Source organism: Lonchura striata, chromosome 2, assembly GCF_050655825.1.
Source record: "Lonchura striata isolate lonStrDom1 chromosome 2, ASM5065582v1, whole genome shotgun sequence".
NCBI lineage: Eukaryota > Metazoa > Chordata > Aves > Passeriformes > Estrildidae > Lonchura > Lonchura striata.
Genome location: NC_140704.1, coordinates 16,418,567 through 16,662,359, shown reverse-complemented (window position 1 = coordinate 16,662,359; position 243,793 = coordinate 16,418,567). Strand labels below are relative to the sequence as shown.

At 41.5% G+C, this 243,793-nt stretch overlaps 9 protein-coding genes across 38 annotated transcripts; 5 read left to right on the top strand and 4 right to left on the bottom strand.

The window, feature by feature from the left end:
• The first annotated feature begins 454 nt into the window (after window positions 1-454).
• On the top strand, window positions 455-30,425 carry ACBD5 (acyl-CoA binding domain containing 5). 2 transcript variants are annotated; one of them, XM_021543044.4, is made up of 13 exons: window positions 559-810; window positions 1,877-1,997; window positions 3,422-3,494; window positions 7,091-7,202; window positions 7,331-7,363; window positions 17,734-17,871; window positions 18,599-18,799; window positions 19,504-19,610; window positions 21,544-21,820; window positions 23,020-23,219; window positions 24,741-24,791; window positions 25,070-25,179; window positions 28,454-30,425. In XM_021543044.4, the coding sequence occupies exons 1-13, from the start codon at window positions 735-737 to the stop codon at window positions 28,464-28,466; spliced, it is 1,512 nt and encodes a 503-aa protein (XP_021398719.3). In that variant the 5' UTR covers window positions 559-734; the 3' UTR covers window positions 28,467-30,425. The 2 variants fall into 2 exon arrangements, with proteins under 2 accessions (XP_021398721.3, XP_021398719.3); XM_021543046.4 differs by lacking the exon at window positions 7,331-7,363 and having other exon boundaries at window positions 455-810.
• On the bottom strand, window positions 28,412-51,961 carry MASTL (microtubule associated serine/threonine kinase like). 9 transcript variants are annotated; one of them, XM_085565031.1, is made up of 15 exons: window positions 49,090-49,320; window positions 48,073-48,210; window positions 46,379-46,518; window positions 45,550-45,638; window positions 44,186-44,292; window positions 43,737-43,872; window positions 42,969-43,141; window positions 40,583-41,818; window positions 39,662-39,788; window positions 38,183-38,197; window positions 36,267-36,380; window positions 36,075-36,176; window positions 30,612-34,616; window positions 29,648-29,753; window positions 28,412-28,777 (listed from the first exon to the last, which is right to left on the bottom strand). In XM_085565031.1, exons 1-13 carry the CDS (start codon window positions 49,282-49,284, stop codon window positions 34,459-34,461), a joined length of 2,730 nt encoding a protein of 909 aa, XP_085421157.1. In that variant the 5' UTR covers window positions 49,285-49,320; the 3' UTR covers window positions 28,412-28,777; window positions 29,648-29,753; window positions 30,612-34,458. The 9 variants fall into 9 exon arrangements, with proteins under 9 accessions (XP_085421157.1, XP_085421202.1, XP_085421213.1 ...); XM_085565076.1 differs by lacking the exon at window positions 49,090-49,320 and adding an exon at window positions 51,797-51,961 and having other exon boundaries at window positions 28,412-29,753; XM_085565087.1 differs by lacking the exon at window positions 49,090-49,320 and adding an exon at window positions 49,743-51,790 and having other exon boundaries at window positions 28,412-29,753.
• A 130-nt stretch (window positions 51,962-52,091) lies between these two features.
• Window positions 52,092-70,346, top strand: YME1L1 (YME1 like 1 ATPase). 2 transcript variants are annotated; one of them, XM_021543041.3, is made up of 19 exons: window positions 52,092-52,258; window positions 53,851-53,982; window positions 54,806-54,971; window positions 55,871-55,969; window positions 57,414-57,523; window positions 58,546-58,696; window positions 58,788-58,895; window positions 59,682-59,764; window positions 60,611-60,701; window positions 61,488-61,640; window positions 62,945-63,077; window positions 63,536-63,598; window positions 64,068-64,180; window positions 64,505-64,660; window positions 65,419-65,570; window positions 66,439-66,565; window positions 66,663-66,736; window positions 67,369-67,455; window positions 68,587-70,346. In XM_021543041.3, the coding sequence occupies exons 1-19, from the start codon at window positions 52,229-52,231 to the stop codon at window positions 68,728-68,730; spliced, it is 2,172 nt and encodes a 723-aa protein (XP_021398716.3). In that variant the 5' UTR covers window positions 52,092-52,228; the 3' UTR covers window positions 68,731-70,346. The 2 variants fall into 2 exon arrangements, with proteins under 2 accessions (XP_021398716.3, XP_085421275.1); XM_085565149.1 differs by having other exon boundaries at window positions 68,554-70,346.
• Window positions 70,347-72,740: 2,394 nt separating this feature from the next.
• Window positions 72,741-79,812, bottom strand: LOC110477329 (patched domain-containing protein 3). Its single transcript, XM_077788650.2, has 4 exons — window positions 78,860-79,812; window positions 78,413-78,534; window positions 77,320-77,465; window positions 72,741-75,365 (listed from the first exon to the last, which is right to left on the bottom strand). Exons 1-4 carry the CDS (start codon window positions 79,589-79,591, stop codon window positions 73,810-73,812), a joined length of 2,556 nt encoding a protein of 851 aa, XP_077644776.2. The 5' UTR covers window positions 79,592-79,812; the 3' UTR covers window positions 72,741-73,809.
• On the top strand, window positions 79,302-126,713 carry LOC144246206 (uncharacterized). 7 transcript variants are annotated; one of them, XM_085564990.1, is made up of 8 exons: window positions 79,831-82,300; window positions 85,727-87,949; window positions 101,787-101,855; window positions 102,582-102,735; window positions 103,634-103,794; window positions 106,424-106,627; window positions 106,732-106,913; window positions 107,197-126,713. In XM_085564990.1, the coding sequence occupies exons 2-8, from the start codon at window positions 87,901-87,903 to the stop codon at window positions 112,753-112,755; spliced, it is 6,378 nt and encodes a 2,125-aa protein (XP_085421116.1). In that variant the 5' UTR covers window positions 79,831-82,300; window positions 85,727-87,900; the 3' UTR covers window positions 112,756-126,713. The 7 variants fall into 7 exon arrangements, 5 of the variants coding, with proteins under 5 accessions (XP_085421124.1, XP_085421116.1, XP_085421107.1 ...); XR_014950885.1 differs by having other exon boundaries at window positions 79,937-87,949; window positions 107,197-123,376; window positions 125,535-126,713; XR_014950884.1 differs by having other exon boundaries at window positions 79,937-87,949; window positions 107,197-125,649; window positions 126,573-126,713.
• Window positions 126,714-129,384: 2,671 nt separating this feature from the next.
• LOC110477308 (patched domain-containing protein 3) lies at window positions 129,385-136,917 on the bottom strand. The gene is made up of 4 exons (XM_077782751.2): window positions 136,021-136,917; window positions 135,568-135,689; window positions 135,019-135,164; window positions 129,385-133,076 (listed from the first exon to the last, which is right to left on the bottom strand). Exons 1-4 carry the CDS (start codon window positions 136,750-136,752, stop codon window positions 131,476-131,478), a joined length of 2,601 nt encoding a protein of 866 aa, XP_077638877.2. The 5' UTR covers window positions 136,753-136,917; the 3' UTR covers window positions 129,385-131,475.
• Window positions 136,918-143,199: 6,282 nt separating this feature from the next.
• On the top strand, window positions 143,200-196,962 carry LOC144246213 (uncharacterized). Of its 14 annotated transcripts, none has more exons than XM_085564929.1 (9): window positions 156,060-158,739; window positions 158,822-158,885; window positions 169,192-169,283; window positions 170,409-170,477; window positions 171,203-171,356; window positions 172,286-172,446; window positions 175,162-175,365; window positions 175,470-175,651; window positions 179,496-196,962. In XM_085564929.1, the coding sequence occupies exons 4-9, from the start codon at window positions 170,417-170,419 to the stop codon at window positions 185,052-185,054; spliced, it is 6,321 nt and encodes a 2,106-aa protein (XP_085421055.1). In that variant the 5' UTR covers window positions 156,060-158,739; window positions 158,822-158,885; window positions 169,192-169,283; window positions 170,409-170,416; the 3' UTR covers window positions 185,055-196,962. The 14 variants fall into 14 exon arrangements, with proteins under 14 accessions (XP_085421091.1, XP_085421020.1, XP_085421084.1 ...); XM_085564869.1 differs by lacking the exon at window positions 169,192-169,283 and adding an exon at window positions 162,374-162,426; XM_085564965.1 differs by lacking the exons at window positions 156,060-158,739; window positions 158,822-158,885; window positions 169,192-169,283 and adding exons at window positions 143,200-144,756; window positions 145,680-145,727.
• On the bottom strand, window positions 150,577-155,862 carry LOC144246217 (patched domain-containing protein 3-like). Its single transcript, XM_077782830.2, has 4 exons — window positions 155,131-155,862; window positions 154,671-154,792; window positions 154,122-154,267; window positions 150,577-152,177 (listed from the first exon to the last, which is right to left on the bottom strand). The coding sequence occupies exons 1-4, from the start codon at window positions 155,860-155,862 to the stop codon at window positions 150,577-150,579; spliced, it is 2,601 nt and encodes an 866-aa protein (XP_077638956.2).
• A 31,344-nt stretch (window positions 196,963-228,306) lies between the features above and the next one.
• Window positions 228,307-243,222, top strand: RAB18 (RAB18, member RAS oncogene family). The gene is made up of 7 exons (XM_021543038.3): window positions 228,307-228,430; window positions 231,038-231,093; window positions 236,252-236,313; window positions 238,110-238,182; window positions 239,736-239,854; window positions 239,935-240,001; window positions 241,482-243,222. Exons 1-7 carry the CDS (start codon window positions 228,363-228,365, stop codon window positions 241,658-241,660), a joined length of 624 nt encoding a protein of 207 aa, XP_021398713.1. The 5' UTR covers window positions 228,307-228,362; the 3' UTR covers window positions 241,661-243,222.
• Window positions 243,223-243,793: the final 571 nt, after the last annotated feature.

Here is a 243,793-nt window from a genome sequence, read left to right as displayed (position 1 = left end):
CGCAGCGCTTTTGAATAAGGCCATTCATTTATTTAGACACCGAGCTAACTGCTAGTACTGTGCTGGTATTCACCCACATCTCTGGATACCATGGAAATAGTTGCTCCCTGGGTTCTAGGCATGCCTAAAATTTTAATGTAAATAGGAGTCATTAAAACTATTTTAAAAAAATGTGTCTACAGTGGTAATTTATGTGAATTGTGTGTGACTAGGTGCGGGTATGAGGGTGGCTGTGAGGAGGGGAGGCAGCAGCACAGCAGGCTGCCCGGTGGTAGATGTCCTGAAGATAGCTGAGGTCCGTAAAACGGGTAGAATATGGCACGTTTTGGAATTTTCACTTTCCTGTATCGCAGCAATACAGGCAGAGGGGAGCGAGGGGAGGACGAGGAAGGCGAGACAAAGAAACTACGTTTCCCGGCGTGCTCCCGCGGCCTCGGGGCGGTGCGGAGGAGGGAAGGGCAGGGAGCGCGGTGGAGACGTACATGGGCGCCTGAGGCCGGGCGGAGGTCGGGCCGGGCTGAGCGGGCGAGGCCGGTCCGAGGGGCTGGGCGGGCTGTCCCGGCCCCGCCGGAGCGCAGGGCGGGGGCCGGGAACGGGGCTGGGGCTGGGTTCGGCCCGGCTCCTCCCGGCACCGCTCCGTGCAGCTGGCTACGGCGGGGGCGCTGAGCCGAGCCGAGCTTGCCCCGCCGGACGCGGCCCGGCAGCCGAGCAGGAGGCGGTGAGCGGCCGGGGCCATGGCCGAGACCGGCTCTCTGCACGCCACCAGGTTCGAGGCGGCCGTGAAGGTGATCCAGAGCCTGCCCAAAAATGGTGAGTGCGGCGGGGGCTCCGGGGCAGCGGCGCCATCCGGGCCGGGCGGGCACCGGCGGCGGGCAGGGCCCGGCGGGGCGCGGCCGCGGCTGGAGAAGCGCTGGGAAGCTCGGCCTCAGGGCTGCTCCCCGCCGCGGGGCCCTCCGAGCCCTGCCAGCAGCCCCTCAGTCCGGCCCTGGACCAGGGCATCTGTCAGCTCCCCGCGGTTTCAGCCTCCCTGAAATCCTGAAGTTGCTTTAACAAAGCGGTTACTGTGAGTTCTCCTCTGCTGAAGGAGTTAAGGAAACGGAAAAGAAAAAAAAAAAACCGGGTTTTTGATAAGACTTCTGATGATTTTTAAAACATTTTTTTATTACGTACAGCATTCATTCTGGTAAAATCGGATGTTTTTGAGGTTCTGAGGTAAATGTCACTGTAAACTTCTAATGATTATAAGCCAACCTCAAGCTGCTTAATGGATTAGTTATGAGTCTTCCCTGGTAGCTGTTAGAGTTTCATATTTACATTTTTTACCTCTACAAAAGTGTGTTCCACAAAGAAAGAAGAGAAAACCAAATCGGGAGGTACGGTGAAACTGTTACTGAAAGTGTTGTCAAATACCTAAGGTAAACAAAAACACTGCAGAAGTCCGTGTTCTGGGATTAATTGTGTTGGTTTAGATTGGTTATTTTGAGTTCTGGAGACTCGGAGTAAGTTATCCTTTGTTAACAGTTAAGTGACTTGCAAGATACTTTGTTTACTGAGACTAAACCTGTCCCTTTAAATTGAGTGACAGGACATCGGCTTGATGTTACTTATTACCTGTTTTTGTTCTAATTGTGGAGTTTGACCTTAGCAGTAGGAAAGGTTATAGTCCTTTATACTCCATTTGAAACTTGCTGTTTGTACAGTAAATATTTTCATTGGTGCTGGTTCTCAGTAGATAAGATGAAGATGTTCTCTGTTGGCTTATATTGTACTGCTGTAACAGGCTGCAGGCTGTTTTCTCGCAGAACCATTAGGCTTGTAAAATATTCAGTAATATTCTTGATGACAATTTAACTGTATTTTTAAATGTTTTCACTAGGTTCATTCCAGCCAACAAATGAAATGATGCTCAAGTTCTATAGCTTTTATAAGCAAGCAACCCAAGGACCCTGTAACATTCCACGACCTGGATTTTGGGATCCAATTGGTAGATACAAATGGTAACTTTTCATGAGTTGTTGTTTTGCGGATTTTTTTTTAATGCTTGGAGTGGAAATGTTTAGAAGAGTAGCATGTGGAGAAAGAAACTGTCTAAAATCTTTCTTTTTTAAATAAGAAGAACATTCATGACCTTTGATGCTTGAATTAGTTTTCTGTTACATTCTGACTTTCTAACTCAGATAACTGATCAATTCTCAGAGTTGCAGATGGAAATGTTCCCTTGGATTATGCAGGTGGGCAAGTTTTTCTTGGGCAGCCACCATCATGGTTCCTCTGCAGTGTTTATCCCATGTCGTAAAATGAATTCTTAGGTGCTCTGAAGAATGAATGATGTGGAGGAGTGTCTGGAGCTCTTCCTTCTTGAGTTTTTGTGCCTGAAGTAAATAAGAGCTCACTGGCAACCACTAATACAGCTTTGAGCTCTTGGTGGGGTGGTTGGGTGGATGTCTTTCTGGTTTGTCTGCTCAGTGGCAGGTCTTCCCACTATCTGTGTTTGCCCTGGCCTGGGAAGACTTCTGATTCACCAAATTCCGAAGTTGTCTTTGAAAAGCCAGTGTGAATGTCTTGCTTATAATTTAATGATGATTTGTCCTGAAGAACAAATATTATTGCTGTCTTTGTGGTCATGGTGGTCTTGGGAATCTGTGAAAGGATTCCTAGGATTTCTTCCTTCCATCCTTCTCAGCCTCTCCAAGCCAGAGTGCAGGGGATAGACTAGGGCTGGGAGCTTTCATCCACCAAGTTGATTGTAGCTGGAATGTGAGCCACCAACCTTGGTGGTTTTCTGTGAGTGGGACAAATACTCTGGAATGTCAGATAATGTGCAGGACTGAAGAACTGTTTTATTGCAGTCTGTGTTCTGACAGATACCTTGTGCAATACTGATAAATTTGGTTAGAGTTTTCTGTCTTGCAGAGTTGGAGAGGGGAAGATTTTGTTTAGGTCATAAGTAGCTGCTGTGGTAACTATTTGCCTGCTAGACTTGATGTGTCTTTCCCCCATTGCTAAATTCAAAAAGGACAGATTTTTCTTCTAGCTTATTCTACCTCAGTGACAACTGTTTGTAAGTGCTGGCTGAAGTGTCTGGGCCTGTTTGTTTTGTACAGCAGAGGATCTTAAACTCAACTTAGTCAAAAGGGTAATGTGTGTGTCTTTTATCTGGACTTATTTACAACTTACTGGGTACTTAATCGTAGGTAGTCAGTGAGGAACTCTTCAGTCCCCAGTCTGTTCAGTTTGTTGCTTCTTCTTCCACTGTGTGATTATCCTAGCAAATTATATATTTGTACATAAAAAATAACGTGAATCATTTCTGCATTTTACTTGTATCAGAGAAACTTTGGGCATTACATAACTGACCTACTTAAGGCCAAGCTGAAAAAAATCTGAAGATATTGAAGTTTTATGCAACTTTCTTTCCTAGGGATGCTTGGAGTGCCTTGGGAAACATGTCCAAAGAAGAAGCCATGATAGCCTATGTTGATGAAATGAAAAAGGTATGCTTACTAATGAAGGGATTTTCTAGAAAAAATGTTCCAGAAATAGAGGAAGGGGGGTCTTGCTGACTACTCTTGCCAAAGCTCCAAATTAGTTATCCCCTATGTGAACTGTTACATTTCAGTACTATGCTGTTTGGCCTGTAGGAAGAAGAAAATTACAAAGTTCCTTCAAAACACAGAATTTGTATTGTTTTCAGAGAAACGTGAGAGTTCTAGCTGATAGGAAGCTTAAATGACAGAGCTAAAGAAAGTGAAATACTGGAATAATGGTAAAGGGGGCATTACGGAAAAAAAACTGTAACACACACTGCCTCAGTTCTTAGAGCTAAGAGAGGTAAGTGATCCTTATTCTGGAAAAGAGACTAAAACAACTTTCCAGAAAGGCTTTAGGAGAAAAGGTCTTACTCTCATGATTGGAGACATGAATATAATCCAGTATGTAAACTTAACAATTTTCTATTTTTCAGGAAGAACTCAGTAATCTGAATTTTCTGTACTTGTTACAAAAACACTCCATGAATATTATAGTTGCTGTGAAACTATTAGCATTGAGTAATGTGCTCTGTTTTCAAACAGATGTGTAACTTGTAAGCAGTCACAGTGACCATATTAAGCAGGGAATTGAAGCATTAACTAAAGTAAACAGAGTTAATTTTCATGTCCTTTCTTAACTAACTGTTTTCACTGCAGTCTTCTCACTGAAAGTTTTTGAGACTACTTCTCCAGTTTAAAGATTATTTCCTGTCAATCTGAATAAAAGTATAATTGTAATCTATTATTTTAATGAGGTTTGAGTCAAAGAAAAAAGTTCTACTCCAAATACACTTGCTTTTTTTCCAAGGCCACTATCTTGATATCAAACTCTGAATTTGTTTAATAGGTGATACAACAAAAATTTTTTCTAGACAAGGAGCTGCAGTCTGGTTTACTGTTCATTTTCCTGTCTGTAGTTCTGGTAATTCAGGTTCCTGCTGCTATTACTGTATCTGCTCTAAACTGGAAAATAAGCAGCCCCAGAAAACACAAATTTGTTTGATTAAAAATCCCACTAAATTTTAACAATTCCTTTGAATGTGTGCCACAAAGTTTAGTGCTTCATTTCAAATCTTGAATTCAATATGTGTTGATATTTCAGTAGATTACCTTATGGGTTTTTTTCAGTGCAGTAAGTGGTTTGGTCAGGACACTAAAACCAAGTGAAACTGTAATGTTTGTTCTAAAAAAACTCTAGTAAGCCTCCTGTGAGGAAGTCTGCTTCCTTGACCCTAATGAGACACAAATATTCTGCTTCTGTGCAGATTATGTCTAGGGATTGGAGAGCAGATGACTTCCTGGCTTGCTCAGCTTTGAAACTGGGGAATCTGTTTACCCTGCTTTGGTGCTTTTTCAGCTCTCACACTTGGAATACTGGCTTCAGCTTTTCCATCCCAATTGATTCTACTTGCAATGTCAATGGCAGTGCATTTCAGATGGATCCACTGGGCTGTTCTATCAGCATATACTGCATTAATCCTCATGGACTTGCTGTGGGCAGTCTAATGTTGCTGTGTGGGTGTCCATGTCTGAGGGGGCAAAAACCCACTTGAATGCTGATATCCCAATGTTTAAGGGTGTATAAGACTGCCATATTCCCCCAGCCCTGGGGCATTCCCTGGCATTGGCACATTGTCTTTGGGCTACACATGCATCAGATGACCCTGTCACAAAATTCCAAATTTGTTTTAGGTTTTTTTCACTCCTTAGTGTGGCAACCTTGAAAATTGCAGTTGAAGAATGTGTCTGGGTGAGGTTTTGATATGCTGGTGAGAGATGATAAAATGTATTATTTTTAGTTAAAATAAGCAAAATGCACCTGTGCTCAGATTCAAGGTTAGTTTCATGTAGTGTTTCTGAAACTATTTCGTGATGTTGTTTAAACTAATTTGTTTAAATTTCAGATATATTGTTTTGTTACATATTACAAATAAGTGATAGCATGAAGTGTTAACACTATGTGGTGTTTCTAATTTAAAACATGACTATATATGAATTGTGTGACATCCAAGGAAAACAGTAAATCAGCATACATAATAACTTATTTTTCATTTTGAAATTTTGAGATAGCTTATTAAGCCTCATGGCTATAATAAGCAAGCAGTTACTTTTACTGGTGAATGTACTTTCTCTTTCTGTGCTCATCTAAAAGTTAGCAGTTGAAAAAAATTCTAAGAATAGCTTTAAGTAGCACAGACTATATTAAGGTCCATTTAGAATACATGAAGAGCAGTAATGTGAAGACATCACAGAAATTCATGTATGAAACAGTTTATAAAGCTGGCTATAGTAATTAATACATAACAAATGCAAGCCTTATTCTAGAAGAGGCTTCTTGTTTCTCTCAACGTTATTGAAATGAAAAAATCAGCAGTCACAAAACCGTTCAATCTCTGTTTCATATCCAGCTTTGTGTATCTGAGTATTTCTCCCTAACAGACAGAATGAATTATGTACGCTGAACAGATCAGAGAAGTGGCAGTGAAACTGCAGGTCGATAGAATTGTTGTCTTTTGGTATCCTTGACTGGTTTGCACGTGCTGGCTTGCTAGGTGTTAGCCAGACTGGAGCTCCTGCTCTGTGCAGTAATGCTGCATGCTCCTGCTGCATGCTGGCATGCTTGGTGCCTTTGAGCAGCATCTTCTGTGGCAGCATGCACCTTCATCTGTTGCTTCCTTGGTGCCCCTCGGGAGGAGGAGGTGCTCTGTAGCTGTTTGTTTGCTTCAGCCTGTGTTTTTACCTACAGCTATTGCCACTTTCAAAATATGGTAACTAAAACAGTAGAGGATGAAAGAGGAACAAAGCTACTGGCAAAAAGCTTGTTTGAAAGGACTTAAACTGGAATGGGACAATATCATGTGCTTTAAAAATAGTATCCATTGAAACTCTTCTGCTTATTTTAGACTTAAGATTTTGCATTCCTATCATATGATCAAACATTGTTTTTGTAACTTAAAATTAAGAAATGCTCCAAATTACTTCAAGAGCAGAACTTCGTTCTAGTTCGCTCTTCTTCTAAGTGGGTCTTTGTGCTGTCTCTCTTTTGCTGTATTGTGTTTTTTATTTGGGCTTAGAAGAACCTTGTAGAGCACTTCCGATCTGCTCCTTACATTCTATTGAAGGTGGCAGGGTTTGACAGTACGGAGTCCTCTAAGACGAAAAAAATATTTCCATTTTATTGTCTCTGTGGAAATAATGATATTGACTAACAGCAGTCTGTTGAACTTTGAGATGGTTTTGTTCAAAATTGCAGAAATAATGGATTCCAAGGTCTACTAATAAATACTGTGTCAAGGCTGTGTCTTAGCATTGGCAAACACATTAGCTCTCTTATCTTGTCTTCACCTGAAAAAAATTAATATAAGATTTTTATTCAATAACTTAGTTTTATGTTGTTTCCCTGTAATTTAAAAAAGTAAAAAACCATCAGAATAACAAGTTTAGTGACTTAGTGAAATGTTACTGAGTTTGCAATAGCCAGCAGTTTCTAAAATCAGTTGAAATGAATGAATGATTGAAATGCTGTTTCATAAGATGCTTCATGTCTTGAACTTGTGCAGATTCTCGAGAGTATGCCAATGACGGACAAAGTTGAAGAGTTGCTACAAGTAATAGGCCCATTCTATGAAATAGTAGAAGATAAAAAGAACAGAGGATCTGACCTAACATCAGGTTCGGACAAATAACTTTCTTTGTACTACTAATAATCATTACTCAGTGGTTTTGGGGGCTTGTTTTCTGTAAATGATTTAAAAGCTAAATGTTTCATCTCTTTGTTCATTCTCTTTACTATATGGCAGTTCGAATGGAGAAAGTCTCTAAGTATTTGGAAGGTAGGAATAATAAATTATGTGTAAATCCATCATTTCCATTGTTTTGGTGCTGTAGGAACTTCCTGCTAACACTTGTGACTTCTGGGCTTGCCACTTCATTAGGCTGGGTTTTTTATTTATTTCACTTTTAATGTGATTAGGTCCAGGAAGCTGCATGTTTAGTCCTTGTTGATGGGCTTTTTGAGCTGCTGAAGGAAGCCTGAAGAAAGGAGAGTATTTAAAAGAAAACTACTCTCCCAACCATATCTACTTTGTGCCTTTCCATTAAGAAAATGAACAACTAATGTATATTGATATGTTTTGATGTAGATGTGGATTGTCAAAATGAATACAATTCTGGTAATCCAGCTCTGTCATCCAATCTAAAATTAAAAAAAAAAAGTCAAACCTCATGCTTTTTAAATCATGGCTTCTCAAATTTTCTGAGGCTCAAGTTCATGAAGGGAATATTTAAACATTTTAAATTACTGACAGGTGGCAAACCTAGTGGTATCACAGCTGCATAAAAATAAGTGTGTTGATTTTTATTTAGCAATCCCATTGTGAGAATGTTTTGATCATACCAATTATGTTACAGGTAATCTGTTCATAAGGCTGTTTCATAAGTCTTACAGTTGTTTAAATCTGGCTTAAAGTGACATTTAAAAGCTAAAATGCAGCAGAGAAAAACTTGAAACTGTTTTTAAAAATGAAATCCATTGCACAAATAAATTGGTTAATGTCTTTAAGTAGCATGAGTCAAGGTTAAATTATCTTTTGTATGTGGCTTTTTTTTAACACTACCTTAAAGGAATGTGGTTTTATTATCAAGCCTCAGAGAAACAGAAATAATTTTTCATTGTTTTGGGGAAAAGTAGTGGTAGAAGTTTTTACATGGCCATTTGAAAGTGGGTGTGACTTTTTTCTCAACTGAAGTTGTGTGTGGGATGCAATAGGTTTGCCTGACAGCTGGATTGATGGGGTGGGTAAGAGTATCAGTAGATTCAGGTCAGTGATCTGTGTAATAAGGATTTACTTGGACTTGGTGTCTGTGGCACAGTGCCAGAAGCCACTTCTTTAAAAAAATGACTTGTGTAGATACATAGAGAATCGTGGAAGTTAAACTGTACCTGTTTTCATAACAAATCTAGCATAGTTATTTTTTTAAGAGGCAGTTTAAGTATAAGGCAGTGTAAGTTAAACAGAACAGCAGATTTCAGCTTCACCTTGTTCTGTCATGGTTGCAACAATTCTGGTGATATGTCATCATTCATACCACTTACAGGCGTAACATCTGATTATGCTGTAATAAATTAGGACAGGTTTTCACAAAGTCCCTTGTATGTTACAACTTTACCATTGCCCTTAAGGTTTTGAAGCCCTTTCTTTGGTGCTCTTACCAGTTCCCTGATTAAAAGCGAAGCTGGAAATAATTATTGTTGTTTACAGTACAGATATCAAAACATTTTGCAGAAGTCTAGAAGCATGATTACCTTCAGATCTTCAGTCTTTCAGATGCCCACTAAAGAATATAACTGATGGGCCTAAAGTCTGTCTGAGATGATGTAGACACTGGTGACCATACTGTTAAAAATTGACACACGGTTATATTTTGGTTGTGTGAGTTTATCCAGTATTGTTTCTTTCCTCACCCCCAAACCCCTACAGTCTGTAAGTTCTGTTGTAGAAGGTATGTTTTCCAGGGGCAGGCAATTTGTATGTTCTGAAAACCTGGATGCTTCTCTTGACTACCTTGCTTCATATTGTACCCCCATTTTCTGGTCCATTCTGTTTTGAGTTTGCCTTCCATTCTTCCATCAAACTTTAATCTGTATGCAGATCATTATCTAATTGCTTAGGAATTGTATGCCACTGCCCCAAAATCAACAGTTTCTTGAATCAGTGGAAGAGAATTGTCTGTAAACTCAGTGTACATCAGTTATGGCTTGTGTATTGTCTCTAGCAGATTTGCCTCAACAAAAAAAAGTGTAATTGCATGTCTAGTCTTTGTGGTTTATTTGAAAATGTTGAATACAAACCATTGAAATATTGCCTTTCTGAATCAATAGAGTCTGTGGGTCCTTAATAAAGAATACAGAAGTCTGATATGCCATACAAGTCATTGAAATAAATGACTTGTAGCATCTACTAGGAAACAAGATGCATGGGTTACAAGTATCCAGACTTGAATGTGATGGTAAAGAAAGAAAAATAAAGACTAGACTGAGCAAATCTAAGAGTTATTTTGAAAGCACATAAACTGGGTGGCGTTTCAAAAGGTCACCCTGCAGCTGTGTAAGAAGCTTGACTTCTCTGGAAAGCTGTGTCAGTAGTGTCTGACAGGTATGAAGTGCTTCTTTACAGACAAAGTCATTGACAAATTATTTTTGGGTACGTGATATACTGGACATCAAAAAAGAAAGTGGGCTCTTAGCTGACATAGCACTGCAGAAGGGAAGAGGTAACTCTTGCAGCATAATAGAAAGACTCTTGTTTGTAGCTGCTGGAAGAGTAGAGGGACACATCAGGTGGATAGGTTCTTTAGAAGAGTAGCATTTTAACTTTTTTGAACTTGCTAATAAATGCACAAGAAATCTGATGTCTAAATCAGTGTTAAAAAGGCAAAGAAGCTTCACAACAGCATTGCTCAGTAAATGTGATTTTTTTAGAATGGGGCTTCAAGTTTTCTTGTTTTAAAACGGCTGAAGAAGCCAAAGATGGGCTAGGATTGGCACCTAGTGATCTGATATGGGGTGGAAGATACTGAGAGTTTCAGAACCAGTTCATTCTTCAGAATGCTTTCCTGACAATGTTTGTGGATTTTTTTTTTTCAGAATGAGAGTAAATCTAAAAGGGGGGCAAGGAAATCCCTATCTGACAGACTCCCACACTAAGTTAAGGAATCTGAGCAACTAAGCAAAATATCTGGAATTGTTTACAGGTTGTTCAGTAGAATTTTTCTGTATGATCTTTTTGCTTTGTGAAAGGGCATTTAATTTGTTCTAAAATCCTACCAAATAAGGATGATCCTTTGCCTGCATGCTGAGTAGTAGTGGTGTTAGTAAACCATTGTGAAAACCAAATGTTGCCTCCAGTAACAAAAAGTTACGTACTGCAGAGACTGTAGGTAGTTTCATCATTATACTCTTGTGCCATGGCTTCCTAAGGACCGTTTCTCTCTGAAAAGCTTTTCTCCCAGCTGTGTTGCAGTTGCACCAGATGAGGGTCTGCTGAAGCAAGGTGCTGTGTATGCTGCATATGCTGGTTTGGGGCAGTGCTGATGGCAGCACAGGCTGTTAAGGAGGAACCCATGCAGGGCACTTCTTGTGTGAATGGCAGAACTGGCCCAGCTCACAGGCAGACACAGCTGTTTAACAATTTGCCTGGGATCTTCTTGCACTCGATATGGGAGCTAAGTTTAGAATGCAATACTCACTGAGGTCTGTGTGCTTTTAGAGCAAATACGTGTAACCATTTGTATTTCAAAGGCAGTAGTTAGCACAGGATCAGCTTTGAAAAAAGTGAGCCTGTTCCTAATTACTATTTTTCAGTAAAATACAGTATCTTTTCCAACTCTTCTTTAGGTGTTTCTTCAGATGGAGTATAAGTAGTTTATCTGTTCAAATAGTTCTGTTTTCTCAAAGACCTTCTGAGGTTATTTTCAGTATCTTTGCTTTCTAGTGGGGCATTTGGTGGCTCTTTCTGCTCGTGTGTGAGCCTTTGCTCTGAAACACCCTCTGTTTCATAAGCTCACTTTTTCATGGCTCTTTGACTGCAAGGATACTTGCTTAACAGATTTCCTTCCCTTCCTTCCACCTTTCTTCACTAGGATTTTCACAGAACTCAGTGTTGATGAATCTTCTTAGTCATTCTTAAGAAGGGGAAAAGAGCTAAAATCTGTGTTGCTTTGAACAGCAGTGCTTTAGTAGGTTCTATTAGTGGCTGCACCACAATGAGGAGTTGCACTGAGGCAGGAGGAGCTGCTGGGTTTGTGGGTGAGTGAGGTTTTTAAAATCCCATACTTCAAACTTTTCTCCCCTTATATTTTCCAGTTATAAATTAACAGGTATAATCAAGGTTACAAATGATATTCAGAAAGGCTAGCATGAAACTTACTATGCAAACACCTTTTGTCAAAATCTCAGTAGTTCAGCCTTCAGAAGTGTCTAGGACATTCTCTCCAGTATTTGCTGCAGGATGGGATTATTACAGAAGATTAAGGGCTGGGCCAGCAAGTGCCAGTCAGTGGAGAGTCTCAGTGAGATGTGGAATCAGTGACTCAACAAGACATGGCTTGTCCTGTTGCAATCTATATCTGCTTCACACTTTACACACCAAATCTCAGCCTCCTCTATGAACTCAACTTCAAGCTGATGGCTTTATGTCAGTGCTGTCTAACAGTGCTGGAAACAGGGCAGAGCATCAGTGCAGCTCTAAGCCTGAGTATTAAACTGCTCCCCTCTCCATACAGAGTGATCAGAAAATGAGCAGCAAAGTATCCAAATGGGAAAATGTAAGATTAAAAATTATTTCTTTGTAAGTGGAGGGAGCTATGAGACATTTTCTTCCATGGAAAGAAAAGCCTGTCTGTATTGTGATTTATGCTGTGTTGAGTCAACAGTAACAGTTTTGGTGCATAATTGGTTGTTGAACTTGGATTTTTTTCTTCCAGCCAGACAAGATTTCCCTACAAAAGGGAAAGTAATTGCAAAAGCTCTTCAGGTTTCATAATTTAGGAGATGTACCCGCTTGCCAGAAAATTCTGGCGTCTTATATTTTAGCTGTCTTATTGTAGTTAAGATCTTGTGATGAAAGAACTGGAATCTGTCTGTATTTCTCAGAGCTCTGTTCTGCAAAGAAAAGCTACAAAGAAGCAGTGGATGGAGGTGTGGGAGGCTGGGGAAGGACAAATACAAGTAGTCATATCTTGACTGCTGTCAGAAAAGTACCCAGTGGACACAGACTGGTGTGTTTCATGTTTAACTTTGTGTAGCAAAAAAAAAAAAAAAAAATAATAATTATAGCCTTTAAGATGCATGGAAAAGCCATTTGTTTTACCTCAGAGGCTGTGTTTGCTATGGGCTTTGTAAAAGGCAGTTCAGATGGTAGGCTTGGAGCAGACAACAGAATATGAAATTAATGTTATTTCCTTTTTGTTTGTTTTCTGGTACAGGGCAAAACAATTTTTGATTGCTACAATGTGCAACCTGGCTATGTGGCCTTGTGTTGTTTTCAAGCATAATTCTGTTTTCTTTATAGGGTTCTGAGTTCACTGTGCTCACATTTTGTATTTTCTGGGACAAAACTCAAGGGTGTAATAATGCTCCTTCCTAGTTGTCATGCAAAGTGAAAGTTCCAGATGACGACTTTATCTCTTCTGCACAGAAAAGAGCTTAGCAAGTTTTGCTGCTCCCAGAGGGAAGTAGTACCAGGCTTGGGGACATCCTGGATCCTGGAATGATGTTACTGTGCTTTCAAGTGACAACGTCTAAGAAGCAGCTGTTCTTCATGTTCATTCTTGCACGTTGGCCGAGGCGCTGGCAGCAAGCGGGCAAAGCCTGGACCCTGCTCTTGCTGCACACGTGCTGTGTGTCCAAGCTGTGTGTGCCTGGTGGCCCTGGACACCTGCGGGCCTTTGTGGAGCTACCTGCCAGTGCTGGGAATGCTGTGGAGCAGCTGCTGTTCTGCCTGGGCTTCTCTCTGCCAGGAAATCCCAGGCACGTTGTCTCTGCTGCAGAAGGCTGAGGAGCATCAGGGAGGAGGGAAATGTATCCAAGTCAATCCCAAAACTTGGTATCCTTGTTTATATGGCACATACTCTGAAAATCCTTGGGAAAAGGTACTGACAATATGGACGGAGATGAGAAACTCCTTAGATATGGAAAAGTGTAAAGGTTTGGGATGACTAGTCAGTAATCCTAAATACTGTACTTGCAAGTTAATATGAATGTCTGAGAAGTTGCTGTTTTCTGTGTTTGTTCTTATCCACAGACTATTGTTTGAATGTTTATTAATGGTAAATAAAGATGTGAGTATTGTTGATTTAATTTTTTAAAATTAAATACAGAGGCATCTCTTGGAGTGTAACAGCTTGAAAAGCACATTAGCAGAGAGAGGAGTGCGGACAAAACAAGGCTGTAGTCTTTTGGAGTATATTAAAAGAAAAATAAAAATGAGGAGAGTTTTTTTCTGTTATAGTAAAGTTTAGGAGGACTAAACTAGACTAATAAAAAGGAAAACTATATAGAGGAAGATGTGGCTGCCCAAGTATGTGTGCTTAGGGTGTACATTTGTCAGAGAACTTGCACTTAATGCACTTAAATTTAAAAGAAATAAAACCATGGTAGTTAAAGACACTTAGATTTTTCAGTCTGTATTTCTGACAGACTCTTCTAAAATATTTTTGTGATAGCTGCTTGTTTGACTAGTGTAGAACAGATGTTACAGAGCAGCCTGGGCCCTTAGAAATTTTCTTTGCAAAGAAGAAAATATCTTTTTAATATAGTGATGTAGATACCTTTTTAATACAGTGTCCTATATTAAAAATAATGCAAGGAAAACTCTTGTTCTAGCTGAAGAGCTTATTGCTCCCAGATGCTTGCATGTACCCCTTGTGTTTCATGCAGGCACCACTCCTTGCAGTATTTGGTACATGAGTTTCAAAATGAGGTGGGGATTTGTGTAACCAAGTGTATTGGAAATGGCAGAACATGGTTGCACAAACTTGGAATTGAAGTAGGGAGCCTACTTGGATCAGTAACAAGCATGAAACATCAAGGGGTGATGGCTAGAAAATAATTACAGTTACCTGATGATGAAAACAACTTTGTACAGCATATAGACTCGAGACTTAACATAAACAGAGGTGTGCAGGAGATCTCTACACAAGGTGATACAAGTGTAGGTCATGGAAATAATCTTCTAGTGGTTAAGAATTTATTGCTATTAAGCAGATAATAAAGTTATGGTATTTCACGAAAACATATACTTTTTATTAAAAACTGAGGGTGTGCACAGCTAGCTAAATGTTTTATCACATTTCATGTGCTGTTGCAGACTGGCTCCTTCAAGGCATGTGAGAGGCTGTGGAACTTGTACTGTGGTGCACTGGGCTAACCATCAGTACTGATCCAGCAGTGCATGTTAATTTTGTATAAGAATTACACAGCTGTTGATAAAATAAAAATACAAGGCATTTGAGAAAAACCTGCTAGGCAAGGTTCTCTTTGTCAAATGACCTTCAAGCTGGGACAGATCTACAGAGGCATTTAAGCTCTGAACTCCCATCTGGGTAACAAAAACAGCCTCAAAATATGTGAAGAGTTAAAATCTGCATACTTACTTTTGAGAAACTTAGCCCCATTATGAAGGTCATTGAGGATAATTGTAGTGATGCCTTTAAAGAAATATATTTAGAATGGTTTGTAGAAAATCCCTTAATAGAGCTGATACTAGAAAATAAACATCTGGTGAAAAGTTTGTAGAGAAGCTGCATCTTTGTTCTTCACATCCTTTCTGTCTTGCCTTTTTTTTTTTTTTTTTTTTGGTCAAGTCTTTCTATTTCAAGTTGTTACTGTTATACGGCTCCTACTATTTAGCATTAAAAACCCCAAACTCACACCCCAGGCTTTTACAGAATACAATCCCTTCTATGGCTAAAAAGCAGTACAGCTTTAATTAAAAAATTGTCACAAATCTCTCAGTTTGATGTTGTACATAGTGAGATGAAAATAATAAACTAAGAGGAATTCTACAGTATCTAAAGTAGGGCAACAGAAAAAGCTTCTAACATTTTGCATGCAGTTGAAGTGAGCAGATGAAATAAAAGGTTGAAGGGTGGCTGGGTGGGATTAGCACAAGCCAAGTAAGGTTTCCAAAGCTTGCTTAACTTGTGTCATTCACACTGAGAATATACATTCCCCAGGGAACAGCCATTAACCTACTGGCAGGGGATGTAGAAGTCACTGCTAGCTGGCTCTGCTTAGTCTGTAAACCTGTCATCCCCAGGATTAAGTTGATGATTGATTGACCATCGTATCAAGGAACCAGCAGATACTGGTTCCTTAGCAGATACTCAGAGCAACGAGAATGGAAGCCAACCGTGGGTTTACTGTGTAGTAAAAGCAACTGGGGATGGACCTGATGAGGATAGTAGTGTAAGGGTTCTGAGGAAAAGCACACAATTAGGCCTGGCATTTCAGGTGTCCAAAATCTGTACAGGGTTGTGTTCTTAGAGTGTGCATCAAAGCAATGCCTCTTTATGGTCTTTGGGAGCACTGTTGCTAAGAATGACTTAGTGGAAGAAATACGATCCTGATGGATTTCAGTTATTCAGGTGTCCTGTGATATGATACCATAAATCTGTAACTGCTGATACATTCTTTCAGTTCCTCCTCTTAATTTAAATGTATGTGTAAGTTCACTTAGAAGTTTCCCCAAATGAATAATCTCCTTACTGCAAGTAAGTGAAGAAAGAACAATATTGAATGTTTTGAAACATTCCTTTCAAAAAGAAAGTAAGTAAATCTTAGGAAAAACCTTATGGTGTAGCCGGGGCTTTTTGCAGTATCTTTGGTAGGATGAGGAGCTTTACAGTTTTAATTCCACTTCACAGCTCAGTGTTCCTCCTGGTCTTGTCTTTCCTGTTTACTCCCACGGCGGGGTAGGACACATGGATGATTGTGTCCCCACCCCCGTGTTGTTAAAGGGAAGGCTGACGTTAAAGGGAACCTTGACTTACGGTGCCAAGGGGGCTGTGTTTGTGCCTAATGCTCATGCTGTGAACCTTATCCTTCTTATGCTGCTGCTTCTCAGAAAAACATCCTGAGAACTGGGATTCACAATTCATGAAACACACTTGTGAGAAAAAAAATATGGGATTGTTGGGTTATGTTGGGATTTCTCTTTTGTGAAGCAAATTTCCGTGCAAATAAGTAGTGACCTTCTATGAGGAGAAAATGAGCAGGTGCTTATATTCTTGTGGTGTACAAGATAGACAATTGCTTTTCCAAATCACATTTTACAATAATGTAGGGATATTTTAATCTTCAAATAAAGAGATGGATTAAATCAATCCAAAGCAGTGATGCATGGTGCCCACAGAAACATTACCTTGCAATAAAACTAAGGTGAACTTAATATTTCACATATTCATTGTTACTATACAATAAGTTATTTTACCTTTTATTTCTTTTTTTAAAGTGCTGTGGATAAGCTTGGAAACTAGAGAAATGTGGGAGGGCTCTTCATTGGAAGGTTAAAGTAGATAAAAACCTTAGCTTTAAATTACCATGCAGCAGAGAAAGTAGTGAAGCTGGTTTGGCAACTCCAGTGTAATTGGATATTATTTCGCAGCTTAATCCTAAATGTGAGAATAAATCTTTCAAGGTTCTGACAAGGGAACATAGAAATTATGCAAATGAAATGCTGTGGTGACAGTTAAAACAGTCAGATTTCAGCCTTGGAGCCAACATGTAATCTGTGCAAGTGTCTCACAGAAACTGTCCCCTCTGTACTTTTGTACTCTGTCCTAACATAGGAGGCTTAAATTAGCATCAGGATGTATTTGATCATAACTTTTTTTACAGGAGATGGTAGAATTGTCCTTTATATACTTCATATTTTTAAAGAATCTTTCAGTTTTTTGTAGAGTTACAGTAAATTGTGATCCTTGGAGTGATCAAAGATGTGGAAAACAAGGATTTGGTAGTTACTTTGTCTATTTCAATATTTGTTTATTTAAATATTTAGGGAAAAATACTCAGTGTATATATTAATTTCATCAGCTTTTTCACTGAAACCAGGGAATTTATTTCCCTGTGTCATTTGTTAGGTAAAGATCTGTATAAATGTGAGTCATCTTACCATATTTTGCATCTGCCTAAATTACAGCAGAAGATGTGTGGAATATTGTATTTACCTTTTTCAGAATTCTTTTGCTCACATAATTGAATATAATGTTTCAAGATTTGCCTCTGAACTGTGAGCAGGTTTGAAGCATTTCAGCCCAAAAGGGAAATTCTGTTAAAACAGTAATTTCTGGGTTTAAAAGAACATGGCTGCATCAGTCCCAGCTGCAGCTGTAACCTAAATACAGTAATTGGCTTGGTCTGAGACTCCTTCTGAAAGTGGCTGCAGTCTCTTCCCTGGGGGCTGTCTCAGAGTCATTGAGAATATCTGCACCAGCATTCAGGCACCCAGTGATGGGCCACAAAAGAGAAACATTAAACCAATTAATTAAGAGTTTACAGAAATAAGCTGCCATTATTTGGTACATCTTCTAATATAGACCTACTTTTGTAGAACTGTGACTGATAGTTTTGGGGGTGGTAGTGGTGGTGTATGTTTGTTTCCTTTAAAATAAATCTTTTATTCTTTCCTTTTTTTCTTAGGCCTTAGTAATGTTATGAATTCCACTCCAAATATAAAAGCTGTAAATGGAAAAGCTGAAAGCAGTGATAGTGGAGCCGAATCAGAAGAAGAAGGGCTTCGTGAAGAGGAAGAAAAAGAAGTGCAGATGAATGGAAAGGGTAAGTTTTCTGGACCAGTGTGTGTCCCTGAGTTGTTCCTAGCCACCTAAGTGGTAGAAAACACCAACGTAGCATGAATACTTTTTCAGGGGAATTAGATGGAAATACATGTGAGTGCATATTGTGAAAGATGCCTGTGTTTCAACCTAGGCTGAAAGAATTAAAAAGAATACAAATTTGCGAGCTATGCCATATGATCTTTGACTTGCCTAGCAAGTTCAGTGAAAAGGTTTTCTAAATATCTATACCCTGCATTGTTTTGGGTTTTGTTGCCAGTGCTTTTTTGTAAGAGCTATGATTGACTACATGGCCTGTAAGAGTAGAATTGAAAATCACTGTTTTTTCTTCAGAGAAAATAAAACAGACCTTCAAGTAAGATTTATTTAGAGGATCCATAAAGAACTGGGTGCTGAAATAACAGCATCTAGTGAAACCCAAATGAAATAACATATTTAGAATTCTATACACATGTCCTCCAAGGACATTAGGATTATTTTAATTTAGAAGAGACACCTACTTTGGATTTACTTACTTATGTTTTAAGTATCTGCTCTTTGTCCTTTTTACAAGAACAGAACAATCCATACAAATTGGAATATAGGAGCATTTTTTGTTCCGCAGATACATTACACATACAGTCCATTAGTAAGCTAGCTGCTTGAAAAAATATGGTTGGAGCTATTACGTATAGAGCTTTCTCTTTGCAAAGTTTTCTTTTCTTTTACAGATTATAAGAATGTGAAACCTGAATCAGCAGCTGCTAAGGATTTGGAAGGTATTGTTAGTAATGGCTGTTACAAAGACAGATTTATCCCAGATATGCAGAATGGCATCCAGTCCAAATCTGCCTTGAATGGCTTGAACCCAGAGGAAGAAACAAATAAAATGGAGCCAAGCCTAGAAATAGCTCAGAACGCTGCTCACCAAGGTATTGTCCTTCCAAGACCATGTTTTCATTTGCACATGTTTTTCATGGAAAATGTTCTTTTATTGAAAGCTTAATCCCAGGTTTCAGAGACTAGCAATAGTATCTTTCAGTTGCAGAAATCTGAAGACAGAATACTAAAACAAATTAATTAATTCCAGTTAAAAATAAGACTTTTTTTTAGTATCTCTTACAGAAAGAGAGAGGAATTCAGAGACAACAGAAGCCTAAACCCCAGAAATAGAAGTGTTTTCTTGTAACATCATTATGCTACCTGTGCAGATGCTATTTGCCTTTGAAAGTGAATTTGTAGTTAAACAAAAATCACTGATACCTGATTTATCATTCTGAAAAGCTGAACATTTTATAAATGCCAGTTCATTGAAACTGGGATCTGAATATATATTTTTAATACTAACATAACTTTAGGCAAAACTGCTTCATACTGAACTTAGGAAGGAGAGCATAATGCAAAAAAGCAAAATTAAAATTATGAAGTATACTTTTCCCACTAGTAAAGATTTTCTAAATTCCTAAATTAATAGAACACCTTTATTCAGAATCCAAGTTTAGCATGACAGTTGTAGTTGGAAGGGTCATGAATTGATGTTCACCTACATGTTTTAACTCATTGCTCTAGTCTTTGTCAGGGTTGGCTCAACTGGCTCACATTTAAAACCATGTGTGTTATCCCTCTTTCCCTGCAGCTACAAGTGAAGAGAATACTGAAGAGATCTCAGCAGCTCAGCACTTAACCAGTGATTCAGACAGTGAAGTTTATTGTGACTCTATGGAGCAGCTTGGACTAGAAGAGGTAGGGGTTCAGTATTGCTGGGTGTATTTTGAAGCTGGTATGCTGCTTACTTTTTAATAGGTTCCTCTCAATCAAGTGAACATGGATATGCAGATGTGAATGATGTGGCTCATGCATGCTTCTTCTGTTTGAACTAGAGGGGTTTGTTCCTTTCATTGCCAGCATTTTTTACGACTTGGTTACTGCTAATCTAAAAGCCTTGAAGCCCTCAGAGAATTTATGTATGGAAAAAGCTTCAAAAACAACAGTACAAAGAAACAATTGTCAAAAAAAGGAGAAACAGTACAAAGAAACTAAGGTCTGTGTCCACAAATTAATGTAGGGTCTCGTAACATGTAGGGATCAAAATTCAGATATTTTTAACAAATGGAAAGTCTCTTCGTAACAATTCATTTTTTGCTTGCCTTTTTTCTGGCCTCATGACTTCTGCATTTGTTTCTTAGAATAAATAAAGAATAAGTGTCAGCAGGTGACCTGTAGGCCAGTGCCTGCAAGTGGCCTAGGTCTTTAAAAGTGTGGGATTACAAAGATTTCTGTGTTCTCTTGTGTTCTCTGCAGTCATAATGTACACCTCTCACTTCCCTATAAAAGGTGAGCACCAATTGTGCTGCCATTGTTTTGACTGGATTTGTGCTCCTGCTGATTACTACTCATAACTGTAATCTTTGCTGGCTTTTTGGCCTAGACCTCCTTCAGAGGCCCAGGTTAAGTGTGGGCTTTGTAGGTTGTACTCAGAGAGCTCATTTACTGATTCTGGAGAGAAATGTGTGAATGGTGTCTGGGATCAGAAAGGCCAGAAGCACTCAAACATTGCATCATTCTCTTGTCTGGCTTTTTTAACATATCAAAATTCTGCCCAGTAATGAAGCATGTTGGTAAATGTAATTTGATAGAAGTGCTGCAAGCTGTCTTATCTAGCTGATTGCCCAACCTTATGTATTGTTCAAGCTTGTTTGAGATTCTTTAATTGCAGTGGGTGGATAGTTTGTCAGTTTCCCAACCTGCATGAAGAAAGTTGTAGTTTTGCACAAAGTAACAAATGTTTAGGTATATGTAAAGAAAGATACAGGTCAATCAGTTCAAACTAGAAGAGGTTCACTTAAAAAAATAAATACTGCTGTTTCTTGGAAAAGATGTAGCCAGCAGTCTGCTCTTCAGTTCTGATGATCCAGTACAAATTTGGGCAACAGTTTCCATTTCAGTGCCCCTCCTTTTGGTTATTTTGACTTCTCCATGAAAAAAGCTGACTGAGGTCCCCAGTCTGCTTTAAGGTATCCTTGTGCAAGGGCCTGCCCTGTGCCAAGGACTGATTGAACCACCCACCAAAACAGCCCCAGTGCACAACCTGAAGAGCACCTGTGCCACCCTTTTTTACTGTCTTCCTGCAGTACCACCAGTTTGGAGTGAGAAGTCGATAGAATACTCTGCTTTCCCTTTGTTTGGTGTGAGGTGCAGGTGCAGCCAAGCTGTTTGGAGCAGGCTGATGATAAGCTGCTTTGCTCTGAGTGCAGACATTGCCTGCCCAGGGCTGCTGACACCATGGGCCTTCTGACCATGGCTCCCAAGTTCAAGGAAAGAGACTGTTTCACTATCTAGGAATCAAAGCCAGTTTTACAGGGGAAAATGGAATGGTTTTAGACATTAATGTTCTATTTTAGTAATTATTGAGTATTAGTGTATGTTGGAAATGTCTAAAGAAATTCCTGTGGTATCACTGTTTTGAGATTTGCCTGAAATGCTTTCTCAATCTGGAAATAACATTTAGACAATATTAAGTATATTCTACAGGAAAACAACTGCTCCCCTTAAAAGAAGTCTTAATTCCGGGCAAAGTATTTTCTTAATGTGAAAGTAAAGATGATCTTCTTTTCCTTTTTAATGTTTAGCTGTCATATTTTACAGAATTTACTTACTTGCTAATGTTAATTTGTAGCCCTTGGAGGTCATCACATCAGCTAAAGGATCTTTAAAGCATTCATCCCATTTCTTGGATGTAGATCACAGTCTTCTGTTAGAAAATACGGATTTTCCAAGGCGCACTTGCATAACTTATGGGAATCTCCAACCTGGAAATTCTGGAGAGGGAGTAGCTGAAGAACAAGGTGAAGTCAAATGCGGAGGAGAAGATGGCAAAGCCAGTAATGGGGGTCCTCACAAGGAGAAAAAAGGTGGAGAAAAAGCAGATTTCTACAGTGTCAGAAGAGGGAGAGGTACTGTGACCCTGCATTTGTGTTTCCCACTCTTTTCACTACCATAAATTACTGGTGTCCGAGAATCACCTGTCAGCACTGTCCAGTGGGACAGTCATGTGTATAATGCTGCTGCTCTTCACAATAAAAATAGGTAACAAAATGCCTATTACAGTGAGTAACTTATACTCCAGCTGCTGCTTATGGCACTTGGGTTTTTGGAAATGCAATCCTCAAGACCAGTCTGTGTCTGAGAGGAGCTTCTTTAGAAGTTACATACTTATTGTTAAATACATATGCATTTATATCTCTGTGGTTTATCTGAAATCATGGAATGCCATGGAAAGATACCAATGACATATTGTTTTGTATATAATTGGAATGTTATCCACACCTTTGAGTTATTCTGATACTATCCATTATGATTTTTAAAACTTAATGGTTCTTAATCACGTAATAGCCCAGATGTTCATTTTATGTTGGACCTCTGTGCTTTGAAATACCATAACACTTCTAATAGCGTCACCTATGAGCAACACCATATTCCAATGGTATGATCTGTAAAGTCAAGGATAAAATCAGTTTTTCTTGTAAAACCAAAAAAAGGGAGAAACTGTTTTATCTATATATAGCATCTTTTTTATATAGCACCTATAAGTAATCAGATGGAAAAATTAAAAAGAAAATGTTTATGTTGGAAACTATTATAAAGAACATAATATAGTTAACTATCCCTTCTACTCTTTCTGTTTTATTGAAGTTTGCTACTTACAGCCAGAAACATGACAGGCTAGCTAGTGGTAGTTGTATCTAGTTTAAGGGAGTATTGTGGATTTCAAACAATTACCTTTTCTCATCACTGTATTCCAGTGATCTTTGTTTTCTAGCTGGAGACTTTGCCAAACTTAAAACACATACTAAGACAGATCTTACTTTTTGCTAGGGCAGAATTTACTGCTGAACTTGACTGGTTGTGTGTTAATAGCTTTTTATAAATGTTCTTTCAGTTCTAGGAATTTGAATGATACTGTCACACTAAGGCTGTAGGGAAACATCTCAGATGACTTTTCAGTGACCTCACAGTGCTGCAGTCTGAATATAGCCTGTGACGAGGAGTACCACAGTCCTGGGTGAAAACTGAGGAAGAAAACGGAGCTGTTAAACATTTTCAGTAGAGCTGTAGCCCATTCTGTGTTTCTGTTTTTCCTCCCTCACAACAGGGCATAGACTTCAGCCTTTAGGAGATGGTTCCCAGGGTGGCCAGATGGGCAGTGGAGGGGATGGCGAGCGCTGGGGCTCTGACAGAGGCCCCCAGGGAAGCCTCAATGAGCAGATTGCAGTGGTGCTGATGCGGCTGCAGGAAGACATGCAGAATGTCCTGCAGAGGCTGCATATGCTGGAGGCTGTTGCAGCATCACAGGTACTATTCTTTGGAGTTACTTGATCACCTGTTATTAAATGTCCTTGGATATTTTTGTGCTTTTTCAGATTAAAATTTTTGACAATAATTTCTTAAACTGTAAAGACATTTCAGTCACATTCTGTAGTTGAGTCCAACTTAAAATTTCTTATTGGTACCTACTCTTAGGAGCACAATTTGTAACTTTGATACATGTAAGCAAAAATATGCATTTTTTAGCGTAGAAACTAACCATATGTTAATTGATTTCTGATCAGACTGATCTTAGCCATAGTTATTGATACACATTACATGGGCTCTTATGGAGATTCCACAGTTAATGTTAGTAGTGCATGATCCCAGAGAATTCAGAGCATTTTCAGAGAAAATGAGAAATTATCTTTCAGATGGTAAATGTTCACAGGCAGAACTCCAGACTCCATTTTTCAGATAGCAAAAGAGTTGATTGTTCATAGCTTTATTTCCTTGGGAAGTAATCCAGTTTTATTGGAATTGTACATCACGTCCTCATCCAGCCAATAGAACTCTTAAGCAAGTGTAGATGTTGTTGATACACTGTTTCTTTTTTCTTTCTGTTTCAGTAGAACATGTTGTGAATATAGGTTAACCAGCAACCTGAAAATGTTTGGTTTTGTTTGACTTGCTTATATATTTTGATCTGCATGAGAATGAGCAAGATGTACAAGTAATATCCTATGGGATGCACATACTGCAAATCTAATGCAGCCATAGAAAAGAATTTATTAAAACCATACTTTTGCTGCATCACAGATATTCAAGAATCTAATGTTTGGTTAAATACAGATTGATTTTCTATCTCTGCCTGAGCAATACAAGTAGTAAAAGATTCTTTCCCACAGCAGCTCATGCTGTGCTTGCTGTCCTTACCTAAGGAGAAACAGAAGCTTCTGTTTCATTTTTACCTAAATTAAGAAAGACCTAGAAAACCAGATGCTTTGCTTCTGTGGAAGCATCACAATAGTGTATGGGAACAGTGTATCTTGAAAAGATTCTGATATTTCCATTTTCACTATTGCCTGGAAGACATGGAATGGAGTGTTCTCTTTCCTTTATGTTGTTAGACGTGCCTGGGGCAAACTAAAACAGTGTTTTTGACCTCAGTATAGACTGGTGTTGAGACATGCAAACAGTCAAATTAAGCTGTTGCGATTTCTGCTCTGGGTTGGAACTGGGAATAGACCAGAGCTGAGAAAGTTGCAATGACAAATTGAGCAGGGGAGCCTTCAAAAACTGTAAAGAGGTCCAGTAAGTGACACTAATTCATTTTGTATGACACAGAGAAGTGATAAAATTACTATAAAGAGTAGTGGAAACATGAGAGGTAATTTAGCAGCTATGTGGGGTCACATGGGGGTGGTTCTGTGCATTAAACTGTGATATATGCAGATTGCAAAGACATCACAAGATAAAAAACCTCATATTCATGTCTTGTGAAGAAGAAAAATTTTAATTGCATTTTCCTTATTTTATACTTAAAAGCCTTTTTTTTTGTATTTAAAGGCAAAATCTGCAACACTACAGTCAAATTACCAGCACACCTCCTCTGTCAAGGTAAAATACTGGGTTTATGATGTAAAAAGTGTGTACTGTGAAAAAAGATTAATTTGAATATTTCATCTCTAGCTCTTGGTATGTGCTTTTTATATTGTCTCTTCCTTAACTAGGAGATAAAAAATAATCTGTTTGAGGAAATTACTTCATAGATTAATATTTTCTTACGTCTTACTATTATTTTCTTTGGTACTGTAGCATTTGAAGTTGATGAAGTACACAGTGGTATTCACTATGTGCACACATTGCTCACTGGAATTTTTTTCTGTTTTCCATAGAAACCATCATGGTGGCCCTTTGAAATTTCTCCTGGTATTCTAGCTTTTGCTGTTGTATGGCCATTTATTGCCCAGTGGTTGGTACATGTGTATCACCAAAGAAAGCGAAGGTAAAGATGTGCATTCAATAGAACAAATACATTGTGTGTCACCTGTTTAAACCAATAGGTAGTATCATGTTATTTAGACAGGACAGAAAATTCTTCACCTTGAAAGTTTGTCAGTATGAGAAAGTACTGGTTAATTTGACTTTATATGTAGTATGCTTTATATGTGGCAATTTATGTTAAATCTTTGAAATGTGATGCAGGTTAAATAATTTCAAGCATGCACAAGTGGTGAGGCTGGATAGCTTGGAAGTGTCTTCTCCATAACATTCTTTGATCCTCTGACTCCTCGTATTTTCTTGAACCATTTTCACTGCTTCTAGGCTTCCTAGTCTCCTTGTGCCATGAGATTTTTTTTTTTTCATCATATTCTTTGTAGAGTGCTGTCACCTATATTTTATATCTACTAGTACCTTACTATAATATTTTTATAACATCTACCTTGACTTCCTTCAGCTGAAGGGCAGTTGTACTCTGATCTTGTCTTTTCTCAGCTCTCTAACCATCAGAGAGTGATGTGAGGTCAAGTGAGTGTTCTCTAGTTACTGTCTGCTTACTTCAGCCTCACACCTGGTTCTGTTAGCTTAGTGTGCTCCTGGCTTTTACATCTTTTTCCTCTGTCAGACTGCAGAGAGTTTGCATGTGTGTGGATCTTTGGAGAATTAGCTGAATTTGCTCTAGTTTTTTAATGTTTGCTAGTTTTCATGGTATAGTTTTCTCTCCTGTGGTGAATCACAGAAATAGAGTGGCTGAGGTTGAAGGAAGGCTCTGCAGGTCATCTGGTCCAACATCCTTGCTCAGCCAGGGACACTCAGAAGCTGGTTGCCCAGGACTGTGTACAGGCAGATTTTGATTATCTCCAAGGAGGGAAACTCCACCACTTCCCTAGGCAACCTGTTCCAGTGTTTCCTCAGAAATGCTCCAGACCTTTAATTGTCTTTGTGGCCCTTTGCTGGACTCTCTCCAGTTTGTCCTTTCTCTCTTGTAGTCAGAAGACAGAGCACTCCTGGTGTGGCCTCTCCAGTGCTGAATGGAGAGGAAGGGATAATGTTCACCTTCACCCTGTTGGATGCCAAGATCCTTTTCTGCCAAGCTGTCTCCCAGCTGGCACATACTGATGCTTGGGGTAGTTTCTCCAAACAGTGCTGGACTAAGCTCTTCTCCCTGTTGTATTTCATAATGTTCCCGTCAGCCCATTTTCCCAGCCAGCTTTAGTCCCTCTGGATGGCAGCACCACCCTCTGGCATATCAGCCACTCCCCGTTTTGTGTAATTTGCAGCTTTGCTGAGGGTGCACTCTGCACTCTGCCTGTCATCCAGGCCTTTGCTAAAGGTGTTAAACAGGATTGGCCCCAGTATGGACCCCTGGCATTCACCACTAATTACTGGCCTCCAAGTACACTCCTGTCACTGATCATTGCTCTTTGGGCCCAGCCCATGGCTTTGTAAACAATACAGCACCCACAAAAGCTGCAAATCTGCCAGGGAGCTCCCCTGGCTCAGAGCTGTCAGCGCAGCATCAGTGTTGTGCACTGTCTGATGAAACCAGAGACTGCAGTACTAAAGCTTTCAGGCAGTCATGCATATTTTGCTCATTCTTTGCACTAGCCAATGGAAATTTCCTTGTCAGTAAGGACAAAGTTGGGGTGTTTTAAATCAAAACTATTTCTTTTAAGTATTTTACTTGAAGCTTCTATTACTTCAGTGTTCTGCTAATTGCTCTTGCATGGCTGTGTTCTCTCCCTCTCTCTGAACAGTGTGCTGTTCTTGAAAATCTTTTTTGATCATCTGTTCCAACCTCTGTAGCACCCTCAATTCAGCCACGGATTCAGACAGAAATCAGTTTTTAGGAAAGCACCCTTTCCAGCAATTTTTCTAGTATATTGTCCTAGTAATTCAGTGCTTTGATGAATAAACACTGGTACATTGCTTTTAGTTTGGATTTGACCAGCTTCAGTTTGCATCTGTTGGATTTTCCTATATCTTTATGCAGTTAACAAAGAGCCTGTAATGTATTTTTATGGTTACTTTTTTGCTATCACCAGGTCATCTCATAATCTCTTGCTTAAATGAAACAAATGGAGCAAATGAAATCTCATTTTAAAATTGTTTTCCAGTCTTAGAATGATTCTTGTGGTTCATTGCCAAATGCTTCTGTTTTTCAACATTCTTTTTGAATTTTGGACACCAGGATTTGTACCAGTGGTAATACCAGTGTTGGTGTGAAACACAGAGATAGCATAGCGCCATGTTTTGTTTACTCCTTCATGTATTGTTTTGAGATGAACTTCAGTAACAGAAACAACGAAAGAATTTTCAGTGTTTTTGAGCTTTTCTCTCTATTTCTGAAGTCTACTCATAGGCAGAATTTAAGGACTGTGCTTCTGCAGCATGTTTCTATCTGGAGTTCTGTCTCCTCTAACAAAGCGTAGGAAGCTGATCAAGTACACTCAGTGAGAAAATGGGATTGCAAAATGTGTCCTTTTCTCCTGTCCTGTGGCCAGTTTCAGCTTGTGCTCTTAGGCAAGGTGCCTGAGTTCTTAGGCAATAGCTGTTCACAGTGCCTGCATTGACCCTGTCTGTGTACTTTTAGTGTTAAATTATGTGAACTGTCCCTGCAGCAGAAACCACGAGCCTCTGCTACCATGCAAAGTTCTCTTATGCTGCAGCTGTGGAGCCCTGACTTCTAAGCTCTTCTGCACAGTGTAGCAAATCCCATGTAACTGGTAGAGGAACAGCCTCCTGTAACCAAGAGCTTTGTGTTTAGCTCTTGTCCCTGGGCAGAGGTAGTTCAGCTCCATCCCAGCACCTCTTAACCTGTCCCCTATTCCTTTATGGGGAACTTAATGCTGAAAATCTGGGTACTCATATTGGAGCCTTCACCAAGGCTTGAAAAACTGAATCCTAAGGGTCCTAAACACAGATGGAAATATATTTTCATAATAGTAAAAGTTGTCGAGGTTCAGCTCATGGTTTTGGAACCCTCTAATTTTAAATTTTATGGAGTTATGGGGAAAGCAGCTCTTAAGTGTTGCTCTGCCTGAGCCAGCACACCACTGACCCAGGGTCAAGAATTTTTCTGTGGAATTCCGTCTGCAACTCCAAATTCTTAGTGAATTTTCTCCTCCTTGGTGTAAGAGGGCAAATTTTTGGGTGTCTTGAAGCCCTGTTGTGTTTTATTGGAATGGAAACCTTTCACATGTGACCTAATTAGACAAATGAAAAATCACCTCATATGTGAAGGTACATTAAACTAATTTATTTGTTTCCTCTTCTAGAAAACTGAACTGAGAATTCATGACTATGTTTAAGGACTTCTAGGAGAAGATGGCCCTGGAAACCAAAGGAAGGCTGAATTCTCATAGAATCTCAGAATTTGGGATGATTTCCTTATGTTACAGTAATATTTTGTACTACCTTTGAGCTAAATGTTTAAGGACTAATATTATTGAAACTTGAATGATTCACATCTCCTAGGTAACAAATCGAATAATTCCATCCTCAACACCATATGAACAATGATTATTTTGGAATGTGCTTGTGGATGGGCCTTCAGTAATTACTGGCTTTGCTGATGTCAGTTGATGAAGAGAATAACATCTCTGTAAAAGAATAAATGAAAAATACATAAAACTGTCACTTTAACATTGAAATAATTTTACAATCTCAAGATCCCTGCCTGTTTTTCCACAGCATTACATATTACCAGGTGAAAGCTCTAAAAAAGTATAAATTCAGTACATTGTAAGCTGCTGGAAAAATACAATATAGCTCTGAGGAATTAAATTTGCTACTTTTGCTGCTAAACTAGTGTGGGGCAATTTCCATATAAATTGGTAAGAAATGAAGTTGAATCCTTCACTTATCCTGTAAAATTGTAAAGATTTGGGAATTTGTATATATCCTGAAAGTTAGAGCCATTAATAACACGGGGACTGTCAAATATAAGTTTGGAAACAGCATGTGGTACAAGGGATCCTCGTAAAGAGGCTGCACCTTATCTTTTTAACTTTCATAACTGTATTCTTGTTGATAACAGGTTATTTTAACTGAAATGCATAGTTTAGGCACAAGGTGCTTTAAAATTAGGTGAAAATAGCTCAGTAAGTCTAGCTTTAAGCTTTTAAAAAGCTCAGTGCACTGTAAGTTTTCTGTTGACAGTTAAATTAAAGTAAGATTTAATGTATTGTGGATTTTCCCCAAGTCACATCATGATACATATCAATTCTGGTATGTCTTTCTTATCCTTCTACTTCCTATCAGAAAAAACCTTTTCAGCTAATTTTGGAGCTTGTATTTTTCTTTTCCCCACAGAATATTTATTAACCCATGTACAGATAGAGGTACAACCTTGTGAAGTTTGCTTGACAAAAGCATGCTTTACACTTAATTTTAAAATAAATTAATATATAAGTTGTCTAAATCTCTGGAAAATGCAAATGCACTAGAATTAGATTTGACAGAAAACTTACAGTTTGCTATGAAGAATTATATCATAACATAATCCATAATTAAGCTCTGAATCTTCAAAAATTTCACCATTATTGATGTGCTTCCATTTTCCACCAGGACTACATCCTACTAATAATTTTTAAGGAAAGTTTTTTTGGTCCTTCCTGAAAATATTTTATAGTTTGGAAAACATTTTTCATATAAACTATACTGTATAAAAATGTAATCACAGAATTTAATGTTGGTTTTACCAGATAAATTTTAATCTTGTTTTTTAGTTATGTGAAAATTTTTTTTTAGTTACATTTCCCCTCTTCTGATTTTCTTATTGTAAAGCTGAATTTAAAAATAAAATAGCTGTAACCTCTTTGAAGATTGCTGTAACAAACAGATGGTTTCATGTGCCAGACATAAGTTTTGGCATGAGATGTACTGAAAACTCAGGTTTGAACAAAGCTTATCCTGGAAGTTCTGCTGGGACCTGAAGCCTTTGTGCCTGAGCTTAAAATTCCTAAAGTGACTGATTTCTTATCTTAAGGGATAGAAGTCATACAGGGAGGACACTCAAGCTTGAAGGTCACATGAAACCCCAGCCTCCTGAAGCAGCATGTCTTCTACCAGGACAAACCACCCTGGGGTGCCTCCCACAGCTCAGAACCATGTCACTTGTAGGGGTCGAGCTCTTAGAGATGGGACAGACATTCCCAAAGGTTTAATTGTTAACCTCTCCCTGAAATAAATGTAGGCTTGTACTATCCTTGTTATTTATTCATATTTCAATAAATCAATCCCTTAATATTTTGTATTTTATCTTGAATTTAATATTTCCTAAATGCTGTACACCAGATGCTGCGTATACAGGAGCCTGCTGGCTGTATCATGAAGAATCAGTCACAACTTGAAAGTTGTAATACAAAACAACATCACTTGATTAACAAACTACTTGTTACTTGTACCTCAGAACTGGGCCTGTCTCAAACTTACCATAATTTGAACAGGTTCCTAGTTGGCAGGTAGTCCAGCTTAAAGGTAAGGAAAGCTGTTTGTTTTCATTTTTTTATCATTTGCCCAGGTGCAAAGAGACACAGCTTTGATGTGGAGGCAGTAGCATAAGCAGATGGCTGGAGCTCAGACCTGGGATACACAGCTTCAGCCTGTGCTCTCTGCAGGAAGGCTGGGAGCCTAATCAGTTCTGCATAGCACTGGAAAGGGCCAGGCCCAGCCCCAGACTGCACTTGTGCAGCAGACAGTCTTCACCTGGTTTCAGTCTTCAGTCTGGTTTCCTGCAGCAAATCGGGCTTCACCTGAAAGGCAGAAGCTTGCTCTGTATCTAATCAGATTAAACACTCCATCCCCTCAGAGCTGCTGAGCTGAGAGCACAGAAGCAGAGCCAGGCCTAAGTGTGTGCCTGGTGCAGCTGTTCCACCCGCAGGGCTCTGCTGCTTCTGTTCTGGTGCTGTGGCAGCACAGCAGGTGCTGAGGAGATGGAGCCACCATCCTTCCTTGGCTCATGGGAGTTATGCAGAGGAGGAAACTCACTCCCTGAAGGAGTTACCGCGCAGGACTCCGCTCTCCTGCCGTTTCAGTATACAAATGTAGCTGCTACTGAAGCTCCCAGGCAGGGGCTAGCAAGTTATGAACTAACTGAAGGGCATACAGACCTGTACTGAAAGTAATAGGTATTTCCTTAAAATCACTGCCTTTGCTGAGGTAGTGGGAAGCACTCCGGGTTTCTTTGTGTAAAAATCCGTCTGCCACATTCCCAGCAGATACACAAGTAACACAATAAAAGAAAAACAAGATGCAGAAGCAGCAGTACAGCTGCACTATTTTATTTTATATATTTACACAAAAGTAAAGTGAATTTTTGAAGCATGAATTGTGCAAATGAATAAGTGCAAAGTGAACTTTTGGAGAATGAAGTAGAGAGGAAAATAATGCATTTTATTGCCAGAGTAAGCATGTGGTGAACCCAATCATGCTGAAACTTATCTCTGAGCTCAACAACAAATGGCAGCACTTCAGCACCTTAGCCCCCAGACATTGCCCCATATGTAGGTGAGCCCAACAGCACATAAGGGCTGGGAATAACTGCCCAAAGCTGCTGCTTCTGTGTAACCAGGTACAACACTGATCTCTCCCGTAGTTTTCAGATGGACTGTACTCATGGCTGATAAACTGTCTCCCAAGATAACCTGGAAGCTATAGAGTTTATGTGTAGGTTATGTACATAAAAGTTCAGGCCTTCAGGAAGCACCATGTAAGAGCTGGAGGACTTGCCAAGTGGTTTTCCACAGCTTCTAAGGATCAGAAACTTTTGCCAGCCTATACTATTATTTGTAGATCTTGACTAATAAGAAACACTAGATCTCTTCCATTATACCTTTTAAACTTTTACCTGTAGTATTTCAAGTCAAGCAACAAGTGGGACAAAACCAGTGGGATTGAGTTGACAAGGAATTCCATGTTGAACAATAAAGCTAGGATTGTCCTTTTTACAAAAGATAAAAGCCCCACCAACCAAAACACCCCACAATAAAAAAAACCGCATCACAAATCCTCAACTGTCAACATCTGACATCCAACTCCATGTTTATTATTACAAGGATAATGAAGATAATGAAAGAACAAGATATTGCAATATTTTCAGGGCTGATTGTGTGAAATTTTAATTTTGGACAGCCGTGTAGTGATAATTTTATATTAAACATTCAGATTTGTCAATTGGCTGATTTACTGTTCTACAGATTCTTGTTTTTGTATTAATTAACTGGTTTTGTATTCTATGTTTTTGCATTAATCAACTGGTAAACACTCCACAATTTTCTTTTAGGATAAGGTTTTTATAGAAGCTTGCTTGACCCTTGTAGATAATTAAGAACTATTTCAAGGGGCTAAAGAAGATAAGTGTAACAAGTTTCTTCCACCTTGGATGGGAATGTGTTATACTGCCAAACGGGAACAGGTGTAACCCTTTGTAAAGCACTGAAGACAAAGAGGTGTTCAGTTTCTTTTTTCTTTGACATGTAGTCATAGTTAATTCTTTTAAGATTTGCTTCCTTAAACTAGATTACTAGAAATGGAAGAATAAATAGCATAAAATACCAGTAATTAAGGTACCCTCCTACCCCAGTTTATATAGTCTAACTGTACATAGGAGAACCACTAAAGAACTTCTCATCACTTTCAGAGAATGTTGTCTATGAATACTGCTTCAGTAGTGCATTTGTTTGCACCTTTTCCATCATGTAACAATTGCAGTGTGACTGAACAATTTAGAAGTTCTCTGAAACTACAGTCCTTAGCAAAGCAAGATTCACTGTATGTTTTGCAACTTGCCAAGACTCTGTTTCACAAAATTGAGTTATCACAACAAGAGCTGGGATTGGTCATTCTGAGTTATTAAAAATCGGCTCCCTTTAGGTCTTTCTAGGAAACTCCCTTTTTCTTCACCATTCCCATTCCTTTCCCAGCAATCTGAGGGGATAGTGGGAAGCCTGGGAGACTATTTGCTCAGAATTCCATCAATAAACCTTGTCTTCCAGATAGCAGGGTAATGAAAGGACAACTCACTACTGCTACAAAAAGCGTCTGTTCATGAAACCAAAAGGCACTTGGCAAAAATCACTGGCAAAATGCTTGGCTTCTGGCACATGGCCCTTGGCTGGTAACGGCATCTAGCACAAATGAACTTTATCTAACATATATTAACCTGAAAAATTAAAATCTTCTTTAAGTTAGAAATACATATGCAAGAAAAATACTGAAGATTATTTAAACAGAATTATCTACAAATAAACCTCTAAAACCTAGCAGACACAAGATTTGTATTGCATTTAAAGATAAATTTAAATACACTTCCCCCTAATTTAGGTTTATACAGAATATACACTTCTATCTTATATTCTATTCAAAATCTAAGTTCTGACTGTAAGTTTACAGAACAGTCTTTTAGCCTACAATATATTATAGTGTTTAATATTTGGCAGCTTCAGTATGAATACTACTTGTTAGAAAACAAAAAAATCACCTGTCAATTGTCATCTGACACAAGGGAGCCCACACACACTGGATATTTTCTAGATAAAACCAGTGACTAAAATGTATGTTCAGTCCAGCTTCCTACAGTCCAAGTGGTTACAACACAACAACTAAAGCAGAGCATTTGTTTAACAGACTTGCCCCAGGTATCCTCTAGGACAGGGTAATAACCAGAGGAACTCCTGCCAGTCTCCTGTGCCACTTGTAGCCAAATTAACTTGGAACACCGTTGTATCTTCCCATCCCTCTTGGGGACAAACAAGACAAGACATTTCAAAGTTGCATTATGATTCAATTTTCCACTTTAGTGGAATAGAAATGACCAGTTTTGCACAGTGGATATATATTCACACTGCTCAGACAGGACTGCTCCCAAACCAGCTTGCCACCACACTGAACCACCAATAGGTAAGTTATTCATTAGATACAATGACAATTCATTTATATCCTTTCCCTATTATGTTTAGCTGGGAAATAATGCCACACTTCCTAACTGTAATAAATCATTACTATTAAAAGCCCCATTATTGCCAAGAGTTATTAGGTCCAAGAAACACAATGCTCTGGCCCTCTTAGTAAGGTGCAGTAAGATAAAAAGTAGCACAAAGGCACTTGATACCAGTTTCATACAGTAGTTTACAGTATTTTAGAATAAAGAAGGCTATAATAAAAATAGACTGGTAACTTGAAACACACTATATTTAGCAAGGAAACTTAGTCAAGATCAAACTAGGTTACAAGACAACCTGTAAGTGTGCAAAACCATGAAGAATGTTCACTTATCTTGATGCTATAAGCTAAATCCAGACACAGTCAGGTGCTGAGCATTGTTTCTAGCATCAAAGTAAGAGGTGTCGGTCTCATCATCCGGCTGAGGTATAAATGGCATTGTTTGGTTCTGGAGATTATCCCAGTCCACCCCGTGAAAGAGGGGGTGATGCTTCAGTTCTGAAACAGAAGTTCACATAAACATTATAAACTGCTTTATGTCCAAGCACCATAGTCACTTTGTTCATTTGTAACTGTCAGTAGACTTGCTCTTTATTTCTTTTTTAGAAGTTCATAAATGTGCAAATTGCAATTGGGCTTTGATTGCCCCCAACTTTAGGATCAAACTGTTGGCAGGACAAGTAGCTGTCACCCCCATCCAGGGAAACTGTTCCACACAGTTCCACTGAGCCAAAAGCAGCCTTAAAGCTGCACTTACCCAGAAAGACTGAATTTAGAGAAGCACAGCAGTACAACAACATAACTGGGGTTTCCCAGTACTGAAGTCTTCATGCTGTAGTGATAAAAGGGACAGCACAAATTTGAGAGAAGGGAGAGAAGATGACAATGATGGAAACTTAGGTACAACAAGAAAACTTAATGGTTGTTCTGAAAACTACTCATCCAACTTCAGTGAATTATAAATTGGACAAGATGGCCAAATACAGCTGTAAATCTTAACAAGGAATGAATTTTGAAAAAGCTCAGATAAGAAGAAACCATTATGTCATCTATTTTAAAATTCTGCCCTTGAACGGGCAATTTGGATTTCACTCTAAAATCCAGAAATAAAGACAATAACTTGTATTTAACTAAAACACCTTCAGATTGATTTTTGGGAACTATCAAAGCCACAGGATTTTCTGTTGACATAATAATCTTCACTCATAATTTTGTGCCTTCTCTATTTTAATTTGGCTTGATTCCAGCTTCTAGCATGTAGTTTATGTGTAAGAGTGTGTAAGCCTTTCCATAGTAATTTCCTCCTCTAGTGATTTCCTGAACAGTTCTCATAAGATTTCTTTCTCTATTTCCGGAATATCTCACTCTAAATTTCTTTCCATTATCAACTTTTTTTAAAAAAGTATAGTCACTGTTAACAATAGCAAATGTTTAAGCCCTTCTATGAGGAAAAAAAGTAGACTTTGTACAGTATATATTGTCCAACTTTGTATTCTCCTATGCAGTCAGATAAGACAGGCTGATTCCTAAGAAAAAAACTCCTCTCTCTGAATTAACTGTTTGTTGTAGGAGGCTTCTCTCCCAAATTACCATATTTTAATAATCTTTTAACCTAAACATCATTTAGGTTATAAATTCCAAATATCCATTAGATAAGAGAGAACTTCAGTACATTAGATGTCCAATACTAAAAATGCATAGCAGAACAGCAGTAAAGTAACACAGAAGTTCAATTTAAAAAATTAAAAACAAACAAAACAATTCAGCCCCAGAATTACCTTGTTCAGAAAGGAAAAACCCCACAAGAAATACAGAAAATGCCACAACTTGTTAAGTGCTGTGGTACTATACATGGAACCTAGTGAGGCATTGAAGTTTATTAGCCTAAGTTTCAGGAGGAGGAGATCACCACTTAAAAATTTGCAATTAGCTGCAAAGAACAATTTTAATACTAACCCTTCAGTCCAGCTCTCTTAGTAGTATCAATTGTTAGAAGAAGATCTATTGCATTCTGGGCATTATCAGACAACTTTTCTTCACCCTCAGGCCAGGGAATATCTACAGACAAAGAAAGAGTTGAGATAGTAACTCAAACTATAAAACAAATATTGGAAATACATACTTACCCTGATTACTGAAACAGATTACCTCTTTTCAAAATATTTTGGAAGACCTGTGTTGGTGTTTCATCATTAAAAGGTGGAATTCCAGTTAGAAACTCAAACAGACAAACTCCAAGGGCCCACCAGTCTACAGCAGAACCTGGTAAAATAAATCCACATAATTACACTTACAAAAATGATACTTGCAAAGACTTAAAGATTAGCAAAAGCTGAAGAGTGTTTAAATTCTGCAAGTTTCTTGAAAATTATGAAGAGACAAGTTGTATTTAATATTCATGCAGATTAAAAATATATTAAAAGATTTTTTAAAGCCACTCTGCTCCTTAATTCATTACAGGTAACACTGGGGTTTACTGATAAAACCAAGGAGACTCTTAGTAAAAATCTAATTATCAACTCCTATCACAGAGAATCCAGGAGCTAACTTCTCCAAGAGACTGTTTTGTGATAAGAAATCTATGCCTCATGACTAGAGCCTGGATGATTGCTCCATGTTTACATTGCTCCTCTGTGCCCCTCTCTCAGTTCTTTAAAGTTTCCAAAACCTCAGACTATTGAACTTAATTTCTGTTTGTCTAAATTATGATGAACATCATGAAGACAACTTGCAGAAACAAGCCAGCACACATGAAGCTGGCATTACCTTCCATTACACTGAAATGACTGGGGCAATGTGTAGTTACTGGCTATCTCTACTTTGTTATAAGATAGTTCTGGTTTTCCACATTCCAGAGTTTTGTCTTTTTGCCAATCTCTCCTGTTAACCTACATTCAAACCAGCAGCAAAGCAATCCCAGACACCACTGCATGCATTCTAAGCTTTCTGCATCTTCATGCCATGCCCACTCCACCATATAAAGAATAGATGCCACAACTGCCATTAAAAAAACAGAAAACTTTGAAAGATAATAAATGTAATTGTTCTTGGCTTTTTTTGGCATATAAAAAACCTAAGACAAAGCAAAATGAATGTTCTGAGCTATTTCACAAAGACTACTGTGAAGTTTAGAAATGCTGAAAACCAAAGTGTTTAACCAGTAATCTAATACACTTTTAGCAGCTCCCAACAGCAGTAAGAGTGCCCACCAAGCTAAGCACATCAAAGCAGTCAGTTCACATCCACTGTTGTTAAGAGCACTTGGATGTTCAGTAAAATATTCTCAGCTCCAGTCAAAGTCTAATAAGATCACAACCTGAACAGTGTAATAACCAGGTTCCAGCAGCAATATTTCCCACAAAAAGTCTAACTAAAATTAGATTAATTCCTACCATAATCCTGCTAAGCAGGACCCAAGGACAGCATGAAGCTGTGCTGGGGAGGTCAAGGTGGGATATTAAGAAAAGTTTTTTCACCCAGAGGGTGGCTGGGCACTGGAACAGGCTCCCCAGGGAAGTGGTCACAGCACCAAGCCTGGCAAGGGTTCAAGAAGGGTTTGCACAAAGCTCTCAGGGAGAGCTGTGACTCTTGGGGCTGTCCTGTGCAGGGACAGGAGCTGGACTCAGTGATCCTTTGGGTCCCTTCCAACTTGGGATATTCTATGATTCTGTGATTTGAAGCAAGAAGCAGTAACACCAGGTCTTGAGCACCTGAACTTTCTTCACCCATAGGCAAAGTAAATCAGACTGACTGCAATGAAGTGAAAGGCAGCAATGAGAAAAAGTATCTCTGACTTTACCTCATGTTAAACAATTTAAGAATGCTGACTTTCCTTCTGAAGTACATGTTTACATGTGTGATTTCTGATAGGTCAGTCACACTGATATGATGTTGCCATACTCTGCAAGCATCACACATTTTTATGTGGAGGCATATTGGACATGTCTTTCTATATAGAAACACTGTTCACCCAAACAATGTTCTCAGAAACAGTGATCTAGTTATACTTTGACTCTTCAGTTATGCTGAACACTTCAGCTCTGCACAGAATACAGAAAACTCACCAGAGAGCAGAGTCCCTGCGTTTGAAAAGACAATGAAGTAAAAATATTACAATTATTGAAAAAAAAAAAAACCAAAACAAAACCCATAACAAACACAAACATTGAATATCAAGTATGATTCTCCAAAGGCATAGGAATGAAGATTTTTTTCCCTAAGGTAGTATTCCACAATAAGGAAAGATGGCAATGTTAAGTCTAAGTTAGAAACAAAAATAAAATAGTTTTGTAACATGATTAATTTAGGATTAAAACTACATTTACAAGCAGCTGAACACATAAAACATTTAGTGAGGAAAAATTTGGAGTTCCAAAAACCCTGGCTTCAGTAAAGGTAATGGGAGATTTGTAATTTCCTGATACAAACCTGAGACTCTGCAAGTTTTTACTGAAGTCCTGAAAACCCAGTAACCACAGAGAAATCACCCTAATTACATTGTCTAAGTAGCACTGATTGCATTTCCAAAATACTATCCAGTTTTAACATCTGCCAGATATCTAAGAATCCTAAATGGCAGTACAAAACAACAACTACGTATGTTTAGCATTTTCAGTCTTTACTGTTAAATTGTTAAATAGCTTCATAGAGCTTTAGTTAATTTATATTAGCAGAATTTTATTGCTCCACAGGATAGTAATGGACTGCTTCTCAATTCAGGTCTCTCTCTTGTGTAGTTTTCCCAAGACTTGCAGCTCTACAAAATAGTAGTATACTTTTGGGATGGAAATAAAATGCAATTATACATCAACAACTGTATTAGAGATAGATACATTGCATTTAATTTTTCACAAAGCTTCTTGCAAGTTAGCAGAAAACTATTTCAGACTTTTTGTTCATCTCAGAATCTGACACAAAGAAATTTATGCCCTTCAAAGTTGTGCTGTTTTAGTACAGTATTTTGAAAGCAAACAAACAAACCCAAAAAACCAACCTCTAAAAATTTGGTGGCTATTACTGCACCCTTATACAGAAGATCCCATCAGATGTCTGGTGTGTTTCATCAGGTCACTCAACAATAATTGATTTTGAGGCAACTTCATAAAATTGTCTAGCTTCACATAACAATTACCAATAAACACAGAAGACATTCTAAAAATAACTGGAGGCTTAAGCCTCTCACTCTAGAATTTCACTAAATTCCACCTTTCCCATCCCAAATAATCTTTAAGGACACTCAGGATGACCAAGTTGTTACTCCTAAGCCAGATACAACTCTCAAGCTGCCAAAGCAGTTTCCAATGCTGACTGGCAGCAAGCAAGACTGTGACAGACAACCAAATCCTCTGGTTATGAGAAAGCAGTAAATGAATGGAAGGAGCACCTGAAGCAAACACAGCCACCCATGATGGCAAGAGCTTAGCACGAGCTCTTTTTGAAGAATTCTAAATCTTATTGCTTGAAGTGTTTACAGTTCTACAGACAGTTTGCAATGTAAAGGTGCCACCTCTTTCAAGTACTGACAGATGGCTGGTTTGCCTTACCATGAGGCTGTGTCAAAAGCAGCTCAGGTGCCAGGTAGTCTGGGGTCCCCAGAATGCGTTCACCTTCTACGGGGGCAGCTCCTCTTCGAACACTCTTTGGAGTCCTGTATGGTGTGCCAGCATCCCCCTGAAAATATGGGACAAGGACTTCAGATGGCAAACAAAACCAGCTCAGAAACTCCCATCTCCAGCTTTAGTCACAGATGTAATAATTGATACTTAAGTTCAAGCCAAGAACAAGTCACAAAACATTCCCTGAGAAGCATGTGTGAAATGCGCTTCTATTGCTTTATCTCAACAGTCTTGAAGTATAAAGATGCCTACTCTTTGAGGAACTTTTCCCTAAGTTCTTCCTCCAGTGTCACATCCAGCAGCTATCACTCTTTACATCAATCTTTTTAATAGGCTTGTAACTGGCATTTGACAGAATACATTATACCTTAACGTTTACCAGGATAAAAAAAAAGAAAGTAGCATGTACAATGGCAGTTACCAGCAGCTGAACAGCACTCACACTTGGGAAGAGTGCAGGATAACAAAAAAGAAAAAAAATCAAAGACTTCTCATTACATTAGGAAACCTGTAACTGGTCACAGAAAATACAGCACTGCACTAGGAGCAGACAGAGACAAAATAGCACAGGCTTTTTTTAATCAGTTCTCTGTAACAGCAAAGATTTCTCAGAGATGGACAGTCAATGCATATTGAGCCAAAGGCAAACCAGTGAACATAAAGCTACTGCTAAATTCTTACAGATATTATAATTTTGGCCACACAAGTCAGCAAGTAAAACCCTTTCAACAGAGGTAATTTTGACAGATTATCTCAAACTACGTAAGTTTTCCCTAAATTTACCACTGAAATAATCAGGTCCCTAATGTCCAATGCATGTACCAAGTTTCTATCTGCCTCCTTACCTACCTGATAGACCTGATATGGTCTTCCTTTCTGTAGTGGAGTGATAGCTGTTGGGTAAGAGCCACTGCAAGCAGGTGAAAGATCCATTATATCTAAGGAAGCCATGCTGCATGGCTCAGATATATTGGATACATTGATTGGACTATTGTAACTCCGAAAAACAACAGCATTTTTTTTTAAGAGACTCAGTGCTTCCATCATCTTTTCTGAAGGAGAAGGTACTGTGTCAAGGTAAGTTTCTTCCATGTGTTTCTGGTCATTATCCTTTTTCTGTTGTAATGGCTTGCAGTCCTGGACTGTATGTGCCTCCTCTCCATACCGTGAGGCATCTTGGGACTCTGGTGACGTTACTAGCACACCTTCAGGTTTTGGCTCCTCAAAGGAGAGGTCTTTAATACTTCTGTCCAAATCTAAAAGCTGTTTTTCTAGATGGCTTTCTGTAACAGACACTTCAGGAAGTAAGTCAGAATCTGCACTGAAGACATCTAAAGGTTTTTCATCATCAGTGCCTAAAAAACTTGAGTTCATGTACTCCTTTTCATCATCCTTTCCACAGTCTGCATCCAGATCACACATAAGATTTTTAGCTACAGTTGGAGTGAGCGATCTTCCTACTGTTTCCTGGTTACTAATAAAACTCTTAACTTCTTCCTTGCTTTCACAGGTGTCACATAGGCATCCAGCATTACAAAGTATTAAGGATTGAATTTCTGTTGTCAAACCTGAACCTTTGTTTGCCAGAAATTCTGAGATCTCACAGCCACGTTTATATTCTGCATTGCTTTTTTTAACATAGTTAAGTTCCTGACAAGGACTACTGTCAACTGATTCAAAGCTTCTTTTTACACCTGCCTTTTCAAACATTACTTCCTCTTTGACAGGCTCATTCTGCCTTGAAAGAGACTGTTGTAGTCTGGAAGTCTCTGCTGTTTCATACGTCATGTTTCTTTTATTTACAAAGACATTTTCTTTCCAAATCTTATTTTCAGAAATACACTTTCTTACTACGCCTTTCACATCCAGAGTGCTCACGGGAGTATCTGTTATATCCAAATGTTCACTTTTCAACTTCTGCCTACTGCCAGACTCATTGCTGGCAATGGGAGAAATGGCAGACTCAAGTTCTTTTTTCTGTAATACTTCAGTACCTTTGCTATTTGGCAACATAGCATTTGAAAGGAGAGCTGACCCACTGTTACTGGTTTTGCATGTTGTAGAACGAAGTTCATCTCCACTTTGCTGCAAAAAAGCACATTAAGTTTTGAGTATCAAGAAAAATATGATTACAGTATTACAGAAAAGCTTAATTTGAAATACTTTATTACAACCTCCATAAGGAAATGAAGATTTGCAAGCCTTACTCATTCTAACTACCACTAGTGAAAAAACAGACAAAAAAAATCAAAACCAAATTAAGGATAACTTGATAATTTGACTTCTTTTAAGAACATAAAATGAGCTTGCTAGAATAGAAAATGTCATATTTTTAAATGCCAAAGGATAAAAAAAATAGAGCAATTGAAGCTGTATTTGTGATTTTATTTTAAGAAGTTAAGCTACAGAAGTCTTTAGTTTCCAAAAAAGTCCAGAGGAAAGAACACCATTATAGTTCCCTGCAGTATATTACACTTCAGAGATGACAAAAGGAAAATCTGATATTACTCATGTTTTCATAACACAATACCAAAACCAAGGCCTAAGAAACAGGTAGATAGAGGATAATAAATTGTTTTAAATGTAAGTTGTTCTTTATGCTCTAAATAGGAATCATGGCAAGGATCTACATAGCACAGCAGCATTTTCTTTTAGGTTTGTGTAGAATTTCATTAATACATTTAAGCAGGATAAAATATTTTAGGACAAAATATTATCAGCTATAATTATTGGTGTTAGGTTAGTTGATACAAAACCCTTCAGTAATAAAAGCCTTAAACTTTTCAGTTTAATAGCTAGTAGAACTTTGAAGTGGATTTTATCTTTTTCCCAAGTTTGGTCTTTTAAAGAAATTACTTCACTCACAATGCTGAGCAAATAAAGCTACAGGGACAACTTCCAAAAGGCCACTGCTCCCAGCAGTGCCCACCTTGTGCAGGATAGGGCTAAACCAGTGATGGTCAGTGGAGCCTTCTCTTTCACTCCTCTGCTGCAGGCTCAATAGCATTTGCTTCTCCTGTTACATTGCAAGGGACTAATATTTGTTTGAAGGAAAAGGCTTTATTGGTTTGATCCAAAATCCTACTCAACATAAATTACAACCCCTGCTCCTTCTACTGTAGGAAAGTTTCTCAACACTTGAAATAACTGAGGCAAGTAGAGTAAATAGAAGACATTTGCATACACAAGTACAAACTAATTTTAATTTAGAGTGGAAAGATGAAACAGTCCTGACCTCTACATCTTTCCTGCACCTGGGGCTGCTCCAGTTTTCTGATTCCACACTGGACAGGTGTGTGTTAGACTGACTACTGACAGTGGAGGTACCAAACCTGTTTCTTGACTGAAGCAGAGTAGGAGTTAAACTCCTCGCTGGCATCACAGGTGTTAATTGAGAATTATCCAGATCTTAAGAGAAAAAAAATTCAAATGTTGATACAAACAGGCAACATGTACTGACTGACTTCACACTATTTTAAGCTTTCACATCAAAGGAAGCTAAGGAAAGCTATGTATGACAACGTCTCTTGTCATCTTTCCTGCATAGTCAGTTTATGCATTTGTTGAATCAGGAATTTGCCAAGAATGTACAAGCAGTACAAACATTAGCAGCATAGTTGCCTTCTTTCTTGTTTCAGGTTAGAAATGAAAAAGTAGTAAGATCAGACAATTTAAATGAAAACATACATGCCTATATTTAACATACATGCCTATATTTAACAATTTCCACCAAAAGTATGTCAAGAACTGACACTATTTCCATAAAAAGTTAAAGGTGATTTTGAATTCGGAGGTCATGATTTGAAAAAACCCAATCAAACAAAACCACTTAAGAAGGTGACATAAGTACTGTAGGTGAAAATATGTCATATGTAAAGTACTGGAGAAATGGTGGAGAGCAAGACACCAAGAGAATCACACCTTTTATGAAGACTCACATAAAAATAAAAGACCCAGACCTTACAGCCAGAGGACTCCTCAGCACAAGGTCTGGTATACTCACGTGTTTTGAATAATTTAGTTGAAAGAGGGGTATTTTCCTTTTGGGCCATAGGTACAGGAGAAACCGCTCCATGCAGACTGTCAGATGTTGGACTCAATTTGTGCCCCGGCACTTTCATTCCTACAGGAGGTGTATACTAACAAGCAGAAAGAAGTACAGTTAAAAGTAATGGAGTCTGAACAATCTCAATCCAGGATTGACAGTATAACTTCACACATTGTTTATGATGTTTGCATTGGAGCTTGGCCATGCCCATTAAAAAGTCAACAATTCAAAATACAGTCCAAGATAATCACATCAGAATTTCAAAATACTCTAAACATATCATAAGTAATTCTACCAGCTGGCAGAAGAGATGCAAGAATAGCCTTAGCATGCCAACTATTGAACTGAAGATAGTAAATAAGCTAAAAGGATTAAGTACTTCAAAGACAGTGAAAATTACTTACAAAGCCCAAAGAACTGATAAGAGACAACAATTGTCCTGGAGTACGTGAGTAGTCCTGTTTTGGCTTTGGCATTGATGGGGTAGTAAGGATATCTATCATATTTATCTCTACAGAAGAAAAATCCAAAATCAGATATATCAGGTTTTCATTTTGATATTAAACAAAGGCAAAGTTGCAGACATTTACTTAAGTTTCATGAAGATGAAAAAAACATTTAGTCACATACTCAACAAATATACAAATGAAGCTACCAAGACCAGTTGAAGACTTACCTGTACATTCTTACTTAACACAAGGTGTTATCTCTTATGCATCCATACATTTATACATACAAAAGTTGTAGAAGCCAAATTTCTTTTCCAACATACTACGCAAAAAGCACTACATGTTCTAATTTAATATCAGCTTTGGTTTTTAGGCAAAAGTTCCAGCTTATGGCTTGTGGAATAGGATACTAAATTTGATTCCAAATCTGCCATCACTCCAAAAGGCATCTCAAAATAGCTACACAGGATTTTTTCATAGGTGAAATTCAACCTTTTTTTTTTCTGCTCACTAGCAGTAAGTAGCTTTAAAGTTGTCATATAATGTTCAACTAGATACAACAATCTGTTGCATTAGAACACCAGATAAAGCAGTATACCATAAAAAATAGAGAATACCTGGTATTTTCCTTTATATTCTTAAAACCATGAATCAAACTCCATAGACAACTCTGAATTTCTACATTCCTTTAACTATATAAAAAGAATGTACTCTCCAGCAGCTATCTCAAGCAACTTATGTGCAGCATAAGTTTGGATGATCTGGCTAAGGAAGTACAAACCAGTTCAGAAATTGGCTATTCACCTTAAGATCTGCAGCCTGTACAGACAGTAATGACTATTCAGCTGTATTTTCTGCTTGAAAAGAGAACGTTCAAATGCCAAAGCACTGTGCTAATCTTCCCCATATCCCTCAAACTAATGTCTGGAATGTCCCAGTTAATTTATTGGAAATTAATTTATACAGGACTGAGAGCCATGAACTGAAGGCCAGAAGTAGTCAGAGAAACAGGAACAAGCCAGAATTATTCATTCACCCATTGAAATCCATATCCCTCCAAAGAAAGGGCTCTAGATCTTATTTCATACAGCCTTGTCCCAAATAATAAATATTTTACCTTCTGAAGTGCAATGCTAAGAGCAGACCCCTTACTAGCACGTAGCTAATCAGTACTAACCTATTAGAAATTAGGTATTACTGCAACATTTGCACTTGTTTAATTGAAAGGTGCCCTTTACAGGGATGTTGTGTTCAACAATATGGAAATGTGATGCAGAAATAAATTTTAATACAACCAAAAGGATAGAAAGAACTCTTACCTCTGTTCAGAGTAACTCTGGAAAGCCCAAAGTCTGTCAACTTTATATGTCCCTGATTAGAAATTAGCATATTGTCTGGCTTCAAATCCCTGAAAAAATGAATAAGGCTGAAGTCAGCAAAAAGAGCACAGAGCAACACAAAAAGAGTTCACTGAAGAGAAACACTCAATACAAAACATTGGTTAGATTTGTTTAATAGTAACACCTCCTAGCCAGGAGAAGATTCCAGTTTGAGAAACACATGAACTGAATCAACTATATTTAGCATTAAATATGGCACAAACATCTCAGGTTTTGTAAAAATCATGCATGCATGTCAAGAGTTGCATATTTTGTCCTTCAGCAGGCTCAACAAGTGTCCTTCACAAGTAGCACCATCATAACATTCACTCATGTGCCACTCCTACAGGTGACAAGCAAACCTCCAGCAGGAGTTTTCATGTGTGCTCTCTGCAGCATTGCTGAATGCAAGAAGAGCTCTCACTATGGGGGAGCATCAGGGTAGCCAGCCCTCTCCTACAGGCAGGCCAAGTGTGCAGTACCCAGGGGGTTCCTGAACCATCACAGCTGCTAATACAGCACTGGACTGGGAAAGAACTGGCAGGGAAAAGCAGCATGGGTTTGTGTGCTCAGCACACCCAGACAGATTTTATTTTAGCCATTGTTTCACAGCATTGCTGCATTGCACACGTGCAAAAAGTTTCCAGGAGCTCTAGCAAATGAAGTGCCTGTGGAAGCTGCCACAATGAAACTGTGACGGTTATGCATTAGAGTGAAAAAACAAAAAATCCAAACTACCAAATACTCATTTGTAAGAAAAAAAAGTCACCTGTGGATTATTCCATGCCTGTGAAGATAGTCAAGAGCCAATGCTGCTTCAGAAATATACTTAACAGCCATTTCTTCATCAAAATATCCATAAATATGGAGAAGAGATTTGACATCTCCACCAATAAGGTACTCCATCACCTGCCATTCAAGCATTATAAATTTAAAACACATTTCAAAATTGAAAGTAAAATACAAAGTAACTTTCACCCCTATAAAAATATGATTTCAAGGAGCAGAAGCAGAGAGAAGCAGCTTTGTTCAAACCTCATTTCCCACACAATACTTTTCACTTGGATAAAATAATTAAAGTGTCATGTAACAGACATTACACATTTTCTTTCTGTAGACCATTTGCTTATTTTATTTGCCTACATTACTTTTAGAAGCTAACTAAAAAGCTGACTACAGCCTTTGAGAGTTAACTACAGAAAATTTCCTATATTATAAATGTTATATATTTCTATATTGAATATTATGTATTTTAACCTATATTTATATTCATATATTACTCTATATTTAACTTAATATTGTATATTTCCATAGTATAGAAAATGAAGTGCAAAGCATTCCTGTGAAACTCCACGCCTGAAGCCAAAGACCACCTGTTCTATACAAATCAAAGTATCTCAACATTTTATCTTGCAATCATTTATACACAATATTAAATTCAGACCTAAGCTTTGTGAAATAAGTGCAAACTATCAAAAATGCAAACAGTGAGAGTTACTGTGCATATAAGACACTTAAAAAAGAGTGCAAAAAAAAATTCACACACCCAATAGACCATTATGCAGACACATTCTGATGGCCCACGTCATATTCAGAATAAAATACAAGTCAGCAGAACTTCTGAAACTCACTCTTTGATGTCAAGAATGCATTTATGGGGTTTTGGTCAGGAAATCTCACCAGTACTTATATTCCAATACACAATATTCTTCCATGCACATATATATAAACACACACACATATACACACACACACACACACACAGAGACATGATTCTGGCATCTCCTTTACAAATCCTTCACCCTGAAGTCCTCTACTCCACCCAGCAATTCAGAGACTCCAGAAAAAGAAGGCTTTGTTTACACTCAAAATGCATTGTAGGAGTGCATAGCAACCTTGTCTCAGAATTGCATCAAGCTTTCCCTGTGTGTGCTTGCAACAATCCACACAAATTGTGCCAGACCCTTTGTAGACAGTCTGAATCTTTATGTGGAAGCAGTACATAAACCCATGCACAAGTCCTGCTGTGCTCCACAGTGCTCCATGTGGACCAGCATCTAATCTTGCCACCCACTTTCCATCTTGTCATGTAGGCCAACAGCTGTAACAAATCTTGAGCACTGGCAATAAGTAAAATAGATTTCCTTTCAGTGAGCCATGGAGTATCATCCAGTCACCTGGCTTCTACTTGAATAGAATGATTTCTTGTTTTCTCTAAGATCTCTATGTATTTCTAAGACAGAACAGTTGTAAGAATTTCTAAGTCTCCTGTAATAGAGGGGGACATGAGCAGAAAGAGCCCAAAGCACCAGAGGAAGATAAATATTTTACTTGTTCAACCATCCTGAGAAAGATGTAAAATTGACTAAGGAATACCATTACAAAAATGCTTTGAGATATCACTGCCACTCATGCTCAATTTTCAAGACTATCATAATATGCCACAGCTATTTTTTTACTTACTAAATATACATTGTTTGCTGACTGAAGTGAGTAGTATAAGTGCACAATGAAAGGACTTTTACTGAGAGCCAATGCATCCCGCTCTGCCTGCACCTGGTGAACCATATTTTTGTTGATCATGTCTGCCTTTTTCATCACCTGAAAAACAAAACAGAGCACACAAATTATTTAACCTCAAAATGCTCATAATAAAACTGCACAGAGATATATAGCTCTGCAGAGCAACGCCTATTTTGCATGACTGTTTTTATGTTTCCTATTCTTTGTGTACTATGTAGCTTGCTATAATCCTTTTAATCACAAAGTCAAGTTTGCACAAATAATTGGTAAGGATCTTACTAACAGCAAGCCTGGATTTTAGTCCTTTATGCAACAACACAGAAAACGCGAAAGGTTTTGGTTGGGTTTTTAAAAATACTTACTCAGCAAGAACGTTTTTTTAAAATTTATTCTCGTCTTGTTTCTCAAAGGCGGTGCTTCAACCCCCCAGGCAGGCGAGGCATCTGAGGGGGCTCAGTTACAAGCGAGAAGCCAACAGCGCTCTGGCGCTTGGCAAGGTTTTTGCCGCTATTTCCCCTTATTTAAAGTACTTTTAAAACCTGCTGTCGTTACCAGAGCTCCCCTGAGTAAACCCTGCAGCACTTCGGGGAGGTGAGAGCAGGGCACGGCCTTGCACACTGCCAGCGCCGGGCACCACCCGGGCAGCGGCCGCTCCCGAGGGCCGGGGCTCCCCGAGGCCCGGGGCTCCCCGAGGGCCGGGGCTCCCCGAGGCCCGGGGCTCCCCGAGGGCCGGGGCTCCCCGAGGGGCCGGGGCTCCCCGAGGCCCGGGGCTCCCCGAGGCCCGGGGCTCCCCGAGGGCCGGGGCTCCCCGAGGCCCGGGGCTCCCCGAGGGCCGGGGCTCCCCGAGGGCCGGGGCTCCCCGAGGCCCGGGGCTCCCCGAGGGCCGGGGCTCCCCTGTGCCGCACGGGGCTGCTCCGCAGCGAGGCCGGCAGCGCCGCCACCCCGGCCCCGCCTCACCTTCACGGCGTAGAGCCGGCCCGCCTTGCGGCCGAGATACACCTTCCCGAAGGCGCCGCGGCTGATGGGCTTCACGATGGTGAACTCCTCGATGGAGGGGGGCCGGGGGACCTCGACGCGCATCGAGCCGGCGGCTGTGGCGGCGCTGGGGCTGGCAGCATCGCCCCGCTCCTCCCCGGGCCGCTCGGGCGCCATGGCGCCCCGGCCCCGCGCCCGCCGCGGTTCAAACCGGCCCCGCCCCGCGCGCGCCGTCACCAACGGCAACGGAGCTGTCGCGAGACCCGCGGCGGCCGCGGGAGGCGCGGGCGCGGCGCGGGGGGCGGGGAGCGCCGCCCTCAGAACGTGCCGTGACAAAACACCGAAACACCGCCCCTCCGGGCTGGCAGGTCGCTGCTCGGGGGCAGTGCCGCCCTCAGAACGTGCCCGTGACAAAACACCGAAACACCGCCCCTCCGGGCTGGCAGGTCGCTCCTCGGGGGGCAGTGCCGCACTCAGAACGTGCCGTGACAAAACACCAAAGCACCGCCCCTCCGGGCTGGCAGGTCGCTGCTCGGGGGGCAGTGCCGCCCTCAGAACGTGCCCGTGACAAAACACCGAAACACCGCCCTCCGGGCTGGCAGGTCGCTGCTCGGGGGGCATCTAGGTTTTCCTACCTGGCTCTAGGTTGTAACTAGCTGTCAGCAGGTACTGTCCCCCCATTCCCACGGGAGGCTTGAAGGTGTCCTTTGCAGGGACAGGAGTTGGACTGATGGGTCCCTTCCAACTCAAGGAAATTCTGTTTTTCTATAATTTTCTCACACTTGTATACTTGATAGCTCCAAGACCTGTGTCCAAAATGGCACAGGCAGGAGGGCTTGTCTGCCAGAGAACACGCTTTTTCTAGTTCTTACTACTGCCGTTCATCCCTCGCTATCTCTTTGTATTTTCTGGGCTAGCGATGGCAAACCGCTCCCTGGGCGGGTCTGTACTGATCAGGAGTCAGATTAACGTGGTCGGTTGCTTCCCACCAATTCTTGATTACTTCATCTGCTATTTATCTTAGGCAGGGTTGTTCCACAATTTGTTTCCTTATTTTGGGCATCTCCATGGCTACATCCTGCCTCCCTCTTGTGACAGCAGGGTCAGGGATGGCATTTACAGTGTACTCTGACCCAGCTGCCATCCTCCGGTTCCCAGAGCACAGCCCTTCTGCTCTGTTTACACAGCCCTCAGTGTTTACCAGTTTTACTGCTCTCAGCTGTGTTCTAGGTCACTTTTTTAACCCTTGCCTTGCTGATTTTATGTTGGTTTCGCATGTACATGGCTGTTCATTTTTATTTCACACTGATCATAATTGTTCTGTTGCAGTCTGTGCATCAGCAAAGAGGTATCACTGCAGAGGTCAATGAACAACAGCGGGTGTCCTTTCACACAGCAGAGTAATTATGGGGCCCTTGTTTTGCTCCAAGATACATCACTTACAATCTGACCATGCTCAGAGACCTTGCTTGTAACTTGTGAAGGCGAGCTGCTACCCCACATACAATAAGCAATGCAATTTAATAAGAAAATGCAGAAAGCATGTTTTAAATTAGCTTTTCATAATGGTATTAAATACAATTTATCCTTGTTTGTGTTTGTTATTTAACTCTGCAATGTTAGTTAGGGTGTGTCTCATGGGCTGCAATGCCAGTGGAAAAATCCAGCTGAGAGGAGGGGTGATTGCTTCTTGTGCTGGCACCCTGGGCAGACATCAGGGTATGCCAGCAATGATAGTGCATCAGGAGCGTGTATTCCACTACCCGAGCCTGAGTTCGCTGGAGAGAGGGTAACACCTTCCCTCTCTTCCTTCGAGGCAGCATGAGCCATTGTATAGCTAAGTGGAAAGCTGCTTCATGGAGTAGATCTAGGTAAATGTTCATCACCTTTTAGATTTTTTTGCTGTTGTCAGCTGAGGTTTCTGCCAAATCAGCAAGCTGAGCTACATGACTTTGGTCACGAGAGTGCTAGTGGAAAACAGGAGAGATGTACACAAAGCCAGGGAGAGGCAGCAGTGGGGCTGTGCTCATCCAGAGCAGTGTAAGTTGGTGTGGGATAGCACTTTCAGTGAATAGTGGTCAGGTGAAAGAAAGAAACCGCTAATAAACCCCCACAAAAATCAGCTTTATGTAAGTCCAGATAAATGGCATCTGTAGACCTTCCCTTATCCACTGATACAGTTGCTCCATACTAGAAGGCCACTAGGTTGGTCAGACAGGATTTTCCCTCGGTTAAACTGTCCTGGCTGTCTCGAATTACCTCCCTCTCCTCCATTGCTTTAGAAACATCATATACTTGGCTAATCTTTTGTTCTAAGGAAAAGGAAGGACAATCCCAAAACAAATGGGCTGTCTAGACAAGAGCCACCAGGATTGAAGTCAGGACTGAGCAGTAACCGGGAAAAGGTAATTCTGGCAGTGGGAGACCCTGACCACCTACTTGAAACGGACGCCAGACTTCAGTGGAAGGAAGAACTGCACCTACACATTGATTAGCATAAGAAGCGAGATCTATAGCTAGCAAATACGGGGTTGAAGTCTAATTAACAGAACACTTATGCCAGTTGTAACCAACGAATGTGATGTCGTTGTTAAAATGTAGTGTCAAGTTTTATGATTTGTAAGCCAGCCTTTCGTGAGTCACCACTATGCTCCCACTTTGTTCAAACTAGAATAAAAGTTAGAAATACCTCGCCTGGGTGTGTGAATTGGCGCTGCGCGCCGGTTAACGATCCGCGTTCCGGACAACACCCGGGGCGATGACCCCGAGCAGGGGCAGGCCCCTGTGGCAGCTACACCACCGCCGGCTGCGAACCGGCGTCCCGCAGGGCCCTGCCCGGTCCCCCGCCCGGGCTCCCCCGGGCCCGGCCGCGCCCGCTCCGCCCTTCCGCCTCCGCCCCGAGGCGGCGGCTGCGCGGGGCGGCGGCGGCGGCCCGGAAGCTCTTTGGGCCGCCGCCGCTTCCGGGGCGGCTCGGCCCGGTCGGCGCGGCCGCGGGGCGGACATTTCCCGGAGCGGAGCCGCGGCGCCTCCTCAGCCGCCGGCGGCCACAGCGGGCGGGCTCCTGCGGCTGGGCTGGGAGGCGGAAGAGGCGCCCGCGGCCGCCGCCGGCCCCGCCGGCAGGATGTTTTCCTTCTCCACCGTGCAGCCCCAGGTGAGGGCCGGCGGCGCTCCGGCCCGGTGCCGTGCGCGGGTCTCTGCGCGCCGGGGCCGCTCTCCGGTGGGCTCGCTCCGAGTCCGGGTGGAGGCGCTCGGAAGGCCCGGGGGTTGCGGTGGCAGCGGGAGGAGCCGAGTTCCTGCCGGCCGCGTTCCGGGGCTTTGGGCGTCAGCGCGGAGAGCAGCGGGCGGGGACCACGGCGGTGCGGGGTCCGCAGGAAGGAAAAAGAATCGTAAATGGAGGAGCGGGGAAAGTACAGCAAAAGCTTGTAAAGAGTAAAAGCATCCCGAAACGACGAAATAACCTTAGATAGGGCTTTTTAGTGTCTGTTTTTGTGGCAGAAGCAAGGGATGGTGACGTGTGTTAGTACAGCTAAAGTGTGCTGTTAATTTTAACGGGGTGTTGTGAAAGCCAAGAGGAAATGACTTAGAAGAGTTAGTGGAGGGAAACCCGTCGGTAATTTGTTAGCACAGAACAGTCCGAACGCAATCGGGAAGGCATCTTTAATTAGGCCATGAGTCTGATGGGGCTGGTGAGTTTTATGGACTTTGATCTTAACCAGTGGTTTCGCTTTTATTTTTAAGTGTTGTATTAGTATGTGATAGTCTGTTAACACGATAGTATTTGATTGTTCTTTCCACACGTGGAGAATGTGTTCAAAGCTTTCATTAGAGTACTGAAACGGAAGAATTTGTATGTTTGTAGGAAGGTGTCATTTCACCAGAGTTTGGTTAGTGGTTGGGATGTTGGCTTTGACCTCTAGAGGCTTTATGGTTTTACCACAAAACTCTTGAGTCTAATTACAATTTTGGACAATTAATTATGAGGCAATTTTCATGTCTCACAGCATTGTCTCTTTTGATCTTCTGTCTAGTCAACACAAAGATGGTAGTCCTTGCAGGAGGACATTCATAGGCATACCCAGTTGTGCTTCAAACAGGAATTGCAATCTAGGATTATTCCAGTAGCCAGGGTTGTGTCCCAGCTTCTTCCTAGTGACATGTACTGAGTTTGAGGAGGTTCGGAACTGCTGGGGTTGTTTGTCCCATATGTTCACAAGAGAGTTTTGAGGAGGTTTGGAACTGCTGGGGTCGTTTGGCCCATATGTTCACAAGAGATGTGGTGTCAAGAGGAGGAGCTCTGATAGGTGGTGCACCTGGGCTTCTGTACCGATTCATGAGGTGGATGGAGTTGGCTGAATGCTGATCTGCACATTTGACTGTGTGCTTTACATAGTTTCATTTTGATCCTTAAGCTGAAAGTGTGATCCCAAGGAGGAAAATATGAAGGCAACATTTGGAAATGGCTTATAATAATGCAAGAAAAAGTACAAATAATTCAAGTTATAGAAGTGTTGCTTTAGAGATGAAAATAAGAGTTTCTCATGTGTCGTATATGCTTAAACTTCCATTTTTTCTCATTAAAAAGAGTTATCAGCTAATACTGTGATGTTGAAGATCATGTGGTTTATAATTAAGTCCTCAGTTAAAAGGCAGTGTACAAGATATGCTATTATAAGTTAGAGTTTGGAACAGAAGTATATTTAAATAGTTTAAACAAGCTCAAGTCCTTACCTAACTTTTTTCCAGGCTACTGTTCCTCTGAGTCACCTTGTCAATGCCTTTCATTCACCAAAAAACTCCACACCTTCTGCCAGCAAAGCGTCCATACAGCCTGTTCAGAGGGACACCTCCCCAGAACATGATCCTCAGAAGAGTGAGGTACAAAAAACTTTTTGAAAAAGTGATGGTTTAACTGATATTAAAATCTGAATAATATCAGTTTAAGTGAATGTAATATTTGACTAGTCTGTAAAATAATGTAATATGACTAAACAAAACAGGGTGTTAACATGTAGAATGTATCCTTTTGGCAGAACTGCTGTCAGTCAGTGTTTTGCCAGTAAGGATTCTAAAAAAATACATTTCATTAAAAAATGAGTTGGTACTTGTCTCAGTAGTACTTTGCAAATGAGGAACTGATTTGTTTTATTTCCAGTTTAATAGTTCCTTCTGTCAAGTAACAATAAATTTTCTGTTAATAAACCCTATATTACCTTTTAATTCTGAATTCTAGCAAGGTTTTTGTCATTATTGCTTGTGAGAAAATGGGGACTGTAACTTAAGATGTGTTGAAGGTTTTTGAGAGATTAAGTGGCATGGTTTCATGTTCGGTTTTATTTTTCTGTTAAAATATCTTTCATTATCATTGGGTATTTCTTGCTTTTGACGTTGAAAATTAAAATAGTGCCAAGTAGTATTAGATATTGTCACTTCTCTTTCAACTAGTTCCTTACAAGTTTTGTAACTGAGCACTTTTTTGAGAGAAAAACCATGGAATTGCTCAGTAACTGCAGAACCATGGAAATCAGCATGGCTTGTACTGCTCACCACTGTGTTGTGATTCCATTGTTAGGTTTTTGTTGGGTTTTTTTGTTTGGTTGATTTGTTTTTTTCAGTCTGTATTTGCTTTTTGGGCTACTGGGAATTTTTTTTCCCTAGGGTAATCTTACGTAAATTTTTAACATTCATTTCTGTTTTGCAGTCTGTATTTAAAAATTTAAGAGATCTGGGATTGTCCGATTTGAAAGCTAACCAGTTCAGAGAGTTGGTGAACAGGCTGCTTCCTGGCTACTGTACAGAAAGCAAAGTCTCCTCACAGTGGCACACGTCATACGTCTCTGCTCAGTCCTTCTTTGAAAATAAGCATGGTATGTTTGAGTGAAGTGTTTGTGAGAGTTAAATTACAAAGGTGAATACAGTTGTTCGTTAGTTTAATCTCTTGTGCTGTAGGTAATTTTTAGTTAAGAGTATTTAATAAAGAGTATTAATGTATTTTTTGTTGTATATAGCTTGTCTCTGTAAACTTGAGAAATTTAGAAAATTCAACTAATTATTTATTTGGATTTCAAGTTGGTTGCTGTTAAACTTTTCTGAACCCAGCTCTAATACAAATGCATTTCTCTTAATGATGAGCCTGAGCTGTGAATATTTCTTTCAGTTTGTTTCATCAAGATGTTAGATTTTGCTAATCTACTTATGTCACAGACGTCTCCAGTTTACATTTTTATCAATTTTTTACTTGAAGGAATGTGACAGAGATACTAATTAGAAAGGAATTCAAGGTAGCAAACTGTTAACGGTCCATGTAGAAATAAAGAAGAAATAAAACAAGAGTAGTTCCTTGCAGTGAAGATGTTTTGTTGGAATTAGTCTGAAATGAAGGAAGACCATTGCAGTTGCCTAAGAATCTATTAGAAAAAGAAGTATATAGCTGGTATTTGAGATACTGTCTATATAGTACTGCATTAGAAGGAAGGAGTGTAAGCAATAATATTGCAGGGCTGCTATTAGAAAAAAAATATTAAATTGCATTGTGTTGTGAGATACAAAAAGATAGCTCAGAGACATTGCCTGAAAGCAAACAAATACTTGGAAATGCTTCAAAGCTTTGATAGATGGTAATTTGTTTAATTATGGGTGCCTGGAGTATTACAGTAAAATAGAATTGGTTTTTTAAGAACTAAAAAAAACCAAACTGTTCATGAAGTAATGTTGAGTTGCCACTTAAGGTAGGGTATATTTACACTTTGTTGTATCTTTTTTGCAGGTTTTGTGGATGTTTTCAGTGCTTTACGCTCATCTTGTTTGTACGGACAACATCCTAACCCCCTCCAAAATTTCTGTTCAGACGTTCGGTGTTGGCCAGGTATAAACATTAAACTACCCTGGTTTTAATATCTACAGAATTTGTCTATTCTGGAAAAGTATTTTTGGATTTGTCATAGAGGCATGAAATACCAGGAAGCTTCCAGGAGAAACTTAGGTTTATCATGAAGTTATTTTTTACACTTGAGTAAAAGTTATTTTTTACATTTGTGTAGTGTATTTCCAGAATTTAGTAATCACCACATTGTTCCAAGATGTCAGTATTTGTGGATCATAATCTCAAAAGACCACAGAAGAACTGACTACTTTTGAATCAGTAAATACGTTGAGTTCAGTACTCAACCAGATGAATTTTCTGAAGGGTTTGGTGGCTGGTGGCATTAGTGAAAACATAATGAATAGTTCAGGTATTGTCATAAATTCAGTTCTTCTGATGCTACCTCTAGGTATATCTGTGTTTGTATCCTGTGGCAAGGAGAAATGCTGACAACATGGAGATAGTCCAGTAATGGTTCACAAGGATTTTATATAGGGGGAAGCTGAAGGTTCTGAGGTTTTAGTTAAATAGAATAGAATAAAAGGCAAGGCGTGAGCCAACTGGATGCTATTGGAGCCATATCAGTTACCCTTCTCACATACACCTCAAAGAAGAGACAACAATCCCAAATAAAAGCAAATAAAACCTGTTTGAAAGTTTTCACAATGCAAATGGATAAGTTCTGAAACAGATTGTCTGGAGAAGTTTGGTTATCTTAATCCTTGGAGATTTTCAGAACTGAGCTGGACAAGGTCCAGTTCTACCTGATCAACTGCTAGACCTTTTTTGAGCAGGGCTCAAGGGTCAACTGCAGAGATCTTTTTATCTGGTGGCGTTTTAGAATAAGGAAAAGTTCAGTGAAACCAATCTAATTGACTGGTGTTGATGTTTATTTTAAAGTATATTAATACAAGAAGAAAAATGTTTTTTGCCTGTGGTAAAATGTCCATCACAAGGTTTCTGGTGTGGTGGGAGAGAATTAGAGTGCTGTAAGGTCACTGTGATTAAATGGTCTCATTTCTTTTGTCACTTACAAAGTTAACAGTACACTGAAGCCATTCCAGATCTCCTCAGGGCATCTTACCAGCAGAACTCACAAAGCATTATTCCCATCCTTATGGATTTGCTTCTGAATGTTTCATCTTTGTCAGCCTGCCTGGATTTAATTGTCTGAATATCTCCTCTTCCCTGAGTTGACCAATTAGCTATAATTTATGAAATGAACCTAGATTATTTTAACTTGAAAAATTATGTGAAACAGAAGTTTGCTTGCAAGGTCAGATGACACAGTTCATGATCCACTTGCAGTACAGTGGATATGTTGGGAAGATTATATTCCATATTCTTTCATGTAGTAGTTTTGGAAATTTCTTAAGACTTTTTTTTGTTTGTTTGTTTTGGTAGTAATGATTAGGTTTTAACTTCTATTTATTCTTACTACATAAAGTTTATGTACAGACACGGAACTTTAAGACTCTGAGATCAAGAGCGAGACGTCTGCAGTCAACATCTGATCAATTCACAGAAACAAAAAGTTCACTTTCTTCAGTTTTGAAGGTAAATACAAGTAACATTAAGTTATTTTGGGCTTACTCAAACCATCTCTTTTTCTTGAATAAACCTTCAAAGTTTTCCAAGGGTGTTTTCTTTCACTAGCATAAAAACATTTCTTAATTCTAAAACTTGAGCTAATGGCAGTGTGTGGTTCTTTCTTGTTAATGCATGTTGTTTCATATATCACCAATAATAAGGTTATTTGAATTTTTAGGAGAGGAATTTCAGCATATAACTATGGTTTTAACTCTAGAAATTAAATTCTTTATTTTATGTTTCTAAAACAGACTATAAACTAAAAATAGCTTCAAGTCAAAGGATTCGTTTCTTTAGGCAGAAATACGGCTAGTTTAACATACAAGAATATGTGTTTTCAAGTCAGCAGATAATTATCCAAAGCAGTAACGAAACCAAGTTAACCTGGGTACTGTTTGCTTCTAATTGCTGATTGTACAGAAGTCAGGCTAATTAACTAAGGCTTTTAATTTTACTATGTGTTTAAATTAACTTTGAACTCTTTCCTTCTTCTAGGCATGTATGGTTTATTTAATCTGTGGACTAGGTGTACTGTGGATGAAGATAAAACCAGAGCTAGCCCCATGCAGTGCTGCTCTGAAATTTGACAGGGCATATGAGGTGCATTTGCTTAAGCTTCATCAAAACAATACTTGCAAAGATATTTTGCAATTGGAAATAAAGCAAGAAGCTTAAGCTAGTAAGTCCCACTGAATACAGTGAACAAAGCTGGCTTTGTGCACATCTGTCTTACGCTGTGTTTTCTATTTGGAACTGGATCCAGGAGGACTCCAAAACTGATTTGCTCAGCAAAAATGAGAGTGCCTGTGCTCAAACCATGGGGATTCCACACTTGAGCTACTGGCCTGTACCCTCTAACTAATCCAGCAGCGCATGAATTATATGCTGTTGTAATTCTTTCTTTTCCTATCACCCATGTTAGCCAGGTGGTAAGTTAACTGTTTATGAAAACTTGGTGTATGCTAACACTGTTTTGGAAAACATTGCAGGGTTTTATCCTGAGAAAGCGACGAATTGATGTTGAAAACTTAGACACACTAATGAAAACAAAAAACATCCCAGAGGCGCACCAGGATGCTTTTAAAACTGGTTTTGCAGAAGGCTTTTTGAAAGCACAGGTATTCCTGCAAAAAACACTTGGTAAGTTGTTTTAAGTCACATATCTTGTCCTTGCAATAAGAAAGTAGTTTATTTTAGCCCATGTTAAATATGTTTTTATTTTCTTTTACAGATTCCTTAAGAAGATCACGTTTGCTTTCTTTCTTTCTCTTCGTTCTTTGTTTTTATCTTGCTATATATTCATCATTTTTACCTGGGAAAGGTTCCTTTTCTGATGCTGGTTAGTTAACTTTTTTCCTACACTGTTTCACTTGCGTTGTTTCTTCCAGCAGGTTTAGCATAAATGAAATATGTTTTGACATTATGGTTGGTTTTTATTAGTACACTGAAAAGTTATCCTAAGAGTTATTTACTGCTTCTGGCTACAGCCTTGCAGATGACAGTATGGCAAAGCATTTATGAAGACAAAAATGTTCTGTGTCAGTATAATTATTTCTTTTGGTGAAGCAGTTACTTGGAACAAGAGAAGTCAGACTGGTAACCAGTTATGTATTTGATTTTCATTCTAGATGATGTGTTATCTAAATCAGTTGTAGGCAAGGTGGTTTGAATTTTCAATCTGTAGTCACAGCCTAGTTTATAGCAACTAGGAACTTGCGTTGCTGAATTGACATCTTGAGAAACTTACTGTAAACAGTGGAACAATCAAAAGGCTGATCTAACGTAACTGGAGACATTCAACTTGATGTTAAGTTACCACCTGAGTCTTAAGAAATTTAGGATATGTATAGAAACATTGAGGGATAAGTTCTGGCTTTGTGTACATGTTTCTGGATGAAGAGTTTTCTGTACTACATGTGACTAAAAAGCATATCACTGAATTAATTGCAGATATTTTAAATATTTTTTTTTTTAAAACGTAAATGTTATTCCTGCTGGAATAAGGGCAGAAGGGCAGGTGTAAGGTCAGTGTCTTACTGGCATGTGTTCAGGTGCAGCACCCAGTCTTGCAATGAAATGACTTTGTGTGTAAATCTGTTGTTCGTCATCTGCTGTTTGCTCTTAGTACGCTTTCGAACATCAAGTATCTTTGATGCAGCAGTTGATCCAATCCAGTTGAAAAACGTCACCTTTGAACATGTTAAAGGGGTAAGATCAAAAGTAAAATGTGTGCAAGTTTCTTGTTTTAAGTAATCGTTGAGTCTGTTTAACTAATCATTGTGAATGTCTTGGTGTGTTCAAGAAATTTCTTTCTATGAGGTGAAGCTTTATATGCATTGACCACTCCAAGGTGAAGGAAGGTCTTAACCACTCTTTTACTACTTTGTTTTTGTGGCATTTAATACCTTATAAAAGGTGCACTATACTTGTTGAGTAACATTTTTAAAGACTATAATAGCAAATGGCAGGCCACAAATACCAATATTAATCTACCTTTTGCAGAAGTTAATTGGCATATGAAGATAATGATGCCATTTGATTGTTTCTGAGTGCCATCTCTTTCAGGAAGTGTTATTGGGACAGGAGACATGGAGATTCCCAGAAAGAAGTGGGCATGTCACTGCTGATGGGATACCTCTATTTTTTCTGTTCAATTGTTCTTTGACTATTAGTGGCAAAATGAAGACCTCCATCTTTCCTTCCCCTTGGACAAATAGATAGAATTAATCTCCTTTTAATTAATAAGACTAATATCTTGATGTAGAATTTTTGATTTTGCGTTTATTTCTTTGGTCACACCTGGTCTTACACTGTTTGGTTGTTCCTTCAGTGTTACTAAGTTTAATGTTTACTTAGTCCTGCAAATAGGTTTAGGATAGGTAGAATTAAATATTGGTATCCACACAAATTCTGTGGAACACTTTATCTTTTTCTGTTTGTATTTTTGATCAATACACAATTAGGGACTTAATCTCTAATACAAAACTTACCTGCAAAAACATGCAGGATTTTAGAAATACTTAGTTATTTTCGTGGCATGTTTTTCATGTATAGGTCGAAGAAGCTAAGCAGGAATTGCAAGAAGTTGTGGAATTTCTGAAAAACCCACACAAATTTACTGTATTAGGAGGTAAACTTCCAAAAGGTAAGAATAATTGCTCAGTAGAAGTGAAAAACCTAGGTAGCCATAGCTGTGAGGCATGTTCTGTACTGAGTGACTGCTTTACACCCTAGTTTTTTACTATTTCTTCATGTATTATGCAAATTAAAATTTTTGGGTTTAGACAAAATTTACTGTGCCTTCTTCAGTTGTTGAACTAATAAGCAGCAGTAGTATTTTGTCCTGTAAAGCAGGGGAGTTTATTAACTGAACTCTTAAAAGGCCTTTATTTCTTCCTTATGGCTTTTAGCAGCTTTAGTGCTTGCTAATTGCTTTAGATAGTTCAGAAACAAATGTTTTCATGTAAAAGGATGATAAGGATTATAGTGGAAATCCACATAAATCTGAAATGCGTAGACCTGAGAAATCTGTTTCATGTTAGTGCTCTACACTGTTTAAAGACAGTTACTTGGAAGGATTGAATTTAAAAAAAAAGATTCCACAAAAACAGCCAGGAAAATGTCAATTTAAAGCAAACACTGTTAGGGATTCAGCTGCTAAACTCAGTAGTAAATCAACAGAATACTTCAGGCTTCTGTTTTGATGGTCTTACAAGTCTTTGTTGTTGTTTTAATATGGATTAAATTGTATTTAGATTTGTTCCAGGAAGCTCCTTCAGACTGACAGTAATGAGCAGTACCTGAAATGGGCTCTTAACAGCTTTTGGGAGCCAAGTGTACATTATTTCTTCTAATGCATGGAAGAAACTACTAATTTAAGAAGACTGTGTGGATGTGGTGGTTTTGTTGGGGTTTTTTGTTTGTCTTCTAGGCATTTTGTTAGTCGGACCACCTGGTACTGGCAAGACGCTTCTTGCACGGGCTGTGGCTGGTGAAGCTGATGTTCCGTTTTATTACGCGTCCGGCTCAGAGTTCGACGAGATGTTTGTTGGTGTGGGAGCCAGTCGCATCCGAAGCCTGTTCAGTAAGTTCAGTATTCCTGGGTTTGAAATCATTTCACGTGTAAGATTAAGTATTCAGTGTTGTTTATGTGGATTGATTGTGTACAGTTCTGGTTACTGAAAGGTAGTAATTAATAAATAAAGCTTTAATTGTGTAGGTAAATGTCACAATTCTGTGAGCATCAGTTAACTGTATAATCTTCCTAACCATCCCATGAAATTATAGCTAAAAACTTATAAATGGTTTTACAATGGTCCCAGAGAGAAGTAGTAACTTAATTAGAAAGGTAATGTTCTATAAACTAAATTGAATATTTGAAATTGTAACTTAACTATTTATACATAAATTGTAGTAAATTTTAACTGCAAATGTAAGATAAAAAAAAATTGTTAACCTCAGTTACTGCCCTCATATTTAGATTTTTTTTTTTTTTTTACTCTGAATTAAAGCTTTATGACATCATGGTATGGCAATAAGCTGAGATTTCCTTTCTCAGAATAAAAGGCATGATAATAAAACTTGCAGAACTAATGTTTAGATTTATAACTTTCACAGAAGAGACTTCCTATTTTAAGTGAAAATATTATTGGGGAGGAGAAAATTCAGTTTCCCTCTTAAATGGAAGATGAAGATAGGGTCAAATATATACAATGTACAAAGTAGTTCGCTTTTGTAGAAAAAAATGTGACTTTATGTGGATGGGGTGCAATGTATAATACACGTAGTACCTTAAAAATGCATTTCCTTCTGTTGACCACAGAAGTGTAGATGCCTGACAGGTATGTTAATATTAATGTTACAGGTATGGCTGGGGGGTTGAGATGATTGCATCCTGGTATGCATGTACCAATTGATGGTCTTCATGTTTATCATGGCATTTTTATTTCGTGTTTTAATACCTGTAAACTTGAGTGTGAAACCTTCACTGTAAAATAACAAGCAAGTTCTATTAAAGTAAGTTAGTGTTGAGACCCATCACATTTCATAGTGTTTTTATTTAATAGGGAAATACTCTCTACCCAAGCCTATAAATTAAACTCTTGTAAGAAGTTCATACAAAATATGACAATTTAATAGTTTATTTTACCAATGATTTCTTGTAGCATGATAAGTATAAGCTGGTGAGGAAATATATTTTTGAAATGGCAAAATAAAGAGAACCAAGACACTATTTCATTTTTTTAGGCTAAAAGCAAGACAGTTTTTGTGATGTCTAATAGAACACTTTATAATCCAAGAATAACAGACAGTAGAATCCTGAGCTACCTGATAGACTCTGTTTCTTTGTGTGGTTCAAGGTTCCTTCTGCTATTTTCCTTTTGTCAGGGGAAGCAAAAGCAAATGCACCTTGTGTTATTTTCATTGATGAATTGGACTCTGTTGGTGGGAAGAGAATTGAATCTCCAATGCACCCCTATTCAAGACAGACCATTAACCAACTCCTTGCTGAAATGGATGGGTAAATATATGAATTCTGAGGGCACGGAAGGTGCTTGACTGACTGGTATTTTGGATATGTGGGTGAACTTTTTCTTCTTGATGGCTTTGAAGTTTTTTGTAATTTTTTGTAATGCTTTTAAGGATATGTATTTAATATGCTTTTATGGCTCTTTTCTAATATTGCAAACAGTAGCATTAATGGACTTACTGTAAAGAATATAGACGCTTTTGCACAATAGCTGCTGTTTATTTTAATTAATTTCTCAGTTTTTTAGCTTGGTTATAGGGAGAAGCTCAACACTGAGATTAGACCATGTTTTTAAACAGTTGCTGGGTTAAACATGTTCATTCTTGGATCACGTGTTGTAGTGTGAAAGCATGTTTTTTACTGGCAGTGAGGTCAGTATCAGTGGTTATTAACAAAACTGTAAATTCTGTGTCCATAAAAAAATAATTCACACCTTGTTTTTCATACAGCTTTAAACCAAATGAAGGTGTGGTTATTATCGGTGCTACAAACTTCCCTGAAGCATTAGACAAGTGAGTATAATGCATTGCTTGTTTTATAAACCATGTAGTAAAAAAACCCTGCAACAAAACCAAAGTTGCTTGTGATAATCTTCAAGTATTACAGTGTCATAGCTGGAGTTTTCCCTCTTAAAAATGATGTGTATTGACTGCTTTTTGGCATTTAATAGGTTGCAGAGTTAATAATGGAGAAATAATTAATATGTTTCTAAACATTTGACATTTCTGGAAGTTTTTCAGCTAAATTGATAAGCTGCATTCCTTGTTCACAATGCAAAATTTTCAAATGCAAAAAACCCTTTGAAATTGGTTGTCAATAAATAGCTTTCATCTGTCCTCTTACAAGCAGATAAGAAAAACATATTCTTTGCATGTGTGTAGTTATCTTTAGAAACAGCAATGGATTTTTGTTCCTTGATATACATTAGTAAGTTTACTGCAGCATTTTTGAGTCAGTGTACCAAATTGTCATTTCCCTTAGTGCTCTAATACGTCCTGGACGCTTTGATATGCAAGTTACAGTTCCCAAGCCTGATGTAAGAGGTCGCACAGAAATTCTGAAGTGGTACCTTAACAAAATCAAGTATGACCCATGTAAGTAAATATTTTACTGTAGTATGTTTTTATGTAAAAGTTTTTATGCTGGATCAACCCCCTTATGTTAGTCCTTTATTCTTTCAGCAATTGTGGCTTTACTTCATCAATAAAGAACACAAAAATTGTCTTATATGTCATGACTCTCTGTAGTCCCTAAGAGTTCATCGTGTCTTGAGAATTTGGCTTAATTTCTTTTAGAACTGGTTTGGGTTTTTTTAGTACATAATTTTTAATAGAATATGATTCTTAAAATTTCAGGAGCAATGTGGACTCTAATAAACAAAAGTATTTTGTTCTGTTTTGTTTTTTCTTTCTCTACAGCTGTGGATCCAGAAATAATTGCACGAGGCACAGTAGGATTTTCTGGAGCAGAGCTTGAAAATCTTGTAAATCAAGCTGCCTTAAAGGCAGCTGTTGATGGAAAAGATATGGTAACCATGAAAGAACTAGAATTCTCCAAGGACAAAATTCTAATGGGTAGGATTTTATACAAAATACATTATTGTATATTACAATTCACAGATACAATAGCTTTTCTTGTGTGATAAGGACTTTTACAGGGGAGTAGAGAAGTTTTTATGGTGTTGTTTTTTGGATTGTTGCACTGTGGCTTTTTTTGGTTGGTTTCTTTTTTTTGTTTTTGTTTGGTTTGGGTTTTTTTTATAGTGGGGTTGGGGGAGGGATTTCTTTCTTTGTTTGTATTTTTTTAACAAATAAGGTTTCCTATTAGTTATTTTTGAATAGAACCTTTTGAGACCAGACAGTAGTATGTAAAATCTAGTGTGGAATACATTATTTAAAATTTCTTACAATTTTTAAAGTTAAAAATGCTGCATGTCATGCTTCAGCCTGGAGGGAGACATAGGCTTAGTCTTATCCTTCCCCTACCTATGACCAGAAACCTGGAGCTTCTGTTTTACTTCTCGTGTGGTAGCATAAATCTTACATCTTTTAGACATAACCACTATAAATTTTGAGAGAAGAAATGGAGTTTTCTCAGATACTTAGACTGCATTTTAAATCTACTACTTTAAAAGCAGTTTGTCTGTAGAATATGTTTGGGTCCATTTTTTAGACATTAAAATCTGACCAATAAACATTTTGCACTTAAGTGTTAGTTCCCTTTGGTCACATGCTGTTCCTTGGCTGCTTTGTGCTCTGTTTGTGTTTATATAATGTGTGGCTCATGGTGGCCAGCTGTACAAAAAGGTTAATTTAATGTTCCTCTGTTTAAGGACCTGAGCGTAGAAGTGTAGAAATTGATGAGAAGAACAAAACCATCACAGCTTACCACGAGTCTGGACATGCTATCATTGCCTATTACACCAAGGATGCAATGCCGATCAACAAGGCCACAATCATGACACGAGGAACAACACTGGGACATGTGAGTGTTTCTTCATCCATTTTTTTAGTATTATTATTCAGTTTATTAATATTTCTTTATTTAGTGGGGTTTTTTTTGTTGTTGTTGTTTTGGTGATGTAGAGGAATTTGTAATTATGCTATTTGCTGTGATTATGTTAATAAATATTGTAGTCTGTTGAAATAGTTGTGAGCAATCTCTTGGAAAACCCAAGGTCATCTTTTCTATGTGATAAAAAGCTTTATTTCTTAATTTTTTAATAAATTACTGTGCACTGGTATAACAGTTCCCATGTACAAGGAAAGAGAAATATAAGTAAGCTTGGTTCAGCTGCAGTTGAAATAGCACCCAACAGCAAAATTTTGAAGAACATCTAAAGGACTTGTAGATAGAAACTCAGCTGTACTTTTAACACAGACATCCTTTATCAGGTTGTTCTTTGTCCAGTTTGGCTTTTTTAAGTTTCATTGGTTGCCCATCTTGTTTTTTGTATAGATATCAAACGTTTTCCTATTTTGCCTTTATCTAAAAAGCATTTGAACAGAAAAATATTTTAATTATGTCTCTTCCTGTTGAACTTTTTCAAGTTAATGTGTTCAGTTAATGAAAATCATTGGTCTGAGTCTTCTGGGCAAGTTGATTTGTTCTTTTTCTTCTGGCAGTAGGTGTAAGTTAGGTCTGCTGACATTGATGGGGTGCTCAGAGGCTGCTGAGGCTGTTTCAGTGGTTCAACTGAGCACCTCCAAGCAAGCCTGATGAATGCATATCCTAGAGGCAGGCCACAGCATGCAAAGTGTTTCAAAATCCTTATCTGCTTCAGATACAAACAAAAATATTTTTGAGTACTTTTTCAGTTTTTGTTACCTGACCACAGATCTGTATTTTACAGGTATCTTTACTCCCAGAAAATGACAGATGGAGTGAAACTAGATCCCAGTTGCTCGCACAGATGGATGTCTGTATGGGAGGAAGAGTAGCAGAAGAGCTCATATTTGGAAGTGATCACATCACAACAGGTCAGCTAATTGGTAGTTAAGAGTTTTTGATGAAGGGTGTGGACTGGCGTGTTTAGCGTGGTTTCAGTAAAGTAACTTAGATCTGTTTGCTCTTTAGGTGCTTCCAGTGATTTTGACAATGCTACTAAAATTGCAAAACTGATGGTGACTCGATTTGGAATGAGTGAGAAGGTAGTATTATCAATCCTTTAATATTTATATGGAGCAAAACCAAGTTCTGTTCTCTAGCCTATTTGTCTGTCAGTGATCTCTGAGATTAGGGTAAATAGTTACCACAAAAAGAGTAAGCCTTATGACCTGGTCTGCTATTGAGAGCTCAACATAAAACCTGTGTATTCGACAGTTTAAAAAACTACCATGCAGGATTTTCACTTCAAAATTGCCTTGAAAGTTACTTATATCTTCAGGAAATAGTTATAATAAAGCCAGACATTTTGGGATTAAGGATAAATCTGAGTCTGGGAGGGCAAAGGGGGTAACAAGAGTGAGTTTCCTAGACTTTCTTTAGAAGCTTCTTTAGTCATGTTGATTGTCCATCAAGTATTAGTAGTCTAGGCATTTTGTTTTGGCTTTTAAGTTAAGAAAGCACCTAATTAGGATCTGTACTGTGACCTACTGAAAAAGAATTCTGCAGTAACTACATAGTTGATGAATAGGCTTCTTGTTTTGCCTCTACTTAGAGCTCTTCAGTAGGCATTTGACTCATGATTTTGTTTGCATGCAGAAGCAGTGGGTGCTGAATTGGGTAGAGAGTTTTATGTGTATGACTGCAACAGTAGCAAGATATTTTTGTTGTTGTTTAGCTTGGTGTTATGACCTACACTGATACGGGGAAAGTCAGCCCTGAAACCCAGTCTGCAATTGAACAAGAAGTGAGGACGCTTCTACGGGTAAGAGCCTCTACCCCTCCACTCTCATACTTCTGAGATGAACTGAACACCTGCTTGATTGATTAATTAATTTAAGTAATGTATACCAGTTGAAAATAGACAGGTGGATGAAAGTATTCCCAAGTATTTAATGTAGCTGCAACTTTGAATCTCTGCATATCAAAACTTGTTGGCGATTGTCATGCACAAATAGTGTAAATCAAGTTGGTGGTGTTGGGCTCTTTAATGTACTCTTTAACACTCCTCTAATATTTGGTCAGGATTTGTGATTTTCCTATTTAATTCACAGGGAAAGTATGGATACAGATTGTTTTAGAACAAATGTGGACGTTTTATGTTACTTTCACATTTCATAACTCCCAAGATAGGTAATTTTGTATAAAATCACAGGAATGGCTGTATCAGATCAGAGTGTTGCCTCCACTATCCTGTTCCTCACAGTGAGCAGTGTCAGGTGCTTAGGGAAATTTCTAACGTTTGCTAATCACTGAACTTCCTGATTACTCTTCTGGTAATCTGACTTAGTTTTGTACAGGCAGGAGAATTACTTGTATAATAACATTTCAATGAGTTACACTTCTACTGTAGTTGTTTTTGAACTGACTTGGCCTTGTGAGAACTACCAGGGTAGAACTAAAAGTTGAAGCTGGTAATGCTGGCAGTGGACATCTACTGATGACTTTCAGTAGCTGGTAGCTTTCAGCTTTCTAAAACTACATTGTGTTTTGGGTTTTATAAATACTTTAAAATGCTAGTTTATGAGGAAAAATCTGTGAATGCTGTAGCTTTGCTCATAGTTAAAAAATTGTTATAACAATCAGGAAATTTTCAGATCTAGTAAGTCTCTTCTAAGTCATGCGTAACAATACTAAGGTTTGTCTCAGGACTTTGCTTTTAGCCCTACTTCTGCAAAATGCACAGATGGCATGAAGTATTTGGTGCTTTTCATTAATGATGGCAGCTGTATTTTAAAGCTGTGTGAATCAGGAGCTGTGCTAGTTTTGAAATGTAGGGCACAATTTTAAATGTTTGTCTCATGTTGTATTTACCTGGAAACAATTTTTAAAGTGGAATCTTACTGTTGTTTCTGTTGTAAAGTCTTAAAATCTCCTTCTACATGTTCCAAATTAGGACTCCTATGAGCGAGCGAAGAACATCCTGAAGACTCATGCAAGAGAACATAAGAATTTAGCAGAAGCTTTATTGAAATATGAGACTTTGGATGCCAAAGAAATCCAAATTGTTTTAGAGGGGAAAAAGCTAGAAGTAAGATGATAACTTCTGGGATATGTAACTGATATTTGAAGAATGTACATCTAGCAATGCAGTAGTCTTATGCAGCATAGCCTTTTTTTCTCCTCCTGATGTGTGTATGGCATTAGTGTCACTTTAATATTAGTCTGTCTCTTGTGAGCTTCTGTTACTCATCTATTTGTTGTGTCTCATCAGAATAAGACACAAAATAAAGCAAGTTCCTCATTCTCTGCTCGTTATACTCTTCGCACAAAATGTTATTCAGAAAGATAAATCTCAGGGTTGAATTCAGCATTTTGATTCAATCAAATATGTTGAAGCTGAGCAGAAAAACATGCAGATCCACTGGTGTGTGGTGGCACAGCTTCCTGCGCCATGCTGCTACATGTGTGTTTGAAGCGATACCTCACAATATGTGCTCTGGGATGTTACAGAGAGTGACAGACTGAGATGTAAAGCAATAGTATGTCATGTAGCTATTGCTCATACTCTGAGGTTAGAGACCACTATTAAAGACTTCTTATTTAGAAATGTAAGAAAACATTTCAAAGGATGAACAAGCCACATTGTGGGAGCACCATGCTACACAAAAATGTTAGTGGTCATGTGTCCAGTACTCTTGGGGTTAAAATACACACATGTATGGCTGGGAGAGAAATTGCAAAAACAAGAGGCTAAGTATATCTAAGCCTCTTTGGACCATGTTTTGGGTAGAACCATAGCAGGGATAAGAGAAATACCTGTGACCTCTGATGTGCTGCTGACAAGTTTCTTAAAATTTTTATTACTGCAGTAGACAGATGACAGTGCTTTTACACTGCTAGAGATTCTACAGAACTTGTTTCTAGTAATACTATGTACGGCGTTTGATAATCCAACAGATAATGTCTTCGAAGAGGACAGCATTGCTCACTGAATAGTAATTCAGAAAATGTTTGAAGCATGTGTTGTTTCAAATAACATTCCCAGTTCTATTGTGGTAGAAGTAGGGAAATAAAACCTTTTTTTTCAACCCTTACAGAAACCTTGGGAAATTCTAAGAAAATACAAAAAAGGTTTTGAAAACAAGACTAGTTTCCAATCAAGTGGAAGTGATGGCTAGCAATTATATGCCAGTATTCCTCTGATCTCATGGAACTAGATTTTAGGAATAACACATCTTGATCATAATCCTTCTGTACAATCAGTTGTAGTGTTGTGGGATTACAAACTTCTGTTGCAAGGAGGGCATATTAATGTTGAGAGTTACCATACTTGGACATGAAAATAGTTGGGCTGGTGCCAAGAAATGTGAATGGAAACTGGTAGCTACACCTAAAGCTAGAAGTAACATAGTATTTTAGAATTTTCTGAGTGTAATGCTTGATTATAACATAGGTTTTTTAGTAAGAGCACATGCTTTCTTTTTCCCCCCTTTTAAAACAAGATCAACTTTCTTTTTGCCTGTTTTGTCAGCTTATTATAGTGGTATCCTGCTCAGCGTGGGAGAACTTCCAAATATTATAAAACAGTATAGGAAATGTCTAGGCTGACTAGTTACAGTTGTACATGTATTTTGGAAATATGCCAACAGAAACAAATATACTGCATATTTGACATCTGTTTTTGGAGTAATAAAAGTTAATTTTAATTATGAACATTGGTTTTCTTCTTATTAACTGTAAATTGCTATAAAATGTAATACCAAGTTCCGTAGTATGTAAATTGAGGTGTATAAGACATTTAAAATTGTAAATAAATTTAAGAATTACGGCAAAATTGCACTCTAAGTGAGATTTCTAGGGAATTTTCTCCCTAGAAATTCACACTTTTTTTCAATTGCTGCTTCAGCTGTGGGACTTGGAAGGGATTTTTTCCAGCTGAATAATGTGAATTTACATTTAAGAGAAACAAAAAAACTTGTTTGAAGTTACTAAAACCTGTATTGAATGATCTTGTTTAGAGGGGTAAGTTCTTGAAGTCCAACTTTTCTTACTCAAAAACTTCTTGCTGTATGCATAGCATAGCATAAAAAAGGGAAATAGTGATGTATCATTGGGTCATGAAAGATTATTACAAGATCAGCCATAAAGTGTAAAGGGTTGTTTTGCTTTCTGGCCAGTTTAACAGTTAAGCACAAGTATTACTGAAGAGTTGACTGTCATTCCTAGTTGGTTTTGTACATGTAATGTGTAATATATTCCAAGAACCTTGTCTGTTGAGGCATTGGATTTGATTGCTGGTGCTCTTGGGAACACCTGTGAGCTGGAATTTCTCCTTTCATATTATTGGGCAGAGATAGGAGAGCACTGGATTGGGTTTGTGTGGCAGGTTTTTTGTAGTGAGGAGGCTACATGGGTGGCATCTGGGAGAAGATGCCAGAAGCTTCCCTGTGTCCAGCAGAGCACTGCCAGACAGCTCTAGGAGGACCTGCTCCTGTCCAAGGCTGAGCCCAGCAGCTGCAGTGGTAAAGCCTCTGGGACAACACTCTTAAAGAAGGGGAAGAAGCTCTGCCTGAGAGCAATTGCAGCCGGAGAGAGAGGAGTGAGTATGTAAGAGAAACAGCTCTGCAGATAGCAAAGTCAGTGAAGGAGAGGCAGAGGGTGAGAGTCCTCCTCACCCTGAGGAGGGAGGAGCAGCAGATGCAACCTGTGACGGACTGACCGCAAGCCCGTTTCCTGTCCCACCCCCACCCTGCTCTTACTGCTTGAGGGGGAGGAGGTAGAGAAAAGTGGAAGTGAAGATGAAAACTGGAAAGGTGAGGGGTAGGGAAAGATGTGGCATTAAATTTTGTTTGTTTTCTGATTTGATTGGCAACTAAACTCATTTTACCAACTCAAAACTGTTTTGTCCGTGATGGTAAGTGGTGAGTGATCTCTCCCTGCCTTCATTTCAACCCAAAGGCCTTTTGCTGTGTTTTCTCTTCCCTGCCCAGCTAAGGAGTTATAGAGTGGCTTTGGTGGGCTCACTGTCCAGCCAGGGTCAACACATCACAACTACAAAAGAAGCTTCCAGAAATCAGTCAGAGAGGCTTTCCTTTAAGTAGGACCAGCTTCCTGCTGTTGAAAACAGTGCAGAGCTAAGTGCTTAGATACACTGTTTGCTTTTTAAATATCTCTAAAGTGGTCACTAGCAGGGTGGCACATAAAAATAAGAAATTCGAACTTGGACATAATTCTGAATTTTCCATATTCCTCAGGCTGGCATGCCAGAATTCTACCAGCAAGCTTAACACAAAGTTGTGGCCTGCTCCTTCTGGCTGCTTCTTACTCTGTGATGAACTGAGTCTGCTGAAGTGTCAGAAGAGTTTTCTAAATCTTAATCCTTTAAACTGTCTGTGAAGATAGAGCAATCAAGCCATTCCTAACTTTCTGCTCTACTGATCTGCTTGGAAACCTTAGCTAGAAGGAGAACTATTTTTGCTTCTGAAGTATGGCCAAGCAACATGATGAGAAGTAAGAGTACATGGTTTAAATGGGCTGCTCTCTCTACTTCACTCAGAAGTAATTACCCTTTTTCCAAACTCCTGACTCACACGTGTTTATTAAGAGGCCTTCTTTTGGCATTGGTCAACGTGAGAGCATCATCTGCTCCTTCCACAGCATCATCAATGCATAAATGGCTGCAACACTTGCCACTAGAGCACTGGTATGGACCACGAAACATTTAATGGGAGAAGTGGGGACTCCAGTGCATGGGGTTGTGCACTCTAGTGCATTTGTTTTTTCCTGAATCTAGGTTTGTGTTTAGTGCCCTGTCCTGGAAGCTTAATGCTGCTAGCTATAATTCTGAGATTCAGCATGGGGGTTTAACTTTGAGTTCAAGAGTGATTTCTTCTAAGATTAATATGAGTTTCAGTCTTTCACTACTCTTTCAAAAACTGTTCTGGAGGAAACAGAAGGATCCTGTCCTGTCTACTGAGTCTCATGAAATGGGCCAGAAGTCACAGGAAACAGAGGCAGATCCTGTCCCACTTGCTCAGTCAGAAGAAGCCCTCCACAGCAGCAGATTTGGACTGAATGGTAATAAGTTCTACACCAATTTTTCCAGAGTTACATCAGTTACCATTATTCACTTTATTTCCAATGGGTCGTTCATGATATTGGCAACAAATTATGAATTGACTTTTACCTACTGTCTTATCCGTACAAGTTAGAAGGTCACTTCTCAGATATTCTTAGCTCTTATTCAGTGAAAGCTCTATCAACAGATCACAGGATGAACAGAATGGAATTTATGGGTTTACAGTTTTAGGATTGATCTTTTTAAACCTCAGTTGCCTTTTCACTTTATCTTGAATCAGGGTGTGATTCTCTCTAGAGAATCCTTGCCCTGTCATACCATAGCACAGCATCTCTCAGGGTGGTTACTCAGGAGGTCCATGCAAGTTCAATAACCTACAGCACATCCCTTTGCAAACTGCAGCCAACAGAAGCTACACACAAACCTCTTAAGGGTACCAGATGTTCAACCTTAGCTAGAAAACAGGATACCAAGAAAAGGCTTTGAACAGAAAACAGCAGTCACCTTGGGGTGAGTCTTCCCCAAGGTTTTCTTGTGCTGCATTAGAATTAGAAACCTAAGCACATTTTGTCTCCTGAAGGCTTACGAGTTATTGCCATCTGAGACAGTTCAGACCTTTTGTAATTTTTCTGTAAAACATCCAGATTTGAGCTCTTAGGCAAAAAACTGTCTTCCAGCTCAGTGTTGTGATGAGTTAGAGCATCAATACAAACAAGGTGGAAAATGCAGTCCAGTGGAAATGCAGTTTCCCACTGTGAAGATGTTTTAACAAACATTTAATGTTGTCCATTAAGCTGATGCAGTGGTCAGTGTTAATAATAACTTTAATACATTCAGTAAACACAAAAAAATATTTAACAACATTAACATGTTGACACAAAAATGAGAAATGCAAATGTAATCTCTTTAATTATTTTTCTTGCCTGGCTTTCCTGACGCCTTTGCTTCCCTGTTGTATTTATTTCTTTTATCTTTCATTTCCTTCATGTCTTATATTCCCTGATAGTCATTACAACTGAATCTACATATAGTAAATATAAATTATAACACATTAAACTTAGTCACAACCAACCTTTATAATTTCTCAAGCTCAAGTTTTTAAGATTTGGTATTGGGTGATCTGCCAAAGTTTCCAAAAAAGGTTAAAAACACTGGAATAAAAACAAGACCATGAAGAGCCCCAAACAAAATAACAAGGAACATGATCTTGAAGAATGTCCTAAAGATATAGGTGTTTGATGCAGCCAGGACAACTACGCCTAATATTGTAGAAACTGCACCCTGTAGAACTGGGTAACCTAGCAGGGACAGAGCTTCAATTGACCTTTTATTGGCTGATGACTCTCCACTCGTAACAAAGGCATAGGAAATATGAGCAGAAAAATCTACTGAAAACCCAATGCAAATGACCAGGTTGATCATGGATATGGAATCGAGGTTGACGTTCCAGAATGTCATGAAACCAGCAACGCCAACTATAACAGAGGCTATAGCAAAAGTCACCCACAAGCAGCACAATGGGTTGGGAATGAGCAGAAGGGAGACAACGAGCATGGCCCCGGCAGCAATGACAACATTCTGAACAGTGTTCTGCACTATTACCAGGTACTGGTCATAGTAGATGAAGGCTGGGTGATACACCTTCAGTGGAATGCTGCACTGCTTGGCTGCCTCCCTTAACTGACTGAGGAGATTCTTCTCGTCCACGGCTGATGTCACATTCACTGTCTGGATGAAGAAGCGCGAAGCCTCTATTTCATCCTGAGTCTTGTTTATGTCCCACTCAAAACTGGGAAGAATTCTGAACAGTACAATTAAGTTATTTAAGAAGTCAGTCTTACTGTCTATATTTACCAAACCCCTTTTGGCAAGTCCTGTGTATACTCTCAGCCATGACTCCGAGTAGTTCTTATCTACATAGGAAATGTTCTCTAAATTCTGTGTGCAGCTCTCAATGCCAAGACGCACCGACTCATTCCAGTAATCTACACTCTCAGCAATGACAACCATGACCCGGGGTCCATATGTGGAGAAGTATTTGTCTTCATCATCATAGTATGGAATAACATAGGAGGCATCATTTGCCAGATTTCGGAGATCGATGCCTTCCCTGATCTGAGTACACCCATAAATGCTGCCACCCAAATATGCTCCATACAGCAACACCATGAGCACCTTGATCCATTTATTTGTAATAAAAGGGCCATAATACTTTTTAAGGAATGTGCTCATTGGATGCTCACCTTCTGGCTGAGATGGCTGCCCAGAACAGCTGCCAATACAGCAAGCATTGTACAAGCAGGAGTTCTCAGCCTGATCTTTACCTACATCCACACGCATACAAGTCAGCCAGTGTCGGTTCCCTTGTTCCCTTTTGTGATTTAATACCAGAACTGCCCCAAAGAAGGTCAGGGTATATACATAGCAGAAGACAAAAGCTGTGCCCGTATAGAGACAAAAAGACCTCACGGACGGAAAAGCAGTCCAGGTGCCAATGAAGAAGGCCAAAACATCTGTCAGAGTGGTGATGGTCACAGAAAGCGCTGCCTCTGTGTAAGTCTCAGCCAGCAGAGATTTAACATTGGACTTCTCTTTTTTCCTTAAACTTTGTTCCCAGGAAGCAATCATGATGAACATGTCATCAACGCCAACCCCTGCAAGAGGAGAGACTGTTAATGCTGCACTGCCAATGGCAGCTTCCACCAACACCCAACAAAACTACAACATTAGTCACATTTCATTCTGCCTAAAATCTGAAAAAGGAGACTGGGCTACAAACACTGCTCCAGTGCTGATGCAAGTTGCAAGAGAATCTGGAGAACAGATGCTTTGTATGTGGCTGAATGTATTACCTTTTAGCACTTCCTGGTGACCTAATGGGCTGTTGATCCCTCAGGGACCCCGATGAAGGATTGAGCACACCTACTGCAGCTCTGACAAGTGTCTTGTAGCTGATGTCCATTTGTCCCCTGATGCAGATGACACAGATTTCAAAGCATCACATATTCTGATGCTCAACTGTTCTTACTGGAAGCATCCCCCATTATCTCTGCAATCTCTTCCACCCCAACTGCAGCAACTTAGACCAATAATTTCTTGTTCTGCCTTCAGAAGGCAGGAAGAGCAGTTGCACATGGGAGAAGAGTGATTCCAGTTTTCCGGTGGCTTGCTTTTTTTATGCTCTTTCCCTCCACTTCTCTCCAGTTTATCTTCCAGCACTTAGTCACAATTTATTATTCATTTTTGTTCACATTTATACCAATGTGCTCATAAATATTACCTGACAGGTCCCTGGGAAAGCCTGCCAGGGAGACTGGATCCTGGGTTTGGGATTTTGCTAAAATGCCAGAGTGAGTGAGCTGAAGTTCAGAAATGAAGAGCAATGGGCTTCTCTCACCTCTGCTAACTTTCAAGATTATTATCTCACACTTTTTAGTATTTTGCCATGCTGTCAAGGGCTTTTCTGTTCACTGAAAATTAATCACACAAAAGGGAAAACAAGGCTGCCCGAATAGCGGAGTGAGATTTAGCCAAGCACAGAAGAAGAGATGAAATCATTACCTGCTACCTGAAAGGCAATTGCCAGCAAACACGCAAAGAATCATTAAGCAGCACATCAAAAGGTATTACGGGATGGCAGCGAGCCAGGCTGCTTTGGAAAGCAAGCAGCCTTCAAAGCAAAGCCTCTGATGTACTGAGAATTTGTTTGCTTTAACGCAAGGAAGACAAAAGTCTGTGTGTTATTTCTGAAGATCTGAAGAGACTGGCTTAAGTCCTTTCCCAGGTATACAAAAGGGCCTCTTTGATAGTAAGAGCCACTGCAATTGATGAGCAAACAAAAATAAATAAAAAATGCATTAGAATTATGCAGAAAACAGAAACAATGCCTGCCCAAAGGAGCATTTGCATCGGATAGCTTAGGATGATGCACAGCCTCTGTCAACCTGGGAGCTCCATGTGTTTTCCTCAGCATGAGACCAAGCCAAAGAAAACATCAGAAGAATGTATGATACGGGAGACCAGTAAGGATTTTAAAAGCAGTAATTTGTTTGCAGCAACATTATGTAATTGGAAACATGATCTAATTGCAGCAACACTATCAGTATTTGGAAAGTTCAGCACTGGCTGTTAAGCACTCTGTGAAGCAAGGATGCAATACCAACTTCCTTGGGATTTTGGGGGGAGCTGCTTGCACAAATGGTGCATCACTTCAGTTGTGCAGCCGACTGAGACTGGTTCATACACAGATGTTATACTGCAGAGGATTAATCATCCTGGCTACATTTCCAGGGACACTAGAACAATGCCAGAAGTGCTAACCTTACCATTCTCCCATTTACAATCTTCCTGCTGTAGCAGTGGATCTAGATGAGGCCTTGTCTTCTGGGGAAAGCTGCCCTTGCACCAGAACCCAACTCCAGTCCCACTGAGCTGAGCTGAGGGGCTTGCCTACCTGTAGGTGCTCTGAGGGGGCTGCACCTCTGGGTATCTCCTACACTCGCTTCAGGAGAAAATGTTGTATTATCTGACATTCACATCATAAAAGACTGACACCATTACATTGTTTTAACTTCACTCTGGTCTTCACTACTCACTTTTTCTACTCACCCAGAATCAGGAATGGTGCATTTGCTACAGTGACCACAAATGGCACTCCACAGAAGAGCATCAATCCAAAGCTGCTTAATACTGCTAAGCCAGAAGAAAGCACTCCACAGCTTGCAAGCCAGATATTATTTCTTATACAGCTCAGTCTGAAAATATTTCAAGGAATATCTTAGTTATGTGTCAAATATTTCACCATGGTGTTTGGCATGAAAAGTACAGAGATACCATTGATTCTCTCTCTCAGAATAACTCCTGATGAAAGCAGCTAGGAGAGTTCCCAGGTGTTAGCATTACACAAAATTAACTTCTCGAGGAGGTGTTATTAATACCACTGCCCAGCTATATTCAGAAGAGTAAGGATGTGTACTGATCTTTGCATCAATAACAACAGATGGCTAAATAAGGATACATAAGCTCTACTAGTGAGGCGAGACTTTGGGTGATCCAAAAGAATTGTGAATTTCTAGAAGGTCTTTGATTTTACATGAGTTCTTCCTGTAGTGTATCAATGGAAGCACTTTTCAGGCAGTATGTGCCATGTATAGAAACTTTCTCAGTAGGCAGGTTGGTTACCAGCCTTTTGCCAAGATGCCCCAGATTGCTGGCTTAAGCATTCCACAATAAATGCTCTAATAGGTATGATGCTTTATGAAAGCACTAAACTAGCCCACTCACCCTGCAAGCCCAATTTTTTTGGAAGAACAGACACTGCTGTACAGCTATTGATTGTGCAAGGGTTCACCTTCCATCAGCACAAAGGAAGGGCAGGTTAAGTTCTCTGTGGACAGCAGGTAAAGGCTCTGACTCTACAAGCAAGCAAAACAACTAAGGCTGTACCCAGACTTGCAGGAATCTATGAAGTTACTGCTCATCCACCTGAACACTTGTTCAAGTTTTCATCTGCCATCTAAGCAGCTGGGAGATAAGCATATGTAAACAATAAAAGGCAAAGAAAAACATTTTGCCTATAAAATGTCATCGAAATTCTGCAGCTTCAAGAATGCCTTCACTTGACAAGAGCAGAAATCAACTGAGGGAGGTAAAGAACAGCAGAGATCACTGCTCATTGAGCCATAGCCTAGAGACATTTTACCTTAGGCAAGAGATGACTGCAAAACTTATTGTTAAGAAATATGTCACGGAGAAGAGTGGAATCACACTCTTGGCATTTCCTTCAAACTCCTCTTGTCTGGACAGTGAGGTAAAGTAAGTCACCTGCCGTTAAAACAAGAAACGTTGAAGTACTTTTCCTCTTCTTTGCCTTTCTGCACAAGCACAAGCAAGGCCCAACACCTAAGCTGGCAGAGGAGCATTGGCCTAGCCCTCGCAGCCTGCCTGCCTTTCCCCGCCACTTTGCCTTTCCTTTTCCTTTTCCCTTTCCTTTTCCCTTTCCCTTTCCCTTTTCCCTTTTCCCTTTCCCTTTCCCTTTCCCTTTCCCTTTCCCTTTCCCTTTCCCTTTCCCTTTCCCTTTCCGTGGCGGGGCCGCCCGGACATTTCGGGCTCGGCGGCTCCGCACGGCCGCACCCGGCCCCCGCGTTACCTGAATGGAGCCGAGGCGCAATTCCTTCACTTTGGCCGGGATGTCCTGCAGGAAGCTCTCCAGCCACTGCCGGCTGTCCTGCGCCTCGGGGCCGTCCTCCCGCAGGTAATACACCAGCTTCAGGGCCCGCGCCCCGAGCAGCCGCCCGCCGTCCGTCTCCACGCCGCCCAGCGCGGCCCCCAGGAACTCGCTGCCGTTGACGGGGAAGCGGAGGCTGCCCGGGGCGGGCGGTCCCGCATCGCCCCGCCGCGACAGCAGCGGGTTGGGGCTGGCACAGCCGCCGGCGGTGCGGGCGCAGAGCCGCTCGTAGTCGGCGTCGCGCACGGCCGCGTTCAGCCGCAGCACCTCTGCCCACGCCGCCGGCTCCAGGACCGAGGTCCCGTTCGTCGCCACGGCGATGAGGGCGGCGTAGGCGCCCTCGGTGGGCAGCCGCGGGGCGGAGAAGCGCTCCGAGTCGTCGGTGGGGAAGTGCCGCCGCACGAAGTCGCGCTCGGCCTTGGCGGGCCCCCACGTCGGCGTGAACTGCTCCTCGATGTCGTTCGCCTGCCGCTGCGGTAAGAAGACGAAGCCGGCGCCCAGCACGCCGGACAGCAGCAGCGGCACCAGCACGAAGGGCCAGGGGCAGGCGGCCACGGCGCTCGCCAGCCCTTCGAAGAGCCGACGCAGCGGCCGCTCCACGCAGTTGGTGTTGCGGCAGGAGCAGCGCTCCGCGGGGTCCCGCGGCCCCGCCATGGGCCAGGCGGGCACGGGCTGCCGGCCGCAGCGCCTCGCCGCGGGGGGGCCCGACGGTGCGGCCTGTGCCGCCGCCGGAGGAGAGGAGAGGAGAGGAGAGAGAGGAGAGAAAGAGGGACAGGAGTTCAGAGCAGCCCTCCGCCCGGCGGAACCTCCAACTGCATTTTTCAGCGGGCGGAACCGCCCCCGCCGTGACTCAGCGGGGCTTCCGCCGCCTCCCTGGGGCTGACGGTAAGGGCCGGGCGGGCAGACCGGGCTCCCCTCGCCGCGCCCCGTCCCGGGTTCGTGTCCCCCTGCCCTCCGTTTCCCCCTTGGCTCTGGGTCCCCGGGGTCTGGCCCGTTTGCATCGCCCGGAGCCCGGCTTTGGCACCGTGATGACCCTGCCGCTTCCCGACACAGCCCCCGCGCCGTCTTTCTTTTTCTTTCTTTCTTTCTTTCTTTCTTTCTTTCTTTCTTTCTTTCTTTCTTTCTTTCTTTCTTTCTTTCTTTCTTTCTTTCTTTCTTTCTTTCTTTCTTTCTTTCTTTCTTTCTTTCTTTCTTTCTTTCTTTCTTTCTTTCTTTCTTTCTTTCTTTCTTTCTTTCTTTCTTTCTTTCTTTCTTTCTTTCTTTCTTTCTTTCTTTCTTTCTTTCTTTCTTTCTTTTTCTTTCCTTCCTTCCTTCCTTCCTTCCTTCCTTCCTTCCTTCCTTCCTTCCTTCCTTCCTTCCTTCCTTCCTTCCTTCCTTCCTTCCTTCCTTCCTTCCTTCCTTCCTTCCATCCATCCATCCATCGCCATTGTATCTCAAGGACTAACACTCGAGTTTCCATGCCAAGTTATAATAAAACTTCATGATTTTTTGTGGACCCTCTGTAATTTTTGTTGTTTCTTTCAACAATGAGCATTTACAAATCTTGGAATCTTGGCTGCTCCCTTCACCTTAAGGGTGTGACATCCCTTTTTTAGCATCACTGACAGGATGCCATACCCATGAATTCCAGGCAGGTAGTGATAGGAAGAATATAAGGTGTACCCAGCTCCCCCAGGCACAGTATGTGCGAATTCGAATAGTCCTGAAGAAGGATTTAAATGGATAAATGTGATAAGTGAACAAAAGATATGGAAGGGGGAAAGTAAAGGAGTTTTATCTGCTATTTTTTGCCCAAAAGGAGAGGTATGCCGACAAACAGGCTGGGGGAGAAATTATTTGATCTCAACAGAGTTTGGTGAAAGGACTGCAGTATCCGTTAAGTGAGAGAGGAAATCGGCTTTGGTAGCAAGTGTTGCTTGCTGCCGGGTGCGATAGTGGAAGGGAGAGCAGGCTGCAGGCTGCTCGCTGCTGCGCGCCGTCAGGACAAGGAAGAGAGGCTGCCGGCGGACGCGCTGCTCGGAGCGCTGCAAGAGGCTGCAGGTACAGGGGCTGCTCGCAGCTCAGCGGGGTCGGGAAAGGGTCAGTGAGCTGCAGGCGGGACAACGCTTGTGGAGCGTGATCGGGAAAAACGAAAGAGGAGGAGACATGGAGAAGTGGATGTCAGCTTCTCACTGTGCAATTAAAATTCGTATTGAAAACATTCTGGGTTTTGATATTCCATGCCTTTAACTGCTGCTTACTACATTTTGCAAAACTGGTAAGGCAAATTCAGAGATCATCTCACTTACGGGGCACAACTCTAATCGCAGGAGTCATCCACCAAAAAGGTGGCGGAAGCAGCAAAAGTAGTATGGCAAGCACTTAATGAATCAAAAGTTAAGATTCTACCTGAGGAATGTCAAGATCAATCTGTCCCTGACAGACCAAAGAGATCTTTATTCAACATAGCTGCATTTAAAGAGACAGAACAGAGATATCCTGTGTGGAAAATAGGACTTTTGTCACTAGCTCGAGCTGTTCAACAACTTGAGTCTCCTAATGATACTGGAAATGTTGCCACGCGTCTACAGTGAACATCAAAGGACTGCTTATCCTTCTTGCAATCATTGCCAGCATGAGCTAAATTTGGCTCACATATAACAAGCTCGACCCACAGAGTGGAAGCCCTCTGTGAGAGCCAATTCAGTTTTGTTATGCCTCACCAATGGTTCTCAGGGGCACATAGGAGAGGGATGCATGTGTGCCATGTCCAGGAGGCAGCTAGGAGAAGATGGAGGAAAGCCTTGTCTTTGGGGAGACTGCCTGGCAACCATGTCATGTCTCACATGGGACAGGCAGGCAGCAGGGGAACATGGAAGATAGTGTGCCCGAGAGACACTGTCCAGTCAGATGGAAAAACGTCTCTACCAACGGATTGCAGTGGGACATTGGACTGGGCCAGTGGTCTCCTGTCACCAGGTGGTCTTTGGGAGGAGCTAGGGCCATAAAAATAACTGCATCAGAAGCTTTGGGAGCTCTTTGGGGGTTGTTGTGTCCTTTGGCTTTTGGTTGTCTTTGGGGGCTTTTTGAACTTGCATTGGGAGTCCTGCCTTTTGGCTCTCTTGCCCTCGCTGGCTCTTGCTCGCTGTCTCGCCTGCTCCGTCTCTGTGTCCCTGCCTAAGCGCCCTGCATCCAGCTCTGCCCGCCTCCGAGCCTGCCCACCCCCGGGATCCTCGTCGCGACCCTGCCCAGCCCTCTGGACATCCTGGCTGAGCGCCCCGCGCCTCGTGTCCGGTCGCCCATCGCCGCGGGAGCTGTCCCCAGGCAGGCAGCGTGCACAGCCCCCGCCTCGTGGATGTCGACGGCGCTCCCCGACCTCCGGAGGTAATGCCCTCTTTTTCCCTGTATCTCCTCTCTCTCTCTCTCCCTCTCCCATTTTTCTTTCTCTTGCTCTGTCTTCTCTAGCCCTCTTTAAGTAGGGTAACTCCTTTTTATTTTTTCTCTTTCATTACCACCAAACAGTTCTCAGATACAGTGTTTGCCTCGTTTGGCTTAATTTAATTCCTGACCATCTATTTTTAAAAGAATTCCTCACAGTTTCCCACATTGGAACACAGCACGGTCACTTCTGTGTGCTAATCAGTATGGCAACTCTAGTATATTCTGCATTACACATGCTTCTCAGTTGTGGGTGCAATTTACTGTGAGAGAAATTATAAAGGAGATGAAAGCAATTTGCTCACTGAAATTCAAAAGGTAACTTGACATAATACAAGTAGATTTAAAAGGGAATTCCACCCTTGGTGTTACCTAATTAATTTCATTTATAACCCAACCAGCAGTAAAGGCACAGTCTTTGTTTTAACAATGCATAATGCTGTGTGCTATATACTATATACCCAATCATTGTGTCAGAATTAAATCACAACACAGCTGCAGCCTACCTCCTGGATAACAAAGTATGGGAGGGAATACTCTGATGGAATGGATGCGCCTGTATGAGAAACTGTTGTGACTTTGTACTTGTAGACAACTTTATGATAGATTCAAGTAATCACCATTATATTTGTGTGTGTAACTTTGTTGAAATTCTAAGATGTTATTTTAGTATACAGCTCCTGTTGTATCTTATCATTGTTATGATTTAATTATGCACTTATCATTATGATTCAATCATATATAAGATCTAAAGCCTACCCCTATTGGAATCAATCTCACCTTGATGAGAAAGCTCCTATTGAAGCAAGCACAAGAGAAAAGACAAAGGACTTTGATTACTGTTTGTCATCATATGGAAGAAATCCACTGAGTGATGGCGCAAGTGAAGAAAGATGGGGACCTCCATTGTTGGGACATTTTATTTGGATGGTCAAACAAGCTGATAGATACTTGACATGCCTAAGAAGAGAGCTGACAGGGATAGCTGCTGCTCCACATTTAAGCAGGTTGTATTTGCCTCTTTTCAAGATCTGTGGGGACCCAGCCCTATAATCAATTAATTTCTAATATCCTAGTGGCCTTATCTCTAGGTGGTGTCAGAATATGCCTGACACTGCCCACTTGAAGTCTAGATAAACCAGTCAAGAGCAGCTATAAGAAAACCCTGAAAAGCCAAAGAACAAACAGATTGTTCACTGTTCAGGTGGCTGAGTTGCATCCCTGTTGCACAGCAGTGAAGGTCAGATCATTTCTCAGGAGAGCAGTGTGGGAACCCAGGACATCCCTCTGGCTGCCCTGGCTGTCTCGAGACCCTGGCAGGGGGCTCGGAGACTTTGGCATGACGTCAAAAACATCTGTGGCTTCAGTTTTAGCCCATGGAAAAAGCTGCCAACTTTGTATGAAGAATTACAAGGTACAAGGGTTTGAGTAGTGTGGTAGTTGAATTAACACAGGGTGAAAAAGTAGAATTTTAGGAGTTTAAAATAAGGGGTTCAAGGGGACAAGATGGAGGGATTTGGGTATGTCCTGAGCTTCTTCTCCTTCTTCCTGCCTTCCATGTCTTGCTGTGATGGTGACACTTTTCTATTGGTTTAAGGTAGAGACACACTGTCCAACATAAATGATAGATATTGGCACATTATTGTAAATATAGTACACGTAGTTTTTAGTATAAAATGGCAACGCCACCCCAAGGGGGTTGGAGTCTGTCGCAGACTGACCTGCTAGACAGACCACAGCTCCTTGAGAAAGCATGTTATAGATAAGAGAAAATAAACAACCTTGAGAAGCTAACCCTATGCATTCTGACTTCTTTGGCTGTGCAGGCTGGGAGAAAAAGACTTTTTATGATCTCGGGGTCATCTTGACCTCCAGACCCCTGAGAAGCAGGAGACTCAGGCTCAACCCCACTCTGAAACTGCAGTGTCAGAACATTCTCTCTTCTACAGCAGGGTCCACTGTCTATCTCTGGGGCATTTTTACCCTGCCAGAAGCAAGAAGCAAGAATAATAATTCAGCCCAGGTGTCTTTCAGAAACAGCCCAGGCAGGCTCGCAAATGCACACATGACTTTGGTTGTGGCCTAATTCTCACAATGGCTCCAGGGCTGAGCCAGCTCCTAGCCAAAGAGACACCAGGTTAAGGAGAGCAAATGCAGTGTCTTGCATGCGTGACCTTATGCACAGCATTTGAAATTAAAGATCAATATGTGCCTGGTTGTTGAAACTCCCTGCTTCACAGCCTTTTTCTTGTTTGAAAACCATTCCTCAGTTTGCCCCTTCAGTCTCCATTTCCCTCTACTTGGAGCAGGGCTCATCTCCTGCTCTGCCCATGGCTGCCTGTTGTCTCTGCTCACAAACTCTGTCACAATACTTATTTATTTTGAAAGGTAAAGCTGTCCCCAGTAATGCTAACAAACATTTTCTGCTTGGTCTCTGTATTTTTGTGTCTTTCAAACATTTACTGAGCCTGGAAGTGATTCCTACAGTTTTGTAGAATCATGGAATACCTTGTGTTGGAAGGATCCTTTGGCACTCATGTCACATGTGCCCTGCTCAGAGCAGGGCTGCTGTGGGTGCTAGGCCAGGTCACTCGGGGCTTTTCCCACATGAGTTTAGAGTTCCCTCCAAGGGTACATATTCCAGAGCCTCTGGGCAACCTGCCTCAGTATTTGGCTACTTCATCGTGACTTTTCCCCTCATAAATGTCAAGGTTTCGGTAGAGGGCCTACAGGATGGCCTCTGTGAGGAGAGACCAGGACTGCCCTCAGCTGGTCACAGTCACTGCAAACAGACCCAGCTACGGCATGGCCAGGCCCATCCTCAGGGAGCCTGTGGCACCTCTGGAAAAGTGTCTTCAAGTGACAGTGGCAAACACCAAGCAGAAGGAGAAACAAGGCCAGGGTGGGAGGAAAAGACGGAAAGAAATCTGCAATGGAGCAGGAGAGGGAAGAGAGAAGAGCATACCTAGGCAGGGGCTGTATCCAAGGTTTTGCCGGAGCAGGAGCTGAGATGTGCAGCCTGGAGGAGCTGCTGTGGGTGAAGGAACCAACCTCGTGTGCTGGTCCCAGTCTCCTGTGCTGGCCACTGCCTCAGCAAAGGAGCTGAGCATGGCCTGTGGTGAGGGCACTGAGGAACAAAAGGTCTGAGGGGGGAGGAAAAAGTACAAAGGAAAGCAGGATTTTTCCACAGGGCTGTTTGGTTTTTTTAAGTTTTCCTTGATACCAGAATCTGTAATTAATAGATTGTTAATTGGCAAATAAATTAGATTCATGGAAATTCCCTGAAGGAGGAAACAGTTTTTGCCCGTGACAATATCTAACTGAAATTTCTCTGATACAGTTTGTGACAGCTGGTCCTTGTTCTTTCCCAAGGTACTTCTGAGAGCAGCCTGGCTGTGTCTTCCCTGTACCTTTCCATCACATGTCTGAAGATAGCAAGAGGATGCTCCCTGCCCATGGTCATCTCCAGCCAAGATCTAGGTCCTGTGCCCTGGTACATTTGGGTGCTCCAGGACCCAACCATCATGGTGCCCCTTCACTGGTCTCACTCCAGTGAGCTGATTTCTCTCTTGTGCTGGGGAGCCCTACCCTGAGCACTGCAATGATGATGAAATCTTGTGCTAAATGGAGGAAGATAGTTATTTTCTTTAACATGCTGGCTATGCTCTCGCTAACGCAGCCCCCAATATGGTTGGCTGTCGCCACCACAAGGTCATGTTGTTGACTCATGTTCATGCATTGTTTACTCATGCTTAGTTGTCTGAGTGGTGAACAAAGTCTTAAAATAAACCTGTGACGTGTATATTCTTATGAAATAAGGAGGAAGGGATGTCAACAAACAGCACTTTTTACTTTCTCAGCTCCATGGGTATTTATTTCCAAGTATACATTAATGAAAATCCCTATCTACTCTGTTTTTCATAGGTAGAAAATATCTTTGTGATTTCTGTCCTTTCAATAGATCCCTTTAGCCTAAAGTAATTTCCTCATACTGCAATGATCTTTTGCAATCATGTTATTTGAAATAAAATGCCATGAAATAGCATTTAATGTAAGTTTTCCCAATTTCTTGAAAATCTCATCAGAAATTCTAGCTTGTATGTTCTATTGTTTGGAATGTTTAGTATACACAGGAGAAATGACAACTTTCCCATGCTTTATTTCAAGTTATGTAAATACTGTTCTTCATCTAATTCTAATGTCTTAGCTGCCTGCTTTCATGAAAAAATAGTAAATCAAAATATCATAATTAATTGTAAAGCAAAATAAATTTCCCCAATCATTCCAGTTGGAAAGCTGTCTAGAGATCTAGTCTACCCTGACCTTCTGAAGGGTCAACTAGAGCAGGTTGCTCAAGACATTGTCCAGTCCAGTTTTGAACATCTTCAATGGTGGATTCTCCACAACTTCTCTGGGTAACCTATTCCAGTACCTGAGAATCCTCACTGTAAAAAGTTCTTGGTTTGATTCTTACTATAGGGGTAGTCTAGAAAAGTTATTAAATCAGCTGTGAACATGAATGCCACTCTCCAGAAGCTAAGGACTGAATTTGTATTGCTTGTCTATTTTCACAAAGTCTTTGAGCTCAGTTGAAGACTGTGGTGAAGTGTGACACAACCAAGCACAGTGTATTTTAATTTCAAAATGCAGAGCCGTGTTCTTACATCAGGAATGGACGTTTGTAGTTCCAAGTTCTCAGTCAGAGCATAGATGGCTTATTTCTGACCCTCTCTTTGGAATGCCAGGACAGTGGGGCATTTCCAAATGCATCCAGTCTGCCCTTGGAAAGTGCTTTGCAAATGGTGTGAGACACATGGATACTGGGGTAAAACTAAGTGACATCAAGAAGTCTTCTATCCCATTTCTTCCACCTTATTTCTTCTTCTTATGATGCAGCATAATTATGCCAGTGCCATTTCTAAAGGAAAGTTGATCGACTTGCTCTTTACAGTGCCCTCCACAACACCTGAGAGAGAAATTACATCCTATGCTATGCTGTCCTGTTCTTTCCATGCATGTGGGAAATGCAGTGTCTCAAAGCCCTGTGTCCAAAGGGAGCAGTTTAATTGTCAAACTGGGGGCTGCCAGAGGGAGATGTGTGCCCTGTGTGCCTTCACCAACCAGTGTGCAAGAAAGGATCACATTTTCTTTGGCCTTCAGGAAAATGCCCACAAGGAATGACCGGGGTGGCTGGGTGATGGTGACAGCAGAATGGGAGGTGAATTCTTGGTTTCCTCTAGGGTGGCTTGTCTCTCTAGAATATAAGATTCCAAAGAAACTCCAGAAGTTATTCTGGCACCAGGACCCGGAACTAACAGGTGTTTATTCGTGTTGAGAAGCCACTTTTCCTTTGTTTTGGAAGCACACAGTGACACTGTGAAATTGCCACATGCTGGGTGGTGGCAGGATGAGTGGCTCCTCTGCTGCAGGATGAAATTGCATTCATTTGATTTTTCATTTTTGTTTTTGGGCAGAGTGAAGGTGCCTAAGTGTTTTATCTGTCTGGGTGATACTGTGGATAGAAACTGTTTCAATTGAACATTGTCATGATGAACAGAATTTCAGTTTATCAGTGTAGGATACCCGAAAGGCAAGGTATGTTGCCAGATTTTATTACTTTAATTCTGGGGAATATTTCTTTTCAAGCTGACTTAAAGAAAAATTCCTGTCTCCACAGTGATTTCTTAATCACGAGGCTTCGCAAGAAGACTGCATAAAACCCTGGAAGGCAATGATATGATGTAACGTGAACATCATTCTACCAAAAACCTAATCAACATTTGTGCTTGTATATCCTTATAAAGGGTCCATAACATTTCATTTTCCTTAATATACATGAATGATTTCCCAACTTATATCCATGAGAACTGCAAATTTTTTGCCTCTTTGATCAGTTGTTATTACTCACTTGTGATATCTTTGTAGTCTGCTTTTTTTTTTTTTTGCATATATGTTTATGGATTTCATCATAAAATGGTCAGTCATTCCAGAACTGTAAGTGCACATTATTTATGGAGAAAAACAGAGTAAAACCACAGTGCCTGTCTTTACTTCTGCTTTGATCAGGCAATGTGTGCTTGAAAGTTTTTGGTGGGAGCTTTTATTTTAAACACTACCTTATAATTTTATCTATTTATATATCAGAGAATACTGATACTGAACATGAACTGAACTCTGATTTATGAGAGTGCAGAAACACAACAAAGATATTGCAGGGGCTAATGTGAGCATTTATTCTGTTATCCTCTGTGGAGAGGATGACCTTTCAAATCCCTTCCAATTTCATTTACATTTGGAAGAAAATGTTATGCTTCCTTGACAACAAAATTTTTTGGCAAAATACACAACTAGTGTAACCACTGCCCTTCTAGTCCACAGTGTTTCTGTGCCAACAGGATGTTAGAGGAGGTGTCTCCTTGTCAGGTTAATCCAGTCTCTCCTGTCATCTATTTATTATGGGTCTGCATGTCAGGGTAGTATCTTCTGTTGCTGGTGCAAACATGGAAGTCTACTTGTCTGGCTCTATCTGTGATTGTATTTTTTTAACAACATGTAGTTTTAAATTGCATTTTGTGAGCCAGAATATTTGCAGAAATGTCAGTACCTTCTTTACATACAATATAGAAGAACTCTGTAGAAGAGAATTCCAGCTTCTTGAATTCCTGTCAGCTTGGGAGTGTGTTTCTTAGAATGCTGACATGTCATATGGAGACTACATATCCTTAGAAAAAAACCTTTTTTATCCCTGAGTATTGATAGCCACATTAAATATTACTTTTCATAAATGAGCCAGATTGCATCCTGAACCCACCTTGGTGTTCCCCTGGTACCTTCATCTTTCTTCATCCCTTTCTTTTTCCTCACTAGTCAGCTACTGGAATATGGTCCAGAGAAATCACTCCTGTTCAGTTAACAATGCTCTCAGATTACTAATTGTAAAGCAAGTGTAATTCTGGCTGCCTTCCTTTCCCTTTACTTTTCTTGGTTAGGAATTATCCTCTAACTGAAATATTTGTCCTTCCTTTCCCAGCCATTCCTCATGTTCATTGAATCCACTTGGAGTGGGAGTGCAGTGACCACTTGCACTGGTCCAACAGCCAGTTCTCTTCAGTGCTCCATTTCCTTAATTGACCAGATGTCATGGTTTAACCCCAGCCAGCAACCAAGCACCATGCAGCTGCTTGCTCCCTCTGAACTTCAGTTCAGGTTCAGACCAATGTTCCAGCTTGTCCAGTGCAGCAGCACAAAACCAGCAGGAGCACCCTGGCCACCTGCCAGCCCAAGCTGGCAAACATCACCATGGCTGTTATCAAGATGTTCCCAGGCACAATTCAATAAGGTGAGAAGTAGCAGAGCACTGCAGTAGGCAACAAAAGCAAAAAACAGTCACTAACTAGCGCTAGGCTCTAATATGTAGTCAGGAAAGCAAGCCCCATGGCAAGCATAGGTGCCCACTCATAACCAGCTAAACAGCACTGACAGATATCAATTCAGTCTAGCACATCCCAATCAGATTTGTCATTAACTCAAGCCCTTCAAGCACCATGTTGGGCACCAAGCAAGGACACTCAGCAGCCAAGCCCAGGCAGATGCTCATTCACTCCCTCCCTCACCTGCAGGATTAGGAAAGAGAATTAGAAGGATAAAAGATAGAAAACTCATGGGCTGAGATAAAGACAGTTTAATAGAGAAGGCTAAAGCTGTGCAAACAAGCAGAGCAAATGGGGGAATTAATTCCCATTGGGAGGTAGGTGTGTTCAGCCATCTCCAGGAGGGCAGTGCTCCATTATGTGCAATGGGCAATTACTTGGGAAGACAAAGGCCATCACTCCAAATGTGTTGTGTCTCTCCCACCCCTTCCTCAATTTTCTCCCCAGCTTCATATACTGAGCATGATGTCATATGGTACAGAAAATCCCTTTGGTCAGTTTGGGTCATCTGTCCCAGCTGTGTCTACTCCCAACCTCCCAAGCACCCCCAATTTCCTTGCCAGAGTGGTGGTACAAAAAGCAGAAAAGGCCTTGGCTCTGTGTAAGCCTTGTTCATCAATACCAAAAACATCTCTGTATTATCAACTCTTCTCAGCATAGATCTAAAACACAATCCCATGTCAGCCAATGTGAAGACGGTTAACCATCCCAGCTCAAATCAGTACTGTTAAAGGCTCTTACTTAGCACTCATCTCCCATGTAAGTAGATCCTTACACAGCCACCATCTAGAGTGTTCTAGTTCTAGGTAAAGAGACTTCAATTTATGTGTGCCAGATTAATATGCAGATCTGCAGTTCACATGCCTGTCTGCTAATTCTATGAGGTCTATTTAGAAGAATAACGTCTTCTTAAGAACTTTTCTGTCAGTAAAGCAAAAGATCAGCTCTTCAGTTTCTTCTGGCTCATTCTAAAGCTACAGGGTTACCAAAACAAATTTTTAGGAAGAGCCAGATTTCCACAACCAGAGACTAGTGCTAAATGGTTCAACCTCCAATTAGAGATTAGTGATCAGTGGTGTCATGAGGCTTCCAAATTGGGATCAGTAGTATGTAATACCTTTATCAATGGCATGGACAGTTGGGTTGAGTGCACCCTCAGCAAATTTGTAGATTACACCAAGCTCAGTGGTGCAGTTGAGAGCCCTGAAGGACAGGATCCAGAGGGAGCTGGACAAGATCAAGAAGTAGTCCCGTGGAAATCTCATGAGGGTCAACAAGGCTAAGTACAAGGTTCCCTCCCTGCCTGAATTGAGACAATCTCTGCTACCAATACAGGCTGGGGGATGAAGGGAATGAGAGCAGCCCTGCTGAGACAACTTGGGGATACACTGGTGGATGAGCAGCTGGACTTAGCCAGCAATGCAGTCGCAGCCCAGAAAGACAACTGCATCCTGGGCTGCATCAAAAGATATATTGCCAGTAAATTGAGGAAGGTGATTCTGCCCCTCTGCTTTGCTCTTGTGGGACACCATTGTGACACTGTGGTCCCCACCCTGCCTTTTTCTGCTTAATAGCCACCAGTGCTAGTTGTGATGGCTGTATCTGACTTACAGATATCAACCCAATAGCTAAGGGCCCTAAATCTTGCTCGACAGCTAAGGGCAGTTAGTTTTGCCAACAGCTCAGGGCTAGTTGAGCATGCAACCACTCAAAATACATCTGGTATGTAAGTATGACAGTAAGTCAATCTTCTTATTCCACGAATAGTGGATAGCCTGGGCCCATTGAGCTGTCCTGCATGGGAGTGAATTGCATGCCAGAATCTCCCCCTGAGCAGGAACGTCTCTCAAGCCTACTCCTCATGGCTGAGACGCCTCTTACTGCAACAGATTCTTGGTAAGTGATTAATAGCATGCTAAACTTTGAAATCATAGCTGAGTGATATGAAGGATTGATTGTGCACAGATTATCCTTGAGGCACAAACCACTGATCTAGTCTGGGACTAAGTCTGCATCCATCTAAATTCCCCTCAGAAAGCATTAAGAAAGCAGTGGGTTTTTTTCTGAACCTTGTGAGTCAACAGGAGGGTGTCCCTGACAGTTTTGTCTGACTCTGACCTTTATGCAGTAAAAATCAAGTGTACCTTGAATTAAATCTCGTTAAACCACTGTCATATTTACTAACATACTTTGTTAAATTGCTTGTTTATATAAATAAACATATTGCTACTTCGCTCTTACTGGTGAAGTGGATCACTTAATCTGTGATACTGTCCTGGCGTACTGCATTAACTTTTGGAGTCCTCAGCACAGGAGAGACCTGGACCTGTTGGAGGGGTACAGAGGAAGGCCACAAAAAAGAACAAAGCAATGAGACAGCTCTGAGAGAGCTGGGGTTGTTTGGCCTGGAGAAGAAAAGGCTCCAGGAAGTCCTTTCAATACTTAAAAGAGGCTTATAAGCAAGACTGGAATAGATTTTTTTTTTTTTTAATAGGGTCAGTAGTAATAGGACAAGGTCTCATTGTTTTAAAATAAAAGAGGATAGATTCAGAGTAGATATAAGGAAGAAATATTTTACAATGAAAGTGGTGAAACACAGGAACAGGTTTCCCAGAAGGGTGTTAGGTGCTCCATCCCTGGAAACATTCAAGATTAGGTTGGACAGGGCTCTCAGCAGCCTGGTCTAGTTGAAGAGATCTCATTGCAGGTTTTGACTTGATGATCTTTAAAGGTTCCTTCTAACCCAAACGATTATATTTCAAATTACTTTGAGCTGTCTTGCTTAATGGGAATGGCTTCAGTTTAAAAAAAATCAATAAACAAAAGACCAAGAAACCAACCCATTCTTCCTTATTGGGAGGACTGTTAGTTGATGTGGAACAGAACCTCTTGCAGAGAGGCAGACTGAAGGAGCACTTATTTTTGGCACCTGGAGTTAAAGATAAGTGAATAGCAACCAGGTAAAGAGGTGCCAACTTCTTCAATAGCCTCTAATTGCCTGCAGCCACCGTGCAGGAAGGGTTGAGGTGGGTTGAGCCTTTAGCTGAGTGGCTGCATGAGGATGTTAAAGAGGGCAAGAGGGCAAGCACAATGGAGCTTGGCTCTGCAACCTAGCAGATAGGGTGTTCATCTGGGAGGTGAAAATTACTGATGATGCTTCTGAATCAAGATGAAGGTTTTTATCTGAAACACCTACTGCCTCCACTAGCAAAATAATTCAGTGTAGATGATTCAGAGTCTTCCTGGTGATTCTCTAGTGATTAGATATGTAGATGATAGAGAACATCATTATGGTGAGCAATTTATTACCTCTGGATAAAGGCTGAAAATGTGTCACCATTTTCAGTGCCCACAAAGCTAAATGAAATGAATGCCATCAGTGCTGTGTTTTGAAATAATCTACATGTGTTGGTTGTGCTCTGGGCCTGTTAGACCAGATTGAATTCACAGGAGTGCCTAGTGTGTCTGAAATCTTATAGGCCTACTTGAACAGGATGCTTACTTTTTCAGTGCACAGAACTATCTGATGAGAACAGGATGGCAACAACAGGAGTTCAGGGTTCTTCTAAGTTGAATATAGAGGTATCTTGTCAGTTCACATTCTGGTCTTCTGTGTGAACAAGTTTTGGGGTCTTTTTTGTTGGTTTGGTTTTATTTTTTAGTTAAATTTGTTTGTTAAGTCTCAAACACTCAATGAAGTCCTGAGGTAGTTCTTGAAATCTTTATTTGGATATAGTCTATATTGCCTTCCTGTTGACAGTGGTAGATGAACATGCTTTGTAAGATGTTTTTAATCAGAGAACAAAAATAATCTTTATTGGAGTGCAGCTTGGAGTACAGAAAATAAAAGGTACTATTGCATGCTGGCATCTACACCATAATTTCACTTATTTAGTATTTTTTTTCTGTTTCCATTAATAATATAGTTTGGAGCCTTATTTCAACTTTCCAGTTTTCACAGAACTCTGTTGACAAATTTTAAGTTCCTGCTTGAACAGGGAAGTTGAATCAGATGATCTCTGTAGGTCCTTTCCAGCACAAACCATTCCATGATTCTATGAAAACTTGCATTTCTCACAACTTTTGTTGGCATGCCAATTAGTCATGCCTGCAGGGAAGCAAGCACACAGGCAGATGGAAGAGTCACCAATAGTCTTTCTCGTGGGCTGTTGTTCACCTTTTCCCTGTGTTGGTGATTGTGCTGTAAAGAATTATTAATAAATACTGGAACTCTACTCTGAACTGCAAATGTCTGAGATGGATCTAAGCTTACTTTGCTAGGAGCCTACAACACATATTACATCTTAGGAATACTTTTGTTAGTGAGAAGCTGTTTCTTAGTCTGTCTATTTCTTAGTCCCAGAGGTGTCTCTACAGTGCAGTGCTTATCTGCATGACCAGGTGTATGTTGACTACTTTTTTTCACTGTGAGTATGAATGTGTTTAATTTGTATATTTGAGATCCTGCAATGATTTTTAAATTCCTTTGTTTTTAGCAAGGATTATTTAATTCCTTTGACTTTACTTACTTCTCTGTTGGCTAACATTAGCCATTTGCACTTCATTACCTGGTATGTGTTTGGGAGGTGTGCATATCTTGTGTGTCAATGTATGTGAAATTTGTTAAAATAGTTAAATGTATTATTGCTACCTACAAGAGTGACAAAGCAACATGTACATTTGGCCAGCTAGAGGCTCCCTTCAGTAATACCTATGTATATTTAAACAGAGATCTGTGGTTGTTTCACCACTTGCATAAGACCCTTGTGAATTGCCAGAAGATGCAATTTCTGTGAAAACTTGTTTGCTGTCTGTAATCCTGCAACAGTCTGCCAATCTGTAAAGGCTTGCATATGCTCTCAAGTTGAGAGCTGCTAACAGGTTTATAGAGCCCAGGAAGAAAACCAGCTTTTCTTAAAGGAACAGTTTTAAGTTGATTGAGCTGTTATTTGAGGGCTAAGGCTACAATTTATCAGCTGTCAAACAGAGAGCTTCTGCCTTGCCTAAAATTGCTTTGGTTGCAGGCTAGATTAAAATGTACACCATTTATTTTTGCATTAAAATTCTTAATTGTTCAATAATTAATACTGGAGAAAACTATAAATTATCTGCTCTTTAATATTAAGGGAAGTCAGTGAGGCATGCAGGGGTGGCAATGGTAAGGTGCATGGCTAAGCGTAGATCAAAGGGTACAGGATGTTCCTGCTGCCAGGGACACCCAAGGCAGGGCAGGGAGCTCCTGCCTGCAGCCAGCAGCTCTCGTGAGAGAGGCTTCTGCAGTTCAGGCCTTGCCAGGAGCAACTGTGGGAGACTGAAATGGCCCTGGGGAGCAATGGGACCAGGATGGGCAGATGGGGATGGAGATGGGGATTGAGAGGGTGCAGCTGTTAGCACAGAAGGGCATGTGAGAAGGGCCACACACCCTGCCTGTGGGCCCACAGCCCAGGGAAGTGCTCTAAGTCTCTGCCATAATGGTGGGTACATGCCACAGATATAAAACCACTGATTCTACAGAGAAAGCCTCTGAGATGTTTGAAGCTTCTTGCAGATGGGCTGGTAAGAAAGGAGACTTCGGTAGAAGCAGTAGGTTGCAATGAGTGACCACACTCTTCTGGAGAAAAGGTAAATGTCTGCGAAAGATGTGCACAGGGTGTTGCATCAGCTGGCTGAGTTGCTGGAAACAGTTAAAAGGCTGTGCAGTACTAGAGAGGTTGAGATGGAGATAGATAAGTGGTTTCAGACCCATACACTTGTAGCAGGTGACACAGAGAATGTGACATCTTTGACCCTCATAACCTACAAAAGCCTGACTCTTCTTCATTCCCCACCCTCCAGCATTGCAATCCAAACCAGATATGAAGCTTTAACTGCTGTAGACACCTTTGAACAAGGTCTGTGAGGAGAAACTATACCAGCAGCAGGCAGTGGGTGCCACAGAAGGAAATGACAAATGCTTGTAGTGGGTGATGCACTGTTAAGAGGTATTGAAGCACCCATCTGTGGGCCTGAGAACAGGATATTCTTTGATGACAGTGGCCTGTTTGAGAAGGATGGAATCCACCTCTCTGGAAGCAGAAGGGTAATCTTCAGTAGCAGGCTGGACAACTTAGTAAGCTTGGCTTTAAACAGGAGGACTCTGGGGGTGGGGTACAAAGTGGTTACACACCGTTGCAACTAACTGTGGAATAAGTCAGGCCAACAGAGTCGTGACAAATTTTCCTTATTTGCCTGGCCAGATAGAGCCAGAAGGCAGCCACCTGATATATCCAGTGTGTGTTGATCAATGCACACTATCTGAGGAACAAACAGGAGAAACTGGAACTTCATGCATCAGTCGGAAAGTTATGATATCACAGGAATAACTGAACCATGGTGGGACAGTTCACATGACTGAAGAATTACAATGGATGGCAATGGACTGTTTCATAAAGACGGGCAGGGATAAAGAGGAAAATGAGTCATGCTGTATGATAAGGAAACTCAGAATATGTAGAGATAAACAATTGAGATTCTAGTTGGACAGAAGATGAACATTTTTCACAACAGGAACAAGAAATCATTGGAATAATCTCACCAGGGAAGTAGAATTCCCCAATTTTGACACTTTTAAGATTCACCTGGAGAGGGTGTCGGCCATCTGGTGCTTTTTCTAAAAAAGATTGCAACAGGTGATCCTTGAGGTCCTTTCCAACCTGGTATTCTATGATACTATGAAAATGCTTGTTTGTATTTACTATAAAGGCTACACATAGCTCAAGTCTAGTTCTACCCTTTTTGGGTTTTTTTGGTTCTCCCCTTTTTTTTCCCTGACCAGTTATGTTCCATCTTTAAAAAAAAATAACATCTTAAACATCTAAATATAAGTCCTGGTACCAGATGCAGTTACTCAATAGTGAAATTTTCAGGGGAACTTTTTGAGATAGCTGAATGCAATGTCATGTATCAGGAATAGAGAAAGTGGGGATTTGACAGGATGTGGTATTTCCTTCTGAGAAGTTGCAATTCTGAAAAGGAAACTAGAAATCCTGTTAGTTAATAATCTTATTTCACATCTCAGATTAAATGTATAGGAAAATAAATTAATGTCATTCCTGCATACACGAAAAGGAATATTGAATAGGTATAGGGAAATTATTGTTCCACTGCATTTGCCAGTGAAAGTGTGTTGGGGAAGATGAAATAGGAAAGCCTTATATATATGTTTGCCTGGTAAAAGATTTAGAAAATACAGAGATTGAGATGGTAACAAGTTTTAAGATACCAAACCTTAGTTACTGAACAACTAGAAAACAATAGTACAGCCAAGATGAAGGCAATCTCCCCTTCTGCTTGGGCAATGCCCTTAGCTACAGCTAGGTCCAAAGGTGAAATGGACTGTTCCGTCTCAGCCCCAAATGTATGGTTCATCCCACATCTGTAACCCTTCCCTGAAGCATCTGGTATCTGCAACCCCATTGGCCCAATCTTGTCCCAGCCTACTTTGAAGCCCCCTGATAAGGAGTGCCTGAGGGCTCAGACCCTCTCTTGGAACTTCCTCTCTTAGGACTCTCTCTTGGAACATCCTCTCCCTCTTGGGATCCTCTCTTATCTCCCTCTACCCGTTGCCTCTTCCATCCCCCTCTCTCTAAGGCCTGCCACGTGTCATGTCTGGCGACTCCAAGCAGGGCCTTTCACCCTCTCTAATAAACCATATATTCTAAGAGCAGCCTTCAGAGATCCCTCATCTCCATCCATCCAAACCATCTTGGAGTCCAGCACTCCTCACAAAAGTGGTTTTATATAACTTTAACTCTCTAAATTGATCTGATTCTCCCACTGCAGGTTTTTCTCTGTTGGAGAAGAAAGCTTAGATGGTTACCATAGACTATGTGCATAACATTTGAATAGTTCAGGGTAAATGGGGGGAACCCTATCCATGTCTCAGCAATGTTCAGAGTTTACACAAGGCATGCGGATTCCAGATTCCACATCTAGGAAGTTAAGAGAAATCCTCTTGTGCTCCATTCTTTCCTTATCATTCAAATTTTAGGAAAATTTTGCAAACATCTTCATAGTATGATGTCATGTCTTCTCTTCTATTTGTTGATCATCAGAAAAGTAGTTGCTTCTGTCCATGCTCAAACTATTAGCAATGGCACCACACTATCCGCAGCTGGTCTGAATGAGGCAGGGCCTGGATATTATTTCAGGCTTTCAACAAATGCATGCAGACAGTTTTGCATCATTTACTAACATATAAAAATCTTGGTTTTGCAATCATACATGAGATTACTAATAAAGTGGAGGAAAAAATAAAAGAAAAATAATTTAGAGGCCAAAAGCTGCTCTTCCTTTTACTTCTGTTCCTCCTGAGTAGCCCCATAGTGCAGAGCTAGTAAAAAGAACTAGGGGTTGTCACACAAATTACTCTTTGTGGTGGGGTCCTTTTTCACCCTATGGATTAGTTTAGCTTCTGGCACAGCAGAACCCTGCTGTGCTTGGTGGTTATTAAAACTTCTATAACAATAACAACAGCAGTGATAATAAGTGTACTGGAAAACTTCATACCTGTAGAATTAAAAAGGTAAAAACTGCTCCCTTATTCAATTACATATTAATTAATAATAATTATATATAAAGGTAATATTTGAGATTTGACTGTTTGGAAATTGTTTTGCCAAAGTGCCAGTGCCTTTTCTTACTAGGTTTTCATGATGATGCAGAATGACATATTTGTGTCACAACCTCTTATGTTATCAGAGCACTGCTTCAGTGAAGAAATAATATCTAGTGATTTGTGTAGTAGTCCTTCTTGTGTCCTGATGGAAATAGGGAACCCACATGTATTTTAGTCTTAATATCTACTTGGAATTAAAAAGCATTCAGAACTTTTTTGTCCATGTTGTCTTTGAAAGACAAGCAGTCCTATGGATACTTCACTCATGCATGTTTTCTCACCAGAACACAGTACAAATTTGATTGAAATAATAAAGACTAGGAAAATAGATAGCTGGTTTCCTGTATTTGAGTCTCAGCTGGATTAAATTGTTTGGGGAAATACACATATATTTTATTTTTCTTTTTACGATTATCAGACATAGGTCTGGATAGAAGAAACCAAAGGTTTCGTTCAGAGGTGAACACTGTAATGGTATTGGAGACAAAACAAGTGCAGTGCCTCCCATTTGACAGGTCTTTGTTTACCTTTTCAACTTTTTACTTTTGAATTTAGATAAAACACATGACAAATCAACATGGAGCTTGATGACAAACCAACATGCAATTCAGTTATAAATAGACTGCCTACGTTAGTAATGGACTCAATCCATTATTGCTACATTTGCTTCCATACTTAGTTCCTGTTTCTGTTTCTGTCATTGCTCAAAGGATTGGGCAAGCACTTGGGTTTATTAATATATTCCATCTATGATGAGACTTGTGCAAGTCATCAGCACTCAGGCAACACACTACACACCTATAAACAAAAATGTTCAGAACCAATCATGTGAACAGCTCTTAGTCCTGCACTAGTGTTCACATTGTTCATATTGTGTTTGGATTACTGGAGTTCAGATTGGTTTAACTTGCATTGAAATTAATGACTACAGATGTGCAGGATTCATTTCAATTTTCTACCAATACCTAACCAATACCTCAAAATATGGCTTAGCAACCATTGCTTTCAGGTGCTGATTGTGAAACTGTAACAGAGGTTCCACAGTGCATTCCTAGTTTACCTGGTGAATCCACGTTCTGTTCTGCCAGGGAATGTTAGTGGTACTAGCAATAACAAGAGTGCTCTTTAGATATGTGTGAGCTATGGAGATTCTCAAGTCGCTTTCAGACTAGCCATCTTGTTAATAAGCCACGTAACGATATCGAGGAAGTATGTTAATTAAGTTAAAATAATTTAATAACTCCCAACAATCTCAGAATTGAGAAAGGTGAGTGACTGAGATATTCAGCTATGAAATGGAGAGAATGGAGAAATGTAGAATTTAAAACCTTTCAGAGCAGGTTATGAAGCTTCTTGGTGGCAAAATATAACAGAATAAATTTACAGCACAACTTTACAGCACAATACTTTTTTGCTTTCTTTGTGTAAAGAGTCGAGTCCCATCATCAAGGAAAACTTAAATCATAAGTGAATGTAACCCTGTGTTTCCATTACAATGTCAGAAGAGGAGAAAGATGAGTTTAGGTGGTTGGGATGAACTCAAATGAGCAAGAGTGAAAAAGGGACCTTGCAGTGACTACTGGACTTGATCCCTTCAGAGCTTATTTCTGGATATTCCAGTGTTGTTTGGCTTTTAAGCAGATGGCAGTTTTTAGAAAGAAAACTGCCTTTAATGTTGTGGTAGGCTCAGAAATATTTGGGGACTTTTTTGTATTTTGACAAGGTTTTTTGTTCTTCTACATTTAAATGGTTGTGCTCAGTAAAAGAAAGCAGCTGTGGAAAGAAACATGAAACTCAGGTTTTAAATTTGTAGAGAGTTTATTTTTCATTTTCAGAAATTATGCCTCAAACAAATAGATAGGGCTTTTAAACTAGTTCATATTCATTCATATTAAGAGTAAACCAAACTGAATTGTTACTATAAAGACAGAGTATTTTAAATCATAGTCTTAGGATCATAAAGATTTTATGAGCTATTTCATTACAAGCTATCTCAAATTAACTCTTTTGCTAACAGTAAAAAGATAAGACAGAGGTTTTACTACTGTTTTGATGTGAAAACTTATGACATCAAGAATTTACTACTCCGGGGAATTACTTTTGAACTTTAGTCGAGTTTACTGACTAATCACATGACTCATCCTCATTTTTCCTTTGAAAGGCGTTAACATTTTAGCATGCCCATTGAAAAAACAAACCACACAAAATCCTATATAAACGACTTCCACAGACAGCCTATTGCTCCTCCCCACTGGGACAATATAAGGTAAGAGTTACATAGCTCCAGAGATGCCAAAGATACGTTTTATGTTTTGATTGGAAGGTCCTGAATTTTCTATTACTTGCTATTTAAGTAATAACTTAGGAAAAATACTTAAAAGTACTTTCATGATAAAACATTTTGTTGGGCTTTGCAGCTTTAGTTTAGTAGTTACATTAAAATAAGAAATCATAGAAAGAATTGTTGTGTCAATTTTGAATTTACATTATTAGTAAAATAGACTTTACTCCTAGAGAGCCAGATTGTCATCTCCATATTTTTGCTAGGCGGCTTTTTTAACTTTTTCTGACTTTTCTGTTCTTAATGGAACCTAGAAGTAAATTTTCAAAGTGTCAAGCTGAGAAGTTATTCCTAATTTCATCTTTCAAAGCAAACCTCCAAGAAGTGATAACTCTGAGTGAGGTGTGGGGCTGTGAAACAGCCTCATCTCTGCTTCACTGCTGCCAGTCAGTGACTGAGAAAGGCTTTTGGGATCTGCTGTGCTGTCCCTGGGATGGGAAACTCTCCCCACTGCCAAGAGTCCCCCACAAAACCTTTCTAGAGGAATCTTCTCCTCTTTGTGGGTTGAAGGAAGTCCAGGAGGAGTGCAGGGCTTAGAGCTGGGCATCCTAATGAGTTCTGATTCATTCAATTGAACTGATTCTCATCCGACAAGTTTCTTTCTCAGAATCAAGAAAAAAAAAATCATCAGTCAACTCTATCCTGGGATATTTGATTTGACCCCAAAGAGAATTCTTGTCTTTGCCATCTAATTTGTTGAAAAGATTAATATTTTGTTAGCAGAGGCTAAAGAGTAAAAAGGAAGTGTCTGTGCTTGAGAAAGTCTGGGGAATTAAGTGGGGAATTCCCTCTAAAAGTAGAGACAAGAAGAAAAATACAGTACAGAGCTCTGGTCACTTGTGGGGAGTGTCCTTTGTCAACACAAGCAACAATACATCATTCCAGATTAACTAAGTTTTGTACAAGTTTGTGTGTTTGTGAAATGTTCACATTTTAACCTAATATTTATTCAATGGTAAATGTATAATTGTTGGACTGGACTGACAGTGCTTCTGTCTTGTGCAGCCCAGGAGATGGAGATCGAGACTGCAGATGAAGTTGCTATTGTTGGAATAGGATGCAACTTTCCTGGAGGTAACTTTGGGGTAAAAGCAAAGCAGGCTGTGAGTGAACATTGAAAAGCAGAGTCTTTTATTAATGTTGAAATGGAGAAAACCAACAGCTGTTGGTTTGTCCCTTAGTTGAATTCGTTGCTTTGCTGCTTGTGGGATCTTTTTAAAAGGTGGTGCTGTGGTGGAAAGGAATTAGTTTAAATTGTTTGCAGACAGACAAACAGAGAAAAGAAGCTGCAGTGCTGGCTGTGGGCAGGGCATTGGGCTGCACCTGAAACTCATACAAATGAGCTGGATGGGTCTGGGATGATTTGAACTTTCTGTGTGTTCACTGGCTGGGTGATTGTGCATTGTTACAGGACTCTACATGCATAGGAACAGGACAGATGAAGGGCTGGACATTCTTATCAGCAATGCCTGTAAAATCAACTGGTTGGGTTTTCCTAAAAGAAAGCTTTTTGCTTTCTTACAGTAGGTGGAGTAGATACAGTGAGAGGGTAGGGAAATGGGGAGAGAAGGTGGTTAAGGGTTTTGTGGGGTTCCTTTGCTTTTAGACAAGCAGGGAGGGGATCAGTCATGATTTTTCATTTTCCTCTCACTAAAGAATGATCACTTCTTTCTGTGGCAAGTCTGCTTGAGCAGCTTAGATTTACATGTGGGAGGTCCTTGTTGCTGATTGTGCATTTCTGAGTCTGCATGGGGCAGGAGAGCACATAATTTAATCTGTTTTTAAAACTTTGTACAACAGGAAGTGGAATTGACAATTTCTGGAAAGTCTTGGAAGAAGGCAAAAACTGCACTGTAGAAATCCCCCCCGAGAGATTTAATGTCAAGGAGTGGTATGATGCAGATGGCAACAAGCCAGGAAAAATCTGTACAACACGAGCTGCTCTTCTTGATGAGTGAGTCTCTTACCCTGCTGCACCACTGACTTTTGTAGTACTTAGACCATGGGTACAGAATACCAAATTACAGTAAGGTCAAAAGAAGTGTCTTTTATTTGAATTCCTCATTCACCTAAAATCCTCAGGCTGTAGAGCTTCATTCAAAGGAGAAGTTGGCATGCACAGAAGAAATCTTATTGTCTCCTGAAATTTATACTTGGCAGGGTTGAATCATAGGACCCAGAATTACTTTAGTGCTTACTCCCATGATAGATATTGAATCCTGCTCTGAAATCAAGAAATGATAGAAGGTCATATAAATCTGATCTTGGTATACATGATTAAAGTTGGTCTTTTGTAAGCATGGGCCTATTTTGAAGATGCTTTTAAATACAAATACAAATACAAATACAAATACAAATACAAATACAAATACAAATACACACAAAGTATTGTTAGGGAAGCATTGGTATCTGTTGAAAACACCTGAGCTGATCCTCTACTTTTTGGTTTTAAATTGTAAAGTATTGGCTAAAAACAAGGTAGAAAACTTTTTGTGTATAACTTACTGGCAATGGCCAGATTATAGCAGAGGAAGTCTCATTCTGCACAGTCTGCACTGCATAGTCTGAGAATCAAGTTGGTAGTAGTGCAATAACCATAAGAAAAATGGGTTGGAGTGAGTTCTTAACTCTGAAATGCAGAATCATTGATAAAATGACATATCTTGTGGTGGGGCATAAAACATCTTTGGCTTATAAACATTTTCTTCTGAATTTCATAAATAGAAACTGTGGCCTAAATACCAGTTACTGCTTGGGTTTTCATGAAATTGCAAATAATGTGTACTGTGAGTCTAGAAGTAAATGCATCTTCTATACTTATGTCATATTTTATTCTGGTCTTTGTATTTCAGATTTAATTCATTTGACAACCACCTGTTTGGGATTAATAATATGGAAGCAGAACGCATGGATCCACAACAGAAATTACTGATAGAGTGCACATACAAAGCCCTGGAGGATGCAGGAGTTCCTGTGGAATCTGTCAGTGGCACCAAAACAGGTGTTTTCATTGGTAAGATGAAAATTTCATGGCAAAGAAAGTGTGTTTGAACCTCGCAAAGATTGGAGCAATCCTTTATAACCTTTCAATATCTTATCTAGCACTGAATCTAGGCTGGAACTAGACTGGAGTTCTAAAGCTACTCTGCTATGACACTAGTGGTTGCTTTTGGTAGGAATTACCAGGCTACTCTAGAAGTTCATGGTACAATTCATGTATCTCTTTTTGGTGGTCTTCTTCCTGTGGTCAGGCACAGAAGGGAATAGGGAACTGCAACTGCAATCCAGCCCTTCTTAGCAAAGATGTTCCCAGCCAGGCTGTGATGTTCCACCCTTAAGGGGAACACCAAGATATGTAATTTTTCAGGTCTACAGGAAACGTTTTCTTAGTAAATTACACACTCGGCAAAGAAATTGGAATATTGACCTGATGTATCAGCACATGGCAGTGGGTTGTGGATAAGGTGTAAGGTGGAAGAAAAGAGGGAAGAGATAAATTAAAGAAGGGGAGAGAGAAAAAGAGGGAAAAAGTGATCACCAGTCCTTGTTCCAGTGTTGGTCAGGCCAATGGTCTATGGTCCTGAAGGACCCCCAGGTTTGTTTCAGGTAGCTTTTTATAGATAGGCTTCCCTGCCCTGAGGACAGATTGCTCTCTTTCTATGCAAATTATTGTGTCCAGTCCCTTCTTTCAGACTTTATTGGAATTTCATCAGAGGCTTTGGGGTTCTTGGGTGGTCTTCATCCCCTCCCTCCCCATATTGAACTTGGTCAATGTTTCATTCTTGTTTCTGTGCTGGTGCTGCCTTTTGTTGTTTGATGGGGTCAGAGTGGTGTGAAAGTGGCCCAGCGGAAAAGGACCTGATGGTGCTGGTGGACAGCAGCTGAACATGAGCCGTGTGTGCCCAGGTGGCCAAGAAAGCCAATGGCATCCTGGCCTATATCAGCAATAGTGTCACCACAGGAGCAGGGCAGTGATTCTTCCAACTGCATATGGCACTGGTGAGGCCACAAGTCATGTCCTGTGTCCACTTCTGGGGCCCTCAATTGAGGAAGGACATTGAGGTGCTGGAGTAGGTCCAGAGAAAAGCAGCAGATCTGGGGAAAGGTCTGGAGCACAAGTCCTGTGAGGAACAGCTGAGGGAGCTGGGGGTGTACAGCCTGAGAAGAGGAGGCTCAGGGGTGATTTTATTGCTCTCTACAACTGCCTGAAAGGAGGGTGTGGTGATGTGGGGATCAACATCTTTCACAGGTAACTGAACACAGGATGAAGGGACATGGCCTCAGGCTGTGCCAGGGGAGGCTTAGACTGGACATTAGGGAGAAATTCTCCACATAAGGGGTGACTGGATATGGGAATTGGCTGCCCAGGGAGGTGGTGGAGTCACTGTCCCTGAAAGTGTTTGAGGAAAGACTGGATGTCTCTGTGAAGCAGAACAAGGGTGCTTATCCAAGAAAAGTGCTGCCCTACCTTCTCATGGTCCTGTCTGGTTTTGGCTTTTTTAACAATTCTTGCTTATTACTGACAGTCCTTGGCTGGCTCCCTGGCTATCTGGCAATCGGTGTTTGACACGTGCACATTAGCCCTTTATCTTCTGGGCTTCTACACAGGCCTACACTTTTCCCCAGTATGCTGTTTTCCAGTATTACTTTGGGTAAGGTATTCTGGGGATTAATATCCTTTTAAAGAAGCAGAAATCCTCCTGTGGCCATTAGAATGGTACCAAGGTGCACTTGTCCAACTGCCTTTGTCAGTACCCAAACAGTTACAGAGGAGATGAGACCAGATGCTGTTGAAAGATATTTAAAATATTGTAGTAGAGTAACAGCACATTATTGCTGGTGCAATCTGTGTCTCTTTAAAAAAGGAGTTTTCTAGGGGTGTTTGACTGATGCACCTGTAGGGGAAATGCTTTAAATTACCTTTTAGTCTGAGAGATGCTCTTCCTCCACTGAGGGCACTATTCCTTGCTCTCTGAATAGAGCTACTGCACTTTCCACACATGCTCATGGACTTGGGGATCTACCATATTTCCAGCACAGTGTTCTCAAAAAGAGGACACAGCTACTCTCACAGGTCCTGCTCTTCTTTACTATTTCTTACTGGTTTCAAGTGTGAAAAAAAAAAAAAAATAGAGAATATTGGATGTAGTTTGTGCTGTGACCTTTAACTTGGAACATCTGAGGAACTGAAGCTAATGTCTTGTACATTTATGTCTGAACTACCCTCCTTGTAACTGGTTGATAAATGTTCTCATAGCTAAACTAAAACAACCTGAGTCTCAAAACTGAATCTCAGTCTCAAAGTGAGATACAGGGGTCTAAGCAGACTACAGAGATCTTAGCTGCATCATACAGTGAGCTAAGCCATTAGGAAAGGCCATTTCCTGGGCAGGTAGGAATTTCCTGTCATTTCTTGGGCAGGTAGGAATTTCCAGTGTTATGTGTGTGTGTGTAAGTTGGGTCCAGGGGAAATTGCTGAGACTTCTGCCTTTGACTTGTGTTGGAGCAAAGCTTCATGACAGGAGCCCTGATGCCATATGGTTTCATCTTAACACTGAAAACCAAACCACACAATCAGGTTTTGAGCTGTACATGCCTATTGTTGGCTTGGGTTAACTTGACATGTATCTGATGTTTTCCAGGTCTCATGAATCGAGACTATGGAATCATAACCAGCAGAGCTGTGAATGAAATAAATCATTATGATGGTACTGGAACAGCAATGAGCATTGCTGCCAACAGGATCTCTTTCACATTTAATCTGACTGGACCCTCTCTGACTGTCGACACTGCATGTTCGTCTTTTCTTTTTGCTCTGCACTACGCCTTGCGAGCCATTAAATCAGGTAATGAGACTGAAGAGGTGCTGGACAATGAAATCAGGATTGTTACGGTTTCTTCTATCACCAGGGCCATCTCAACATGAATATTTGTTTCCGTTTAACTCCAGGAGACTGCGAGGCAGCAATCTGTGGTGGGGCGAACTGCATCATCGATCCCCGCACATTTGTATCTCTCAGTAAAGCCAAAATGATCTCTCCAGATGGCATAAGCAAACCCTTCTCCAAAAAAGCAGATGGCTATGGAAGGGGAGAAGGCTGCGGTGTTGTTTTCCTCAAACCACTGAAAAAGGTAAGGTTGCTTGTAGAGCAACCTGAAATAAGACTGGTTGTGTGCTTGAATTTTGTGTCTTCAGCTTTAATAATGACTATTCCAGAGAGGTTTTTCCAATCAAATTGTAAGATTAATGAAGCATTTCTTTAGAATATATTCATTTCGGTATCATAGGGAAAGGATCTTGCATTTAAAAGTTAGCATCATGTTCTGGTTATTCCTGGCTTTGTTGTGGCTTTTTGTTGTCTTCCTTACAAAGAAACTGCGTTTATTAAAGACAATTTAACTTTTCATGGAACAGGCAAAGGAAGACCACAGCAAAATCTGGGGCGTGATAAACATCAGTGCAGTCAATCAGAACGGCAGGTCCACGACTCCAATCACGAGACCATCTCAAATAGAGCAAGAGAACTTACTGCGCAACATTTATGAAAGTCATGTTGATCCCGCAGTTGTGCAGTACATTGAAGCCCATGGCACAGGAACTGCTGCTGGAGATCCTGTAGAAGCAGAGAGCCTGGGCAGTGTCATTAGCAAAAGCAGGTCTTCCCAAGTTCCCATTCTGAAAATCGGCTCAGTGAAAGGAAATATTGGACACACGGAATCAGCTTCTGGAGCAGCCGCATTAATCAAAGTGCTCCTGATGATGCATCATGGAAAGATTGTTCCATCCTTGCATTACTCAAAGGAGATGAGCAGCATCGATACAGAGAAATTAAACCTTGCTGTTGCCACAGCTGTAGAACCCTGGGAAGGATCTAGTGAGTATGGAAGAGTAGCTGGCATCAACTGTTTTGGATTTGGAGGAACCAATGCTCATGTTGTAGTCAGGCAGGTGAAGCAGCCAGAGCCTCTTCCTGCCTTTAAGAAGCCCCTGGAATTAGTTCTGCTGTCAGCAGCATCCCCTAAGTCCCTTCAGATGACAATGGCCGACACAGCTGAGCAGCTGAGCACAAGGAACTCCGTAACTCTCCCAAGCCTGGCCTATACATCTGCCTGCAGAAGAAGCCATGCCAGCTACAGGTACCGAAAAGCGTTTGTCACAAACTCCCTCCAACACCTGCAGCAAGAGCTTAAGTTGGCAGCGAGCACGGAACCTGCCATGTCCAAAGTGGAACCACAGCTGGTGTTTGTGTTCTGTGGCAACGGCGTAACGCTGAAGGAGTTCAGTGAGGCACTGCTGAGCTCAGAGCCCATGTTCAGAGACAAGTGTAAGGAAATAGAAGACCTTTTTCAGCAGCACGCTGCCATCAGCCTCCTGCCAGCAAGCAATCATAGCCCAAAGGACTTGTTGAATCCAGAGCTTTCTCAGCCCTTGCTGTTTGCCCTGCAGGTTGCTGTAGCTTCCCTCCTGAAGCACTGGGGTATTAAGCCTGTTGCTGTTGTTGGGCACTCGGTGGGGGAAGTTGCTGCTGCACATATAGCTGGGTACCTTTCCCTGGCAGATGCAGTCAAAGTGATTTATCACCGGAGCAGGCTGCAGGCAAAGACTGCCAGCGGCAGAATGCTGGTGGTTGGGAACATCCCTGTTGAAGAGATTGCTGCACGCCTGCATCCCTACTCAGGAAAGGTGTGCATTGCTGCTTTCAACAGCCCCATTTCCTGCACCTTGTCTGGGAGTGTAGAGGCTGTGGAAGCTGTCCAGAGAGAGTTAGCTGAAGTTTTCAGACAGAGAAACATCTTTCTTCATGTTTTAAATGTTCCAGCTGCGTACCACAGCCCCAGCATGGATATGATAGTCGAGGAGCTGGAGGAGCAGATAGAGCCTTTAGAAAGGCAGGAGGGGGAAATGGAAGTGATTTCAACACTGACTGGGGCGGCTGCATCTGAAAATGACTTTGCTCAGGGCAAATTCTGGGCACAGCATACTCGCAAGCCTGTTGCTTTCACACAAGCCATCCAAACTGCAGCCAGAGGCAGGGAAAACGTGGTGTTTGTGGAAATAAGTCCTCACCGAGCACTGCAGCGAAGCATAAAAGAAACGCTAGGGAAGGGCACAAAGGTGTTGTCCTCTTTGCAAACAGACGCAGAATATCAGACGCTCTTCACCCTGGTAGGAAATCTGTTTGAACTGGGTTTTAATCCCAACTGGCAGCACTTTTATGATGGGTATCAAAGTGTTCCTGTGGCCATTCCACGATATCAATTTGATCACCAAAAACTCATGACCTGCCTGGATATCCATCAACAAACAAACCAAGGAGGTGTCAGTTCCAGTCATCCATTGATTTACAGCATAAATAGTGACAACGTGGAGCTTGGCTGCCTGGTGTCCCAGGACACGACACCATACTTATATGAGCACAAGAACAATGGGGTGGCCTTAGTCCCTGGTGCTTTCTATGTGGAACTTGGTCTGGCCTCTGTGATGAGCAGGTCAGAACCTAAAGTGCCTCTGAGCACTTGCCAGCTGAGTATCAGTTTTTCTGCACCGTGTGTTCTTACACAGAATTCCCAAGTGCTGAGTATCAAGCTGAGTCCGCAAAAAGCCACAACAACCTTTGAAGTTCTCTCTTCCTCCAACGCAGTTTATGCTGCTGGCCAAGTGGCAAAGGGGCTTGAAGGAGTGGTGGAAGAAAGTAGCATCTCCTTCCAAGCCATCTATCGAAGATGCAGGTCAGTGATTAGCAGAGAGGAGCTTTATGAAGCACTGTCTCAGGTTGGCTTTCAGTATGGCTCCATATTCAGGCAGCTCAGTGATGTGCATTACTGCCAGGAGCTAAAGGAAGCTATAACAAGCATCAAGGTGAATGAGGAGATTGCCAGAGACATGTACAGCTACTGTATCCACCCAGTGCTGCTCGACTCTTTTCTGCAGATGACCGCTGTCCTGACCTCAAGGACACTGCCGTCCAGAGCAGGCTTTCCTTCCGGGATAGGCAGCCTGGTGGTGCTGCGCCCGCTGGAGGAGGAAATGATGATATACATGAGAATGAGCAAATCCACTGGGAACTGCCTTGAGGTCTGTGGATGCTTTGTGGACAAACACGGCTCAGTTTTGGCTGAGCTCAAGCGCGTTGCCATCACTTTCATGAAGGAATCCTCTTCCAGAGACAATGAGTTTCTGTTTGAAAACAAATGGAAAGAAGTCTCTCTTTCACAGACAATTGGACATCTGGGGTTTAAGCCCAGAGTCCTTGTGTTTGCAGACAAATTTGGGATAGCTGAGCAGCTCAAAAAATACTTGCATCCTACTTCGAGATATGTTATGTATGAAGGCTGGGAATGCCTTGTGGAAGGGGACACACAGAATAAAATGAGAGCAGAGGTTAAGGATTATGATGAAATTCTCTTCCTGTGGGGAATCCAAAAGTTAAATGAAGATTCCCCAAGGAAAGCAGTAGATCAGTTGGCAAAGTGCTGCGAAGCCTATCGCCAGGTAGTGGTGGCACTAAAAGAGAAGACGTCCCGCTGTTCCATCAGAGTGATCACCTACAGAACAACAGAGAGATATGTGGACCACATTAACTGTGGGTTTGCATTGTATGGCATGACCAGAACTTGTACTGTTGAAGTTCCAGAAATCACATTTCAGTTGATTGACCTCAGCTCCTCCACTTCCCTGGACATCTCAGTGTTAGCAGATGTTCTTGTCAAGTACCAAGGTGGGGAATATCCAGAGGTGTGCATCAGCCAGGGAAGAATTTATGTGTCCGAAATCAGACGCACACCTTTTGTAGATGCAGATTTCATCCAACCTGTAAGATCTCTCCAGAAATCACAATCATTCACTTTGTACACTTCTGATCCATACACAGCAAAAGACTTGTCCGGGGAATTGTCCACCAGCACTGCTACTCAGCTTGACAAACAGAGTGTTGAAATTCAAGTGGAGAAAATTTGTCTGCACTCAGAAGATTATTTTCCCATTAGTGTTTCTAGCTGCAGCTTTGGTAAGACGCTGTATTGGAACTCACAGGCAGGAGACAAACACAGGCTTCTAGCTCTTGATTTCAGTGGCACGGTCACTGCAACAGGCAGTGATGTGAAAAAAGTGAAAGTGGGAGATCATGTGGTTTCATGTTACCCCACTGCTGCATCATCCAGAGTTCAGATTCCAGGAACAGTTTGTCTCAATGCAAGGAAATCGCCATTCCTCCAGAATGTCCCTTGTTTGTCATACTTCATCATTGCATGGGAAATCTTCACTCAGAGATTACCCAAAGGGAAGCATGGCAGAACATTGGGTATTATTACTACAGAGCCATCCTCAGTTTTGTGCCATGTTCTTTCTGCAGCAGCAGAAGAGATGGGTTGGAGAGCAGTCCTTGCTAAGCCCACTCCTAACGTGTTCCAGTATATCAACCTATGCAGTGCCCTTGTTATTCTTCCTCCAGTCAACAGACTGTCTCAGGAGGATCTGGCCCACATGTACTCTCTTAAAGATGTGGTCATCGTGTGTGGCAGTCAACAGTCTGAATGTATCCAGAATGTCAGTGAAATTGATCATGAAAACATCAGCTTTCATATCCTTGCCGTTGCCAGCCTTTTCCGGAAAGCACCGCTAAAGGACGTGCAGAAGACCGTACATGCCTGGATCAGTTCCATGGATATGAAAGGGTTTAGACATCTCTCAGGTTCTGTTTTTCAGCAGGCTGAGAACTTTGAAGGGCTAAATTCTGTGATGTCCTATTTTACCTGCACTTCTGTCCCCCTTGCTGTTCTGGGAAGGCAGAAGGACATCAGTGTGCTTTCAGATATCCCGCTGTACCAGCCCCAGAAGCAGCTGTTCAAGCAGAACGCTGTTTATGTAGTAGCTGGGGGGCTCACCGGACTTGGCTTTGAAACAGTGAAATTCATAGCTGAGAACGGAGGAGGGTGCATTGCAATCCTCTCCAGGAGAATTCCCAGCAGTGAGAAGCAAGAAGAGTTAAGGGCTTTGCAGCAGCAGTACAAAGGGAGCAAAGTAGTGTCCGTGCAGTGTGATGTGGCTTTGACCAGTGATGTTGAGAAAGCTTTCCAGTCCATTGCCAACACCTTTGGGGGGAGTCCGATCAAAGGGGTGTTCCAAAGTGCTGTTGCTTTACACGATGGCCACCTTGAAGTGCTGAAGCTGGCTGACTTTCATAAAGTGCTGAGCCCAAAAGTAGCAGGGACCCTAAATCTTCACTGGGCTACCAGAGACCAGGAGCTTGACTACTTTGTGTGCTACTCCTCTGTTACTTCCTTTCTGGGCAATGCCACTCAGACAAACTATGCAGCTGCAAACTCTTTCCTGGATGTCTTCTGCCTGTACAGGAGGAACTGTGGGCTTTCAGGCCAGGCCATTAACTGGGGTGCGTTGAACCTCGGCATTCTGCTCAACCAAAACTACATTCAGAGCATTCTGGGATCCAAGGGCATAGACATTCTGCAAGTACATGAAATTCATGACTATCTCAGGAAGACCTTACTTATAAACAACGCACACCAAGCTGTGGTCAAATTGAACTTTCAAGCTTTGTATCATCATGTTTTTACTCAGATTACTTCTCTCAAAAGTCGCTTCATATCACTTATTTCTGAAGATTTCAAGAACAAGATTGAAACATTTGAGGAAGCTGAAGTCCCAGATGCTGCCTTTCTCAAATCTGAGGACTACATCACCTCATTGGTGAGTGACCTCACAGGAGTGAACGCAGAGGAACTAACCATGAATACACCACTTTCATCTCTGGGCATAGACTCTATGTTAGCCATGACAATTCAGAACCGTGTCTTTCAGGAGCGAAAGGTGGACATACCCCTTGTGAAACTGCTTGATCCTCAAACAACTCTGTCAAGCTTAGTGGTAGTGTTAGAAGAAAGAAGTGATGCAAATGGAACAGTTGAAAACAAGAATGCTGTGATTGAAAATGCAGAAAATGGGAGCTGGCTATAGGAATCTTCCCAATCAGGAATTGTGTAACTTTGACAATACTCAGTCCCTTTGTAGCATGTCAGAATGTGTGATCGCAGAACATCTGGTGATGCTGAATGTACTCATCTACACTGACTCAGAAAAACCCACACCAGGTTCTTCTGCCATTATTCTGCTAGCTATGTTAATTTTGGTCAATTGTTTGACTTTTTACTTTCATTGTCTTTTACCTTAATTTTCAATATTTTTAACTGAAAATAAGTTGGTAATTTCCTACACATTTTATTGCACATTGCATTTTTAAAATTGTATTCAAGTTTTGATGAAAATTGTATCTTTGCACCTCTAAACGGTAAATATACACATAAAGGTGCATAAGCTTATCAGCATTTTTGTTATATTCTATTGTTAATATATCATTATTTTTTGAATATTACCAAATGTTTATAAATACAGACATCTTTTTGAAAGTCTGATGTTGCCAATTTCAAAAAACACTAGTGTTTTGCTCATGTTTTCAAAAATATTAACAATTTACCATTTGTTACCAATTGTGAAGCATACAGAAAAGCAAATGCTTTTTATTATGAATTAACAAATTTTTATGAAAGCCCAAATAAACAGGAGTAGTAAAATGTTTTAAAAAACCTTGAAATGTATTTTTATCCTATTTGATTATTTTGGTCCCTTATCTGCTCTCCTGCTTCAAAATTTTGTAACCGCAATACCTACCCTTCTTTTGTTCCAGTGAGAAAAAACAGACTCTTCCTCAAAGACACTGAAGAAAACTTTGTTTATAGTCTTTTAATATGGGAATAGTATATTGTATTATTTCTCCCTTTTCTCCCTAATTCTAATGAGTTGTCCCTTGCAGATCTGGTTCTATCCTCCAGTGTGTGGAGTATCCATGGTCTGTGAGGTCCCCCTGAAATAATGTGATCTCCAGGCTGAAAAGTTCCTTTAGTCTCTCTTAGCTCTGATGTGCCAGCCCCAAAGATGTTGGTGGTTTTATGCCAAACGTGCTCAGGCCCATCTGTATCTTTCTCATAGTGGAGGGCCCAGAGCTGGACCAGGGTTCAGGATGGGATGTAATGAGTCAAGTGTGGTGTACTGGTGGTGCACATTACACCAGTGTGATGCAGAGTTCCCTGCCCAGCTGGCTGCTGGCTTTCATTGCTGTCAGTGTGTACAGTGAACTCCTGTTCAGTCCACTGCCCATCAGGACCCCCAGTCCTTTTCATCCCGGCTGCTCTGCAGCCAGTCAGTCCCTGCTCTGTAATGCTCTGGTGCTTCTCCTGTCTCCTGAGTGGAACAGATGCAGGGGGGCTAAGCCATCCCAGGAGCAAGGCCTTGCATTCACTATGGTTGGAAATAATGAAGATTCTGTAAAGCTGTTTGTCCTTGTGAATAGTGGCCTTCCCTTTCAATGTGCCAGATGCTCTCACCTGACTTGATGCTGGCCAGGCTGTTAATAAAGAGCCTTCAGGGTGCTGCTATTGACTCACTGCCAGATGGACCTGGCACAGCTGATCTCACCCTTTAGGCCTGGCAGTCCAGTGAATACTCCACCCAGTTTATAGTTGTCTTCAATCTATCTAGCATCAGTTTGGCTACAAGGATGCATTGAGACACTGCTGAAAGTCTTCATGGAATCAAGATGCATAAAAGCTCCCTCTCTTCAGTGTTTTCATTCTTCAAGGTGATCAGGCTAGTCAGCCACCATATCTCTGTGGAAAATCCATGATTGTTGTTCCTAACCACTTTGTTAATGTTCCTTACTACTTGAGTCATTCTGAGCTTATGGTTCTGTATGGGCAGAGATCCCTGTGACCTTGCCCAAACATTTTGAAGGGAAATATAGTAATGTAATGAGGAGCAGTTACCTCTATACATACATATACATATACACATACATATGCAGAAAAGCACAGAGAGGATTTCAAATCCAGAGGGGTTCTAGTGTGGCATAACCTGACCTACAGTCAGGCAAATTACAAAGCAGAGAAACACATTTTTTGTACTCATTTTTTGTGCTGTTCCCTGTGCAAAAACCCAAGAATCTTGTAGCACTGTTGTCAAGGTCAAAGCAGTAATCCAACAGGGCTGCTTTGCACAGCAGGAGTAGATAAAGGTATGTTAGACAGATATTAGGTGTATGACAATCTCTCATAGATGTCCACATTGCACAGTTGTGACTGAATCTATTGATTTCAGCCTTTATATCAGACAGGTCTGATTCTGAAAGCACCAGCTTTGGCTGGCTGCAGCTCTTTGGTTTTCTCTCACCAAAGAAATCATTGCTCTGAAAGCACTGTGAAATCCCTCTCTTATCTCTTCTATGTGTTTTGCTTTTGACTGCTTCTGTGAAACTGCCATAAATGTCCCAAAAGTCAGAATATATGAACAAAAGCAAGACCATTGCCAGCCTCCAGAAATATAGTGAGAAACCTAAGCTCAAAAAATGCTCTGGCAAAGGAATTTTCAGCTGCAGCCAGGGCAATTAGAATTAGCAGTTTGTAAGACAGGGTAAAGCAGCAATGGCAGAGCACTGACGATTATTTAATTTGTGCCTGATAAATACATAGAAAATATGACCAGAAAAATAGCCCAGAAAATCCACACAGATGACAAAACAGCTCAGAGATTTGATTGATGTCCTGAAGGCAGCAACTAGCTGGAGGAGAAGGCAAAGATATCTACAAGCAACAGAATGGACTGCAAAATCAGAAACAACCCGCAGTACTGTAAGAGCAGTGAAAAAGTCCTAAGTCCTTTTCTGTCCTACCAAACATTATAAATGAAACAGATAAACAGCCCTTTGCAGTTGGAAATTCTTTTCCTAATACAGCCCAGGGTACCATCGGCCTTCTTGGACCCCAGGATGAACTGCTGGCTCATGGACAACTTGTTGTCCTCCAGGACCCCCAAGTCCTTCTCCTCAGAGCTGCTTTCCAGCAGGCTGACCCCCAACCTGTCCTGGTGCAGGGCGTTATTCCTCCCCTGGTGCAGAACTCTGCACTTGTCCTTGCTGAATTTCAGACAGTTCCTCTCTGTCCATCTCTCCAACCTGTCGAGGTCCCTCTGAAGGGCTGCACAGCCCTCTGGGGTATCGGCCACTGCTGCCAGCTTTGTGAACTTGCTGGAACAGAAGAGGCCTCTGCCCCTTCCTTCAAGCCATTGATTAATAAGACAAACAATACTAGGGCCTGGTATTGAACCCTGGGGAACCCTACTAGTGACAGACCTCCAGCTACACCCTGTGCCACCGATTATCACCTCTGGGACCTGCCATTCAGCCAGTTTAGTTTAAATAGATTTAAAAGGTTTTTTTTCCCTTCATCAGCTCTCAAACATGATTACATGATTGCAGAGACCTGTACTGCCGCTTCCTCCTGAAAAAATTATGTTCTTCTCAAAACCTGAATTTTACTTAGATAAATTACTAGTGGAAAAAAAAATATGTATCTGTGTTTAACAAAAGGCTTTTAGTGACAATGTTCTTTGGTGTTTGCAATTAATCTCAGATAGTTAATCACATAGGGGCATTTTTAATGATTCTGAGCCCTCAGTCTCCAAACTCTCAATACTGTTATTAGAGGAAGGATCCCATTAACAGGATGCGTATTTAGTAATCAGATAAATGTGGCTCTGGGACAATACTTGAAAAACTATTAATTTTTCCAGGCAGAGCCTGAAGTGATATAACATTTGGACAAACTGCTAAAACACCTGGCTCCCCTTCTCTGAGTACAACCATAAATGCAATTAGTAAGATATGTTCTAAACAGAAGCAACATAAATACAGAATTAATGGCACAGAGCCCTAATGTTTCTTTGGAAAATGTGCTTGTGGATGGACTTTTTGCTTAGGCACTTCATCAAAACATCCTCCTATTGCGTAACAGGACCTTGCAAGCTGAACTAATAAATGCATTATCCTGTGAGTAAACCAATGTCTGTTTCTGGTTTCGCCTGGATCATAAAACACCTGATAACATCCCTGTTGGCCCCGAGGTGTGTTCTGCACCTGGATCAAGGGCCACAACCGGCCTGTGGCAGGACTACGACACGGCGCTGGCCGAAGCTCTGCCAGGGCCCAAGCCCAGGGCTGGCTGTATCCACAGCCTCCCCACCACCTCTGGGAGCCTTTCCCCATGGGCCCAGCTGATCTGCCTTGGCCCCAGGCCACCAAACCCCAGGATTTCATGAAGCCAACATGTTCTTTCTCCTTCAGATAACACTCCAGAGAAGCAGGCATTCGGTTGATAGTGGGAATGATACTGATAATGGCTCTTCCAGTCATACCTTACAAGTGCCTCAAACATTGATTTTCACTGTAAAGCAAAAATGCTGTATCCTAAATGGACCCATGTAAATGTTTTACTTAATGTAGTCAACAGATTAAGACATGTTTTACTCAACAGGCTGTTCCTATGGTGCTGGTGGAATGTAATCCTGACTCTGCTATGCAGTGTTTGCACCTGTGATCTCAGAGCCAGTTATAAGAAATGGTGACATTAGTAACAAAACAAGACATACATTTTGCAAGATCCTTGGAAAGCTACAGCAAAATTACTCAGATACGTGAGGCTGTTTGGATGATGAAGGGACTGGAGCACTTCACACATAAGGCAAGCTGAGGCAGCTGGGAATGTTCAGGAGAGAAGACTCAGGGAGATCTTATTAGTATATATAAATTCATGAGGGGAGGGTGCAAAGGGGGCAGAGCCAGGCTCCATTCGTGCCAAGTGACAAAACCAGAGTTAACAGGCACAAACTGAAACATGAGAGGTTCCCTCTGAACACCAGAAAACACTTTTTTGTTGCAAGGATGACCAAGCACTGGCACAGATTGCCTGGAGAGCTTATGGAGTCTCCATACTTGAAGATATTCAAAAGCCTTTTAGACATGAGTCCTGGCAACAGGTTCTGTGTGTTCTAGCTTGAGCAGGGAGTTAATCCAAATGGCTTCTGGAGATCTCTCCCAAGCTGCTGTGATTCTGTGAAATTCATTGGCAGATGGATTTGATCATCTCCATCAGTTCAAATCTTGAGTAATATGTGACACAACCACATTAAATAGAACTTTGTGGAAAAAAAATCCAATCAATTCAGAAGCCTGTGACTGATCTCCCTCATTCCCCTTTACATCCTTTTTGACCACCTTTCATGCTCTCAGGGAAGACCAATCCCTCACTGTTGAAAGAAGTGCCCAGAGAGACAAATTTAATTATATTTATGTATTAGTAAGACAATACCATAAATTCCAGAGTATTTTAAAAGGTATTTTTGTTAAAAATCAGACCATCATATTCAGTTTGACATCTAACTAGAGGACATAATTTTTATACTTTTAAGAAAGCATTTTCTATTGCAAACTAAAAGCAAATCCTATGCATCAGTAAAAACACAGAATACACTTTCCATGCATGCTGTCATTACCTGTGACTTTATATGCTACCTGGAATTCATTAGGAGATGACAGTTGTGGCATTCACATGCCCTCTGAACAGAGAGAGACTTAGCTTTCTCAGGATTTCTCCTGAGAGAAGCTGTGAGAGAAGCAGAGAAAAGAGAATCAAAACAACTCTTATCTCATTCACTGCTCCTGTTTGTGCCCATGTGGAATGTGGTATGGAGATCGTTTACCCAAGGTGATTGCTTGATTGGATTCTGCTGATGGTGTTTGGATTCATTGACCAATTGGATCCACGTGTGTGTCGGGATTCCTGGGGCAGAGAGAGTCACGGGTATTCTAATCAGTTAGTTAGTGATAGCTCTTGTTAGTGTAATATAGTTATAGTATAATATAGTATAATAAAGTAATTAATTAGCCTTCTGAAAGCATTGGAGTTCAGACATTATTCTTCCTGCCAGTTGGACACTGCATTTTACAATAGACAGTCTTATCTACCACTTCATGGAAAGACCCTCTTCAGTTAGACTCCTCAGGTCAGACCAAATAATTCTTGAAGGGTGAGAACAGTACTTTGAGGATAGCTGACACACCTCACAGAGCAGACAGGCTGCTTGTTTCAGCTGCAGTATTGATTTTGACTCCTTGGACAACAGTATGGGACCCTGCAAGAAAGAAGCTGACCCATTCCTTCTATTATTTTCATGGATGGATTTAGCAGAGTGACATCTTTGATGCAAAGTTAGTCACAGACACTCCATGCACACATACACAAAGAAAAAAGAAATCTTTTCCAAGATAAAACCATTCAATAGATTTGAATGAGGCCTAATGACTCCCCTCTCTAAAATATCTGCTTTACACTCATAGCAGGAGGCATCTAGGGCAGCTGGCTCACACAGTTCTCTCTTGGAGACAGCCAAACTGATTTTGTTCAATATTCATAGAAATTCAACCGGCATAAGCATGGATGGAAAAATCTGTAGCCTTCTGGGCTATGTTTGGCATAAGTCTGTGCAACTGGACAGGGGGCTGAGTATGGCAAATGTCAGACAAAATTCATTATGGTGTTACTCCAGTCTAGATGTATCAGTCCCCAGTAGAGGAGGGGCCTTGTCCATGCTTGTTACATGGATGAGAGCTGATGGAACTGCTTGAGCCATAGTACTGGCTCAGAAAGACACACTCACATCTTTCATGTAAGAATAAAGGAAGATTTTGTTTAATTGATGGGTTTCTTTTCAATACTCAGAACAGGAAGAACAGGCTTCTGTATAGAAATGCAATTTCTTGTTATGACACCACTTATTGCAAAACTATCAAGAAATTCTGAGAATGCAATGTTTCATATTGACATAATGTACCTTTACTTCCATAGGTGCACTAAAGAGAAAAAAGCTGGTTATTCTGCTTTTTAAGTAATAAAGCCACTAGGTGAAGGAACTGATCATTTCTGGGAAGAAACTAAACTAATATGATGGAAATACTATTAGAAAGATTTAATATCAAAACATTGTGTACACAGCAGAAAATGTGCATGGTGTGAGCTGTCTTCTTGTTGAGTAGATATGTTACTGCAATCTGAAACTTCAGGTTTTTAGCATGGAGACTCTAATACTGTTCTCCATGAAGTAAATAACTTTGTTTTTCATGAGCTGTGGAAGTCTGCCCCACTGACCATACAGACAGTCATTGCTTAGGCTTCCAGCAATCTAACCCTTGTTTTTTCTTGTAAATCTTCTTGGCTTTACATCCTGAAAGTGCCATAGGAAACAGTGGTGATGACTGGATTTTGCTCCCTCCCAGCTTCTTGTGCACCTGCTCACTGGCAGAGCATGGAGAATTGAAAGTCCTTGATTAAGAGTAAGAACTAGAAACAGCAAAGAAGCTATTAGTTTGTTATCAACTTTGTCCTCATAGTACCTCTAAAACACAGCACTATACTAGCTAGTAAGAAGAAAATTAACCATCTCAGCTGAAACCAGAACAAGCATGCAAAAGAAGAAATGTTTGTCCTTACCTTTTAGATGTCCCAGTTGTGCTACACAGCTTGAATACCCTACTAGAAACCAAGGAAAAATAGTATTGTATTTAAACCAACAGAAGTGGATTCTGGGGGTTTGCTGCTTGGAATTGCTGCTTCTTCAGAGGAGGCCACTAAGCAGTGCACAAAAAACTTGTTTTTAGGCAAGCAGTAGAACAGAAATAGGATAAAACCTCAAGTGTCTGTAGAAACATGTCCTCAGAGAGGTTGATATGTAGACACTTAGCACACTAACATTGGCTATCACAAACATGTTTGACCTGGGATGTACAACAGACTGGCAGCCCCTCTGTGCATCATTTGTGCATCTCTTTACCTGAATCATTTCTCTGACTGTCCCAGTGCCCATTCCACAGTACCACTATGATCACAAGAAATCCATGGCCTGTCTGTATATTTCTGCTGCTGAGAAGTTTTGAACCTGGAACTGTCAAAGGCTCTTTCACTGCCAGGTCTGGACTACCCAGAGGACACAGGGGCAAAAATACAAAAGCTGAGTAAACCTGGCATTTTCTGAACTCAAATTCCATTTCTACATTTGTCAAATAAAGAGAAAGATCAGGTGCAGAACATCTGTCATGGTTTAATCCCAGATGGTAACTAAGCCACACAGAGCCATTCACTATCTACAGGATGAGGGAGTGAATTGAAAGGGTAAAAGTCAGAAAACTTTTGGGTTGAGATGAAGACAGTTTAGCAGGTAAAGGCAAAAGCTGCATGCACAAGAAAAGCAAAATAAGGAATGAATTCACTACTTCCCATTGCAGGCAGGTGTTCAGCTATCTCCAGGACAGCAGGGCTCTATCACATGTGTAACAGTGACTTGGGAAGACAAATACCATCACCTTTACTTTCCTTCCTTCTTCTTCCCCCAGCTTTGTATACTGATCATGACACCACACGATCTGGGATATCCTATGGGCTGGCTACACTTGGCTATCCTGGTTGTGTCCCCTCCCAACTCCTTGTGCACCCCCAGCCTCCTTCCTGGTGGGGCGAGGAGCAGAAAAGGCCTTGACACTGTGTAAGCATTGCTCAGCCATAGCTAAAACATCCCTCACTTATCAAGTTTCCAGCACAAATCCAAAACACAGCCCCATACCAGCTACTGTGAAGAAATTAACTCTATCCCAGAGAAAACACCAAAAGCTCCAAGCATTAAAATTAAACTAATAAAATTGCTTTTATGGGGCAGAGAAGAAGCATTAAAATTTTGACTATGGCCATTAATTGTAGCATCACCTACATTTGTCTCTTGAAAATTTTATTTCCCCTTGCAGCTTTTACAGTGTTCATATAACATGCAGCAAAGCTGAAAGCAGTGGGAGTATCACTTCTCTTTGCCAGTGCAATGAGCTGTGAGCTGTATGTTTGTATTTGGGGTTTTTTCCATTTCTGTGGAAGGGTGGGGACAAGGAAGTGGGTTTTGCTTGCATCAAGCTCCTCCATTCTTTTCAGTGGGAAGCTCCCAGTCCCAGAGCCATTTCTCAGCAATGGTGCTTCCTGCCTGTGAGCACTTCCCAAGGCTGACCCCCTGTGCTGTGCAGCTGGGCAGGGTCAAGTGCAGCAGGAAGCCCTCTGCCCATCATGCCCCATGTCCAGGGCTGGGTGCAGTGCCTTGTTTCCACTGATGAAGCGATATGCAGAATAAATAAATAGACTCCACAACTTGGGGTACTTATGAAGTGAGCATGTATTTGCAGCACCCAGCACAAGTGAGATAACTCTCCAAGACTTGACACAAACTTTTATTCACAAAGGTGTTCCATATGCAATACATTACACAACTTTTCTATGCGTATTCAACCCCTGGCCCTGCCTGTCCTCACCTCTCATGCTAAATAGGTCCACACCTTTCTAGTGGTTTGCCGTGGTGGTCCTGTGGGGGTCTCTGGTGGTCTCTTGGGGCTGAAGATCGTGGTCATCCTCATGGTTGAACTTTTGAACTTTTCTCCTTTGCGCATGCGCTTTTTGGTCTTTTGGTGCTTATCTGAATACAGTCTGTCAGTCTCGGTAGGCTTAGGGACAGAGGAGCCTCTTTATCTGGGTTCTTTGTATCTTCAGTCCTTTCTGGTATTGTTCCTTATGCAAGAAGCTTCAGAAATTTGCATTCTCTTATGCCCTTTTGTACCTTGGCAGAGGTTTCCTAAGTAAAAGGTTAAAATTCAACACATAACTCTACAAGCTAGACTATAAATTCATTTGGTTAACTTAAGTGAAATCCAAAAATCTCTGCTTTGCTGACCACAGGGGATCTCTGCAGTACTGCAGTGGCATTGGTCCAACAGTGCTTGGTATGAATAAGTGTTTAAGATTGCTTAAGAAATCACTGGCAAGAGTATCAGTGAAAACCAGATTTAACATTAAGCAACAGCACAACAAAGTTTGTTGCCAAGGTTCACTACTACTTACAGAAGAGTTAAGACAAAGTGAGGGAAAAAACCGAAACAAAATACAGTCAATCAAAACGTAAATGACCTGAGAACTATTTATGTAAGTTTGAATGTGTGTGTTTAGTTGCTAGGGCATTTCTCAGATGGCAGTGCAGCCTGAAAAAGAGAGGGGAATGCACCACCACAATGCTCCATTGTCTTTGTTGACCAGGCCTCCATTAACTGTTAAAGACACTTAGACACTCATCTCTTGTGGCTGGGCTGTTCTAGGTAAAGAGGCTTCAATTTATGTGTGAAGATTTATTTGAATCTACAGCAGACTCCCCCCTTACAGTTCATGTGCCTGTCTGCCACTTCCATAAAGTCTGTTTAGAAGAAAAATATCTTTTAAAGATATTCTGCCAGTAAAACAAGAATTTATCTGTCCAGATTCTTCTGGGTCATTCTAAGGTTACAGGATGATAAAAACAAGATTTTCGGGAGAGGCAAATTGCCAGGAAGTATTTCAAATTCCTTTTCTGTCTCATGCATTATTGTGAATGGACTGAGTTTAAAATAAACCCAGTAAATTGAAAAGCAACAAACTCATTCTACCTGAATAGGGAGAACTGTTGGCATGGTCTCAACAGGCAGGCAGGCCAACTCTGTAGAGAATGTGTTTACAGCACTATATTGCCCAAAGTCTCCCTGAACATGTATAATTACCTGCCTTCCTCACTTTTGTGATTGCACTCAGAGTTGTTGTCACACAAGAGAACATAATTCTGGTGGGGAGTTCCCTGCTGAGGGGTAAGTGAGTTTATTCTCCCTTAGGGACACAGTGGGTCAAGTCTGTCTTGTGTTCTTCATGCTTTCATCTGAAGCAACATGATACCTGTCTGTGAATGGGGTCTTCTCTGTGATTTTGGAGGCTCTAAGGGGTGTTTTTGATTTTCCTTTGCTTTCTTGCTGCTGTTCATTAGATCATGCAGAAAAGTAGACAGGTGACAAAGATTAGATGATGATCCTGTGTAGGTTAACTTTTTATGAAATAGATTGTAAAGAAGTACCATTTCACTTGACTCTGAACTGTTTCTACAGCTTTCATCATCAATGATGAATGGTTTGAATATTGCTCAATATTTCAATATAATAAAGTGTAAGAGCCTGAGACGAGAGATGTGAGACTCCAGGCAGCTCTTCCAAATGCTGTTTATTGTATAGACGATGTTACAGCAGTCTTGGGTTGTGGGCAACAAAGCCACACCTACAGCTGTCAGCTCCAGGTACAGACAAGGCTGAAGATGTCTTAGTTTTGGTTACATTGCATTCTATATTTTTCTTTGCTGAGCATCTTAATACATTACAACCAATCAGCATCATATACCATGCTTTTACTATTACCTATAGCTTATCATAACTACTATCATTACCATATTATGGTCATAATGTCCAATCATATGAGTTAGTATGTTACAGTTAAAGCTTAAAGTTGTTTTTCAGTTTTCTTGTGGGAAATTTCAGTTTTGTGGGAATTTTCAGTTTTCTTGTGGGAAACTTCAGTGGGAAATTCTCAGACCTTTTTTTCTACTTGCAACATTGGCATGTTTGGTTGCTTATGGTACCTTTCTGCTTTTCCTAAGACCTATTTCTGCTTGGCAAAAATACATTTTTTGCTTGTGGTCAACATAATCTTTGGTCTAGTCATAAAACCTCCTTCCAATTCCACTTAACCTTTGTTTTCTTAGTTGTCCAGTAACGACTGGCTCGGCAATTGCCAATTCAGACATATTTTGTTCTTCTATGTCAAAACTTGCTTTCATCTCTATTCTGTTCTCAGGTTCTACATTCAGAAAGCTTTCTGCCAAGCATACATATCTGTGAAACTTTCTTTTCAAACTTTCATCTCTTCCAACAATAAAGAAATATAGGTCAATATGTTTTCAGGAGCTGTTTAATTTATGTGCCTTCCTTATAAAGCCTGTGTAATTAAGTTTATAGGCAATTATAAGTTTAGTATATTTTCCACTTTAACTTCTATAAACACTAAATGTTACGATTGTTTATAGTTTACCTTCCAAGAGAAACTGTTTTTACATGGGGCACACCCAGATCATCAAGGCAGCAAGCATAATGTGGTTTCTTAGTGGTTTTGGAGCACAGCAAAGGCACCTAAAATCCTCAGGCTGTAGAGCTTCATTCAAAGGAGAAGTTGGCATGCACAGAAGAAATCTTATTGTCTCCTGAAATTATACTTGGCAGGGTTGAATCATAGGACCCAGAATTACTTTAGTGCTTAGTCCCATGTTAGATATTGAATCCTGCTCTGAAATCAAGAAATGATAGAAGGTCATATAAATCTGATCTTGGGATACAAGATTAAAGTTGGACTCGGTCTTTTGTAAGCATGGACCTATTTTGAAGACGCTTTTAGAGACAAAAATGCACATGCACACACACAGAGCATTTTGAAAGTATTGTTAGGGAAGCATTGGTATCTGTTGAAAACACCTGAGCTGATCCTCTACTTTTTGGTTTTAAATTGTAAAGCACTGGTCTGTATTGGCTTAAAATACTGTAGAAACCAAGGTTTTGTGGGGGATTCTTTGCAATGAAGAGAGATTGTAATTTTGTTTATAGCTTATTGAAGCAGTCTCTTTCTGCACATTTCATAGTCTGAGGAATCCAGCTGGTAGTAGTGCAATAACCATGAGAAAAAAAATGGGTTGGAGTGTGCTCTTAAGTCTGAAATGCAGAATCATTAGTAAAATGACATATCTTGTGGTGGGGCATAAAACATCTTTGGCTTATAAACATTTTCTTCTGAATTTCAAAAATGAGAACTCTGGCCTAAATACCAGTTACTACTTGGCTTTTCATGAAATTTCAAAAAATGTTTACTGTGAGTCTAGAAGTAAATGCATCTTCTATACATATGTCATATTTTATTCTGGTCTTTGTATTTCAGATTTAATTCATTTGACAACCACCTGTTTGGGATTAATAATATGGAAGCAGAACACATGGATCCTCAACAGAAATTACTGATAGAGTGCACATACAAAGCCCTGGAGAATGCAAGAGTGAGTTGAGTAGAGTAGCTTGTACTCTAAGGTATTGTAAATGCAGGCAAACCCAATGGGAAGAAATTATGATGTCTGACTCAATTCAGAAGACCGAATGATTTCTTTATTACAACTATGCTAAAATACATGAATATACTATATAAAAAGGAAGATACTAAAACTGCATACTACTTTCTCTAAGTCTAACCCAACTTGTGACCCCCTCCCGAGAGTCACAGATGGATTGGTTTGGCCATCAGGCTCAAACAATCCTCACCAGAATCCAATCAAGCACTGACTCCAGGCAAACAATTCTCCAAACCCATTCCACATAGGAAAAACAAGGAGCAGAAATGCGGCTTCCGGGGGTCACTTGCTGCTGTCCCCCGTCCTTCCCCGGCCCCCTGGGACCCTCCGGCTAGCTGTTCCCTCTGGGGACTGCGGTTTGCCGCGGTCCCGCTGCCCTGGGCTCACCAGGCAGCGGCTGGGTCAGCACAGTCCGAGCTCCAGCATTGCCTCGGTCGCCGCAAGGGATCGGGATAAATAGACAAAGAGAGGCCAGTGGTATGCGGTCCAGAGAGATTGTATTGCCTGAACCATTGCAGGGACCAAAGGCCCCGGGCTATTGCCCAGATACAGTTTTATACAGCAAAATTAAGAGATAAGGTCTAAACAATGGGGAGATACTGTCCAGCTTAGGCACATTAGAATCACCCCAGGGGTCAGGTCCAATGGGAACTGCTCAGGGGTGGGGAGAAGGGGGTTTACAGAGGAATGCTGAAGCGAAACTTTCCCGAAACAAAGGGGCATACAGAAATGTATCTTTTCCTCAGTTTCTCATTCCCAAGGCCTTTCTAAAAACCCTTCCTCCACACTACCATGCCAGCATGATAGCAACACAGAAATATAAATTTTTTTCTCTTTCATTTCTCTCTGTTCAGCTCTATGAAAAATCCTAAGAGTGAGAGAAATGTGCTTGCCACACTAAGGTATGTTACACAACAGCTGAAGCCATCTCCAATGTCCAGCTCACTTGCCCGGGAAGATTTGTGAGCAGGTGCTTCAGCTGCATGGCCAGGAGTCGCGGTCTGCCTCCGCTGTCCGTGCTCTCCGTCGCTGGTGCATTGTTCGCATGGCCCTTTCGCTGCCCCCAGGACCCCTCCGGGCGCTTTCCCGGGCAGCGCCGGGGGCGCTGCGGCGGCAGTGCCCGCGCGCGGCCAGCTTTCCCGGGCAGCGCCCGCTGTGCTCCCCGCTGGGGCTTCGCGCTGGAGCCTCGCGCCAGACCCGGACGGAGGGCCATGGTGGTGGGCTTGGCCTTTGGCAAGCTGTGCGCCGGGGTCTGAGGATGGAGGGCTAGTCAGCACCCTCTGCCAGTGGCTCTGATTTGTGCTGACTGCACTTGAAGTCTTACAGAGATGAGTCAAGGGCTCCTGAGGTAGTAGATGCTGCCACAAAAGTATCTCAATGTAATTAGGGGTGCTCCTCTTAAGAAAGCAACATGGCCAATATCGCAGCTGAAGTGTCTCTAGACCACTGCATGCAGCATGGGCAACAGACAGGAGGAGCTGGAAGCCACCTGCTGTTATAAAGTGAAAGAAAGAGTATCTTCCTTTTTTAACAAAGGCCAGCAAATGGTCACAAAAGACAAGGAGAAGGCTGAGGTACTCAGGTACCTTTTTTGCCTGTCTTGAATGGCAACCTCTTGTCTTACACCTCTTGAGTGGGTGGACTGCAAGATGGGGCTTTGGGAGAAAAGTCCCTTCCAGTGTAAGAGAAGAGATTCATGACCACTTGAGGAACCTGAGCATACATGTATCTATGGGACTTGACGAGATGCATCCCAGAGCTTTGTAGAAATTAGTTAATGTAAGTTGCCAAGCCACTTTCTATGCTGTTCAAAAAGTTATGGCAGTCAAGTGAAGTTCGAGGTGACTGGAAAAAGGGAAACACTGAACCCATCTTCAGAAAGGGTAGAAAGGAGAATCCTGGGAACTACTGATTTCTGTGCTTGTGAAGATCATGGAACAGATCCTCCTAACCTATGCTAAGGTGTGTCGAGGACAGAAAGGTCATTTGAGACAACCAGTATGGTTTCACCAGAACAAGTTCTGCCTGACCAACCTTCTGTGATGGAGTGACAGTGTCAGTGCATATGGGAAAGGCTATTGTTTTCTCTGTCCTTCTCCAAGGCCTTTGACATGGTACCCCAAAACATCTTTTTCCCTAAATTAGAGAGATATGGATTTGATGGGTAGACTGCTAGGTGGATGAGGAACTGGTTAATTGGTTGCATCTGAGAGGTAGTGGTCAGTGTCTCAGTGTCCCAATGGGTATTGGTAACAGGTGGTATCCCTCAGGGGTCCATTCTAGAACCAGTGCTATTTAATATCTTCCTCAATGATACAGACAAAGGGATTGAACAAGTCTGCAGATGGCACTGAGCTGAGTGGTGGAAGTGACATGCCTGAGGGTCAGGATTGCCATTCAGAGGGACCTGGACAACCACAAGAAATGGAATCTCATGAAATTCAACAAGGCCAAGTGCAAAGTCCTGCACATGGGTTGGGGCAACCCCTGGTATCAAAACAGGCTGGGAGATGAAGAGAATGAGAGCAGCCCTGCTGAGAACAACTTCAGGGTACACTGCTGGATGGGAGGCTGGACATGACCCAGAAATCTGTGCTTGAAGCCCAGAAAGCCAATTCTACCAGGTCTGTATCAAAATAATCATAGCAACCAGGTCAATGGAGGTGTTCTGCCCCTCTACTCCACCTGTAACACTGCATCCAGCTCTGGGGTCCTGAGTATTAGAAGAACATGGACTTGCTGGCATGAGTCTGGAAGAGGCTACAAAGATGATCAGAGGGCTGGAGTACCTCTCCTGTGAAGATAGATGGGGTTGTTCAGCCCGGAGAAGAGATGGCTCTGGGCAAAAGGGGACCCGGAATAGTGACAGGGACAAACATTTTAGTGGGGCCTTTGATACAAGACCAGCAGTAATGAGTGAACTAAAAGACAGTTGACTTAATTTAAGGATTTTTTTTACAATGAGGGTTGTAAGACATTGAAGCAGGTTGCCCAGAGAACTGGAAACTTTCATGGTCAGATTGGAGTGGACTCTGAGCAACCTGATCATGTTGAAGATGCCCCTGCTTATTGCAGAAGGGTTGGACTAGATGACCTTTAAAATGTTGTGGTTTGACACTGGCCAAATGCCAGGTGCCCACAAAAGCTGTTTGCTCAACTTGTGCTCTCAGCTAGGCACAGGAGAGGAAAACAAAAATAACAAAGGGCTCACAAGTTGAGATGAGGACTGGGAGAAAGCATTCTAAGGGCAAAGCAGGTTAAAATTTAAAGGTATAAAGTGAATTTATTATTAACAGAGTCAGAAGAGGACAATTAGATGTAAAATAAGTCTTTAAAACACTTCTTTCCCCCAGCCCCTCCATCTTTCCCACTGACAGCACAGAGAGATAGGATGTGGGGGTTTTGTTCAGTTCATCACCCAAGATATTTTTCTGTTCAGTCAGGAAGAGGAGTCTTTCTTCTGCTATGCCAGAGGGTCCCTCCCACAGGGGACAGTTTTCTGTGAACTTCCTCCAGTGTCGCTCCAATTTCCAAGGAGCAGCAGTCCTGCCTAAACTACTGCAATGTCTTTCCAAAACAGCTGTGGCATGAGTCACTTCTCCACAGTGTGTCCTCTAAGGACAGGCTGCTCTAGTTTGGAAGCAAGGGTCTTCTTTCTTGATCTCAGGAAGCAGGGGCACTCTCTCTCCATTTGGGTCTCCCACTTGATCACACCTTTCTCCAGTATCCACCCACTCCAGTGTTAGTACTTCTGCCATGGGCTGCGAGTGGATCCCTGCATCTTCCTTAGACCTCATGGTCTGCAAGGTGCCTGTTTCACCATGGTCCTCACCACAGCCTGCAGAAGAATTTCGGCTCCACCACTTGGAGCAATTCCTCCCCTTTTCCACTGACCTGGGTGCCGCCATGTTGTTTCCCCTCACCTGTCCTCAACTCCTCTTCTCTGACTAGAAAAAAAGCTGTTGCCTGTAGGTACCACTGCCAACAAGTTCCACCAATTAAAAAAATTCCTGCAGGATCCCGCAGTGCCGAGAGGGCCATCTTGTTTAGGTTCCTTGCCAGGAGTTGCTCGCCATACTTTTGCACCAGCCACACAGCCCTGCTGCCACTGATGGGCAATGGTGTCTGCTGCAGTGCTGGTGCTGTTTAATGCCTCTCTTTACATGCAGCACCGGGAAGGGGAATCTGTGGCAGCTGCCCCTGCCCTTCTGTCTTTGGCACAGCTCACTAGGGGTGGCCAGGCAGGCAAGGCTTGCTGTGGGCCATGCTGCAGTGCATTGCCTCATGCTGCCAGGATGGCCTTGGTGGCGGCGCCTTGCCACCCCAGAAAAAAGCTGCACATGCGCTGTTTTGATTTTCTTCTTAAGTATGTCATCACAGAGGCATTACGAACCTCTCTAATTGGGCTAGCAGCACGTCCATCTTCAGAGCCATTAGAGATTGGCTCTGTCAGACATGGTGGAAGCTTCTAGCAGCTTCTTACAGAAGCTGCTTCTGTGGCCCTCCCCTGCTACCAAAAAACCAGACCATGCCAAATCAACATAAATGTCCCTTCCAACTCAAGCTGTTCTATGACTCTATGAATGAGAAGGATCTTGCCCTGTTTACTCATGAAACTGGCTAGATATCCACAGGGAACAGAGGCAGTCCCTGGCTTTGTCACACTTGCTCAGACTCTCAGAAGAAACCCACCACAGCAGCAGATTTGGACTGAATGATTTAATAAGTTCTACACCAATTTTTTCCAGAATTACAAATACTGGTTACCATTGCTTATTTTATTTCCAATGGGTCTATCATGATACTGGCAACAAATTATGAACTGATTTTCACCTAATGCCTTATTCCCATGGGTTTGAAGATCATCTCATATATTACTAGCTACTACTCAGTGAAAGCTCCTCTGCTCTACCAGTGCATCCCAGGATGCACTGATGAACACAATGGAATTTATGAGTTTACAGTTTTAGGACTGATCTGCATAAACTTGGGGTTATTTTTCACTTTGTCCCGAATCAGGCTGCAATTGTCTCTAATGAATCCCTGCCCTCTCATACCATGCAACAACATCTCCCAAGGTGGTAACTCAAGAGGTCCATGCAAATTGCAGTCTACAGAAGCACACACAAACTTCTTAAGGGTTGCAGATGTTCAACCTTAGCTAGAAAATGGGATGCCAAGAAAAAGCTTTGAACAGAAAACAGGAGTCACTTTGGGGTGAGTCTTCCCCAAGGTTTTCTTGTGCTGCATTCGGAACCTAAGCACATTTTGTCTCCTGAAGGCTTACAAATTATTACAGTCTGAGACAGTTCTGACCTTTTGTAATTTTGCTGTATTTGAGCCTCTTGGGTAAAAACTGTGTTCCAGCTCAGTGCTGGGATGAGTTAGAGCATCAAGGCAAACAATGAGGAAATACAGTCCAATGGGAGGTACTCTAGGACTGTGTCCTACACACATGTAACATAGTCCATTCACCTGATGCAATGGCCAGTGTTTGTAATAATTTTAGAACATTCAGTAAAAATATCACACAAAAAAAAGATAAATAGCAACATTAAGGTGGTAGATGAACATACACAAAGGTAAAAAATGCAAATCCATTCTGTGCAGTTTGTTATTTTTCTTACCAGGCTTTTCTGAAGTCCTGAAGTTGATCTGATGTATTTATTCTTCTGCTTTTCATGTCGTGTATTTCCTGACAGTCACTGCATTTGAGTGCCCACATAGTAAATATATAAAATCTTATATTTAAATAATTCATGGACAGTCTTTATCATTTCTAAACCTATGCTCTAACTTTTTAGACACGGTATTGTGAGGTGAACTGCCAAAGTTTCCAAAAAAGGTTAAAAACACTGGAATAAAAACAAGACCATGAAGAGCCCCAAACAAAATAACAAGGAACATGATCTTGAAGAATGTCCTAAAGATATAGGCGTTTGATGCAGCCAGGACAACTACGCCTAATATCGTAGAAACTGCACCCTGTAGAACTGGGTAACCTAGCAGGGACAGAGCTTCAATTGACCTTTTATTGGCTGATGACTCTCCACTCGTAACAAAGGCATAGGAAATATGAGCAGAAAAATCTACTGAAAACCCAATGCAAATGACCAGGTTGATCATGGATATGGAATCGAGGTTGACGTTCCAGAATGTCATGAAACCAGCAACGCCAACTATAACAGAGGCTATAGCAAAAGTCACCCACAAGCAGCACAATGGGTTGGGAATGAGCAGAAGGGAGACAACGAGCATGGCCCCGGCAGCAATGACAACGTTCTGAACAGTGTTCTGCACTATTACCAGGTACTGGTCATAGTAGATGAAGGCTGGGTGATATACCTTCAGTGGAATGCTGCACTGCTTGGCTGCCTCCCTTAACTGACTGAGGAGATTCTTCTCATCCACGGCTGATGTCACATTCACTGTCTGGATGAAGAAGCGCGAAGCCTCTATTTCATCCTGAGTCTTGTTTATGTCCCACTCAAAACTGGGAAGAATTCTGAACAGTACAGTTAAGTTATTTAAGAAGTCAGTCTTACTGTCTATATTTACCAAACCCCTTTTGGCAAGTCCTGTGTATACTCTCAGCCATGACTCCGAGTAGTTCTTATCTACATAGGAAATGTTCTCTAAATTCTGTGTGCAGCTCTCAATGCCAAGACGCACCGACTCATTCCAGTAATCTACACTCTCAGCAATGACAACCATGACCCGGGGTCCATATGTGGAGAAGTATTTGTCTTCATCATCATAGTATGGAATAACGTAGGAGGCATCATTTGCCAGATTTCGGAGATCAATGCCTTCCCTGATCTGAGTACACCCATAAATGCTGCCACCCAAATATGCTCCATACAGCAACACCATGAGCACCTTGATCCATTTATTTGTAATAAAAGGGCCATAATATTTTTTAAAGAATGTGCTCATTGGATGCTCACCTTCTGGCTGAGATGGCTGCCCAGAACAACTGCCAATACAGCAAGCATTGTACAAGCAGCAGTTCTCAGCCTGATCTTTACCTACATCCACACGCATACAAGTCAGCCAATGTCGGTTCCCTTGCTCCCTTTTGTGATTTAATACCAGAACTGCCCCAAAGAAGGTCAGGGTATATACATAGCAGAAGACAAAAGCTGTGCCCGTATAGAGGCAAAAAGACCTCACAGATGGAAAAACAGTCCAGGTGCCAATGAAGAAGGCCAAAACATCTGTCAGAGTGGTGATGGTCACAGAAAGCGCTGCCTCTGTGTAAGTCTCAGCCAGCAGAGATTTAACATTGGACTTCTCTTTTTTCCTTAAACTTTGTTCCCAGGAAGCAATCATGATGAACATGTCATCAACGCCAACCCCTGCAAGAGGAGAGACTGTTAATGCTGCACTGCCAATGGCAGCTTCCACCAACACCCAACAAAACTACAACATTAGTCAAATTTCATTCTGCCTAAAATCTGAAAAAGGAGATTGGGCTACTAACACTGCTCCAGTGCTGATGCAAGTTGCAAGAGAATCTGGAGAACAGATGCTTTGTATGTGGCTGAATGTATTACCTTTTAGCACTTCCTGGTGACCTAATGGGCTGTTGATCCCTCAGGGACCCCGATGAAGGATTGAGCACACCTACTGCAGCTCTGACAAGTGTCTTGTAGCTGATGTCCATTTGTCCCCTGATGCAGATGACACAGATTTCAAAGCATCACATATTCTGATGCTCAACTGTTCTTACTGGAAGCATCCCCCATTATCTCTGCAATCTCTTCCCCCCCCACTGCAGCAACTTAGACCAATAATTTCTTGTTCTGCCTTCAGAAGGCAGGAAGAGCAGTTGCACATGGGAGAAGAGTGATTCCAGTTTTCTGATGGCTTGCTTTTTTTATGCTCTTTCCGTCTACTTCTCTCCAGTTTATCTTCCAGCACTTAGTCACAATTTATTATTCATTTTTGTTCACATTTATACCAATGTGCTCATAAATATTACCTGACAGGTCCCTGGGAAAGCCTGCCAGGAAGATTTGGGATTTTGCTAAGATGCCAGAGTGAGTGAGCTGAAGTTCAAAAATGAAGAGCAATGGGCTTCTCTTACCTCTGCTAACTCTCAAGATTATTATCTCACACTTTTCAGTATTTTGCCATGCTGTCAAGGGCTCTTCTATTCACTGAAAATTAATCACACAAAAGGGAAAACAAGGCTGCCCGAATAGCGGAGTGAGATTTGGCCAAGCACAGAAGAAGAGATGAAATCATTACCTGCTACCTGAAAGGCAATTGCCAGCAAACATGCAAAGAATCATTAAGCAGCACATCAAAAGGTATTACTGGATGGCAGCGAGCCAGGCTGCTTTGGAAAGCAAGCAGCCTTCAAAGCAAAGCCTCTGATGTACTGAGAATTTGTTTGCTTTAACACAAGGAAGACAAAAGTCTGTGTGTTATTTCTGAAGATCTGAAGAGACTGGCTTAAGTCCTTTCCCAGGTATACAGAAGGGCCTCTTTGATAGTAAGAGCCACTGCAATTGATGAGCAAACAAAAGTAAATAAAAAATGCATTAGAATTATGCAGAAAACAGAAACAATGCCTGCCCAAAGGAGCATTTGCATCGGATAGCTTAGGATGATGCACAGCCTCTGTCAACCTGAGAGCTCCATGTGTTTTCCTCAGCATGAGACCAAGCCAAAGAAAACATCAGAAGAATGTATGATACTGGAGACCAGTAAGGATTTTAAAAGCAGTAATTTGTTTGCAGCAACATTATGTAATTGGAAACATGATCTAATTGCAGCAACACTATCAGTATTTGGAAAGTTCAGCACTGGCTGTTAAGCACTCTGTGAAGCAAGGATGCAATACCAACTTCCTTGGGATTTTGGGGGGAGCTGCTTGCACAAATGGTGCATCACTTCAGTTGTGCAGCCGACTGAGACTGGTTCGTACACAGATGTTATACTGCAGAGGATTAATCATCCTGGCTACATTTCCAGGGACACTAGAACAATGCCAGAAGTGCTAACCTTACCATTCTCCCATTTACAATCTTCCTGCTGTAGCAGTGGATCTAGATGAGGCCTTGTCTTCTGGGGAAAGCTGCCCTTGCACCAGAACCCAACTCCAGTCCCACTGAGCTGAGCTGAGGGGCTTGCCTACCTGTAGGTGCTTTGAGGGGGCTGCACCTCTGGGTATCTCCTACACTCGCTTCAGGAGAAAATGTTGTATTATCTGACATTCACATCATAAAAGACTGACACCATTACATTGTTTTAACTTCGCTCTGGTCTTCACTACTCACTTTTTCTACTCACCCAGAATCAGGAATGGTGCATTTGCTACAGTGACCACAAATGGCACTCCACAGAAGAGCAGCAATCCAAAGCTGCTTAATACTGCTAAGCCAGAAGAAAGCACTCCACAGCTTGCAAGCCAGGTGTTATTTCTTATGCAGTTCAGTCTGAAAATATTTCAAGGAGTATCTTAGTAATGTGTCATATATTTCCCAGACAATACCCTGTCTGAAGAGAACACCTGATGAATGATGTTCTAAGAGATCCTAGGTGTCAGCAGTGGACAAGATTAATTTCTCTAGGAAGTGAGCATTCAAGTTGGTCATGTCCACACTGAAGACTTGTTAATGTATTTATCTGGTACTTACCATGAACCCCATCTAAGCAGTTAGGAAATATGCACAGATAGACAAGAAAAAGCAAAGGAATACCCTTTGCATATCATTAAATGTCACTGGAAGCCTGCAGTTTCAAGAATGCCTACACTCTGGCAAGTGCAGAAATCAACTGAAGGAAGGTAAGAAGAGCAAAGATCACTGCTCATTGAGCCATAGCCTACAGATATTTTACCTTAGGCAAGAGATGATTGAAAAGGTTATTGTCAGGAAATATGTTATGGAGAAGAGCGGGATCACACTCCTGGTATTGCCTTCAAACTCCTCTTGTCTGGACAGCGAGGTAAAGTAAGTCACCTGCCGTTAAAACAACAAGAAACGATAAAGCACTTTTCCTCTTCTTGTTCTTTTTACAAACGCACAGGCAAGGCCAAATATCACGTTTGCAGAAGAGCATTGGCCTAGCCCTCGCAGCCTGCCTGCCTTTCCCCGCCACTTTTCCTTTCCTTTTCCCTTTCCTTTTCCCTTTCCTTTTCCCTTTCCCTTTCCCTTTCCCTTTCCCTTTCCCTTTCCCTTTCCCTTTCCCTTTCCCTTTCCCTTTCCCTTTCCCTTTCCCTTTCCGCGGCGGGGCCGCCCGGACATTTCGGGCTCGGCGGCTCCGCACGGCCGCACCCGGCCCCCGCGTTACCTGAATGGAGCCGAGGCGCAATTCCTTCACTTTGGCCGGGATGTCCTGCAGGAAGCTCTCCAGCCACTGCCGGCTGTCGTGCGCCTCGGGGCCGTCCTCCCGCAGGTAATACACCAGCTTCAGGGCCCGCGCCCCGAGCAGCCGCCCGCCGTCCGTCTCCACGCCGCCCAGCGCGGCCCCCAGGAACTCGCTGCCGTTGACGGGGAAGCGGAGGCTGCCCGGGGCGGGCGGTCCCGCATCGCCCCGCCGCGACAGCAGCGGGTTGGGGCTGGCACAGCCGCCGGCGGTGCGGGCGCAGAGCCGCTCGTAGTCGGCGTCGCGCACGGCCGCGTTCAGCCGCAGCACCTCTGCCCACGCCGCCGGCTCCAGGACCGAGGTCCCGTTCGTCGCCACGGCGATGAGGGCGGCGTAGGCGCCCTCGGTGGGCAGCCGCGGGGCGGAGAAGCGCTCCGAGTCGTCGGTGGGGAAGTGCCGCCGCACGAAGTCGCGCTCGGCCTTGGCGGGCCCCCACGTCGGCGTGAACTGCTCCTCGATGTCGTTCGCCTGCCGCTGCGGTAAGAAGACGAAGCCGGCGCCCAGCACGCCGGACAGCAGCAGCGGCACCAGCACGAAGGGCCAGGGGCAGGCGGCCACGGCGCTCGCCAGCCCTTCGAAGAGCCGGCGCAGCGGCCGCTCCACGCAGTTGGTGTTGCGGCAGGAGCAGCGCTCCGCGGGGTCCCGCGGCCCCGCCATGGGCCAGGCGGGCACGGGCTGCCGGCCGCAGCGCCTCGCCGCGGGGGGGCCCGACGGTGCGGCCTGTGCCGCCGCCGGAGGAGAGGAGAGGAGAGGAGAGAGAGGAGAGAAAGAGGGACAGGAGTTCAGAGCAGCCCTCCGCCCGTTGGGGCCGTGGAAGTAACGCGGAGCTTTCAGAGGTGGGCGCGGCCGGGGCCCTCCCTCGCCGTGACTCACGGGCTCTCCGGGACGGGCGGGAGGGCAGACCGGGCTCCCCTTGTGCGCTCCGCCGCAGCCTGCCCCGGCTCCGTGTGCTCCCGTTTCCTGGCCCCTCGTTTACCCTACCCCACAAAAAGTGACATTTTCTGTGTATAGTGAGCTGAACAAATTCACTGGGGAATGAGATGTGTGCTGGGCCTGTTATGAGGCGAAGAGTCAGGTACAGCAGGAAGAAAGAGCATCTGGAATCAAGACTGTGTCATGCACAGTTGTCTCATGTAAGCTCACATGTAGTGGACAACAGGGATTTCAAGTAAATTTGGGGCTAGTGCCTTGAACTTGGGGCTCTTGGGATCTAGTGCCTTGAACTCCCTTGTAGTAAACAAGATTTAATGTGATCTTTGGGTATATGAACAGACAACAAGCCTAGGGAAAGGACTTCCACAATATCTAATAAAATCAGTAAAGCAGTTGTTACAATATTAAATACAGAACTAGCTTCCATGTTGTAAGTAGGAGAGAGGAGAGTTAAAAGGCGAGTGGTGAGGTGTAGTGATCCTGAGCAGGAGACCATTGCCAGTTGAGGAGATGAAGATCATGTGGCAGTGAGCCTGTGCTGTGCTATATGCCCAGCGTGGCCCTTGCACCAGTGCCTGCAGGATAGCCTCAGCCAGCCCATGGTACCAGAGAAGCCTGCAATGCATCTCCCACTTGGTACCAGTGATCAGAAAAGTGAGACTTGAAACTTGTTTTCTTCAAATCTGCTGCAGCTGTTACTTCACCACTTAAGATTATTCTTCTGTCTGGGAGCAAAACACAGACAGTGGTGATGTGCATCTTGCAGTGTTTCCTCTTTCAGTGTACGTGTTTACAAAACAGGGCAGTGACAGCAGAAGAAATAAAAGACTTTGAAACAAGGGTTAGCGATTCCAGTTGGCAAGTCACAAGAATATCAGTGGAGTGATATGCCAGAGCTTTATGCAGTAGCAGTGATAGAAAGGGTCTTTCCAAGCCCAAAACCTATCCTGCAGCCTGGTGTTCTTGAACTGGTAAGTGACAGTGCTTTGAGTGGCTTCTGGCTGAGAACATTAAGCTCAGATGTGACAGTGCTAGTCAGGTGTCCAGATAATTAGCTAATACCTAACAGGCATGCACTTCTTCTCCTTGCCTTTGCAAGAAGCAACTATCTCGTCTTCTGCCAGTACTTGCAGAAAAGTTGTAGGTATTTCTTCTCCCCCATCTAGGGAAGACAGGCTTGACACCTGTGGGTATAAAAGAGCCAGCCAGGCTCCGAGCAAGATTATATATCTCCTGCTGCAATCAGCACCTAGAGCAGGTTGGATCCTGGTGATTTCCCTTTTCAGTGCACAGGTGTTCTGGGACAGGTATGTCAGCTCTGAATTTCTCTCTGGGAGACAGACACTTTTAAGCTATTTCCTGTAGCTCCTAACTTGTCAAAATCTAAGTAAGGAGAATTATCAAATTCTCAAGTGGCTTATTTCTGCCTTGCTTTTGTAATGCCAGAACAGAGGGACATTTCCTAATGCACCCAGGCCGCAATTGGAAAGTGCTTTGCCAGTTGTGTGAGACACACTGGACACTGGAATAATAAAAAAAAAATACTGCCATCAAGAAGACTTTTATCCCATTTCTCCCATCATAATGCAGCATCAAGCATGACTGTGCCATTTATGAAGGAAATTTCACTAGCCTGATTTTTACAGTGCACACCGTAGCACCTGACAGAGAAGTTGTCTCCTATCCTATCCTATCCTATCCTATCCTATCCTATCCTATCCTATCCTATCCTATCCTATCCTATCCTATCCTATCCTATCCTATCCTATCCTATCCTATCCTATCCTATCCTATCCTATCCTATCCTATCCTTTCCATGCATTTTGATGAGGCAGGAGTGCACTGAGGGCTGCTTAGCTACTGCCGTGTTTGCATGCATGGCTGAAACAATAGGACATTGTTACCTGTGCTAGGCAGTGACAGCCTGTGGCCCTGAGGTTGCCTGACCACAGATGATGTGGGAAATGCAGTGCCTCAAAGCCCTGTGTCCAAAGGGAGCAGTTTAATTGTCAAACTGGGGGCTGCCAGAGGGAGATGTGTGCCCTGTGTGCCTTCACCAACCAGCGTGCAAGAAAGGATCACATTTTCTTTGGCCTTCAGGAAAATGCCCACAAGGAATGACCAGGGTGGCTGGGTGATGGTGACAGCAGAATGGGAGGTGAATTCTTGGTTTCCTCTAGGGTGGCTTGTCTCTCTAGAATATAAGATTCCAAAGAAACTCCAGAAATTATTCTGTCACCAGGACCCAGAAGTAACAGATGTTTATTCATGTTGAGAAGCCACTTTTCCTTTGTTTTGGGAGCACACAGTGACACTGTGGAATTACCACATGCTGGGTGGTGGCAGGATGAGTGGCTCCTCTGCTGCAGGATGAAATTGCATTCATTTGATTTTTCATTTTTGTTTTTGGGCAGAGTGAAGGTGCCTGAGTGTTTTAACTGTCTGGGTGATACTGTGGATAGAAACTGTTTCAATTGAACATTGTCATGATGAACAGAATTTCAGTTTATCAGTGTAGGATACCCGAAAGGCAAGGTATGTTGCCAGATTTTATTACTTTAATTCTGGGGAATACTTCTTTCCAAGCTGACTTAAAGAAAAATTCCTGTCTCCACAGTGATTTCTTAATCACGACTCTTTGGAAGAAGACTGCATAAAACCCTGGAAGGCAATGATATGATGTAATGTGAACATCATTCTACCAAAAACCTAATCAACATTTGTGCTTGTATATCCTTATAAAGGGTCCATAACATTTCACTTTCCTTAATATACATGAATGATTTCCCAACTTATATCCATGAGAACTGCAAATTTTTTGCCTCTTTGACCAGTTGTTTTTACTAGGGAGTATGCTATCTTTGTAGTCTGATTTTTTTTTTTGCATATATGTTTATGGATTTCATCATAAAATGGTCAGGTCTCAGAGATCTTCAGGAACTGTAAGCACATTATTTATGGAGAAAAACCACAGCATAAAACTACAGAGCCTCTCTTTCACTCCTGCTTTGATCAGGAAATGTCTGCTTGAAATTTTTTGATAGTAGCTTTTATTTTAAACACTACTGTATAATTTTGACTGTGTATATCAGAGAATACTGATACTGGACATTAACTATACTTTGATTTATTAGAGCTTAGAGACACTGTTACAAGTTCAGGAGGATGCCCATGCACAAAAAACTCGAGACACTCAGAGTTACAAAGGAAATTAATTTTATTAGTCATGTTAACAATTAATATATACCAACCCCTGGATTCTGGAAAAGCCACTGAGCCACACAAGGAGATGGAGCATGGCTTCTGAGAGGGAGAGCTAGGAAGGTAGCACACTTTCAGGGCATCCCCTAGATGAAAATGATGTGCATCATGTCATCCTCTCCCCTCCACTCCAGGACCACACCTTGTATCTCCTCCTCAGGAGCAGCCATTTTCAATATCATCACATGTGGGGCCAGCACATGAGATGAGGTCGTAACAGCCCATAACACTTCCATGCCAACAATGGTTTTATTGTGTATTATTCCCCTTTCACAGGATGAATCGCACCAGGTGTCCAATGCATAGTATAATTTCTGAAGGTTAGAGTCCTACCAACTAACAGTGTCTTCTTCTACATTATCTTGTCGACATGCACAACAGTGCACCAAATATGGCAGGCCTTAGACACATTTTGGTCCCTGACACAGGCACAGTAAAGATATCCCAGGGGCTAATGTGAGTACTTGTTCTGTTATCTGATGAGGGAATGGCCTTGCACATCCCTGCCCATTTAATTTACTGGAAGAAAATTTTATACTTCCTTGTCAGGGAAATTTTCTGGCAAACACACAACTAACATATCATTGACCTGCACCAATAGGATATTACAGAAGTTATCTCCGTAAGTTAATCTAGTCTCTCCTGGCATATGTTGATTTATTATGGGTGTGCATGTCAGGATAATATCTTCTTTGGTTGCTGGTGCAAACTTGCACATCTGCTTGTCTGGCTCTATGTGTGCCTGTGTATTTTTATCAATGTGTCATTTTAATTTTGTGAGCCAGAATGTTTGCAGAGGTGTCACTAACTGGGTGACTTGTTTTACATCCAATATAGAAGAACGCTCTAGGGAATTTCTGCTTTTTCTAGAATGCTGACATGTCAGATGGTGACTTCATGTCCTTAGAAAAAGATCTTTCTGATCCTTGGTTTTTGACAGGCACATCCAATGTTACTTCACAAAAATGAACCAGAGTGCATCCTGATCCCACCTTGGTCTTTCCCTGGTACCTTCACTTTTCTTCATCCTTGGAATATGGTCCAGGGAAATCACTACTGTTCAGTTAGCAATGCTCTCAGATTATTAATTGTAAAACACAAATGTAATGCTGGCTGCCTTCCATTCCATTTCCCTATCATGGGTAGGATTTACCCTCTAACTAAAAGAGTGGTTTTCCTTCCTTCCTTTCCCAGGACATTCCTCAAACAATCATTGTGTCCACTTGGAGTGGGAGTGCAGTGTCCACCTGCACTGATCCAACAGCCAGCTCTCTTCATTGCTTGTTGTGAATGAGAGTTTGAGATAGCTTGAAAAATAACTGGTAAGAGTATCAGAAAAAGCCAGATTTAATAATAAGCAACAGTGCAACAAAGTTCATTGGCAAGGCTCACTCTACTACTTAAAAGACAGTTAAGGCACACTGAGAAAAAAAACCCAAGAAAATACAGTGAATCAGAACAGAAACTAACTGAGAAATATGTGTGTGCATATGTGCTTAGGTGTGTGCGACAAAGGACAGGAAGGGCAAAGATAAAAAGGAATACAACCTAAAAGATTACAGCATGCAACGCAATGAATTAACAGTTCTTAATTTATAACTTAACTGTAACAATTTATCAGGGAATAGCACTTAACAGCATTAAACACAGTTTATAATTCAAACTTACTTGCAGGCCTAATTTACTTCGATATCTAAAGTATTTAAATATCCAAGAGAGCAGCATTTCTCCCAGTCTTGCTATAGCATGTGTGTATGTGTATATGCACACAGACATAAAGGTCAGTGCAAGGTACCTGTGGTAAATCTCTCTTGAAGGTCATGAAATACTCACTTTGGATGCTTTTGCGCCTCCTCAATGCATGAAGGGTTGAGCCTTGAGGAGTGGGGGTTTTGGCCCAGGATTTGTTGTTCAGTGATCCCACAAGTACAGCAGACCTCAGAGCTTGCAGGCTCTGAGAGGCCCCACTCAGATGGAAGTCACTGGTCACACCACACTGCAGCCCAAAGAGCTCAAAGGACCCATTTTATACCCCTGCTTATAGGACTGCAAGAGAGGGGCCACACTTCAGGTCAGCACACTTTCTCTGAAACTGTGAGAACAAGGATATTACACTATGGAGGCAATGAAAATAGTTACTAAGGCGGTTAGTGGAAAAAAAAAAAATGGAGCTAATTAGACAGCAGCAGTTCCTGGGAGCAGACAGTGTTTCTGATAAGCTCAAGAGGAGCTGAGCCCAGGTGCTGTTCATCAAGGCTGAGACCTAATGAGCATTTCTCAGATGGCAGTGCAGCCTGAAAAAGAGAGGGGAATGCACCACCACAATGCTCTATTCTTTGTTGACCAGGCCTCCATTAACTGTTAAAGACACTTAGACACTCATCTCTCGTGTAAGTAGATCCTTACACAGCCACCATCTAGAGTGGCTGGGCTGTTCTAGGTAAAGAGGCTTCATTTTATGTGTGAAGATTTATTTGAATCTACAGCAGACTCCCCCCTTACAGTTCATGTGCCTGTCTGCCACTTCCATAAAGTCTGTTTAGAAGAAAAATATCTTTTAAAGATATTCTGCCAGTAAAACAAGAATTTATCTGTCCAGATTCTTCTGGGTCATTCTAAGGTTACAGGATGATAAAAACAAGATTTTCGGGAGAGGCAAATTGCCAGGAAGTATTTCAAATTCTTTTTCTGTCTCATGCATTATTGTGGATGGACTGAGTTTAAAATAAACCCAGTAAATTGAAAAGCAACAAACAAACTCATTCTACCTGAATAGGGAGAACTGTTGGCATGGTCTCAACAGGCAGGCTGGCCAACTCTGTGGAGAATGTGTTTACAGCTGTATATTGCCCAAAGTCTCCCTGAACATGTATAATTACCTGCCTTCCTCACTTTTGTGATTGCACTCAGAGTTGTTGTCACACAAGAGAACATAATTCTGGTGGGGAGTTCCCTGCTGAGGGGTAAGTTAATTCTCCCTTAGGGACACAGTGGGTCAAGTCTGTCTTGTGTTCTTCATGCTTTCATCTGAAGCAACATGATACCTGTCTGTGAATGGGGTCTTCTCTGTGATTTTGGAGGCTCTAAGGGGTGTTTTTGATTTTCCTTTGCTTTCTTGCTGCTGTTCATTAGATCATGCAGAAAAGTAGACAGGTGACAAAGATTAGATGATGATCCTGTGTAGGTTAACTTTTTATGAAATAGATTGTAAAGAAGTACCATTTCACTTGACTCTGAACTGTTTCTACAGCTTTCATCATCAATGATGAATGGTTTGAATATTGCTCAGTATTTCAATATAATAAGAAAACATAGGTCAATATGTTTTCAGGAGCTGTTTAATTTATGTGCCTTCCTTATAAAGCCTGTGTAATTAAGTTTATAGGCAATTATAAGTTTAGTATATTTTCCACTTTAACTTCTATAAACACTAAATGTTACGATTGTTTATAGTTTACCTTCCAAGAGAAACTGTTTTTACATGGGGCACACCCAGATCATCAAGGCAGCAAGCATAATGTGGTTTCTTAGTGGTTTTGGAGCACAGCAAAGGCACCTAAAATCCTCAGGCTGTAGAGCTTCATTCAAAGGAGAAGTTGGCATGCACAGAAGAAATCTTATTGTCTCCTGAAATTATACTTGGCAGGGTTGAATCATAGGACCCAGAATTACTTTAGTGCTTAGTCCCATGTTAGATATTGAATCCTGCTCTGAAATCAAGAAATGATAGAAGGTCATATAAATCTGATCTTGGGATACAAGATTAAAGTTGGACTTGGTCTTTTGTAAGCATGGACCTATTTTGAAGACGCTTTTAGAGACAAAAATGCACATGCACACACACAGAGCATTTTGAAAGTATTGTTAGGGAAGCATTGGTATCTGTTGAAAACACCTGAGCTGATCCTCTACTTTTTGGTTTTAAATTGTAAAGCACTGGTCTGTATTGGCTTAAAATAATGTAGAAACCAAGGTTTTGTGGGGGATTCTTTGCAATGAAGAGAGATTGTAATTTTGTTTATAGCTTATTGAAGCAGTCTCTTTCTGCACATTTCATAGTCTGAGGAATCCAGCTGGTAGTAGTGCAATAACCATGAGAAAAAAAATGGGTTGGAGTGTGCTCTTAAGTCTGAAATGCAGAATCATTAGTAAAATGACATATCTTGTGGTGGGGCATAAAACATCTTTGGCTTATAAACATTTTCTTCTGAATTTCAAAAATGAGAACTCTGGCCTAAATACCAGTTACTACTTGGCTTTTCATGAAATTTCAAAAAATGTTTACTGTGAGTCTAGAAGTAAATGCATCTTCTATACATATGTCATATTTTATTCTGGTCTTTGTATTTCAGATTTAATTCATTTGACAACCACCTGTTTGGGATTAATAATATGGAAGCAGAACACATGGATCCTCAACAGAAATTACTGATAGAGTGCACATACAAAGCCCTGGAGAATGCAAGAGTGAGTTGAGTAGAGTAGCTTGTACTCTAAGGTATTGTAAATGCAGGCAAACCCAATGGGAAGAAATTATGATGTCTGACTCAATTCAGAAGACCGAATGATTTCTTTATTACAACTATGCTAAAATACATGAATATACTATATAAAAAGGAAGATACTAAAACTGCATACTACTTTCTCTAAGTCTAACCCAACTTGTGACCCCCTCCCGAGAGTCACAGATGGATTGGTTTGGCCATCAGGCTCAAACAATCCTCACCAGAATCCAATCAAGCACTGACTCCAGGCAAACAATTCTCCAAACCCATTCCACATAGGAAAAACAAGGAGCAGAAATGCGGCTTCCGGGGGTCACTTGCTGCTGTCCCCCGTCCTTCCCCGGCCCCCTGGGACCCTCCGGCTAGCTGTTCCCTCTGGGGACTGCGGTTTGCCGCGGTCCCGCTGCCCTGGGCTCACCAGGCAGCGGCTGGGTCAGCACAGTCCGAGCTCCAGCATTGCCTCGGTCGCCGCAAGGGATCGGGATAAATAGACAAAGAGAGGCCAGTGGTATGCGGTCCAGAGAGATTGTATTGCCTGAACCATTGCAGGGACCAAAGGCCCCGGGCTATTGCCCAGATACAGTTTTATACAGCAAAATTAAGAGATAAGGTCTAAACAATGGGGAGATACTGTCCAGCTTAGGCACATTAGAATCACCCCAGGGGTCAGGTCCAATGGGAACTGCTCAGGGGTGGGGAGAAGGGGGTTTACAGAGGAATGCTGAAGCGAAACTTTCCCGAAACAAAGGGGCATACAGAAATGTATCTTTTCCTCAGTTTCTCATTCCCAAGGCCTTTCTAAAAACCCTTCCTCCACACTACCATGCCAGCATGATAGCAACACAGAAATATAAATTTTTTTCTCTTTCATTTCTCTCTGTTCAGCTCTATGAAAAATCCTAAGAGTGAGAGAAATGTGCTTGCCACACTAAGGTATGTTACACAACAGCTGAAGCCATCTCCAATGTCCAGCTCACTTGCCCGGGAAGATTTGTGAGCAGGTGCTTCAGCTGCATGGCCAGGAGTCGCGGTCTGCCTCCGCTGTCCGTGCTCTCCGTCGCTGGTGCATTGTTCGCATGGCCCTTTCGCTGCCCCCGGGACCCCTCCGGGCGCTTTCCCGGGCAGCGCCGGGGGCGCTGCGGCGGCAGTGCCCGCACGCGGCCAGCTTTCCCGGGCAGCGCCCGCCGTGCTCCCCGCTGGGGCTTCGCGCTGGAGCCTCGCGCCAGACCCGGACGGAGGGCCATGGTGGTGGGCTTGGCCTTTGGCAAGCTGTGCGCCGGGGTCTGAGGATGGAGGGCTAGTCAGCACCCTCTGCCAGTGGCTCTGATTTGTGCTGACTGCACTTGAAGTCTTACAGAGATGAGTCAAGGGCTCCTGAGGTAGTAGATGCTGCCACAAAAGTATCTCAATGTAATTAGGGATGCTCCTCTTAAGAAAGCAACATGGCCAATATCGCAGCTGAAGTGTCTCTAGACCACTGCATGCAGCATGGGCAACAGACAGGAGGAGCTGGAAGCCACCTGCTGTTATAAAGTGAAAGAAAGAGTATCTTCCTTGTTTAACAAAGGCCAGCAAATGGTCACAAAAGACAAGGAGAAGGCTGAGGTACTCAGGTACCTTTTCTGCCTGTCTTGAATGGCAACCTCTCGTCTTACACCTCTTGAGTGGGTGGACTGCAAGATGGGGCTTTGGGAGAAAAGTCCCTTCCAGTGTAAGAGAAGAGATTCATGACCACTTGAGGAACCTGAGCATACATGTATCTATGGGACTTGACGAGATGCATCCCAGAGCTTTGTAGAAATTAGTTAATGTAAGTTGCCAAGCCACTTTCTATGCTGTTCAAAAAGTTATGGCAGTCAAGTGAAGTTCAAGGTGACTGGAAAAAGGGAAACACTGAACCCATCTTCAGAAAGGGTAGAAAGGAGAATCCTGGGAACTACTGATTTCTGTGCTTGTGAAGATCATGGAACAGATCCTCCTAACCTATGCTAAGGTGTGTCGAGGACAGAAAGGTCATTTGAGACAACCAGTATGGTTTCACCAGAACAAGTTCTGCCTGACCAACCTTCTGTGATGGAGTGACAGTGTCAGTGCATATGGGAAAGGCTATTGTTTTCTCTGTCCTTCTCCAAGGCCTTTGACATGGTACCCCAAAACATCTTTTTCCCTAAATTAGAGAGATATGGATTTGATGGGTAGACTGCTAGGTGGATGAGGAACTGGTTAATTGGTTGCATCTGAGAGGTAGTGGTCAGTGTCTCAGTGTCCCAATGGGTATTGGTAACAGGTGGTATCCCTCAGGGGTCCATTCTAGAACCAGTGCTATTTAATATCTTCCTCAATGATACAGACAAAGGGATTGAACAAGTCTGCAGATGGCACTGAGCTGAGTGGTGGAAGTGACATGCCTGAGGGTCAGGATTGACATTCAGAGGGACCTGGACAACCACAAGAAATGGAATCTCATGAAATTCAACAAGGCCAAGTGCAAAGTCCTGCACATGGGTTGGGGCAACCCCTGGTATCAAAACAGGCTGGGAGATGAAGAGAATGAGAGCAGCCCTGCTGAGAACAACTTCAGGGTACACTGCTGGATGGGAGGCTGGACATGACCCAGAAATCTGTGCTTGAAGCCCAGAAAGCCAATTCTACCAGGTCTGTATCAAAATAATCATAGCAACCAGGTCAATGGAGGTGTTCTGCCCCTCTACTCCACCTGGAATACTGCATCCAGCTCTGGGGTCCTGAGTATTAGAAGAACATGGACTTGCTGGCATGAGTCTGGAAGAGGCTACAAAGATGATCAGAGGGCTGGAGTACCTCTCCTGTGAAGATAGATGGGGTTGTTCAGCCCGGAGAAGAGATGGCTCTGGGCAAAAGGGGACCCGGAATAGTGACAGGGACAAACATTTTAGTGGGGCCTTTGATACAAGACCAGCAGTAATGAGTGAACTAAAAGACAGTTGACTTAATTTAAGGATTTTTTTTACAATGAGGGTTGTAAGACATTGAAGCAGGTTGCCCAGAGAACTGGAAACATTCATGGTCAGATTGGAGTGGACTCTGAGCAACCTGATCATGTTGAAGAACCCTGCTTATTGCAGAAGGGTTGGACTAGATGACCTTTAAAATGTTGTGGTTTGACACTGGCCAAATGCCAGGTGCCCACAAAAGCTGTTTGCTCAACTTGTGCTCTCAGCTAGGCACAGGAGAGGAAAACAAAAATAACAAAGGGCTCACAAGTTGAGATGAGGACTGGGAGAAAGCATTCTAAGGGCAAAGCAGGTTAAAATTTAAAGGTATAAAGTGAATTTATTATTAACAGAGTCAGAAGAGGACAATTAGATGTAAAATAAGTCTTTAAAACACTTCTTTCCCCCAGCCCATCTTTCCCACTGACAGCACAGAGAGATAGGATGTGGGGGTTTTGTTCAGTTCATCACCCAAGATATTTTTCTGTTCAGTCAGGAAGAGGAGTCTTTCTTCTGCTATGCCAGAGGGTCCCTCCCACAGGGGACAGTTTTCTGTGAACTTCCTCCAGTGTGGCTCCAATTTCCAAGGAGCAGCAGTCCTGCCTAAACTACTGCAATGTCTTTCCAAAACAGCTGTGGCATGAGTCACTTCTCCACAGTGTGTCCTCTAAGGACAGGCTGCTCTAGTTTGGAAGCAAGGGTCTTCTTTCTTGATCTCAGGAAGCAGGGGCACTCTCTCTCCATTTGGGTCTCCCACTTGATCACACCTTTCTCCAGTATCCACCCACTCCAGTGTTAGTACTTCTGCCATGGGCTGCGAGTGGATCCCTGCATCTTCCTTAGACCTCATGGTCTGCAAGGTGCCTGTTTCACCATGGTCCTCACCACAGCCTGCAGAAGAATTTCGGCTCCACCACTTGGGGCAATTCCTCCCCTTTTCCACTGACCTGGGTGCCGCCATGTTGTTTCCCCTCACCTGTCCTCAACTCCTCTTCTCTGACTAGAAAAAAAGCTGTTGCCTGTAGGTACCACTGCCAACAAGTTCCACCAATTAAAAAAATTCCTGCAGGATCCCGCAGTGCCGAGAGGGCCATCTTGTTTAGGTTCCTTGCCAGGAGTTGCTCGCCATACTTTTGCACCAGCCACACAGCCCTGCTGCCACTGATGGGCAATGGTGTCTGCTGCAGTGCTGGTGCTGTTTAATGCCTCTCTTTACATGCAGCACCGGGAAGGGGAATCTGTGGCAGCTGCCCCTGCCCTTCTGTCTTTGGCACAGCTCACTAGGGGTGGCCAGGCAGGCAAGGCTTGCTGTGGGCCATGCTGCAGTGCATTGCCTCATGCTGCCAGGATGGCCTTGGTGGCGGCGCCTTGCCACCCCAGAAAAAAGCTGCACATGCGCTGTTTTGATTTTCTTCTTAAGTATGTCATCACAGAGGCATTACGAACCTCTCTAATTGGGCTAGCAGCACGTCCATCTTCAGAGCCATTAGAGATTGGCTCTGTCAGACATGGTGGAAGCTTCTAGCAGCTTCTTACAGAAGCTGCTTCTGTGGCCCTCCCCTGCTACCAAAAAACCAGACCATGCCAAATCAACATAAATGTCCCTTCCAACTCAAGCTGTTCTATGACTCTATGAATGAGAAGGATCTTGCCCTGTTTACTCATGAAACTGGCTAGATATCCACAGGGAACAGAGGCAGTCCCTGGCTTTGTCACACTTGCTCAGACTCTCAGAAGAAACCCACCACAGCAGCAGATTTGGACTGAATGATTTAATAAGTTCTACACCAATTTTTTCCAGAATTACAAATACTGGTTACCATTGCTTATTTTATTTCCAATGGGTCTATCATGATACTGGCAACAAATTATGAACTGATTTTCACCTAATGCCTTATTCCCATGGGTTTGAAGATCATCTCATATATTACTAGCTACTACTCAGTGAAAGCTCCTCTGCTCTACCAGTGCATCCCAGGATGCACTGATGAACACAATGGAATTTATGAGTTTACAGTTTTAGGACTGATCTGCATAAACTTGGGGTTATTTTTCACTTTGTCCCGAATCAGGCTGCAATTGTCTCTAATGAATCCCTGCCCTCTCATACCATGCAACAACATCTCCCAAGGTGGTAACTCAAGAGGTCCATGCAAATTGCAGTCTACAGAAGCACACACAAACTTCTTAAGGGTTGCAGATGTTCAACCTTAGCTAGAAAATGGGATGCCAAGAAAAAGCTTTGAACAGAAAACAGGAGTCACTTTGGGGTGAGTCTTCCCCAAGGTTTTCTTGTGCTGCATTCGGAACCTAAGCACATTTTGTCTCCTGAAGGCTTACAAATTATTACAGTCTGAGACAGTTCTGACCTTTTGTAATTTTGCTGTATTTGAGCCTCTTGGGTAAAAACTGTGTTCCAGCTCAGTGCTGGGATGAGTTAGAGCATCAAGGCAAACAATGAGGAAATACAGTCCAATGGGAGGTACTCTAGGACTGTGTCCTACACACATGTAACATAGTCCATTCACCTGATGCAATGGCCAGTGTTTGTAATAATTTTAGAACATTCAGTAAAAATATCACACAAAAAAAAGATAAATAGCAACATTAAGGTGGTAGATGAACATACACAAAGGTAAAAAATGCAAATCCATTCTGTGCAGTTTGTTATTTTTCTTACCAGGCTTTTCTGAAGTCCTGAAGTTGATCTGATGTATTTATTCTTCTGCTTTTCATGTCGTGTATTTCCTGACAGTCACTGCATTTGAGTGCCCACATAGTAAATATATAAAATCTTATATTTAAATAATTCATGGACAGTCTTTATCATTTCTAAACCTATGCTCTAACTTTTTAGACACGGTATTGTGAGGTGAACTGCCAAAGTTTCCAAAAAAGGTTAAAAACACTGGAATAAAAACAAGACCATGAAGAGCCCCAAACAAAATAACAAGGAACATGATCTTGAAGAATGTCCTAAAGATATAGGCGTTTGATGCAGCCAGGACAACTACGCCTAATATCGTAGAAACTGCACCCTGTAGAACTGGGTAACCTAGCAGGGACAGAGCTTCAATTGACCTTTTATTGGCTGATGACTCTCCACTCGTAACAAAGGCATAGGAAATATGAGCAGAAAAATCTACTGAAAACCCAATGCAAATGACCAGGTTGATCATGGATATGGAATCGAGGTTGACGTTCCAGAATGTCATGAAACCAGCAACGCCAACTATAACAGAGGCTATAGCAAAAGTCACCCACAAGCAGCACAATGGGTTGGGAATGAGCAGAAGGGAGACAACAAGCATGGCCCCGGCAGCAATGACAACGTTCTGAACAGTGTTCTGCACTATTACCAGGTACTGGTCATAGTAGATGAAGGCTGGGTGATACACCTTCAGTGGAATGCTGCACTGCTTGGCTGCCTCCCTTAACTGACTGAGGAGATTCTTCTCATCCACGGCTGATGTCACATTCACTGTCTGGATGAAGAAGCGCGAAGCCTCTATTTCATCCTGAGTCTCGTTTATGTCCCACTCAAAACTGGGAAGAATTCTGAACAGTACAGTTAAGTTATTTAAGAAGTCAGTCTTACTGTCTATATTTACCAAACCCCTTTTGGCAAGTCCTGTGTATACTCTCAGCCATGACTCCGAGTAGTTCTTATCTACATAGGGAATGTTCTCTAAATTCTGTGTGCAGCTCTCAATGCCAAGACGCACCGACTCATTCCAGTAATCTACACTCTCAGCAATGACAACCATGACCCGGGGTCCATATGTGGAGAAGTATTTGTCTTCATCATCATAGTATGGAATAACGTAGGAGGCATCATTTGCCAGATTTCGGAGATCAATGCCTTCCCTGATCTGAGTACACCCATAAATGCTGCCACCCAAATATGCTCCATACAGCAACACCATGAGCACCTTGATCCATTTATTTGTAATAAAAGGGCCATAATATTTTTTAAAGAATGTGCTCATTGGATGCTCACCTTCTGGCTGAGATGGCTGCCCAGAACAACTGCCAATACAGCAAGCATTGTACAAGCAGCAGTTCTCAGCCTGATCTTTACCTACATCCACACGCATACAAGTCAGCCAATGTCGGTTCCCTTGCTCCCTTTTGTGATTTAATACCAGAACTGCCCCAAAGAAGGTCAGGGTATATACATAGCAGAAGACAAAAGCTGTGCCCGTATAGAGGCAAAAAGACCTCACAGATGGAAAAACAGTCCAGGTGCCAATGAAGAAGGCCAAAACATCTGTCAGAGTGGTGATGGTCACAGAAAGCGCTGCCTCTGTGTAAGTCTCAGCCAGCAGAGATTTAACATTGGACTTCTCTTTTTTCCTTAAACTTTGTTCCCAGGAAGCAATCATGATGAACATGTCATCAACGCCAACCCCTGCAAGAGGAGAGACTGTTAATGCTGCACTGCCAATGGCAGCTTCCACCAACACCCAACAAAACTACAACATTAGTCAAATTTCATTCTGCCTAAAATCTGAAAAAGGAGATTGGGCTACTAACACTGCTCCAGTGCTGATGCAAGTTGCAAGAGAATCTGGAGAACAGATGCTTTGTATGTGGCTGAATGTATTACCTTTTAGCACTTCCTGGTGACCTAATGGGCTGTTGATCCCTCAGGGACCCCGATGAAGGATTGAGCACACCTACTGCAGCTCTGACAAGTGTCTTGTAGCTGATGTCCATTTCTCCCCTGATGCAGATGACACAGATTTCAAAGCATCACATATTCTGATGCTCAACTGTTCTTACTGGAAGCATCCCCCATTATCTCTGCAATCTCTTCCCCCCCCACTGCAGCAACTTAGACCAATAATTTCTTGTTCTGCCTTCAGAGGGCAGGAAGAGCAGTTGCACATGGGAGAAGAGTGATTCCAGTTTTCTGATGGCTTGCTTTTTTTATGCTCTTTCCGTCTACTTCTCTCCAGTTTATCTTCCAGCACTTAGTCACAATTTATTATTCATTTTTGTTCACATTTACACCAATGTGCTCATAAATATTACCTGACAGGTCCCTGGGAAAGCCTGCCAGGAAGATTTGGGATTTTGCTAAGATGCCAGAGTGAGTGAGCTGAAGTTCAAAAATGAAGAGCAATGGGCTTCTCTTACCTCTGCTAACTCTCAAGATTATTATCTCACACTTTTCAGTATTTTGCCATGCTGTCAAGGGCTCTTCTATTCACTGAAAATTAATCACACAAAAGGGAAAACAAGGCTGCCCGAATAGCGGAGTGAGATTTGGCCAAGCACAGAAGAAGAGATGAAATCATTACCTGCTACCTGAAAGGCAATTGCCAGCAAACATGCAAAGAATCATTAAGCAGCACATCAAAAGGTATTACTGGATGGCAGCGAGCCAGGCTGCTTTGGAAAGCAAGCAGCCTTCAAAGCAAAGCCTCTGATGTACTGAGAATTTGTTTGCTTTAACACAAGGAAGACAAAAGTCTGTGTGTTATTTCTGAAGATCTGAAGAGACTGGCTTAAGTCCTTTCCCAGGTATACAGAAGGGCCTCTTTGATAGTAAGAGCCACTGCAATTGATGAGCAAACAAAAGTAAATAAAAAATGCATTAGAATTATGCAGAAAACAAAGAAACAATGCCTGCCCAAAGGAGCATTTGCATCGGATAGCTTAGGATGATGCACAGCCTCTGTCAACCTGAGAGCTCCATGTGTTTTCCTCAGCATGAGACCAAGCCAAAGAAAACATCAGAAGAATGTATGATACTGGAGACCAGTAAGGATTTTAAAAGCAGTAATTTGTTTGCAGCAACATTATGTAATTGGAAACATGATCTAATTGCAGCAACACTATCAGTATTTGGAAAGTTCAGCACTGGCTGTTAAGCACTCTGTGAAGCAAGGATGCAATACCAACTTCCTTGGGATTTTGGGGGGAGCTGCTTGCACAAATGGTGCATCACTTCAGTTGTGCAGCCGACTGAGACTGGTTCGTACACAGATGTTATACTGCAGAGGATTAATCATCCTGGCTACATTTCCAGGGACACTAGAACAATGCCAGAAGTGCTAACCTTACCATTCTCCCATTTACAATCTTCCTGCTGTAGCAGTGGATCTAGATGAGGCCTTGTCTTCTGGGGAAAGCTGCCCTTGCACCAGAACCCAACTCCAGTCCCACTGAGCTGAGCTGAGGGGCTTGCCTACCTGTAGGTGCTTTGAGGGGGCTGCACCTCTGGGTATCTCCTACACTCGCTTCAGGAGAAAATGTTGTATTATCTGACATTCACATCATAAAAGACTGACACCATTACATTGTTTTAACTTCGCTCTGGTCTTCACTACTCACTTTTTCTACTCACCCAGAATCAGGAATGGTGCATTTGCTACAGTGACCACAAATGGCACTCCACAGAAGAGCAGCAATCCAAAGCTGCTTAATACTGCTAAGCCAGAAGAAAGCACTCCACAGCTTGCAAGCCAGGTGTTATTTCTTATGCAGTTCAGTCTGAAAATATTTCAAGGAGTATCTTAGTAATGTGTCATATATTTCCCAGACAATACCCTGTCTGAAGAGAACACCTGATGAATGATGTTCTAAGAGATCCTAGGTGTCAGCAGTGGACAAGATTAATTTCTCTAGGAAGTGAGCATTCAAGTTGGTCATGTCCACACTGAAGACTTGTTAATGTATTTATCTGGTACTTACCATGAACCCCATCTAAGCAGTTAGGAAATATGCACAGATAGACAAGAAAAAGCAAAGGAATACCCTTTGCATATCATTAAATGTCACTGGAAGCCTGCAGTTTCAAGAATGCCTACACTCTGGCAAGTGCAGAAATCAACTGAAGGAAGGTAAGAAGAGCAAAGATCACTGCTCATTGAGCCATAGCCTACAGATATTTTACCTTAGGCAAGAGATGATTGAAAAGGTTATTGTCAGGAAATATGTTATGGAGAAGAGCGGGATCACACTCCTGGTATTGCCTTCAAACTCCTCTTGTCTGGACAGCGAGGTAAAGTAAGTCACCTGCCGTTAAAACAACAAGAAACGATAAAGCACTTTTCCTCTTCTTGTTCTTTTTACAAACGCACAGGCAAGGCCAAATATCACGTTTGCAGAAGAGCATTGTTCCGGCCCTCGCAACCTACTCTCCTTCTTCCGCCACCGTCCTTTTCCTTTTCCTTTTCCTTTTCCTTTTCCTTTTCCTTTTCCTTTTCCTTTTCTTTTCCCTTTCCTTTTCCCTTTCCCTTTCCCTTTCCCTTTCCCTTTCCCTTTCCCTTTCCCTTTCCCTTTCCCTTTCCCTTTCCGCGGCGGGGCCGCCCGGACATTTCGGGCTCGGCGGCTTCGCACGGCCCCCGCGTTACCTGAATGGAGCCGAGGCGCAATTCCTTCACTTTGGCCGGGATGTCCTGCAGGAAGCTCTCCAGCCACTGCCGGCTGTCCTGCGCCTCGGGGCCGTCCTCCCGCAGGTAATACACCAGCTTCAGGGCCCGCGCCCCGAGCAGCCGCCCGCCGTCCGTCTCCACGCCGCCCAGCGCGGCCCCCAGGAACTCGCTGCCGTTGACGGGGAAGCGGAGGCTGCCCGGGGCGGGCGGTCCCGCATCGCCCCGCCGCGACAGCAGCGGGTTGGGGCTGGCACAGCCGCCGGCGGTGCGGGCGCAGAGCCGCTCGTAGTCGGCGTCGCGCACGGCCGCGTTCAGCCGCAGCACCTCTGCCCACGCAGCCGGCTCCAGGACCGAGGTCCCGTTCGTCGCCACGGCGATGAGGGCGGCGTAGGCGCCCTCGGTGGGCAGCCGCGGGGCGGAGAAGCGCTCCGAGTCGTCGGTGGGGAAGTGCCGCCGCACGAAGTCGCGCTCGGCCTTGGCGGGCCCCCACGTCGGCGTGAACTGCTCCTCGATGTCGTTCGCCTGCCGCTGCGGTAAGAAGACGAAGCCGGCGCCCAGCACGCCGGACAGCAGCAGCGGCACCAGCACGAAGGGCCAGGGGCAGGCGGCCACGGCGCTCGCCAGCCCTTCGAAGAGCCGGCGCAGCGGCCGCTCCACGCAGTTGGTGTTGCGGCAGGAGCAGCGCTCCGCGGGGTCCCGCGGCCCCGCCATGGGCCAGGCGGGCACGGGCTGCCGGCCGCAGCGCCTCGCCGCGGGGGGGCCCGACGGTGCGGCCTGTGCCGCCGCCGGAGGAGAGGAGAGGAGAGGAGAGAGAGGAGAGAAAGAGGGACAGGAGTTCAGAGCAGCCCTCCGCCCGTTGGGGCCGTGGAAGTAACGCGGAGCTTTCAGAGGTGGGCGCGGCCGGGGCCCTCCCTCGCCGTGACTCACGGGCTCTCCGGGACGGGCGGGAGGGCAGACCGGGCTCCCCTTGTGCGCTCCGCCGCAGCCTGCCCCGGCTCCGTGTGCTCCCGTTTCCTGGCCCCTCGTTTACCCTACCCCACAAAAAGTGACATTTTCTGTGTATAGTGAGCTGAACAAATTCACTGGGGAATGAGATGTGTGCTGGGCCTGTTATGAGGCGAAGAGTCAGGTACAGCAGGAAGAAAGAGCATCTGGAATCAAGACTGTGTCATGCACAGTTGTCTCATGTAAGCTCACATGTAGTGGACAACAGGGATTTCAAGTAAATTTGGGGCTAGTGCCTTGAACTTGGGGCTCTTGGGATCTAGTGCCTTGAACTCCCTTGTAGTAAACAAGATTTAATGTGATCTTTGGGTATATGAACAGACAACAAGCCTAGGGAAAGGACTTCCACAATATCTAATAAAATCAGTAAAGCAGTTGTTACAATATTAAATACAGAACTAGCTTCCATGTTGTAAGTAGGAGAGAGGAGAGTTAAAAGGCGAGTGGTGAGGTGTAGTGATCCTGAGCAGGAGACCATTGCCAGTTGAGGAGATGAAGATCATGTGGCAGTGAGCCTGTGCTGTGCTATATGCCCAGCGTGGCCCTTGCACCAGTGCCTGCAGGATAGCCTCAGCCAGCCCATGGTACCAGAGAAGCCTGCAATGCATCTCCCACTTGGTACCAGTGATCAGAAAAGTGAGACTTGAAACTTGTTTTCTTCAAATCTGCTGCAGCTGTTACTTCACCACTTAAGATTATTCTTCTGTCTGGGAGCAAAACACAGACAGTGGTGATGTGCATCTTGCAGTGTTTCCTCTTTCAGTGTACGTGTTTACAAAACAGGGCAGTGACAGCAGAAGAAATAAAAGACTTTGAAACAAGGGTTAGCGATTCCAGTTGGCAAGTCACAAGAATATCAGTGGAGTGATATGCCAGAGCTTTATGCAGTAGCAGTGATAGAAAGGGTCTTTCCAAGCCCAAAACCTATCCTGCAGCCTGGTGTTCTTGAACTGGTAAGTGACAGTGCTTTGAGTGGCTTCTGGCTGAGAACATTAAGCTCAGATGTGACAGTGCTAGTCAGGTGTCCAGATAATTAGCTAATACCTAACAGGCATGCACTTCTTCTCCTTGCCTTTGCAAGAAGCAACTATCTCGTCTTCTGCCAGTACTTGCAGAAAAGTTGTAGGTATTTCTTCTCCCCCATCTAGGGAAGACAGGCTTGACACCTGTGGGTATAAAAGAGCCAGCCAGGCTCCGAGCAAGATTATATATCTCCTGCTGCAATCAGCACCTAGAGCAGGTTGGATCCTGGTGATTTCCCTTTTCAGTGCACAGGTGTTCTGGGACAGGTATGTCAGCTCTGAATTTCTCTCTGGGAGACAGACACTTTTAAGCTATTTCCTGTAGCTCCTAACTTGTCAAAATCTAAGTAAGGAGAATTATCAAATTCTCAAGTGGCTTATTTCTGCCTTGCTTTTGTAATGCCAGAACAGAGGGACATTTCCTAATGCACCCAGGCCGCAATTGGAAAGTGCTTTGCCAATTGTGTGAGACACACTGGACACTGGAATAATAAAAAAAAAATACTGCCATCAAGAAGACTTTTATCCCATTTCTCCCATCATAATGCAGCATCAAGCATGACTGTGCCATTTATGAAGGAAATTTCACTAGCCTGATTTTTACAGTGCACACCGTAGCACCTGACAAAGACAGAGAAGTTGTCTCCTATCCTATCCTATCCTATCCTATCCTATCCTATCCTATCCTATCCTATCCTATCCTATCCTATCCTATCCTATCCTATCCTATCCTATCCTATCCTATCCTATCCTATCCTATCCTATCCTATCCTATCCTATCCTATCCTATCCTATCCTATCCTATCCTATCCTATCCTATCCTATCCTATCCTATCCTTTCCATGCATTTTGATGAGGCAGGAGTGCACTGAGGGCTGCTTAGCTACTGCCGTGTTTGCATGCATGGCTGAAACAATAGGACATTGTTACCTGTGCTAGGCAGTGACAGCCTGTGGCCCTGAGGTTGCCTGACCACAGATGATGTGGGAAATGCAGTGCCTCAAAGCCCTGTGTCCAAAGGGAGCAGTTTAATTGTCAAACTGGGGGCTGCCAGAGGGAGATGTGTGCCCTGTGTGCCTTCACCAACCAGCGTGCAAGAAAGGATCACATTTTCTTTGGCCTTCAGGAAAATGCCCACAAGGAATGACCAGGGTGGCTGGGTGATGGTGACAGCAGAATGGGAGGTGAATTCTTGGTTTCCTCTAGGGTGGCTTGTCTCTCTAGAATATAAGATTCCAAAGAAACTCCAGAAATTATTCTGTCACCAGGACCCAGAAGTAACAGATGTTTATTCATGTTGAGAAGCCACTTTTCCTTTGTTTTGGGAGCACACAGTGACACTGTGGAATTACCACATGCTGGGTGGTGGCAGGATGAGTGGCTCCTCTGCTGCAGGATGAAATTGCATTCATTTGATTTTTCATTTTTGTTTTTGGGCAGAGTGAAGGTGCCTGAGTGTTTTAACTGTCTGGGTGATACTGTGGATAGAAACTGTTTCAATTGAACATTGTCATGATGAACAGAATTTCAGTTTATCAGTGTAGGATACCCGAAAGGCAAGGTATGTTGCCAGATTTTATTACTTTAATTCTGGGGAATACTTCTTTCCAAGCTGACTTAAAGAAAAATTCCTGTCTCCACAGTGATTTCTTAATCACGACTCTTTGGAAGAAGACTGCATAAAACCCTGGAAGGCAATGATATGATGTAATGTGAACATCATTCTACCAAAAACCTAATCAACATTTGTGCTTGTATATCCTTATAAAGGGTCCATAACATTTCACTTTCCTTAATATACATGAATGATTTCCCAACTTATATCCATGAGAACTGCAAATTTTTTGCCTCTTTGACCAGTTGTTTTTACTAGGGAGTATGCTATCTTTGTAGTCTGATTTTTTTTTTTGCATATATGTTTATGGATTTCATCATAAAATGGTCAGGTCTCAGAGATCTTCAGGAACTGTAAGCACATTATTTATGGAGAAAAACCACAGCATAAAACTACAGAGCCTCTCTTTCACTCCTGCTTTGATCAGGAAATGTCTGCTTGAAATTTTTTGATAGTAGCTTTTATTTTAAACACTACTGTATAATTTTGACTGTGTATATCAGAGAATACTGATACTGGACATTAACTATACTTTGATTTATTAGAGCTTAGAGACACTGTTACAAGTTCAGGAGGATGCCCATGCACAAAAAACTCGAGACACTCAGAGTTACAAAGGAAATTAATTTTATTAGTCATGTTAACAATTAATATATACCAACCCCTGGATTCTGGAAAAGCCACTGAGCCACACAAGGAGATGGAGCATGGCTTCTGAGAGGGAGAGCTAGGAAGGTAGCACACTTTCAGGGCATCCCCTAGATGAAAATGATGTGCATCATGTCATCCTCTCCCCTCCACTCCAGGACCACACCTTGTATCTCCTCCTCAGGAGCAGCCATTTTCAATATCATCACATGTGGGGCCAGCACATGAGATGAGGTCGTAACAGCCCATAACACTTCCATGCCAACAATGGTTTTATTGTGTATTATTCCCCTTTCACAGGATGAATCGCACCAGGTGTCCAATGCATAGTATAATTTCTGAAGGTTAGAGTCCTACCAACTAACAGTGTCTTCTTCTACATTATCTTGTCGACATGCACAACAGTGCACCAAATATGGCAGGTCTTAGACACATTTTGGTCCCTGACACAGGCACAGTAAAGATATCCCAGGGGCTAATGTGAGCACTTGTTCTGTTATCTGATGAGGGAATGGCCTTGCACATCCCTCCCCATTTAATTTACTGGAAGAAAATTTTATACTTCCTTGTCAGGGAAATTTTCTGGCAAACACACAACTAACATATCATTGACCTGCACCAACAGGATATTACAGAAGTTATCTCCGTAAGTTAATCTAGTCTCTCCTGGCATATGTTGATTTATTATGGGTGTGCATGTCAGGATAATATCTTCTTTGGTTGCTGGTGCAAACTTGCACATCTGCTTGTCTGGCTCTATGTGTGCCTGTGTATTTTTATCAATGTGTCATTTTAATTTTGTGAGCCAGAATGTTTGCAGAGGTGTCACTAACTGGGTGACTTGTTTTACATCCAATATAGAAGAACGCTCTAGGGAATTTCTGCTTTTTCTAGAATGCTGACATGTCAGATGGTGACTTCATGTCCTTAGAAAAAGATCTTTCTGATCCTTGGTTTTTGACAGGCACATCCAATGTTACTTCACAAAAATGAACCAGAGTGCATCCTGATCCCACCTTGGTCTTTCCCTGGTACCTTCACTTTTCTTCATCCTTGGAATATGGTCCAGGGAAATCACTACTGTTCAGTTAGCAATGCTCTCAGATTATTAATTGTAAAACACAAATGTAATGCTGGCTGCCTTCCATTCCATTTCCCTATCATGGGTAGGATTTACCCTCTAACTAAAAGAGTGGTTTTCCTTCCTTCCTTTCCCAGGACATTCCTCAAACAATCATTGTGTCCACTTGGAGTGGGAGTGCAGTGTCCACCTGCACTGATCCAACAGCCAGCTCTCTTCATTGCTTGTTGTGAATGAGAGTTTGAGATAGCTTGAAAAATAACTGGTAAGAGTATCAGAAAAAGCCAGATTTAATAATAAGCAACAGTGCAACAAAGTTCATTGGCAAGGCTCACTCTACTACTTAAAAGACAGTTAAGGCACACTGAGAAAAAAAACCCAAGAAAATACAGTGAATCAGAACAGAAACTAACTGAGAAATATGTGTGTGCATATGTGCTTAGGTGTGTGCGACAAAGGACAGGAAGGGCAAAGATAAAAAGGAATACAACCTAAAAGATTACAGCATGCAACGCAATGAATTAACAGTTCTTAATTTATAACTTAACTGTAACAATTTATCAGGGAATAGCACTTAACAGCATTAAACACAGTTTATAATTCAAACTTACTTGCAGGCCTAATTTACTTCGATATCTAAAGTATTTAAATATCCAAGAGAGCAGCATTTCTCCCAGTCTTGCTATAGCATGTGTGTATGTGTATATGCACACAGACATAAAGGTCAGTGCAAGGTACCTGTGGTAAATCTCTCTTGAAGGTCATGAAATACTCACTTTGGATGCTTTTGCGCCTCCTCAATGCATGAAGGGTTGAGCCTTGAGGAGTGGGGGTTTTGGCCCAGGATTTGTTGTTCAGTGATCCCACAAGTACAGCAGACCTCAGAGCTTGCAGGCTCTGAGAGGCCCCACTCAGATGGAAGTCACTGGTCACACCACACTGCAGCCCAAAGAGCTCAAAGGACCCATTTTATACCCCTGCTTATAGGACTGCAAGAGAGGGGCCACACTTCAGGTCAGCACACTTTCTCTGAAACTGTGAGAACAAGGATATTACACTATGGAGGCAATGAAAATAGTTACTAAGGCGGTTAGTGGAAAAAAAAAAAATGGAGCTAATTAGACAGCAGCAGTTCCTGGGAGCAGACAGTGTTTCTGATAAGCTCAAGAGGAGCTGAGCCCAGGTGCTGTTCATCAAGGCTGAGACCTAATGAGCATTTCTCAGATGGCAGTGCAGCCTGAAAAAGAGAGGGGAATGCACCACCACAATGCTATTCTTTGTTGACCAGGCCTCCATTAACTGTTAAAGACACTTAGACACTCATCTCTCGTGTAAGTAGATCCTTACACAGCCACCATCTAGAGTGGCTGGGCTGTTCTAGGTAAAGAGGCTTCATTTTATGTGTGAAGATTTATTTGAATCTACAGCAGACTCCCCCCTTACAGTTCATGTGCCTGTCTGCCACTTCCATAAAGTCTGTTTAGAAGAAAAATATCTTTTAAAGATATTCTGCCAGTAAAACAAGAATTTATCTGTCCAGATTCTTCTGGGTCATTCTAAGGTTACAGGATGATAAAAACAAGATTTTCGGGAGAGGCAAATTGCCAGGAAGTATTTCAAATTCTTTTTCTGTCTCATGCATTATTGTGGATGGACTGAGTTTAAAATAAACCCAGTAAATTGAAAAGCAACAAACAAACTCATTCTACCTGAATAGGGAGAACTGTTGGCATGGTCTCAACAGGCAGGCTGGCCAACTCTGTGGAGAATGTGTTTACAGCTGTATATTGCCCAAAGTCTCCCTGAACATGTATAATTACCTGCCTTTCTCACTTTTGTGATTGCACTCAGAGTTGTTGTCACACAAGAGAACATAATTCTGGTGGGGAGTTCCCTGCTGAGGGGTAAGTTAATTCTCCCTTAGGGACACAGTGGGTCAAGTCTGTCTTGTGTTCTTCATGCTTTCATCTGAAGCAACATGATACCTGTCTGTGAATGGGGTCTTCTCTGTGATTTTGGAGGCTCTAAGGGATGTTTTTGATTTTCCTTTGCTTTCTTGCTGCTGTTCATTAGATCATGCAGAAAAGTAGACAGGTGACAAAGATTAGATGATGATCCTGTGTAGGTTAACTTTTTATGAAATAGATTGTAAAGAAGTACCATTTCACTTGACTCTGAACTGTTTCTACAGCTTTCATCATCAATGATGAATGGTTTGAATATTGCTCAGTATTTCAATATAATAAGAAAACATAGGTCAATATGTTTTCAGGAGCTGTTTAGTTTATGTGCCTTCCTTATAAAGCCTGTGTAATTAAGTTTATAGGCAATTATAAGTTTAGTATATTTTCCACTTTAACTTCTATAAACACTAAATGTTACGATTGTTTATAGTTTACCTTCCAAGAGAAACTGTTTTTACATGGGGCACACCCAGATCATCAAGGCAGCAAGCATATTGTGGTTTCTTAGTGGTTTTGGAGCACAGCAAAGGCAGTGCTTGTCTTCAGTCCAGCCTCTGTCATACCCATAACCGTGCCTTTCTCCAGGAGCAGCCCCCCCAGACTGGGAGGGAAAACAGCCAATGAACTTCTGTCACTGTGGGAAGCCATAGGCTCTTTTCTTTTATTCAGTGTACTGTATGGAAATATACTGGTATCAGATGAGGTCTGAGCCATAAGAAGGTTCATGTTTACATGCAGGTCCAAAATTCAGACTTGCAGAGCTGCTGCATCTCTTGCTTGAGACCCCTTGACAACCCCTCTCAGGGTGCCTGCCAAGCTGCACATACAAACAGGGAGGCACCAAGATCTTCCCCTTGACTATTTATCTCAAAGCTGTCTGCAGCCTTTTACTTACCCCTCTTGCTTCTGTCCAGAAGTCCCAATGCTCTGTGTCAAATCTCTGTGCTGTGCATGTCACTGTCAGGCTGGAGTAGACTTGTGACCATCTGGGGTTGGTCATTGCTGAGCAATGCTTGCAGAGAGCCAAGTCTTTGTGTTTCTCACTCTCCTCTTCAGGGTCATTTGGGGGTGGGCAAGAGGCAGGGAGGGGACACAGCTGGGACACGTTGCTGGACCTTGTGCTAACAAACCACAAGGGACAGGTTGAAGATGTGAAGTTTGGGGGCAGCCTTGGCTGTAGTAACCATGAGCTGGTGGAACTAAGGATCCTGCATGGAGGAAGCAAAGCATTAGGAAGGACTAGATCCCTAAACTATTGGAGAGCAAACTTTGGCCTTTTGAAAGACCTACTTAGAGGAATCCCATGGGTTGGGGCTTTAGAAGAGAAGGGCTTCTACAAGCACAGCAGCATTAAAGGGAGACTGGGGAGAATGCTGGGTCGCTGCTGAATCAGAAGGATGTTCTGGTCACAGAAGGCACATGAGAGAATGACTGAAAGCCTTCTTTTCCTCAGACTTTACTGCTGGGAATGGCTCTTGGGAGCCCCAGAACTGGGAGGTGAGAGAAGGCTGGATAAAGTAAGGCTTTCCCTTGGTCTTGGAGACAGTGATGAGATTGACGAGGCAGCCTTAACACCCATAAATCCATGGGGCCTGATGGGATCAAGCCAGGTGTGCTGAGGGAGCTGGCAGATATTGTTGCTAAGCCACTCTCCAGGGAAATCATTAACCATCTATAAAAGCAACTCTGTGTTTCCATTACAATGTCAGAAGAGGAGAAAGATGAGTTTAGGTGGTTGGGATGAAGTCAGATGAGCGAGAGTGAAAAAGGGATCTTGCAGTGACTACAGGACTTGATCCCTTCAGAGGTTATTTCTGGATATTCCGGTGTTATTTGGGTTTTAAGCAGATGGCAGTTTTTAGACAGAAAGTTCAATATTGCCTTTAATGTTGTGGTAGGCTCAGAAATATTTGGGGACTTTTTTGTATTTTGACAAGCCTTTTTTTTTCTTGTACATTTAAATGGTCGTGCTCAGAAAAAGAAAGCAGCTGTGGAATGAAACATGAGACTCGGGTTTTAAGTTTATACATAATTTCTTCTTCATTTTCAGAATTGATGCCTCCAGCAAATAGATAGGTCGTTAACACTAGTTAATGTTTATTGATATTAAGAACAAACCAAAATGAATTGTAACTTTAAAGACAGAGTCTTTTAAAACATATTCCTGGGATCATAAAAATTTACTGGGCTATTTCATGATGATCTGAGGGCTGGAGCACCTCTCCTATGAAGATATAGACTCAGAGAGTTGGGGTTATTCAGCCTAGAGAAAGAAGGCCCTAGGAAGATCATATAGCAGCCTGCCAGTACCTATAGACCCCTCTAAGAAAGATGGAGAGGGACTTTTTTGGAAGGTCATGTGCTGATGGGACAAGGAGGAACGGCTTTAAACTGAGAGAGAATAGGTGTAGATTAGGTATGAGGATGGGGGGTTGGAGCCAGAGGATGTTTGAAGTACCTTTCTGTGGAAACCATTCTGTGATTCAGTGGCTCCTAACAACATAATTTCAGGTTATTCTTTTGCTAACTGTAAGATGTTGGATAAGATAGAGACACTACTCTTGTCCTGTAGTGAACCTTGTGACTTCAACAAATTTACTACTTCCGTGGAGTAGTTTTGAAGTATAGCCAAGGTCACTGACTAATCCCATTTGCTTTCTTTCTTTAAATTGTGTTAGCACTTTCACCACAATTTAGCATGGGTATTTGAAGAAGAAACCACACAGAATTATATATAAACGACTTCCACAGATTCAGGCTATTATTCGACATCATTTGGATGATATAAGTAAGGTTAGAGTTATATAGATCACAGGATAGCTCTAGAGATGCCAAAAATATGTTTTATGTTGTGATTGGAAGGTCCTTAATTTTCTATTGCTTGCTATTTTAATGCTAACTTAGGAAAAATGCTTAAAAGTAATGTTGTGATAAAAGTATTTAGTTGGAATTTCCAGCTTTAGTTTAGCAGTTACCTTAAAATAAGAAATCATAGAATAATAGAAATCATAGACAAGTATGCAAGAATTTAAAAAGGAAGGAAACAAATTTAAAGGAAAAAATTCTTGTGTCAATTTTGAATTTACATTATTAGTAAAATAGAATTTAGTCCTAGAAAACCAGGTTCTGGTCTACTTATTTTTGCTAGGCGCCTTTTAAATTTTTTCTGACTTTTCTGTTCTTAATGGACCTAGAAGTAAATTTTTCAAAGTAGGAATCTGAGCAGTTATTCCTAATTTCACCTTTCAAAGCAAACCTCCAAGAAGTGATAACTCTGAGTGATGTGTGGGGCTGTGAAACAGCCTCATCTCTGCTTCACTGCTGCCAGTCAGTGACTGAGAAAGGCATTAAAGAGAGATTGGGGAGAATGTTGGGGCGCTGCTGAATCAGAAGGATGTTCGGGTCACGGAAGACACAGAGAATGCAGAATGACTGAAAGCCTTCTTTTCCTCAGACTTTACTGCTGAGATTGGCCCTCAGTAGTCCCAGAACTGGGAGGTGAAAGAAGGCTAGTGAAAGTAAGTTTTCACCTTGGTCTTAGAGGGTGTTGAGATTAAATTATTAAAATTATTAGCAATGCCTCTGCCCAAATTAAGGTGAAAATGAGAGTGTGAGGTGAGGGTCTGTAGTGATGCCCGATCCCCAGGCCAGTGCAGAGGAGAGCCCTTTATTCCAAAAACCTGGGCTTTTTAAGCGATTAGCCAGTCATCAGCTACATAGCTTTTAATCATAACAAACATATTTCAACTAACCACCATACACCACGATGTGAACACACAATGGTTACATAACTTACTTTTCTACCACTAATTCAGCTGAATCACTTTCCCACAGTCCTTTTCTACTTAGCCAAAGTAGCTGACCTGAGCCATGATTTCCCATGGCCTTCCCTTTGTAAGGTTTTACCTATATGGCACATGAGACCATATCCTAAAGTCAGTAGTATGGGTTTTATTTGATAGTAAATATGAGAGAGAGAGAGAGAGAGAGAGAGAAAAAAAAAAAAGAACTAAAAAAGAGGTGGGGGGACAGAAAGAAAGTGACAGAGAGAATAAAGAAAATATCACTATCCACGGATCACAACGATGGTCCATTGATCCTCTGTGTCTGGTATTTTTGGTGATGAAGGTGTCCCCAAAAAGCTCCCAAAAACCCATAGAATCCAATGGGTTAATAAATGCTCAGGCTAGGTAGGACAACCCAGCTACCTCCCTTGGGGACAAGGGTATTTGCTGTTGTCTCTTACAACAGTCTGGATTTGTTGCACCACCCTGGGGAGCACTTTGGGGTGTCTTTGATGGATTAAGGCACCTCCCTCAGCTGCCTTTCACTTGAATGTCCTGTAGATGTGGCCTGTGGGGTTGGGGGTTCCACTGCTTGTGTAAGGGAGGACGGTTTGCTGCCTCTGACCAGAGGTTATCCCCCCAAACCTCCTTCTCCTGCATTTCAGGGGGGAGTCTTTGTAAACCTGGCTTCTGTGGGCTGTAATCTTCCCCCACCCCAAACCCAGCCAGGGAAGAATCTCAGCACAGCTGCAGTGTTTGACTCTCCTTTTCCTTGTTTACTTCTCCCTGAATCTCAGATGAGTGACAAATGGCTTTCTCTTTATCTAATCTCAGCATTTTGATTTTTAGTCCGAAGTTCCAGTCCAGCATTTTTTTTAGGGAGGGATGGGCTTCAATGGCTTCTTTATATAGTTTTGCTACAATGAGGAAGACTATATATCAGTGTTTGAGGCATTAACTATTTCAGTCTCTGACATCCAACCCGTAACTCAAACAGCATAATAAATGTTCTTTCCCAGCTTCTTATTCAGTTTGTGGGCTGTCCATGGAGTTGATGAATAAAGACAAGAGGAGAAAAGATAGAAACAGCTGAAGCAATAACACAAGTAATCATACAGCATTCAATAGTTCAAAATGTAATTTCAGTTGTAGTCATCAACCCATTTCTCATTAGTCAGTGCCCTTACCCCATGAATCCTAGGAATCAATGGAATTTTTTTAATGGGTAGTGGGTATGAGGGATATCACAATATTGTAGCTCTTAGATGTTGGTTCAATATGTTTTGAAATAGTTGTAGAATTTTACAGCAGGCCTTAATTTTTATATTCCATAGAGGGGTATCTTCAACAGATTCACTTATTAGCATGTGTCAATCAGCCGAGTTTCAAGCGGGGTCCTCGCTCTTGTAATATAATTGATTTATTTTACACCATGGAATAAATAGCAATGGATTTGCTGATGATGTATGTCTTGACTGCATTCACATGTAGTTGGAAGAATTTTATAGGTAAAATTCTTACTCAGCTGGATAATTCTATACATTATGAAAATTAGCTTTTATGATACAAAATTAACATACAAAACATTTTCATACAAAATGTTCTCATGCAAACGTATTTTTACATAAAGGCTATGCTCTGTTTTCCAGGAGACAGATTATCTGTCTCCTGGAAAATATTATGTAATATTATGTAATTTAATATTGACATAAAATAGAAACTGTGGCTTTATTATTGGTGTCATTAAGAATGAAATTAATTCCCTTTCAAACTTAGTTGTATTATCCTAAGTAGATTTTTTCTTTGAATTTTAGTGAGCAAATTACCTTCTTCACATTCTGCACCCACAACTGGAAAGCATGTGTATTGCAGAATATGTTATAGTCACCACATGGATTAGTATAAATAGAAATGAGACAACGTTAAAATACTTTCAAAATTAAAATCCTCTCAAAGTTAAAATAGGACATATGACAGGAAATTCAACAGAACATTGCCTTGAAGGCTGGTGGAAGGCTTTTCTGTACTTTATTCATGTTCTATTTGCAGTCCATGGCTATCCCTCCTGGTTTGGGAAGGGGGATTCAGTAATTTCTCATGTAATATTTGCTTGTGTTTTGTTAAGATTCTTTAGTTCACTGATTATTAACTCTGAAAAGTATAGCCAAATCCTAAAAATTTAAAGCCTTCTGAGGCAGAACTGGGAAGGTTCATTTTCACAATGCCTCCAACAAATAGGTCGTTAACACTAGTTCATATTTATTGATACTAAGAGAAAACCAAATTGAATTGTTACTTTAGAGTCTTCTAAAATATATTCCTAAGATCATAAAAATTTACTGGGCTATTTCATGATGATCTGAGGGCTGGAGCACCTCTCCTATGAAGATATAGACTCAAGAGGGCTGAGGTTATTCAGCCTAGAGAAAGAAAGCCCTAGGAAGATCATATAGCAGCCTGCCAGTACCTATAGACCCCTCTAAGAAAGATGGAGAGGGACTTTTTGGAAGGTCATGTGCTGATGGGACAAGGAGGAATGGCTTTAAAGTGAGAGAGAATAGGTGTTAATTAGGTATAGGAAGAAATTCTTTACAGGTTGCCCAGAGAATCTGTGGATAATCCATCTCTGGAAGTAATAAAGGTCAGACTGTATGGGGTTTTGAGCAACCTGGTCTAGTGTAATATGTACTGCCATTGGCAGGGGGGCTGAATGTAGAGGATCATTAAGGTCCCTTACAATGCAAAACATTCCATGAATCTATGTTGTTAAAACATAACCTCAGTTTATTATTTGATAGCTGTAAGATGATGGATAATACTCTTGTCCTTGCTAACTTCAGTAAATTTACAACTTCAAGGAAGTAATTTTGAACGTTAGTCAGGTCACTGATTAATCCTATTTGCATCTCCCATGATTTAGTATGTGTATTTCAATCAGAAACCACACAGAATCCTACATAAATGACTTCCACAGACTCAGCCTATCTCTCCACCCCACTGGGATGATATAAGGTAAGAGTTACATAGATCACAGGATAGCTCTAGAGATGCCAAATCTATGTTTTATGTTGTGCTTGAAAGGTCCTTAATTTTCTATTGTTTGCTATTTAAATGCTAAGTCAGGAAAAATGCTCAAAAGTACCATTGTGATAAAAATATTTAGTTGGAATTTCCAGCACTAGTTTAGCAGTTACCTTAAAATAAGAAATCATAGAATCTTAAAATCATACACAATTTGGAAAGAATGTAAAGGAAAAAATTCTTGTGTCGATTTTGAATTTACATTAGTAGTAAAATAGAATTCACTCCTAGAAAGCCAGATTCTGATATAGTTATTTTTGGTAGGTGGCCTTTCAACTTTCTCTATCTTAAGTAATGGAACATAGAAACAATTTTCTAAAGTAGGAGTCTGGGCAGTTATTCCTAATTTCACCTATCAAAGCAAACCTCCAAGAAGTGATAACTCTGAGTGAGGTGTGGGGCTGTGAAACAGCCTCATCTCTGCTTCACTGCTGCCAGTCAGTGACTGAGAAAGGCTTTTTGGACCTGCTGTGCTATCCCTGGGATGGGAAACTCTCCCCACTGCCAAGAGTCCCCCACAAATCCTTTCTAGAGGAATCTTCTCCTCTTTGTGGGTTGAAGGAAGTCCAGGAGGAGTGCAGGGCTTAGAGCTGGGCATCCTAATGAGTTCTGATTCATTCAATTGAACTGATTCTCATCCGACAAGTTCTTTTCTCAGAATCAAGGAAAAAAAAATCATCAGTCAACTCTATCCTGGGATATTTGATTTGACCCCAAAGAGAATTCTTGTCTTTGCCATCTAATTTGTTGAAAAGATTAATATTTTGTTAGCAGAGGCTAAAGAGTAAAAAGGAAGTGTCTGTGCTTGAGAAAGTCTGGGGAATTAAGTGGGGAATTCCCTCTAAAAGTAGAGACAAGAAGAAAAATACAGTACAGAGCTCTGGTCACTTGTGGGGAGTGTCCTTTGTCAACACAAGCAACAATACATCATTCCAGATTAACTAAGTTTTGTACAAGTTTGTGTGTTTGTGGGAAGTTCACCTTATAACCTAATATTTATTCAATGGTAAATATATAATTGTTGGACTGGACTGACAGTGCTTCTGTCTTGTGCAGCCCAGGAGATGGAGATCGAGACTGCAGATGAAGTTGCTATTGTTGGAATAGGATGCAACTTTCCTGGAGGTAACTTTGGGGTAAAAGCAAAGCAGGCTGTGAGTGAACACTGAAAAGCAGAGTCTTTTATTAATGTTGAAATGGAAAAAAACAACAGTTGTTGGTTTGTCCCTTAGTTGAATTTGTGCTTTGCTGCTTGTGGGATCTTTTTGAAAAGTGGTGCTGTGGTGGAAAGGAATTAGTTTAAATTGTTTGCAGACAGACAAACAGAGAAAAGAAGCTGCAGTGCTGGCTGTGGGCAGGGCATTGGGCTGCACCTGAAACTCATACAAATGAGCTGGATGGGTCTGGGATGATTTGAACTTTCTGTGTGTTCACTGGCTGGGTGATTGTGCATTGTTACAGGACTCTACATGCATAGGAACAGGACAGATGAAGGGCTGGACATTCTTATCAGCAATGCCTGTAAAATCAACTGGTTGGGTTTTCCTAAAAGAAAGCTTTTTGCTTTGTTGCAGTAGGTGGAATAGATACAGTGAGAGGGTAGGGAAATGGGGAGAGAAGGTGGTTAAGGGTTTTGTGGGGTTCCTTTGCTTTTAGACAAGCAGGGAGGGGATCAGTCATGATTTTTCATTTTCCTCTCACTAAAGAATGATCACTTCTTTCTGTGGCAAGTCTGCTTGAGCAGCTTAGATTTACATGTGGGAGGTCCTTGTTGCTGATTGTGCATTTCTGAGTCTGCATGGGGCAGGAGAGCACATAATTTAATCTGTTTTTAAAACTTTGTACAACAGGAAGTGGAATTGACAATTTCTGGAAAGTCTTGGAAGAAGGCAAAAACTGCACTGTAGAAATCCCCCCCGAGAGATTTAATGTCAAGGAGTGGTATGATGCAGATGGCAACAAGCCAGGAAAAATCTGTACAACACGAGCTGCTCTTCTTGATGAGTGAGTCTCTTACCCTGCTGCACCACTGACTTTTGTAGTACTTAGACCATGGGTACAGAATAGCAAATTACAGTAAGGTCAAAAGAAGTGTCTTTTATTTGAATTCCTCATTCACCTAAAATCCTCAGGCTGTAGAGCTTCATTCAAAGGAGAAGTTGGCATGCACAGAAGAAATCTTATTGTCTCCTGAAATTTATACTTGGCAGGGTTGAATCATAGGACCCAGAATTACTTTAGTGCTTAGTCCCATGTTAGATATTGAATCCTGCTCTGAAATCAAGAAATGATAGAAGGTCATATAAATCTGATCTTGGGATACAAGATTAAAGTTGGACTTGGTCTTTTGTAAGCATGGACCTATTTTGAAGATGCTTTTAGAGACAAAAATGCACATGCACACACACAGAGCATTTTGAAAGTATTTTTAGAGAAGCACTGGTATTTCTTGAAAAAACCTGAGCTGATAGTTTACTTTTTGGTTTTAAATTTAGAGCATTGGTCTGTATTGGCTTAAAATAATGTAGAAACCAAGGTTTTGTGGGGGATTCTTTGCAATGAAGAGAGATTGTAATTTTGTTTATGACTTGTTGAAGCTATGACCACATTAGAGCAGTCTCTTTCTGCACATTTCATAGTCTGAGGAATCAAGCTGCTAGTAGTGCAATAACCATGAGAAGAAAAATGGGTTGGAGTGGGCCCTTAAGTCTGAAATGCAGAATCATTGATTAAATTGACATATCTTGTGCTGGAGCATAAAACATCTTTGGCTTATAAACATTTTCTTCTGAATTTCATAAATGAGAACTGTGGCCTAAACACCAATTACTGCTTGGCTTTTCATGAAGTTGCAAAAAATGTTTACTGTGAGTCTAGAAGTAAATGCATCTTCTATACATATGTCATATTTTATTCTGGTCTTTGTATTTCAGATTTAATTTATTTGACAACCACCTGTTTGGGATTAATAATATGGAAGCAGAACGCATGGATCCACAACAGAAATTACTGATAGAGTGCACATACAAAGCCCTGGAGGATGCAGGAGTTCCTGTGGAATCTGTCAGTGGCACCAAAACAGGTGTTTTCATTGGTAAGATGAAAATTTCATGGCAAAGAAAGTGTGTTTGAACCTCGCAAAGATTGGAGCAATCCTTTATAACCTTTCAATATCTTATCTAGCACTGAATCTAGGCTGGAACTAGACTGGAGTTCTAAAGCTACTCTGCTATGACACTAGTGGTTGCTTTTGGTAGGAATTACCAGGCTACTCTAGAAGTTCATGGTACAATTCATGTATCTCTTTTTGGTGGTCTTCTTCCTGTGGTCAGGCACAGAAGGGAATAGGGAACTGCAACTGCAATCCAGCCCTTCTTAGGAAAGATGTTCCAGCCAGGCTGTGATGTTCCACCCTTAAGGGGAACACCAAAGATATGTAATTTATCATGTCTGCAGGAAACGTTTTCTTAGTAAATTACACACTTGGCAAAGAAATTGGAATATTGACCTGCTGTATCAGCACATGGCAGTGGGTTGTGGATAAAGGTGTAAGGTGGAAGAAAAGAGGGAAAGGAAGAGATAAATTAAAGAAGGGGAGAGAAAGAGAAAATGAGATAATGAAAGAGAAAAAGAGCTCACCACTCCTTGTTCCAGTGTTGTTCTGGCCAATGGTCCTGGAGGACCCCCCAGGTTTGTTGTGGTTACCTTTTTATAAATAGGTTGCCCTGCCCTGAAGACAGGTTGCTCTCTTCTATGAAAATTAGTTACCATGTCCAGTCCCTTCTTTTAGACCACTTTAGAGGTCTTGGTTCTTGGGTGGGCTTGGTCCTCCCCAGACTAACCTTGGGTCAATGCTTCATTCCCGTTTTTGTGCTGGTGCTGTCCACTGTTTGTTGATAGGGGTAGAGTAGTCTGAAAGTGGCCCAGCTGGTGGTGCTGGTGGACAGCAGCTGAACATGAGCCGTGTGTGCCCAGGTGGCCAAGAAAGCCAGTGGCATCCTGGCCTATATCAACAATAGTGTCACCACAGGAGCAGGGCAGTGATTCTTCCAACTGCATATGGCACTGGTGAGGCCACAAGTCATGTCCTGTGTCCACTTCTGGGGCCCTCAATTGAGGAAGGACATTGAGGTGCTGGAGTAGGTCCAGAGAAAAGCAGCAGATCTGGGGAAAGGTCTGGAGCACAAGTCCTGTGAGGAACAGCTGAGGGAGCTGGGGGTGTATAGCCTGAGAAGAGGAGGCTCAGGGGTGATTTTATTGCTCTCTACAACTCCCTGAAAGGAGGGTGTGGTGATGTGGGGATCAACATCTTTCACAGGTAACTGAACACAGGATGAAGGGACATGGCCTCAGGCTGTGCCAGGGGAGGTTTAGACTGGACATTAGGGAGAAATTCTCCACATAAGGGGTGACTGGATATGGGAATTGGCTGTCCAGGGAGGTGGTGGAGTCACTGTCCCTGAAAGTGTTTGAGGAAAGACTAGATGAATCTTCTACTGCCAAGGTCTAGTTGGCGTGGTGGTGCTTCACCCTGCAATGGACTCGACCTCAGTGGTTTTTACAACCTAATAGATTCTGTGATTTTGTGATTGTGTCTCTGTGAAGCATAACAAGGGTGTTTATCCAAGAAAAATGCTGCCCTACCTCCTCATGGTCCTGTCTGGTTTTGGCTTTTTTAACAATTCTTGCTTATTACTGACAGTCCTTGGCTGGCTTCCTGGATATCTGGCAATCGGTGTTTGACACGTGCACATTAGCCCTTTATCTTCTGGGCTTCTACACAGGCCTACACTTTTCCCCAATATGCTGTTTTCCAGTATTACTTTGGGTAAGGTATTCTGGGGATTAATATCCTTTTAAAGCAGCAGAAATCCTCCTGTGGCCATTAGAATGGTACCAAGGTGCACTTGTCCAACTGCCTTTGTTAGTACCCAAACAGTTACAGAGGAGATGAGACCAGATGCTGTTGAAAGATATTTAAAATATTGTAGTAGAGTAACAGCACATTATTGCTGGTGCAATCTGTGTCTCTTTAAAAAGGAGTTTTCTAGGGGTGCTTGGCTGATGCACCTGTAGGGGAAATGCTTTAGTCTGAGAGATGCTCTTCCTCCACTGAGGGCACTATTCCTTGCTCTCTGAATAGAGCTACTGCACTTTCCACACGTGCTCATGGACTTGGGGATCTACCATATTTCCAGCACAGTGTTCCCAAAAAGAGAACACAACTGCTCTCACAGGCCCTGCTCTTCTTTACTATTTCTTACTGGTTTCAAGTGTGAAAAAAAAAAAAAGATAAATAGAGAATATTGGATGTAGTTTGTGCTGTGACCTTTAACTTGGAACATCTGAGGAACTGAAGCTAATGTCTTGTACATTTATGTCTGAACTACCCTCCTTGTAACTGGTTGATAAATGTTCTCATAGCTAAACTAAAACAACCTGAGTCTCAAAACTGAATCTCAGTCTCAAAGTGAGCTACAGGGGTCTAAGCAGACTACAGAGATCTTAGCTGCATCATACAGTGAGCTAAGCCATTAGGAAAGGCCATTTCCTGGGCAGGCAGGAATTTCCTGTCATTTCTTGGGCAGGTAGGAATTTCCAGTGTTATGTGTGTGTGTGTAAGTTTGGTCCAGGGGAAATTGCTGTGACTTCTGCCTTTGACTTGTGTTGGAGCAAAGCTTCATGACAGGAGCCCTGATGCCATATGGTTTCATCTTAACACTGAAAATCAAACCACACCATCAGGTTTTGAACTGTACATGCCTATTGTTGGCTTGGGTTAACTTGACATGTATCTGATGTTTTCCAGGTCTCATGAATCGAGACTATGAAATCATAACCAGCAGAGCTGTGAATGAAATAAATCATTATGATGGTACTGGAACAGCAATGAGCATTGCTGCCAACAGGATCTCTTTCACATTTAATCTGACTGGACCCTCTCTGACTGTCGACACTGCATGTTCGTCTTTTCTTTTTGCTCTGCACTACGCCTTGCGAGCCATTAAATCAGGTAATGAGACTGAAGAGGTGCTGGACAATGAAATCAGGATTGTTACGGTTTCTTCTATCACCAGGGCCATCTCAACATGAATATTTGTTTCTGTTTAACTCCAGGAGACTGCGAGGCAGCAATTTGTGGTGGGGTGAGCTGCATCATTGATCCCCGCACCTTTGTATCTCTCAGTAAAGCCAAAATGATCTCTCCAGATGGCATAAGCAAACCCTTCTCCAAAAAAGCAGATGGCTATGGAAGGGGAGAAGGCTGCGGTGTTGTTTTCCTCAAACCGCTGAAAAAGGTAAGATTGCTTGTGAAGCAACCTGAAATAAGACTGGTTGCATGCTTGAATTTTAATAATGACTATTCCAGAGACGTTTTTCCAATCCAAGTGTAAGACTAATGAAGCATTTCTTTAGAATTTATTCATTTCTGTATCATAGGATACAGAAAAGGATCTTGCATTTAAAAGTTAGCATCATGTTCTGGTTGTTCTTGGCTTTGTTGTGTGGTTTTGTTCTCTTCTCTACACTAAAAGCATGAGATTACCACAGAATAAGTCAGATTGGAAGGGGCCAGTGAATTTTCTGGTCCAAACTCCTTGCTCAAGCTGGGTTGTTTTAGATCAATTTGTACAGTTTTGTGTTCTGATAATTCTTGACGCATTCTGTCTCTAGTGAGGGAGAATCCAATCCCTTTCTGAGCAACCTGTTCTAGTGCTTTGTTACGTGAACAGTGAAGAATGTCTTCCTCATATTCAGATGGAACTTCCTATGCATTAGTTTCAGCCTGTTGCTTCTTGTCCTGTTGCTTGGCACCACCAAAGGCCTAGTTCTATCTTCTTGACACCCTCCCTTAAGATTCTGACACACTAATGAGGCCCCTTCTCAGTCATCTCTTCTCAAGGCTGAACAGGCCCAGCTCCCTCAGCTTTTCCTCATAAGAGAGATGCTCCAGCACTTTCATCATCTTTGTAGCTCTCCTCTGGACCCACTCCATTAGCTCCATGTCTTTCTTGTCAGGAGCCCAGAACTGGACACAACACTCTTGATGTGGCCTCACCAGGGCTGAGTAGAGGGGCAGGATCACCTCCCTCAACCTACTGGCAATGCTTTTCCTAATACAGCTGAGGACCCCATCAGCCTTTTTGGACCCCAGGATGCACTGCTGGCTCATGGACAACTTGTTGTCCTCCAGGACCCCCAAATCCTTCTCCTCAGAGCTGCTTTCCAGTAGGCTGACCCCCAACCTGTCCTGGTGCAGGGCGTTATTCCTCCCCTGGTGCAGAACTCTGCACTTGTCCTTGCTGACTTTCAGACAGTTCCTCTCTGTCCATCTCTTCAACCTGTCGAGGCTACCTTCTGGGGTATCGGCCACTCCTGCCAGCTTTGTGTTGACAGTGAACTTGCTGAGGAGGCTCTGCCCCTTCATCCAAGCCTTGATGAGTGAACTAAACAATATATGCCCAGGGGATACCACTAATGACAGGTCTCCAACTACACCCTGTGCCACTGATTACCCTCTGGGACCTGCCATTCAGCCACCTCTCTCTCCACTCATGCAGTCCACACTTCCTGAGGTTTTAATGAAGATGCTGTGAGAGATAATGACAAAAGCCTTGATAAAGTTGAAGTAGACAATATCCACTGCTCTCCCCTCAATCATCCAGGTGGTGATTTCATCATAGAAGTCAGTCAGGTTAGTCAAACACGATTTACCTTCAAGGAATTTATGTTGACCACTCCTGATCACCTTATCTTCTTTGTGGATAGAGATGGCTTCCAGAATGAGGTGCTCCATCACCTTTCCAGGGATTGAGGAGAGGCTGACTGATTGGTAGTTCCTTGGTCCTCCTTCTTGCCCTTTTTGAAGATTGGGGTGACATTTGGTTTCTTCCAGTCCTCAGGCATTTAATGTCTCTCATGATCGCCACAACCTTTCAAAGATGATTGTGAGCAGCCTTGCTATGTTGTCCCCCTGCTCTCTCACACCTCATGGATGCATCCTGTCAGGGCCCCTGGACTTGTGGATGTTGAGTTCATTTAGGGGTTCTCTGACCCAATCCTACTTGGGCAAGGGAAGGTCTTGCTTTCAGCAGTCCTTTAACCTGGTCTCCTGGGTCAGAAATTCCTGAGGGCTGGTCTTGTCAGTAAAAACAGGTGCCAAGAAGGCATTCAATAATGCTTCCTTCTCTGCATCCCCTGTTACCAGGCTCCTCCCTCAATTTACTAATGGACTCAGGAGTCCTTTAGTATTAAAATTAATCCTTAATTTTCCTTTTGTTGTGATGGATTTGAAAAAGCCCTTTTTGTTATCCTGAAAATCTTTGGACAGATTTAATTCCAGATGTGTCTCGGCCTTTCTAGTCTAATTTCTGCTTACTCTGACAACCTCTCTATATTCACTCTGAGTGGCCTGATCCTGCTTCCATCTCCTGTATTTTTCTGGCTTATATTTGAGTAATGATAGGAGTTCTTTATTCATCCACAGAGATTTGTTGTCCCCTTTACCCACTTTCTCTCTTATTGGGATGCATTGTCCTTGAGCCTGTAGAAAGTGAGCCTTGAGTGTCGACTAGCTCTCTTGGACCCCTCTTCCCTTCAGGGTCTTGTCCCATGGTATTCCTCCAGGAAGTTCCCTAAAGATGCTAAAATTAGCTCCCCTGGAGTCCCTGTTTGAAATCTTGCTCTCTGTCCTGCTACCTTTTCCTTCAATACTGAACTCTACAGTCTTGTGGTCACTGCAGCCATGCTGCCCCAACTATCACATGTCCAACAAGGCCTTCCCTGTTTGTTAGTATAAGGTCGGGCAGCCCAGCATTCCTTGTGGGATCCTTCACTACCTGTGACAGAAGTTGTCATCAGTGCTTTCCAGAAACCTCCTGCACTGCTTGTGCTTTGCTGTTTTGCTTCTCCAGCAGATGTCAGGGTAGTTAAAGCCCCCCAAGACCCAGGGCCTGTGACTGTGGGGCTGTTTCCAGCTGCCTGTAGAAGCCTCATCCACTCCCTCCTTCTGATCAGGTGGCCTGTAGCAAACACCCACAGTGATGTCACCCTTACTAGTTCATCCTTTTATCCTCACCAGGGCAGAGCTTGGCACTCTCCAAGTGTTGCTTCACATCGAGGACAACTCCACCACTGCACCTTCCTGGTCTGTCTCTCCTAAACAGCCCATGGCCCTTCATGATAACATTCCAGTCATGGGAGCTATCCCACCATGTCCATAATTGCAATGAGATGGAAGCCCAGTGGCTGCATGGAGATCTCTAGTTCCTCCTGTTTGTTCCCCATATTGTGTGCATTGGGGTACAGCACTTCATAGAAGTATTTTATGGTGACAATATTCTAGTGGGGGTGTGAAGGGATGTTCCATAGCCCTGTCTAGTGGTTGTGTCTTTGACTGTAGGTGCTTGATCAACATAATCCCTCATAAGCCTCCTTTTGATACTAAGGTGTTTCTCTGATATTTCTCTCTTGGCTTCTGTTATCTCAGGAGCCCCTTGCTTGTCTCTGTAAGACTGCTAGTATACTCCAGTGTGGCTGGTACATCCCAGAGTCACCTCCAGAGGGGCCTCAGACGTACCCTCTAACTTTTCCATACTATTAACCACTTTGTTAGGGACAAGCCTGGTATAATTGCCCTCTCCCATCATAACTAGTTTAAAGCTTTCCAAGGAGTCTTGCTGGTTCCTGTGCAAAGACTCTCCTTCCTTATTCAGAGAGGTGAGCCCCATCTGATGCCAGCATGCCTGGCTCTGCAAAGGCAATACCATTGCCAAAAACCCCAAAGTCTTGGTGGTGACACCAGTCACAGGGTCATGTTTTAGTAGACTCAATCTGCCTGTTTCTTTCTATATAGATGCTTTCAACTACTACTGTTTTAAATATTTTTTGTTCAATATTGCTTCTTTGACCTGGAAGTATGGAGGAGGAAATAACTTGTGCCTCAGATTTCCTTAGAAACATCCCAAACCCGAAATCTTTCTTGGTCACTCTCAGACTATGTATTGTCATTACCTCACCCCCTACATGGAGAATAAGGAACAGGTAGTAGTCTGTGGGCTGCACCAGGCTTGGAAGGTTCATGGTAACATCTTTAACCATAGACTAATATTATTAAAGAAAATGACACTTTTCATGGAACAGGCAAAGGAAGACCACAGCAAAATCTGGGGCGTGATAAACATCAGTGCAGTCAATCAGAATGGCAGGTCCACGACTCCAATCACGAGACCATCTCAAATAGAGCAAGAGAACTTACTGCGCAGCATTTATGAAAGTCATGTTGATCCCGCAGTTGTGCAGTACATTGAAGCCCATGGCACAGGAACTGCTGCTGGAGATCCTGTAGAAGCAGAGAGCCTGGGCAGTGTCATTAGCAAAAACAGGTCTTCCCGAGTTCCCATTCTGAAAATCGGCTCAGTGAAAGGAAATATTGGACACACGGAATCAGCTTCTGGAGCAGCCGCATTAATCAAAGTGCTCCTGATGATGCATCATGGAAAGATTGTTCCATCCTTGCATTACTCAAAGGAGATGAGCAGCATCGATACAGAGAAATTAAACCTTGCTGTTGCCACAGCTGTAGAACCCTGGGAAGGATCAAGTGAGTATGGAAGAGTAGGTGGCATCAACTGTTTTGGATTTGGAGGAACCAATGCTCATGTTGTAGTCAGGCAGATGAAGCAGCCAGAGCCTCTTCCTGCCTTTAAGAAGCCCCTGGAATTAGTTCTGCTGTCAGCAGCATCCCCTAAGTCCCTTCAGATGACAATGGCCGACACAGCTGAGCAGCTGAGCACAAGGAACTCCGTAACTCTCCCAAGCCTGGCCTATACATCTGCCTGCAGAAGAAGCCATGCCAGCTACAGGTATCGAAAAGCGTTTGTCACAAACTCCCTCCAACACCTGCAGCAAGAGCTTAAGTTGGCAGCGAGCACGGAACCTGCCATGTCCAAAGTGGAACCACAGCTGGTGTTTGTGTTCTGTGGCAACGGCGTAACGCTGAAGGAGTTCAGTGAGGCACTGCTGAGCTCAGAGGCCGTGTTCAGAGACAAGTGTAAGGAAATAGAAGACCTTTTTCAGCAGCACGCTGCCATCAGCCTCCTGCCAGCAAGCAATCATAGCCCAAAGGACTTGTTGAATCCAGAGCTTTCTCAGCCCTTGCTGTTTGCCCTGCAGGTTGCTGTAGCTTCCCTCCTGAAGCACTGGGGTATTAAGCCTGTTGCTGTTGTTGGTCACTCGGTGGGGGAAGTTGCTGCTGCACATATAGCTGGGTACCTTTCCCTGGCAGATGCAGTCAAAGTGATTTATCACCGGAGCAGGCTGCAGGCAAAGACTGCCAGCGGCAGAATGCTGGTGGTTGGGAACATCCCTGTTGAAGAGATTGCTGCACGCCTGCATCCCTACTCAGGAAAGGTGTGCATTGCTGCTTTCAACAGCCCCATTTCCTGCACCTTGTCTGGGAGTGTAGAGGCTGTGGAAGCTGTCCAGAGAGAGTTAGCTGAAGTTTTCAGACAGAGAAACATCTTTCTTCATGTTTTAAATGTTTCAGCTGCGTACCACAGCCCCAGCATGGATATGATAGTCGAGGAGCTGGAGGAGCAGATAGAGCCTTTAGAAAGGCAGGAGGGGGAAATGGAAGTGATTTCAACACTGACTGGGGCGGCTGCATCTGAAAATGACTTTGCTCAGGGCAAATTCTGGGCACAGCATACTCGCAAGCCTGTTGCTTTCACACAAGCCATCCAAACTGCAGCCAGAGGCAGGGAAAACGTGGTGTTTGTGGAAATAAGTCCTCACCGAGCACTGCAGCGAAGCATAAAAGAAACGCTAGGGAAGGGCACAAAGGTGTTGTCCTCTTTGCAAACAGACACAGAATATCAGACGCTCTTCACCCTGGTAGGAAATCTGTTTGAACTGGGTTTTAATCCCAACTGGCAGCACTTTTATGATGGGTATCAAAGTGTTCCTGTGGCCATTCCACGATATCAATTTGATCACCAAAAACTTAATGGCTTCCTGGATATCCATCAACAAACAAACCAAAGAGGTGTCAGTTCCAGTCATCCATTGATTTACAGCATAAACAGAGACAACGTGGAGCTTGGCTGCCTGGTGTCCCAGGACACAACACCATACTTATATGAGCACAAGAACAATGGGGTGGCCTTAGTCCCTGGTGCTTTCTATGTGGAGCTTGGTCTGGCCTCTGTGATGAGCAGGTCAGAACCTAAAGTGCCTCTGAGCACTTGCCAGCTGAGTATCAGTTTTTCTGCACCGTGTGTTCTTACACAGAATTCCCAAGTGCTGAGTATCAAGCTGAGTCCGCAAAAAGCCACAACAACCTTTGAAGTTCTCTCTTCCTCCAATGCAGTTTATGCTGCTGGCCAAGTGGCAAAGGGGCTTGAAGGAGTGGTGGAAGAAAGTAGCATCTCCTTCCAAGCCATCTATCGAAGATGCAGGTCAGTGATTAGCAGAGAGGAGCTTTATGAAGCACTGTCTCAGGTTGGCTTTCAGTATGGCTCCATATTCAGGCAGCTCAGTGATGTGCATTATTGCCAGGAGCTAAAGGAAGCTATAACAAGCATCAAGGTGAATGAGGAGATTGCCAGAGACATGTACAGCTACTGTATCCACCCAGTGCTGCTCGACTCTTTTCTGCAGATGACCGCTGTCCTGACCTCAAGGACACTGCCGTCCAGAGCAGGCTTTCCTTCCGGGATAGGCAGCCTGGTGGTGCTGCGCCCGCTGGAGGAGGAAATGATGATATACATGAGAATGAGCAAATCCACTGGGAACTGCCTTGAGGTCTGTGGATGCTTTGTGGACAAACACGGCTCAGTTTTGGCTGAGCTCAAGCGCGTTGCCATCACTTTCATGAAGGAATCCTCTTCCAGAGACAATGAGTTTCTGTTTGAAAACAAATGGAAAGAAGTCTCTCTTTCACAGACAATTGGACATCTGGGATTTAAGCCCAGAGTCCTTGTGTTTGCAGACAAATTTGGGATAGCTGAGCAGCTCAAAAAATACTTGCATCCTGCTTCGAGATATGTTATGTATGAAGGCTGGGAATGCCTTGTGGAAGGGGACACACAGAATAAAATGAGAGCAGAGGTTAAGGATTATGATGAAATTCTCTTCCTGTGGGGAATCCAAAAGTTAAATGAAGATTCCCCAAGGAAAGCAGTAGATCAGTTGGCAAAGTGCTGCGAAGCCTATCGCCAGGTAGTGGTGGCACTAAAAGAGAAGACGTCCCGCTGTTCCATCAGAGTGATCACCTACAGAACAACAGAGAGATATGTGGACCACGTTAACTGTGGGTTTGCATTGTATGGCATGACCAGAACTTGTACTGTTGAAGTTCCAGAAATCACATTTCAGTTGATTGACCTCAGCTCCTCCACTTCCCTGGACATCTCAGTGTTAGCAGATGTTCTTGTCAAGTACAAAGGTAAGGAATATCCAGAAGTGTGCATCAGCCAGGGAAGAATTTATGTGTCCGAAATCAGACGCACACCTTTTGTTGATGCAGATTTCATCCAACCTGTAAGATCTCTCCAGAAATCACAATCATTCACTTTGTACACTTCTGATCCATACACAGCAAAAGACTTGTCCGGGGAATTATCCACCAGCACTGCTACTCAGCTTGACAAACAGAGTGTTGAAATTCAAGTGGAGAAAATTTGTCTGCACTCAGAAGATTATTTTCCCATTAGTGTTTCTAGCTGCAGCTTTGGTAAGACACTGTATTGGAACTCACAGGCAGGAGACAAACACAGGCTTCTAGCTCTTGATTTCAGTGGCACGGTCACTGCAACAGGCAGTGATGTGAAAAAAGTGAAAGTGGGAGATCATGTGGTTTCATGTTACCCCACTGCTGCATCATCCAGAGTTCAGATTCCAGGAACAGTTTGTCTCAATGCAAGGAAATCGCCATTCCTCCAGAATGTCCCTTGTTTGTCATACTTCATCATTGCATGGGAAATCTTCACTCAGAGATTACCCAAAGGGAAGCATGGCAGAACATTGGGTATTATTACTACAGAGCCATCCTCAGTTTTGTGCCATGTTCTTTCTGCAGCAGCAGAAGAGATGGGTTGGAGAGCAGTCCTTGCTAAGCCCACTCCTAACATGTTCCAGTATATCAACCTATGCAGTGCCCTTGTTATTCTTCCTCCAGTCAACAGACTGTCTCAGGAGGATCTGGCCCACATGTACTCTCTTAAAGATGTGGTCATCGTGTGTGGCAGTCAACAGTCTGAATGTATCCAGAATGTCAGTGAAATTGATCATGAAAACATCAGCTTTCATATCCTTGCTGTTGCCAGCCTTTTCCGGAAAGCACCGCTAAAGGAAGTGCAGAAGACCGTACATGCCTGGATCAGTTCCATGGATATGAAACGGCTAAGACATCTCTCAGGTTCTGTTTTTCAGCAGACTGAGAACTTTGAAGGGCTAAATTCTGTGATGTCCTATTTTACCTGCACTTCTGTCCCCCTTGCTGTTCTGGGAAGGCAGAAGGACATCAGTGTGCTTTCAGATATCCCGCTGTACGAGCCCCAGAAGCAGCTGTTCAAGCAGAACGCTGTTTATGTAGTAGCTGGGGGGCTCACCGGACTTGGCTTTGAAACAGTGAAATTCATAGCTGAGAACGGAGGAGGGTGCATTGCAATCCTCTCCAGGAGAATTCCCAGCAGTGAGAAGCAAGAAGAGTTAAGGGCTTTGCAGCAGCAGTACAAAGGGAGCAAAGTAGTGTCCGTGCAGTGTGATGTGGCTTTGACCAGTGATGTTGAGAAAGCTTTCCAGTCCATTGCCAACACCTTTGGGGGGAGTCCGATCAAAGGGGTGTTCCAAAGTGCTGTTGCTTTACACGATGGCCACCTTGAAGTGCTGAAGCTGGCTGACTTTCATAAAGTGCTGAGCCCAAAAGTAGCAGGGACCCTAAATCTTCACTGGGCTACCAGAGACCAGGATCTTGACTACTTTGTGTGCTACTCCTCTGTTACTTCTTTTCTGGGCAATGCCACTCAGACAAACTATGCAGCTGCAAACTCTTTCCTGGATGTCTTCTGCCTCTACAGGAGGAACTGTGGGCTTTCAGGCCAGGCCATTAACTGGGGTGCGTTGAACCTCGGCATTCTGCGCAACCAAAACTACATTCAGAGCATTCTGGGATCCAAGGGCATAGACATTCTGCAAGTACATGAAATTCATGACTATCTCAGGAAGACCTTACTTATAAACAACGCACAGCAAGGTGTGGTCAAATTGAACTTTCAAGCTTTGAATCATCATGTTTTTCCTCGGATTCCTTCTCTCAAAAGTCGCTTCATATCACTTATTTCTGAAGATTTCAAGAACAAGATTGAAACATTTAAGGAAGCTGAAGTCCCAGATGCTGCCTTTCTCAAATCTGAGGACTACATCACCTCATTGGTGAGTGACCTCACAGGAGTGAACGCAGAGGAACTAACCATGAATACACCACTTTCATCTCTGGGCATAGACTCTATGTTAGCCATGACAATTCAGAACCGTGTCTTTCAGGAGCGAAAGGTGGACATACCCCTTGTGAAACTGCTTGATCCTCAAACAACTCTGTCAAGCTTAGTGGTAGTGTTAGAAGAAAGAAGTGATGCAAATGGAACAGTTGAAAACAAGAATGCTGTGATTGAAAATGTAGAAAATGGGAGCTGGCTATAGGAATCTTCCCAATCAGGAATTGCGTAACTTTGACAATACTCAGTCCCTTTGTAGCATGTCAGAATGTGTGATCGCAGAACATCTGGTGATGCTGAATGTACTCATCTACACTGACTCAGAAAAACCCACACCAGGTTCTTCTGCCATTATTCTGCTAGCTGTGTTAGTTTCAGTCAATTGTTTGACTTTTTACTGTTTGCACTTCTACATTATGAATATATATGTAAAGCAGTATAAGATTATTTTGGCATAAGTGTATTCTTAATTTATTTTTCTTTTTTTATTATCAAAATAAATCAATTATCAAGTAATTTGATTATGCAATGTATAAACACAAGCATATTTTTGAAAGTCCTTTAGATATTGTGAATTTCAAGGTTTCTTCTCAAAAATGAAACTCAATTTTTTCCTCTATGTTTTCAAAAATAATAAAAATGTACCAGGTGCAAATCATACAGTAAATCAACTGGAATTTAAAATTAATTAAACATTTTATGAAGATTGAAATAAACAGAAATAGAATAAGAGTTTAAAATGCAAAAGCTAAAGTGTAATTTCTTCTTATTTTATTGTTTTTGTCTTTCATTCACTCCCCTAGTTTAAATTTTTCTAATTCAAACATGTGCTTTTATTTTCTTCATATGAGACCTACATTACACTTTTGAAAGGAGTACCCACAGATGGAAAAATTTAATGATATTTATGGAATAGGGATCCAATTCTAGAAGTTCCAGTATAGTTTTAAGATGTATTATGATTAAAAAACAGAGCATTGTATTCAGTTTTAAATCTTTCTGTAGTAAATAATTTTTATATGTGTAAGAAGGTATCTTCTATTGTGAACTTAACGGCAAATGCTCTGTATTGAAGTAAAATATAGAATTCAGTTTGCTATATTGTACACTGTCATTACCTGTGAATTTATATACTACCTGAAATTCATGAAGAGATGATAGTCTTATCTACAGCTATGAACAGGGATCCTGTTCTGGTTTGAAAGCAAAACCAGTGAGAGGCTCCATGTCAGAAATACAATTTATTAGGAAATGAGGAAAAAACCAAAATACATGCAGTAATACAAAAGCAAAAAAATACTGACAGAATCAGAATACAACCTGACACCCTGTTGGTCAGGGTGTTGGTAGCAGTCCAAATTGGAATGGCTGCAGTCTTCCTGGAGTGGCAGATGTGGTTCTGTTGGAGCAGTGATCCTGTAGAAGGGTGTAGTCTTCCTCTGAAGATCCCATGGAAAAGGCAGCTGTTCCTCTGGGAATCTAGTGGAAAGACTGAATCTGGTGTCCCAAAAACTCAGATTATATCCAGGTAGGAATGCTTGGCTCCTCCCTCTGGGCAGTGCATCTCACAATGGGATGCTGTAACTTTGATCAGTCATGCAGTGACATTCAATGACCCATTAACAGCTGATGTCTCCCCAAAGGGAAGATTGGTTTGTGGAAGAGATAAAGAAAACTGCCCAATTAACAGAAGACAACTGCCACACATCTAATAGATGGCAAATAGAATACATATTGCCTTGCAATCTAGGACAGATCCTCTTCTGTTAGTCTCTTCAGATCAGGCCAAATCATTCTAGGTAAATCTACAGTGAGGACAGTACTTTGTATTACACAGAAGAATTTATAAGTGCCTTTGATTAAACAGGAATCAGCATTTTAAATTAATCTTTTCCTAAAGGAAAAGATGCTAGTAGTATTAAATCCTAAAGAAATTATTGTTAAACCTTCTCCGCAAATGATATCTAAGAAAGGTACTTCTGCAGCTACTCACCAAAATATATTCAAATAACATTGTACTAGAGACTCCCTGTTAGCATCCCTGGAATTCCAAAGAGAAATCAAACAGAGCAATAACAGTACACTAGATTAATTGTAAAGTATTTGTACTATACAGGGAAAATGCTTATGCTTGTTTTGGAAGTGTTTGCTAATCACAGAATGGATTTAATGAAAAAATGTATATATCTTTTTACAGCTCCTTTGTCCAAAGTGGAGGGAAATGTTTAAGGACTTTTTAGGAAATGTATAGAAGAATAGTTTGAGTTGGAGGAAGCCTTTAGATAGACCTAAAACTCACACCTGCTCTCCTGAGAAGCTATATGCTGTTAAGAGTGTCTGTGGACAATATATATCAAGACAGGCTAAACCAATTCTGAGCTCAGAAGAATGTCTTAAAAACAAATGAAATCAGAATATAAAGACACCCTATTCAGGAGAACCCGGAGTCTCTCCAGGGTTACTGAGCCTGGTGCTGCCAGTGATGTGGATGGACAGTGTAGTCAGGATTTAAGCTTGGAACAAGACTTGATCCTAGATTTTAGTGAAAACGTTCTCTGGTCATATGGGATTCAGATGAAAGATAGCAGATATTTGTTGCCATTCAGGTTTCCTGCTCTAAAAATGCAATAAAGTGTTTGCATAGCTCTTCATCTGTGTGTTCCCAGTGTGAGCATAAAAGGGATTTCATCTGTTCAGAACTGGTTATCAAATAAACCAGTTAATAAATTATAGAGAAACAACTCTAATCCCTAGCAAAGATAAGAATAGCTGACACACCTCACAGAGGTGAGGTGTGATACACCTCACAGAGCAGGCAGGTTGCTCTTTTTACATCTGCAGTGTTAATTTTGATGATTTTGAGAACAGCATGTGACTCCAGAAGAAAGACCTGAGCTGTTCTTGTATCATTTTAATGAATAATTTTTACAAAGGCTGGCACCCTCAATGCAAAGTTTATCACTCACCAAAAAAAAAAGAAAAAAGAAATCTTACCCTAGAAAAAACATGAAGTGGATTTGAAGAGCTGTACTCTAGAAAGTCTTTGAGGCCACTAATCTCCCAATCACATAATTTGCAGTGTATATCAATTGTGTACTTCCTGAATGTACTCCCCCAATTTGTTGTGACAGACTGAAGTCTGGCAGACAAAATATGGGAGAGACCATAGATTTCATAATGCAGAATACTGTTTCTGGTAATACCAAACAAGCAGTTGTAGGAAAGTAAAGCCAGTATGGTTCAGAGACTTTTTGAAGGAGGTGCATTATCTGGAGTAGAGTCATGCTTTCCTCTTAAAACAAGGACTCTTATCAATTCCCTGTGAGTCAAACTTCCGGTTTAGGACAAAGTGCAGTGGAAGACAGATGCTGATCTGAATATAAGTAAATCAACAATATAAATATGTCTGAGTTATACTCCTTATGCACAACCGACGCTCCAAGCCCTGCAGCTGCAATGTGAGTTTCATGTACAGAGTGACAACTACTGGCTTCAGGGGTTGCAGTTGTAAGAGAACTGTGCCTTGCACAGAGTTGTATGTGTCTTAGAAAAAAACAACTATCTTGGAGTCACATGAGACCAAAAAAGTCAATTTTCTGGTAGAGAAAAATTTGGAGCTGGCCAACACAGAGAGAGTCTAATGTGAAAGGAATGGAGGAATGGGGGATTGTGTAGTGCCACTACCAAAACAAATATCTCAAACTGGCAATAGAAAACACAGCTGAGCAACTGAATACAAGAAATCAATTGCTCTCTCCAGACTTGCCAAGTTACCTGCCCATAGAAATCTCAAGTGTTTTTGTGCTTTTGGTTTCAGCCCTCTGCAGAAGAAATGTCTGTCTTCATCTTTTAAATATCTGAGGTGTGTTCCATAGCTTGACTCCGCTACTAGAAAGTATGGGAAAACCCCCTGAATTTAAACCAATAGGAGTAGATTCCTTACTGGCTGGGGTTACTACTTCTGCAGAGGAGGTAACTGAGCAATGCATAAAAAACATGAGGCTGTGTTGGTTTTAGGAAAGCAATAGCACAGAAATAGGAGAAAAAAAATGAGAGTAAACACATCCTCAAGGTTATGTGATATGTAATAGACACTCTGCAGAAAATAAGGATTACTCCTCTGTTGGAACTCAAAATGTCTCTCAGACATTTTTAGAGGTTCCAGGCCTTGGTCAGAAGCATTTTAGACCCTGGCAAGCAGCTGGAAACATCTGTTATTTTGAGTTTGAGCCATGGAATGAGTTACCAACTTTGGAGGTGGAACAAGCAGTCACAAAAGGTTAGATAGCATAGTAAAAGTAGTTACAAAACAGAGGGGAATTTTTTTTTGTATTGTACAGGGGGGTTTTAATACTTTTACAGGGGGGTTTTTACTTTCTACATAGGGGTCAGAAGTTCTAAGATGGAGGAAAGTGGGCTGATCCTGTTCTTCCTCCTTCTTCTTCCTTGCCTCCATGTTCTTGGTGATGTTGGCACTCACAGATTGGTTTAGAGTAGAAAAGCACTTGGTAATATAGGTAGTAGGTATTGGGGGAAAACTATAAACATGTAATACGTAATATATCATATAAAAGATAGCAGCAGCCCTGGGTGGAGGGAGAGAAGAAGAAGACAGCAGACAGAGAGGATGTCAGGGTGTGTGTGTGCCTCTACCTGGGCCGCTGACCAAGCAGCTGCAGCCCAAGAAGACAATCTTTTAGATAACCAACAATAAACTGCCCTGAGACCAAACAACAAGAGCCTGCGCAGTTTTTCTTTGGAATCACGGGTTGGAGGAGGAATTTCACCACCACACGAGACCCCAGAGCAAGGCTGGGGTTCCCACACTCCTCCTCATGCACTAACACTGGATAACACAAACCTGTTTGATCTGGTGTGTAATCCAGACTTGTACATTGTTTGCTCTTTCCCTGAATCACCTGTCTCAGTGTCCCAGTGCTGCTCCCCAGTGCTCATTTGATCACAAGAAACTCATGGCCTGGCTAGACTTGACAATGTGAACAGTGGCTGATAAGAAGCAAGCCAGGATGTTTTAACCAAAGGGTAGCTTGGTGTGATGGGGTCTGCACTGTGAAACGTAAGGGACACGGCTCCGCTGGTCATGGCATGGAGGTGTGCTTGTATTCTAAAGGCATCAAGCTCCTCCATTCTTTTCAGTGGGAAGCTCCCAGTCCCAGAGCCATTTCTCAGCGATGGTGCTTCCTGCCTGTGAGCACTTCCCAAGGCTGACCCCCTGTGCTGTGCAGCAGGAAGCCCTCTGCCCATCGTGCTCCATGTCCAGGGCTGGGTGCAGTGCCTTGTTTCCACTGACCACAGGGGATCCCTGCAGTACTGCAGTGGTTCAAAGTCTTTGAACCCTCAAACTCTTCAATTCTGGGCCCACGAATGCCCTCAATCACATCCTGTTACCCAGCTCTCCTCGGGTGTTCCTCCTTTCTCCGTGGGATGCAGGAGATTCTCTCCAGATGCAGGAGGCAGATACCACATAGAACACAGTTAGTCATGCAAGTTAATTTCCCACAGAGGCCAGGCCATGCTGGGTGAGCTGTCCCTGCCACATTCCCCACTTGGCTCCTGCCATAGCCTGACAGTTCTGCACCTCTCCCTTGCACCAGTACCAGCCTAGGAGCCTCTCAGCTGGACAGGAGGATGATGAGATGCCAGCTCCAGGAAACAGAATTTCTGAAAAATTTCAGCAGCCAGCAGCCTGCTCAATTTCTTTTCCCCTTTTTATCTCCCATAATGCTCATTTGCTTTTTTCAATTGCCATATTTATTTGTTGCTGAAGCCTTGGCAGGACTTTATCTGCTGGCTCAAGTTTGTGGTAACAATCATGACTGCAGCAGTCAGATGAAAAGCGAATACTGAAATGCTGGCTTGGGTTGGAAACATCAAAATCAGGGAACCAAAAACAATATTGAAATCTGACAGAGGCTTACAACTATGAAACCTCCAAAGGCAAACAATTTGCTCTCGACAGTGCGTAGGAAGCTAGGAGAGATTTGTTTAAGGATTTTTATTTCTGTCCACCATATTGATCAAACTCAAAGGAGGCATGCCAAGAGATAATCCAAGGCAGGATGTAGTCTCCCAAAACCTTTCCTGGCAAACAATTGTTTAGCTTGAGCCTTGAAATATTCCAACAATGACAATTACACAGCACCCTTAAGTAATCTGCTTCAATGCTTTGTTACACTTAGTGTGAAGAAAGCTTTTCCTGATGCATTGCACTGCTTCTTGGTACTTCCCTCTTTGCTGTATTTCTGTCTGTTCTAATGGAATATTTTGGTTCTTTCTTTATGTGGCTCTTTTAAAGGTCTGAAGTTCTTTTTTTGGTGTCTTAAAACTTTGAGGCAATTTGGTTTGTTTCATATTTATCACTTGCTCATGACTCAGTTCCAAAATACATTTCTATTTCCCAAAATTATTTCACTGATGTACATTCATTATGAAACTATTTGGATTGCATATTTTTAAAGCTGCTCATTGATATAAATATTCTCCTATGAACTGGAAGCAGCTGTCTGTGAACCACATTGATAAAATTAATACAGTAAAAATGATCATGTAAGAATTGACCTTGGCAGTTACATAGTCTACACATGCTTACACATTCCCCTAAGGATTTTCCTAATATTAGTTATAAATTCAGGGTTGGGTTAATGTTTTGGCAAAATATTCAGAGCTTCCCAACTTGGCTGACTAATGAGCACCAAAACCAGATGCCCATCCTGACATTTCAAAGAAGTAGCAAATACACTTACTGCACAACTAGCAAAAGCAACAGAAATCAATCTTGTTTAACAGTAAAGCAGACCAAGAAAAAGTGGGAGAGGACCTGTCTTTTACCCAGTGACAGGGTGAATTTTTTAGAATTTCCTCATTTTCTGAAAAGCAGAGCAAAACACTCCTTTTGGCAATATGTGAGAAAAGAAAAACCACTGGTTTTCCTCCCTGCAGTCAGCTCACAAAGCAAAACATAAGACATGTATGGAAAACTTCTAAATAGCCTACTTTCTGATGGTCATGGAAATATTTGGAATTTGCTTTGGTGAGGACAGAAGTCTAGTTTCAGATAGAAAGAGGAGTGCATCATGACCTTAGATGTCTACTTAATGGCTTTGATTCTTCTGCTTTGAAGGAAAGGACCTAAATCATTGCCAAGTTAAACTGAAATCAGAGGACTTTCCACATCAGTTCATCAAGGAATGAGCTTGCTGCTGTCTGCTTGAGGCTGCTAGGTCCAGCACTGGGAGAAAACATCAATATTTTTCTCATCCTTCAGGCTTTAAAATAACTCTGTAAGCAACACTTTAAACCAGTTGCTACTTAAAATTTTCATCACATAAGCCTGTGGATTGAGTATTCTTCTGGCTTCTTGTTATTGTCAGTCCTAATCCTGCCATATTGTTAAGGGCTCTGCTGTTATTAAGCACTGTGCCAATACCTCTCAAAAGCTACAACGCTCGGCTTTCCAAACACAGTGGTAAATTTTTAAGTAATGTTTTCAGTCATGCCAAAATGACTTGGGCTCTAAGCCAGAAACGACTTAGAGATGTATGTTTGTACTGGCAAAAACATTTAATCCTTCATTGAGCCTCACTGAGTGTCTGTGTGTTCTTTTACATGCCAAAGGGCAAGAGACAAGGAGATACATCCTTGCAAAGCTTGCAGTCCATCCTTCTTTTAGCATGCTGCTGAGCTACTTTGCAAACATGGGGTTAGTCAGGTGGCAAGAATAGTGTTAGAAATACACACACATCTATCTCTCCCTGACAGGAACACTAAATTCTCTGTGAGATTTACCGTAAAAAGAGCAAATGTTTTGGGACAATGACTTCTGGCTTTTCCCTGCCTAGTTCCTGGTGCCTAAGTCATTTATTTGCAGAGCAGATCTCTCAAAGCTGACAGATCCTGATTGCATTAAGCCAATGAAATAAATGCACTTTGCTGCCAACTAAGGATATATTTCTCAGATAATCCAGCCTACTGTCAGGACAGTGTCTCACAAGAATTGTTTCCCAAAGGCATTTCCAGCTGATTTGGTGTAGGAACTATCATGAGCTCCAGGCAGCAGCTGAGGCAGGGCAAATCAGCACCATGACAGAGCTGGTGCCCCAGGGCTGACACAGAGAGGTTCAGCTGGGTGCAGGGGCATGCTGAGAACAGCAGAGAAACAGCTCAGCTTCACTGTATTCAAATGTCTCCTTCCATTCCATGCCACAGTGCCTGAAGTCCCCCCTGTGTGCTCCTACACTAGGAAACCAAGGTTCATGGAGATTGTTAGCAAAGGTGCAAGAAGTGGGCTTCTGACACTGTCTTGAGCTATTTTCCAAGAGCAACTGGATCTGTTTTTCCTCCACAGCTGCACGTACTTCAGTGCAAGTTTATGCATGAACATTCACTTAGGAGTAAGAATTTCCTATCTTGACTTAATTAAAGTTACTTAAAAAAATAAATCTCCTTAAGTCAAGAGTCTTATTTTTGTTCTCATGTAGCTTTATACCAGGGTTGCTGCAAGTGTAAATTAGACCAGATGTAGTCAGTTCAGTACCAGTGTGTGTGATGAGGAAATGCCCCTGTGAGCTGATCATCTGAGGATTTTGCAATACATTTCTTGTCAGTAGTCACAAGCAGCAAAATACTTCAAGGCCTAAGCCACAGTAGCATGGTTGGATGACAGAATCCATAAACAGCTTGCTGTGGCCTGTGATTGATAGAAATATAGAAAAATAAGTAGAATAGCTGCTTTAACTTCAGGCACAAATCCACAGTTTTTCCTGGGATCAGGGAGAATTCACAGTTTCGGCACCAGTCATCAATGCTTGGCTTCTTGCCATTACAATTCATCAGAAAAGAATTATAAAAGTAATACTGGTGATGCTTACAAAGTGCCTGTAAAGACACATCAAGTAAGGTATTCTGCTCTCTCTGCTACCTACTCCTGTACATAGAGAGCTGTTTTATCTCAGCCCATTAGCTGCTCATCCTTTTACACAGAAAAAAGACATTCCAACTCTTAGTCTAAAGAGAGCAAAAATTCTGGAGACATGCAGCAACTAATATTTACTAATCTACTAGGAGCAGTTTTTCTTTGCTGGTCTCCAAAGGAAAGAGAGGGAAGGCTGAAGGGCCAGCTTCTCAGGCCAGATTTAAAAATCACCATTCTCTTCATATGCCTACATAGGCATTTACACTCGGAGATATTCCTGTGTTGGAACACCATATGAACAGATATGTGATTTATACCTACAAATTCTACCCTTACAGATTTCTATTAGGCATGTTTACAGAAAAGTAATCATTGGGAGGTGTAGGTGTAGAAAAGAAGCAAGCAAATAAGTAGTCTATTCATCTCTCAGGAGGGTTATCCCTTTCAAGCCTAAGTTCTGATAAGAGTAAACAGCAGTAAAATACAATGAAGGGACAGGAAAGAAAGGAAAGCTTTAAACCTCAGGAAAATATACATAACTCGTTGTTATGGTTAATATGGAGGTTTCTTTGGCTGATATCTTCAACAGCAGAGTTATAATACTTAGTGAAAACATGTGCCATCTTTTAAGTGTTCTATAATTTAGCAAAGTCCCAGGATTTAGAAGCAGAGAACTGTCCATTCCCATTTACCTTCATGTACCATTCTGACTCCTTTGCTGTTTGTTAAATTTTGAATTAAACTCAAATGACCTGACTTGCTTGAGGCTAAAGTCACCTCACCAGTTATATTAAGGCTCTCAAAACTAAACAAAACTGTCCATGTTCCAAGAGGAATGAACAGGAGGCTGAATTAAATAATGACTACAGTCTATCTTAAATTGATTAAATGTTAAGAAATCATGAATGGCAAATGTTTTGGGCTTTCTTCTAGCTTTTTGAGGAAAAGCTATCCTAGTCTTCTTAGAGAAGAAACTGTCTGTTGTTTGGCAGAGTTCATTGGATAGTTCTAGTTGAACATCATGTATTTATTTTAACTTTAAAACTTGTCTTTGTGGAAGGTGGCATTAGATGGTTAGATTAGATTTCTTCTCAGATTACCTTCATGCCTTTTTTCTTCCATAACCAATCTCCTTCAGGTTCTCTTCTTGTAATTCCTGGCTCTCCCTTATGATTCATGCTTTCTCTCAAAGTCAAAAGGATTTTCCTTTTACAATTTTCCTACCATTCTCCAGTTAGCTGAATTGTATTGTGACTTCTTGGGATTAAATTATTCACCAAATTTACCAGCCGGAAGGCCTAAGGTGCTTTTTCGTTGTAAAATGGCAATTTTCAGGCAGCTGAAAAAGAATTCTCAGTGCCACACAAAGATCTGAAATTCTGAAAATAGGAATCTTTCTCTGTTTCAGACATCTCCTTCCTAACTCACCTGGCAAAGGTGCCATTTGTTGCTCACTTGCACAGATTGGTGACTGTGGCACCTCAAACATGCCCCTATCAAATCTTTGAATTCAAAGTGAGGAGGCAGAGCTGAGAGGGAGATAAGTAATCAGAAGTATATATTAAAGTCAAATTATTTATCCAACTAGGTTTCACTTCATTTTAGTGAAAGCTTTAGGAGGAAGCTGTGATTCCCACTCTCATCTTCCCACAGAGAAAGAAAATAGCAGTGCCACTGACAGTGGCACTGTCAGCTTGATTGCCTGCAGGAACTGCTTCCTTACAGGTGTTTTTTTAAATGTCTGCCAGACTACAGCAGTGGAGATATCACAGGTAGGCCCTTCCTTTTGGGCATTAGTTTATTCTAAATTACATTCCAAAATGCATACCAAAAAAGAGCTGTGAAAGAGTAAGGCTTTCTTTTACTTTCTTGATGTGGAGGAGAATCTTTCCATTTCCAGAGTCCTCACTGATGCCCTTCCTGAACACTCTTACCTTCTTCCTCCTTTTTTCTCTTGCTTTTTTCAAGTATCTGGTCAAATCTGCAAGGCTATCAAATGCTTTCTGAGTGTCCATAAATGATATTAACAGCAGGAACACTTGTGAGAAGAGGTTGTAAAGGGCATGGAACAGGATGGAGTAGGATCTACTGTCTCTGCTTCTGGCACTGAAAAGGGAGTGGCAGCAGGGAAGATTCCTTAATTGGAGATTCCAGAAACATAAGTATATATAGAGAAAGTTTGTATTTATTCTGAAAATAGAAGCAGTCAGAAGACATGGAAGGAAAGAACATGAGGTGGACAATGTTTTAAATCTTTGTATTTCCTTCAAGCACTTCAAATATCTGCTCATTAAGGGTACAGTAGAAGTTTCCAACTCTGATACTAATTTTTGCACTTGCAAGTTAATGTTTCAACATCTATATGACACAGGTTATAGTTTATTAATCAACCATAAATTGTGAAGTTCAAGTAGATAACGCTTTTATCACATATACATGAAGACATATAATTTTTTGTTTAGTTTTTTTTCTTAAGGGCCTGAGTTTCTTTAATTTTAAAGAATACGTGTGAATTTCAATTTTTGGAACAGAACAATTCTCTTGAAGTTGAATTCTTGAAAGTCAAAACAAAGACATGAATATCAAAAAGAAAAAATTTTGAATAATGATTTTTAATAGTTTCTGGTGATGCTGGGACTGGAAATGGACACGTTTTAAATCCACATCTGTCCCAAAGAGTCTGTGGGTGGTCCAGTGTTACAGAACAGAATCACTGAGGTTGGAAAAGACCTCTAAAATCATTGATTTCAATCATTAACCCAGCACTGCCATGCTCACCACTAACAGTGTCCCCAGGTGCCACATCTCTATGCCTTTGTACACCTCCAGGAATGGTGATTCCACCACTTCCACAGCTACCCTGTTCCACCTCCCAACCACGCTTTCAGTGAAGACGTTTTTCCTTACACCCTTATATCTAACCTCCCTGAGGCTGAGGGCTATTTCCTCTTGTCTTATTGCTCATTACCCAGGAGAACAGGTGCTGCACCCTCCTTTCAGGCAGCTTAGAGAGTGAGAAATCGCTCTGAGCCTCCTTTTCTCCAGGCTGAACCCCCCCAGCTCCATCAGCTGCTCCTCATCAGACTTGTGCTCCAAGCCTTTCCCCACCCTCGCTGCTCTTCTCCGGACATGAAAACACCGTATAGAATTATCCTGTACATAGAGTTCTTTAACAGTGAGTTTGTCCACTCAGACAACATCCCACAACATCCCCTGAATCTGTGTTCACACTCCTGGCACAGTCTGGCCGCATTCCCGGCGCAATCCGGCCTCACTCCGGGCTCATTCGCGGCGCATTTCTGGCGCAATCCGGGCTCATTCCCGGTGCAGCCTGGCCGCATTGCTGGTGTATTCCCGGCGTAATCCGGGCTCATTCCCGGCGCAATCCAGGCTCGTTCCCGGCGCAATCCGGGCTCATTCCCGGCGCAATCTGGGCTCGTTCCCGGCGCTATCCGGCTGCACTCCAGGCTCATTCCCGGCGCAATCCGGCCTCAATCCGGGCGCAATCCGGGCGCGTTCCCAGAGCAATCCGGGCTCATTCCAAGCACAATCCAGGCTCATTCCCGGCGCAATCTGGGCTCATTCCCAGCGCAATCTGGGCTCGTTCCCGGCGCTATCCGGCTGCACTCCAGGCTCATTCCCAGCGCAATCCGGGCACGTTCCCGGCACAATCCGGGCGCGTTCCCGGCGCAATCCGGGCTCGTTCCCAGTGCAATCCGGGCTCATTCCCGGCGCAATCTGGGCGCGTTCCCAGAGCAATCCGGGCTCGTTCCCAGCGCAATCTGGGCTCGTTCCCGGCGCTATCCGGCTGCACTCCAGGCTCATTCCCGGCGCAATCCGGGCGCGTTCCCAGCGCAATCCGGGCGCGTTCCCGGCGCAATCCAGGTGCGTTCCTGGTGCAATCCGGGCTCGTTCCCAGTGCAATCCGGGCTCATTCCCGGCGCAATCTGGGCGCGTTCCCAGGGCAATCCGGGCTCGTTCCCGGCGCAATCCCGGCTCGTTCCCGGCACTATCTGGCTGCACTCCAGTCTTATTCCCAGCGCAATCCGGGCGCGTTCCTGGCGCAATCCGTGCTCGTTCCCGGCGCAATCCGGGCTCGTTCCCAGTGCAATCCGGGCTCATTCCCGGCGCAATCTGGGCGCGTTCCCAGAGCAATCCGGGCTCGTTCCCGGCGCAATCCGGGCTCGTTCCCGGCGCAATCCGGGCTCATTCCCGGCGCAATCCGGGCTCGTCCCCGGCGCAATCCGGGCTCATTCCCGGCGCAATCCGGGCTCGTCCCCGGCGCAATCCGGGCTCATTCCCGGCGCAATCCGGGCGCGTTCCCGGCGCAATCCGGGCTCATTCCCGGCGCAATCCGGGCGCGTTCCCGGCGCAATCCGGGCGCGTTCCCGGCGCTGTCGCGGCGCAGGCGGTCGCGCTGCAGTGCCGGCGGCGCGCGGCAGGGGGCGCGCGCGGGCCGCGCTCCGCGGGCGGCGCTCCGGGCGCGCTCCCGGGCGGCGCGGGGCCGCGCTGGGGATCACCATCGCCCGGCTGGGGCTGGGAGCCCGTTTGTACCGCTCAGGAGACCTGCCAGCTTTCCCTCGGGCTTGATGGCCTTAGAGGTCTCGCCCAGCCGAAATTATTCCGTGATTCCGCAGCGCTGAAAGCTGGAGTGGCTGTTTCAAGGGCTGTATCACAGGCACCTGCCATAGCGAGGGTGGATTTGGGGGAAAAACTGGGCCCTGGGGAAGCAGCTATGGCTGGTTAAAAGGTCAGCGATTTTTTGCTTGCCAAGGGTGATATAAAACCTTGAGCAGATCCTGCTGTGAAGCTCCTGCTCAGGCAATGTGTGAAGTGCTTGGTTAATGTAAAACACATATTTATAGTGATTTCTTTTACGTGTACTATAATTTAATAGGTAAGAGCCTGGTTAGTGATGACATGAGGGAAGGGATGATAGCACAGAAATAATAGGAAGAATATTGTAATATCTGTGAAGGAGTTATGAGGTCCCTGAGTTCCTATAGCATTAAGTTTAATTTTAGGGGAAGGGTTTGGTTTGTTGGCTTGTGGGGTTTTTGTTGTTGTTGCTGTTGCTTTCCTTTTTCTTTCTTTTTTTTCTTTTTTTTTTTTTTTTAACAGACAGTATGGAATTCAAAATGGAAAATCTAATATTAAATCTAAAGCTTGTAGCTTACAAGTGCAAGGTAAAAAATGTGTCAGTCTTCAAAGTAATACTATTCCACATGGCAACCAGCAATATTTTCCATTCCTGTTTTTCTTTTCAATTTTTTTTTTTTCTGGTGCTGTTGGACTTCTTGCCCTCTTGAATGCTTTGCTTTCTGATACTAGAAACACTGCAAGCTCATCCTTCTTGAAAGAGACTATTTATTCAGTAAAGCTTTTGTCAGACCACTTACGTAACTTCAAAACCAATTCCCAGTGCTTTCCTTTCTCTGCCTCTTTGTGAGAAGCACATGGATTCTTGGACTGAATGGATATTATATCAATACTATACACTGTGCTGCCCTATCTACATCAATTGCTGCAACTGGGTCACCAACACTGTACAGACGCAGAAAGGAAATGGTCTTGACAAACAGGATACATGGGATTTTTCCAGGACAGTATTTAGAAAGAGCTGCCTCATGAAATCCCCATTAGACAGCAGCATGACAAATATGCAGGCGGGCTACATGAAATACCGCAGCAACAAATGTGAATGTCTCCCTTTTTTACTGAATTCTTGCTTGCTGCCATCATCACCATGCCTGAGTGAAAAACAGCAAAATGTATTGCACTATTAAGCATAGGAGAGCTGGTGGCTAATAGAGAAAGGCAGCTTCACTCCAAGACACAGATGGGAAGCACATACTGTCCTGAATTTGTCTGCTTTTCCTTTAGAGAATGACAAGTATTTAGCATTATATGTCCCCGGGTATCAGTGTTGAACCATAAGTGCTAGACACATGTAACATTTCAAAGCAGTCATACTGCTGGCACAGTTACAAAAACACTTGATTAAACCATCCCACACTAAGAAAAGAGTTTTAAAACAATAGATTCAGGGTCAGCTTTTCTTCTTGGCATGAACCTGCTCAGAAAGCTTGAAACAGGTCAATTTATGGGCCTCTGAGAGAGCAGAAGTGGTGAAATGGACTGTGTTGTTGGATGATTAAATTATATTTCATTGTTAAATTGTTTTTGCTCTTCCCTCTTTGTTTATCCTAGTACTAAGCAGTGGGGTTTGCATTATTCATACAAACTAGTAGGGAGACTTTGCAGTACAGAGGTACTGACATTATTTCAACATGCAGTAATATGCTGGGATTATTCCATGTTCTTCCCACTAAGGATGATGGCACCCAGCTCCATCAAATAAGCCATACATGGCCCACTGCTAGTAAAAATACTCTTTTTCCATTAATAGAACCTGACAGGAGGAAAAACAAGACTCAGCCCACAATTTTCTGTCTTGAGGTTGCCATTGACAAAACATTTTACCTAAATATTTTCAGGCATTTGATGAGGATCCAGTGTCAGATGGATTGAAAAAGGAAATGACAGGAAGATTGTGAAGATTTTTGGGACAGACCTGAAATGTGAAAATGTCTTTTCCAGGTCTTTCCAACATTCCTCAAGCTGGCCAAAAAAGGGAAAGTATTTTGGATCTCAAGTCTATTTAGGTAGAGAATCCAGAAAGTGCTACTGGGGGAAATAAACTTACCTTTGAAAACATCTTGGCTATCAAAGGAAAGAATTAGACTGTCACTGGACTATTCAATTATTTTAAATATGAAGGATACTATTGAAAGTGGTATTGGAGATGATGGATTATACCTATTTGCATAGTGGCAAAATAGATGCATAGTAGTACATTTTCTAGTGTGCCTCTTTTTTATTTCTAGTGATTTATTGGCAGGACGCCTATAAAAATAACGGAAAATCAAACAAAGCAATCAGTTAGTTAAAAAATGATAGCATTAATGCTCTTAATCTGTTCAAAAGCCATATTTTTATTTTAAATCATATTAGTCACTTTTTAAATAGGGTATTGTATGTTGTGTCTGAGGTCAGAGCAGGTACATGGTGTCTGCATAACTCACAGGGTACAAAGATCTCTCTGCTATTTCTGGATGCTCAGAGCACCACTGAACCAAAACTGTGTATTTATAAGGCACATTTTCTTGTTGAAATTCATGTATATTTCTGATTATAATTCCTACAAATTACTTGAATGTCTCTGTGCAGTTTAAAGTCATGTGTCAGAGTCTTTTTATCAAAGCAATTTGCAGAAAATGAAAATATTCTGAGCCCTTTTATCTTAAATCTTATACTCCTAGCAGAAGAAATGGATCTGAGTAGGAGAATAACAACTGTTCATATGAAAAACTGGAAAATGTAGAAGAGGAAAAAATACATGAACTGCTAACAACTGCAATCTATATCTTTTTTTTGGGTGCTGTAATTCTGAGAACTAAGAGTGTATGTTTTGCTGATGAGGTGTCTTCACTGATGGAGAAGCAACAGCCTGAAAATGTATAAAAATTTACAGGGTATGGTCTAAAAATAATTTACCATAAAAGCAACTTTTCAAAAGTGCCATTTCAAAGTCAGTTTTATAATGAAGGCTACAAAATTAGTCATCAAGTGCTTAATCACAACCTTCTATAGTTTCTTGGCTGCTTTCTAATATCTAGACTGATGTAATTGGCCTCTTCCCTTGATGGCTTAAATTATTTACTATCCATCCTTCTGAGAAAACTGGCTCCAGGAAGTCTCATTACAATCTTATGACATGCCTGCTCTAAAGAAGGCTTTTGGTTTCTTTTTTTTTTGTTTATTTTTTTTTTTTTGGGGGGGGGGAGGGTAGGGGCTGTTTGTTTGTTTCTGATTTTGTATTTTGGTTTTTGGTTGGTTGGTTTGGTTTTTAGTTGTTTTTCTTTTGGTTGGTTGGTTTGATTTTTTGTTGTGGTGTTTTTGGGGTTCTTTTGGTTTGTTTTATGGGTTTTTTTGATTTGTATTTTTTGGGGGGGGAGGTACGGGAGGAGGAGGTTTGGATAATCTTTTTGGCTTTTTTTATCCTTTGGATGCAACTGCTGACAAAAAACCACCCGTAGGTTGTGAGGTGGGTGTTGCACGTACCATTTGGACCAGTTCAAGTACTAGACACATACTAACTCTTGCTGAATACTGAGTTCCCTCTTGCATCAGGGAAGATGAGAGTAAAGAGATTGAGTAAATTTATCAACTTTTGTAGCAGCTAGTAGGTCAGTGATAGCTGAGATAGGAAGAGTATGAATTTAGTAGGACATATTTTTTGAGAAATAAGTGTAACATGCCTACACATGTTCAGAAGCAACTCCATTGTCTTCTGTGCCTCTTCAGCCATCCTTTGGTAAGTTTGTTTAACATTACAGAGTTCAAGAGACTTGATCTCAGTCTACCAGGTTAAAGTTTAAGTAGTCCTACTCTGTGCTTGCCTTTCCCTGCCTGAACATCCTCTTCCTTTGCTCCAGACCACCCTAGCAATATCTGTGCAGTGGGAATCACCAAGCAGCCTGGGCTCAGGTGACCATCTCCTGGGGAGGGATTTGCCCTTCCTCCAGCTGGTGGGATTTCTGCTCTGCTCTCACTCTTGTTTTATGCTGCAGTGCCTTTGGTTTCAGTCCTCTTCTTCCCTTCAGTTGAGCAGGAACTGTGAGGAACAGAGGGAGTAGCCAGATTTCGTTAATTAAAGCATTGTTTTGTATCGACAATAGCAGCATACTGAGAGGAAAGGGTTTTGAGTAGCAGAGTTCTGTATCACATGTGTGCACCTACCATCCTCATCTCAAGCAGACTTCAATGCCTTAAAGGCTGTGGGCTGTTGCCCTGCTCCAAATCACCCTGTTCTGCCTGCCTTGCTTTTGACAATCTCTCACCTGCTTACAGCATGTCCTTGTAATTTGCTGTGCTCATCAGTTTGCTGAGTTCTTTCTGCTGTATTCACAGGAAAACCTATTTCAGTGAGTTCAGCAGGGGCTTAAGGGTATTCACTCAAGTGAATACCCTTTCTATCAGTAATCCTGTGGATTTGCTGTTTTCAGCCACTATCATATGTCCTATTTCTTCTTCCAGGGTGCTGTTACACTAAATCAACACAGTTACACAGAAATGCACCAGAAACAGTCAGTCATGGCCCACAGCCATGCCCTACCCAGAAAATAGCAGGGAGCAGCTGTGGTACAGGAAGAGCTGGGAATGCTAACCTGAAACTACTGGATCATTCTTTTGTCATTCTTTAACTTGAAAAATGAGCTAACTGAACAACAACTCCTTTGGGTTGAATTCTGTGGTTTGCATAATTAAGACTTTTCTGTTTAATGGGAGTTTTGATTTAGGAGCCCAATCCCACATCTTTACTTTATTAGAGAGACAGTGAAATTGAATGTTGAAATAGAAGCAGACAGGTAAGTGTAAGGTTGGATTTTCTTCTCTAGACTCTGCTTTCCTGACTAATATGTTTGTATTTAGTTATTTAAATATAACATATGTATAAACACATATAGAAATAATCCATTTTTCTGTACTATTTGCGTACATCCATTGTTTTGTCTTCTTTTTACCTTTTTTCATATATTAGAGATGCTCAAACTTATACAGTCAGAAAAGCTAATCTGTTTTATGTTTTATGTGTGTAACATAGGCGAGCCAAAGGCTATACCAAGTTTTCCATTTGCACATACTAGTGTTTGCAGAACATAGCCATAACATTTTCTTTGATTACTGTAATACATCTTGCATGCACACTGCTTGATATCAGCAGCAGAATACACTGCCTTTGCTACCAAGGGACATTGCAGGCACTATGTAGGCAGAATAGGCAGAATTAATCCAAGTTACTGCGTGACTGGAAAAATCTCTAGGGAACAAACTTAGGCAATGGCATGGGTGATGTGATAGACTGGACTCCACATACAGAGCAGACTGAATGAGCATCCCAGTTCTATACTGAGAGGCCTTTTCTGAGGAAGGCACTCACTATATTTTAGACAAAATATAAAACTGAGACTCTCAATGCTTTCAGTCATCAGAGAGCTTAAACTACTTTTGTGGTGTCAACACTAATACTGCAGCCAAGAGCCACACTTGTCATTGCCTTCTACCCAATCAAACCCCTCAGCTGATTCAGTGGTTTGTGAGACTCTTCTCAATTTCCAACTCTCAGCTCATGTTCAAAATAATTCATTGTTAGGCAGCTACTGTGCTCCTTCTTGGGGTGGGACCCCTAACTCTTGGGGCTACTGTACAACATTTAATATTTCATCCTTCAGCATCCTCTGAAACAAGGAGATATAGAAAGACAGAAAAAGTACATTCATTCTCTGTATTTAAAAGCTTGTTTCATAATTCCAGAGGTGAACACCTCTCATAACTGGCAGCAGTTTAAATCTTGAGCAGAACTTTGTGAGAGACTCACAGTTGTGATACAAGCAAATTTTCTGAAACTCTAACAAGGGAAGGTGATGGATTCTGCACCTGGGATGGGACAACTCTGGTTGTGTGTAGAGACTGGGCAATGAGAGGCTGGAGAGCTGTGCCCCAGAAATGGACCTGGGGGTCCTGGTCCATGGAAAGTTGAACCTGAGCCAGCAGTGCCCTGGCAGCCAGGAGGGACAACCCTGTCCTGGGGGGCATCAGGCATGGCCAGCTGGGCAAGGGAGGGATCGTCCTGCTCTGCTCTGCACTGGGGCAGCCTCAGCTCCAGTGCTGGGAGCAGTTCTGGCTGCCACAATATAAAAGGACATTGAGCTGTTAGAGAGAAGGCCCCAAGGATGGTGAAAGGTCTGGAGGGGAATCTCTATGAAGAGTGGCTGAGGTCACTTGGTCTGTTCAGCCTGGAGGAGAGACAGAGGGAGGACCTCAGTGTGGTCTTCAACAACCTCACAAGGGGAAGCTGAGGGTCAGGGATTGATCTCTTCACTCTCATGACCAGTGACAGAACACAAGGGAAAGGCATGAATCAGAGTCAGGGGAGGCCTCGGCTGGATATCTGGAGAAAGTTTCTTCACCCAGAGGGTTGCTGGGCACTGTAACAGGCTCCCCAGCATCAAGCTTGACAGAGTTCCAGAAGCCTTTGGACACTGCTTTCAGGCACATGGTGTGATTCTTGGGGTGCCCTGCAGAGAGCCAGGAGCTGGTCTTGGTGATCCTGATGGATCCCTTCCAACTCAGGATATCCTAAGATTCTCTGAAGTTTTAGCTATTGGGTAACTGATATTCGGGGGAAAACTCTTTAATTTTGCAGGTAGATAAGGCTGCTATTTATTTCTCATTCCCTTTTTAGTCTCCAATCATTTGTCGTTTCCAGTTTTTTATTTGTAATGGAAATAAACATGGAGTAGTTTTCTTTGCAAGAAGTAGCAATCCTTAGCAGCAATTGCCTGGTTGGAAACTTAGATGGATACTTAGGAACCTTGCTCAAGTGGAATCCAGAATGGAAGACATCCAGGAAAATCTACTGGCGGCTCAGATTGTACTGAATAGTGTTGGAAGATTTAAGTCTCTCCAGAGATGCTTAAATCTCAACTAGATTCAACAACTGCAGCATCTGCTGCAGCTCTTGTTAAAATAAAATAAAGTAAAAGAATAAAATAAGATAAAAGTCAAATAAAGTTGGGATACTAATAAGCCATGCTGAAGTGCAGTATCAATACTCAAATGAAAGGTAAAACTAGCAGTATGGAATCTAGAAAAAGAGATGTAATTGAAATCACATCAGAAATAAATTTCACCCATGTCACTCACTAGGCAAGATTTTCATACAGCAGGTCCCTGTACAGGTGCATGGAGTATTGGCAACAGAACAAGAAAAGTTCTGCTGTGACTCAATTTCACTAGAGAGAAAGTTATTGATATAATGAACACAGTGAAAACAGTTATGTTTCAAGACTGTCATTCAATTTTTTTGTGCATCTGGAACATATTTTTGTTGGAACACAGGTAAAGATAAATCCTCATTTGAAGCCCAAAGAACTCAACAGAATTCTTTAAATTGACTTCAGTTGGTTTTTTACCACATCTGTGACTTGCACACCATGTAAGCAGAAGCCATAAATGAGAATCAGATGAATACTTTTGCCTTGCATTGTTGTGGACACCATTGCTATCATTCTGGATGGGAGAGGAGAAATATTTTTATACAAGGATTTTGCTTTCTTGCAGTATTAATGAGGCATTGGTGACAATACCAACACCAGAACCTTATAAACAGCAAGAAACAATAGGGCTCTGGAGGGATGTAACCCTACCAGAGCTAACCCATCAATTTAATTTAAACCTGGCTCATTTGCTAATCTGGAGCAGCCAGAGTGCCCAATGCCCTCAATGCCCAATCATCAAGAGGCTGCCACAGGGACTTAAAATACCAATATCAGGAGCTCAGAGGTTTCATGGTATTTTCTACTATAGTTTTACCTCATTCAGCAGTGCTTAAGTTTCTTTTGGGCTTTCCATGAATAGGCACTGACCCAGTATTTATCCTTTAATGAGGAACAGAAGCATTAAATGCTCTAAAGTTTTCCAATAAAGATGCGAACCATTACTGAAATTCACTCATTTTATCCTAATAGCATTGCATTTCCTGCCAATAACTTAAAATATGCTGTTATTCTGCCTGAGAAGAAAAAAGGCCTTAACTCTAAAATAAGACTCTGGAAATGATATAATATAAACATGTGCTGACATTAATTACTGTAATATTTATGTATAAAACAGATGGTAGTGCTTTCAAAAACGTGTGAGCAATGATCAGAATGAATTCATTAGGCATTTATACCGCTGTCATATACTCACATAGGTGTTGCCTTGGACCCTGCTATATGCTAAGGGGCTCTTTCTTTTTAAGTGAGGTTTTACTAAACAGATGGAAAGCATTATTAACTACTGTTTTCCTTTCTTGTCAAATATGTTTTGTCTAATCATCACTATAATTACACATCCACATTCTAGTAAATCATGCTGTATAAACATTTAGAACAGAGTGGATTATTAGGTTGAAATGCAAAGTATTCCAGACATTAAAACAAAACAAACATGGACTGGGCTGTGCTGAATAATAACAATTTTTAACATCCAGGACAGACAAAACATAATTTAATTGCTTTGGCTTTTCCTTCTTCCATTTATGACCCATTATTCTACATACAGTGCATCCTGGGTGCTTTCAAGTGCCTCCCTCCCCTTCGTTTGTGTGAATATTTAAACTAAGCAACATTTTCCTTTATACAGCATCTTCCTTCCACATCTTGGTGTCACTGTTTTCTTCTTTTCACTTAATATACAACCACAAAGCACTCGGGAAGAAAGTGGACAGCAATGAAATCTGAGGCCCCTTTGTTTCCTGAAATTTCCATTCTAGATGAAGCAAGCGTGTTTGATGAGGGTAACCAGCTACTGCAGGACCAGAGCTGCAGTAGTCAACTTTTCCATCTGCAGTGTCAGGTTCAGAATCACAAAATATCAGCAGGACAACTGCCTTTCTGTCAGTCAAAGGCTGCCACAGCCCCTCTTTGGGCACAGACCCAGACTGGCAGAGGCTGGCCGGGTGCTGGTTTGGCACAGTTCACACCACACGGCCGTGCCTGGCCCTACCTGCTCTGATTTGGCCAAGCAGTGAAGGCAGTGGGCAAGGGTTTGATGTAACATCTCTGCTGTAGGTGCCAATATTTGTGCTAGTCCTCCTCTGAAGTAAAGAAATGAGCTTTTATGGCACTGGATCAACTGACTGTACTGACAGGGCAAATTCTGCTCTGGTGCCCACTTCTTTCTGCTTCAAGGCTCTCTGTACTTCTAGGATTTAAATGGTTCTGCTTCAAACTAATATATTCCTATAATCCCAAAGGCTTGTGAATATTGCTTTACAGTGTCAGAAAGTTGTGTTATTCTTCTATAGACATCCCGAAAGCTGTTTGTTCAATTGTTATAGACAAAATGCAGATTCCATCAAAGACCAGAAAAACATTTATTGCATCTTACATTGGGTTTCCACTTAGAAAACAACAAATACCCCAGCACTGTATACAATCCCAGGACAACTTCCACATATTTTCTAAGAGTCAGACTGCATCAATATATTCCCCATCTAACTTATTTACATGTTATTCCACCAGCTGTTTCTTGCAAGATCAAAAATTTATGATAGCTATAGGAGCTATGGCCAGATACTAAAATACACAAAGGTTTCATTGGGTTTAAACCTTTTCTTCATAGTGGTGCATCCAAAATAGAATTGTGCAGTGTACTGCTATTTCTCAAAAGACTCCATGGCCTGCTGCAGAACTAACAGATTACCAGTGATACTGGTTAAATGAAGTTGACTTACAGAGGAGCTGAAATTTTGGGAAAAAAACCCCTTGAAAGACAGACATAAGTAGTTCCTATGAAAAGAGGATTAACTATGTTTAATGATAAAAGAAAGTCTGTCTGTACAGAATTGATTTAATAGCTTGATCCCTTGGTCTTCTCTGGAGCAATACCAAAAACTATGTAAACGATAAACCTGCTGGTGTATTTCTTAAAAAAATCAAAACAGTGTAATTTTCCTTTGTGTATCAATGCTGCTTTTATTACTATTTAAAAAAATACTAAGCAGTACAAAGCAATTTTTTCTTGCTGCACATCAATATCTTTTTATCTACAAACATTTACACAGAATGTTCCAAGTTTGTCATGCCTTAGATTTTATCAGCAACATTCTCTTTTTTAGAATTCCATATGTTGCTTGAGAAAACCAAGATTACAGAGCTGGCTATTTCTACAAGCTGATTACAAGAAATTGGGAGTGTTAAGGCTTGATTAGTATCTGCTACAATCAAAAATTAATGCAAGTTGTTGATGCATTAAAACAGGTTGAGCATGAGTAAATCTGCTGTACATTTCCACAGATGCATCATTTTACAACTTCTTTGGGGTATACCTCAAAAAACAACCTTCTCAACTCCCCTAGGTGGGTGGCAGAGGATTTACCCAGCTCAGTTTTGCTGTGTTGAACGGCCCTGCAGTCCTCCTATGCCATTAGCTGGCAAGGCAGTAGGTGTTTAATGGTGCTCTTTCAAAGCACATTAAGGCCACCACGACTTTCCTGGCTCAGGAGATGCATTTCCAGCTGCTGCTGCACCCTGCCAATACTGGGTAAGGACTGCCCATGTGTTCACCCCCTGTGTCCAGCACTGCACCAAGGTATGATCACAGAATCCTGCAGAATATTGAGTTGGAAGGGGCCCACAAGGATCACCGAGGTGAGGCTGACCAGATGACAGCTCCCACTTAAATGCTGGTGCATGGTTAGGATCAGTCTGTTTGCAGTGGCACTTGCAGGGCTGTATCAGAGCACACTCAAACCTTTCAGTAAGCTGTTAAGGACTGCCATGCCTCTTGTGTCTACCCACAGCAAGGCAGGGGCCGGGCACATTGTGCCTTCTGGAAAAAGTGGGTATTCAGGATGCCTTTGTGAAGAAGGACAGAAGTCTACACAAATCCACACCACATGAGGGCTCTCTCATGCTAAGAGAAAGACAGAACCAGACCTCTGGCTGTTATGAAGCCACCTGTTTGCATTGGAACAGGCTGGATAATTCACAGAATCATCCTCATGTCACATTTTAAAGCTGACATCAGTGAGCTGTCAAATCTGTCAAGGGCATTGGATAGACAGTAGGAACTCATTCCTTACCAGAACATCTTTGACACAAAGTCTATAGCAGAAGGCAAAATCAGCCCTAACCCCTAGCTGGGCACTCTGCCAGAGAAGCCTCCTCTGGTAAGTACTGTTTGTGTATCACATACTGGAGCAGATTGTCTGTAGACCTTTCTGGAGAACACATCTAGTAGCAATTTTCCTGATACTGTGGGAAAAGGATTTCTAGGATGATCCTAGACTTTTCTATTAATTTGATCTATTAATTTGAAATGTCTATTAATTTGGTAATGTAATGATACATGATGGTAAATATGATACATGACAGCTGTTTATGGCTAAAACTTTTTTTTTTTTTATGCTACCTGGATGTTGATGTTTTGAGCAGATTTGAGCCACCAAATAGCCTTTTCAATGTTGAAAGTATGTAATGGAGACATCACTTTAAAAAGGACTATGAAAATGCTGTCTGGCTTTTCCTTTCCACAGATTTCTCATTTCTTTCAGTCAGCTGTCAGCCATAGTGAACTCTTCCCATCAAAATGTAGCTGGGGAGGTGGCTCAAAGGAGATTGTGCAGGAAGGAGCTGTTTAGTAAACAGCTGTTTAGCTGTTTACTCAAAGAAGGCAGAAGTCCTCAATCACCCAGCCATGTATTCCTCTCTCAGTTTGTCATGGATGACACAAAATAGCACATATATTCATCTTCTCTTCTATACACCAACTTCAATAATATTACCTTATGAAAATGTATTAAGGGTTGTGGTAATAAGACATTTTCAGCTTGCTTGTTTTATAGTTGGACTAGTGTCCAACTCAGAAGAGAAGGGCAGAGAATTGAGTGTAAAAAGCCTTATCCTCAAATAATCTGACAGATACCTGTGGCCCGAGTAAATGTAGGAAAGAAATGGGAGATACTGAGCAAGGTCCTGGGACTCACGAGGATACAAACAGCCTTGACTGAAAACATGCTCAAACAGCACCTTCCTGTATTCATGGCACTTGCTTTACAGCCTGCAGAGTGCAGGTGCTGTGATCAGCTTCTTCCCACACAGATTATGAAGTTTGGAGAACAGAGAGTCCTAAGGACAGGCCTTTGAATTTCCAGTCCTACAAAAGGTCTTATGCACCTTGTCATTTTACTTTTTGAGTTTCCAGACAGATAGCAAGAAGGAAAACATGGAGTAAAAGTACTCAGTGCACACCTCAAATTGGCTATTTCCTTTCTGTAGGGAGAAGAACCTGGCAAAGTTTATCTGGTAACCAGAATTATCTGAGCAATGAGGGGGCCCCACCAGTGGGTGCTGCAGAGGTGAATTTGGCACCCACTGCAGCAGAGTGGCAGGGCTTCACTGTCATCAGCCATGCTGCTGCCAGGTCAACAGCAGAGCCCTTTGCCACCATCTGAGGACCGCAAAAGTGGGATTACAGAAAAGACAAGTGAACTAGAAATTATTTCCATACTAGTGTCCAGTCAATGTGCAGTTTCCTAGTATTTTCATTACTGTTTTCCTACTCTTCCCGCTGCTGATGGGGTATGGACAAGTACCACTGAAAAAACAGTACAAACCTCAAACCCAGTAAGTTTGCTCTATTTGCAAAATTTTGGCAGGCTGTCAAATACATTGCTAGAAACTGACAGCTCCAAGAGTACTTTCTCCATGCTAGCCAGCAAGAGATCAATAGCAATGCTAATTATCAAAGCAAGCAGAGATCATAGGAGAGCAGTAAAACAAGGGAAACTATGAGTTTCACCTGTCATTCCTGTTGATTCTGGATGGTTTCCGCTAGTAATTCCATAATGCACCATGAATTTCCATAAGGCAGAGGGCCCAGTATGAACATAAAGAACGTTTGGAATTCCTGCCTATAGCGTTGAATACTTAATAAAAAGAAAAGATCTGATCTATGGAAATACAGGCTGAGATTGCAACAGGGGACAATTAGCCATCTGGATTTGGCATTACAGGTTTTTTGGTAAGCCCCAATGCAGTACAGGTAAGTGTAACCTTCATATGGGAGCAGAAAAGTCCTGTGGCTGCTCCTGCAGCCTCTTCAGCTGCTGTTTAGTAACTCCTTAGCATCAGTAAATTGACTCCAAACTTGTGCCACTGTGAAACCAGGCACATAATGAGTTCAGAAGTTATCTGTACTTATACAATGAGTATGCCACGTCTGCAGGAGTCTACCTCGATTTGCAGACAAAAGGAGATGAACTACATTACACAAGGTTAGACTTACATAGCTGCATTTCAGTATTGCACCAGTGCGTCATGATGCACTGCAGAGACACTGATTTTTCCCAGATGCCAGCCAGTGGGAGAACTACAGGGACAAGGTCACAGTCAGGGAGAAGAAAGACTTCTTATTGCCCCTCAGCAGCCTCCTCCAGCCTCCTGTGCTCAGCATGAAGTTGAGAGCAAAAGGTGAAAGACTCTTTAGTGTTTCTGTGCTGCAAGGACACTTGTCAGGAGATGAGGTTTTTGCCAGGCCTGGGAGGAAGCAACCAGGAAAGAAGTTTCTAGACAGCAATTATAACACAATCCCAAAGAGCAGACTTTAGACAGCTCAGTTTAGGTCATAGGAAACAATTTATGAACCTATCATGTTCTGATTTTCACTGGATGGAATGCTGAGTACACAGACAGCCCATGGTTGGGTTTCTTCACCCCTTGCTGTGATGGAAGGGGATGTGCCAGGTACCCGGGTTTCAGATGAGGCACGTAAAACAAAAAAAAACAAAACAAAAAAGGTTCAGGAACTAGCACTAAAAATCACACTTTTAAAAGATAGGGTAGAAAAAACTACATTATAATGTTTTTGATAAAAGGATGTAGCACAGACTTTACAGAATTAAAAGGAAAACTCATGTATTTTCACTGAAATAGCTTGTGTTGCATTTAATCTGTAAGAAAACTAAAAGAACTATGGAAAAAAGGCCATTCAGCCCTTGATTGCTTATTAAGAATTCATTTACAGGCCATGTCTCATCTCAGACATCTCATCTGTATCATGATCAACATGCATATTGAACCAGCTTTGGAAGAAAAGTGCAAAGTCCAAAAGCTCTAAAAATAATAAATAAAACAACACTACCAGATGATGACCATGCTTATTTTACTTGTTATCCATTCCTCAATTTTTCCCTCAAGAGTTCAAAAAGTTCAAGCAATTTTTATACTTTTAATAATTTTGTAGTCCTGCTATAGCAGAGGCTTATTAGTTCAAATTTTCTGAATTCTATGTGCCTCCTAATTTAAATATTCAATATTAAATTCTTCTTCTGACATCTTTTAGCAAAACAATAGTTAAGAGTCTAGTTCACAGTGGTGAGAAGTATGTGTTCTTATCAGGTCATCAGATTTTATCAGTCTTAAAACAATTTTTATAAAAACTTTCCTTTCTTTCCTTAAACAATTCTGTTTTGATTTGAATTGTATCAGTCATCATCACCATTCAGGCAAAATTAAAAGAGACAACAAGTTTGGGGTTGTATATAACCCCAAAGTAATTTGAAAACAAGGGAAGATTGTATCACCTGTGGATACATGATCTGCTTGTTACGAACTCCCAGGACACTGCAGTGAGCCCAGCAGTGTGTGTGATGTCTGGAGAAGATGTCAACCACTATCCAAAGCTGCTAGTTCCTGTTCCATGTACACAAGGGAATAATTAGGCAATATAATTTTGATGATGTAATGTTTGTAATTTTGTATCCTGTTTCCACAGTGTTGGTGGGTGGAATTCCTAGAGTGAAATTACCCTTGAAGTTAATATCTTCCATTAAAAAATGTTGGTTTCATCAGTTGTCTGCAGAATCTATAATAGTGGTACTCAAAGCAGATGGCTATATCCTTTGTTACAAACCAGATTCTGACTTAGAGGTTCTATTTATGAATCAAGATAGGTCTTTGTGATACCTATTTGCTTGTATAAATATTTTCACAAGTTTTTCCAGAAATAAAGCTAAAAAAAAAAATTAAAGAAAATTAGTAGAGATAAAAAGTCCCTTTTTTTCTGCTTTGTTGGCATAAATAACATGGAGAAGTGCAAGCTACTTAAATAGTAAATTACTATAGAAAAGAAGGTATTTTCTTATAGACATAACTGTTGTTTGCATAACCTGAAATAGTCTAAATTCATACTGAGTAGGGACTGCAAGAGTGACTCAAGTGGACCTAAGATTGTGAGGAGATGTCCTCAACCCTTTGATTTCATGCTCCTGCCCCTGCACCTGTGCCAGCTCTGCCCATGTAATGCAGTCACAGGGAAGGGAGACCAACTTGGTGATCTGACAGAAAACTTCCTTCTGCACAGTTTGTTTTCAGTCAAGAGTTGGAGCTTTACCACTGCTCATGGTCAGGAGGCAGTTGGGGCAAGTAGCTGTGAGTGGGGAAAAAAGTACCCACCTTTGATGGCATCATGGTCTCAGAGAGGCTTCTGCAGCCTGTGGCAAGCTCCCTGGGTGCCTGTGCTGAGTTTGAGCAGCTGATAAAGTCACCCTTTAGCTTTAGTCAAAATAAGATTGTAGAAGATATGCAAACTCTTTTCATCATGTTGCAGCCCCTCAGTCAGATACTAATTTTTTTTATTGACAAGAATATTTCTATCCTGAAAAAGTGCTGCTGAGTATTAATGGATTAGGAAGGAGGCCTTCATTTTGAGAGGTGAGGGAATAATAACATTTTGTGCTTCCTAAATTAGAGATGATTGTAATCTCAACTTTTGCCCTGGGCCTAATCAATCTCTTTTACAAGTTAATAATTAATTTAGTTTTGGCTTTAGAGTCTATAAGCCTTTGAAGCCTGTAGTTCCTGCAATATCCAGGCAGAGCCTGCCAGCTCCTTTAATGGTAGATATGAATATCTGAATGACAAAGCAGCAGCCTTTTGTTTATACCAGTTGGATCAATAGGACATTTTTGCTAATAGCCACACATCTTAATTTAGCACATATTTATGAGACAAAGAAAAACTCCTCTAATTTTGTTTATTGAAAGGACAAATCCTGAACCCTGCATTCAGCCTGATCCCTCATTCTTGTGGAAGGGCCTTTTCTTGGAAGCTGTGGGGGAAAAAATGAGCTTTTCTGTGTTGCTAGTACAGTCTTGGGGTTACAATGGCTTGTGCAGTAAATCTATTGCAGCTCCATGGAATTAGTGAGGGAATGGCTGGCAGACTGGGGCTGCCCTGTTCTCCCTAGTTGTAATAACATCTAGCAATGTGCCCCAGCACTGTCTGCTCCCAAAGCATTAGAGACCAGGTACCATCTCATTTTGCTGTTCTTTAGATGTTACAGGCAGCAAGAAGGATTGTGCCTTCAGCTTTAAGGATTAAGGTAGAGATAGGACCTGACTGAATTTGACTGGAGTATGATCTTAGCAGGCAATGCAACTTTAGAATAAAAGAAGTTTTATGAAGTTGTGGACAATACTGCTTATGTCTGTAATATGGAATTGCCTTTCTCATGTCAGCCAGTCTGCAGATGTGCCCCGTCTTTTAAGGCATCTTAAGGTCAAAAGGAAGTTTTCTAATATCACCTTTCTTTGCTTTTGTAGTCATTGTAAGACACAATGCAGCACACAGAGCTAAAGTTTCACACTGCTTCTGCCTCACAGTATGGTTCTACAGCAATGTCTAGCTCTCTCATGATGCTTTCCATCACTACAAATGTTCTGTAAAGGAGCTTATTTTCTTGTATTGACTTTACAGATGGAGAAAGAAAGGTAACAATAACATAAATATATAATTTAATTTTTACAGGTCATCCAACTAACTACCTCAAAATTGCACCCTAGTCACCAAGTCACCATGGTGCGATCTAACTACATAATAGAGCTTTGCCTTTGCCTGTGTGTACTCAGCCAGACTGGTACACCTGTTGTTTGTATGGGAAGTTGTATATCATGAAACTTCCTGTAGCCATGCTCGGGGAGAGATTGTTTACATTGAACAAAAAGGGTAACATAATAAGCTCTAAGCAATGTTAAGAGCTGTTGGCTTGTACATGTATATAAAAAGGTACTAGTATAGAACCTGTTCTTCTGTATTTGGTCAAAATAAGGCTGTTGCTAAGATTTCAAGGCAGGATGAATTTCTGATCTGTTCAGACCCTAATATGTGGCTGAAAAGTGTCCTCTTGTTTCCTGACTAGCCTGCTCTGTTCTGTCTATCCTCCACAAATTAGTCTCCACAGTCATTCTTGTGACCTCAGGCCACAGCTCTCCCCTTTTTCCAAGATCCCTCCATCAAGGTGAACTTTATCCCTGAGAACAGCTCTACACTAATTCCTTACCATGTTAATATTTCTTTGTACTAAGAATCCGACATTTTCTGATTAATTACATCATCCTTCCTAGAAGAGTACAGGGAAATATTGGAGTATCTCAAATAACTCAAGATGCTGACTGTTGGTTATCATTAATAAATTAGTGTTCAGCAATTTCTGCCTATACAAGTCCATGAACACACCCTGAATGCAAAACATTACATAAAAATTTATAGCCCTGAACATTGTCCACTCAACACAACACAGCAAATCAGATGAAATGAATAAAAATACAGAAAATATATTCTTGAAATTGATTGTTCAGCAAGTCTTAAAAAACTAAGCAATGTAAGGTGATGAACAAAGAAATCACAGTTGAGATCAAATTAAAAAATAGGGAAGAGACAAAACCAACAGAAGACTAAAACCACACAGCAATTCTGTTCAAAAAATCACTGCAGAGTGTGAAGGAAGGAAATCATTGTGAATTAGTTCTGATTATAGAGAAATTAGCATAAGATTGTAATTTGCAGGATCAGGACCAAACCCTGTATAACTGGGTAGTGAATGAAAATAAGATGTCTAGTACTGAACTGGTGGCAGTTTATATCCTCTTATGCTCAGTGTTCTGCATTCAGATATTATGACATGTATAGATTCAAAATAACAAAAACTCATGGTTAAATAGCTCTATAAAAAGTTGCCAGGTTTCTGGAAGGCAATTTAATATCAAAGGTTGTTTGCCCCTATAGGGGAAAAAAAATCTAATAATTTCTTAGTACCATCTGAGGAATTTCTCTATTATCACAAACTACACTTGCATGCAAATGTATTGAAAGAGTGTGTAAAGCTCAGAAATTATTTGCAAGTAAAAAAATCTATATGAACTTTATGGTGCTGATATTTCAGTGAAGATGAGATTAATTTCTCATCTTAACAGGAACTGACAAAAAGCTAAAATATGATCATAAGTGTTTATACTCAGCAATGAAGATGAAAAAGCACCTCTGAGTTGTCTACTAACAACACTATGGACACGAAACTCATGGAAAAACCAACAGCCAAACAAATTCAAAAGTTCGTGGAGATCCAGATCCCTGACTGCCCATGAAAATGCCAAATAACATGTTTGCTGAAATGCAACAGTAATAAGTATTTGTGCATTATCAAGTATTCATCAAGACAAGGACACAGGTATTGCATCTTGAAAAGCAATTTTGCTTGGAGGTTCACAGATTACTCAAAGGCCACAGAAAACAGGAAATTATCGCTGTCATGGGACTTCAGAATAGGGGTGAACATACCATGCCTCATCAACTCAAATAGTAATGGAGGTGATTTAAACCTGTATTATCTTGTCAAAACAACTGTGAATGCAAAGGATTCTTAAGATCAAAGGATCAAATATATACAAAATCTGCAAAAGTGCTTCCAAAGTTCATTGCCCTTCTAGGACCTGAGATGGAAAGCTCAAGGGACAAATGTAAACCAAAGTCTTTAAAGCCCTTAGAAAATACAAAGTATCACTTTATAATTGAAGTGTCTGTGAGAAAAACTACTTTAACACAATGGATGGCAGATGATGGAACAGATGATGGATAGACTGCTCTAGTAGTCTATCCAAAGACTCAGTGACAGATCTAAAAACTCTAACTTCTTCAGGTTACCGTAAACAGAGTTAAACAGACGAAACCAGAGAATCAAGGGGAAGTATTACAGTGATGCAGGAAACCCAGTGGAAAAGTAATCTTTTCAAACTCATGGGAAAAAAACCCAAAAAAACCAACCCTATGTGTAATTATATATACTGTATAACAGAGGAGGATTAGGAGAAATACAAGGAATAATACTCTCATGCCAGGAAAATGCAGTCATCTAATTCAAACTCCTGATCCATAAGAAAATATTTTGGTTTATTTGCAAGTGTTATAGCTTACATGTTGTCATGAGATGACAGCAGATTATACTTAATGTTGTTATGCAGGACATGTGGCCTGATCACCCTCTTAAGACAAATATCACCACAAAAAACTGTTATGTTATAGGAAAAATTCCTGCTGGAATAAGTAGGGATAGCTTTCTCTTCCTGCAATTTCAGAAGCCTGTGATTTTGCAGAAATGAATACAGTTGGGCTCTGTTCTAATGAAAGTCTCCAGGTATTCATGCAGTGGAAATAGAGGAACAACAGGAAATCAGTACCTCAGCTTGATATTAGGGAGATTTACTCATTTACTGGCACTGTTTCATATCAGATGAGAAATAAGGAAAAAGATTATGAACATGAGCTGTAGATTCCCATTGCAATTTTTGTAACAGTAGAAGAGTACTGTTAGCATCACTACGTATTGACTGTGTGTTTTGGCTATGTTTTGGCTTCAGTTTCAAATGGAAATTGTGTTTTGCCTTGCTTTGTCTTCTAAACTGGTCTTCAAGGTTGATGTATCCCACAGATTCTGGCTTCCACCTCAAAGAGCTTTACTTCAGTGGATGCCAAAGATCCTCCTACAAATTTTACAGATAACACTGATGCCTCAGGTTTTAGCTTTTATATTTTTCAGATTCTGTGCTGCTTTAGTGTGTAGTTCTGAGCTTCATATTAAGTGTTGGTAAGCTCTCTTCACAGAGTAAGTAGACAAAACAATTCCTTCTCTAGCTGGGGACCAAGGACCAACCAACCAATCCAAATCCCAGGCCCAAGAGCATAAACAATGGTGGAATGAAGAGGGAAGAACAGGAAGGATAGGACTTTATGGCCTGGAGCTGTGGTTGGACAATTGACTCTAGTATGCTGGTGGACCAGAACTTAGAGGGGTGAAGGACCTTGTGACCAGTCATCCATTTTGTGACCATTTTGGGTTTGTCTTGGGTGTAGCCCTGGCTGGGCTCTTGTATTATCCAAGGTGTATCCTTTGAGGCCTTTTAATAAATACCTATTTTATTCTTTAACTCTGTCTAGCCTCTGTTCTAGGTCATCCTTCACAAGACATCAGTTCTAGCAACTCTAATGGGATAGAAGGCATCTGAAAAACCCCCTGGACGAGAGCCAGAGGAACAGCCAGCTCCTTAGGAGAAAGGGTTTATACAAATATATTATATAATCACTGTATGTTTTTTTATTATAGACTTGATAGCAGTAAGAACTACCTACAACATTTCTTCTTGAAAGGGAGGTACAATAGATTATCAGTATGTCTCAACAGAATGTTTCAAAATATTAGCATACTCTAAGTGCAAGAGGAACCTGATTAAAGTGCAGAAGAGCTATTCAAACATGCTACTGCAAATCCTTCCCAAACTCTGATGGAACAGTTTTTATAAGGGAAGAACTAATGATGCACTGTGTTTGTTATCATGCTGCCATGGCCACCTAGTAAGGAACATGCTTCAACCAAAGTCAAATTACACAGAACTTGGCATAAGTCCTCTGTTGGACAAAAAAACACAAGGGTTCTCTGCCAAGTATGTTGGTGGATGAAATAAACAGTGCTCATGAAGGAGAAAAGAATGTCACACTCGTCATGCTGTATTTCTTTCTAATGCCCATGCATTCACAGTGAACCCCAAACTTAGAAGGTACTCCATCTGCTGGAGATAGTTCCAGAGACAGATAGCCCCAGCTCTTCCAACTGGCCATTCCCAGTGCCTCCCTTTGCCACATTCCCTATGTGCCATAAAGGAATTGTTATGTGGCCTCTCTCCTAGGTTTGTAAGTTCCTATCTCATCAGCTTTCTTGGGTGTTAGAGCAACCTTTGAGCCACATGGTTATTATGAATATTAGTATTAAGACTTTTCTTGATTGGATTACTTAACAGGCAAACAACAACCATGTAGAATTAGGAGTGTGCAATGGATTGCCTGACCAAGGTGACTGCAGGGACAATGAAATGAAGAGCTTCCTAGCCATGTGGAGAGGACAAGAAACTCAAATAATAATGAAAACTTCAGTTAGGTCTAAAATATAATGTCTGGACATGGTCCTAGGAATAGAGGTTTGGATAAAAAAAAATTCCTCACTTTTTGGAAATGACTGGTTTAGATCACATAAAGAATTGAATAAAAGAAATCACAAAAATCAGGTTTAATAGAAATTTAATGAAAACATGACTTCATAGAGTTCAGTCTATTACTTGCTACAGGGATGGAACATACAAAGGAAAATTAGATTATAATCAATTTATAATGGTTTACATGGAGACCAGAGATGCAAAAGGATAAAGGAGACCTTCCCACTGAATCACAGGGGCCCCCTTGCTTCTTAAACTCCCGATGCAGTCTAAGTACAGCTAGGTCCAATTGTAGTCTCAGATTCGGTAAGTTGTTTATATCTAAAGGATTTAGCAGCACTCAATCAAGGATTAATTCAATGTTTACCAAGTGACTCAGTAGGATTTACTACAACCACAACAGTGACTTTATTACAGATCTGAGATGGCAATATTCATACTATACTTGCTTAGGATATTTAAATCAATTCACACACACATTCACCCAGGCACAAAAATACATATACACAAAACTATATAAGGATATACCTGTTAAAAATTCTTTTTGAAATACACACATCAAATGCATTGTTATTTCTCAATGGGTGAGGGTTGAGCCTCGAGGAGTGGTTGGGAGTATCAGCCCAGGAGCGGTCCTTGACTTTCAGTGGCAGTCCTCTGAGTATGGAAAATGTGAGAGTTGGTGAGATCAGAGATGCGTCCCACTCCAAGGGAGATGCTGGTATCAGCCCACTGTGCTTCAGGAAAGCTCAAAGGGTGACCCCTAGAACCACTGTTTATAGGCTCCCCCAAAAAAATTTGCTTTAGTTATCAGTAAATTTCCATCCTGGCCTCAATACAGGTCAATAATTACCGTAATATTCAAAAGTCCAATCACAATGGTACCATTCCACTCAGGCTACAAACTGGGTACAAATCAGAATGACCCAAATCTGTCGTGGGGTGATGGATTATCTCTTTTACCCCACCATGGTCAGGCAACAGGAGTACCTGGTATGATCAGTGCTGTCCCAACTGTAGCCCTTTGAGAGTTCCTGCTGCAGTCAATGGGCACTTCTCACAACACATTATGCAAAAGTCATTGAGTGGCCCCAAGGAGGGAAAAAGGGAATGCACCACCACATCTCTAAACAGATAGCTCAGCACAAGAAGAACTATTGCACAACTATTGATATTGGCCTGGATAATGGGAACAGAATCATAGAATCATAAAATGTCCTCAGTTGGAAGGGACCCACAGTTGAAATGTAACTACGAAAAAGTCTTAGAATAACACTTGTATTCAGTAGTCACACAAAAATAATAAATGGAGGAAAATCCTGCATCTAAAAAAACCCCTAAATAACTCTAATGAAGACCACTTTAAAGATGACCAAAGGGTAGAATGGAGGTGAAATGTAGATTATATTATGGACACCATACTTGAAGTTCAGAGCATTTGTAAGCCACCTGTCAGTAGCAGCTTTTGAATTATGAAATGGCCAACATGAGTAAAGGGCAGGATAAAGGAGTTTTGAATCCCTCATGGCATTTCTTGTGGCTGTTTAGCCTGGAGAACAGATAGCTCGAAGTAAATCTTGCCAATATGGATTGACACCTGATGGGAGTGGAGAAAAGAAAATAGAGCCAGACCCACCCCTTCCCCCAGCAGTATCCAGACACAAGTAGCAATGAGCACAAATTAAAATTCAAGAAGTTCTGTCCTTCTCTTTTAAAAATATCCTAAAAGAGCACTTGTGATGAAGAGCACTGACCTAGCTGTTACCACCCCAGAATGAATGGGAGGGCAGGACTTCAAACAGACAAATACTGTTTAAAATGTAGGAGTAAAAAGAATGATTTAGGAAATATTATAATGTATAGATCTACAAAAATGTTAGCTCATGGCTAATTGGTAACCTTTAAAACAAACAGACTGTTAGAAAACACTAAAAACTCTCATAGAATAAACCAGAAACATCTTATTTTCAGCTCTCGGAGCACTAATTTTTTTCAGTACTTTCTCTAGTTTAGTCTTCTCATCTAAAAAATTATACATCAGGAAAGCAACTGTACAGCAAAGTGAAAAGATTATAATTGAAGTTTTAATGGCTTCCATATGAGGAATGATTAAACAGATCATGATTCCTCTGGGTGAAAAATTAGAACTATGGGAGGATATGTGGAGATCTACAAAATCATGTGTGGTATAGACTAAGCAAATAGACAGTTACTCACAACTGTGCCTAATATAAGAAGGGAAATTAAATGAAGGCAATAGGCAGAAAGAATAAAACAAAAATGAAGACTTTTATGTAGTTAATTTGTGCAACTCTGCCACAGGAGGCTCTGTGCGTTCTTTTGAGGTAAAAATACCTGGATGAGGAATTACCTTCTATGAAGAGAAAAACTGCTATTCTTTAAGAGAAATACAGCTATTATATATGAAGACACCATCACAATGGGCTCAAAAAGGCCTGGGTCACAAGCTGCTCCAGTCTGCAGTAACATTCTTGGCAAGTGCTATTTCATGCTTGTTCTGTCTGTATGCTGTTGCCTAAGCAAAACTGCTGTCACTGGTCACAGACGGACTTTGCTCTGACCTGATAAAACTGTTGCCATAGTAGGCCCTGATTTGTCCCCATATGAATTTACATTTCTGTGTGCATTTCTTTCAATGATCATTGTAGATTTAATACAAATTGGTTTTTGGCTTACTTGGCAATCCCTGCCTTGATGTTATGTCTATGTTCTTTGCCCACCAGATTCTCAGATTTACCAGAATTGCTTCACACATTGTTGTGCAAAGAGCAGGATACTGATGGCAGAGGTTAGTCAGTCCACCCTGTCCCACTCTCACAACTAATCCTGCAGGCGCGTGCGATCTAATGCTGGATGAGGTATGTTATCCCTTCAGAGGGGATTATGGATAAGATGGTCTCACAGCAGGGAAGGGGTTAGTCCTTCCCTTCCCCCTTAACATTAGACATATTAAGGACTGAAAACAACTGGAGAAGGAGAAATAAGTTATTTATTAAATGCAAACTCACTCCATTCCATACTTCCCCCCACTTTAAATGATAATTTGAAGTATACTCTCTTTGAAAGAGTTCTTTCAGAACAGCTGCTTTCTTAGAAGGAACCCAAGTTGTTTTGCTTGTGAGAAATACAGACGTTGCTTAAGCAATAAGGTACTGCACACAGATGCAAGGCTACTTTGTCTCCTTTAGCAGGTTTACTGTATCCATAAAATCCATCTTTAGCTGTCCTCTAATGCAGGAAATCCAAAGAAAAGCCTAGCTTTTGAAAAACTGAGGCACCAACATGGAAATAGTAAGATTTGGATATATATTAGTTGTTTTTATTTCATTAAGACTAAGAGGAAACACTTCCATCAACTTGGTCTGATTTCCAGTTGAAGGGATTGATTTGTTCACAGATGACATCAAGCTGGGTGGAAGTGTTGTTGTGCTGGAGGGCAGGAAGTCTCTGTTGGGAGAGCTGGACAGGCTGTGACGTGGCCTCAAGCTGTGCCAGGGAATGTTTAGATTGGCCATAATGAGAAATTTCTTCATAGAAAGGGTTGGCAAACAGTGGAATGGGCTGCCCAGGAAAGTGGTGGAGTCCCTGTCCCTGGAGGTGTTTATGGAAGACTGGATGTAGCATTCAGTGCCATGGTCTATTTGACAAGGTGGTGATCACTCAAAGGCTGGACTCAATGATCACAGAGGGACTTTTCCACTGTAAGCAATTCTGTGATCTGAGTGGTAAATTTATTATATATTGTGCTCCACGGGATACAACTACACTTGCTATGAAAAAAAAAACCACAAATTCAGAGCACTCAGAGTTCAGTATGTTCATGAAGTGCACATGAAGAGCAACTGTGGGAAAACTCTAACATGCAAACTCTGTTGTTCTTACAGTGTCCCTTGAAATCTGTTGTCTCACCCTTTTCATTGTTGATGCAGTAGATGATAGGTTCACTTCAAATAGAAAAGCTGTTTTCTTATCTGTAATCAATGTTTTGTAAGGAATCTAGCATTTCTAAAGAGTAATCTACTCTCTCATTGTTATTTAGGATTGCAATGGTTGCTTTAGAGACATTTAAAAAATAGTATTTAGGTCTTCCAGTACTAAAAGCTTCCCTTGGTATAAGGTTCATTACACAATGCAGAAAGATAAACTGTTAGTTTTAAGATTACTGCTTGCATTACTTGGGATTAAACGATTAGCCAATTTATCTGAACAAAATTTTATGTAAGTAGGAGGTGGCTAGCCTTTGTATAAATTTCCATCAGAGAAGTAAAATGTGGTGTCTTATAAGTTGCACCTTGTATCTAGCAAAATAAAACTGCAAAGCATGCAATCAAGTTTTTCATATCATTTTCAGCAATCACAATATTCTAGCACTAAATCAGCAATCTACTCATGGTCATTATGCAAGTCTCAGTTAATGATCTTCAGAATATATGTTGGTTTCCTCTGAAAAATACTGGCATATCATCCTCATATACAACCATGATTCTTTGAGTGGCTGAAACAATATTTTTCTTGTTGCTATTCCCCAAATAGCCAATTTCTGTCATAGCCTCAATGCATTTTTAAACTGTGTTTATTATAAGCAGTGTATTTTAATTGCCCAGAGCTAATGTGCTTATAGTCTTAAATCTGCCTTACTGTTCACAGAAACCAGACACTGAGAAGATCAACAGATGGAAGTACCCAGCTCTGGCTGTTGTTGGAAGGGGGGAGAGAAAGATAATTATGTAGTTTCTTCATAAAAATAGGCTGGATTCTTTAGAAAAGGAGTGCCCAGACATAGCAGAGTCATTTATGTTGCAGTGTGGTCTCCAGATGAATCCTGCCCGGAATTCTGGGACTGCTGCAGCACTTTCACTCCTTGCTTTTATTCATTGAATGTGAAATCATATAGATGTGCTGAGTGTGTTTAAGGATGTCACACAGAGAAGGAACCTCCCTTAATATGACACTTATAGTGACAGTTTTACAAACCTTGCAAATTACTTCATGAAGCAGCAAAAAAGAACAAGCCTACATATGTGTGTCATCTCTGCTGGGTGGGACTGGTGAGTTTAGCAATCACGCTTGTTTCACTGTGAATCATAACTCCTGACTCACTGCCACATCAACATATGGGTCAGCCTCACAATGTGGAAATGGGACAGCAGGATTAGCCTTTGCAGCAGTAGATTGCTGTCAACTTCTCTCTGAAGTGGTTGAGCTTCTCAGCTTCTGCTGCACATTGTGCATGATTGGCCTGAGAAAATCCTTGAGTGTCAATGAATTAAGGACTTTGCCACCTCAAGAGGTGCATGCTCCTGAGACTTGTATGCACCTAGACAGACAAAACAGAACCTATACATTTCAAGGCCTATTTTCAGTTGTGATGGCATAGAGAGACAGGACAGCCATGCAGTTAAGGGGATACTCTCCCATCATGAATTTCAGAGCTCATACTAAACAAAGCAGTGCTGGCAGCTTAGCTCCCTTGATCCATGCTGTTTCTGCAGTCTCCTAATAACAAATACCATTATGCCCATATTTAAGCTGTGGAAGTAAGGCACAGGGCTCAAGTGAACTTACCAAAGGCTCCCAGGTGTCTTTCAGACACAGAATGAGACTGAGGGAGCTCTTTGTTGTTTATTCCAGGTTGTCTCTCACGGTAATAGATCATTATTACTGACACACTCATCTCTGTTGCCAAGGTTATCCTGCAGCTGGCTCAGCAGGAACAAACTGGATGGAGGTCCTTCTGACCTACACTTGCTCTCAGTGCCTGCATAAGGGCACTGCACTATGCAACTGCTCTACAGTCCCTTGAGGGTACACGAAGTGCAATGGTCCTTTCATTACTGATCCCAGCCCTGAGGGAGTGACTATAAATAGTCTCCCATCTGTTTTCATGGTCAAAGATATAGCCAAGTCTGTAATACAGTGGATAGGGAATTTTAATGGTGAGAGTACACAATATCATCATCAAGATGTCCTTCCTTCTTTGTCACATCCCTGAAGTAATCAAAAGCTCAGGAGCACTGATTGCATATATTTGCACAAGCTGAGATGGACCTGACATTCTTCTAGTCTGAGCCCTGTATCAAACCAGGAACCAGGTAGGCACATGCAAGACTGTAAAGCATGAGGGGAAGCTCTGAAGTGCAAAGGTGATGTCTGTCTGTCTCTGTCTCCCCATAGCAATGACCTGCCCTGGAATAAGTTATGCTAGTTTTCCACCATCAGACTGCTTCCCTTAGTGGTGTATCTAAAATAAGGAAACTATATGTGCATAATTATTTATAAATATTATCTCCAGATAAATTGATCTGCTCTGTGCCATTCTGTCAGAAATGCAGAGATCACTGAGAAGAAATCAAGAGGAAACAGCATAGCATAAAAAAAAAAAATCTCCAGAGTTCTTCTAGGAAGACTGATTATCAGGCAGGGCTAGCCTCACTGCTATGGATTGACCCTGCCACATCTGAGGTCAGGATCAAATGGGACAATAAACAATAAAAAGAAAAACACTCCCAACCTTATTCAGGGGATTGGGCTAGTTGTTAGGCGTAAGCAAGGACTCCTGAGGAGTACTGAAAAGCAGGCAAGGAAAAAGACAGGCACCCATGAATTACAGCAGGTTAGATGTCTCTCCCAGTTCAGAGACAGCGTCAATGAAGAAACTATACAAAAGTTTGTTGAAAAATATTCTGATCATTGTACATCTTTCAATGAATAAATAATACTCATTTTGAAGGACTGAGACACCTTAATTATCCAATAGCTGGTTCCTGCAATAGGCCAATAGATTTTCCAGAATTAAAATAGATATGCAGACAGCAAACAGGCTGACTGCACTCAGATCCAATCTCAGAGTGAGAGACTACATAGTTCCACCTGAAGGTAGACAACCTGGAGAAATACCTGTTCTCAAAGGGCATGCCTAAGAAGGACTAAAATATCACATCCATAAGTATGAGTTACAGAATTGTTCATTTAGGGCAAGTTTTCCTTTTTTTCTTGTATATGCTCATCATTAAAGATCTGAATGCCATCCTGACCAGCCCTTCATTCTGAGTAAGGTATAGGATTATGATCTGAATCATGACTAAAATCCACATTGAATAGTTTAATTCTATGGCTGCAGTGGGAAAAAACCTAATCCCAGAATACAAATACTCTCTCACTTCAAGAGATTCAGTAGCCTTAGTGGAATACTTTGCTCTTTGTATAGACCTTCCAAATTCAAATCCTGATCCATGCCAAGACCCCAGAGTTTCTGTACACTTCAACAAAAACTAGAGTAGAGACATTCTGATTTCTTGCACTACTGCAAACCACAATCCAGACTACAAGAACTGTAACACCTTCAACAAATTTCAGATTATTCATTACAAACAGGCACAGTGCTTCTGTAAACATAGCCAGCCATTTCCACATTTAATTATAGAATACATTTCCATAGTTTAATAGGATAATTATTGTTATTGTACTCATACTGAGACTTATTTTTCTGAGGTGAAAGAGTCAGGAGACCAGATCCTGAAAGTAGAAGCCAGGCAACAGGGAGGTTTACCACAAAAAACACAAGAGAACAGTTTCTGTGTTGACCCTGGAACTCAGGTGAAAGCAAATGCTCAGCAGAGTCAGGAGTCAGCTGGAAGAGCTGTGCCCTCTGCAGCCATCACTGCCCGAAACCACGATGTCCTCACAGGAGCACCTGCTTTGTGCAAACTGCTGACATGGCCTGATCTCTTCCTTTGGAGTGACTGGCTGTGTGACTGATTTACGTGATCATGGGAGAACCTGAACTTGTTTTCATTTGGTGGAATCAGTCTCTGGCCTGCCCAGAGGCTGCTCAGCTGGGCCAAGGGCTACAGCACTGGTCGAGGAATCTCAGGCTCACATCTGACATGTACTCTGTTAATTTTAGAGGAGTTGCACTTGTTTACACGTGGCCTGAGGTAGGTTTCAAGCCATAATAGCAGGTTAGCTGAATTGGTCATAAAGAGACTTTCTCATCGGACTCGGAAAAAAAAAACAAGTAACCAACCAGCCAGCATTATTGGCTTTGAAGGGAGAGCGCAAGACGCTGGTAGAGAAGCAGGTGGAGTCCCGCCCAGCCGGCCCGCAGCGCGGCTCGGCCCCGGCGGAGCCCCAGTGCGGCCGGCAGCTGGCCCCTCCGCACCGGGCGCTGCCCGCTGCCTTCGTGCGGCGCCGGCACCACGGAACCAGCGAGGCTGGAAAGGCTCTGAGCTCATCCAGCCCAGCCGGCGGCCGACCGCCACCCCGTCAGCCACACCGCAGCGCCGCATGCCACGTCCGTTCCTCCCTTAAACACCGCCGGGGCGGGGACTCCACCACCTCCCCGGGCGGCCCATTCCAACGCCTAAAAAACTCGCAGCCACTTTATTCGGTCGCTTTCCTCCCCACGGCCCCGGCTCTGGCACGGACCGCAGCCGCAAACCCCGGCGGGCTCCGCCGCAGGTCACGGCCCGGCCGCGCCGCTCCCCAGCCGCGGCCCCGCGCATGCGCGCACCGGCGGCCCGCCCGCCCGCTGTAAACAAACCGCGGGCGGCCCCGCGCAGGCGCAGCGCCGCCGCCGCAGCTGCGCACGGAGCTCGGGCGGTCGGGGCCGGTCCGGGGGCGCCGCCGGGATGGACGAGGACGTGCTGACCACCCTGAAGATCCTCATCATCGGCGAGAGCGGCGTCGGCAAGTCCAGGTGAGGGGGCGCCCGACGGCCTTCCACAGCCTCTCCTGGCCGGCCGGCTCCGGCCTAGGCCCCTTGTGGGACAATGCCGTCTGGGCGCGGCCTGCGCCCCGCAGGGCCGGGCCCGCGGGGGGGGCTCCCTTCCCGGCCGGCTCCCCTGCAGGCGAGAGATTCCCCTCCAGCCCCTCCTTCTTCTCCTCTTCTTCCTTCTCCTCCTCCTCCGCCGCGCTCCCGAGCCGCGGGCCCCGGGCCGCTGTGTGCCCGGCTCAGCTGCGGGCCGGTGAAGCGGGGCTTCTGTCGGGCTGCCCGGGTCACCCGGGCCGCCCTGTGCCCCGGCAGCGTCGTGCGGAGATAGGTGTCCTTGTACATCTCCATAGCGCTTTGGGGTTAATGCCTAGTCCGAAACACGTATATGCAAAGTCACAAGTGATCTAGCGTTGGGTGTGTGAGGGGAAGCACGGGGATGCAGCAAAGTAGTTCTAACACAGTTTTATTTTTTTGCTAATTATAGGCTTTATCAAGTACATTGAGGTTGATTTCTTCGTCCCTGCCGTATTCATGGCTTTGGCTAAGCTGTAGATACCAACCCTAAGGAGCTGGGATTTTATTTCTGTGTTGTGGGTTTTTTTAAAACTTTTTTTTTTATAATAACATAATTCTTACTAAAGAGTGTGTGATATAAATGCAGGAGGGTGTCTGGGAATGTACCACACTGGTAATTTTATATTTGATATTTCTGTGGCAATAATATATGTCCTCTGCCGTGACCCCAAATTACATACAAGTTGCTAATTAGGGAAAAGAAGCGCCCATATTTGTTAAAAGTCTGTCAATTACTCATTTGAGTTAGCTACTGAATTCATAATTAGTACAGTAGACCCCTTGTGACAGACATTACCTGAGCAGATTTCTTTTACTTGAGGTCATCTCACATATGAGTGGCCATATGGAAGAATTTTTCCTGGGGCAAATAAAACACGCAGTGGGTTTACATATTTATTTATATACATGTTTCTTTACATCAGAAAGCTTGCTAAAAGAGGCATTATGTGGAGGAAATAAAAACGCTATTAAACAATAACAGTGGAGTTGTTCGGTACAGGAACTTAATATTGAATTATTCCTAAATTTGTGTCTCCTACCTATTGGTTGACTAGGAAATGTCAGATGCTAAACAGGTATTAGCAAGGTGGAGTAGGTGGTTGAAGTCCTGAATTCTGAAGAAATGCCTTCTTAAACGTGATCCCTATGACTGTGCTGTGCTTTGTAGAAGATGATGGCTACATATGAAAAAAAGTAGAAGTTGGCTTGGCTAGGCATGCCAGACTGGTAAAAGGATGGTTTTATTCTAATAGCAGTATAGGGGTTCCATAATTTCTCTGTTCTGAATGAAACTAGTATTGGTTGTAACTAAAAATATCTGCTCTTAAACAGCATCCTTATAAAACCATCTGAAGGTACTGGGAAAAACCTGCGTGCTGTGATTTAAAAAAAAAATTATTATTTTAATTATTCTTTGTTAAGTAAAGCTACCATTTGCTTTTGGGGTTCTGGAGTAAGTAGAGAAAAAAACATTGGTCTGTGAGTAACTTCGAGTTGTCACTCATCTTCATTTAAGTAAAGGAATTTCAGTGGTCACTATTTTTGTCAATACAGGACTGTGTCCAAATGCTAAAAAGCACTTCTTAATTCACATGCAAAAAGAGGAGAAAAGAACAGGGTGGTGGGGAAGACTGAGAAGTAAATAAGGCTTTCTTTTGTTTCTCCATGCTGGAAATGAGTAGAAGCCTTGGTCACAGGAAAAGACTGCTGATTTTAGGAACTGCATGCTCAGAATCTTTGTCTCTCACAAAAATATTTACATTTTACACTGGTGGCATTATGGTCACTTCTTTAAGGGTCCCTGCATTGCTATGATGTGATGTGCTGTTTAATCTTAGTTGTAACTTTTTCTGTTGGTAGCAAACACATTCATCAGGATGGGGGAAATGTTGTCTGTGTGAGTTGTTATATACAAAGAAATACAGCATCATAAAACATTGGGGAGCTATTTCTGCTCTTCAGCTTCTGTGCCTTTATTTCTGATGGGTGTTGTCCTTGCTGTTCCCTTGTGTGCCCAGTTCAAGGAGTTATTTCTGGGATGAAAAGCTGACTTGGAATTTATTTCTCAAGCTTACAGAAATACTGTGTGAAGCAATATTAAAACAAAACAAAAAAATACTACTTTTATACTGAATTCTGGAAGAAGGAAAATAGAATAAGGTTGAAGTAAAATGCTTTGCGAAGCAGATCACATGACTGCTCAGGCAACTGCTTTGACAGCTGGTGTGGTACTTTGTTTTCAAAGAGGCATTCTTGGTAATACATGCAGAGAACAGATATGGGCTCAGGTAGCAGAGCATGTCTGCTCTATTCTTTCCATGTTCTATTCTTTTTTTCTATATCTTCTACCAAAAAAAAAAAAAAAAGAAAAAGAAAAAATAATTTAAAAAAATCAGATATGAGTTTATTTAGCTATGTGGTCTTGCTGTTCCTTTCAGACTTGTAAATTATATGCTTCCAGCAAGGTATGGATATGCTGCAATAGTAGTATCTGTTTTTTCTTTTTTCCCCTATCAGCCTTCTGCTGCGGTTCACAGATGATACATTTGACCCAGAACTTGCAGCAACAATTGGTAAGTATGTGCTAATGCTACCTTAGAAAAACTGATAACATTTTCAGTGTAAAATTGTGGTTTGTTCAGACTTACCTAACATACAGTGAAGTTCAGATGTGTTTGCCTTTCTGTAAGAACAAATACTCTCTTACTGATTTTTCTGTGCAAAATAAGTGTCAGGTTTTTGACTAATAGTATTGTTATCCAGACCTTGTGTCTGTGTAATATGATACTTGGTAGCTATATTGAGACTGTAGCAGGTAGTGTTAACTCTTCCAACTACTAACAATACTTGAGTGCCCTGGGCTTGGCGTGGCATCTGCTTTTCCTCTGTAGAGAGGAAATTACAATGTGGCTTTTTGTACTTCTTCTTAGCAATCAGTTCCTTGGCAGCTAGACTTCTGAGAAAAGTGGAAGAGAGCCAAGAATGTGGAGCTGCTGGGGAAAAAGGCAGTGACGTGTCAGTGCTGTGCTGGTATTATACCTACCAGCATGGGTCAGTTGTTCTGGGGGACAGTGACCCAGAATGCAGGATGCACTAAGTGGATTGGTTCTCAGAGGAAGCAAAATGGAACTTTTAATAGTGTGATGCAACTCTCTGCCAAAGTTATGGAAAATAGCCAAACTGAAGTTATGGAAAATAGAGATACTTTTTCACACCATCATTTCAGTTGCATTTTTTGCTTTCGCTGTAGGAAGAGTTCTATGAGTTTATATAGAATTTTTTCTTTGGGTTCAGCTGTTGGTAAGCAAAACCAGCTCTAATTTATTAAGAATTAAATAAATTGATCTTTTTTTCGTTAACGTTAATAAGATTCAGGAGTACTGATTCACATAAAGCACTGAGAAGCCAAGGGGAGGAATGTGGCCTATTTTTGTTCTTTCCATTGCTTATAAAAATGAAGTTTTGCAAGTAGCACCACTTCAGTTTATGAGGGAGGACAGCATGGAAGGAAGCAGGAATTAAATAGATCAGGTGATGAAGATGGCAATCTTGGATTCTAATCTAGTAGTTCTGGCACTGTATATACTTCAGGTCCTGTTATTTTCTTGATATGCCTACCATGAGCCAGAAAGTTAGTGCAGAATAGCTACTTCAGCTTTCATGATCTTTTGGATAGCAAAAGAGTAGTTCAGTCTCTGAGTGGGCATCTTTATTGTTTGGGGATTTTTTGTTTGTTTTTAATGGTGGGGTTTCTTTTTTTCATTCTGCTGTTTGTACTATGACAAAAACTGACATAATTTGAGAAACTAAGTAAATATTTCCTGAAGTAATTCTTCTTCAGGTTTGTCAACATGCACAACAACATGTGTGGTGGCTAATCACTGATTGCTAAATAGCAACAATTCAAGGTTGTTGAATTTAGTAGATCATTAATGGTAGATCCTACTTTGCTCTGTTTCTGGTGTGGAAAAGGAGGGAGAGTACTTAATGTAAGCATTATTTCAGATAGAGTTTGAGTTCTGAAACAAATATACAACAAATATACTCACCTGGAATGATCATTTGGCAGGAAAAGTCAGTTTCTAGAGATTGAGCAAGTGCTGGCGTAGATCACCCTGTTACACCCGTATAGCTGATGTTTGAGGTAGTGCTGTACAGCAGGGCTACTGTGACTCCAGCTATGCAAGTCCTACAGCATGGTGTGTGGGGCACTCCTAGGGGATAGCAGATTCATTTTTTTCTCAACTTAACTGGAAGAGGACAGAGTCTGGGTACTTATTTGTTTTCTCATTTTTCTTTTTAATCCACTATCCAGTGCCATTGCCTCTTTTGAATGTATTTTTAAGAAGCAAAATGTCATCTTTAAATTCAGGGCATGATTTGTTGTCCATATAGATAAAGCAGATAGATAACTATTCTGCTGCATGAAGACAGACCCTAGATGCCAATTTCAGGTGTTTACAAGATGGTGAAATGTCAAAACTTTGTGAGTCTTGGCTTAGAGTTCTTTTTGTGCTAATTAAACACTATTGTTTTTTTAGTTAAGGGACAGAAGGACAGAAGACATTTTAAAGCCTTTCCTGTTGAAATTGAGGAGTATGGTGCTTTTTCAAAATGAAGGGACTATAAATAATGTCTTCTTTCAATGTCATCTGCATATTGACTACTGAACTAGCTATCGTGACGGAATTTTTTTTTTATTTGTATTAAGACAGTGAAGAAAACTTTGGTTGGTTTGGTTTTCTTTAAGATATAGCAAGAACTGCACAGAAACCCACAGTACTGAGGAAAGCCTTGTCAACTGGTCCTCTGTGATGACCTGTTGAGACATGTCTTGCCTTCATAGATTGAACAGACCTATTGGGTTCAGTTTAAAAGAAACCCTAAATTATTAGTAAATCAAGAATTTAGTAAAAATCCTGTGATATTCTTCAAAGAATAAGCTCCTTTTGGCAAATAGTTCAGCTTTAGTAGCTTCAGTTGGATTAAACATGTTGTATTTAACCTGGCAGATTACCTCTCCTTGTATTCTGTTGGGGCTGGCTTTTTTGTTGGGCTTCATCCCATGGGTTTTACCAGACTATATGTACCCCAGTATTTTCTGACTGCTCATACTTGTCTTCACTTGCTTGCTCTTTGTATGAGAGATTCCAGATAAGTGTTCAGTGCAATCCATATTTCGCAAATGTAATGATGTATTTCAATCTGATGTCTCTTAACTTTTTAGCTTTCCTTGCATTTGGAGTCCTCAAACCCCTAAGCTGTCCAACTTGTCACTTACCTGCAGCACAAATACTACACTGTAGCTAATTGTGCACGTCCTATAAACAGAGCGTAGCATTGCTGGCCTGAATGTGAGAGCAGTATCAGTGTCAGAGTTGCTTCTCACAGGTTGTAAGTCCATAGTATGTGAGTAGTGCTAAGGCAGGAGGTGTTAACACACTGGAGTACAGTCTAGTAGTGCTGTCTTGTTTCTGGCTGCCTTCCAAGGCATGGTGGAAAGCACTGTCAGCTTTCTGTTGTCAAGGGTAGACACATCACTCTTGCAAGGTCAGAACTGATACCTGTCACACAAACATGTCTGTATTTCACTGTTGGTTTTAGGAAATATAAGTACCCTGTTTGTTCAGTTCAACAAGATTTTCTTGAGCCTTAAATTTTTTCTACTTGTCTTTCCTTATAGCAGACAGGCAACCAAAAACATAAGTATTTAAACATATTCTTTGTTTTTAATTTTTTTTATTTATTGGCTTTTATATGTATTGAGCTCATTTGTTTGTTAGAATTCTATTTTACTTGCCTCAATCACTTTAAAGGGAGTATTTTGGTGTGTTATTAGTTCATTTTCATACTCTTGCTTTTCAACATTTAGTTTAATGCGTGGGGTTAAGTCACTATTTTAGTTTCTTATTTTACTTGCATTGGTCTTGCAAAATTTAAAGTGAATTTTAAACCATCAGCAAAGCTAGCATGAAGGTGTATATGTCTATTTCCATTAAATGAAAGTTGCTGAACTGTGCAGGCACAAGATTCTGAATCTGTTTACTGAATGGAAAGGAGGATACTGTGGCTTCAAAAGACATAAAATATGTTTATATTAAGGAAGAAATTTTATTTTCTTGAAATTGATGATGTGTTTTTCATATTAAGTATCCAATAGAATTGTAATAGCTGCAGTTACAGGTTTTGATGCCAGACTAATGGATAAAAGAATGCACTGTGAACTGTTGGACATGCTGACCTAACTGCATATGGAGGTTTTTGGAGTTCAGGGGAAGAAACATGCAATTACAGTGGAAGAAAGAGATTCTCTTAGTCTGAAAGTTACTGCTGAGTGCTGAAAAGTGGATAGAACAGAATGTTCTCTAGGTTCAAATTGAGTCAAATTGCTACCATAGCAATCTTCTCTGAACTAGGTAAAATTCTAAGAAGTGGTGTTTAAAATAAAGTTAGTAATGACTGTTCTCTTCTGTGAACATAACTGTAGAATATTGTACCATTCTTGTGCATGGTATGGAGCATTATATTACTGCTAAGCTAGGGACTGAGAGTCCTAGTACCTGAAAAAAGCAAAGTTCTGTTTAGATACTACAAAAGTTGATGTAGTTTGGGAAAGTTTTGCTTGGGAGTATCAGCTTCTTCCAGGGCAGAATGTTGTCTGAAAAGCACCTGACACTTCAATGAGCTGAAGCTGTGAAGCAGTGGAATAAAAATTGTATTTACCTTTTTTTGAAACAAAGCACTTCTACAGTTCAGTGCAACTGAAGTTTTAATCTGCTTATAATACGCAGTTTCTTAATCATTCTATATATCCTTTGTGGCTTTAAGTTGAATGTATTTTGGCAGCTGTTTATATTTGTAATCTGCTTGAATATGGGAATGTAAGTGCAGCACACTCATCCTGAGGCTCTACTAATTTTGTATCAGAATAGTTTAATTTTTCTGGTAGGGAGTGTGATGATTGACATTGTAATTCCAAGTACAAAAAGGTTGCTGTTGCACTTGAAAGTTGTTCTTGTAGAAGTATCAACTTTCCATACTGCTACTTCATTTTAGAGCTGCTGCCTGGTGTGGAGTGAAAGTTGCTCCAAAATACTTGAAACGTATTTCTAGTTAGTTACTTGCTATTAGTAACCTAAGAGTTAAATGAAAGCAATAATGCATCATAACTCTGAGCTTCTCAAACAGATATGTGTCTCCATATCCTTTAAAGTTTCGGTCACTAACATGTTGTTCTCCTTGGCCTGAGTTTTGTGCATCTTGTCCTTGAGCAGTTGGTAAGCTGCTAGTTCCTGGGAGTGGAGGACACATGAAGGGGGAAGAATTGTTACATGTTGGAGTAGGTAACTGACCAGCAGAACCATTACCTTGTTGTCTGTTTGGAGAATGTTCGTGAGTAATGAGTAGAAAGTTAATCCATTTGAATTATAAACTTGAAAATTTGTCCTGGAATACATGCTTTAATACAAGAGATATAGTATTTGCCTTACTTCCATAAAATATTTTGAGTCAATGGCTTAAAAGACCCTTAGGCTTTTGCAAAAGCCTGTTAGCAAGAAAATCTTACATTTTGAGCAAGGTTCATAAATAGCTAGTGAAACTTATTCTTCCTGCTTGTGTTAAAATATGGGTTTTTCTGAGTTAGATTTTATTTTTTCCATTTCTCTTTATTTTACTTTTCAAAGATAACTGTAATATGTTTGAGGAATTAAAAGATTTTTGTTCCTCTAGGTGTGGACTTTAAGGTGAAAACTATTTCAGTTGATGGAAACAAAGCTAAACTGGCAATATGGGTAAGTCTCTCCTAAGTTCTTCATGTGTTGCTTTGCTTTAGGAATAGCTAGGGTTTCTGTAATGCATAGTTTGTATAGAATCTTGTTCTATTAATATGAAGGTGATTTGAAAAAGTGGGAGGTTCTGCAGCATTTAGAAGTTGCAGTGAAGTTTAGGACAACTGGTTGGGGGGGTAGTTCTGCTGCCTGTGAGATTCTGCATTACTAATTGCCGGTCTGGTTGGGATAGAATTAGAGAAAAGGAGGAATTAAATGGCATTACATCAGTAGAAGGGTGCACTTTAAATTTTGCCTATAACACTGAGGTTGTGTTTTAATGGGTTAAGAAGTACAGTTGCATGCTCATATGTTACCTCTTTGGACCCATTTTTTGTCTAAGCTTCATAGCCATCATTTGAAGGCTTCTGTAGGCTCAACATCAGAATTATTTGTAGGAGATCATTTCAAAGAGAGAGGGGCAGTGTTTGTAATCGTAGCTTTAGTGTGTTCAACTTCTGCTCTAGTTAAAAGTAGAGCTTCCATTACAGCAAGTGAGGAAAAAGTACTTCTAAGCTTTTTAAAAATAATCTCCATTGTGTAAACCAGACTCCACACTTATGTGACTTGAAGCATGTTTTTGATAGTCAGACCCAGTTGTGTCTTCTTGTACCAAGCAAGATTAAAACTTTGTTTCTCATATAAGTAAGATACCAGACCTTTGTTTCCTTGGGAAGTAGTAGTAGAACATGAAATGTGTATTGCAGTGTTTCTGTGGCTTGGAGCTACAGAAGCATGTAGCTTCATACCTCACTAACAAACAGGACTTATGTCTTAGTTACAGTAGTAATCATCAGTGAAATAAATGGGTTTGACAAGGAAAATAAGTGCAATAGCTTCACAGAAAATAAATAATGCATACAGGAGGAAAACCAGACTGATAGCAGAACAAGGAATGATAAGTTAGGGTTTATTTTCTTTCATTTTGGTAAATAGAAAGAAATAATCCAGAAGTAAACTGAAAAAGAAAAGCTTGTGAAGATGCATCATGATACAAAACCATTTTTAGATATGTGATGTTGACTGAGTGGCTTGTAGAATGTTGAAGCCTAATTTGCTTATCCAGGCTTTTTGTCAGGGAATCCACAGTGTTTCATGTGTCACTTCTAACCTGGGTGAACTGAATAAAGTTGTTTAAATATTCTATGCATAAAGCCTTCAATGAATGTGCACTATAACTTAATCTCTGATAAGAAAACAGCATTCTAATTTTGGTGGGTTTTGGGTTTTTTTTCAGAGCTACTGACTCTTTAAATTTTAGAATGTAAAAAAATCTTGCTAAAAATTTGCTAAAAATCAGAAGAACCTCTGACTTTTTCCTGCTTCTGCTTTGTTATAGCATGTTAGTGCACCTAATCAAATTTAATTGGACCAAGCGATTGAAGTGAAGGAACTGGTTTTGTTGTCATGGGCTGTAATGCTTGTTAGAAAATCTTAGTACTGCAGCTATGCTGCTTTCTTGCTGGTTGCTCCACTACTAGTTGCAGATCAAATGCCTTTGCAGAAATGGTCATCTTATTGTTCTATAATCCAGTTATGTACTACATCCAATAGTTCATAGGTGCTTCCTGGGGCAGACTACATAAAATCTCAAAGTTAATGTGTAGTAAAACAGCAGAGGATGGAATAAACTCAGCTAATCTGCTAGTGGAATACAGTTTAACTCTTATTTTGTATGTTCATTAGAAGTAGAATACCTGAAAGCTAAACTGCATTCTGCTGAAATTCTGAGTAACAGAGCTTTCTGAATGGCTTATTAGGATACTGCAGGTCAGGAGCGGTTCAGAACATTAACCCCCAGTTACTACAGAGGTGCACAAGGTGTTATCCTAGGTAAGTATGTCTTTGCATGCTATTTCAAATATTTGTGATTTTCTCATGTACTGGAGTTGTGCAAATGATATAGCCTTTATATAACATCTGATTGATATTTAGTCTCAGATAGCCTTTATATAATATGTAATTGATATTTAAAATCTTTGTATCTGTGTTGAACAACTCATATAAAAGCATCTTAGTGCCTCAACTTCTTTCTCATGTAGTCAATCTGACTGGCTTGAGAACTTCTGATTTTTGCATGAGAATAAAAGCTACTGCTATCTGAAAGGATAGCTTGGAGCTGTTGTCCTTGTGCTGTCACAAATTTGTCTTTTATTTATTCCTTTTTATTTTTGTCTATGCTTGCTAAGTGCAGAGTAAAAAATAATTCCCTCAGTTTAGTCTCTCTGTATCCATATGATACAGCTTTTTCTTTTTCTTCTCCCTCTAATGAAGGGGAAGAAGAATTTTTTTTTTTTCCTAATGAAATTAATAATATAAACAATATGGGATCTGGCTGAGGTCATTTGTTATTTGTTTCCCAACTGATGCAATGTTACACAGTCAGAATCACTTAGAAAAGACCAGCTGGACATGTAGAAAGCGCCAATCTGTGTGTGAGAAACCTGGGCAAAACCCATAATTTCAGCTTCACAGTGAAGTCTCATTTGTGCTTTTTTTTTTTTTGGTGTCTGGAAGCATGAGGCACTGAGTTCTGAAGTTCTGCTTCTCCACTGCTAGGAGTGAGGAGCTGACTAAAGGGCAGGGATGTACATTTAATTTTCTTGAAGTTACTTCTGACTTTAGAAAATCTTGCTAAGCTATTGTGTCTAGTTAAATGGTTTCATGTGGAATAACCTCTGTCATGTGACCTCCTGGTAGGTTTCCCAGGTTGTGAGTTGCATTATCTTCCTGGTATAGGAAGGTGCTGTCAAAACATGTCCTATCAAGTCACTTAGTTGCACTGAACCTGCCACTTAGTTACTGTTGAAAGCTGTAAACAAGCACTGTTTGGGAGATAGAAGGTTCTGCTTTTGAGATTTGCGCTCCCATTTTATTCAATATCTCTTGACTATTTCTTTGTTACCTGTCTTCCAAAAAATAAGGTTGTTCATGCAAGCCAAGTTAGAAATTTGATTGAAATAAGTTATTTATGCCTGTCTGCACATGGGATGTAAAAAGAAAAGGAAAAACTACTTTCATAGCTTCAGTACTAAAGGTTGTGCCATCCTCCTTGCATAGCTGTTTTGTAGTGATTTTAGGTACCCTACATGAGAGATCTTCTAGTGTAGAATTCCTTGGAGAATGATAGTTTCTAGCCTGTAAGCTAAGATCAAGGAATATTAGTCTGAGAATCGTAGATGCCTGAAGCTTGGAGTTGTTCTGCATCAGTGATTTGAGCTGTTAGATGTCCTACTTTTTTCCCAGTTATTCATATAGAAGGTAAATTCAAATCCTTAGAACTCCTTCAGTTTTCTGATTCAAAACCCAATAATTTTTCCTCCTTTTGTAATGTAAGCTGTAATTCTTGGAAAATACTGTGGAATAATATCACTAATATCTTTCAGTTTATGATGTCACAAGAAGAGATACTTTTGTCAAGCTGGATAACTGGTTAAATGAATTGGAAACATACTGCACAAGGAATGACATAGTGCAAATGTTAGTTGGAAACAAGATTGATAAGGTAAACCAAATGCAACTGCAGTAAGTAATCTGCTGGTGTATTTTGTTAATAAGGAATAGTAATGCTTTGTTTTATTCTAGGAAAACCGTGAAGTTGACAGAAATGAAGGCCTCAAATTTGCAAGAAAACATTCCATGTTGTTCATAGGTATGTTATAGATACTTGCAGAGATCTTTCTTGATTTTTTTTACATAATGAAAAGTACCACTTCTGTAGGATTGAGAGTCTTTAAGTGTACAGTCCAATTAATGATATCTCTTACCTGCACGGGGCACAAAGATAATGGGTTTTCCTGTTTTTTAAAATTGTGCCTGTCCAGATACCTGTTCTAACTGTGGATGATTATGTAGAAATTCATAAGGATGAAGGGTGGAGTACAGGTTCTCCATAGCACGATGAAACATGTTTTGAGTTTGGGGTGTTGTCTGATTTCTTTCCCCAGCTGACTTGCTAAATTAATAACAGAAGCAAAATGAAAGAGGGAAAACTGGTGCTAGTGGCCAGCCTTCAGTATAGCAAAATGGCTGGCACCTGAGAGAAATCTGTATTAGAACTAGGATGTAAAAACAGCTAGGTATATAATTAACTTATGAATGTTGGGTGGGATTGAATAATGACATAAGTATGACTGGAGCAAATATATTGGTCTCATCTTGCTGCAAAATGAAATGGGTCTTGTAGGCAAAGCCATGTAATGATAAATTAAAAAATGGGTGTTGAAGTGACTCTTTATGCATATGTTTATTATGTGTTTCACCTGAGGATCAGAAGAGATTATTTTACAGGATTATTCCAGTAGCAAAGCAGTTCATTGATACGTACTCATTTATTCTTCTACTTAGACTTACATCAATCTCTGACTGAAGACTTATTTCTGTTTAGTGTCCTGCTGTATTTCTTTTTAGCCACAGTATCAGATGTGGAAATAAAAGTTTAAAGTTGAGGCACAAGCTACTAAGTGCATGGGAGATGAAAACAAAAATGAAAATTAGACTATAACTGTGCATATATAGATAATATATATATGTGCATGCTGCATATGCTAAGTATCTGGCTGTGTAGATGAGCAGGGCAAACCCTTGTGGGGCTTGAACAATTTCTGATGGTGTCTGTTGTTCTCATAAGCTGTGGTCAGATTTCTTAGTCTTGGTCAGCGTAAGGATCCCGAGTGAAATGACCTAAAATTCTGCAAAAGGAATGAGATGAGTTTTATTATGGAGATTGACTCAGAATCCTGCAGTATGGATCCTTGATTCATATGGTCTGGTGGTACTACAATTATGATTAATGTACAGAACTGAAATACAGAACAGCAAATAGGTTTTTCAGACAAGAATCCACATTTTTCTTATTGGAATGCCTTCCACAGGAAAAGAAAGCTTAGCTCTAGCTGTCTCTGTATGTTCTGGTGAAGTTTGACTTGAAAACTCTTCTATTAAAATATTTTGAGGTACTACCTGTGTGGTGACAAATCCATATAGTTGCCAATTTTGGCACCACTATGTTTTTAGGAATAGGTTGTAGAAGTTTTTAAATCTGTTGTAGATTGCAATTTAACTGAAAGAGAAATATTAAACAATTTTCCAGAAGTTATGCTCACGCTTGATTTTTTTGTGTTTTTCTCCAGAGGCAAGTGCAAAAACATGTGATGGTGTGCAGTGTGCCTTTGAAGAACTTGTTGAAAAAATCATTCAGACTCCTGGACTGTGGGAGAGTGAAAGCCAAAACAGAGGTGTAAAGTTATCAAACAAGGAAGAAGGATATGGAGGAGGAGGAGCATGTGGTGGATATTGTTCTATGTTATAAACTTTGGGAAGCTTATTCTTTGCATATTTAAACAGATAGTTACATCTTTCTGTACATAAAGTCATTAAATGCTATTTTTAGGGACCTTGCAGTTTGCACATATTTGTTTTGTATCATGGCAGTGAACACTTCTAGAAAAAATGTTCTGCAGCTTTCCCAGTCTGAAAATGTTATGGTAAGCATGCCCAATTTGCAATCTTCAGGTTTTTATGAGTAGCATTAATAATGTGCAAGAACAAATGCACTAAAAATTTTACAACTGTATACCTTAATTGTGTAACTATTCTAAACAAATCCATCTAACAAATACTGCATTGTCTGCTCTTTGTTGTATTTTTAAATTCTGTTGAAATTATAGAACTATATAGTGTGCACAGATCTTGGAAACACTGAGCTATAAATGTAATATTTCATCTCTTCTAGTAAATGCTTTTTTTAAGGTATTAAAAACAGCAGGATAATACAGTTCTTACACAAATCTGCTAAAATTTTGTCTTTCAGGAGTGCAGTCTAAAACACATTGGTACAGGCCCTAGTTGGCATCAGCACTTTCTTGCAAGAGATGCTTTGAAAGCTTCCTTTGCAAAACTGGGAGATGCCATGTTTTCCTTTTAATCATCACTTCAGTTGATGACTTAACTGGAGTTTTAATCCTGTGATATTTATATACTAAATTTGTGGTACTCTTGCACTCTAGGTTTTTATGATGGTCTGCTCTCGACTTGCTGCAGAAAGTCTTCATTATTGGCAAGGGGTCTGAGTCATGGCATTGTTCTTTCATTGTGAATCATTTTGCCACACTTCAGTATGGATTCCTAATTTTCTGAAATGTTTGTAATATAAGTTTATCTCAACTGTAGCTCACTGTGACTGTGAGATCTCTTATCACGTCTGCTTTGTGCAGCTAAATTATTCAGAAATAAAACTTCTGTCACAGACACTAAATGGGAAGCTATAGGGCTTCTTGATCTCTGTATGAAAAAATACTATTGCAATGAGTATTCACTTGAATTTACTGTATCAAAGCCAATGGTTTGTTTCAGAAGACTTGTATAGACTTAAATAAATTTTTTTTCCACAGTATTCAACTTTAACCTCTTTCTATTGCAGAGTTCTATATTTTCTAGCACATACAGTTTAAACAAGGTCATTTAGTACATACAAATTATTTCTAAAGGACAAGACAAAAATGCTGTGTGGGTTTTTTAAATAGTCACTATAGTGCAGTCAGTAGATGAACTATTTGGCAGTTTCTTGTAAATATAGTGAATGACAGCATCTTTAATACTACAAGGTTTTGTCTTAATGGCAGCATACATGATCTGTGTTTTACAACAGGTCTTGGCTGCTTCTGTTAAAATACGCTTTCTGCTTCACATGGAAACTTTGTTTTCTATTCTGTTTTATACTTGATAGAAAACTACCAAAATTTGAAGGCTTAACCATGCTAGTTGTTTTTTCTAAATATTGTATCTAGTATTGTTAATGTAGTAGGATAATTTAAATATGTAAATGTAATTATTATTAAACATGCATAAACATATTAAAATCTTAGATTTGCATTACTGTTTCATGCAGAGTATGTGGGCTGTGCAAATCATGTTTGTTAACCTCAAATCATTGAGGTTAAAGGATTTTGGCTTTTGTAGCTTCACAATAGAGGAAAGTTGTAGGTGAATTAAAACTAAACAACTTAATTTTGTCAGCAGTAGTTGGCAAGTATCATAATGCTGGCAGATGCTTGTAATTTTTCTTTATTTGTTTCCCCCCTAGTTTGGATGCATCTCTGTGGTTAGAAGAGACTTAACTTTTGGTTTCTCACAGAAGATCCTTTTATCACAGGACCTGGATTCATCTTTTATTCTGCCTTTGCCAGATCTGACAGCTTTTGTCAGAGGGAGGGAATGGCAGGGTCCTCTGAATAGTGGGTATTGTTCTGTGTAAGAATTAAGTCATTTATTCCTTACTGCACAGCAAAATATTTCTGGGAGAGATGTATTCTCTCCCATAATTAGTGCAGACTGAAAGCAAGCTAGAGGGGTGGGTTCTTTTAACTAGATGTTTTCTAATTGACTTACAACTAGCTTTTCTGTCTTCATCTTTTAAGCAGGTTTAGTTCTATCTCTGAGGAAT

Excerpts from the sequence above, each read along its gene's own strand:
- ACBD5 (XM_021543044.4), top strand. The coding sequence starts at position 735 with ATGGCCGAGACCGGCTCTCTGCACGCCACCAGGTTCGAGGCGGCCGTG. Across the intron at positions 3,495-7,090 it reads ATGTTGATGAAATGAAAAAG|ATTCTCGAGAGTATGCCAAT; the intron begins GTATGCTTACTA and ends GAACTTGTGCAG. Across the intron at positions 7,364-17,733 it reads AGTCTCTAAGTATTTGGAAG|GCCTTAGTAATGTTATGAAT; the intron begins GTAGGAATAATA and ends TTTTTTTCTTAG.
- MASTL (XM_021543042.4), bottom strand. The coding sequence starts at position 49,284 with ATGGCGCCCGAGCGGCCCGGGGAGGAGCGGGGCGATGCTGCCAGCCCC. Across the intron at positions 43,142-43,736 it reads AACTAAATTATTCAAAACAC|ATCTGGATAATTCTCAATTA; the intron begins GTGAGTATACCA and ends TTTTCTCTTAAG. Across the intron at positions 36,177-36,266 it reads CCAAAATATTTTGAAAAGAG|ATATTCCCTGGCCTGAGGGT; the intron begins GTAATCTGTTTC and ends CTTTGTCTGTAG.
- YME1L1 (XM_021543041.3), top strand. The coding sequence starts at position 52,229 with ATGTTTTCCTTCTCCACCGTGCAGCCCCAG. Across the intron at positions 55,970-57,413 it reads AGACGTTCGGTGTTGGCCAG|TTTATGTACAGACACGGAAC; the intron begins GTATAAACATTA and ends TACTACATAAAG. Across the intron at positions 57,524-58,545 it reads CACTTTCTTCAGTTTTGAAG|GGTTTTATCCTGAGAAAGCG; the intron begins GTAAATACAAGT and ends AAAACATTGCAG.
- LOC110477329 (XM_077788650.2), bottom strand. The coding sequence starts at position 79,591 with ATGGCGGGGCCGCGGGACCCCGCGGAGCGCTGCTCCTGCCGCAACACC. Across the intron at positions 78,535-78,859 it reads TGCGCCTCGGCTCCATTCAG|GTGACTTACTTTACCTCACT; the intron begins GTAACGCGGGGG and ends TTTTAACGGCAG. Across the intron at positions 75,366-77,319 it reads TGCACCATTCCTGATTCTGG|GGGTTGGCGTTGATGACATG; the intron begins GTGAGTAGAAAA and ends CTCCTCTTGCAG.
- LOC144246206 (XM_085564990.1), top strand. The coding sequence starts at position 87,901 with ATGATGAACAGAATTTCAGTTTATCAGTGTAGGATACCCGAAAGGCAA. Across the intron at positions 102,736-103,633 it reads CGAGCTGCTCTTCTTGATGA|ATTTAATTCATTTGACAACC; the intron begins GTGAGTCTCTTA and ends TTTGTATTTCAG. Across the intron at positions 106,914-107,196 it reads TCCTCAAACCACTGAAAAAG|GCAAAGGAAGACCACAGCAA; the intron begins GTAAGGTTGCTT and ends TTCATGGAACAG.
- LOC110477308 (XM_077782751.2), bottom strand. The coding sequence starts at position 136,752 with ATGGCGGGGCCGCGGGACCCCGCGGAGCGCTGCTCCTGCCGCAACACC. Across the intron at positions 135,165-135,567 it reads TCAATCATCTCTTGCCTAAG|ACTGAACTGCATAAGAAATA; the intron begins GTAAAATATCTG and ends AAATATTTTCAG. Across the intron at positions 133,077-135,018 it reads TGCACCATTCCTGATTCTGG|GGGTTGGCGTTGATGACATG; the intron begins GTGAGTAGAAAA and ends CTCCTCTTGCAG.
- LOC144246217 (XM_077782830.2), bottom strand. The coding sequence starts at position 155,862 with ATGGCGGGGCCGCGGGACCCCGCGGAGCGCTGCTCCTGCCGCAACACC. Across the intron at positions 154,268-154,670 it reads TCAATCATCTCTTGCCTAAG|ACTGAACTGCATAAGAAATA; the intron begins GTAAAATATCTG and ends AAATATTTTCAG. Across the intron at positions 152,178-154,121 it reads TGCACCATTCCTGATTCTGG|GGGTTGGCGTTGATGACATG; the intron begins GTGAGTAGAAAA and ends CTCCTCTTGCAG.
- LOC144246213 (XM_085564869.1), top strand. Across the intron at positions 170,478-171,202 it reads AGGATGCAACTTTCCTGGAG|GAAGTGGAATTGACAATTTC; the intron begins GTAACTTTGGGG and ends TTTGTACAACAG. Across the intron at positions 171,357-172,285 it reads CGAGCTGCTCTTCTTGATGA|ATTTAATTTATTTGACAACC; the intron begins GTGAGTCTCTTA and ends TTTGTATTTCAG.
- RAB18 (XM_021543038.3), top strand. The coding sequence starts at position 228,363 with ATGGACGAGGACGTGCTGACCACCCTGAAGATCCTCATCATCGGCGAG. Across the intron at positions 236,314-238,109 it reads AAGCTAAACTGGCAATATGG|GATACTGCAGGTCAGGAGCG; the intron begins GTAAGTCTCTCC and ends ATGGCTTATTAG. Across the intron at positions 239,855-239,934 it reads TTGGAAACAAGATTGATAAG|GAAAACCGTGAAGTTGACAG; the intron begins GTAAACCAAATG and ends GTTTTATTCTAG.